Source organism: Chionomys nivalis, chromosome 22 (assembly GCF_950005125.1).
Source record: "Chionomys nivalis chromosome 22, mChiNiv1.1, whole genome shotgun sequence".
NCBI classification, from domain to species: Eukaryota; Metazoa; Chordata; class Mammalia; order Rodentia; family Cricetidae; genus Chionomys; species Chionomys nivalis.
In genome coordinates, this window is record NC_080107.1 from 4,195,436 (window position 1) to 4,440,520 (window position 245,085).

At 39.7% G+C, this 245,085-nt stretch overlaps 1 protein-coding gene across 7 annotated transcripts; it reads left to right on the forward strand.

Annotated features, from left to right (window-relative positions):
* Positions 1-6,780: 6,780 nt before the first annotated feature.
* Positions 6,781-241,161, forward strand: Pde1a (phosphodiesterase 1A). 7 transcript variants are annotated; one of them, XM_057754705.1, is made up of 16 exons: positions 6,781-6,868; positions 8,007-8,111; positions 165,095-165,208; positions 184,354-184,536; positions 189,387-189,453; positions 193,246-193,362; positions 194,354-194,494; positions 200,382-200,482; positions 209,046-209,171; positions 210,003-210,104; positions 210,210-210,330; positions 214,481-214,562; positions 217,343-217,463; positions 217,965-218,152; positions 236,610-236,726; positions 238,665-241,161. In XM_057754705.1, the coding sequence occupies exons 2-15, from the start codon at positions 8,011-8,013 to the stop codon at positions 236,681-236,683; spliced, it is 1,638 nt and encodes a 545-aa protein (XP_057610688.1). In that variant the 5' UTR covers positions 6,781-6,868; positions 8,007-8,010; the 3' UTR covers positions 236,684-236,726; positions 238,665-241,161. The 7 variants fall into 7 exon arrangements, with proteins under 7 accessions (XP_057610688.1, XP_057610687.1, XP_057610689.1 ...); XM_057754704.1 differs by lacking the exon at positions 6,781-6,868 and adding an exon at positions 7,273-7,367; XM_057754706.1 differs by lacking the exon at positions 6,781-6,868 and adding an exon at positions 7,282-7,298.
* The last annotated feature ends 3,924 nt before the right edge of the window (positions 241,162-245,085 follow it).

A 245,085-nucleotide genomic window follows, 5' to 3' on the forward strand; every position in this document is an offset into this window, starting at 1 on the left:
ACAGCATACAGAGGGGAATCCCACATCATGTTCTATGAATTTAGGTGTGATTCAGGCAATTGGGAATTCGCCATGAACAAAACAAACTGTGTTTGTAGGACTTGCCTTTATTTCAAGGCCTTGCTAAGGGAGTCCTTTTAAAGATTCTGTGGGCACTTTGGCCATTTCCATCTATCTAGATCAGCTTTGTAGATCTCAGGCATAGAACCAGGGTGCACAAAGACAGAGCCATGAATGCTGGGTCTGCTCAAAACTCACCTCTACCACATTCTCTACCCTTAGCTTAGATATGGATTTTTGGTTTTTAAATATTGATTGATTGGTTTAGTGAATAAATATTTTTTGCTACTTAAAATTCAGTTTTTAAAAATTTGCTGCCCTATTCATTTTCCTCACTTCTCTCTCTTCCTTTTAAACGTAACTGGTGCTGAGTACAGCAGAGGAGGACTAGGCCTAAAGTGCTCTCAAACGGTAGCTAAAGAATGACCAAGAATTTGGAGTTAGCCTGGGCTATGTGGAGTAAACTTGTCTTCAAAAAGCCAAGAGAAAAACGAGACAAAAATAAACAAAAATCTAAATTTATATTTTTTAAGTTTTCTCTTATTTAGAATCTATTGATAAAATAAAATGTTTGATTATATTTTTAGTAAAAACAAAACACGTGGAAGGAGCCAAGTAACTGAAGTTTTTTTTTGTATCAAGAGGAAAGAATATGGATAGAGTCTACTTTAATTTTTTTTCTAAAAGTCAGGGAAGAAAATAAATATAAATAGAATAAAAATTCCTTAATTAAAGGGCACATGTCAAAATAGTTTTGTACCTCGTGTCTCTTACTCCTCATTACCGTCTATGGAGGACACAACTGTTCACATGTGTCTTCGAATAATTTATCATAAGCATTGTTCTAAGTAGACAGACTCCTCAGAAAGCAAGAGAGATCGAGTACTTATTTTCTGGGTGCTTCCATTTGAGAAGGAACAACAGCCCACCCAATACACCAAGAGTATGAGTATAGGGTAACAATTTTGAAAATGTCACCCCAAATCATCGGGTATTTTAGATTGAATGGCAGATTTGGTTGCAGGACACATTTGAAGATAGAGAAAATTGTCTCGGAGAATATTGCAGGAGCAAAGAAAAAGCCAGTGAAGGTGGACTGGCTGGAACAAATCAGTGTGAGGGAGAGTAGGCCAGGCCAAGAGACTCAGACTGGGGCTCTTGATAGAGGCCACTACTTTTCGGCTATTATTTACAGCTTTAGGAGCATATGTGTGGAGGCTTTTGACATGTGTTTTTGTTGCTCTTGAGTAGATTGCTAGAAAATCTCGTTGTGTGCTTACAGCTGGTGTTTTTTTTTTATAATGATTTTCTTTTTCTTTTTTAAAGATTTTATTTATTTATTATGTATACAGTATTTTCAGTATTCTGTCTCCATGTTTGCCTGCAGGCCAGAAGAGGGCACCAGATCCCATTACAGATGGTTGTGAGCCACCATGTGGTTGCTGGGAATTGAACTCAGGACCTTTGGAAGTGTAGGCAGCGCTCTTAACAACTGAGCCATTTCTCCAGCCCCCACAGCTGGTGTTTTTCAGAAGAAAATGACCCATCACCAAGTGCCCAAGGAGCATTAAAGTCATTCCGGGTGTTACTTTGATTTACAAATTAACCATGACCTTTTTTAGTTCTTATTTTTGTGAGGCAGTTTAAATTAAATTTTCACAACTATATAAAAGATTGCTCTTATACATGCATATTAAACCCGCTTAACAAGGTAAATGAAGCACTTCTGAAACATTCAAAATACCCACATGGAAGGTACCTTCCATGTTTGACTGCAATGTCTCGACTTTCCATTCTCCTTGTGTAGAGTTTGGTGCCATCATTCCCTAAGTTCTCACTAACTATTTATGTATTTCACACTTGTAATCATATTAGTTATTTCTATTTCTCTATTGCTGCCATGATAAAGACCATAACCAAAAGGGACCTGGGGAGGAAAAAGGTTTATTTCAGCTTTTAACTTGTAACCCATCATTCAGTAAATTCAGGGCAAGAATCTGGAGAGAGGAAATGAAGTAGAGAGCATGGGGGATGCTACTTACTGGCTTGCTGTCCAGGGCTTGCTCAGCTTGCTTTCTTACATAACTCAGAATACATACCCAGGGGTGGCACCCTTCACACCCTTGATTACTGCCTCATTAGTCAGTAATCAAAGAAAAAAAAACCAGACTTGTCTCCTACTAATCTGATGAAGGCATTTTCTTAATTGAAGTTTTCTATTTCTCAGAAGACTTTAACTGATGTCATTGACAAAAAACTAAGCAGCATAGTAAGTTAATGAATGAATGACACTGCATCCTAAGCTTATACAGTGCTCCATTTTTTCCCAATATTACTTTCATCAGTTATGCAGACTTATTGTCAAATACCATCCTTTTTATGAATCCAAACTTTTTCTTATCCAAACTTTATGAATATTCCAGAAGATGGGCGTTTACATAGGGAAGCACCAGTGCTTTAAGCCTCATTTTACATGCAGGAAAGGATTTTATGGTACGTGTATCTTAAACATTTCTAGACATTGACAATATTTTGAAGAAAAGAGAATAAAACTTTCATTGCTTCATCTCTTTCCTTGGTATGTGGTATTAAATGACTTTTCACCAAAGTTATGGAGTATGGAAGAATATGTTGACCTACACTTGATCAAATAAAATTATACTAAATATAAATAACCAGAACACTCCAGCTCTCTATACCAACTGTCCATTTCTCTCTCCTTCTGGGACTTTGTTGTTCATGTTTTGTTCATATTTTAAATGCTACATTCTACTAACTTGCTTGTGTTTATGTGATGGGATTACTGATATTTTTCTGTACGTACTTTAGATATAAAACATTTGGAATTATGTTAGGATTTTGTTGTCTCTCTGGAGAGTGTGAACAGACTTACTGTCTGCTTTAGCCAAATATTTCCCTCTAGTCTGATATGTTTATTCTTCACTATAGAAGATTTTTAAGATGTAAGAGCTAGCTAGAAATATGCCTGAGCCACTGGCCAAACAATGTTGTAATTAATATAGTTTCTCTGAGATTATTTGGGTCTGGGCAGCTGGAAAACAAATGAGCAGTCTGCACTTACAAAAATTGGGGGTCCCTAGCAATTTTTTTCTTCGATATTACTTGTGATTTTATATCAAATGTGAATTTCTTGCACACATACTATAGTTGGGTAATGTTTATGTATCTGACACGGCAATCTCTCTTTGACTATATGCATTATTTGTACTTCCTATAGCTATCAATATGTCAGTGCAGAAGACTGTCATGTTCTTTTGTGTTTGGCAGCTTTTTGTTTCTGTTTTTTTTTCATCCCGGTGCATTTATTAAACAAACTTTGACGAACCTTATTTTGATTTATTTATACTATTTACATGTGTTTTACTGAATAGTTTTTCCAATAACATTCTAAACATCAAATTATGTATGTATACTATCACAATGTCATTGTTTCATCAGCTTAAGTGTGAAAATCTTAACATTTATAACCCCTTTAGTCTCTCATTTATAACAGGAATATTTTTTCCAGAGATACTTAAGTCAATATTGTGTGATATTATACCCTTTTTTTCACTTTAAAACTCAGGTGTATATAAAAACTGTAATATTTTCTATACTTTTGTCATCCATGATCTTCCTCCTTTTCTGAGGTTCCAATTTTCCTTTGATATCTTCCTTTCAGTGTAGGGAATTTTCTTTTGGCATTATTTTAAAGTGGGTGTTCTGAGATACATTTTCTCAGAGTTCATTTATCTAAGATATCTTAATCTCACTGAGGATATTATTTTGTGTGTTGACAGTTCTTGTCTTCCAATCCTTGGAAAACGTTCAGTTGCTCTGGCTGTTGTGATTGCAGAAAGCAGACCACCATCCTACATTTGCTGTCCCCTGTGACCGACTGCTGAAGAAGCCACCATCCTACGTTTGCTGTCCCCTGTGACCGACTGCTGAAGAAGCCACCATCCTTCTGGCTGCTTCTCCCTGGTTGCTGGAGCTTCTTCCTCTCACATGACTTTCAAGATTCTCTTTTGTCTTTTTTTCCCAGATGTTGACTGTGAGCTTCTTTGGGTTTGCTCTGTTCATTTTGTTCATATGTGTGAATCTCCAGATTTCTAGGAAAATTTTACTCATTATTTCTTCTATCTCTGTTCTTTTTTTCTTTCCACATGAGTCCCCATTTCCTACATGGTCTTCTGTGCTCTCTCAACTGTGTTAACCTGAGCTCATGCTGGCCGTGTTTGTTTCCCGTCTATGAGTTCTTTGTGGCTTGATTTCAGTGGCTTAAAAACTATGTATTTCTGTGGTAATTTAAAGTGATCCCTATTTTTAATCTTTTCCATAAGCAGGAGTCTGAATTCATTTTGAATGATAAATCATTCTCTGTTTCCAAAATCTACTAGTTTCCTTCCTTCCTTCCTTCCTTCCTTCCTTCCTTCCTCCCTCCCTCCCTCCCTCCCTCCCTCCCTTCCTTCCTTCCTTCCTTCCTTCCTTCCTTCCTTCCATCTATCTTCTTGGAACTATGTGTTTAACTTCTTTTAAATTTTTTTTTATTTTTTTGTGTTTAACTTTTATTGTGGTTAGATTCATACATCTTCTTTAGTCATCATTTTTTCTATATTTCAAATATATAAATTTGTATAATTATTACAAAAGAGTATTTAAGTTGTATACTGTAAGAGATAGGTGTTTCTAAATATGTCACCACTTATCTTTATCACATAGAGATGGTTTCTGGCTATAAAACTGGAAGCTTTATATTATTTTTTCAAGTATTTAATATATGATGTCTTACATGGAATACAAATATTGCTTCAAATAATTAAAACTAGTTTACTTATGAGTAAGGATATAGTTTCTAAACAAAATAAACACCATCACTGAATACAAAACATTAATACTTCACACTAAATGATTAGGGGAAAGATGTGTTATTAGTAAACTTGATGAACAAATAAATAGAATACAAATTATATGATTATGAAACTGCAACAACAATGATGAAAGGTTATAGTTATAAGGCAATTATTATGTATTATATGCTATTTTAAGTCCATTGGTTAACTTATTTACTGTGTCAGATCCATGAGAAAGTGATGATATTAACCTTATTTTGCCATGTAGAAAGAGACATAAAATAGTAATTCATTAAGAAAAAAAAACAAGCCATGTTGCTCTTTTAGTAAAAGATCAGGAATTCTAGCCCGGTAATTTGTATTCGGGATCTACTGAATGCCACGCCAGCAGCAGCAGATACTAAAGTCAATCTATAAACTTTTGCCATCGTTCCTGAACGAATTGTCATTGAACTAGCTTGATCCCAAATAGAGTTAGAGCGGGAAGAAGGATTGACTGCAGAAGAGGTAGCATGTGAGGCAGCTCTCATTTGGCTTATGTTCAGAGTCGTTTTTAGCCCCTCCCCTCTTTCCAGAGCTCAGAGTGGACGTTTTATTATGCAGAGTATACTTTGATTTACAGGACTCCATCCTGACCTTATTTTTTTTTCCTCAGAAGCTTTAGATTTTTAGCTTAAATTCATAAACAAAACAGCTCAGTACTTCTTAATATACTCATTTCAAAAAGTTGAACACTATTCCTCAGGTTGTGTTGATTATTTGCAATGTGATTTGTTGTATTTTTGTGTCATTAATGCATATTGAAGACCAATTACAAATTAAGAAAGTGCTCTTTATTCTGTACTATAATGGAGAGAACATTTTGGTGCTGAGGTTGAAAACTGTTTGGGCCAAGTATTTAGGCAATGAGCTGTTCTATCTGGTTTATCACTGACATTTTTACTTTGAGATATTTAATGAAAGGATTGCACAGTTTTTGGTATCAAATAACTCAATCAGTATACCCCATCATATTAAACACTAAGAAATGGCAGGATTAATGGTAAAAATAGGGCACATGAGTTGTAATAATGGATTGAGACTCCTCACACAGACCTCAGGGTTTGCATTCTATACCTTACAATGTTATTTAATAGAAAGGCTTAGAATTTCATGAATTATTTAGAAACTTATTTGTGGGAAAGATGTTTTGTATACTCAAAAACTTTGGTATTATATGTCATAAATAATAATGACATTTTATGCATGTTCAGGACTATAGTTTACCTTGGAGAACAGAATTCAGGTGGTTTGTTCATATCCATTAAGAAAAATAAAAGAGAAATTTACTAAATAAATATATCTAAGATGATAAATGAAGGTACAGCAAAGGTAAAGTTGTGACCTCTCGAGCAAAGATAAACTTGCGTTGGCAGCTCTGACAGCCGCTCGAGGAAGTCAGTTTGAGTGGGGAAAGCACCATCGACACTGGCGACACTGAGTTGGATTAAGCTGGAAATGAAGCTTACTTGAGTTAACACCCATTCATTTATAAACCAGAAAGCATTGTTTGTAGTTTTGCAAATGTCCTTTGTATATTCATATTGCAGTTTTGACTATTAGATGATGTCAGTGCCTTTTGGACAGAAACACCTTTTCTTTTATTGGAAGTTTTCTGCCAAGAAAACAATCGCACTCCCTTTAAAGACTAGGTTTTTAAATCCAGAGCATTTGTTGATGCTGTCTCATTCGTGAAGCAGGAATGTTACCTAGCTTACAGCACTTTTTGGCAAGGCTTTTTAAAAGACTGTATTTATTGAGTCCCGATGCCTACAATGCCTACACATTGAAATCCTCACTAAACATTGGGTGTTATTATCTAACTGTCTTTGGATACCTGAAGCTTCAAGAAGGCAACGGGTAAGCCTTCTTGGATGAGTGAATGAAACTGCATGTGAGCATCCAAACTATAAGAGGTAAGACTTTGAAGGGCATTTTTTTCTTAGCAGTTTGCAGACAGCAGCAGATATTATGGCGTTCTGCTCAGGGTCTGTGCTTGTTTCAAAGAAAGCTCAGCATGTGTTGGAAGCTTGGCAGACAATCAGTTCTAATTCCTTTTATGTCCGCTTTCTCTCATTTTTCCCCTACCGTGCACAAACACCACTGCATCAGTTTCTCTAGTCTATCACTGTCTATACAGGCACGCACGCACGCGCACGCACACAGACACACAGACACACACACACACACCCTTTCCCTCAACATGCGCACACACATGCATTCACACTCATTTCATTTTGTTTAGTTTTTAATCCTCAAAGGATTTGCGGAGCAGGCTGAATGCATCTGCTCTGTTTTCTCTGGTTAAATTGGCAGTTTCCCACTGTGTAGAGTTGCTAGGAGAAGGTGAATAAGCGTGATTACAGCATCCCTTGATGGACATACTCTCTCAGTAACAACCTGTGGAGCCCTGGGGTCTGTCTTCTGTGTGGCTCTATGTGTTATTTTTCTCTCCGTTTGTCATTATTATTGGCTGCTTTTGTTGGTTGGGGGGGGGGTCACGCTCAGTTTTAAAGTGTGGCTTCTAGATCCACTAAGAGACAAAAGCCTTGGTATTTAAACAGGCACTTTCTTCTCAGGGCGCTGCTGCTGGTACCATCTGTTTACATATTACAGCCTGCCTTCCTTCAGTTGCTAGAGAGGAATTCAGCTTCTTGGGGAGCACGAAAGTCATTCACGTTTCTCTTGTGCATAATCGGGCTCGTAAACTGTAGGAATTCTGATGTGCTTCTCTGCACGCCGCAGTGACACATGAGCTGCGTGGGGGACAGCCTGAGCAGTCGGTCAGTAGTACAGTAGCAGCTCCCATATGCGGATCGCTCCCGTGAGGTCAGAGCATCCGTTTATACCGCTGTCCGCTTGAGGGGTGGGTGATGTGAGCAGAGGCTTTGCCTGTCAAAGTCGACAGCACCTCTGGCAGGGGCTTCTCTCAGCTGTGCGCCTCGGAGCTGTTTTGATAGATAGGAGATGCTACTGTGTGATGCTCGAGATTTGTAGTGGACTGAGGACTGCCTGTTCTCGCGGCTGAAACTGATTGTAACTGTATTGTCCTAGGAACATGGGGTCCACTGATACGGACATCGATAACCTGGAAAACGCCACTTACAAGTATCTCATTGGAGAACAGACGGAGAAGATGTGGCAACGCCTGAAAGGAATGTGAGTAAGCTCTCTGCTCGGTCTTACCTTATGCTTCCTCCCGTCACCCCCAACAAGACCTGACCATTAGCATGAGTAAGTGTGGCTGCTTACCTGACCATTGACATGGGTAATTGTGGCTGCTTACCTGACCATTTTGACATGAGTAACAGTGAGTGCTTGTGACTTTGGGATTTAGCGTTTCCTTTGCAAAATTTTTCTCTCAAAAACTAAAATGTGCCCATCCCAGCTACCAACTTGTTGAAAGCAAAGAGTTTTTCCTGTACCTGTGTGTTTTGTATAAAGTAAGGCGTGACTCTGAGAAATCACTGCCCGGTTTTCACTCCAGGGCTTTTGGTCCCCATTGTGTGTGCTGTTTAGACGTGCCTTTGGAAATGTAGAGAAGGGTGTGAGGAAGGCTGCTTGCTGGGTCCTTCCTCACGGAAATAATCTCCCTTAGGTAAGGAGAGCCAGAATAAGATGGAGGTGTCTTTCTTCAGGAAACAAAGACAGGATTAAGATAACAGTAAACAACTTCAGCCCCACACTGCTTATTTTTTGCTGGTTAAACTAATATTTTAATAAAGAAATTGTCTATGTGGTAAAACAGTAAAGAAAAGAAAAAAAAAGAGCATATCAAATGTATTGAAGCTTTGGTTTAAGCTAACCAGTTCAGTTCATCTAAGTACAGAATTGCTTCCAGAGTACTGACCGGGGCTCTTAACAACACAGATTGGGATGTGGAATTATACTGAGCTTGGCTTGTAATTACCTGAATCAACTTTGATTCCCGTGTTATCACCTCCAACCCCATTCCCACTGATGTGCGTGAGTTCTGACCCCAGTTCCAGCAAAGCATTGTTTTGTTTTAATCATATCACAGTTGTAAAATCCGACCTAACATTTGGATAAAAATATTAATATTTATTGGCCATTGGGATTTCTTAGTGCATTTGCGTATCTCAAAATTAGGTGGAGCATTAGCTCTGCAAGACAGCTGAAGGACTACAATGCTTCATGGGCAGGAGGCTGCGTAGGATTCCTGTTTTTAATGCTGGTGCATGTTCCCATAATGTTTCACGAAAGGCGGTATATAAATAAGCCTGATGCCACTGCTCTTATAAAGAACAACTACATCCAACTTTGCTTAGAAGTCCAAATCCTCGCGACTTTTCTCCGTTTGGACATCCTGAATTTTGCCTGTATATGTAAGCTGTGCTCTCAGTGTTTTATACAGTTTCCATGACTTGAAGCAGTCCATGGCACTGCGGTGTCTAATATAAGAACACACCAATAATGCAAACAATAGTTAGCAGAGAATAACTTTTTAAAAAGGAGGCCATGTTTACAGCATGTGAATAAAATAGAAAAATCCACTGGGGATTTAGAAGGCAGATTCTCTAGAGAAACAAATAATCCTGTTGAAACAGAAAGCAGTTCACAAATTAATTAGCATAGATGCAAATTAAGCATTAGTAGTCATCAGATGATTTGTGCTTTAACCTAATGAGTGGATGAACAGCTGCACTGGGAAGCTGTAACTGAGATCACAACCTATTTTCGATTCTTCCTGACAGGACAGGATGTTTTGTTTGCTCTGGGTAGATTGTATTTCCATAGTTACGCTAATGCATAAAGATGCATGGTAGCGACTTCGTGCATATGACTGCAAACAATTAGAAGATTGATTTTGCGTGGACCCAGCATTTTAGAGGAAAGTTATCTGACTTTTCGCTTGATCATTAGATGCCTGTTTCTGAGGAGGGTGATGTGGTCCCTCAACAGCAGAGCTTCATGAGTGGGCAGTAGAGAGGGGGTGTGTGTATGTGTGTGTGTGTGTGTGTGTATGTATGTGTGTGTGTGTGCTCTATTACTTTGGAACTATAGCTACATAGAATCACTTAATGATCTCTAGTCAATTTGGTTTTTAAAAAACCATTCTTACCGATTGAAGCAACTCTCTGCTTCTATATTGAAGCAGGAGGAAATTTGCATTTTGGTTCTATCACTTTGCCTTGTACTTTGACTTAAGACATTTTCAGTATTCCGGACTTAGGCTTGTCGAAGCAAAAAAGCTCTGAGTTTAAAATATGCATGACTAATGACAAGCAAATGGTTTAATTATGGTCTTTTGTGTAGTCTGCACTCAGTGTGCAGTGAGGCTCAGGACTCCCCATTCCCTTGATGAAATGCCTCTCTTCTTTAAAACGCAATTCTGATTCAAGTAGAATTTCACCTCATTAGCATTGTTCCTAGGATTGCACTTTTAAGTGTTTGCAGTGGTAATCCTGGTATGCTCAGGATGCTTGTACACATTTGTAAAATGATTTTCTTATTGTTGATTAAATAGACTGAGCATTGGCTATTAGATAGTTATTTGGAAAGGATTATATTCTATTACCCCCAACTTTAGGAACTCATGGATGTTTTTCAGCATACTACCTATTTTTAATTTAGCTTAAACTATATTTTAAATTCAAGTGGAGATTAAAACAGGTGAAATATTTATCCATGTAACATGAAAAACCCCACTATTGACAGATACTTGGACAGTTTTTATAGGGATTTTTATGTAGTATAATATTTTAGACATGCACACAAATATTGTTGTGTATCCCAGATTGTCCTCAAATGTATAATTTTCCTGCCTCATTCTCTCTAGTATTTGGATTTCAGGCGTATACCACCACATACCTGGTTTGTGCACTCCTTTGAGTATGTAGAAACAATTTAAGAATTTTGTAGCACATGTGGAAAGCATTACTAATCTAAATTAAGTGTCAGTCTCTCTAGACCACTCGGCTCATTTCTTTCATTAGTGTCTTTAGTGAGTGTGGTGTCCATGTGGGTGTGTGCAAGTGTGTGAATGCATACACGTGCACATGCACACGGATACAGGAGGTCACTGTTCTTGTGGTCCTCAGTCACTCTTCCTCAGCTTATGTTGTGAGATAGGGTCTCTCACTGAACTTGGAGCTTCCCAACCGAGCAAGACTGGCTGACGTCTCCCAACCCTCATCCTTCAATCTTTCTAAGTCTTTTTCATTTAATACTTGAAAAACCATAAAAGCTCATGCGACTCCCAGTCTCTCAGACATTTTGGGAGCAGAGGTGAAATAGTTTCCCATCCCCATTCTCATAAAGGCCTCCGGGCCTCATGCTTCTGATTCTCTGGTCAGCATTATTTTCACATTTCCCATTCATTTGTGACCGCCCGCTCATCGTCTTTGACTGTGGAAATGTTAGCAACAACTGTGACACCGGGTCCTTCACAAACTGTAATTTGAAATCATCATGTACTTATCCATAAGTTATCAATAGCTTAGGACTCAAAGCATTTTCTACTTCTTATTCCATTTCACCAACAAAGTCAGTTCCGCGTGCAGAAGTTCCCTGTGGCTCTGGGGCTCAGCTGAGTCTTACAGATTAAGGGCAGTTATCTACCCACACAGGCTTGGCAGAGATGGATAATTTATGGTTTCTGTCTGAAAAGTTGATTTGAAAGTTTTATATACTTTCAGTTAGTGGTACTTTAAAAAATTTCAGAAATAATGCTTTTTTGTGTCTTGATACTGAAGTCTCTTCCTCGTCCACGGATACCCACAACTGTGCTGTGCATACGTAGTGACATTGATACTGCTTTTCCTTCGCACTGCTGCTGTCCCAACAATTCAGCCCGAGTGGTAAAAACATTTCCAGAACCTTGGTCCATGTAAAGTTTTCAGTGAAAATCATGTGAAGTTGTCAGAGCAACCACCCTAGTGTCTTCTTCCACTGAGGTCCAGCAGACATGACGAGAAGCTGAACTCCTCAAAACCAGCAACTCTGCAAAAATTAAATGCTCACCACTTCATAGGACAATGCCATACGAGTGTAGGGTTAGGATCAGCAGGGTTTCAATCATCTTTCCATGGCAGATTTCCAATGTTTTCTGTGTTGCCACACATCTCTCCCGTCTTCGCAAATGTCTACATATTCAAATTGTGGAATTGTGAGCGTGGTGAAACTGAAAAGCATCCACCAAGCCTCTCCTACCTCTCGCTTTAACGGTAAAGGTCAGTTATCAGCAGCGAAGATGACTTGTAGCGAGGTGGGGAGTGGCTGAAAGCGGAAGAACCCTATCACTCACTCCTCACTGCCAGCTCACGTGCTTGCTAAAGGCTGTCTGATGCGCAGAAGCTGTCTGACGCGGGAAGCTGCCGGCTCCATTCCGAAGATCTAACAGCAGGGCATATTTAAACTAGGCAAAGACTGTAACTGTTAAGAGGAACCAGCAGCGTATTCCTAACTGGAATTCTACTTGATGATAAAATGGCTTCATAGACAAGAAGAAAAGAAAAAAAAAAGACTCTTTAAATCTCCTGCTTAAACCCGTTACAACTCCACTTGTTTGCACTTGAAGGTTGAGCATCATCGTCCACAGGGTCTCTGTGTGCCTGTTTGGTGTGAGGAGTTCCCTTTCATGTCTCCCGTTTCTGGCTCCTTCCCAAGCAGATCTGAGCTGACTCTAAGAAAGGCTGCATAGCGCTTTTATTAATTTTAATAAGCCTCTTTTTTTCAGGCGGCCCAGGTGGCTTTTGCTCACCTGACTTTAAAAGGGCAGTTTCCATGTAGTGAGCCCACAGTGTTCCTGCATTTGGTAGACAACAAAGACCAGGAAGACAAGACTGTGTCCTGAAGAACCCAGGCTATTCCTTCATCAGGAACACGACCATCTAGAGAAATGCTCAGCATCTCTGCTTGAATTTTACTTGTACAGAAAATTCTTGCAGACTTTCCATATTAGGCTGTCTTGGGTTTATAAAATAACCTAAACTTCATTTGCCATTCTGAAATCTACCTTCTCTTAGGGACCACGGCTTTTGGGTTTCATTACCAAGTTCACTTTCCTTGTTTTGTGTTTTGGATTCCCAGAACCTGGCACAGTATTGACTCTAAGAAGGAAATGACAAAATAAAGCCAGATTGCTTAACACAAAGTTGGAGATGGAGACACAATTTACAGTTGGAATAGGGATGGAGAAGATAGAATATAGTAAAGTACACTTTCCATGTATCAGTTGCTAGAACTGTGAATATATAATATGTTCGTTGTCTTGTGTTTTCTTATAAATGCGTCTAAGAGATAAGTCTCCCAAATTAGTTACTCATGTATCTGGTGAAGCATGAATTTCAGCATAGGTCTACTTGGCCTGAAAGATTATATTCATTTTTTCTTCTAAAACAAACAAGTCATCTAACAAAGACAATCTCAGAATAGTTATCCAGAAACATCACCAGAAAAGAATGTACAAAGATGCTTCTAAGACAGTCCCCAGATCTCATGGTAGATGGGCTAGGTTTCACCATGGGCCACACATTTCCTAGTCTCTAGCACATGTGAGTGTTCCCTACCTAAAAAGCAAGAGTAAGGCATTATACGGGGTTAAGGTTTCCAAATAATTAATTCTTAAATAGGTCTTTTTTCCTGATTCAGCCGGGTGAACCCCATGTGATCCCAGAGGAGGGCACTGAGAGAAGGGCTGTCTTGGGAATCCCTGCACCGGACATGGACAAAGCAGGCCAGGTGCCAAGGAACATGGGGATCTCACGAAAGTAGAACACGAAGCCTTCCTGAGTCTTCAGGAAGAATGCGGTCTTACTAATACAGTGAAAACTGACGTCAGATTTATGACATTCCAAATACAAGACAATGGAAGCTGTGTAGTGTTTAAGATACTAGGTTTTGTGATAGATTTGTTACAGTAGCAGCAAGAAACTAAACTGTATCTCCTATACAAGAATAACACCGCTTAATAATTAGACCATTTTTCTCCTTTCCCTTTCCGCACTCCCTACCAGCCATGCACAGTTAACCCTTAGAGGTGTAGAACAATGGCCCATGATGCATTGGAACTGGTCAGTCTTGACCTTTGCCACCAAATGACCCCAAGTGTCTCTATCCTGTCTGGCTTACATGCCCAAACCGTCAGTGTCTTGCCACGTTTTAATGTGAGTATATACAGTACATTAAATATACAAGTGTTATAAGAGAATATTTACATGCTTCTTGGGGATTGTTAATAAATCTGTGCTTGTTCTTACATTGTTAAGCCTGCAACTATTTGATGGAATCATCAAGTGGATTGCTTTAAAAATTCATGTTTTAGCCATCAGTCTAACTTGGTTTGGAGAAAAATCACTTCACAAGTCTTACTTTGGAGCACATATTTAAAGTCATAAACCTCAGTTTGGATATAACGTTTTGCTGTTGTCTGTGGAATAAAATACTTTCGTCAGGAGTAAGGTGGCAATCTGTTATTTCTTACACTATCTGCCAGGCGACATGAACACGTTATTAATTTCTCTGAGCTTCACTTTTGTTAGCTGTAAAACCTATTTTGTTCATCATTCATTTACTCATTCAGTAAATGTCCAATCTCTTTCTATGCAAGGTTCATGTTAGGCACGGGCTTATTTCTAGTGGAGGAAACAAACACCAGACAACGAGAAGAGGAATTAAACAAACCAAGTTAGCCTATGGTAAGAAACAGCCTAGGAACTTGTACCAAAGTTGCTTTAGGAAGGACTTTTGGATGATCAAGGATGATTTCTCTCAGGGGACTTTCCAAGTGAAACAGAGAAAAAGTGCTACCTAGGATGTTAGTGTGTGAGAGGACCAAATAAATGACAATGCCAGTTCCGGTTGAAGTCCAGTATCTGGGGAGGGATGGATTTCAGAGTCCGGTCAGTGGAGATCAAAATGTTAAGTTTTAATGTAGTAAAGCTTTCATTGGCTTTGCTGTACAGCTTAATGTGTCAGAGGGTCTCTGACTGCTTCTCCTTCCCCAAATACAGACCATGATAATCTCCCCTCCTAAATTTACCTCCTGACTTGAAACAGATGAAACATCACTTTCTCCAAGGGCAGATTTCTTTCCTACTCATTGAGAGGGAAAACTCTGTCTCCAAGTTCAGCTGTGTCCATGATTCTTGGGCCAAACAGGTGCTCCTACTCATTGCAAAGCAGGGAAGAGGCCCAGGAAGTGTCACCACTGAAACAGGCTTCAACGTAGAGGAAAACACTTGGACCGAATGCTGTCATACCCTGAAGTCAAGCTAACAACAATTATATGAAGTATGTGACTGCAGCATAGCTCCTACATGGTGCACAGAAGGTCTGTAAGACACTGTAACCATCAATACTCCCACAGCACTCAGCCTTCAAGGCAGGGCATCCCTACTACTCACTTGCTCTGTGATCTCCTCGATGTCGATCTATTTTATAATATGTTAGTTTCTCATACATAAACTGGAAATAACTCCTATCTTACAGATGTTGAAGAATTTAAATTAATCAATAATTATGAATTCATTTAATAGTATCTAAAATTCCACAAACTTTAGCAGTTAAATTATTGTTGCTAATTTTGCATACTGAACCAGTTTTTTTTTTTTTTTTTTTTTTTTGAGGTAATTGGCACTATGTGATACAGGCTGCCTTGGAACTTGCAATATTCCTATCTATGTAAACTAAGTACTGAGATTACAGGCATGTGTCATTATGTATGGTTCCAAAATTCTGCACTTTAAAAGATACTTTTGCTACCAGAATCAGTAGACAGACCAAGGTGGTCAACATAAGAGAACTTTCTCTTAGCCTAGTGGACTCTCATGGCAGTTTCAGCTTCTTTCCCAGTCTGTTAAACTTTAAAACTGAAGGATTCGTGTTCCCTTGAGTCTGAAGCTGGGAGGTCTCAGGGAGAAAACTGAGAAGGGGCTACCCTTTAGAGTTTCACTAGGAGAAGAATGTATTGATGGCTTCAACTTCTCTTCGTTTTTTATAGTGGAGTTTGATCCTCTCTGGTCATGTACAGCTACAGGCTAGACAGATTTCCTGTGGTACTGGTTTGCAGGGGGTTGACTTCTAATCGATAGGTGTGATGTCCCAAGGCCACCCTTTTGCTGACACATTTAATAAAACGCCACAAAACCATTATGCTTCTAGATTTTGTCTTGTACTGTGTTTCTGCCAGCTAGTCAAGTATTAGGTATGGTTAACTACAGCTGAGGGAGTAAAGATGGACGCTGGAGAGATGACTAAAATGTGGTTAAAAGCTTTGGCCAAGCAGACATAAGACCCACAGTTTGAAGCATTGGACTCGATGTCCAGTGCTAGATGAGAATGAATGGTATCCACTAGCAAGCCCAGCCTTGGGAGGTGGAGAGGTGGATCCTGGAAGCAAACAAGCTGCTGAGAATAGTCATGTCAGTGAGCTCTGAGTTTAACTGAGGGACCCAGACTCAATGAACAAGGTTAAAAAGCAATAGAGAACGGTTCCCACATCAGTCTTGAGACTCCATATGCATGCGCCCACACATGCACTTGTACCCACCCACGCATGTACTCACACATGCAAACATACACACACATACAGAAACACAAATGAAACCCAAAGGACACAAAAAATGCTAATAAGTCCTTAGAAGTTTAAAAATGAAGCTTCGTGTTTTGGTTTCTCCTTTAAGCTATACTCTCTTGAAGCTCTTTAAAGATTTATTTTATATGGTATAAAATATTAAAAGATAGGTTTTTACTAAATAGGTCTTTCATGCTCAAGGATGCAGATAATTTTATTTTGTAGGCGAAATTTTGATATTTATAGCTCCTCAAATAAGTTCATAATGGGCCATAAAAACTTTTTGATATTTATAGTTCCTCTAATAAATTCATAATGGGTCATGAGAAATGAGTTAGTTTCTAGTCATGAAAGTTTTCAGGAGAAGGAAAAATAGATCTTGATTAAACTGTGGATGAGGGCTGGAAGGTGACTCACTCAGAAAGTGCTGGCATAGGAAGGATGAGGTCTTGGGGCCAATCCTCATGAGCATGCTGACCAAGGAACACTCCTGAAACAGGTCCCAGATAATTTTGATGAAAACCAAAATAAATTCACCAGGAAAGACACAGTGTGCTGATTCTGTTCTGACTGACTTAAAACTAAGTTCAAGAACAAGATGAGGAGAAAGTATACAACTTCATGGTTGACCCCACTTCTGAGTAAATTATCTCAAAATCACCTCAGAGTTGAATTATAGAAATAATCATACTTAGAAAGTTTTTGTGCCTTCCACTGTCTGAAACTTTTATCTTTTAAAAAGATTTTCATTGTGTATGTTCAGTATTCAAGGACATGTTCACGTTTGTATGACACATTCCCACAAATATACACAGTACATCAAGCACACTCTGAAATGGTTTTCTTCTGATATATGTGTCTCAAAATAATCATCTACAGTTTTTTTTTTTCCACTGAGAAACTGTATCCCCAAGCATGGCCACTTGACTACTGTTTCAGGGTTGGTAGGGAAGAGCCAGATTCGCAGGTCCATACTTAGTCCATTTAACACTGATGTACATGCTTCAGCTCAACACTCAAGACACACTAGGAATTAATTCTCCTGTTTGGACTTTTCTGCAGTCCGTTGTCTGTTTGCCTAACTCTACATACTAGAGTTAAGACTCTAAAGGGAGGCATCTCTTGGTTTACACTTTATAGATGGCAGAAACTCTCCTACGTGTCCCGCATCCCAGGACATGCATTGTCACTAGCTCTTCAGTTGATTGACTTAAACCATGATGCTTGTTAGCATCTCTAAAGGAATTTGACAATTACAAAAACTGTTGATCCTCAGAGCTTGGACCTTTGCAATATTACTCCAATTTTCTTGACTCCATCCCCTAAACAGCAGAAAGAAAAAGGACAGAATATTTTATTTGCCAATGAGGATATGGCTATAACTCTGAAGATAAAAAACACTTTATTTATGTATATTTATTCATATATATATAGTCTTATGTATATGGTAACCCTTTTTTGTCATAAAAGATTTTAAACATGTGGTAGCAGCCTTTTTTTGAGTGAAGTAGGTTGTATTTCCCCACTTTGCTTAGGTCAGAAAAATTAACTTAATAGAGTTTATTTTATTTTACTTTCAATAACAAGTAGAAATCCCACTTTTTCCCCAGACTGTTTGGAGGTGGGTACTATCCAGACTAGAGAGATCCCTTCTTCATTTTAGAATGTTCCAATTTTCCAGCACTTCTCACTCTTTCCAACATGAATAACATGCATATTTTTGATATGTGTGCACTATTTTGATACAGACACTTTATTTTCCAGCAAAGTTCTGCTTTAATATCTGAGACTCTCCTGAAAGCCTCTGTTCTCCAGAAATCTTCCCAAGTTCTTTACTCTAGTGGTCCAATTTGTTCGTGGTTTTCTGCATCCATTCTCTTGGATCCCCTCTCCCTCTTGGTTATGCAATGTACCTTGGCCAAGGGGACCTTATCAAATGTGATGTAAGAAAAGGCAGGGAAGGGCCTATTCATTGGGGCTAATCTCACCTGAAGCTCTCCCACGCCTCACTGCAGCAGGTGAAGAAGCCTGATCAAGATGGACACAAAGAGGAAATATTTCCACTCAGAAGAAGCCCCTCCGTTTCTACCAGACATGTAGTTGAAGACAGTTTTGACTAGATGACTTCACAATTGCAAGAAAATAATAACATACTCATTCTTTAGGAGCAATAAGGTTTGATTAGTTTGTACACACTTACACTCTGTTTTTTACCTCTAAGATTTTTTTCTATCATTTTATAGAAAATGCAAGGTTGTACATTTCTATTATCAGCATATTTCTCAATTTGGTAAAAATTTCCTCACTTTTCATTCACATTCAGCATTAAATTTCTTTCCTCACTCATTGCGTATGTGTAGAGTCGATAAGAAGGCAATCTGGTCAATTCTTTTTCCTGTTTCCTTTTCTTTGTTTTGTGGGTAATGGGTTTCAGCATGTAAAGGAAATATCATTTAGCGTTATCTTTGGCTCTTCCTTATTTATGGCTTATGTAAAACAGTTCCTTTTAAAACTGACCTATGTGTTTAATTTTGATGACTACTGATTTCTGTAAATACAGGCAGGACATTAGTTTAGTCGTACAGCAATGGTTTTAAGTTTTACACTGAACTGGAAGTCTTACTTGCTAAATTCTTCTCTCAAAAAGCAGGAAGCTGGTTTGGTGGAAAAAAGATTTTTCTAGTTTAATTTGAAACTTAATATAGATGGCAAGGAGAGTTATCTGTGGAAAAACACGATCAAGTTAGGGCTGAATTTTGGAAAGAGCAGGCAGGGAAGATGGGTCTTTAAATGTCCTCGTGACATGAAAATCAGGGAGATATTGCTGGTCACCAGAAGCTAGATGGGCAAATGCTCCAGGTCCCTTAGTGCCCTTCCTGTTTCATCATCATCGTTCATGTAAATAGTATTCACTCAGTTGTTAGTCTGCCTTGCAGATAATCCTTCATCTTCGCTTTGAGGCAAAGCAGCAGAGGGAGTATCTCCTGCACCGTGTGATGTCCCGAGTGCCTGGCCCAGCAGACACCATAAAGTAAGAATCCAAAAATGATTCATAGCTGAATGAGACAGTCACGAGAAATCACATGAGCTCAGGCTGAAAGGTCAGGTGTATGGAGCATCCTTGAGCTTCCATAGAAAGGAAGAGAACAGAGTCCCAGAGAAGCCTCCCCGGCGACAGGTCACTGGGGATGTGACCTTAGCATATACATAACGACAGAAGCCCAAACTATGTCATATTCCGAGGAGTCACTATTGACAGATGAACTCTTGTAAAGGGTGAGAACAGAGCCATGGAGGTGCTCATATGCTGGGCCTGGCACAGAAATCTACAAATGGCGGTGCTTCATGTGAGTGGCACCTTGGTACAGCTGTATGGAAGGCCATGTGTTAGCTTTTTCCAAACTCTTCCGCCAGATACAAGATGGTGGTGAAAGCTGCCCATTGAAAAATGATATCGTGGGTAGAACACAAAGAGAAGTCAAACGTAACTTATTAAAATGCTCACTGCAAGATCCCTAGGTTCTGTGACAGTCACATCCAGGAAGATTTAAAGGTTCTTTTAAGGTGTAACTGAATGCTTAGGGTTCTGGTGAGAATGAATAACTTCCGTGATTTGTGAGTGTTGTGGCCTTGCAGGGGAGGACAGGCAGATTGTGTGTGTGGGGGGGATTCCCCGCCTTCCCGGAGTCAGGCAGGAGATCACCTGGTCAAACTGGGGGACCTTCAGTGGCAGTTTTCAGCGTATGGTTGGTTTCTTGTCTGCTATTGAAGACTCCTCCTTGTACTGCAGGTTTCTTCTCAAAAAAAAAAAAAAAAAAGAAAAAGAAAAGAAAACTAATTAGTAGCTGCAAAACAACATCATTGTCAGTTTCCTAAGGAGATGGAACAATTTTAATGTTCCCTGAATTTCATTTTATCAATCATTCAAATGCAAGGTATGTGGCAAGATGCAAACTAAATGGAGCATTTCTACACTGACAGTAGCTTTGTTCTCTGGCTTCATCCTGCCATGTGAATTATATTGCAATTAGGAAAAAAATCAAAGGCATATTATTTATTCTAAATAATAATCTATGTAGCCAAAATTGTAAGATGGATTAAGGGATTATCCATACTTAGTGATTAAAAATGTCTAACATGAAATTCACAATAACAATTTCTAGTTTAGTGGATTAAAATATTCCCAGCATTTTTCCTCAAATGACTTTGCTATACATTTCTTCCCTTTATTTTACATTAAATATGTGCCAGATTTTCCATTTGGGCCAACAGTCATCTCCCAAATCAGACATGGAGACTTCTTATTAGTTTTGAATGCTCAGCCTTAGCTCAGCACTTTTCTGGGTAGGTTTTTTTTTTTTTTTTAACTTAAGTTAACCTGTTTCTCTTCATCTACCTTTTGCCTCAGAGTTTTTTACTTTTCCCTCAGTGTATCTTACTTTCACTGCTTCTCATGTTTGTCTGGCAATGGCTACCTGTCTTCTTGCACCAGGAACGCCCCTTTTTTCTTTCCTCCTCCTTCTTCCCCCGTTCTTCTTTTTGAGCCTAGATTTCTCCTCCTATTTGTTCTCTCTGCCTGCCAGGCCTGCCTGGCTAGCTACTAGCTGTTCAGCTTTTTATTAGCCCAATCAGATGCCATAGGTCGGGAAGGTAAAACAGATAATTAAACACACACCCTTACTTTGTTAAACAAATGCAGCATAAACAAAAATAACACACCAACAGCTAAAGTAATATTCTGTATCATCTGCCTAGTTAAAATAATATTCTACAACAGAAGTGATTTGTAAATTTTTTTTTTTTTTTTTTTTTTTGAGACAGGGTTTCTCTGAAGCTTTTGGTTCCTGTCCTGGAACTAGCTCTTGTAGACCAGACTGGCCTTGAACTCACAGAGATCCGCCTGCCTCTGCCTCCCGAGTGCTGTGATTAAAGGCGTGCACCACCACCGCCCGGCTTTGTAAAATTTTTTTATGAAAAATTACTAAATAAACAGGTTGAAATACAGTATCATGATAGGTAACTTTTTTATCTTCACTTTCATGTTTTTTTCATGTCTAATTCTGCATTATTTGTGTAATGAGTACTTAATAAAATTAGAAAAGTTTGTTGATCTCCTTATAGTACCTAGAAAATAAGAAATGCTATAATATCATTTCAGAGTACTTTGGGTTAGAAATGAATAATTGTAAAGCTCTCTAGGATGAGAAATGATAAAATGCAACAATTAATTTAGAGAATTGAAAATTTTTTTCTTGATAAATCTAGATTGTTTTTGTAAGTATGTGTATTTTTTTCTCTACAAGTACATAATAATTTTCACAGTATGAGTCATACTATGGTTATCTTAGTCACGGATTCTCTCTGACTTAAGAATGGGAGTCTTGAACAAGAAAAAAGATGTTAAAGCTTAAATCACATAGACTATATAATTGTTCAGGTATTTTGAAAAATAAGATAATGTGTACCAAAAGACAGAAGTCAGATTATCTAAGATCCTGCTAGGGCAATATAAAAAATTAGGATTGTGTTCCTACATAACAGGAGGTCCTTGGAATGATAGGGATGGAGGAGCTCGCTGTGACTGAAAAATATAATGACTGTTTATGGAAAGTAATACCAATGTGTGGGGAGTCATGAAAGGCCAAGATAGGAAGCAGGAGAGTGTGTTCAGAGGCAATGGCGGATGCTCAGGTAAAGGCTCAGTAACTTTGAGGATCGTGTAGTTACAGTGGTAAAACTGATGATAGTACAGTACTGAAGTCTAGAAAGACTGTATTTTCCTATACATATATATTTATGATAAAATATCATTGTAAGTTAGGCACAGTAACAGAACAACAGCAATAATAATGAAATCAAACAATGATAACAAGATCCTGAGAGAAAATTGTCACACTCCCTGTTCTTCTTTCTCTCTTCCTCTTCTTCTTGTTCTTCTTCTTGTCTTTTTGAGAGAGTATGTCTTCTTCTCGTCTTTTTGAGAGAGGATGTCTTTGTTGTGCAGCTCTGGCTGTTCTCCAACTCGCAATGCAGATGAGACTGGCCTCCAACATGCAGAGATCTACTTGCCTCAGCCTCCTGAGTGCTGGGATTAAAGGACTGCTCCAACATGCTTGGCTCCTTTAAGGCTATTCTTGAGCCAGAACTCTGATATCATGGTCGTCCATCTGAGATATGGGAGATGTTTGTGAACTGAGTAACAGATAGGTAGCATATACAGGATAGAGATGCTGGGCAAGGGACCGTACATATCTCAGGCAAGGGGCACTGATGGCATGAGATATTGTCCTGTGACTCAGATAGGTTTTTTATGGACTGTTTACTTCTCAGTTTTCCTTAAAAAAAATGGTTGACTTCAGATACACAGAAAGTACAACTCTTTAAAGTATAACTTAGAACATATTTAAATTCGAGTTTACTGAACTTCATAATGAACTGAATGCAGGGTGTCCAGAGTCACATGGATGAAACACAGCACTTTGGAGTGTGTGTGTGTGTGTGTGTGTATGTGTGATGAGCACCAGAGCTTACAATCTCTTATAGAAAACGTTTGCATCAGATGTGGCCCGAAGTCATAATTTTCACAGGAACAGTTTTCCAGAAGGGAGACGGTCAGAGGACAAGTGTCATTTCAAGCCCATTCAGCATGGACTGAATATGATTGACTGTTGGTTCTTGTACCATGAAGGAGATTTTAGTAGCATTTGTAAGATATTTGCAATAAAAGAGGACAACAACTATCCCAGGAGTGAGAAGAAGGAACCAGAGGTGAATCAAGGAGCCGAATGCACATCTGTTCTTTGGAGCACCTTCTGAGAATCAATCTTAAAGATGGGGTGATTGCTAGAAGGGGTCTTGAGGGAAGGGGTTCATTGTGTGGGGAGGTTGTTAATGAGAGATTTCCATTAGGAATGTTGATGAAAATGTGGCCTTAGGAACTGAAAGATTAACCAGAAGAAAGAGAATCAGAAAGAAAGGAAGAGAAGCATCAAGGAACATGGAGAGAACCATTTGCAAGTAGGTGGCTGAAAACTTGGTGGCAGTCCCCTCTGGGTACATTTGCATACTCAGTTGAAGGAAGTCTTGGGCTATTTGCAAGTAAGCCTGGGAGAGGGAATCTGAGAAAATGGTGACAGTCACCGCATAGGCAATGCTGGGGTGGAGGGGGTGGGGGAAGGAGTCCTTCAGCCTAAGGCATCCCCGCTGCCTGCCTTTTCCTGTGCATCCAGCTTGGCAGCTTCCATGAAAGTTCACGGCAGGTGCAGAACTGGGTTTACAGAGTCCATATTTTCCCAGAGAACACAAGCGTGATCGATGCAGAGAGAGAGAATGTAGATTTGAGAGTCTTTTTCTTTAAAGGCTTTAAAACTTGCCTGACCCTGACCCTGCGGTTGAGTAAGGAGAGTGACAAGAACATGGGAAGAACAATGAGCCATGAAAAAGCCGGTGAGGTCAAGGGGTGAGGGGTGGAGGAGGGGAAGGAGTCACTGGAATTAGACACTAGAATCAGAGACCTTTTGTTTTTAAAGACCCATAATCGTGTAATAAATAGACACGCCATGTAGGTAAGCTTATACAAGAAACCCAGATTGTGAAATGGCTATGTAAAGGCAAATTCTCTTTTATTTCTTCCTCTGCAGAGGATACTCTGAGATCCTTTTGCATTTAGTTACCAGGGTGTCTCTTCAAACCAGGAGAGGCTGTTAGAAGCATGGCCATTTCTGTAAGGAAAACAAAGCTGGCAGATCTAATTTTAGAATGCTTTTCCTTGACAACAGCCTTTTAAATAATGTCTATACGGTAATCAGAATTGACTCCAGAAATTATTGAGACTGTGTTTGGGCAAGGAAATTAAATTCCTTTTGATGGGTGAGCTTCTCGTGTTGTGAAACCATGTAACAAAGCTTTCCCTTCACCTGTCTCTAATGATGGGGCTTCTGTGGTGCTGATGGTGGAGGATGCAGTATCAAAGGCACATGTGCAGTGAAGGTTTAACCAGAGCCTGTGGAGACTCTGACCCTGCACAGCGGCGGTGTTATGGCCTTAAAGGGTAGGTACAGGGCCTTCAGCTGACCTACAGCAGATGTTAAGTTTCCTCTTGAGAGCTACGTTGCTGTGTTAAGTCTGCACAAGCTACAGGATCAATTGTTCCTTTTTATGATGATTATTACAAGATTAACCCTGCTTGTTTGAAGTTTTATAACAGAGTAGACACACATACACATACTTACATTTGTTCAAACACACTGACATGAAATAGTGGCATACAAGATTATGCCCTCACCCCAGATATACAACAATTTTGTTATGAATGCAATTTCTTTCAAGCAACTACCATACTGTGCTGTAAGTTTTGAAGCAAAGCAAAAATCATTTAATCTTTTTTACTTTCATCAACATTAGTGCCACTGTATACACACACACACACACACATAATTCCATGGAACATGATATTTTGAGTTAGAGGAAAGGAGAGTGTGGATGAATTTTACATCTATTTATGTGTTTAAAAAATTGAATCTTGAGCCTGAGGAGATTTCTCAGAGAGTAAGAACACTTGTACAAACATAAGGACCTGAGTTCTGATCCCCAGCTCTGACACGAAAAGTCGGGGTGTCTGGTTATACCTGATGCTCCAGTGTTGATGGTAGAAAGAGACATGAGAACCCTGGGGCATATTTGAGACCATCTTAACCCCCAAATCAGTGAGCTCAAGATTTAATGAGAAACCTTATCTCAAGAGAACAAGTAGAGTGACAGAGAAAGCCACCAGACAGCCCCAATTAGCTGCGGCACACATGTACACATAGAAGTACATTGCAAATGCATGCACGTACATGTGTACCACAAAAAGCCCAATAAAATTGACAACTTTAGTGCTTGTATATAATAGACTTATTTGGAGGAGTATAAGCTATGTCAATATCTCAAAATTTTTGTTGAAAAAAATCCCCCCCACCATTAAAGATGGACATCATGCTGGGAAACCTTCTACTGCTGTGCTACAACCCAGCCTGATTTGCTGAGCTTCTAATTGAGTTCTTCAGGATTTCCCTTATTTGAAGTCTATTTCTATGCCAAAACAAACAAACAAACTAAAAAACCCAAACAAACGAGCAGACAGACATATCTTTAGTGTTCATTACAATAACTCATGACTTACAGGGGACCTAGGGAAGCTGAGAATAGTTTTGATCAAATTCATTTGTCCCCTTATTTGTGACTGTGATTATTTGATATACACACAGATATTAGTGGCCAAACTAGGGTGATTAGGATTTTCTTCTTAAGCATTCACCACTTGTGTGGATCTTCAAACTTCTCTCTTGCTTTTCGCAAAGCACACACTAGTTTGTTCCCCTCTGTAACTTTATTTATCCCCTTTAATCCAACCACACCCATCCTTACCCATCATGCCCCTCCCAGGGCTCTACCCTCTAACATCTGTGAAATCACCTGTGCTGGCCTCTTAATGAGCGAGAACATGTGTTACATATCTCTCTATGCCTTGTTATTGAACTTGACAGCGTCCTCGAGTTTCATCCAAGCTGCTCCAGATGCAAGTTTCTTTCCTGTGACCCAGTACTCTTCTGTCATGTGTGTATACTTTTGTCTTAGTTATATTTTCTATTGCTGTGCAGAGACACTGTGACTACAGCAACTCTTATAAAGGAAAACATGTAATTGGGGGCTGGCTTACAGTTTCAGCAATTCAGGCCATTATCTTCATAGCACGTTAAGCCACTCAAAGTATCCAAAATAATTCCTGTAATATCAGAATCCTTTGTGGGAAGTTGCCACAGGAAACAGTTGCTCATTTACAGTTTGTAAATTGAAAAATTTTCTTACTCCCTGGATCTCCTCTTTCTTCTCCTTGAGTATTGGACTGAAATTATGCAGGTCTACATGGTTCCTATTTATTATTCCCCCAAAGCTATACTTGAATGTCCTAAACTGCCAGTCATATTTTGGATAGAACCTTAAAGAAATATAAAATTGTTTTCCTTAATATCAAACATTGATTCATAGCACATTTACTCTCAAAAATTAAGTCTCATTTCTTTTAATGTAACAAAATAGTAGATGCCCTACTTTCATTTGTATGGCTGTGATAAAATTTCCTTGTAAAAAAACAACATAGGAGAGAGTTTACTATTAGCTCACAATTTCAGGTTATAGCCCATCACTGCAGGAAAGTCAAGGTGACAGGAATGGACATAGTCACGAACAGAAACCAATGCTCATATACTCAGTTCACTTGCTGCCTTGTTATGTAGTTTAGGACCCTCTGTCTAGGGAATGGGACTGTCCTTAGTGGGCCAGAGCTTCCTGAATCAATGAACTGCAGACAATCCCCCATAAGCGTTCCCACAGACCAACCCAATGGAGACAACCCCTTGTTGACACTCGTTCCCAGGTGGTTCTAGATTGTGCCAAGTGGACAGTTACCCATCACAGCACTTCAAGATGATGCACCAGGGGGATTTTTCTCACATTATGATGGTGTCCAGGTCTGCTTCTTCTGATCTCAGCTTTCATTGTTTAATTTTTCTTTTTGCACATAAATCCTTATTTTAAAATAGTAATGATTTTATCTCTTAGCTATCTATCTGAATGATTATTTGTCTTCTTATATAACAGTGGATGCAAACAGAGGACTTGAGACTCATCTTTGACAGTTCTCCTCTTGACTAATCTATCCTCCACATAAGTTCTATTACCATTTCAGTGGATAAATATTTGATGTTTATAATGTTATGACTAAATTAGTTTCACTTCCGAGCCAGGTCATGAAAATGAGCATGTTTCTTGTAGAGTGTAATTACTTGTTTTCCTGGAATTAATAAACATCTCATTTTAATTGTTACTTTTTTTGGCTTCAGTGACTGCATACCCATCACTATTTCTTTCCAAGGTCACCCAAAGAGTTATAAACATATGCAATACTTTTCTCTCATTTGTGACCATATCATATGTTTCTTCTGTCTGACTCTTTGAAAAAAAAAATTCCCTCTTAGCTCTGTCACATTCTCTAGATATGGCTTTTGTCTTGTGGAATCTGTTCACCTCAATTGGAAGATAGGTTTATTATTTCCTTTTCACTGGATCCCATTCTTTTTTGGTTTACTCACATTGGATTAGCTTTTCCAATGTTCCTTAGTTAGGACTCTTGGGGGTTACATTTTAAAAGTACACCTACAGACTGGGGAGATGTTCACTTGGTAAAGTGTTTGCACACAGCTAGAAGGACCTTATTTCAGGTCCCCAAAACTCACAAAAACTCTGGGGTGGCATCATGCTGCTGTAACCCCAGCGTGTGAGGGACAGAGACAGGCAGATTCCCCCAAGATCATTGGTCAGCTTCCTCAGCCAAATTGAAAAGCCTCAGATTCAAGTAAAGACCTTGTCTCAAAACATAAGAGTGGAGAGAAACTGAGGAAGACATAAAATTGACCTGGGGCTTCCACACATGTGGTTATACCCACACAAACAAATACCACATGCGTGTACGCGCGCGTGCGCACACACACACACACACACGCACACACACAGAGTGTAGCATATGTGGAAATATGTCCCTTTTACTTTGACATAACTTAATTGACTCTAAGACAATTTAAAAATATTATCTTCTAAGATTTTATAAATACAACTTCTCTGTCTTTTAATTTTCAGTACTGCTACCAAGGAGTCTGATGCCACTCTGCCTTCATGGAGAACCATGCCACACTCTGCCTAAATTTTAGGATCTAAGCATCTTCTTTATGTCCTTTCCCTGAGATTTTATGAAATTTTTGGTGGTGACAATGCCATTTCTGTTATTTATTGTGTTCTCACACTGCCATGCAGGCATCTGGATTTGGGATGATTAGAGTTCTAGCTGCTGATTCCTGTTTGTCTTTGTTGGATGCGTGTTTTGTTTCTTGGTTTCTCTTTCTTCTTTGGTCTTCTGGCTTAAATAACACAGGGTTTTAGTGACAAGAGTGTCTTCAGATTTGGTACCGTGTCACCTCAGGGATTTTGAAGCTAGGGATCCCTATATCTGACCTGGCCTCTGGTAAAGCTAAAGTCTTCTGAAGTTTTAGGCCAGGATATGGAGCCTAGAAAAGAGGGTTCATTCTGGGATTGTTGGATATGCTTAAAGGGATTTAACTGGTGGTTGGTGTCTTCTCTGGAGTCCCTCTGCCCTCTAGTAAAGTTGCAGGGGCTGTGGTCCTAGGGTGGAACCTAGGGGAGGGGGAGCAATCTTAATCTGACTACACTTTTATTTTGACTTGTTCTTACTTAGAGCACTCCACTCCTTTGTTTTTTAAATAAAAATATTCTCTATTTTTATAGCTCTGATATGAGTTTTGATTAATAATCATATCTTCTTCTATAATGAACACTTTGTTTTTTTTGTCGAGTGCCTTTGCTTCAATGCATATTTTATCTTCAAGGCTTTCTTCAGAGGTCTGGTAATTCGTTGTCTCCTCACATTTAAAAGAAACACTAAAAAGCTGATTGATGCTCATTATGAGCAGATACTGAAAATGCAGATTTTAGCAGATTTGGAAAGAAGCAGAATGTATCTGCCATAGCAATTTGGCCAATTTGTAACAGAGCTATGATGGAATCTCAGTATTTTTCTTTTTTCCTTCCAATAAAAATATGGAATATAAAATGAAGAAAAAGATAAAAATCACATTAAGCATTTTTTCCCAAATGGAATAATTATCTAAACTGCAGAAATGGTGTAGCTAACACATTCTCAGTTCTTGTTCTCAGTAATTCCTGGTAATATCTAAATATAATACAATATTTTGATTCTCACTACAGAGTGTTTGCATTGTACTTTCTGGATTAAAACCATATAAAATATGGAAGATCATCACGGTGTTCCAGAAGAAACCTCTGTAGTATGTAAGGAATCATGGGAGATCATCACAGTGTTCCAGAAGACACCTCTGTAGTATGTAAGGAATTATGGGAGATCATCACGGTGTTCCAGAAGACACCTCTGTAGTATGTAAGGAATTTCATGTTTGTTTTCCCATGAAGTGGAGCCTGCGAGAGGCATCATCATATGAAACTATCACATGCTGTCACCACTCTTCTGCGGAGCCTCCAATTAACACTCAGGACTGGGTATATCCACCAGACTGTGGGGCTGTTGAACTATGGAATGGGATTTGAACATGTGCCTTCTTTTATGCAAGGCAGGCACACACACACACACACACACACACACACACACACACACACACATATATTAGATGGACCTTAATGAGGCTAGAATTTGGATGGAGAGAAGAATAAACCCAACTCCAAATGAGGATTATAACCCAAAGCACTGGTTGGATGGAGTGTGTGATGCCCCTCAGAAAGACATTGCTTCCTCCTTGTCAGACAATAAACACAGAGTGTCCCCTCGTATTTTTAAGAAAGCAGTCAGAATCTATTTTCATTAAGAGTATTAACTTTTAAATTTAAAAGTATTAACCAATAAAAGTAGTTTTTGAAATCATTTATTGTTTAACACTGTGATGCTCAGTAAAGTCTGTATATAACAGCATGTTAAAATGTGCTTCTTGCTTTTTCACCTTTGATTGAGGATCTAAGGTTAACAGTGATGCAGAAAGTATTATTTAAAGACAGGGTCATACACAGTGACTTACCCTACAGAGAAATTAACTGAGCGCAAAGTAGGTTATCTGGTACTATTCAGCTCTCTTGTAATTGGTAGGAATTGCAAGGAACTATTTTCTGGCTTATTTGGAGGGCCAGCAGTCAGTGTCCTTAGACTTTCACTAGCCCCAAGGAAAATCCTCACCATAGAGACCGTGATGGGAGCTGCCTTTGTCAACAAAGGAGAAAGAAGGATCACTGGATTTACCATCAACATCCAAGGCATGTATTCAACAGGTCGTGGCCTGGGCTTAATTTAAAAGCAATCCTGCTTTGAAAGACAGCATGGTAGAACTGAGCAATTCTCAGAGTGTCCCTTAGGAGTTAGCTGGGAAGCAACGAAGGAAACTCGACACTCAAGCAGATCTCAATTTGGGCATGGGAAGAGTAAAGCTGGAAGCACTTCACCTTGAAAGAAAGTAGAATTCTGGCTTATTATTCTGCGTGTTGGCCATGGTTAATTCAGCCGTGATACTTATTGTTGGATTGAGGGAGGATATGGAATCTGTTGGAGCGAGGTTTTTATCCTGAGGGACAGACAGAGAAATGCACAGGACTGATGTGAAGTGTTGACGGCACTGTAATGTGGCACCACTAGTATTGGTATTCTAGTAAATAAATCTTGCCTGAAGACCAGAGGCGAAACTAAAGCCACTAGAGTCCAGGCCATGGTGACACACACCTTTAATCCCTGGATTTGGAGGGCGAGTCAGGTGGATTTCTCTGTGAGTTCAAGGTCACCCCGGACTAGTCAAGGTCGATGCAGAAACACACCCAGGTGGTGGTGGTTCACACCTTTAACCCCAGCCCTAAGGAGTCACAGGCCTTTAATCACAGCGTGAGAACGGATGAGAGGAGAGAGAGGTTTAGTCTGTTTAGCTTGCAATCACCCAGCCTGGGTAGAGGGAAGACTTCTCTAATGGCTGGCTGCTTTGCTTTTCTGGTTTTTGAGTTGAACCCCAGTTTCTGTCTGGGCTTTTATTATTCGTTACATAGCACTTCATTATGGTTGTTGCCTACTTAGAAACCAAACCTGCAGCTCCTCCATTTGTAGCCTCTGGAGTAAGGGATGGCTGTTGAAAAAGGGAGGCAAACTCAAGATGAAGAGTGGCTAAATGTCTAAATACCCAAGTATATATACTTTCTGTAGAAATAGTCTATTTTCTATTGGTCTATTTATATTTAATTTTTAGAATCTGAATGCTCTCACTACATATTCTGATGAATAAACAAAGCCGACAGTCACAAACTTTGTACACAGTAAGATGTTACTGTAGCTTTGGATTTCCCAGAAAAGTTCATTCAATTTTCTCTAAATGATACGCATGACTTGGTTCAGTTGATAACTTCAATTTCATATGTTTCTTCAAAGCTGGGTGTAAAGTATTTTTTAAAACATAAACTTTTCTCAAGACTTTGAAAATCATCACATTAAGGAACATTATTGCTCTTTGAAATAACATGACATCACCTGAAATTTGTTCAAATATTAGAATAAGATATTATAAAAGTCCAGAAAACCTTTTTGTGAATTAAAAGCAAGTTTCAGTTAGGTTCATGATATGAAATGCTTCAGCTGGTTGCTTAGAGTTTTGTTTTATTTGAGCTCTTGTTAGGGACTCTTGTGGCTGTTGTAATGGCATGGATGGCTGATCTCCAAAATATAAAAAAAAAAAAAGCTTCAAGAAATTGGTCATCAAAAGAACAAATAATCCAATAAAAAATGGGGTACAGACCTAAACAGAGAACTCTCAACAAAGGAATCTAAAATGGCTGAAGACACTTAAGAAAATGCTTAACATCCTTAGCCATCAGAGAAATGCAAATCAAAACAACTCTGAGATTCCATCTTACTCCTCTTAGAATGGCCAAGATAAAAAACACTGATGACAACTTATGCTGGAGAGGATGTGGGGTAAAGGGAACACTCCTGCAGTGCTGGTGGAGTGCAAACTAGTACAGCCCCTTTGGATATCAGTATGGTGATTTTTCAAAAAATTAGGAAACAACCTTCCTCAAGACCCAGCAATATCACTTTTGGGTATATACCCAAAGGATGCTCAATAATACCACAAAGACATGTGCTCAGCTATGTTTATAGCAGCATTGCTCATCATATCTAGAGCCTGGAAACAACGTAGATGCCCCTTGACTGAAGAATGGGTAAGGAAAATGTGGCACATTTACACGATAGAGTATTACACAGCAGGGAAAAATAATAAAATTTGCAGGCAAATGGATAGAGCTAGGAAAACATCATATTGGGTGAGGTAACCCAGACACAGAAAGACAAATATCATATATACTCACTCATAAGTGGCTTTTAGATGTAAAGCAAAGAAAAACCAGCCTACAATTCAGTCCCAGAGAACCTTTTGTCCTTAAAGTGCTTTTGTCAGAACAATAGAAATGATATTAGGACAGTAACCAAAATGCAAAGTAATAATTTTAACAACTTACATGTTCTATTTTCTATTCATATCTCACATATTTGTAATTTTAAGAAACTGTGTTTTGCATGGTACAGTAAATGGCTCTTTCGATGTTTCAGCAATCACATGATATAAATCTATGCACCAAATGGGTTCGCACAGCTATGCCTAAACCAAAGGTAACATAGCACTTTATGAAACTCTGATAGCAAATGACATTTGACAAATGATGTAGATGTCCAAATTTAGAATTTCCCCTTTCTATCTCCTCTTCCTTGGATGTTATCTGTTGTCTGTGATATGCTATTTTGTTTTTCTTTGAGTTAGGATATTTAAAAGGTCACAATTGAGAAGAGTCCAGTGCAACCTTTGAAAAAGGCAATACCATTATATAAAAAAGATAGGAACACAGTCTAATGCTGCAGTCTTCATCTGCATCAAGCTATTCATTGTATTTCAACACTGTCGGATTGGAGATGGTGGATTTCCCTCCACTTAGAAACTGTTGTACATGCAGGGAAACATGGTGTTAATGAACCTGTGTGAATGTATACATCGTGCAATTCCAAGCTTCATGTGCTCTGTCTCACTTCTCCTTTCTTCGTTCAATATTTTAAGACACTCAGGTAAGGTCTTTTTATGATAAAATAAAATTACAAGTGCTGGTGTGTTCAGATTCTGACACATCAACTGGAGAATTATTTGCTTTTTGCCTGACATTAATTTAATGAGTTCCTTTTGAACACATTATTCACAAGCTTTTCTGCTACAGAGTATCTTTCATTATAAACTTTCTTGGGAAGATAGCTTCAAATAAAAGCTTTGGGCTTAATAATGACAGTTTCTGATGGCTTTATTAAGGTATAATTTACATATCTTAAAATCCATTCATTTAAAATATGTAATTCAATTATTCTTAGTAAATTTATAGGGTTATGCAACCCTCACCATGAGACATTTCCATTGTCTAAGAAAGTTGCTTCTTGTGAGTGTTCAGTCTTGGCTCAGTCCCCCACTCCTCTACCCAGTAACAGGAAAATGCTAGTTTCTTGTCTCTCTCTGTATAGGGTTGTCTTCAAAATGGTTTACACAAACAGGATCACGCACTATACAGTCCTTGTGTTCTTGTGCATGTCAGACATTCATTTGGTGAATGGTGTCAGTTATACAGATGGCCATATTTTATTTCACTTGTTCATTCGCCAGTTTGTGGATAGGTTTTGGCCAATATAACTGTTGGTGCTGCGAACAGCCAATCCTAGGGCTTTGTGGGGCCTAGACTTTCTGGCCTTTTGAATAGAATCTGAGGAATAGAATTTTTAGCATAATGGCAAGTTTATGTTTGATCCTTTAATAAACCTCCATCAAAGTGGCTGTCAGGTTTATGTTCTCAGCAACATTGCAGAAGGTTCAGTCTTCCCTGCTTTCTTGCTAACTTCGCATGTGAAGATTTTTGAGATTAGAGTCATTCCAGTTTGTGATACTTTGTGTTACATTGTCATTTTGTTTCCTTAATTACTGATGATGCTGAACATCATTTTGCACATCTGTTAATCCTTTTATGATAAAATGTTCTTTCGCTTCTTTTGATGATTTGCAAAATGAGTTAGTGTGTTGCTTTGCCTTTAAGAGTTTTTAATAAATTCTGTTTGAAGATCATTTACCTGATATGCAGTTTTCAAATAGTTTTCTCCCAGGCCATCACCTACCTTCCCACTTCATTCTGCCTTTTCCCTCGTAGTTGATGAGCTCTGTTGATTTTCCATAGTAGGTTGCAATGCCTCTTTTCTATGTCTATATAAGAGTCAAATTACTTCTGTAATAGAAGCCTTTTGTGAAGATTTCTGATGAGAAATCAAGAACAAGGTATGGAGAGATGACTTAAATGCAGTCACATAAAATATTGTTACTGTTTCTATTAAATAAGATTTGTACTTTGTCTTCTGCTCAACACCTAGTTTGAAAAGAATACAGAACAGACTGAAAGACCACATGCAAGCCAGGTAATGGTGTCTTATGACTTTAATCCTTCAGAGGCAGGCAAATCTCTGAGTTCGAGGCTAGCCTGGTCTTCAGAATTCCAGGACAGCCAGGGCTACACAAAGAAACGTTTTTTTTTTTGTTTGTTTGTTTGTTTTTGTTTTTTTAAAAAAGACAAAATAAAATAAAACAGCAAGAAAGAAAGACAACTTGAGGTTATCTTTTCTTTAAGTTACTTTCATATTCTCTAGTATTTGCCAGTTTGCAGAAATGTATTTTCATATTTTTGGAGAGTGAAGGTAAATCACTCTTGTGTCTTAGGTCTACTTGTGTGCCTCCCTACAACTCTCCAACCTCTCTTCCTTCCCTCTCCCTCCTTCACACCCTCCTTTCTTCTCATACTTCTTTATTTGCCTCATGAAGGAAGAGGATAAATTTACCTCATGAGCTTGATACTAATGATTCTGTCAATTAAGAACAGGATTAGAGCATTTCATTCTTAATGCCCAAATTTATCTACGAATTGTTGATTGCCAGCATCATAAGCTGTCAACTACCTCTTGTGTGAACTTCCACGTGGGAGTAGCTATGACAGGCATCTTGCTTTCTGCATCCTTAAGATGCTGACTTTTTATGGAAGCACATTTCACTTTTCATGCTTTGAGTTTCTCTAAGAAAACTCTAGCGCTTCCAGTACAGACTATCCTCCAAGGATGATCAGAAAGAATTATCCATTACATGATTTTACGTTGACATTGTGTGTGTGTGTTTGGGGTTGTTAAGACTGTGATCATTTTTCTTCATTTCTAACTGAGTTATGAGATCAGCAGGAGGTTTCAGGAATTTCAAGTTAAAAGAAGACACCACTCGCATCCATTGTGTTTTGGAGCAAGGAAGTGTATACCTTCCATTATGGATACTACAGCTGGAGTCCTATATCAGACAGTGTGACTTCTTGGTTATAGTATCGAGAAGGGGATGGCACAGCAGTAAGGCGACTCAAATCCACACCAGCAGGGACAATCACGTGGGAAAAGCATTCTGCTAAATCTATAACCCTGTTTCTCACGTGCTAAGAGATGTGAGATGCTCATCTTTTAAGCTTCCTACTGAGCACTGAAGTCTAACAATAAAATATAGATAAAGCCAAACTTTTCCATACTGAACAAAATTTTCTGATGGCTGAGAATTTGCACAGCACTTTATAGACAGAAGTGTGAATCCAGGAGAAGCCAAATCCAGATGGACTCACCCGGGCACCAGCTCGACCTTTATGAGGAATTTGTTGGTCCTCTCTTGGTTTAGACTGACAGCTGTTTGCGAGAGCGCCGAGTGTAGATGAGAAGAAATAGGAAAACAGGCGACTTAGGGGGGCGGGGCTGCTGAAGTGGGAGTCACGTGTACATCTCAGGGCATGCGCAGTTTCCACTTCTGTGCTGGTCTGCCGGAACAGTGTCTACTAAGCCTAGATGAGACCTCGTGCCCCGGCGCCTCTTTCTAACACTGTCAGAAGTGGTTACCAACTCAGTGTTGGGTCAGAAAAACGCAAGGTAGATGTTTTTCACAAAGGCACATGACATGACAAGAGGGTCTAGAATTGATAAAAATTCTGGGGGTGAATTAGTTTCAAAATTCTAGTCCAAAGAAACATTAGAAACACACCAATAGACCATCCTTATACCTTAATATATTGGTCTGTGCAATGTCCTTTCTGGATGGGTTTTCATCCTATCTTGGCCCCCTCTCCAGGTTGAGGCAAAGTTAACCTTGACATGGCTAGAGTCTGAATCAGTTGTCTGTAACTGTCTTCCTACACACCTACGCATAGAACGATGATGCTCGCTTAGGTCAACAGTGTGACTGGGAGCTGCTGGCCGCAGTGGGGAAGAGCTCGAATATTCAAAACTTGCGTGAATTGCTGCCCAGTCCACACTAACTATGCTGCCCTTTTATTTTCATGTTACAACATTCTGCTTTTATATTTTCATTTTCTTACTATCTAGCCCACATCCCCTTTTAAATAGATGGATAGTTGCATGTTTTATTGAAATAGATGGTATGCATGGATGTAATTTCTCAAAGAATGAATAAGAAATATTATTAAGAAGAGAAACACAGAAAACTTTAAATGTAAACTCTGTAATTTTGGTAAACTTTGATCCCATCTTTGGCATTCTATAAAATATTGAATTAATTTTATTAAATCGGTGTTAATTTTGAGATTCAAATAAAATATTCTAGTTAGAAAAATATTAGCTGTGTGTTAATCAAAATAACATACACATTATGAAGTCAGAATCTAGAATGGATAACACTAGTTAAAAATATAACTTATGCTAATTATCAGTTAACCCACCTGTGTATGTAGAACACATATTTATTTTTGCAATGTTTTATCTTCGAAAGAGAATTGTGTAGCATATTAGGTAACATTTCCAGAGCTAGCAGCTTCCTTCTTTTTGAGCTTATAAGTAAAATTTAATTCCTCACGTGCTCCTTTGGAGGTGAAGTAAGAAAATGAGTTCTTTGCATAGTCTTCGATGCATCCAGTTTTCTTTTATTGTTTTCTAAATAAGCACACTCTCCCTCAAAGCCTTTCCTAGAGTTGTACAGAAAGAGCAGATAGGTAAAAGTATTAGTGTGTAGGAAATTTCATAAGTAAAAATTCGGCTTTATAGAAACTCTCTGTTTCTATTTACATCACTTTTAAAAACATATTTTGCCTGCTGAGGCAATCACAAGGAGTAAAAGAAAACGGAGGTGTTCCTTAGCTTGCTTAAAGATGAACGAACGAGTCTGGAGGACTATATGGTGCATTTGAGAGCATCTTGTGGTCCTCAGCGACGGAGGAAAGAAGGACCAACTGGTTCTGTTTTACTAGGAAGTCTGAATAATTTCAGTAATAGAAATGGGCTGTAACTTTCCCAGAAAGCATCAGAACTACAAATGTCAAAGCGACCATGGGAATGGCAAATCTGTTCTCACCCTTTGGAGATGCTTAGCTGGCAGATCTCTCTTTCCATTGCCTGTTCTTTCTCCTCAGTGAGATCTATGGTAAAACAAGGAACTGGACCAGCAGCCAGTGGTAGAGGGATTTCAGAAGATGCTCAGTAACCAGTCCTCTCCTCTTTCTGTGTCCCATATCCAGCAAGTGTTGAGAGCCCCTGTTAGCTCAAGGCCTAGAAGTTTCTATCCTGGATGCAGTGAAGTTATTTATTCATTACTGGGGATTTACCTCAGTTTTGCTTTTCTGGAAACCATCACATGCTCCCGGAATAGCCCAGGTTGGCCCTGAACTCACATTCCTCTTGCTTTAGATACCTAAGTGCTGGGGTTAAACCTGAAGGTACCACCAAACTCGGTTTGCCACTCCTCTCGAAGGGAGAAGGTTCCATCTCCTTGATTTTCATTCCGAATGCTCTAAGTTTTCTTTTTTTCTGCTTTGTAAATTTTTACAAACTTATTGCTATGGTGGTGTGTGTGTATATGTGTGTATGTGTGTGTGTGTGTGTGTGTGTGTGTGTGTGTAGCAAGGGCTTCTTCTGCCAAGTTATCTTGCTGTCCTGGGTCTGTCTGGCCTTTCCATTTTCCTATGCTAGAGATTTTTGATAAAGCCTTGAGGTTAGAGAAGAGGCTTTCTAAAAATTAATAGGAACCATGTCCAAACACACTGGACCAGGAGCTGCCACAGAGCAAGAGCGGTGTGAACATATTTCCCTCTGCCCTCTGCAGAGGCCTTGGTGTCCATAGGTCTGAACCTGTTGTCCACATCATCATATTTCATTTTCCTCTCGGAATCCCTTGCTGTCTTCTTGGAAGTAAGACTTCACAGTGTCCCTAGGCTGCTGGAAGTTCCTTTTTTTCTGTTTTTTGCTTTTCTGGAGACATCTCTTGCTATGTATCTCAGACTGGCCTAGAATTCAAGTGTAGCCCAGGCGTGTTAGACCACATGACTCTTCTGCTTCAGGCTCCACAGTGCTGTTACTATGGGTACACCTCACCACATTCAGATTTTTATACTTCTCTTTGTAAACCAACCAAGGAACTCTATTATGGTGTCTGTCATTAAAATCGCTCGCACAGTCTAAATCTTTCTTTTGTCATATTGAAGAAAGGACCCACTTCATGAACCTCTCTCCTCTCTGTATCACCGAGAGAACTGATCTAATTAAGTCCCTCCTGTGAAGTTCATAATAATACATTTATCTAGTAAAGAAAACAAGGGTCAAAGGGGGAGAAACAGCTTTATCAAACTCAAATAGCTAATTATGTAGGAAGGCAAGTTCTGGTTGTTCTGTTACATTTTGGTAGACCCAGTGTCTATGTACTGACCAACCCTTGGATGACACTTGAACTCCTCATCCCCCAGAGAACTGCAGAGTCCATCTAGTTGGTATACACTGTGCCTGACTCGAAGCATCATGGTCATACTAAAAGGCCATTTTTTTTCTCACTCATAAGGTAACTGTTTTTTTTTCATCATAATTGAAAGGAAATGTCCATCATAGTAAATAGCCTAGCAAAATAGTATATACTCGTATCTTTATTGAATATTTAGCACAAGGTAGGTGCATAATACATATTCATTAAACAGGTGTTTCTACTGAACTTAATTTCTATGCCCGCATTTTCTATTTATGGAAGCAAATGGGGTTCTGTAGTAAAGCAGGTAGGTTTCTTAGGTTTAAAGCATTCTCTCTCACCTCTTAAGTGGACTATAAAACAAAATCTTAGAGAAAGAATTGCATTGAAACTTTTTACAATCACGTTGCTGAGCCATTGACTTGTTGACATTTTCAGTAAAGCTGAAACCTTGAATTGTGTGATAATTTCTTTCCTGTTGGAAAAAGTGTGCAAAATGTCTCTTAAAAGAAGCCAATGACACAGTAAAAAATCCTGTTTTCAGAGTTCAGTCTTATCACCTAGTGAGCAGTGAAAACGTAATCTTTATATGTGGCCTTCCATCCAACACATGGAGGCTATTCTTATTTCATTTCCAATTTTAGAAGTCCTAATTCATATGAAAGGAGGGTCTTTATTGGGCTTTATTTCAGCTTGCCTTCCTATGGTAAGAGGCAGTAACTGCATAATTTATAACAATTATGGAAATACATGAAAGGACAGGGAAAGCTCGCCATATTTTTGCGTTTAATGACATACCTTTGTGTATTACCTTTTTAATCAATGGATAACTACTGAAATATGGCTGCTCCTTATAGTGTTTGAGTGTCCTAAACCACATGACTATAAATTATGGCTGTTGGTTATAGAGACTACTCTTGTTCTGGGTACAAATATATTGGTCTGTAGAGCAAGATGGTTTCCATGTTACCGCCTAGAAAATTTAGCACCCTGAAATTGTGAAGACTGTCATTTGCCTACCCCCTGTTTTTTAGATAAGTGTGTATAATTTTAACTATTTGAAATGCTATTCCACCTACATGCAGCACTCAAAGCCCCCAAATCACTTAGAACACAGACAAGGTAATTCATGAAAAACAAATTATGGTATCAAAATAGTCACAGTATCTCTGTAAAAATGGGAAGTCAAATGTCATCTCCCACGAGGTTGGGACTAATGTTCCATGCACAAAATCTTTTATTCTAAGAATTCTCTAACAGAATAGAGTTGCTTCATTGGGAAAATGCATCCATTTACATTACTTATTTCAAGTTCTCTGAACGGGGTTTTTTGTCTCCAGTATCTCCCCTTACTTCACCAAGGTGACATCTCCGCAGTTTTAAGGCCTTTCTTTATAGAAATCCACTTTCAGGAAGTCTCTTGGGTCATGAGACTGGGCTGAAACACCCCAGTTGGCGGCACAGCAAGCTCTAACACTGTATTTAGAACACCATGGCACCGATCATTTGCTCTTTCAAGTTTCTTGTTTATCTCATACTGAACTAAGTTCCAAAAGAACAGAGGTTTCTTCATATTTACCAGAAGATATCTGTTCCTGAAACAACCTCAGATAGATCTGTCCAATTACTATCTAATAGCTAAATTAAACTGAGTGTCTAGACTGAATGGAAGAACAAGAATCAGTCTTCCAAGCTAGACACAAGCTTCTGTTTTTGTATAGATGCACATTCCGTTTAAAAATATTTCTTTTTATTTCTAGTTCTCTGAGTTTTGATCATCTGATGCCAGTGAACTTTGCAAGCTTCTTCTACTGAATCCATTGAAACAATTATACATTTTAATCTCTTTATCTGAGTTGTATATTGAATTACACTGATTACTTTTAGGTGTTGAATCAACCATGAATTTCTAGCATAAATCCCACGTGGGTTATGATAGATGATCCTTTTCTGTAATGCTCAACTTGCTCTATAGTTCTCTTATAGAAATTTCCTTCTTTTTAGAAGCAAGATAATTCAATGCAATAATGGTGGAAGAGTAGATTGTAATTATTTGTTTCCTAATGGTGTGATAGAACACTGCTGAGTCTATATGATTCCAAATGCGTAAGTTTGAAACCATCTTAATCACAAATTGATGACTTCTTTTTTAGACAGGGTTTCTCTCTGGCTTTGGAGCCTGTCCTGGAACTAGCTCTGTAGACCAGGCTGGTCTCGAACTCACAGAGATCCGCCTGCCTCTGCCTCCCGAGTGCTGGGATTAAAGGCGTGCACCACCATCGCCCGGCATTGATGACTTCTAAATTCATACAGAGCTGTTAACATTTTAAACTGTTTTCGTTGCGCTTTTTAGACACATTCCCATTTCATTAAGTTTGAAGAATTTGTCAGCACAAAGTAGTTTTAAATTGATCCTTGGTATTTTATAATATAACTCTTATTTATTTATTAAAGATTTCTGCCTCCTCCCCGCCACCGCCTCCCATTTCCCTCCCCCTCCCACAATCAAGTCCCCCTCCCTCGTCAGCCCAAAGAGCAATCAGGGTTCCCTGCCCTGTGGGAAGTCCAAGGACCCCCCCCACCACTATCCAGGTCTATTAAGGTGAGCATCCAAACTGCCTAGGCTCCCACAAAGCCAGTACGTGCAGTAGGATCAAAAACCCATTGCCATTGTTCTTGAGATCTCAGTAGTCCTCATTGTCTGCTGTGTTCAGCGAGTCCGGTTTTATCCCATGCTTTATCAGACCCAGGCCAGCTGGCCTTGGTGAGTTCCCAATAGAATATCCGCATTGTCTCAGTGTGTGCGTGCACCCCTCGTGGTCCTGAGTTCCTTGCTCGTGCTCTCTCTCCTTCTGCTCCTGATTTGGACCATGAGATTTCTGTCCGGTGCTCCAATGTGGGTCTCTGCCTCTGTCTCCTTTTATCGCCTGATGAAGGTTAATATTCAGGAGGATGCCTATATGTTTTTCTTTGGGTTCACTTTCTTATTTAGTTTCTCTAGGATCACGAATTATAGGCTCAATGTCCTTTATTTATGGCTAGAAACCAAATATGAGTGAGTACATTCCATGTTCCTCTTTTTGCGTCTGGCTTACCTCACTCAGGATAGTGTTTTCTATTTCCATCCATTTGCATACAAAATTCAAGAAGTCATTGTTTTTTACTGCTGAGTAGTACTCTAATATGTATTTATTCCATACTTTCTTCATCCATTCTTCCATTGAAGGGCATCTAGGTTGTTTCCAGATTCTGGCTATTACAAATAATGCTGCAATGAACATAGTTGAGCATATACTTTTGTTGTATGATCGGGTATCTCTTGGGTATATTCCCAAGAGTGATATTGCTGGGTCCAGGGGTAGGTTGATCCCGAATTTCCTGAGAAACCGCCATACTGCTTTCCAGAGTGGTTGCACAAGTTTGCATTCCCACCAGCAATGGATGAGTGTACCCCTTTCTCCACAACCTCTCCAGCAAAGGTTATCATTGGTGTTTTTCATTTTAGTCATTCTGACAGGTGTACGATGGTATCTTAAAGTTGTCTTGATTTGCATTTCCCTGATCGCTAAGGAGGTTGAGCATGACCTTAAGTGTCTTTTGGCCATTTGAACGTCTTCTGTTGAGAATTCTCTGTTCAGCTCAGTGCCCTATTTTATAATTGGGTTGATTAGCCTTTTATGGTCTAGTTTCATGAGTTCTTTATATATTTTGGAGATCAGACCTTTGTCAGTTGCGGGGTTGGTGAAGATCTTCTCCCAGTCAGTGGGTTGCCTTTTTGTCTTAGTGACAGTGTCCTTTGCTTTACAGAAGCTTCTCAGTCTCAGGAGGTCCCATTTATTCAATGAGGCCCTTAATGTCTGTGCTGCTGGGGTTATACGTAGGAAGAGGTCTCCTGTGCCCATGTGTTGTAGAGTACTTCCCACTTTCTCTTCTATCAGGTTCAGTGTGTTCGGACTGATATTGAGGTCTTTAATCCATTTGGACTTGAGTTTTGTGCATGGTGATAGATATGGATCTATTTTCATTCTTCTACAGATTGACTTCCAGTTTTGCCAGCACAATTTGTTGAAGATGCTCTCTTTTTTCCACTGTATACTTTTAGCTCCTTTATCAAAAATCAGGTGTTCATAGGTTTGTGGGTTAAAGTCAGGGTCTTCTATTCAATTCCATTGGTCGACTTCTCTGTTTTTATGCCAATACTAAGCTGTTTTCAATACTGTAGCTCTGTAATAGAGTTTGAAGTCAGGGATGGTAATGCCTCCAGATGATCCTTTATTGTATAAGATTGTTTTGGCTATCCTGGGTTTTTTGTTTTTCCATATAAAGTTGATTATTGTCTTCTCCAGATCTGTGAAGAATTTTGATGGGATTTTGATGGGGATTGCATTGAATCTATAGATTGCTTTTCGTAGAATTGCCATTTTTACTATGTTGATCCTCCCAATTCAAGAGCAAGGGAGATCCTTCCATTTTCTGGTATCCTCTTCAATTTCTTTCTTCAAAGACTTAAAGTTCTTGTCAAATAGATCTTTCACTTCCTTGGTCAGAGTTACCCCATATAATATAACTCTTATAAAATAACAATTCTTATTGGCCCACAAGTATTGAATATGTAATGGAATTGTCATTTCAATTCTAATAATGATAATTTTCTCCCATTTCTTTTTGCTTCCCCAGATATGAGTTATAGGCATATATAATCTTTAATTTTAATTAAATTAATTAATTAAACACTTTAATCTCTAGCTGTTGTTTTTGTCTGAGGAGTCTAATGACTCAGTAGAGAGACCGTGAGAACACACGTTACCTTTACATTATGGTCTCATTTCTATGGTCTTCTCCTCATCAGCATCTGTGCCCGTGATCTGTGAACACTTCAGTAGAAAAGAGTCCGAGAGTAGAAACCACGGACTGTGGGGAGTGAAGTAGAGCCTTTACTTCACAAAGCCTACCAGAAGGTTTTTGTTGTTGCTGCTTTTTAACCCCATCCTGAACCATAAATGGATAATGAGAACTTTCTAGGTGATCTGGTCAGTTTCTTCCTGAAGACTGGGTGATCAGCGTGAGCACCACCCCTCTTCAAAGCCCGTTTATTTGCAGAACAAAGAAAATAAGTGTTTGTCCAGGACCACAAGGCTTTGTGTTAGTTTTTCATCGTTGTCATGAGGTTCTTAAGGTAAATTATTTAAGGGGGAAAGAATTTTGGCGTTTGGTTCAAGGGCCTCATGTCCACCAGCTCTATTGTCTTTAGACCTGTGTCAGGCAGCAGGGCCATGGCAGAAATATCTGAAAGAAGCTGCTCGTTGCATGGCAGACCTGGGAAAAGTGCGAACAAACCAGAGAAGACAGACCCCTCTAGGGCATGCCCTTAGTCACCCACTCCTCCAATCACGCTGCATCTCCTAGTTCCCACTCTCTCCCAGGAATGTCATTAAATTATGAAACCCTCAAAGTATGAGTCCGTGGATGATTTTGGAACTCCTGTAGCTCAATTCCTTCCCTAACGCTACCTGCTTGAAGCCCAGCCTCAGCGCCTGGACATTATGGGACTCTTCACATTCAGACTCCAGGAGGCCTCGTTCCTTTGGCCTTTTACCTCCCCAGGTTTCTATTTTATTATGTCTCCACTCTCATCACTCACAGCTGAGCCTGGCTACTGGCAATTTTGCTGGCTTACATAATGGAGCCCTTCTTTCCACCTTCACATTTTAAGAGCCTCTCTCTGCCATTTTCCCCAAATGTCCTTGGAGAGAGGAAGCCAAGAGAGGTGGCATAAACGGATCAATTCCAAATGCTTCTCTTAAGAGAGAATGGGAATAAGAATCCAAAGTTTAGGCTTTCTTTGTCTCGGCTGAAGGGTTGGCATTTTACTTGGTGGTTTTCACATTTCTGAATAGATAATGCTTAGGAAGAAAATGTGGTAAGAGAAAGAGAGACCTAATGTATTTAAATAGAAGATTAGCAGGTGCACGTTGTAACTGACAGGAGATTTACAAGTTTGGTCAGAGGGTGTGGTATAAACAGCAAAGTATAGATTTAATGATATCATAAAGAAAACAGGCCAGTCAGTTGGAGACCTTATGGGATACAGGACTGGCAGGTTACAAAAAAATGAGAAAGAATTTTGTGCAAAGCTTTGAAGTCTTTTTTCTAGATAACCCTAAACCATGACCCATGGTGATTTGCATAACAAATACTCCTACATTTTAATTTATTTATGCAAATTCATTTGAATACTTTCCTCAAGCATTGTTGATGTTGAAAACTCAAGAGTGAAATATTATGTATTTTAATTAATGATCATGATTTGCACCATCAAAATACACATGCAAAAATTTATTGAGCTTTTTGGGAAAAATAATTTGTTCTTAGGTGTTTTTAAAGTATTTATTATTTATCTATTTCTCTGTGTGTGTGTGTGTGTGTGTGCGCGTGTATGTGTGTCCACATGCACATGCAGAAAGATCAGCGGTGGATGTCAAGTATCCTGCGCTCTCACTCTCTGCTTTATACCGTGAGTCGGGGTCACTCACTGAGCCTGGAGCTAGGTTTGCTGCCAGCAAGCACCCAATTCTGTTTGTGGTCCACTACGAAATCTTACCACAGCACATACACCAAAGCCTGACTGTGGCTTCTGGGGATTGTAGTTAACTCATCCTCATGCAAGGGCCAGTGCTCCTATAGACTTAGTCATGCCCTCTGCTTCTAAGAGGAAGTGGTGCTTGGGAACTATTCCAAGTGGATAGTTCAAGCGCCAGACCTGTGGGTAGAATACATGCATTTTGCCCAATGAAAATAACACAGTTGTGAAGTTAAAGTTTCAGAATGTAATCTATATGATGCTTTTCCTGAACATACTTGTTGAAGGATTGAACTTAAAAAATGCTTTCTCAAGTGAAAACTATCAACATTCCACTTAAAAATTACTTGCAATGCCTTTGTTAGGAATTTTCCAACTTCTAATGGAATGTATCAATATAATTTAAAAAATTTTGACGTATCCCTTTGACTCTTTTTCACAAATTCATATTATCTTTATCAAATTCATATTATTTGTATGTATGTTTCAAAAGGAAAGTTGTAAAAAACTCTAAGGTAGATACATTTATGAAATTATTAGAGAAGTGTAAAATCAGTATGATATGATTAATAAATGTTAGCTGAGGCTTGAGATATTAGATGGTTAAAAATGACCTTCTGTTAAATTACTAATTCTGGGTCACTGTGAATCAAAGGCATTAACTCTTTCTCTAGCCATTGCCCTTTCTTCTGATCTTCAAATCCAGCCAAGGAAACAGAGAGACTGGAATGTGAAGCTAATGATAAAGGAGAAAGGAAAACACCTGTGCATGTGCAGTGGCCTCCCTCTCTCCCTCCTCCTCCCGTACCCTGGCTGAGCTCACCATGCAGAGCTCCTTCTGGGCACACAGAGACAGACAAAGCCAGGCAGCCCATGCACTGTGGCATTTTCCTTAGGGGTCCTTGACCCTGACCTGCTTTTAGCAGCAATCTTGCAAAGCTGAGTAGTCAAAAACACCTCTTAAGCCAGATGATTGTTTGGAGTAAGTAGCTTCCTGTTCGCAGAACACCACCTTGTTCCTTAGCATGAATCCCCACTTGTGGCTGTACTCCAGTTAGGTTTCTGTGGCTGTGATTAACACGGTGAGTGGTCCATCACTGAAGGAAGCCAAGGCAGGAACTTTTAACCTAGTTGCTCAGAGAGCTGCATACAAGGGCTCACAGCTCCCGCAACGCAGATTGACTTCTCAGAAAAGGCTGGGCCGAGAAAAGACATCGCTTTCCTCACACATCCAGGCTGCCATTTCAGCTCTGACATTTCCTCTACACCTATGACAGACTTGCAAAGGACATTAACAAGCTTGAAAGATGAAGAAGGACCTGGTATTTCTGGAGATGATAATAAGTTTGGTCTTCACATCCTTTTCCATCCTTCTTACCATAGCGTGGATTTGAAAAACGAGTCTGAATACTACCTTAGAGAATGAAATATTTTTAATATTTGTCTATAAACAACCTGCTTTACTTACCACCTCATCTCCCTGACCACCTGACGCAGCGTAGGACATGCTGCCCCAAGACATGGCACAGCATGGCAGACCCACAGTTGGTGTTCTCCACCCTTCTTCCCTGAAATAAAGCCCAGGAAATAATTTCTGACTTTTAGAAATGTTTTTACACCTTGTTACAAATAATTTTACTAAATCGCTCTGTGAACCATATCCGCTTCATGTCTGGCAGAAAGGAATGCACTTATCTGTGAGGACACAGGGCCACACACATTAATTTGAGCAAGCCGTCCTTGCTAGGCCTCCCCGGGTGGCTACCAATCGGCCATCCTGCTTCATCCAGTCATGCCCTCTGACGAGAGCCCATACTTCACCACACTGAAGCACCCAGCACACAGCCTCCCTGTTTCTTCAGTTCCTCCTGTTCTTATAAAGCCTCCCTTGTCCTGTGGAACAGTTATGAAACTGAGACAAGTACATGTGTTTTCCTCTTGTTATTGTTTTACAAGTACCTTAACTCTCCAGATCTTCTGAAATGAGTGGAATTTTATTTTCTCCAATAACTGACTAGGAGGAGAAAGGCACTCAATGCGAGATATGTATACTCAAGTATGTAAACACTTTCACCATCGGATTCAAAGGCAATGTAAGTGCCCCTTAGAGCGTCTTGGAGTAGTTAATGGGTTTGTCAAGCTAAAGCCTTGCAATAACTGATTGTCGCAACCATCTTGTTCCCTTCCTCATCCTAACTCTCTTTCTTTCTCTCCCTCGCTCTAATTTCTTAGGTTCTACCCGTTCAAGAAAGTCTCTGTAAATCTCCCAATAAATACAATCTCTAAATATAGCTAAATTTGTTCTTAAACTTCTCCAGATCGAACCAATCCCCCTTTATTTGAGAAAAAAAAAATCTCTAAAAAAGAAAACATTAAGTTGTACAAGTATTTGTCATTGGATACTTGCTCTGTAGAATTAAACTTAGGAATGACGTTTGGGGTCACAACGAGTTCACTTGGCAGAACCCTGAAGTCATCTTTCTTGTCTTGAATTCTATAGAGAAAGCCCCTATTTTCTTGGCCAAACCCTAGTTAGTCTCTGGAATCTTCTAGAGCCAGTTGTACACTTGTAAAATCTAGTTAAGAATCCTGCTAAATCAGACTAGTAAATAGTTTCCTCATCTTTTGCCATTCTTGATGGTTGACAGTCCTGACCTGTCTTCAGTAAGAACCTGTTGGCTCATAGTTTTCGACTCGTTCACCCAAGCCTGATGTAATTTCCTCTTGCCATTGCTGTTCAGAGTTTCGAGTGTTGAACAGTCTGTCAGGGAGCTCCGAGTCCTTGGCACTGGGCAGGTCACATGGCCATGTCAGGAAGGAAAGAGAGGTTCAGTGGAGGCAGCCGAGCTTCACTGAGGCTTTGAGTTCCAGTGCCCTTATCAGACAGACAGAGTGCGAGCTGTTCTTTCCCATCAGTATCAACTCGGCCTCCTTGCCAAGTGCTTCCCTTCCAGGAGACAGCTCGGTTACCATGGGACCCCGGAAGTGTCTTCAGGCTGTCCTGAGTCTCTTTAGAATGTCATCGTGCCTTTGTTCCTGTGTGTCTTGGATTTGACTGGATCTTGAAAACGGCCTCTGAATTTTTCATAAATGGTATTTCTTTTGCACATTTCTTTAATTCTAGAGAGATTTGAACACAAATTACCTTCTAAGTTAGTTGATATTAACAAAACTCTGGCAAGTCTTGCTGTGGTGAAATACTCTCGCTGCTTAGATAGAGCAATGGGTGTGTAGGAGAACCTTCAATTGCTCCTGCTCTCCGCGGGGCTTCTGTGACTCTTTTCTCATAATAACCATAATTATTTGAGGCTATGAAAATGCCAACAGGTGACTTCTAGTGCAGGGCAACAGAACTGTCATCCCTTTCATAGGAAGCGATTAAGTCATAGCGGCCTTGAAAAGCTCAGGAAAAGAGGTATGAAGTATATTCTTTGCGTGGTGAGTGCCGCTCATTCACACTCCAGGAAAGCAGTAGGTGAATTTTGCAGCGCGTACCTATTTTAAACAACTAATATTTTCAGATTCATAGAAAGCTACTTGGATTTTTGGTCAATTTTATCAATACAAGCTAAAAACTGGTCACTGGGAAATATGTTTGTCATCAGATTCTTAAACTAAAAAAATGGCACAATTCTTAAAAATAAAATTCCTTGATAATTTTACATTAAAATTTCTAAAAAGTAAAAGAAAATATTTTTAAATATTGATATTTTTATTCTTAATTTAAAAAATCTGTACAAGAAACTGATTCAAGTATTTTGGGGGGGGAGAGAAAAGAAGTATGCTCCCCTTCTCTTGCTGACTCTGCCAGTCACCTGCTGTCCAATACAAAAGGGCTTTAGACTTCAGTCACAACTAAACTTGACTTTTAACTTTTTAATAACATACTTAAAATATTTTTATACATTCAGTTCAGTGTGTGTTCGTGTATGTGTGTGCGTCTGTGTGTGTCTATGTGTGTGTGCGTTATGCGTATGTGTGTACATCTCTGTGTGTTTGTTATGAGAAAGAACAAGAAGTTGGGTGGATAAGGAGGTGGGGGGGTGGATCTGGGAGGAGTTATGGGAAGGAAAAGATATGATCAAAATATATTGTATGGAAATCTCAAAGAATAAATAAAAGCATTAAAAAGACAAATGAAAATAAGAGACCTTTAAAGCTATAGAAACTGAAGAAAATTTTCATGGTTCAATTTCTTCCCAATGTACATTAAAGAGAATTTATTTTGGAGGGGATGGATAATATTACCCCATCTTCTGAGAGCTGATTGGCTCTGTGAATTCTGCGTCTTCAGAGGGTAAGGATTGCCTGATATGGTTGTACCAATCTATAATACCAGCACTCTGGAAGGCAAGGCAAGACCCTCCCCAAATTTGATTCAAGGCTGAGATACACAGCTGTCCTCCCTATCTCTCTCTCCATATAAAGCCTTGCAGTAAACAAACAAATTATTAAGGTTTGGTACTATATATGAGGATGTCTGTACTAGTGTGTGTATGTATGTGTGTTTCAAACTTTGATTACCTACATGTTGACAACTGGCGTAGGAGCCTCTGTCAAGATTAATTTTTAATTATTTATTAATTTTATTAATTACTAACAACATGTACATAGATTGATAGTTTTATGGATGCATGGAAAGTATGACTACAAATTATATTAAAACCATTGAAGACTTTTTGCATTTATTATGTTGGTCACAAGCATTTTTGCTACATTGTAAAAATGGGTAAAGGGGACAGGTGAGAATTTTTTTTTTTTTTTGGTTTTTCGAGACAGGGTTTCTCAGTGGTTTTTGGAGCCTGTCCTGGAACTAGCTCTTGTAGACCAGGCTGGTCTCGAACTCACAGAGATCCGCCTGCCTCTGCCTCCTGAGTGCTGGGATTAAAGGAGAACTTAATTATACATTAAGTTTCAAATGTGGTCCTGAGCATGGGAGTGATGGAAAGTTGGGGTACTAACCAAGAGAAGACCGGACTGGCACAGTTACCCGTGTAGTCAGGAGCACACTCAGAATTTTCTAGTTAGTGGGAATTTACAGTCTGACGCTGAATTTGGTATTTGGTTTTTAAAAGGCAGTTGCCTACATAGTAGGCCTGGCTTCCCCCACAGTTTGCTTTGTGGAGCGAGGTTCTCAAAGGAGTGTGAAACCTGCTAACCAGAGGCAGGCACACAACAGATGGGTATTGGGCTGAGCTGGGGTTCTGGGGCGCTGTCCTGCACCTGCCACTGCCTTTTGGCATTTTCGAGCTTTCGCTTTCTCATGTGGACTCAAGGGAGATTAGCGCTCTCTGCAGCATCACTTACCCTTTCTTTCTTTGGGGGACAGAGAAAGGGCATGTTTCCTTTGGTTTATCTAGACAGTCTCTCTATGGGTAAGCTGAATGTGGCCTTGAACTCCTTAACCCTGTGCTTCTGCCTCCTCTGTCAGTTTTCTTCAGGAAAAAGGATGTGTTCCCATGTCCTAGTGATCAGCCCTGTATCTAGTTACATACAGGCAACAATTGTACTCAGTAGGTTTTATATAAAAGTAACGGCAGTAATACTAACAGTAATAATATAATAATAATGAGGCATGAATTTGAGAGTTGGAAGTTATGAGGGAGAGGGAGGTATGGTCACAATGTGTGTTTTTAATGTAATGTGTGGAATATCTAAATGTCTTCTTAAACTGGGTATTTCCTGAAATCCTTTCTCGGTATTAAATTCTCAAATCTTGGTTTGGTCTAAGTTGAGGCTCCTAAATGTCGAGAGGAAGTCCTCAGGCTTCAAGGGTGACAGTGTGTGTCTCTTTTACCGGCTTCCCCAGTGCCGGCACACCTAGCCTTGGATGCTGGCTAGAACGAAAGTCCAGCCTGTTGGTTCACACATGTTTATTCCATGTAGAAGGTATGTGCACAGACTGGACACAGGGACATGCCGCCCGGTGCTAGGTTTCAAGGCAAAAACCTTGCTTACCATCATGCCCTTCCCCAGCAAATGTAGTCGTGCACCATGCCGTTTTGCCTGAAGACAGTGCCAGTGAAGACAGTTCCTGGAGCCCTCAGCTGATGCTAAGCTGGGTATGTTCTAGTCTCTTACAACCACAGGGACCTACGCAGTCTCCCAGGACACACCACAGACCATGCTGGCCTTCTGGTGGTGCACACTAAAATCTAAATCCATTTTTCTAGGACTCAGGTCTCTGCCTGGCTCCTGTCCTCAGTTCTCACGAGGCCTGGCGGTGGCAGTGATGCCCGAGGCTGGGGAAGGGGTGGTGGAAACGCCTTGGGTCACTGAGGCTGAGGAAAGCTGGGAGGCATCTCAGTCTCACAGTCACAGGGCCCACAGCATTTCTGGGAAAGGGTGGTCTACTTCAAGACGGAGCACGATTCATACCGGTCTCGTGTTCTCTCCTGCCTGTGCTCAGACCTCAGTCTATTGTCAGGCACCCCGAGGCTCAGTCGGTAAACTTTGACTCCCACACAGGTTCTTCCGATTGTACTGGATGTTCTGTCTTTCCACAGCAGGGCCTGACACTGAACTCTAAGCTATTTTTTGTTGTTGTTGTTGTCTTTTTCACCAGAGAGCAGAGTCTCACTTCCTTCTTTGCCCCCAGATGGTGGGTGAGGGGTGCTGGAGATTATTGGTTATATGATTCATCTCCCACTCCCAGAGGCTCAGTCCTCTAGGCATTGGCTGGACTGTAGGAGTTACAAGGCTCTGCTCACAGTTGGCTATGGCTGCTCTGGTATTTACTTATGAAGGCTAAGACCCCGTTTTAATCCTCGCCCTCCTGAAAGTGAGAGGCGTCTCCACATTGAACTCCTGGGGATGGGAAGAGCCAAGCCAGCAGCTCCTTCGACCTTGGTGCCTCTTTTCCTTTTTGTCACACTAAAACCAAGCTTTGTAGTTTCTCACCTAATGCGAGTCCTTTGGTAATGCTGGTTTGTTTACCTGTGGGGGAAAGACTTCTCGGGTCCTACTTAGCCATTTTATTCCACTCCTTATTCCCCTTCCTAGAATGTGCCTAGGGAACAAATTTAACTTTTTTTTCCTGAGATTTTTACTTAGTCTTTCTGCCCAAATGTAATCAGACTGAAATTACATGCAGATGGCTGCAGAAATGTTATGCATTTGGTTTTCTCCTTAAGCGCTTAAAATAAATATTATGATAATTGAGAGAAGGCTTACCTGATCAGATGCGGGTGATTTTATGGCAATGGCAGTGAAGTAAGATTGCTAAAGGCCACCAGTTGTTGCTTAGAAATAGAATGTGAAGTCTCGCAAACAACCCAGCAGGGCAGGAAAATTCATCATGCTGTTTTAGTCAATATATTTCTTTCCCAGAGAAAGAATAATCATGCCTACTGTTAACTTCAAAGCTGGAGCAGGAAACACGTGTGCCCCGGGGAGCTCATGCTGGTCTAATCAACCAAAATCAACTTGTTTCCAAAGGTTTTACTCCCGATTGTTAGCAAGTCCTTGTTTGTAGCTCATTCCAGATACAAGGAGCGTCCCAGGTACACTCTGCACGTGGTGCCTTAGTAATCTTACAATGTGACAAATTACCTCTTGTCATGTAATAAGTGCACATTCTTCACCTGACATTGTGTAGGAGAAAAATCTATCTATCTATCTATCTATCTATCTATCTATCTATCTATCTATCTATCCATCCATCTATCATCTACTATCTATCTATCTATCTATCTATCTATCTATCTATCTATCTATTTATCTCTATATATCGATACTATTGGGATATCAAGAGGAATCTTTCCCAGAGACCTAGGGGTCTATAAACTAGATGGTCACCAAAGCTACCAGGAGACGAGGGGCTTCCAAATTCTTGTCTCTTTGACTCAAAGGGAGAGATTTTCAAACTACAGAGGGTGAGCCTTAGAGAGAAGGTCACAGAGATTCATGGGTGGAAGCTAAGGAGGGAAGGAAAGTGGGAGAGAGAGGCACGGGGTGTCTTAGTTAGGATTTCTATTTCTGCAGTGAAGCACCATGAGAAAAAGAAGTTGGAGGGGAAAGGTTTATTTGGCTTATGCTTTCACGTCGTTTCCATCATCGAAGGAAGTCAGGACTGGAACCCAAACAGGGCGGGGTCCCAGTGTCAGGAGCTGATGCAGAGGCCATGGAGGGGAGCTGCTTACAGCCTGCTTTCTTATAGAGCCCAGGACCATCAGCTCAGGGATGACCCCACCAACAGTGGGTTGGAGCCTTCCCCAATCGATCACTAATTTAGAAAATGCCCTACAGCTTGATCTTATGGGGACATTTTCAATTGAAGTTCCCTGCTTCCAGATGACTCTAGTTTGTGTGAAATAGACGTAAAACCAGCCAGAACATGAAGATGGGAAGAGGGAAGGATAGAGAAGGGGTGAATGAGAGGGAGAGGTATGGGAGGGAGAGAGACAGAGGCAGAGACAGTCATCCTATAAAACAAACAGGAGGGTGATGGAGGAAGGTCATTGGTTAAATAATAAAGAAACTGCCTAGGCCCATTTGATAGGCAACCCTTAGGTGGGTGGAGTAAACAGAAGAGAATGCTGGGAGAAAGAAACCGAGTCAGGAGTCGCCATGATTCTCCCACTCCAGACAGACGCAGGTTAAGATCTTCCCTGGTAAGCCAACTCGTTGTGCTACACAGAATATTAGAAATGGGTTAGATCAATATGTAAGAGCTAGCCAATAAGAGACTGGAACTAATGGGCCAGGCAGTGATTAAAAGAGTACAGTTTCCGTGTAATTATTTCGGGGCATAAGCTAAGCCATGCGGGCGGCCGGGTGCCGGGGACGCAGCCCCGCTACTCTTATTACTACAGGAGGGATTCCAGGAAGTAAGGTATTATTGGGAGGCTAGTCTGTCAGGCTGTAAAGGATTTAGGGATGAAACCCAGGTGGACTATGGGAGGAGACTGAGTTGATCGTTGACTTGGCCCAGTTTAGTGTTCAGTAACCTCCTCTCATCGGTCACACAGTGAGGTGCAGCATTTAGGCAGAGGTATTCACCCCGAGATAATAAAGAAGCAGGAGGTGGAGCGCTCTTCTGGCCTTGCTTTGGAGTCCTTGCCCTACTGAATGGTCTACCTCCTGTTGCCATCAATATGACACACACACACACACACACACGTTTACTATGTTTATTTATGTGTACCTTTATAATAAAAACAAATTCAGTTTGTATTTAGACAATACACAGCTATGTACACTCTGTATCCACTCCTGCATGTTTGAGATACCATTTTAGTAAACACAGGATTTCTCAGGAATAGTACTCCTGTGCACAGAGGTAGAAGACTAAAGAATGTATTTTGTTTAGAATTTTCTAGACTGAAAGAGGATTTTGGTAGAGAGGTTGCAAAAGGCATATTTGGCTCATGGGGCCTATTTGCAGCCATTTCTTGGGTGAAGTGCGTGGTGGACCAAAACTTAGATCACAAGTCAGGCAGCAAAACAGAGAAATGGGTCTGGGCTCCGATCCCTCCACAGTCCACCCTCAAGGAGTTAATGACCTCCTGAAAGGTCCCACATAAGAAAGGCTCCATTGCTTCCCATAGAGCCACTCTGGGTCCAAGTCTTCAGCAATGAGTTAACAAGGGCTCTCCAAGTCCAGCCTCAGTGGGAAAAGTTCAAGTGAGTGTCTCCTTGCCCCTCACTCTGTCCGGTCTCAAGTCTTGTTATATGTACAGGGTGGCTGGTGATTTAAAACTGGCTCTTCAGCTCTTCCTTTGCCAGTCCTACTTGGATGGATACGCGACTCACCTGTAAGCAAGACACTTGTCCTCTGGTCGGTTTAGTTTTGGTAAAAGGTGAGCTGAGGAATCTCTTATGGTCACATTGTATTATGATAAAATACAATAGTTTGGCTAAATCCTCAGGGAAAAATGGGGCTCACTGTGTCAAAGGCTTTCTGCCAGGCATTTGGACCCAAGTACAGATCCCCAGCACTCATGCTACAAAGCCAGGCTCAGCTGCACATGTCTATAATTCCAGAGCAAGGCACAGAAAGAGGCAGATCCATGAGGCTTGCTAGCCATTTAGACTAGGTGAAATGACAAGCCGCAGATTCAGTAAAGGAGCCTGCATCAAAAATTAAGGTGGAAAAGTCATTGTAGAAAATATCCTATGTCAACCTCTGGTCTCTACACAAATCCATATGGGTCATAGACCACATATAGAAACACACATACACAAAGATACAGACAGGCAGGCAGCAGGCACACACACACAGAAACACACACAGAAACACACACACACACAGAGGCACACACACAGACGTTCACACAAAAGTTGAGAAATGCCGCTGTGGTATACCTGTGACCATAGACTCAGGTTGTCAAAAGTTAAATTATACTGCAGTTAAAAACTCAAGGACATATTCCAACGAAGCAGAAATGTAAAGATGTAATCTCTGCTGTGGAGACACTTTCAAGAAGAGGAACTGCCTCGCAGTGGGCACCAAATGCTGCAAGCAGAAAAAAAGGCAGAGACACTTAGAAGAAAGCGGCAGAAAGCACCCATCTTCAGAATGTCAAGGCAAAGGAGGGGTCAGAGACAGCAGAGGCTCTGCAGGCTTTGGATTGACAGTCTCGTGAGCCAACCCGAGAGCTAAACCACAGCTCTCAGCATCACCAGCCTTGATCTTCCGCAGTTCTTGATGGTGTTGAAAGTTTAAGCAACCACAGTGCTGGCTCTTCACTGCACAGAAGCAAGTTCATGCTGACAGTTGACCCAAGACGTCCTTGAAAGAACAACAGGAATCTTATTGTTTGGTAATACCTTTTATCTGAGGTTGGGGAGTATATAGTGCATACCAGAATGATTTTATAAACAAAATTACATTATATTGTTTGCAGAAATAGCTTAAAAAGTCAAACATGCTTTTAAGTTTTATTCACTTAATTAAGTATTCTTATTCACTATAAGGCCAGTATTTTGGGCAAAGTATATGCTAGCACTTCTTCCCTAGATGATAATATACTGTTATGTGTTGATATATTTAATATTTTTGTAATAAATATCTATCTCTGGAACACACATGTCTACAGTGTGGTGATCTGACTGTGACTGAACTGGGAACCTTCACTAGCTTCGGGGGGAATTTCAGCACACAGGTCAATGCAATCTGTCAATCAGACTCTTTCGGAGCAAGGGCTTGGGTCTTTTGAGCTGTACAGCATTGCTGTTCTCCATCAGCTTCAGAAACTGGCATACATTTGGGTAGGCATCCACTTTTCTGCTTGCAATTTAGAGATATAATTTTTGTAAATATAAAAGCTTATTATTGCGCTCTTTGTATTTTTATTCAGTATGACAAGATTGTAGCTAACAGTGGGTAATATGACATCTGTGTAGTGAAGGCATCATAATTTCCAAAGGAGGGTTCCTTGGAAATAAGAGAAACAAAGAAAGTGTTAAAAGCAATGAAATGGATTTGCTCTTAATTAGTTTCTTGATTTAATCAAACTACAGGGAATTTTCATTTTCCTGGTAATGTTTATTTTATTTAAAAATATCTTTGAGAACTAGCTTGATGTCACTGGTATATCATTTTCTGCCATGGAGCAATAAATTCACTCTCATAGGCAAATGATGCATTTTGGCTCTTGGGGAAAGAAAGGCCCATGAACTGAAGTAGAGCTGTAAACTGGCCAATCCTGGATTCCACTCCTGAAATTTTATAGCTTTTTTCTTCAACTGGAAACTTTCTGCCTCAATTCTGTACTTTATGCCCTTATTATATTTCTTCTGCTTATCCATTGTTTGTTGAGAGAGGCCTCTTCCTTGTTCCCAGCTGCTCAGACCACAAAATAATCACACAGAAACTATATTATTTGCAATACTGTTTGGTCAATAGCTCAAGCCTATTTCTGGCTTACTATTAACCCATCTCTGTTAATCTGTGTATCACCACATGGCTGTGGCTTACTGGGTAAAGTTCCGTCTAGCGTCTGTCTCTGGCAAGGCTACATGGCTTCTCTCTAACTGCCTTCTTTCTCCCAGCATTCAGTTTAGTTTTCCCTGCCCAGGCCTAAGACAGTTTCTTTATTAACCAATAGTCTTCACAGTATACAGAGGGGAATCCCACATCAATTATTCTTTCTGGTTAGTAAAATTTTGTGGGTGTCCCAGCACTTGGGAGGCAGAGGCAGGCGGATCTCTGGGAGTTCGAGACCAGCCTGGTCTACAAGAGCTAGTTCCAGGACAGGCTCCAAAACCACAGAGAAACCCTGTCTCAAAAAAACCAAAAAAAAAAAAAAAAATAAAAAATAAAAAAAAAATAAAGCACATTCTTGGGATGCTTCTATTTACCTTGGAGGTGGGGGGGTCAGGTGACAATAGGAGTCACTGAAGATAATTCTCCTGGCAGGAATGTTGGGGTAACTCTCAAGCCAGAGTTTACTCTTAAGGTGTACTAGGTCATGTGCTCAGTAATTATAAATTGATATTTTCTTCTCTAATCTTGACATAATGTATGAAGTAAAGGTTATTTTCTCTAACATGCTTTCTGTTTTAGTAGACAGGCTTTTAAGTATTCTGCATGGATTATCTGGGTTGGTTTAATTAAGTGTAATGTAATGGTTAAGGTCCAACATATCTTAAAAATCAAATAATGTATACATTACAGTGTCATCAAAAATCACTATGATTTTCTTTAAAAATTTGGGAAGCCCTATTCTCATCCTCCTTTTCAAATGTGCAAACCAAGACACAGAACTATTAAAAAATTGTGCGAAATGAAATAACTAGAAAGCATCAGAATCAATGATAAAAACCTAATGGCTTTCACCCTACTTTTATGAATATTTAGGCTTCGTGACTTTTCAGCACAGAAATGTAAACTAATGTGCCCGTTGTTGAATGCCTCTTAGATACTATGACAAACAAACCCATATGAAATAAAGTCCAGACAATCAAACCTCCCCCATCTCTCGTTGCCCCACTCTCGACAGTACCCACACTCCAACACCTCATCCGAATGAGGATTTAAGGTGGTGCTTCTCATGGGGAAGCAGCTGTCCCTGCACCCATCTGCTCTACTCTTCATGGTGCAGAATCGTGTTCCCGCCGATGCACCTTCACTGTTGTTTGGCACAGCTGAGCTGATTATCTCTTCCTTTGCTTTGTGTTTGGGGCACGTTTGCCTGGCTCAGCCTACATATTTGGCAAGGATGCTCACAGTTTAGGATATGCTGTTGTGTTGGGCTTCCTGAAGCACAGGATTTCCCCCCACCCCCGAGGGGGTATTTTATAGACCTGAAGTATAAGTCCGTGAGTTTCCTTAATATGAAAGCCTAGAAAGGAATTAGCTGAGTTACTGGAGCAGAAGAGGACAGCTTTGCACAGCTACTTTGCCACTTTTCTCAGATGAAAATGCAGGGACAGAACACAGTGATCTCTACAGAACCCTTTCCTACTACGCTATAATTAACATCTGCGCCAGTCACGAATAGAGTCACAGTAGATTATGACTACTCTGTAGGCGCATAGACTTTAAATTGAAAAAAAAAAAAAAAGAAATTAGCCTTCAGCCATCAAATCATACCAAAGTAAATCAACTCAGAGCAGTGTTGACAAGAACTCTGTGAAGCTCGCTGAAGGATGCAAACCGACTGCCACACACAGCCGTTAGCAGTGGGTGATGGGTTTTCCCTGTAATATGGAAAGAACAGAATGCTCTTTGGAATACCTCTGGAGTTTTTCCTTTCAGCTCGAAATACCTGAGAATCTTTGCAATTTTCACAGCAGAGTGGTGGACCTATAATGTCTACTGGTTCCAACAAGAGGCATATGCCTCATGGTTGTAGTTTCTGGATATCAGTAACGAGACTGGAGCAGGAGAACTCGTACACTGAGAATAATAATTTGAAAGTATCTTTAATTAGCACTCTATTAAAACACACAAAATTAATAATCTAAATATGAAGACTAAGGAAGTAAGATTTTATATATTTATTTATTTAAAATATATGCTCTAATATTGTTGAGGTTATTTCAACTAGGAAGGGAGGAAAAGAGAGAAAAAGTTATTGAGCAGCATGTCTAGGAAATATTGGCAACACCAAAGATGTGCATAAACAGATGTTCCCTGAGATCTCAATGCAGGACCAGATTGTTAAAAAGATGCTGTGGTCACGTAGCGTGATTAACAGCTGTGGGAATAGCAGTGACACCCTGGCTGTGGCACATGTACTGTAGCTCAGGGAACAAAGACAAAATTTCAAACAACAAAACAAAACAAGCAGTTTGGGCTTGAGCCATGTAAGAAAAAGAGGTGTCTGGTGTCTACTTTTTTCAACATTGTATTTGTACGACATTTATGCATGGAACCAAACAACACAAGGTCATAAGGCATATTAGACTCCGGTACATGTCACAAGATGACATTTGATATTCATCCATTCATTCCTCAGTCATTAATCTATTACTGCTCTGTATCTTCTGAAAACTTATCTAATAGCCATGTTTTCAGCTTCAAATGATGAGCTTATTAAATCCACAGCAAGCAGAAGTAAGAGAGAGAGAGAGAGAAAATATATCAGCAAACAAATAACAAAATGGCATCAAATCAGGAGCTTGCGACATCCAGCAGAGCAGATTGGAGTAACCTGATTGAGAGAGTAGAGAAAGGCAACATCATCAAATCAGAGCTTACAAACATCTCGGACCTGGGGTTTGGAAGCTGAAGCAGTCAGCTGAGATCTCTCACTGGGTTTTCTCTTATGAATGAGCTTGTCCTGACTGAAGGTGCACCTTCTCTTTCCTACCATAGGCGATTTCACACTGGGAGATAAACAGTGCTAAAGCTTCCTATGAACGGTTTGCCTTCCAGCTGCTCTCAGGGATAAGATGGTTTTATCCTCAGGGTGTTCTGTTGTTCTCTCCTCCTTTGTCACAGCCACGAAGTTCAAGTGATCAGCTCAGTCCAGGAAGAGGATTGTCTTGGAAATTCTTTGAGAAAACCATGCTTGGGACTAAAATAGGGAACCAACCACACTTCAAGGGCCAGCTTCTCAGTGAGCTCAAACAATACGTGACAGTTATCAATACAATGTACGTCACAGAAGTCTAGTAGGAAAATAAGCCATGAGCATCAGGAATGACATTCTTAGTAGAAAGCGAGTCGTGGCAGAAAGAAGAATGGACATCATTGGTGATTGTTCAGAGGGAAAGAGGGAGGGGACATTGGAGAAAACGAAGATGAGAAGGTTGCCTGTGAGGAGAGTTTGAAGGTCAGGAGCCACAGGCAACATCCTTTGTCTTAAGGTCTGCTTCTCTATAATTGCTGAGAAATGGAAGAACACAGCAGTCTTGGTCTCCGCATATTTCCTCCATCATTTCTACTTGTTTGACATCTTTCCCCAGCATAGAGGGCTTCTTGTAAACGGAGGCAGTGGTGGGAAGGGCTGATGAGTCAGAGTTTGTTGAGAGTCAGAAGTAAGGAGCCAAGTGAGTGTTTGAAGTCTGAAAAAAAATATCTCCCCACTCATTTTACCAGTCTTTAAAACATACAGCCGTACCCTCCACTTCTACAACTTGGGAACCTACTCATGGAAGACTTGAGATACTATAGTATCAGAATTCAGTGGATAGGGAAGGACAGTAAAAATTACATGGGGAAATATCTTTGTAATAAAATATGAACAAGGGGTGTGTGTATGCATGCACGTGCGTGCGGTGTGTGTCTATGCATCTGTCTGTAAGTTAAAGGTTCTCACAGCAAACATTTTCTGAATGGTCATCCTGCTGAGCTCGATTACAGTTCAAGTACAATTCTGGATTTTATGTATAGACTAAAGTGAAAATTCACTGTGTGTAGATGTATGTATTAAGCATTTATTTAAATGATTTATGAATCTTTGTGGCTATATATGTATCTCTCTGTGTGTCTATCATCTATCATTTATCTGTTGGTGTGGGAAGCGCTTCTGTATATGTATTTGTTGCTTTTATTGGTTAATGAAAATGGCAGCACATTTTCTAATTATGTGTTCTTTTTTCTGGAAAGCATTTAAAAGATGATAAAATGCTAGGCATGAGGCCAACCATGTCTAATATGTTTAAAGCCCCGGGTTTCATCCCTAGCATGGGAAGAAAAAAAATACTACAAATATTTGCAATAACAGTAGGAGATAGACCATTGCTCCTCATTTGTTTACCTTCTTCTGACTATTATGTTAAAGATTAATATGAGAGTAAAAGCTGAGAAGATGTAGTCATACTGCCCTCAGCACAATTTAAATGAAAATGAATGAAAAAAGATCTTGTACTTTAATCCTGCATATAAGCATTTTAGAGCCCACTTAATACTGAATATTCATGGCTCAGCATGCTGCCCCATTTCTACCATAACTAATTGCCTAATGAAGTTCCAGCAAAATTCTCTTTTGATGCTAATGGCTGTTGAACATGGGGAAAATGTCAAGTTATGACTGAGGGTTAAAGAAAATACACACTGACCATTAAAACAGCTCAAATACTTTTTAAACATTAATAATGGAGGGAAACCCACTATCAGGCAGGAAACATTTAAATTTGTATTGTCCAAGCAGAAAGGAGTTCAAGTAACAGCACTGAAGGAGATATAATGTATTGGCACAATATTGCCTAAATCCTTGAATTAGATTCTATAGATTTTCTTCTTTTGTATGACTTTCACACTGAAGCTAATTTGCTTTTTATTGACCTAAACTATTTTCCTTTAAACTTTTAGATCACCTTTCTAAAACAATATTAGTCTCAACTCTGCTTGAGGGAATCACCAGCATTTGTAAAAACTAAAAAGTAAAAAAAGAAAAGAAACTCTGTTTAGAAGAAAAATAAAGTCATTTTATTTTATAGCAAATGGAGAGATGGAATGTTTATCTTGAGGAGGCTGCTCAAAGCATAAAGTCAGTGATTTGTTTGACGCTTGTTTTTATTTCACTTAAAAAATTTGACTTTAGGCCATCTAATCAGCCTGTTGAGGTCTTAATATTTATATTTAGAAGAAAGATCTGTTATACTTTATCATTGTCTTCTGGAAATCTTTACATTTCTGTTTCCGGCAAACGGTGTTAAAAAGCTAAGCCCCTTGGCCTTCTGTCTGCACTGGCCTTAAGTGCTGAGGGGAAACACCATCCATCACTCTGTAGCAGATATAAACTCCGTTAATCGCATTGAATGCTCAACCATTGCATTATGCATTTCCAAACATAATTATAGTATGGCCCAACATAGTCTAAAATTCCACTTTCCACAGCCAATAAAAACATTCTTTTGGTCTAGATCCAAAGTATGCCAAGTTTAACTTGTGTATCTTGGAACTGTTTTAGCAAACGTAACCCCACAGGGTTAGCTGTCTTTTTCACTCTCTTTCCCTTAGAGAATAAGAGTACTAAAGTAAGTCTGTAAGACAGTCTCTTGGAAAAACAGTTCCATAACTGTATATTGTATGTGTGGATAGATCATTAGACTGAGTGTAGTAGAAAGTATTTCACAGAAGCTAAGATTTTGGGACTAACTCTGCTTATTACTGCTGAACTAACATTCCTTCTAAGTTTTCTCAGCAGACAGAGCAGGAAGCAGCATCCACACAAATATAGACGTAATTATATGGGGCATGTAGTATAAGCCTGTCTCTCCATCACTGAAGAAGTTGAAGTGAGTCCAAGGTCAATCTCAGCTACTTAGTGAATAACTCCAAACCGAGGCCCTGTCTCTAAGCAAAGCTAGACAATTAAAATTAAATGAATAGAGTCGCAGACAGATAAGACTATTCCCCAACTCAAAATTCACATGTGGCATTTTATTTAAGTATGACAATAGGTATGCGTTTGTTAATTGCCATCCTGTCTTATATGCAGAAGTAATAAAGAAATGCATAGACTACAAGAAAGAGTTTTTCTCTCACTTTTGTACCAACCAGGCAGTCAGGGAAGTTATAGTTATTGATGAGCTGAGAGGAGTATAGGAGCTTTGCAATTGTCCTGCCCATGTCTTCTAACACAAGGGAAGATTCTCAATGACATCATGAAGACATGTGTATCTCAAATTGGAACTGACAGGAACAGACATGTCTCACTGTCATGAAAAGCCTTATGATATTAAAACACTTAAGATGTAATATTATGTAGGTCTTTGAAGTGTTTGAAGATTACCAATCTATCTAAAATTTATCTTTGTATGACCTTGCATACATACCTAACATGACCATAAGCTTGATTGTTATAGATGAGTAAGTATTAACCATTGTGGGATATTATTTTAAGATGTATTACATTTGTTTATACTGGGGAACCTTTGTTTAATGATAAAAAGATGTTTTGCATTCTTTTATGTTACAATTGTTTAATTGTGTGAAACTGTGTTACTTTGGCTGTCTAAAACACCTGTTTGATCTAATAATTAATGGACAATAGTGAGACAGGAAAAGGATACACATGGGTGACAGGTAGAGAAAATAAAAAGAAGGAGAAATCAGGGAAGAAGGATCAAAGTACAAAAGAAAGGAGAAAAGGAGGACTCCAGGGCTAGCCACCCAGCTATAGAGCAAACCACAGAGTAAGAAGTAAAGTAGGAAATACAGAATAGAAAAGTACATAAATCCAGAGGCAAAAGGTAGGTGGAATAATTTAAGAAAAACTGGTTAGAAATAAGCCAAGCTAATGCTAGGCATTTATAACAAAGAATAAACCTCCATGCAATTTGTTTGGGGATGTTAGGTCTCTCAAAGAGCCAAAACAGCAAAAAAATAAATAAATAAAATAAAATAAAACAAATAAAATAAAAATAAAAAATCTAACTACAATTAGCCTGTATTTCTTTATTATTTTAAACAGTTTTCAAGGGCTGAAACTTTACATTACATTAAATGAGCAGTATAAGCACCATATCTTAAACAAGAATAGAAACATATATACAGTATAACTAAAATAAACTTATTTGTATCAATATACAAATATCCATACCAATGTAACATATTTGAGACTTGTGCTTGTTCAAAAGTAGACTCAGCAATCCACTCTTTTAGCCCATCAATTCTATACTAAATCCTCCCCTTTTCCCTTCAGAAAGAGACCCCTGAATCTAATCTCTTTTTTTGCTTTCTTCCTTACCATGGCCAATAACAATTTGTAACCAATCCCCCTACATGATGACAAACATCCATAACCCACTGAATGACCAAAACCCATCTACCCCACCTCTTAATAATGTGGCTATCTTGTCCACTAGACTGTTTCATATTGTTTAGGGGCAATGTAATTTTTAGGTGACCCTGAGAAAATTAGGATGATGTCAAGTCCTGGGAGAGCTAACTATTGTCTAGTCTCCATATGATGGGAAAATGTAGAGCTTATCTGAAATCTGTCTGAGGTAGTCTGTGATGCTGGACCATCTTACCCAGCAGCCTTGAAGCTGTTTTGGATGTAGAACTCCGAGAAAACTGCAGCCTAGGCACTGTGAAAGAGAGGCCATATCACCTGGGCCACTTGTTTTGATTGATGTCTCGTCCCCTTGCTTTGAAAATACATAAACTTTCATAGGTAACATAAATATCTATACCAACACAAGTAGGGACTGCACATTGTACACAAATCATCCAAAGACATTTTTTTCTTTTAATGTTTGAGCAGGTAAAATTCACATTGCCTGTCTTATAAGTTTTTTAGGTTTATTTTTTGATGTCCATAGCCGGGATTTTTTTTTTCTGGGGGGGGGTGTCTCTCCAGATCAAATCTGATCTCTATCAACCTTGAATGAATTCACAGCCTTTTGTTTTCTGGGGAAACAAAAGTATAACTTTCCCCCGATGTTGCACATTTCCCATCTTCCATTCTGAAGCCAAGACATCTCTACAGTACATAGCCTGGGTTAATTTAGCAGTCCCTTTTATAATCCACTGCCTCACGTTGGGTGCCACGTGAAGATGGATATTTCTTTGGAAGGTTGTTCACAAAAAAGATGACATAGAGACATTATTAATTGTAAAAGTTCAGTCTATAGCTTAGGCTTGTTCTGCTAGCTCTTATAATTTAAATTAACCCATTTATATTCATCTATGTGTTACCATGTGACTTGTAGCTTTTACTTCTCCTCCTTCATGTCTTGCTCCCTCTGCATCTGGTTGGCAATTACCCCTTTCTTCTTCCTAGAGCTCTCTCTATCCAGAAGTAACACTTGTATTTCCAGCCTAGCTATTGACTATTTAGCTTTTTATTAAGCCAGACACAGTGACATATTTCTACATAGTATAAAGGAATATCTTGCAACAGCACAAGAAATTAGAAACTTATGAATTCCTGAAAGGATAACACAGTGATTATAATCAAATGTGGCTGAAATCTGGAACATGTTTCGTAAGCAATAAAAAAAGTGGATGGGAAGAAATCGCTAGATATCTGATTTATGAAGCATGCATGTGAAAGACAGTATTCTGGTCCTCGTTTAAAAATTATAATACATTTATTTGTGTGTGTATGTGTGTGTGTATGTATGTATGTGAACATCAATGTGTACCTTGGTTTGCCTCTGAATATTAGAGGAAAACCTATAGTTCTGGTTCACTTCTCAGGTTAGCAGGCTTCTCGTCAAGTGCCTTTACCCATGAAATTATCTTGCCAGCCTAAGCTTGAACATTTTGAGGACATCTGGAGATAGAAAGATTTTAAGTAAACATGAATTCTACTTTTAAGGGGTTTTATTTTGTCAATTATCAAAGAAATGAATGAATATATAAATGTAGAACAAGACAACTGTATGTGCTCGAGAAACAAAAATCAAATCTCATGTGAGTTGAGAGTGGGAAGGCATTTCTCTTCAGAGAAACGCCCAGTAAAGGGGAATTTTTGTTGAGCTTAATATTCAAAATGTCAAGACCAATTGTTTCATATTGCTTGGTTGGTTCTGTTTGTAATCCACAGGGATTAATCTCACAAGGTTTCTAATCTTATTTCTGAAATGTGAAACTATGAAACTTTGCTGTAAAAAAATTCATTATCTTGAATGGAATTTCAAGATAATGTTGAATTATGTATGTTCACTTGTTTTTCAAAGTCTTTGATTTCAATACAATTGCATATTTTCAGCATTCTGTTTCACTGTTCCATTCTGAGTTCAGGATCAAATCTAAAGTGATACATTTCATTTATTTGTTGGACTATTTACTGTCTTTAGGTATGAAATAATTCTCCAAACTATTTATATATTTTTGATTAAACAGTTTTGCAACATAAAATATTATATATAAATCCTTCTTTACGTTGATTTTGTATGATATTTTTCTAGGCATAGGAAATATATTATATAATTATATATATATATATACTATAATGAGCTAATTTATTTTTGCAATATCAGAAATGAAGGCATGAAATATTATGCTGTCATAATAGCAATATTTTCATTTTTACAAACTTCTATTAGCACCTTGTAGAAAGATACCCTGAAACTGTAAAGATAAATTATTGTATCTGCATCATTTCCACCTGCTCTTTGCAAACTCATGTACTTTTCTGACTTTCTCGTTCCATTGTTAACTGTTGTTTTCTTATAATAAAGAGATTTCTTCTCAATGTGTTCATCATTTCTCTATATCTGCACTGTTTCATAGGTTTTTATTTTACTCAGAGGAAATAATTACATTTGTCTCATTTATGCTGCTTAAAATATCTTATATTTCAATATAGAAGCTCTTTAAGCTGGTTTATGTAGGCTTTTGATATGTTGCCATCTTTCTGTAAATAAAATTTTACATTTATATTTGTGCATGTATATATGAATATATGTATACATATACACATATAATAGTTCATAGTAATACCTTAAATTTTACCAAAGGTATAAGATATATGTTATTTCTCTTTATCATATATAGAATAATGTCTCTTAATGCTCCCTGTTCAGAAGATTTTTTTCTATCTGAAATGATTTTGTGTAAGGGGACATTTATATGTATGAGAATAAAATTACCATCTGGTGCCCAAGAACATTTCTTTGGGCGGGGAAAAGACTGAAGCAGGGCCAGTATTGCTAATGTTTAGGCAGGGTATTTTTAGACAAATAGCACTGGAGAACAGACAAATTAGAAAAATCAAATTATTTGAAATTACTGAGGGTATACCTGATATTTTATGTGTAGTTCATTTATTTCCCCAAATATCACTATATTTGAAATATGGCTTTTTAAAGAATGATGAGAAAAATGTGTTGTTTTTTTAGGAATAAAGTCACAAAGAGAAATTTTCTGTAATTTATTGAAAATATATAATATCTGTCTTTGAAATTAAGTCTGCATTGCCGCTCTGCTTCAACCCCAAGATTTATAGTTTTAATGACATGGCCAACAAAGTGCTTTATTTTAAAGCCACTACTAAAAATAAATATTAGGGTAGAAAGACATTATAAAATGGTAATAAAGAGAAAGATATTGACAGCAGATAACAGAATCAAACCCTATGACTGTAATATGACAGCAGTTTAGACTTTGGGTGTTTTAATGACAGTTTGAAAATGTCACTTTTAAAGCATATTATGTAGAAATACTTGAAAGAGTGTGTGTGGTGTGCAGAGCTTGGAATGGTAATTGTCTGACAAGGATGATTTGTCTTCTACAAATAATGTGGCAGATAATGAAAGATAAATGTTTTCTAGTGACACATGGTATAGTGTTCATAATATTCATAATTTCAAAAATGCAGAGTTTTAAAGATTGATTACTTGTGTTCTACTCTAGTATTGGGTCATATATCAAATAATACCCTTGCCAATGTGTTGAGTGTTGGGCTTGGGAAATGGCATTGAACAATTGAAGTTGAGACTGGAATTTTAGTTGAGCTTGATAAAACGAAATGTATAAATTAGTTTTGTTAACTATGACATGCTAAGGAACAATTAGTCATGGTGATGAACTGTTATAAAAATAAGATGATAATTCAGAAGATAAGTTTGGCAAGGATGGATTGGCACATGGATTTGGAGTGGAGAAAATATTTAGTGCAGGTGAATGAAAAGTCTAAAGGGAAAAGGAAGGTTTTTGTGAGGCAGAAATTGATGTAAGGCTACAAACACGTGTGGTCTATGTTGCCTTTCCCTGTTAGTAACTCATTTTTGCTTTAGAAAGATAGTGAGGGTGGTGCCCTTCTACTATACATTCAGGTGTTTACATAGACCCTATTGTGCATCCCACAGACAGTCAAGTGCTGGGAGTGTAGCTCAGAAGCCATGTGCTTACCTAGCATGTGCTAATCCCTGGGTTTGATTCCCATGCTTCTCCCCTCCAAGTGAAGAAAATCAGTGACTGCCTCTATTCAAAGCTTGTGTGAGTCATGACCATCTCTAATGCTGTGTAATTCTTAGGGCCCGGAGAAGCCAATAGGTTAGCATGCGGGAACTTCCCATTTATCGACACTGGTTTATTCTTGGTGAAAGTTCCGCACAGACTCACAGGAATTACTGGAAATGCAAGGCAAACTTGAAGTTAAAAAAAAAAAAAAGCAACATTAACTGAATTTAGAGTTCTTTCGAAACCAAGCTTAAAATGTGGAGTGAAGCTGGCAATGATGACTCAATACTGAAGCTGAGTTGATGACGGAGTGAGGAACTTCACAGCTAGAAGAACTACGCGGCAGTGCCAGGTGGCAGCTTCTGAAGAATTTTCCACTGACTGAAGAACGGCAAATAAGAATACTTTGGGCTTGTTCAGGGAGTGACAAAGCCTCTGACTTGCACGCTTTTCCGTTTCCGGTGTGATGGCGGAAGCTCTCAACTCTCAGGGTCACGTGTGTTCCCAATTACACACTGTTGTTTGGTGTCTAGGCCCTGATAAAACTTTTCCCCTTTTCTCTTAAGCCTGCTTTTGGGCTAGTCATTCATTCTTCAAGACACTGTTTAGCCGTCTCTGTTGAAATTCTCTCACTCAAAGGGACTTTTACAAAGAGGAGGCTCCTTTGTGTAATGTTCCTTGAACTACCCAGTGTACAAGACTTATTTCCTTAGACCATAGATTTATGTGTGGCTGATGCCATACTGAGTGGTGTTTGGCTGTGAGGATCTATTTTAAATGATGTCCTTTGTCGTTGTTGATGTTTTCTGGGAATGTCAAGCTCTTCTAAGGAAAGGGCCATCAGAACTTGGGGGAGTGCTAATTGGAGTCAATCAAATGTTAACTGACCCACTTCTGTTCTTTTACTCTGTGATGGACATAACAGACTCGGATTTAGTCACCTGGGGAAGAAGAGCTTTCCTGGCCACACCTGGCCTTCCTCACTCATTCACTCAAGGCCATACAGAGTTGAACACACTTAAACCTTAGGTCTGATCTACACGTGATGAGGGTCTGTTAAAACTGGTTATCAGGTAAAATCTGCTCTCCCTAAGTAAATAGCATCTTCAGTAGAACTGAGAACCACTTGTAAAGTCATTCTCAAATGTATTGTCAATTTTAATATCCTCATGCCTTGAATGTGCTTTCTCTGAAACTTAGGTGTGGTCAGCAGAGCTCTAAGAGGTCTCTGAGAGGTAATTAACATGAGCACTCTTCCTCCTTCATGTGATTAAGGTTCCTTCAAAGGAAGTACTGGGGCAGTGTTCGGTTAGCTTGACTTCTGTCCCCTGAGGCTGCAGCAGGAACTCTCTCTTATCACCAGGAGGAGGCAACGTGATCTTACACAGCTTACCTTCTAGAACTGTGAGAAAATATATTTCTGATTTATCCACCTTACCTAGTCTCAGGCCTTCTGTTATGGTAGCACAGCCTGGACTAAGATCTCATAATACTTGGTACTCAGTACAAACACTGAAGACGCATGATGACAAATAGAAGCACACTGTGTGTTAGAAAATGTCTTGAAACATTACAAGAAATCAATATGAGTCTATTTTTAGAGGCTTACAGTCACACATATGATGATCATTGACTGACAAGTTTATTTCTCATTGCCTGGGAAACAGAGTATCATGTGGTCTTCCTAACATTGCTTGTCTGGGACTTCAGCATCACAGGCAGAGAACAAACTGCTTACCTGATTTTCTTGGTGATTAAAAGAAAGCACCATGATTCTCTCAGGGTGCTTCTGGCTGGAAATATCACAGGGGTGGAGCCATGTGATTGACTACATACAATGAATTAGTTAAGAAAGATATTTTGATGTTTCTGCTGAGTAAAGGACAGAGATGAGAACGAGGAAAGAGATATCTTGATTGAGGGAGCCTTTATGGGGCTAGCAAGAAACTTAGCTCTAGAGAAATTCCCAGAAATCTACAAGGATGACCCCAGCAAAGACCCTAAGCAATAGAAGAGAGGGTGTCTGAACTGGCCTTGCCCTGTAGTCAGACTGATGAATATCTTAAATATCACCATAGAACCTTCATCCAGCAGTTGATGGAAACAGAGGCAGAGACCCTCATCGGAGCACTGGACTGAGTTCCTAAAGCCCAGTTGAAGAGTGGGAGGAATGAGAATATGAGCAGAGAGGTCAAGACCATGATGAGTTCACCCACTGAAACAGTTTACCTGAGCTAATGTGAGCTCATCAACTCCAGCTGTACTGGGAAGGAACAAGCATAGAACCACACTAGTCTCTCTGAATGTGTTGACAGTTGCATGGCTGGGGCAGACTGAGGGGCCAGTGGCACCAGGATTTATTTCTACTTCTTGTACTGGCTTTTTTGAACATATTCTCTTTGGATGAATACCTTGGTCAACCTAGATATAGTAGGGAGGGCCTTGGACCTTCCCCAGAGTAAAGTGTATTACCCTCTCTGAGGACTGGATGGAGGTGGGTGGGGAGATAGATGGAGGGGATGGAAGGAAGGGAGAGAGTGGGAACCTGGACTAAAAAATAAAAAATATTAAATAAAAAATAAATAAATGAAAATATTAGGTCAAACAGGCTGCATTTACTTTACAACATTAGGAAAAACAAACTTTATTTCTGACCTCAGTCCTAATAAAAATCTCAATAAATTATACTTAGTCTATATTGTAAGAGATTTGGCCTGGTTATTCGCTCCATGGCTTTTAGTATTTTGTGTAGATGGTTGTGTTCATAAAGTGGTATATTTTTGTAATTTACCTAAAGGTGATAACTTCTCATCTCATGGAATGTTACGTTAAGGTTGAATGCTAGAAAAGGCAACTTCTCTTCCACAAATCGAATTTAAATGTCCTTTAAGAAAATAAATGAAACTGGGTGGTGGTGGCACACACCTTTAATCCCAGCACTCAGGAAGCAGAGGCAGGCGGATCTCTGTGAGTTCGAGGCCAACCTGGTCTACAAGAGCTAGTTCCAGGACAGGAACCAAAAAAGCTATGGAGAAACCCTGTCTCGAAAATTTAAAAAAAAATGAAAACATTTGTAAAAAAAAAAAAAAAAAAAAGCTACCCTTGAGGACCTGAGTTCAAGCCCCAGGACACACACTGGTGGGTAGAGAGAAGCAGTTACTGTAAAATATTTTCTGACTTCCATACAAGTTCTTTGCCATGAATGTGTATAAACACACACACACGAAAACTATATAAACAAAAATTATTTTTCCTTTATTTTAAGAGAATGTTTTAGCTTATAGACACATTTTCATTGTAATTTTGGTTGAAGATGGGGCTTAAATATTGTGCTTAACATAAATGTGAATCTCTCCTGTCTCCTTTAAACACTTAAATGGAAAAAGAATATAAATTGAGCACAAGGGAAATTGTAATGACTTTCCTGTGGTAAGTTTAAACAACCTTTAAGTTCTTCAGTCGATAATGGAGTTGAGAGTTTGAAATAAACAATATGTTGGTTTTGGCAGGAACATGAGTAAATGTTAATTGGTATTGTGTTGAGAGTTTTTATTGTCATGAAAAATATTATCTCATATTATTTTTAAAGTTTCCTTTTCTATTTGTATGTGTCGGGGGCATGCAGGCTTGCATGGGTAAATACATGTATGTGCCCAAGGAGGTCATGCTAGGGCATTAGGTTCCCAGGAACTGGAATTCCAGTGGTGTGGATACCGGTAAACAAACTCAGGTCCCTAGCAGAGCAGTAAGTGCTCTCAACTGCTGAGCAAACGCACAAGATTCATGCAACACTTTTCTTTTGAAAGGTAGATGGAATTAGGTCTTGAAATTTACTGTTTATTTTCTTAGATTATTTCTTTTGTGGAATCTTTGCATCATATTAATAGTAATAGATGTAAACCATTACAAGAAAGACAGAAGGCCATGAAATATATAATTGTTTTGGTACTTTTCTATATGACAATGAAAGCCAACACACATGGTTATAATAGAGCACACGTGTGTTGAACAGGTCTGCTGCTGGGTTTGTTTGTTGGCATGGCCTCCTACCTAACTTATTGCTGTGTAAAAAGTCATGGAGTTCATGATCGTCTGTTGTTACTAATGATGGACAAATTAGTTTAGATGTCTCGCTATAAATATATTTACATTCATATGCTACGTAATATCAAATTATCTTTTTATGTAGAACTTACATAGGCATCATAATTCCTATGACAGTTTATTTGCAAGAAGAAAATTAAGCATGAAACCTCAAAAGGGGCTACATAATTAATTTACTCTTAAAGTTTCATTTTACAAGCATTAAAATTGGAGTCCAGACAGGAAAGAAGTTTGCCCCATATCCACTGCAAGACCAAAGCTGAACTTGTACACATTTATTACTTTGGGTTCAATGCTTTCTCAGCCTGATTTGCACTTCCTGGATGGTTTAGAACTTCTGGATAAAATCAGTGGCTCTTATAATTCTTCTGTCCCTTTGGTGAAGAAAAGAAAAAGGTAGTCTTATGTATCTTAACTGTCTACACATGACTACAGACAGTTCTCTACCTTTGAGTCTTTTGATCTGGCTTTTTATGGATCATTCAATCAAAGCCTTGTCTATTCCTCACTTTGCCCTTTATGGTATGCATTTTTATACTGTTTTAATCATGCTCCGAGATGGCTTATTTAATTACATACATAACCTCTAGCCTGTAATTTAAGGACTCTGTCCTGGTCCATCAGGAGCTTAAATAACAATTCAGGAAAGTTCAAAATAACTTACCTTGAAAAACTAGGATTTGCACTCTCTTATGTCCACAGATTTGCTCACAGTTCTCTTTTGCATTGTTTGGCTTCCCTTTTATTGTTATATCATTAAAATTTGACATGGTATAAGATCTTATATACCCAGACTGTTAGGGTTTATTTATTGTTTATTTATCCAGCATTTATTTATCTGTGTGTACTTGTATGTGTTTGTGTTTTGTTTTCATTTTGGTAGTGCCAGTTTCAGAGTTTTCCTAGTTGGAAAATTGCATTTGAGTGCAGAGGCATCTGGGTACATTTTCCCTAACAGGCTTGAGCAATGCTTGTTTTGCTAGCTTCTGGACTCTTGCCAGCACACTGGGACTTCTATCAGCTGGAATGGCATCTCCAGTCTCGGCTGAGTGTAGGTTATTAGGTTATTCGTGCCCCAAAAGATGAGTTGTCCCCACACTTCATCCAGTGTGAATTAAAGCAAGACTGTAAAATAATTATAATCTCTTGAAGCAAAGCCAGCTGTGCAACTCCAGCCCATCTTTCTTCAGTAATTCATATACAGTTCTTATTTTAACAGGACTGACTTGCAGGGGGCACTCACTCGGGACTGCTTAGCCAGCTGTACAACTTTTATTTTGAAGAAAAAAAAGTTGAGCCTCAGAATAGGCTGTTTTAAAGACAGGGAGGGACTTAGCCTTGCCGGCTTGACCGGCATGTGGAAGGAGAGCTCTCATGGCTGCAATAACTTAGGGGGAGCTCCTACCTGGGTATCGCTTGGGGTAGGAAGGTTTCTTTTTGTTTTGTCCTGTTTCCGAGGGTCCCGTGTGTTTCTCCCGCCTGTACCAACGTGACTCTTGGTGGGTTTTGCACACCCTGCCCTGTGGGGGAGTGCCCCAACGTGCCTGTCTTATGTGGCCTCTATGGACACACTGCTCGGCTGGCAGAGAACAGGGAAGTTTTCTCCCAGCACCCAAAAAGAGAAAGAGGAAACTACTTTTCCCTTCTGGGCTCCTTGCAGCACAATAGCTCAGGATAAGCCTCCACATTCCCGCCCTGGATTTTTCTGGACTGCTTTCCAGGAAGAAGTTAAAACTTCATCTTTAAATGGATGAGTATGTCACAATCAGGAAGAAACATCTCCAAAGACCCATCTTTAGGTAAGTCTTGCTGCATCCCAGGTGTCTCTGGGGCTGTCAGCCACACTGGTTTCTCTCCCTCATCTTCCATCCGAGGAATGTGTCTTTAAACTACAGTGGAGCAACACAGAGAGTTTCACGTTTAACTTCGTGCATACTGAAGAAACCCTTTTATTTTCTCTTTTCTGAAGCTCGGGACAGAGCTCTTATCAGCTCCTCTAAATAAGTTTCAAAAATATCTTAGCTATTCAGGCACATGAGTGGCACAGCGCTGGGAAAACTTTGGAAACCTTGTGTGATCTTGCCCCATGACTGCTGCACACTCTTCTGACTGAAAAATACTGTGCTCGGTTCTCTGCGCTGCTCACACTCGAGGGCAGGGTTTCTGTGCTACAAATGCTGCGTCTTCCTGAAGTAATGTTCTCTGAGATAAATCTGAGCTTGATAGCTACTGTGTTGGAGTGGACATTTACATCCTCTGGGAATATTAGGTGAGCAGTTAGGGAAAAAATAAGGCAAAGAGTAGGACTGTAGGATTGACCAGGAAATTACGGACGTAGTAGGGTGGATTCCGATAATGTGGTTTATTTGGTGTATGTAAGGGGGAATGTTCTTTCTCCATGGGTGGTCACTGATTTCTAACTTTTTAAGCTTGGTTGTTTAATTATGTGTTGTGTACTTGAGAATTTAGTATTGAAAATGAATAATTTTTAAGTAAATTGGAACTTGCTTAAAACAAAGGAGTTAAATATCAACTTTCTATTATCTTCCCCCAAAATACTTTAGGCATGCAAAAATAGTAAAAGGTAGCGATACTAGATGTTAATCTCAAGTGGTAGCCACCGGCTCTTGATCTTAGGGTTAAATTCAAGAATAATGGAAATCTATGGAACAGACTCCTGTTATTGCATTATACTGAATGTGGGTGGATTTTAAAAAGTGAAATTACATAAAATGTGGTCATTTTATATGATAAGTAAATATTATTGCAGTTTCAGTAATAGAAATAATTAATACAATAGAAATTAATTGGTAATGTTTAACACAGTTCTAATATAAATCTATTTAGAACATTTCAAAAGCAAATTATACTGAAATCCACACATAAGGACTTTAGCATAAGTGACATCTACTTAAGTGTGTGGCTGTAAATGTTGTAAACAAGTGCTATAACTATGCAAAAATCCAAAATTATCACCCTAATGGGTATTCACCTCAGGGGGCTTCCAATCCCATACGATTAATCTCTATTTTTCTTGCATGTTCATGGCTGTTCCAGGAAGTGCTCAAAGAGAGGTCTGCTTGTCATTGTGAAGGCGAGGTGTGTTGGACAGAGGCTGACCCACCTGGCTATCTTGTCTGTGTATTTGGAGATGGAAGCAGATGGGTTTATGCCAAATCCTCTTCACTCCTCTTAAGTTATATGGTCTGGCACTCTTAATAAGGGCATCATCTTTCCTATACTCACATTATTTAAATACAGAGAACTGGCTTTTTGTGAAAGGTAAGATGGGTTTTGCCCAATAATTAGTACAAAACTTGGTGAATTTAGATACTTGCTTGGTGTTCATGGTGATTTCCATGAACAGACCATACTTTCACCCAGGCAGCTGTTTAAAGCAAGTATAGGAGATGGGTCAAGGTCAGATGCAGGATGAGACTTACCGATCAACTGGCATGCGGGCTCTGTCATTGCTTCTACCACGCGTGGTGGAGATGAGAGACGGGAGCATATCTTAAAGGGTTCATGTAATTAGCCATGATCCTCAGAGAAAGTGCAGTTGGGTACTGACTTCCTCCCTGATAGTTGTTTCATTTTTGGGCAAGCTGGCAATCGGAACAAACTCCAGTCTTTCCTGTTTGCCCTTTTCCCATGCACCATCTCTTGGTACCTTGCCCCTTGGCCATCCTCCAGCTATCCAGAGTCTCTCACTGGAATATCTGTTTTCAGGGCTGACTTTTCTTCTTAGCAATCTCCTCCAGACCTTTCTTTCTCAGCGCATTTCTGCCTGTTTCTCCACCTCTCAAGGGATTTGCCTCCGGTTATCAGTACACTTGATAAGAAAATCTGTTTCAGATGTGCTCCTGGGACCACATAAACTTTTGTGAGCACAATACCTTAGCTACTTATAAATAACTCATTTAAAGTTTTAGCAAGACAGGTAAGGTTTGGGGAGTTTATTCTAAAATTCCATATTTCTTTATGTAGAATGGTTTCTCCTGTGAAACTCATGGCTCTAACTCAATTCACCTGAACTTCTCTGGCAGACTTTGAGTTCTCGAGAGACATGATCTTGTATATACCTAAGTGAGCAAGGCCCTCAAGTGGCAGTACCTTACAGGAGGAAATAGTAACTGGGAGGGGCAGGTATTAGGGACAAATTATTATGGCATTTAATTCATCTTAAAGAGAAAATAGGAAAATGCTTTTAAATTTATTTTGAAGCTGAATGAAAGTCAATTTTGTATCAACATAATTACCATAAATTTAAGAAACTAAAAACAGTTCACTAAATGGAAAAATGGGTAGGTTTTGGAGTAATGTGTGGTGCATACTGATGTCCTATGGCTGGATTAAGAAGAATATCACATAATTTAGATCCTGTTTCTAAGAATGTACAGGTTTCATACAAAGAGAATTCTCAAAGAATTTCACACAGTAAAGCTATCAAAAAAGGACTTCTTAGGAATGAGTTCACACACTTACATGCATCTCCATGCTATGTGAGGCACAGAGCAAAAGCAAAACTCCTTTCATGATCAAAGAGGATGTTTATATTATCTTGTTCATGAACAGTGTGTGTATTTGTGGGACCAACAGCACTGCTCATCCCCGAGTATTAGTAAATGGTGCTCCTTGAACACACATCGTGATTCCCGCAGTGCCCTTAGAACTCAACCTTATGCAGAGAAAGGGTAGCTCTTTCGTTCTAGAGAAATAATGCAGATAAACATCACAGACTCCATTTTTTTCTGGCGTCTGATACCTGACACTTTTATCCCTTCCTCAATTATCACTTTATTGAGAGTCATAAATCTATATTTTAGTATTACAGAATTTAACACAATCACACAAAAGACCATTGTGTAACTTCAACAAAGTAATTGCTGAAAGCATTCCCATATTATCAAATTCATATTACTTTGTAAGCTTTCTCTATGCCATGTGATGAATCAACTTTAGTCTCTGATACTAAGAAAACTGTTTCCCCTAAGGAGCTTCAGCCAGAGAACTATTTCTTCTTTGAATGTCATTGCCAGGGAGTTTAAGCATAAGCTTTTGCAGTGAGATCACCTCCCCGTTCATTTTATACATCTCCCCTCCCCCCCCCTTTATTGTAGTCAAAATTTTCCCTTTGTAGTTCCTAGAAGTGAAGAGTCAAAGAGAACTGGGAGAATTCTTATAGATTTGTGTTGCTTGGAAGCAACAACCTTTGACCCTCTTTCAGAATTCAAAAATGGGCAAGTTATTTTTCTGGGGATTTTCCATTGGAAGTAACATTAAGAAAGTCACAAACGAAATCATACTACCCAAATGGTTGCTCGTCAGCCCCAGCAACGAGAACTTCCCTGTTCATCTGGGATCTGAGACACTGAAGGGCAATGATGCCAGGGCCGAGGACTAATGAAAATCGTTTGAGATCTTCCCAGACTCCCAGCCTGTAGAACACGCTGTTTCTTCTCTTTATGTGTTTTCAAAAGTTTTATTTTTACTGGTATCTGTTAACAGCGGAATTCTGAGTGTGTTTTTGGCAGACATGTTCTGTTCACATAGAAATGTCGAATGCAGTACGATGGAATGAGAAAATCTATAAAAAGATCTTGCTTTTGTTTGTGGGTCTGTTGGGAAAGTTTTGGGGTTTATAGCAATATTATAAAATAAGTCATGTATTTATTTGAAGTATCTACCATATATTTAACAGCAAAAATCTTTTTGAGTACAAGCATTGTTTATTCCCCTGCTTTAGCTCAGTGTATAAAAACATTATTGAAGCCCAGATGTAAAGATGACCCAGTCTTTTAGATTTTTATGCATTAATAAGGGAGGGGCACCAGACTACAGTAGTGTTCTCTCTAGCTTGGTTATTCTGATTTTTCAGGTAGGTACATTTCCTGCAGAGCTTGTGGTACAACTAAAAATAACCTGAGCAAGTAGTTGTAAAGCATAAAACTCACTTGGAAATTTAAAGCAATTGTGATGCATTACTGGCTGTTTTTATTCCATAAATGCTTAAGTATTTGGTATTATTAAATTGAAATCTCTTTTGAGCACCTTCCTTACACAAGAAGTATATAATTTTGAGAAAAATACATTGTAGTACGAGCTCATCAGAGTATAGGAAGTTACAGAGAACAAAGTATTAATGTTAACTGATGTAGTGGTAAAATGCATAAAATATCCTTTTATTCAATAAGGTTTCTTATAGATATGGCTCTATGTGAATCATATATGAAATATAATGTAAACATTATATAATTATAAATTTGTAAGTGTATTTTTCAGTTTTTGTCTTCAAGATGTGTTTATAAATTTGTTCAGTTATAAAAGAGAGACCCAGACATGGGGGTTACATGAGACCTGATCTCGAAAAACTGAGAAAGCAAGAGAAAGTGGGCTTGTAAATTTGTAATGGAGACGGAGCTTTCAAACATGTGAATGCCGTGTCTTACATAGATGATGAAGAAAAGAGCCGAGCAGTTGCATGTAGGTTCCCCCACTGCCTATTAAAGTGGGAAATTCAAAACGAAGTTGCAAAGATGTGTGTCTGTGTGTGCAGTGTGTGCATGGCATATGCGTGCCTGTGTGTGTGTTTGTGTGTCTGTCTGGTCATGCATGGAGCATGTGGAGAAGCTGGAGGTTGACTTTAGCTATTTTTCTTTATTGCCCCCTACCTTATATTTTGGAACAGAGTCTCTCACTGAACCTGGAGTTCGCCAGTTTAACTAGACTTGTTGGCCAGCGAACACTCGTTATCTGCCTGTCTCCTCCCACCAGTACTGGAGTTACAAGCGTGTGCCAACATGCTGGCTTTTATGTGGGTGCTGGAGGCCCAAACTCAGAGCTTCACACTGTGCAGGCAAACACTTACACTCTGAGCAATGTCTCCAGCACTAAGAAATGAATTTAAAATCTAAAACACTCTAGAAGTGTGGTTCTCAACCTTCCTGATGCTGGGACCCTTTACTGGTTCCTCATGTTGTGGTGACCCCCAACCATAAAAGTATTTCAGTTACTACTTTACAACTGTAATTTTGCTACTGTTCTGAATCATAATGTAAATATTTTTGGAGATAGAGGTTTGCCAAGGGGATCACAACCCACAAGTTGAGAACCTCTGCTCTAAGCTCACAGTTCTACTTAGCAAAACTAATCTATTCTAAAATTGATATGTTTACTAAAAATTAATCTTTTGTTGTATAGGTCAAGGGTGTTACTGCTGCTAACTAAATGTCATTGTATACATAGAGGAAAAGGAATGGATACAAACTTATCTTTAACATAAATTATACAAGCCAAATCAAAACAAACACATTTGAATGTAAGACTATTAAACCATTTTTAGCGGTTATCATTAAAAAATAATCAGACATTAGTGTCCCTATTTATTTCCTAAGACATAATTGGAGTTGGTGTAATTTTAAGTGGTCATTATCAATTATAAACTGTAGTTTGTTATATGTTTTAATTTGGCATTGCTGTCTTCATCAGAGGCCTTACAGTTAATATTAAGGACTAACTTTCATCCAACCCATTTTAGGAAAGTTGCATGCATGCAGTGTTCTAGACAATACTATGATAGGGATGAAGTTCAAGATGAATGATTTGAGTCATGGAGCCAAGAAGCAGGAGCAGACTGAAGCATGGGAAAGTGTCTCTTATTCAGCTGCATGCATCTTGTCTCACAGGCTAGACAGCTTGCTGATGCTTGAGGTTATTTTGGGAGTTTGGTATGATTTAGAAATGGCTTTTCAAAGATCTGGAATGTTTGAAATGAGGAAAATCAAGATTATTCACATAGAATAATCTATTTAGTGGTCTCACATCCTCTGGAAATTCTTACATTTTGAGTAATTAGCCTTCAGTGGATTTTGTTTAAGTAAAACTCAGGAGCAGAAAGTCATACCAATGGATGCTTGTTAAAGATGACCTGTGGGTCTTCAGACAGGGGACAACTTTAAAGATGTCTGCAGTATTTACAAACCAAGCCTCCTCGGTTCTGTGCCTGGACATAACATAGTTTTGACAGTTGGTTCTCATGGGAAAGCTTTAGTTTATTTATGAGTTTGATTGCGGCTGCGAGGACATCAGCTCTAATTGAGGGAAAGCCAACATTTCCTGAACTGGAGCTGTTGGGAGGGGAAAGAAGCCAAGGTGCCTCAGACGAGACCAATAGCTCTTCTCCGGGTGTTGTCTTTGTGCTATCTGTTCCTGCCCGTTCAGAGCCATGCTTTCTGTTACAAAGAGGGTTGATTTCTTTGTTGAATTACTGTTCATTATCAGTATTTTCATAACTCAAGATATCAATGTTAGGAAGGTATTTTTAAAATAGAAGTGTGTGTGTGTGTGTAGGTGTACTTGTCTGTGTACATGTGTGTATGGGGGCACTCTCTTTGTGCATATGTGGAGACCATATGTTGACAGCAGGATGTCTTACTCAACTGATTCTCCATTTTGATGTATGAGACTTGGCCTTCCACGTTTTGGCAGGCTGGCTGGACTGTAAGCCCCCAGGCCTGTCTCAGCACCCCAGCACTGGGCATGGGTTGTCACATCTGACATTTTTTCACTGAGTGAGGATTTGACTTTGGCTTCTCATGCTCATACTCACTAAGCCATCTCCTCCGTCATAGAATAGATATTTTTATTGATTATCTATTTACTAATGAGATGTATATATAGGTATGGCAAATTAGGAGTTTTTAGCATAAAGTTACTTCAGTTTTAAAAATATGACTATTTAATTTGACTATTTTCAGGATCAAAGGTTTTGAAACACATGGCTTAAAAATCTGTGATAATGAAAAAGTAAAGCTGCGTCATTAGCGTGGAACAGCGACAATTTTATGAGTCCCGATTGAGGACAGAACAGAAAGTCTCACTAGGGTCAGTTCACTTTCAAGTTGCATCATTCCACCAACAGTCTGGATGAAAGTAGGGAGTGTGTGAAGATCTGGGAGCAACGGCTTGCTAGCTCTCTCTAATGAGGTTGCCCAATGCTCACGTCTCCTCCTGCAGTGATGTTTCCATGGATCCCTTAGAGCAAGCCATGGAGACCTGCAGATCTCTTCGTCCACAGCTCAGTGCCTGCTGCTCGGTTGAGCTGACTCTGGCTGTTCATGAACATGAGATCCCTTAGCATGTTCATTTGCTCCCTTTTTACACAGTTCCTCCGTGTTGTATCATAATCCCATGAATGAGGGGATTGACTTTCTGAAAAACACTGTATGATCTCTAAGGCTATAATCAAAATCGAATTCATTGAATATTCCTCATAACTTTTAGGAAAGTGTGCTTCATAAGTAAGAAAGTACTTACGAAAGGCTTCAAAGATAAAACAGAGTAGCACAGTCTTCCAAACAAACGAAGCAGTGCTCGTGCTGATCAATAGGAGAAGATATTTGCTTTTTTAAAACTACTTAAAGGAGGCTGGAAAGATGGCTCATAGGGTAAGATCATTTGCTGCTCTTGCAGAGGACCAAGGGTTGGTTCTCAGTACCTATATGATGGCTCATGACTGTCTGTAACTCCAGGGAACCTGGCACACTCTTTGTCTCCCCTGGGTGCTGCATGCACGCACTGCATATACACATACGAAGTCAAAACACTCATACACGAATAAAACTATAAATACATATATGAAGTCAAAACACTCATACACGGAGAAAAATCTAAATTTAAAAAGTAATACCACTGACATGGGGCCTGGAGAGAGAGCGCTCAGCACTTAAGAATACATGCTGCTCTTGAAGAAGGCCCAGGTCGATCAATCACTGAAGACAATGGCATTAGAGATTGGTATTTGTAACTATTCCCCAAATACAGTGCTTAAAATGACACTCATCTTGGGGTGGAGGCAAGTGGTTGAAGGATCCCCCGGATCTTCACAAGGCTGGACTTGAGCTCAGTGGGGCTGCCTTGCGTGCTTGTGGTCAAATGGAGCCTTTGCTCGGGATGTCTGGTAGAGGGATCCTTGGCTACATGATTAAGCTTTCTTGTGTTGCATCCCTAACGTCTCTTCATGGAATAGCCTGGACAGATTCTTAGCATTATTGCAGGAAGCAGATGTGGAAGCATTTCTTTTTGAAGGCTCCAAATGAATCTTATTGAGACATATTGCCTCCGTTCCACCGGGAAGATCAAAAGTCACACAACACGCTCAGGGTTTGTGTGGGAGGCTGTGATGCCAACGGGCCATACACAGAACACAAAACAAAACAAGCACACAGAATTGTGTGAATGAGCACGCTACACTTTCTCCACAGGTGCTTATACTTATTTTTTTCTTCGAAATATTCTTTTTCTTAACTCAGCTCCATTTTATTCGTCCATCGAAGGGAAGGAGCATCAAATCTTTTATGCCATAAAGTAGCCTCAGTGATTACTGAGGACAGGAAAAATTATTAACAGAGTAGTGACGTCCAGATGGGTGCTGGGTGGATAATAGGTCAGATGTGGTGCACCTGACTCCCGGGTGACAGCATACCTTAGATACCTAGTTAAAGTGTTTTAATAAGTTTAAAGTTTACAGCAGTCTCACCTAATGGCCTACCCCAGTAGCTGTTTTACTGATGATGACTAGCCATGTTTCCTCAGCTCCTTTGGCTAATTGATCTTCATTAAGTAACTTGCTGACACACCTGAGGAAATTCATTGTTGTAATGGAAGCATTATATAATTCTAGATAATTCAGTTTTAACGCTGTTAATCTTCTGACCTAGAATACCAGTTCTGAAAGCAGCCACAGGAACAGAGCTCGCTCACAGGCCTTAGATTTGTGGCTCAGTCATAGCCATCATGTACATTTTTCCTGGTTTGAAGTTTAGTATTTTTTTCCAAATATGTTCCCTATATAGTAGATTTGTGGTAATGGTTTCTGTTCCTTAACTATCCCATGTATCAATGCAGAACGCAAATGTGTTTGTAAAAGCTACAAACTTGATGACCTCTCTTTTGAATCAGTGACACGCAGAATGGATATTTTCACCATTGTCTGAATAGCAGCTGACAAAACAAAGCAGAAACAAAACAAAGTCCCAAGCATTAGCCTCAGAGATCCTGGTTCACCAGGTCTTGGGATGGAAAGCTTTGATGTGGTTCTGAAGCTGCCAAGGTTCCTGTTAATGCAGAGCTTGCTGTGGGCCTGTTTCCTTGAATGATAGAATTCAAGGGCTTCTTCAAAGAATTAATTCTACTAACAGGATTAATACCCACTAGAAAGGAAAGATTTGGGAAGTTAATACACGCTAGAAAGGAAAGATCTGGAAGTGCTCTCAATAACATTGGGAAATTATTGAGAAAAGAAGCCAAAATTTTCTTTCTTCTTTTCTTCCTCAAAACAGCCTCTGAGGCTAGTTGCTGACATGCCTCTCTAATTCTAGTATCCAGAAGGTGAAGGCAGGAGGATGGGCTGTTTCTGTGTGTGAGCCTGTCAAAAAGGAATTTAAAGAAAAGGTTGATTTATTAATATAAAAATCTGTTTTTGTTTAGTACTTCTTATTATTCATTTTCCTCTTAAAATTCTTTTGTGTGTGCATATGTACTTTTATGTGTGTGTTTGTATCTGTGTGTGCGTGCATGTATATTTTTGTGTGTATGTGTGCATGTTTGTTTGTGCCTCTGTGTGTGTATTTGTGTGTGTGTGTACTTGTGTGTGTGTGTGTTGATATGCACACGGGTCTGACAGCACCAGGGTCCATATGTGGGGTCAGAGGACAACACTGGGTGTCAGTCTTCGTTGTTCACCTCGTGGGTGAACAGGGGGTCTGTTGCTCTTCGGGTGTGTGCTCTAGACTATCTGGTCATTGAACTTTCTGCAACTGAGCCATCTCTACCTCCTGTCTCCACAGAGGCACTGAGTTAGCATGTGGTTGAGCTACTGTGTTGTCTTTTGTGTGACTGATGGGGATCCTAATTAAGACTCTTAGGTTTGGGTAGCACATGCATTGACTGAATCATCTACTGAGCCCTCTCCTCTTAAAAACAAATTTAAATAATTTTGTTTTCTGTTGTAGATCTACACAGGCTACCAAGAGCTCCAATGTAATAGTTCTCGGCTTTAGCTGTATTTTGAAATCACTGGAAACTCAGAAAGAAAAATCCAAATGCACAAGTATCTTAGTTACTTTTTCTGTTGCTTTGATAAAATTCCCTGATGAAAGGGGAGAGAGGGTTATTTCTGTGCACAGGTCGAGGGTATGGTCCTTCCTGAAGAGACAGGCTTGGCTTCAATCACTTGTAATGTCTGTGCACAATGCATCCAAAGTCAGGAAGCAGAGATTAATGAATGCAAGACCTAAGCCCAGTAAAGGCTACCACACACTTTTAGGGTGGATGTTTCTACCACAGTTAAACTGATCAAGACAAGACCTCAGAGGCATGGTTGGAGGCTAACACAATCTAGATAATCCCTTAGAAAGTACATGCAGTGGCTTGTTTCCTCTGCGATTTTAGATGCTCTCAAGTTGGTAATATTAACCTTCATAGCAGGTGTTCCAAATAAAATTTTCTGCCTAAGACAGAGGAATCAAAGTCTTCTTTAAAGCTCTGCTTTGCTCCTATGCAGCCAATTTTGATAGTTCCTGCCCTAAAAAGAGGCTTATGGGAAGGGCGGTGACAAACAAGGAAGGTGGCCCACTTACTTAAGAGTGCCCTTTGAAGAGAAGGTTTCCACGGCAAAGGGAAGAAGGAAAAAGCACCTAGAATCTGAGAGACTGAGTTAAGGCAGGGGCTGAAAAGTGTCTGGGAACATTTTAGGACTAGGGAGATTTCCCGACTGGCCAGCGCCCAGAGCTGACCCTGTATCCATAGGTGAAGAACGGTTGATAATTTGGAGCAGACCAGAGTCCCAAGACTGACTGCGTGCATTCTGTAGATATGTGTTACCGCTTTCACGATATGGTGTCAAATCTGAACTGAGCTCGGCATATCTAGAATATCATGTCTTTTTGTCCTAGGACACCGCTGCCCTGAGACACTAGGGACGAAGTCTTATGTTGGTAAATGCTAATTGCTATACCCCCCCCCCCTTAGAAGTTTGGCAGATGATCTTATATTTATTTTGTTTAGTAGTTCTCAAAATGCATGCAATTTAGAGCTCTCATGAATGTCCTTAGTAAGTTGTATTTGGAAGTTCTAGTTACCACTAAATCTCTCCCAAATATGTCTGCTCCATTTTCTGAAACTCACTTACCTGTCCCTCCCTCCTTCAATGAATTATTTTCTTATTTTGATTATCTGGAAGATAGCTTTACCCCAAGAAATGTTTCCACAGCTAATATTTTTCCTCCCATTGGAGGGAAACAAAGTTGCCTAGCTGAGAATAGTGAATGTTTATTATGTAACCATGATGGTGTGAGTCTAAAAACAGAGAGAAGAAGAAATATTTGGAGGAGATTGAGAAATAATGAACAATGTCACATTATTGAGACAGCTGAAGGTGAATGAAGACACAACAGAGGGGAGTGCTGTAGGATTGTCACACCCAGGTGCCACTGTGCACACAAAGTGGCCTGCCTCTTTTTCCAGATCCTGAGTGTTTCCTCCCATTTCATCTTGAGAAGATTCTCCCCAGCATCGCCTTTAAATTCATACTCAATGAAAAACTGCCGAAAGTCTGCAATGGGTGCTATTTGAGCAGTGATAGCTTAAAGTTTTGTAGAATCCTATCTAAGATGTTTAATTTGAATTTTATTTGCCTGTTGTATTGTTTGCAACCTGTCGTGAAGTAGGAAGATTCCAGCTTCAAGGTGAAGAAGCAAAGGGTCAGAGGTCACAGGAAGCTAGAGGAAGAGATAATTAAAAGCAATGACACTAGGAACAAACAGATTAAGTGTATTTCTCATTCCAGGCTTATCTTCACAGCAGAAAGGGTTAGGAGACAGTGCACATAATACACAGCTATGTGATTCTTTACTGAGGTGTCCCTCCCTCGCTCCCTCGCTCCCTTGCTCCCTCGCTCCCTCGCTCCCTCACTCCCTCCCTCCCTCCCTCCCTCCTGTCCATCTCCTTCTTTTCTTTTCTTTCTTCCTTCCTTCCTCTCTTGTTCTAGTCAATGAAATTACTTGAATTAAAAAAAATGTGCTTTTCTGAATTATGTAATGCACTTGATTTCTGGGAAAGCTTTCTCTCGAAGAGGTGGAGAGGCAAACAGAAAGCCACAGTTGCGTGATTTACTGGGGTAACTGTACAAACATAGAGTTTACAGGACACATACGATGCTCCTATGAGGGATTAGAGGACACAGAGTACTGTCTCCAGACGAAGGAGGAGGGAAAAAGATAAAGTTCAGGCTGTTGCTTTGAAAGCGTTCCCAAACAGAAGAGATTTGTTGCTATCATAACCTAAACAACCCTTTCCCAAGCCACAGAAAGACCCTGGAGATAACGGAGGATGTGGCTTCTTGGATGTGCAACTCAGTATTTAGTTGCATTAGGACTTCATTAATAGAAATGGCTGAAATCGGGACGGCGTCTTCATTCTATTCACCTATATTTCAGGCAATTCTTTCCACGAACGCCCTAACAGCCTGAAACCTGAGAACTTACTTTAAAAGCTTTTACTTGTGGTTGTTCTTGAGTTCCACCAAGGTTCCATGTTTGTTTTGTTTCATTTCTGTTTATTTGTCTTAACTATTTTACCTTATTGTAAACTTCTTGAAATGTCATGCTAAGAATTTCTTTTCTAAAGAGAAAAAGAAAATCTCACAATATGTTAGACTGACTATAGACTGCCCTGTGAAGGCTATTTTTTCTTTTTTTAAGATTCTGATATTGAGGATAAGGAGATGGCTTAGGGTGTAAGAGCACTTGAATTGCAGTTATGAAGACCTGAGTTCGAATCCCCATAAAAAGCTGCATGTGGCCACATATACCTGCAATCTCAGCAATAAGGGACAGAGACAAGATCCTGGGAGCTCACGGGTCAGCCTGCCAAACTGAGACGAGGAGCTTCGGTTTTGATGAGAGACCTTACCTCAAGGATGAAAATAGAAAAGAGATACCCAACCTCCTTTTCCATGAGCACAGACACACATACACACATACACACACACACACACACACACACAAAGAAAAAGAAAAGAGAATCAATATTTAGAAATCTTTACTAAAACTATATATTTGCTACTGAGGAGTGGTGAAGACATAATTGGCTTACAATTTATCTCTTTCCTGGGGTGATTCATTGTTTGATAGTGCTTGCTTTAACAACAATCTACCTGAACTTGGTATTAATCAAAACATGGATACACTTTCAACCAATCCCATTCCCTGGCAAAGCCTTCCCTTCCCCTCCTGTCAGTGTCTACGCAGCTAGGGCAGAAACTGAACTGCTGAGACAGATGTTTTAGTCCCCAGGTGCAATCTGCCCAGCTTCATATGCTCCATCTTCCTTCCTAGCTACCAGCTCATCACTTCTTTCCCTATGGACTTGGCTACCAATTTGGCTTTCCTTGTTCATTATGTCTACACACAGCTGGTGGAGGACACTAGTTTATATTGAATTGTCTGACCTCCTCCCCTGACTTAACCATGCAGGGGGCACTCTGATGTTAGTCCTCCCAGTACCTACTTCCTCTCTTTCCTTATATCAAAGTGCCTCATGACGTTCACGTGTTTGGAAGAGCTATGCTCATATCTCTTACATACGAGGCTCTTCAATGCCCCCCTTAGAAGAATGCGTCTTTGTCTGAGCAGAAAGTGGTGTTTAGACTTCTCAGGTGGAATGAAGCTTGGCATTTTTTTCTTTAGAGAATGGGGCATTTTGAGGAAGGGTCTAGATTTACACATGCAAGATTTATCAGAGAACAGAATTCTTGGGTGATATTTTCATAGCATACTGGGTTACTTAGAAATGCCCTTTGTAAAATAATTTCCCCTTAGGTTGTTGGCTTTGCCAACTTAGGATTCAGTTGGCTTTTCATTTGTTAATCTTTACACTGTAGACTGTCCGCTACTTGCATTTACTTTCGTTAACTTTTTAGTCCCTAGAAAAAGATACCTTCTCATCACCACAGCGAGGCTCTGTGTTGACACTTGAGGTTCTCAATGCACAATCCATCCTTTTCCGTTCCTCATATATTCACTGGATGGTTGCCTGATACTAATCCGAGGAGATTTGTTATACCTCATGATTCTACAAGAATCATTTCCAAAGTCCATGTGCAGATCCCTTATGAATCTGTCTATCGGCTGGATAGTCTCTCATGAGATAGTTTTACATCTATACAAACACAAGCATAGGAAGCACATAGCCACAATGGGATTTTCCTGAACCCTGTGTTTATGTAAAAAGCAAACATGAGAGGGTAAAGATATAGTAATGAGAGTTTCCATAATTGACAGTAACTTTTTATGATAAATATGAGTAAATATGAAAGTTTTCCAGTAAGTTATTGTTTGAGCCATAATGCTTAGAGAAGGAGTTAGTTGCTTTAACCCTTTTGGTTGAGACTTAAAGGAAGCACCAAACATTGCCTTGTCTGTTCAATCCTTTCGACATGGAAATCTGTTTTTCAGCATTTTTATTTCTTGTTACCCATAACAAAATAATTGGTAGAGTCTTATAAATCTGTCCTTAGCAAAGGTTTTCTTTCTCTCCTCCCTTCCTGGTGCCTGATGGCATCAACACCTCCTACTCACTCACCTACAATGTGATGGGTGTTTTTCAGACTAGGCTTCTGATTTCCAGTCCCCTAGTTCCTTGCTTCTAGAGTAGTGGTTCTCATCATGTAGGTTACACCCCCTCGGGTCACGTGTCATTTTTAGATTTTGATTCATAACAATAGCAACATTGCAGTTATGAAATCACAACAAAATGATTTTCTGGATGGAGTCACCACAACATGAGGTACTGTATTAAAGGACCACAGCATTAGGAAAGCTGAGAACCACTCGTCTAGAGTTACCAGATTTGCTTCTAAAGCTTTGACTGGCTAGGACATTCCCTTCTCCTGTGATTTGCATGGCCTTCATTGCTACCTAGTGAAAATTTAAGACTTCTGAAGACTCTTTGCCTGTCTCATCTGTTGTAATTCCTAAGTAATCTTTGATGACTCTAGGGCCTGCTTGGTGCTCGCTTTGTCTCTTCTGCTTTTTTCAAACCGCTTCCTCCGGTCTCCTTTCTGCACAGTTCTTTGTCTCTATGGATGCTTCCGTTATGAGTTCAGAAACCACTCTCTTCAGGAAAGTTTTCTCCATTTTCAGCGGAATAACCTGTTCTTCTTGGCCTTTAACAGCAATGTCTCTTCATTTGCAGCCTAGACATTTCTGTGCATAGTTCTCAAGAAGTTTGCTTTTGAACGCTTGTTCCATTTTCCCTTCATGTGGTCTTATTAACACCTTGCTTTATTTGTGTGATGTCAGGTTAGAAAAGAACATATGCGTTTCTCATTTTCATTTTATAAAACCATCCAAACCATCATGCAGCTAGGCTGGGGTGCGGTCTAAATTGGCCCAGTCCCAGATGCTATCCACCTCAGTGAACTTCCATGTCATGGCTGTTCTGAAGCCATGGGGCTTCACTGAGAAATTCTCACTTATCCACCACAAGAAAAGAAAGGAAATCTGTAACGTGGTTGAAAGAAAGATTAGCTCTCTACTCACTCATGGGCCCTTTTGCCTGCATCCCTTCCTCCCTTGTCCCTCAATATTGTCCTTTCCTGGATGGCTTTCCAAACACTGTGCTCTGATTACATGTATACACATCGTGTACAGGTCCAAACAACTCTAAGACGCTAAATATTTTGGTTAATCACTGATAGCTAGTTAGTATTTAGAATTAAGAAAAAAAAATTCTTAGCTCTCAGTCTAAACCTTCTAGCCTAGTTTGTTTGTATCTCTTATTCTTCAGGTCCATAATTATAACAAACATTAAGAATTTACTACACCTAGAATCTTACTCACAGTATATTCAACTATCAAAGTATTATGGGATGTGGGCATTATAGACTCACCAAGTTCAGTGAGATTAAGAGTCCTGACTAGTTAGAGGGTTAGTCTGCTTGCATTAGAGTGCAGGTACCAGTGTGAAAACTGAATAAGAAGGCTTATGTAAGATGAAATTTAAAAAATAAATTTAAAAGAATAAAATTATTTATTTTATACATATGTGCATTTATGAAGTAAATTTTATTTAATAAGAAACAGAAACAAATTAACAATATCTAAGAAATAAAATAAATATAAAAATATGTTGTGGTTAAAAAAATGCTGACTGGTGTAGGACAAAATTTAGTTATCTTGGGAAAATGAAAATTTAGATTACTACCCAACAATCAAACTCCAAGATTTAAACTGAGTATATATAATTTCCAGGGATATACACATTATCTTCGACAAAGGGAAATGAAAATTAAAATATTTATCCAGGTTTGATGAAAATTTGGAGCAAAATTTCTCAAGTTAAACAGCATTAAAGTATAACAAATGTATTATTGTAGCTGTCAAGGTCCAGTGTGTTGCAAGACGTTGACATTAGTAATTATGTCTGTTGTAGCCGGGAAGGTCCTACTGAAGCAGACAAAATGATTAGCTAAGAGTATCTGGAATTCTAATACATGACTTGTGAGCCTGAATAAAGGTAGAACTCTTCAAAACTACAGTGTCTCCTAATGTGTGTGAGTGTCTGCGAGTGTGTGTATGAATATCTATATTCCACACCAGACTGAAGGGCAAATATCCCAAAACTGCTAAGGAGTAATCTTGATAATTAACACTGAATGAGCATTTACAAAGTAGCAAAGAAATTTATCATTTCTAGAAGAAATGCCATAGTATTTTTTTATATATGAAAAAATAAAAAACCTTTCAGAGGCATTCATTGCCTTTTGAGAGGGTATTATTACTCATAAGATTCAAGCTTACATCTGAAACATCACACAGTCAATGGAAAGTCCACAGTGTCTCTAAATAACAGGGTAATAATGTGGGGGGAATGAAAGGTGGGGGATTTGAGCACTCATTGCTGATTTATATTGACAAGTATATTAAACGCTATGATCAGTGCATGAATTGCTTGACTAAAACTCTATTGGCCTAAGCAGTAATATGCCAAGGGTAATATGCCAAGGCAGGGAGACTTCCTAGATACAAGAAATTTGACATTACATTTCTTGAAGAATTTAACAGCAGTAAGAACCAAGGAAAAACCTGCTTATTCTTATCATCACGTGTTGGAAAATTCTAAATAATTTCAGCAATAAAATACTCTTCAGAATTCCTGTGTTGGTCTAACTTTTTAGCAATTGTGACTACTGTTGAGTTTTATTTATTTGTCAGCCATCAATCTATCATCTCTCCATCATATATAATACATTGTATGCATATAATATGAATTATTTTTGGTACGCTTGCAAGTATAATATATATACACTGCATATTCTTCTATTAGCTTTGCATTCTGCATAGGATACAGTAGGTAGAATTTCAGTTGTGTTTCTAACTAGAACTATTTATAGTTTCCCCAAACATGAATTATTGGCCACAATGTTTTTGTTTTATGAGCCAATGGGTAGCCAAGATTGGGGATTTCTTTTAATTGTTGTCAAATGATTTGTTTCAAATGTATTATTTAAAATGTGTTGGTGAAAAATCAACAAAAACTGTATACTTAAAATGAAAAATTACTTGGCACTGCTCGCTTTTGTAAACTTTTATTAAGTAAAATATACATTTATGATTTTTTTAGGTGATGGTCTTTTAACCATTTTTAACTGCAGAGATACGTGAAAGCTGTTAAATTCAATAAAAAACAAAAACAAAACAAAATAAAAACAAAAAACAAAACCAGAAACCAAAACCCAAAGACATAAACAGCTTTCATAGGATTTCATAAATCTCTGCCAAACTTGTCTTTCAGACTGTACTCTTGTGTTCTTAGGTATAGGGCTTCATATAAAGAACTGATTTTGAAAGCAAAATTAATGAAAGTACTCTCGAACTAGTTTCAGTGATGTCAAATTGACAAGGCTGTACCAAGCTCCAAATGAGTATTTGAAGATTATACTGCAAAAGGGACGTTAAAAGTGACCCTCTGGTAGCTATGTCTGGTGAACACTAAGGGCTCTTTGTTGCCTAGAACCATCATGATGGCTGAAAGGAAAGGCTTTCTATTTCTTTGTGTCTGCCAGAGTTCTGCGTGGAGCAGTTGGTGACACATGCTCATTGAATGAAAGGATGAATGGTGATGGATAATAAACAAAGGCCTGAGACATACTCCTTTTGGACTGCTGGCTTGACTGGAAAGTTACACTTTTACAGTAAGCCTGAAACCTAAACCCAGTTTAACTGAGAACCAGAACTACTTCTTTTTAGTTATTTTTGAGATTAAACTACTGAAAAAATGCAGTATATTCAAATGCTTCAGACTTGATCTCATCAAAATATTCTGTGAAAGGTTTTAGGATTTGTGGCCTGGTTTGAATATTCATTTCCTAGCTTTAAACTGGAGAGAATAACAATATCATGCCATGCTATAGAGATTTGCATTGGTATGGATCTTGGTTTATTGATACAAATATAAGATCAATTTTGTTATATGTATATTTCTGTTCTTGATTAAGGTATTGTGCTGTACAGCTCATTTAAAAAATGTAATGTATAACTAAGAAATGTAGGTTAATAGACAAGCTTGGAGTCATATTAGTTAGGTTTTCTAGATATATAGAGATATATTTTAGTTAGATAGGTATTCTTCAAATCTTCCAGAGACCTTCAGAATATGGCATTTAAAATGTTTTAAGAACTTAGGACTTTTTTTTCATGACAATGAGACACATCTGCTCCTGGCAGCACCAATAACTTCAAGAGGATGATGGGCATTAAAGAGGCTCCTTTTGGAGTTTGCTAGCCATTTGGGCAAAAAACTGCTCTCGCCTGGACTTCTTGATGTTATGCTGTATGAACTGGACATGCAGGACCCACAGAGAATTGACTGCAGAACTTGCCTAACGGTGAGACTACCATGGTTCAGGGTTCCTGCTTCATGAAAGAGTCTGTCAGACATTTTGTTGGGCACAGAAAAAAGCAACTGATGGACTTTGCCTTTACAAGGCAGAACAGATCTTCAAAATTTCCTGTTTCATGGAAAAGTCTGCCAGATAATATGGGCCTGTAGGCTGAAGATGGATGTCCCAACCATGAGTGACTGTTCAGGCAGCAAGAAGTCTCTGTCATTTCTAGAGTTTTGGAAGTTGCTTACAATGCACTTCTTGTTTACTTAGGTAACATTATTTCCTTCTGGAGTCTTTGATGGAGTTGAAGAATATATTGTTACAATTATAGTTTGTCTTAGTTATGATAAAAGATAAAGTGTGTAAATATTGTATCTGTAATTCTTGCTTGATAATTGCTTTGTATATGTAATTTTACTTCCTTTTTATTTAAACAGAAAAGGGAAGGTAATGTGGGATTTCCCTCTGTATGCTGTGAATACCGTTGGTTAATAAAGAAGCTGTTTTGGGCCTGGGATAGCATAGAGCAGAGGTAGGCTGGGAAAACTAAACCGAATGCTGGGAGAAAGGAGACAGAGTCAGTGAGATGCCATGTAGCTGCCAGAGGGGAAAGATGCAAGTTACCAGTTGAAACCTTGCCGGTAGGCCACAAACTTCATGATAAAATATAAAATAAGAGAAATGGGTTAAATTAATATGTAAGAGCTAGCTAGCAACACACTTAAGTGATTGGCCAAGCAGTGATTTAATGAATACAGTTCCTGTGTGGTTATTTTGGATCTGAGCTGCTGGATGGCTAGGAAACAAACAAGAGACTTCCTCTAACAAATTAGCACCAATGTGGTCAACTGAAATCCACTTAAAACCTAAGAGATCTTGAAAAGGAATTCTAGATACAAAAAAATGCAGGATTTAACATAGCTAGCTTCTTGCTGTTTGCTGGCGTCGTGCCACAGCTCCTTAAGAGAGGTCTGCCTGACTCAGTGGCAGCAGCAAGAAAACTTACTGGTGTGGTAAGTTTCCTGTCATCATCATTTATGTAATTTGCGAAGGTAAAGAAAGATTCCCCCCCCCCACCAGAAAGGCAGTAGTCAGTAGAGATAGCCAAGTATAGATCTTGACAGCCACACTTTTTAAATTCTCATTCATAGAAATGATGTGTCCAGCATGAACCTTTTAATCTTTTTTTTTTAAAAAAATTGAATCTACTCTTGAGTTCTACTAATTGTTATGCAGTAACCTAAACTTTAAGTCATGCACCATTATTATAATATGAACTGAAATTCATACCTCCTCACTGCTTGCCACAAGTTCGACTTAGTTTATTTTTATAAATAGAAGCAGTGGTATACTTGAATCACTTGGAAAAAAACACATTAAGAGCTTTAGTTTCTTGATTTCTGTCAATTTCATGGGACTAGTATTTCCATCATGATGATCTCAAATGTAATGTGGTTCACCTGTGTAGTAGTTTGAGTGTAATTGACCCTTATAATCTCATTGGGAGTGGCACTATTAGGAGGTGTGATTTTGTTACAGTGGGTATGGCCTTATTGGAGGATGTGTGTCATGCAGTGATGACTTTGAGATTTCTTATGCTTGGGATACTACTTGGTGCGTCAGTCAACTTCCTGTTGCTTGCAAGATGTAGAACTTTCAGCTACTCCTGCAGTACTAAGTCTGCCTGCGCACTACCGTGCTCCCCACTACGATGATAATGGACTGAACCTCTGAAACTGTAAGCGAGCTCCTCCATTAAGTGTTTTCCTTGTAAGAGTTGCCATGGCCATGGTGTCTCTTCACAGCAATAGAAACTCTAAGACAGATTGTCACTAGGCTTGGACTTGGGGCAAGACAAATGCCTGACACTTCAATCAGCATTAGAAGTTGGCATTCTAAAGGTTGACAGTGTTTCTCATCCCTCGAGTGATTAAGTCATAGGGAAGGAAGTGAGGCCAAAGTTTGATGCTTTTTTTCCCCTCCAGCTATGGGTAAAATGATTTAGTAATTTACTGAAAATTACCTAAAGGGTATAGATATGGCAAGCAGTCAATCAGAAAATAAAAGTGGTGACAAGCAAAAGCAGAATGTCAGAATAAAGTCTTTGGGACCTAAAGATAATAAAAATTAATAGCCAAGAACCAAAAAGATCCATGGGAAGAGGAATGGTGTTCTGTCTACAGATGTGACAATAGGAAATCAGGTTTGATCAGTTTTTCTTTATAATCACCTTAGTTCCCAAGAGAATCTTCAAACTCAAACTTTCATTTTTTCTTTGTTGTGTTTTGCCATCATTGGGAAATTCATAAGCTACAATAAAAAAATAACTTCCCAATGATTCTGTTGGATGCTGGCCTAGCAGTTTCTGGTTTAGAAATTCACTTTCCTAGAACATATAATATACTAACAAGATTGTTTTTCATGATTGTTGGCCAAAATAAAACAAAATTATCTTCTGTTCTTTTTTTTTTATTTCTTTAAAAGTTCAATTCCTTAACACATGCAGCTACTAGTAATAATTATATATTTTTGGGATTTGACTTTAACACAAATCATCAACTTTTATCTTCTAAATTTAAATTCTCTAAATCAATTACATTGGCAATTTTATATACTAAGAATATGCTAATAAAGAAAAAGACATGAAATGGAATATGCAATTTGAATTATTATCATATTTAAAAGTAAAAATGAGTAGCTGAACCTCCAAAGTTAAAATACACAATCAGATTCAAAATCTTTTCAGTAAAAACAAGTGTTCTAGATTTAAACATCGACCCAAATTTTTCCAAACTCCTAATTTTATTCATCTTAATTGAGTACATTTGAAAGAAAGGCAGGGAAAGCCAGCAGGAACCTAAGGGAAGTGTGGTAGTTTAAAAGAAAATGACCTCCAAACGGAGAGGAGCTAGTAGTAGGTGTGGCCTTGTGGGAGGAACTTTGTCACTTGGAAGTAAGCTTTTAGGTCTCTTTTGCTCAAGCTTCTCTCAGTGTGACATGGATTCTCCTTCCTGTTGCCTTCTGATCAAGATGTAGCCAGCACCATGTCTGCCGGCATACTGTCTTGCTCCCTGTCATGATGATGAAGGACTGAACTGAACTGTAAGCGAGTCACCCCAATTAAATGTTTTCTTTATGAGAGCTGCGGGTCACGGCTTCTCTTCACAGCAGTTGAAACCCTGACTAAGACAGGAATGGAAAGGCTGATGGAACAAAGCCTGGTTTGGTAAGGTGTTCTCTCACCTGTCTGCTCAACAGCTTCAATTCTTTGTACGCATCCTGTGGGTTTGCCAAAGCAACGGAATTCATTGCGATGCTCATTAATACAAAATCAGCAAGCCTAACATGCTTAATTTTTCTAAGGACACAGCAGAAGCTGCGTTAGGACAGATTAGAGAATCCTTCATATCAGAATGGATAGACACCAAAGGCCTCGGCTTTCACGTTTTACAGCCACCCATCAGCTGGATGAACAGCATCAGAAATCAGCTTTATAGACAGACAAACTTTCTCAGCTGTCTGCAGCTGGATGGCAGCGTGTGTTATCTTACACGATGCTGTCTTTCATGGATACAGATGTATAAGAACCAGACATGCCTTACTTCTGTGGTTCTTTGATTAGTCTAACAAATAAATGACATAGATCTAAGCGCTTGATGATGAGGAAACTGTTCTTGGGAAATTTGAACCAGCGTTTCCTGAGGTTAATCTGAAATATACCTGAACTCTTTAGTGGGAGATGGCAAAAAAGGAGACATGGCAATTAGGGGACAATGTGCTTGTCAGTGACATGGAAGGAACACTGTGATTCTAGTAAGATAAGGGATCAGTGACTGAGTGAAAGAGTCAACAAAGACCTTGTAAGAAGTGGAAAATGGTGTGCCCTTGAAGGAAGATGGGAACTGGGATCTCTAAGACAGGAGGTATTCTCTTGGTGGAGAAGGAGCATATAGAATGAGCATCATACACATACACACAGGAAGTATATTGTCACCCTGTGACAGAGGTTGTTACATTTAGAAAAAAGTTGGAAAAATTAGGAAAAACCATTTTAACTGAGTTTAGTTAATATTTGCTTCATGTTAAGGACGCTTAATCTTCATTTGATCATGGTGAAAAACTTAAACAGCGCAATGGAAATATGTTCAATGAGATCTATAAGGATTTAAGAAAAAATCAAATGGCCAATAAATAATTTAAAATCCCAAGATTTGGTAATATCAGTGAGCAGTAAATTAAATCAATATTTACTTTTCAACTTGTCAAATGAAGTAAAATTAAAGACCAATGGCATGCATTTTTAAGAAGAAATAACTCAAAATGGGAAATTTTACTGTTTGAGGAAATATTCTGATAGTATTTATTAAAATTAAAAATAGATCCCGTTAAACTAAGCAACCCTTTTTCAGGTATCTTTTAAGCAAAAAGACCACTATATACCACTTCACTTTCTTAATCTTAAAAGTCGCTAACATTGTCTTATTATTGCCAAAACTTACTTTAACTTTTCTCTATCGCATAAAAGGTACAGATAAGAATTTATACAGAAATAGGTAACTAGAGCTAGTGAAAACACACTGTCCAAAACAATGATTATTATCTTTCAGCAGGAATGAAATAAAATTAATGTTAAAATATATAAATGGCTATTCTCCCAGAGCAAAGAAACAACAGAGTTGTTATAAATGACTCAATCATGTAGCACACAAGTCTGAAGGGCTTGTATGAGGGCTGTGTGTCATCATCCCAAGAAGCACATGAGCACGCCTCCTCCCTGACCTCTCTGCAAAGGTCCCACACCACACTCCTGTCTGGCCAGATGCCCTAACAACCAATGCCGTCCTTTCCCATCTGAGCTGGAAAGAGCATAGCGTAGGGAAGGAGGGAAGCTGGTGGGAAAGCCTCCCATGTCAACAAGGTCCTAGGGAAAAGCTGGCTTATGCTAAAAACTGTCAGAACGCCACTAGTTATATTTCTCCTTCCCAGGAACATGAGTAAAGCCTATGATGATATCACAGTGACACAAAATGGATTCCGCTCTTTGCCTTTCTTCCTGTCCTGACCGACTTGAGATGCTGTGTACTTTGAGATCATTATTAGGGTCTGGCGAATATCGCTGTTTTGGCTCAACTGCTCTAGTTAGCAGCACCGTGCCATCAAGAGGCACCCCACTTGCCCCCTTGCAGCAATGTCCTGCACTTGCCTTCTCTCCCCTGAGGTGCTGGCCTAACTCTGAATACTCTTTGTACAGTGACTCATCTTGAGCCCGGTGCCGGTTTTCAGTGGGATCATCCTTGCTTACACGCAGTCACCCTAAGTTCTGATTACCCTAGGAGCCGAGTTTTATAAACTCTCAATAATGACATTTAAGCATGCCAAAGATGAAGGGAAAAGAATGTCTCCAATTAAAACACAAACGTGATTATTAGAAATAGAAATCTGAGAATAAAAAAGGGTACTACTTGAAAAATAGATTCGAAAATTTTTCCAGAATACTCTTTTAAAAGACCATGTTTAAAATAATTCTTAAGTCATTATTTTATTTGTTACACCGCACATACACCATTGTTCTCGAAAGGAGCATCATATGTGTATGACTAGATGGAGGAAATTATTTATTCTGCTTGAGCATGGGAGGAGCAACACTGGAGAAGTTTGCAGAGATTTCTGAGATGAACTGATTGAGAGGCAGATCAGGAAGGTGACTGAAACATGATAGAAAAGGGGATGTACAATAAAAGGTACATAGGAGGATGCAGGGAAAAGATGAAGAATTAGGCATTGGTCCTGCCCACCTGTCACACTAGGAGTCATCATCATGCTACTGGTCCAGAGACTCCAGCTTTGCCAGCAAATCGTTTAAAGTGAGATGTTTGTTCAAGCCCCTGCACTGTCGTGGGTGAATAGCATAGGAAAGACATCCTGCCTGTAAAGCCACTCTTACCCTTAGGACCAAGCAAGCCAGTCATAACAAATGCCCAACATTTGGAAATAAGAGTTACTACACAAATAAACCCAGAACTATTTTAGGTGGACTGCTAAGCTAAGGATAATCCTGCTGACACATAATGCTTAACTCTTATTTTCTACTATGTCACTGCGCATCTCATTCTGCTTCAGCCTTACAGAAGGATGCCTTTCTTTCCCTACATTTGCAGATTATTTAGTCATGCAAAGTTCTTGCCTGTGACTGCTGCTTTATTCTTGTTTATACCGTTAAAGTTCAGCCAGATGGAACTTGTCCAAGCCCTCACTTCTCTCCGACATTTGAACAGCTGGGACTCTGCAATTTCTGAGTCTGAAATGAAGTATCTGTAGCGCTCATGTCAACAAGGGCCATACGGTCTCATGGTCTTCAACAGTAGCCCCACACTCACACGGTTTCCAGGGGGAAAAACACCTTAGCATCTGTAATCTGTGCCAGCAGAGAAAGATAAAGTAAGAAAGACTCATACCTAATATCTGCCTGTGACAAATTCAGAACATTTGTGATTGCTTTACTAAATTCATCTTGTGAACTGTAATATGCTATTATTCCATCTTATGAAATAATTTGGTGTGAAACATAGATTTAAATATAGGATGGAATTTTTCTTCAGAGAGCGCTGAGATTCACGTTTAGCTGTGATATCTGAGTAGAAAATAATTAAGACAAATTGACACTGGAATAGAATGCAATATTTAATCACAAAGATTAAATCATGTTTATGCCAATGAAAAGGAGGGAGTTGTTTTAAATTGAAAAAACAAGTATCAATGGTAGTTTGCTCCGGTTCTTCTGTGCCTTCTCTCTCCAGCAACCTATAATCTTCTTGACTAACTCTACAGCCCTACTGGGCTTACGGGCATCCTAAAAGCTGAAGTGTGTTTTGGTGGAGATGAAGTTATAGTAAAGTCAGAATGACATTCAAAGAATCCAAAAATAGTACATAATGAGAATATTTTAGTAAAAATTTATAATATCAAAAACATAGTAATGTTATTCTGGCTGGAGGTGAGGCTAGGAGTTCTGATGATTGAATCATTGAATAGCACAACACATGGTATTTGAGGCTAGCATGGCAGTTCTTGACTTTGCCCTTCATTGGCTGTGGACTGAGACTTGTTAACGAGTTTTTACTATTAAATTGTAAAACAGTAACACGCAAATGATGCCAAGTATATCTCAAACAGTCCCTTCTAATTATTTGCATTGTGGCTAGTAGTTACAATCTCGTAAAGAATATTAGAATATTAGAAAGGGAAGAAACTTTTAAAACTATGTGGGTCTAATTTCAGTCTCTTTTACTATAAGTATAATAGAGGAAGAATTTATTCTTTCCCGTGGTTGGAGTAGATACAGTCTAGATTAGCGTTAGGCACGGCTAACATGAGATGTGTCTGAGGGGTGGGGGCAACTTCCAACAGTGCAGCAGGAGCTGGTTCACACCTGAGTGAATCGGGAAGCAGAGAGATTAGGAAAGGTAGATGGTGACCTTCGAGACCCGCACCAGTGTGACCTCCAAGGGAGACTCTATCCACAACCTGTGGGATCCAAAATGTTCACGAATAGCATCACCTTCTCGGGGTATCAACACTCAGACGTGAGCTTGTAGGAGGCATTTCACATGCACAGCACAACAAAACACAAATGCATGTGGGTTTTCATTCGATGAAACTGGATGCTTTTTGATAGCACTGCACAGCTCCCACTAAAACACTGAATCCCCTAATCGCTCCACAGTGCTTCTTTCCTGCCCAGTGGCCTCGACCGGTTGATTTTGGAGCTCTTGTCCTCCTGAGGCAAGCTTTGGTGTAACTAGGTTTGCCTGTCTAAACTCTGTATAAGGGGAATTATTCACTATGTAAACTTGCTGTGGTTTCTACTGCTCACCTTGAGATGTGAATTATTCACTATGTAAACTTGCTGTGGTTTCTACTGCTCACCTTGAGATGATCCACATTGACATATATGCCTGGCCTGGGTAGATTTTTGTTAATTCTGATTTGCATTTCATTATAGGAATGGGTTACAGTTTGTCCATCAGCTTCCCAAGAGGGCATATAGGGAGTAACCGTGATAAAATTACTGCAAGCATTCCTATAAAGGGCATATAGGGAGTAACCGTGATAAAAATTACTGCAAGAATTTCTATAAAGCTTTTTTTGTGGGTCTGTATTTTTATTTCCCTTGACTAAATAGCAAGAAATAAAATTTTAAGGTCTTAAAGAGGTTACATATTTGACTTTATGAAGAACCGCCAAACTAGTTCCACAGCTCTAATAAAATTTTCACTCCCACCTACCAAAGTAGGAAAGACATGTCCCTCCCTCCTCTTCCTCCCTCCCTTCTTTCTTTCTTATCACCTCAACAATGTCAGGTTAACTTTTCCCTATTCTAGTGAGTTCAAAGTGATAAACCACTGCTACATTAGAACTGATTTTTATCTTTGTGTAAACTACAGTGACACTGACATTTTTTTAAAATCTGTTTACTGACCATTTGTTTGTCTTTTTTTTTTTTTTTTTTTTTTTTTTTTTTTTTTTGGTTTTTCAAGACAGGGTTTCTCTGTGGTTTTGGAGCCTGTCCTGGAACTAGCTCTTGTAGACCAGGCTGGTCTCGAACTCACAGAGATCCACCTGCCTCTGCCTCCCAAGTGCTGGGATTAAAGGCGTGCGCCACCACCGCCCGGCCATTTGTTTGTCTTTTGAGAAGTATTTTCTTCCTTTTGTTTGGTTATTTACTATTGATCCTGGGCTTGTAAGAATTCTTTCTGCCATCAGTGTGCATGGCGTTCACCCCACCTATGTCCAGTGAGTGTTTCCTTTGAGCTATGACATGCACGCTCATTTCTTTAGTGACTTGTTTTTAGCGTTCTCTTTTGATAAAGTTTGATTATAGTGGTTAGATTTATCAACTTTTATGGCTAGTGTTTTTGAAAATTTTGTGGCTATGCTGTGGTCACAAAATTTCTGTATTTTATTTTATAAATCAAAGTTATTTGTCATTACTTGGTAAGTCTTTGACTTATCCTGCTTTAACTTTTATATGTGTTATAGCACAGGGGAGAAAACTTTTTATCCCAACATAATATTTTTATTGATTCTTTGGGAAATTTCACACAATGTAGCCCCATCACACAATGTACCCCAATCACACTCACTTCCCATTCCTTCCAGGCCCCTCCCATCCGTGTGCCCCCCATACACCAAGTACAATTTGTCCTGCCTGTATACTCATTGTAGCGTGATCAAACTACCAGTGGCCAGCCGCTTAAAGATCAGAAACCTTTCCCAGTCCCCCACCAGACGCCACCAGCTGTAAAGAGCTACACTTCTGCATTTTTATCACAGGTTTAAGGACTCTCATAAATGGTTTTCTGTCTAGACTGATTCTTCTTTTTGAGGGTAGGCGTGGGGGTGGGAAGAGGTTGTTGCAGAAGCCTTCAGTTTCTCATTCTCCCTATAACTACTTCATGATGTTCATGATAGAGTTTACACATCTTTGAGAGTTTCAAAGAGATACATGAAAAGTACACATATAATTTTAAAGTATGATATCTGAAAAATAAATGTAAGCGATAATGGATTGCTAGTTATTCTTGATTAGGAAGACTTGCACAGCTAATTAAGCTTTTTTTTTTAAATGAGCATTAAAGTGCTAACATTTCTTTACTACCATTTACCAAGTATTCAGCAACTATCTACAGATTGTGAGCTGAAAGCCCATTAACACTGATTATTTTTGTTCTTTTCCACTTACAAATGTCTCTTTCGTCCCGTGAGTTTGTCCGTGATTTATTACCTTAGTGCAGTCACATGAACAATATCATTTTTTCTTGTTCTGTTAATAACACTTCTTTGTCATGATCTGGCAAACAGTTTCTCTTGCATATAGTCTGAAGTTCTGTCTTTTCTCTCTATGAGATTGTTTTCCTTTGCCAACTCCTGCAGTGCTGTAATAATAATCTTAACAGAATAAGCTTTTATCTCAGAAGACTAGACAGGCGTTTAAAAAATACAACTAATCAAGTAAAACGTTTCTTGTGGGAACTTTGACCTCATTTTCTTCTCATAACAGAAGTTGATAAGACCTTCATTTTAACTGGGAATGAATTCCTGCTTTAAAAGACCAATTTAATCTTAGAAGATACCTATGTATAATAAAATACATATTTTATTATAACTATTTTTTCATAATCATTTTCTGTAACTTTGTTCTAATGTTTCCAGATGATGCTTGACTTGAGTGATATTAGACTCTGAGTCCACCCAGCTGCTGCTTTACATAGACAAAGGTTTTACGCCGAGTCTACCTCTGGGAAAGCGTGTAAGCCTCAGACATGTTAAATCATCCTGTTTGGGTTAGTCAGTCTCCCTCATTTCAGTCTCTGTCACAGGATGAGCCTTGTAGACCATCTTCTTGCCTTCCTTCTTCCCTCCTTCCTTCCCCCTCCCTTCTTTCTCTCTTCCCCTCCTTTCTTCCCTCTCTCTCTCTTCTCTCTTCCTTCCCTCCCCTCCTCCCCTTGTCTCCACTCTCTTCCTTTACTTCTCTTACTATCTTTCTTTTTTCTTTTCTGAGTGTGTTGGTCTGTTGGAAGATACCAGATGGCCTTGAAACAGAGTAACTCTAGGATCCTCACTGCATCTCTTGTAAGCCAACCACATCTCTATTTAGCAGCATGTTCTCCTAGCTTTGCCTGGGCTTCTGATCTTTGAAAGACACCTTTCTTTCCATTGCTAGCCTCTCCTATGTAGTGCTTACCAGTGATTGCAATCTTTTTACTCATAGTTTCTCACCCATGCTTGGGTGTCTTTCTCTTCTGGAACTTGTCTAAATCTAAGAACAGTTCCTCTGTGATCAGAGCCTTGCATCCTTCTCTGGAGCCTGTCTTGTTTACTAGGTTCAGTCACCTGCTTGCCTCCTGCCTTTTCCTAGCTCTAAGAATTGCTAAAAAAAAAACAAAAAACAAACAAACAAACAAACAAACAAACAAAAAAAAACACTGCCTGGCAGCATTGCAAGTTGTTATGGATTGGATATGAAATGTTCCCTTAAGGCTCTGGTGTCAATGGCTTGTTCTTTGATGTAGGCAGAACATAGGTTTTTTTTTTGGGTAAAATGACTGGACTGTGATGCCTCTCTTTTTATCAATGGGTTAATTTTTCAATTCATGGATTCATAATTTGATGGTTATTGTTGGGTGATAACGGACAAGTTTGGAGGTAGGATCTGACTGGGAGAAGCAGGTCACTGGCATTTCTCCTTGGTGCCATATGTTTTACTGGGACCGTCTTTGTCTTGATCTTTACTTCACAGCCACTATGAACAGAGTAACATCACTCTACCATACTTTTCTGTCAGGAGGTTCTGCCTCACCTCACGCTGAGAAACATGAAGCCAACTAACCAGGAACTAGTATTTCTGAAACCAGGAGCCAAAGTTCATATTTTTTGGAAGTCGCTTACTTGCACTTCCTGCTTACTCAGTATTATTTCCTTCTCACGTCCCTTAGGGAGTTGAAGACTAGATAGCTATTGCTATGATTATAGTTTTCTTTGTTTTCGAGACTCAGAAAAGAAATTGACTAAAGAGTGTAAAGTGTAAAGGTTGAGAGATACCAAAAGATAGTTTGGGATGATGATGCAAATTATGGTAGAAAAAGTAAATTAGGTACAAGACTTTGGATTCAGCAAGATAGGATAAATAATGGAGTATTTTCTCTGAATTTGTCAAGTGTAAATGAACTAGACATTGTTGATGTACTTATCGCTTGTATATATTTTATGTAGTTATTGTACTGATTGTATATAGTTTTTCTTATATTAGTTATAGCCTTCTTTTTATTTTAGACAAAGGGGGAAAATAGTGATATTTTTAATAGATAAAGAGTGTATTTTAATAAATAAAACTGACTTGAAGTTGATTTTCTATCTGCAGACCTTGGCTGCAGCAAAGACGTTAAGCAGCATGCCAGTCACCCCAAAGAAAGATTTCTAATCTTTGCAGTTTGGATTCATTTCTTCCACGTCCTTGGTATTTACAAACTCCTGGAACTCTTGTACTTTCCACTAACTCTCACCCCAACCATCAGCAAGTTGTTAACTGTGACAGTCTCAGGAATTCTGTATTTACCGTCTACTTCAACCTCAAAGTGAATCACCCATCATCGGCCTCCTTTTTCTTATGTCAAAGCAAATGTAGCATTGCTTTTCTTCTTTTGCCTTCTCTTTGAAGCAGGGGCTCATTTCTAATCCTTTCAACTGCCATATACTTAATTTGAATGCATTGTTTCCTATTCCTGTTTCACAACTTTTGTTTTCTTTATGCATTTAGATTTAGTCCCTTCTTAAAGTCCTTTTCTTAAAGCAAGGGAATTGCTTCAAGGTCCTAGGAAATTTCATACCCCGAGCCTGGTTTTCTTCTCATTTTTTTCTTGCCTGGGATGTAGGACTTACCATTGCTAATCACTTCTCTGTGAAGTGCTCTCCATCTTTCGTTTTTATCACACCCCAGAGACCCAGAATTTACTGAAGCTCCTCTTGGTAAAATGTAGCAACTATTAGGTGTTGCCTCCGTTTCTATCAGCTGACCCATCCGTGTGGAAAGGAGCCTTCATCCTTACCACAGCTGCCGTTAAAACTATTAAACCATTCTAATTTAAATAGGTTGAACCTGATTTTATTTTATATACTAAAAATTTCGATGGAATATAATAACGTACAATTACTACGCATGTATATTAGGAAGCCATTGTATAAAATGTGTATCTAGAAAATCAGCTTCATAATTTTGTGCATTGCCCTGGCTTCTAAAGGAGAAGATGAAGTCACTGTATTAGGTACACATACAAGGTACTGAGATGTTCTCAGGTTAGAGACAGAATTTGGAAGTAGAAGGGGGCCCTAAAATTTCTGCCAAATCAGACTTGTTGAGATGGATCACATCTAAAGTAGAAAGATGGGAGCCACGGTGATAGTAGTTTAATTTGACATTCAAAAGGAGTTTATGAGGATCTGTGGATGACACAGTGGATAAGGCCACTCGGTGCTCAGGTCTCATGGCTGAACTTGATCCCTTTCATCTCACAGAAGAGAACTGAGTCCTGAGGAATACCTTCCGTCTGTACTATTGCATGCATGCGTGAGTGTGTTTATGCACATGTATGCCCCCATGCACAAATAAAAATTAAATTAAAAATGACAATTTAATAATGCACTTTTTTTGTAATTGGGAAATAACGATGGTCTCTATAGGTGGAACAAAGTAGAACTTTGATCTATGTATATATAATGGAAAGATTAAACTAGCTGGCATATATATCATCTCACCAACATGTCTTATTAAATAATAGTACATAAAATATCCATTCTTTCAGCAATGTATTATTACATACTGTGTCCACCATGCAATGAGATAGAAAATAGACCATTTTTTCCTAGTCTAACCAAGTTTGTACCCTTTGAAGGACTAGAAGAAGATATTCCATGCCAATGGAAACCAAAAGAGAGAAAGGGTGGTGACACACTTACAAAACAAAACAGAATTTAAGTAGAAAACTGTTTAAAAAATAAGTAACAATAGAGACATTAATTCATCAATAAAATAATAGCAGTTAAAAGACAGCTTTACCTAATATCACAGCAACTGAATTACATAGAGCAAATATTAATGGGCATGAAAGGAGGACTAGTTTATCACACAGTGATAGTAGCAGACTTTGGTACCCAGCTTCCAACACTGGTCAGACCAGCAATGTAGGAAACACTGGGCTTAAAATATATTTGGGTGACTATTCAAAGAATTCATTATCTGAGTCTAACATGCTATGCTTTGATAGTTGAAGATCCAAAATATAAAAGTATATGAGATCAAAACTAGTGTGCTCAGGGCAGGGAAATGGCTCAGCTCAGCAGTAAAGACCTTGACTTCCAAGTGTGAGGGTCAAAGCTCCCAACATTCATGGAAACGCCTGCTGGGTGTGTCTACCTGCTTGTGATGTCGGTTCCAGTAGGCAGAGCCAGGGGACCGCTGCAACGAGTTCACCAGGTCGACTAGTGGAAACAGTGAGTTCCTGGTTCAACTGAAAAACAAGGGATAAAGTGCAGAGTGACCAGAGAGGATTCCCAATGTCAACTCTGGGCCCCCACAAGCCTGGGTCCATACAGCACGCAGATCTCCTACCGATATACCTGCCTCCACATTCACACACAGACACACGCACCAAACAAACAACAACAAAAACAAACCACAACCTAGCATGTTGCTTTCCAGGGGCAACGTTTAAGTGGAGTACAAACAGCTACTGTGTAGTAAATGTGCCCAATGAGCAAAAGAAGGTGTTCATCTATTTCCTCCCTATATTTTCCTATTGACTGTAGCACAGGGTCTTGCTGTGCAACCTAGGCTTGCTCTGCACTTGAGGTCCTTCAGCCTCACAAATGCTGGGACCACGGGCACGTATAACTGTATCTAGCTTACGCTTGAATCTGTAACCATCTTTAACAGCTCAAGGGAAACTTTACAAGCCTCCTCAGAGGCAATGCGGCCAAGGTTCCTCAGCAAGACAATACAATAGGCTCCGAGCTTGACTGTCACCTTGCATTCAGCTTGCAGTCCCCCTTCGTCATGCTATCTAAGGCTCTCTGCTCAAGAGCAGGGAAGCTGAGCTCAGCCCTGCTCATCTGGGACTTGGTTATGCAACAACAATGAGTCACTTACTATCTCCCAGATTCAGTTTAGTCTTCTGCTAGAGAGAGAGGAGACAGGCAGGATAAGGAGGAGAAAACCAGACCTGAACTTTTGGCTTCCTGTAGGCAAATGACATAGTTTCTTCAACAAACACATGTCATAAGTATAAAGGAATGGAGACAGGGCACTGTTGTACGTTAGTAGACATGGCTGGACATCCTAGGGGCAGCTTCTGGGGCTTTTGCTTAAACTACTGCTATTTAAACAATGATGAAAAACATGAGATTTGGACCTGAACTTGGTATTGTATGATTGCAAGCAGTTGACGTTGATGCTGCCGCATGAACTGCTATGGCGAGAGTTCACGTGCTAATGGTATACACTGAAGGGTAAGGTGAGCAAGTGATGTTATATTTGTTTAAAAACACTTTTATAATCAGGGGAAGTGGCATGTCTACATTCCTAATACCTGGGAAGCAGTGGCAAGAGTACTGTCACTTTTGAGCCTGGTCCGGGATATGCAGTTAGTTCTAGCCCACCGCAGGCTCCATAGTAAATTTTTGTCTAAATTAGTTAAAAAGTTCAAAACTTTTGCAAAACTACAAAATGTTCTCATGCGGAACCGTGAGAAGTGAGTGGACCACTAGCGATCTTTAAGTTGACTGGCAGACTCGTGGGAGCTCATTAAATGAACTCTTCTCCTTGATTGGATATTTTTAATTTCCCTCGATTAAAAGAAAAGAGAGCAGAAAAGAGTGTTGATATTCTCACAGGTGCATATCTATCCCCAAACTTAAAAATTATATGCATTCATCATACACAGATTTGTGTATTTTGATCGCATCCCTTCGAAGTGGTTTATTTTGAACAAAAATGACAGAAAATATAATATGAGGCACTTGTCATCCAGTTCATGCTCATGTGCAGCTAAAAACCACACAGCATATGATGAACAAGATGTATCCTACACTTTAATTTAAAATGTCAGATATTGACGAACAACTGGATTTTTAAAAGCTAATCTCGAGCGATCCGTGAGCCCTGCTCTCTCTACCGCACTAAGGTTCACGCCTGACTGTGATGCTGCACTAAATCGTAAGGACTCTTCTGTGAAGAAGCCAAGCACCTATGAAGCTGAGCATCTCTTTAGTTTCACCACATTGATTCTGCTAGGAAAATAATACTCATTTCTGAAATGTATTAAAATGTCTTTTCCTGTATATAATACAGGTTTTCTTTCTTTCACTCATTTGAACTTGAAATAAAGAAAAAAATACTGCAGAAGCCATGGTGAGGAAATTTGCAATTTAGATCATCTAAAATGCTCCTTATGCCCTACGACTAAGAACAAATTGCATTTATTTATGATGTTTTGATTGAAAATTCCATGTCTTCATATGAGTTTTGAACAAATCTAACCCCCCCCATTTTATCTCCTCCAACCATTTTTCCCTTTAACTTCACGTGCTATGTTTTCAAGCCACCGAGTCCCAGTTGTTCTGCCTGCATGTATATAGGTGTCGGGCCTTCTGCTGGAGAGTGGGCAGCCTCTCCAGTACCACACACCTGAAGAAAACTGACTCTCCCTCCCCCAGAAGCCATTCACTACTAATGGCTCCTCCGCTGAGGATGGGACTTCATGAACCCTTCCCTCATCTATGCCAGAAATTTGGGCTGGCTTGATCTTTTACAGACCTTGTGTATGCAGTCACAGCCACTGTGTGTTCACGTGTCTTCAGCGGTTATTCCTGGACCCTGGGAAGGGGGGTGTATGTGTGTTATATTTAAACCAGACTATTATTTGTTGCATATTGATTGGTGTGGGTCTCCATATTAATTGGCACATTCTACAAATTGGAGTGTCTGTGAGTAAGACTGAGAGGTGCAGTGATGTATGGATAAAAATATAAGAACTATGCCTATTTAACAGAATAACAATGTTGGGTTCTACCCCAGGGCCTATGACCTAGCAAACCAGTTGATAACACCAGACATGAATTCCATTGTATGTATCAGGTTTTAAATTAAATTAGGAAGTAGCTGGTAACTCCCACAACAGTCGTATCAATATTGAGCCAGTGGGCGTATTTGCCAGGTCAGTCATTGTTGGAGCTTGCAGGGTTCATGACTGGGTAAGACTGTTGGTGACTTTTCTCCCGTGAGAGCATGGGAGAACCTTCCAACCCTACAAAAAGCTAGCCAATATGCATGAAGCTTCAAAATCGGTACCAACGAGAGGTAACCCAGACCCAGAAAAACATGAGTCACATGTCCTCTTTCCTATGTGAATGCCACTTTCGAATTTTTTGTTCAAGGTATTTAAATTGGAGTACCCACAGAAGCCAGAAAACAGTGAGCCTCGGGGCGCTTCAAGGGAACTATATAATGTGGGTGGTGAGAAGGGAGAAAGGGACTGATGGGACAGGAAGGGTTAAATTAGCTGGGGACCAAGAGGCAGGGTAGGACCCAAACTAAATACCGTCTCTCAAAAAGTCATATGGAAACCCACTACTCTTGAGGGCTTTCTGACATATCTGTATACACTATATAAAATGACTTTAAATGATGTTACCCTGTAACCAGGACCATGCCAGCCCCAGACCCATAGGTGATGAGGGCCTGCTACAGGTTGTCTTTTTTGAAGTTGTTGGTTTCTGGGGTCCCACAGACTCCCCTAAACATTTCAGGTTCTTGCCATTGTTCTTAATAATCCTCTAGACCTTGATAAAACCCCATTGCTGAAGAAACTGCATGCTTGAGTCATGGAGCAAATTATCGCACATTTGATTATAGTCATAATAGAAACAGTTACAAAATCGAAATAAATCATCCGACCTTAAAGAGACAATATTCACATGCACATCCCATATACATTTTTATCTTTTCCACGACTTCCAAATTATAGGAAATGATAAACTTGCTTATCTTTCTAAGTTGCAAATGTTATGAATTTTAAATATTTTGACTTGAAGTAGCAAACAAGCTTTTTTGTTGTGGTTGCCATGGTGACCAGGGATAATGTGAAGGAAGATGGTCACAAGCACTTGAAAGTTGCTTTTATTGCTTATAGTGTTTTGTCAAGATTTATGGCTACCCTGCCCTGTAATAAAGCTCACAATGACTTAATGTGAGCTTGAGACAATGATGCTCAGTATGTTTATCTCTGGACCACTCTGATGGCTCCAAGATCGCCTCTCTTAGCTCTAGATTAACCATGACTGCCAAGTTAACTAGTCAAAACATTTCACAATTGAACGTTAGGGCTCAAGAACATGAGCCGAAGCAAATAGAGATGCCATAGTAACACAGAGCATCTGGGGAAAGGGCGCACTATTAAAGGGAAGGAGAACATTCCCAAATAAAGCCGCCCACAAATAGACTGGCATGGCATGCTCATAACGCCCAGTGATGTGCGATGAACTTGTAATTTCTTATTCTCCACATCCTTATCACAATCATAGTAATTTTATAACTCTATTAATACTGAACTCCCTTTAAAATATAGAACAATAGGCTTGCAAATTAATGGGTGTAAAGTATAAGATTATTTTATGAGACTACGCCAAGGAGGCCCCAAAGATAATTATTATATAGATGTGATTTAGCGTGATTAAAGCTATGTTATAAGTTTTATGAGAAACAATAGGCAAATCACAGCTAATAGATCAGTATAGTTTCAATTTGGCTGTAACAAAAATGTCATCTCACCTCCAAAAACTATGGGGAAAAAAATGTTCCTTGTATTATCTATGTTTTTAAATCAGATTTTTTGCTTGTGTGAGTCAACCTCCAATCTGAAAATTAGTTACATGAATTTTAATCATTTCATGTCTGTGACAAACTCCTTAACTCTTTAAACCTTTGGAATTATCTCTACAGAAATTTTAAAATGTCAAAATATCATACGACACATAACAAATTATTAAACTTTCAAAACTGCTCTGGGAAAATGACTTCATGGAAGTCTACTCCAATACTATAATTATAACGTCTTACAATTCATGTCCATTTTTCAACAGCATGCCACTAAAAGGAACTGCTTATCACCACATAAATGTTTTTTTAGCACATAAAAAACACATTCCTGCCATTCAACATCTGGCAGAGAGACAGGTGGGGGAATAAACAGCCGAGGGCAGGACCACAGAGGAGCCTTGCTCAGCCTTGTGTTCAGTAGGCATTCGAGGATAACTCAGGATGTCTTTAAGAAAGAGAAACAAGCATGCTTAAGCATGGTTAATCTGTTATTGAGAGTCAAGACTGATGGAAATGTGAGGGAAGAGAGAATGAGCAAAGACTTGCCACCAAGAATCGCCCACAACTCTTTCACTGTCCTTCCGGTTATAACTGATCAATTTTGCATTTGAAGAGCTGATTAAATTTTGGTACTATTAACAATATATTTATATCAAGTTTACAAGTATAAACTTCTGATCATGCCAGCAGAATGAGCTGAAGAACAAAATGATCCTTAACTTCATGCACACTGAGGAAGCAGCTAACATGTGAACAATCCATTAAAGGTTAGTCTATAAAGGGGAATCATGCATATTCATCGTGACTCGTATGGGGGGTGACTTTTCCTGCTCTTGTCTTTGCTGTTATCTCAGATTGTACTCCCATACCCTGCGTAATTACTGGGTGTTCTACTTCACTCTTAGTGATGGTATGCGAGACAAAGACGATAAGGTCAGGTCATTACCGTAGACTGAAGCTGTAGTGATGATTTTATTCAACGTTAGGAAGAACTTTCAATGTGTTAACATCACCTAATGACAGACGGTGCCTTGTAAGAGTTTTCAACGTGTTAACACTACCCAATGACGGACGGTGCCCTTATAAGAGCTGATGGAAACATGGAGGTCTTAAATCAGATACTGAGGAAGCTAAGATGTAAGAGTGTTTAAAAAGAGGTCCCTGGTTAGGACCTTGGGAGCTCAGTCCGGTGCTCTAGTGTGGGTCTCTGTCTCTATCTCCATCCATCGCTAGATGAAGGTTCTATGACGATATGCAAGATATTCATCAGTATGGCTATAGGATAGGGTCATTTCAGAAGGAGGGAGAACATGAACAAGGAAGTCAGGACCACGAGGGGTGCACCCACCCACTGAGACAGTGGGGCCGATCTATTGGGAGCTCACCAAGACCAGCTGGACTGTGACTGAAAAAGCATGGGATAAAACCGGACTTTCTGAACATGGCGGACAATGAGAGCTGATGAGAGGCCAAGGACAATGGCACGGGGTTTTGATCCCACTTCATGTTCTGGCTTTGTGGGAGCCTAGACAGTTTGGATGTTCACCTTCCTAGACCTGGATGGAGCAGGGAGGACCTTGGACTTTCCACAGTGCAGGGAACCCTGACTGCTCCTCGGACTGGAGAAGGAGGAGAAGAGGAGTGGGGGGAGGGGGAGAGGGGCGGGAGGAGGGGAGGGAAATGGGAGGCGGGGAGGAGGCGGAAAAAATTTTTTTTCAATAAAAAAAAAGAGGTCCCTGGATACGAATTGTTTAATTATATGAAAGTATCAATATCTGTTTAAAAAAAAATGTCAATCTTATATAGTTCAATCTAATATAGTAATTGTCAACACTCTGAATTGTGTGTGTGTGTTTGTATATGTGCATCTGTTTTAAAGACCACGTTCTTTATGAAGTAAGTAGCATGTGATTCTTTTAATTTAAAATTAAGCCTTTATGAGAAAGAACGAAAATTAAAATAATTCATTTCTTATTGCATAGTACAATAGTAAAGCACTCACATCAGAGGGATGGAAATGGAAGCCAAGAGGAAGTTGGGCACATTTTGGTGTCAGCCTGTCCTGAAACACCAGAGCTATGTATAATGATTTTTTGTAAGGGGTGAGATTCCTGAAAGAAATTTCAGAGTTATGTATGAGCACTTCTGAGAAGGGCTAAGATTCCTAAAAAAGAACTCAGAGTAAGTTTTTTTTTTGCTTACAAAAACAACTACAGAGTGTTCTAATATAGTTTGGCAGTACTGAACAAGTCATGTTAGGTTAAACCATGACTGATAACATTGAAGTTAGGGAAAGTCTTGTGTTATTGACTTGTAAGATTACATCATAACAATGCTTTTTCAAACAGATAGGCGCCCAGCCTGCGTTCTTGTCACACGGGAAATTCCACTGAGGCAATGCTAACCTCCAGGCATATTAATAACTAGAAATTCTTAAGAATCAAAGCAAAGAAAGATTCACAAACCCCAAAATAAAGTATTTGAATCATATTTTTTATTGGACTAATCAAAAATATAAAGTAAGAGCTAAAAGGGGAACAATAAAGAGATGTTACCATTTCTGGAATAGGGTGGAAGAGGGGTTGAAGGACCATGCCCCACGAATCCTTTATTGAACGTGCCTGCCTTTCTTAGCCACAGCAATCCTCACAACTGAAAGTAGGTTATGAGCACTAGAGCAGTGTTAAAGAAGGAGGCTTCCAGGCCAGGCAGTGTTGGCCACTCCTTTAATCCCAGTGCTTGGGAGGCAGAGGCAGATGATCTCAGTGAGTCCGAGGCCAGCCTGGTCTACAAAGTAAGTTCCAGGACAGCCATGACTGTTACATAGAGAAACCTTGTCTCAAAAATTCCCCTCCCCCAAAAAAAGGGAAAGAAAGAAAAAGAAGGAGGCTCCAGGAAGGAAGCTACATGGAGACAACAAGTTCTTGCTCTCTGAATGACGTTTAGAGGCAGCACTTGGCTAAGGGCTTTCACATTTGATGAGAGTGTTGCCTTTCTCTACACATGTAATCAGACCCTAAATTGGACCGTAGCACATTATATGCTTCGTGGGTGACTGGATGACAACTGTTCAGTCTGAAGAGTCCATGCTTATCATGACCACAGCTTTCTAAGTTCATGATTTTCATGTATTCTACAAGAAAACTGTGACAGTTATCTTCGTGTAGTGATAATAAAAGACCTGAAAACCACTGAAATAAAAGGCTATTTACTTTAGCACTCAATGTATGGAATTGATTAGGAATTTCATAAACATTTTGTTTATTTTAAAATACAAAATGCTACATTGTTTTGGAATTCGAAAAGGAAAAGATGAGTTAACTCTTTCAAAACATTTAACACAGGCAGATACGCCTAACGAAAGTACTCTTGGTAGAAATTTACTGAAAATCATATTTCAAGCCTAAAGTGAATGAAAGGAAGTATGTCGCTCAGTCACTAGGTTTCCTTTCTTCTCTGTCCCGGTAGAACACTATACCTTTGAACTACAGATCTTTGTTTGATTTTCTCTGGTTTGCATAGAGGTAAAATATGTTGCAAGTTATTAAAGAGTGGACCAGCACATTCTCTATGGACACATTTGAAAATAAAAAGAAGATGACCATAAATGGAAGATTTAAAGGAAAGTGTGTCAGATATCCTGTGCCAGTTTTCTGGGACTCTCAGTTTTAGCCCTCATAATCGCCTTGGGGTCCCTTCTATTCCGTATGCTGTGGGACAGTTTGCCACCTTTTTGGTTTTTTGTTTTATGTTATTTTTTTTTTTATTTACTTTTTTTGGATTTTCGAGACAGGGTTTCTCCGTAGCTTTTTGGTTCCTGTCCTGGAACTAGCTCTTGTAGACCAAGCTGGCCTCGAACTCACAGAGATCCGCCTGCCTCTGCCTCCCGAGTGCTGGGATTAAAGGTGTGCGCCACCACCGCTCACAGTAGAAAATCATGCTGACATAGCCTTGGGGCAGATTCACAGAAGCCACAGAGAACTCAGCACTTGTCCTGAAAGAATAATGACATCTACCTTGTCTTAGGAAACTCCCGCAGAAGACATTCAGCTCACAGACATCTTAAAGCCTATGAGGAGTCTCTCTCTCTCTCTCTCTCTCTCTCTCCCCTCTCTCTCTCCCCCTCTCCCTCTCCTCCCTGTATCTCCCTTCTTCTCTTTCTTTCCATTTTTAATGGGCATTTATTGTCCTTCATTCCCTTCCCTTCCTCCCCCCCCCCTTCTGCCCTCTCCCATGATCCCCATGCTCCCAATTTACTCAGGAGACCTTGTCTTTTTCTACTTCCCATATAGATTAGATCCATGTATATCTCTCCTAGGGTCCTCATCATCATTATTTTTTTTGTGATTGAAGTGCACCCTTTATTAAGGAGCTATGAAAAAGTGAGGACTGGCAAGGATGTCCTTAGAGTGCATTTCCCGCGAGGTGTCTTGTAAGGGGTCCTCATTAATGTTTAGATTCTCTGGCATTGTGAATTGTACGTTGTTTTTCTTTGCTTTATGTCTAAAAGCCACTTATGAGTAAGTACATATGATATTTGTCTTTCTGGGTCTGGGTTACTTCACTCAGCATGATGTTTTCTAGATACAACCATTTGCCTGCAAATTTCAAAATGCCACTAATTTTCTCTGCTGTGTAGTAATCCATTGTGTAAATATCACATTTTCTTTATCCATTCTTCAGTTGAGGGGCATTTAGGTTGTTTCCAGGTTCTGGTTATTACAAATAATGCTGCTATGAACATAGTTGCACATGTCCTTGTGGTATGATTGAGTATCCTTTGGGTATATACCCAAAAGTGGTATTGCTGGGTCTTGAGGAAGGTTGTTTCATAATTTTCTGAGAAATCGCCATACTGATATCCAAAGCAGTTGTACCAGTTTGGACTCCCACCAGCAATGCAGGAGTGTTCCCTTTACCCCACAACCTCTCCAGCATAAGTTGTCATCAATGCTTCTGGTCTTGGCCATTCTGAGAGGAGTAAGATGGAACCTCAGAGTTGTTTTGATTTGCATTTCTCTGATGGCTAAGGATGTTGAGCATTTCCTTAAGTGTCTTTCAGCCATTTTAGATTCATCTGTTGAGAGTTCTCTGTTTGGGTCTGTGCCTCGTTTTTTATTGGATTATTTTTTCTTTTGATGACTAGTTTCTTAAGTTCTTTGTATAATTTGGAGATCAGCCCTCTTCAGACGTGGGGTTGATGAAGATCTTTTCCCATTCGGTAGACTGCTGTTTTGTCTTGTTGACCATGTTCGTTGCTTTACTGAAGTTTCTTAGTTTCAGGAGTTCCCATTTATTAATTGTTGAGGTGGTGGTGCATGACTTTAATCCCAGCACTTGGGAGGCAGAAACAGGTGGATCTCTGTTAGTTCCAGGATGGGTTCCAAAGCTACAGAGAAACCCTGTCTAGAAAAACCAAAAATAAAATAAAATAAAATAAAAAGGCATTTCTTTGCCACCTTCTAATGACCTATCATGCTTGATATTGTATTAGCTGATTTTTGTTGTTGATTTAGCACAGGGGAGCTATGATTATGAATTTTTACTTATCCAAACACCTAGGTGGAAGTCTCCTGCCTTTAACTAAGTCCCTAAATTATTTGACTTTTTATTTCACACAATAAAAACAAACTTTTCTCCATAACGTTTTCTGTATGAGTTTGAAGGAAGTACTAGCTGGCTGAGGAAACCAGGGCTCCATCGTCAGTTCAGCCGTGAACTTGTTCATATTGTCTCACCACCCTTCATAGGATGAAAACCTGTGAAACGGCTGTGCTGATTATTCTAGGTTCTGTCCGTGAGGCTTCTTTCGCCCACCCTTGAACCATTTCCTGCTGCTGGGCTGATGGTTCAGCCTCTGATCTCTCCTGAGCCAGAGGCTGGAGCACCTGGGAAGGCAGGAGATCCCTGAAGCACAGGAGACCAGAAGTCTCCTTACCTCTCCAGCTGCACTTTCACCTTAAGATATTTATGTTGTAAAAAGCATTACCTCTTTCATATTTTCCTACCAATGTGACTATGTTTCTTCAAGAGCCAAAACCACTTAACAAAAATCCCAATTTCAGACATGTAAAGTCCTCTTTTGATTTATTGGCTAGAGTTGTCTATAAACTCCCCAAACATGCAGCCTTGGGTTAATCTCAGGGGTGGAAGGTAAGTCCCTACTGCTGACTGTGCACTTCACATACAGGACTCAAAGACCCCTGGTCTGGAACCAGCCTGAATGCTCCCTCTCTAAGAAGTGGTAAACACAGTACCAGATGGCACCAGGAAAGCTTCCAGAGGAGGGAGTCAACCAACAGTCCTGCCTAACTGTGATGTCTATGATTCATGGTAACAACTAGAAAAAGTGAATCGTGGTACCTGCATCTCGGCAATAACCAAGAGCTCTCTAGTTAGACTCATGACTCACTTAAAAAGGAAAAAACCATGCCTGACCCTGGCGCCTAGCTAGCTACTCAGTGCTAAGGAAGAAGTGGCTGTTGGAGAAGAATCTACAACTACTACCTTACTAAACCAGCAGAGTCTCCCCCAAGCAGCGGTAAACCTTGTCCTTCCACCCACAGGAAAGCGGAGTCTTTATCCTTCACCCATAACTGTTTTTATAGGAATCCAGTTGAGAGGGGCACAATGTGGTGGGGAAGGGTTTGCCTGTCAGGCTGCGAAGCTTGGTTGGATTTTGGTTGATAGGACCACAAACAAAATAGAGGAATTCAAAGCTTTGTGAAGAATTTGAAACCTAATTTGAATTGAAATAATTTGCTAATATTTCTTCATAATACATAAATGTATGTGACTATAAAGAGATATAGATTCGAGACTGAGTTCTGTGTTGGTGTGTGCATTATATATATTAAAAGAAACCCAATAGTTTGTTTTTTCTTATTTCCAAAAATTTAGGTTTATAATATTGTTTCATGAATTTTAAAAAATCTAGGAACAACTGATTTTACTTGAATATTCTTATACTAGAATCAAAGAAAAACAAAATGCATCATTTACAAGATTATATTTAAATGATACTTTTGTGTTTATGAATTACTGTGTGCTTGTTTGTGTGTGTGCGTGTGTGTGTTGATCCACACCATGACAAGTGATTAGAGAGACTGTGTTCCAGTCAGATTGGATTCTGATTTTGACTCTGCCACTAATTAGGGGAATTATACCCTCATTTTAGGCAGGTTCACAATGTTGAGTGCAACATCTGTTTAATTTATTCAGCTCCTTTCTAAGTTATTATAGAACCAAATGACGTGATATTTATAATGTACCTTGGAAAGTGTCAGACAAATCAGGAATTCTCATTATTACTTCTGTTGTAGATCTAGGATAAGAGGTAACCTAACTGACAAACTCAACTTGAAGGTTTGAGCCATGTTTACAGGGCCTGAACACTTGTTTTTCACAATCCCAGAAATCCTTTGGAGCATGCCAGGAGGTCACCTTGTAAGTCATATGGACTCAGTGTCCCATGATGGCTTTCTTGAGCTCTGGACTTGTTTGCCTTCATTGAAAAATATTAAAATAAATCTGGGAGGAAATTACTAAGATTATGGGTGTATTTGTGTATATATGAATGTGTACATATTATTATTTTATTTACTTTTTATATTTTAAATAAAAATTAAAAGATTTTCACAATTATCAAAATATGTCACAGATCTGAGCCCCATATCCTTTATGTCTCTGGTTACATTAACTGAAGCCTGAAAAAGAAAAAGATTTCACTGTGTATAAAAACTGAGTAGAAGTGAGGGTTGTTCTACCCGTTACAATTGAGAGCTTCCTGGTTAGGTCTTGAAGTCCTCCCACAAGGCTGCACACAATGTTCTATAGTTAGTTTCCAAACCCAGTTAGATAAAGCTAGGACACCTGCCAAGCCGTATTGCCTCACTCCGTGAGTGATGGAAAGGATGATCCAGATTTCAAAGCTCAAGATAAAATATCTCAGTATTTTAAACCATAAACCCAACAACTGTACATTGTTCAATAAGGCCAGTAGTGTAAAGATATGTAGTCATATATTATGTCTCCCCCAGAAGAAGAATTTAGACTGTGTTCCCAGTCAGTGATCAAGCCCATGTCTGAACTTGGTGTAATCAGAAAAACAAAGGTCCACCAAACGTGTGCTACAACACAGAGAAGGCAAAGATGTGGCCACACAATCACTTGTCTATACAAGTCGCTGAAAGACTGAAGGTGGAAGAAAGTTATAAAAGAAAAGAGGAGCCCAGGGTTGTGCATTCATAGATGGAGACAGACAGATGGACAGACAGAGAGACAGAGAGAGACGGAGAGACAGACACAGGGAGAGACACACACATGGAGGGGGACAGGGGAAGAGGGACAGGAAGAGGGAGAGAGTCCTGTACCGTAGAATCTGTGGTCTATTTTGAGGATTGCGTAGAATTGAATACATCAGAGCTTGAACTACATAAAATCATGAAACCATTGGACCATTTTCAAATAACAAAGCTAGATAAAAGTGCCGTTGCTTGGCAGTCTTAGAATAAGCCTGCCTGTCTCTTCTGGGTTATGTTTGGTGTGAGTCTCCTCCAGCGGGGAGGTTTATAAATTCAGGAGACAGAAGCACATGAGAAAAAGCTAGCAGTAACATTTTCGCTATCAGTGCTTTTCTTGACTCTGGGAGCTTTATTCTTAGTAATAAAGTGAGCCTATAGAAAACAATCCCATGTAGGTCATAACTGCTCATGACACTGACATGGTTGTCAAAAGCTCAGTTATTTCATCGGATGACATCACTGCCTTCTGATACAGAGAGAGGCCATTTCCAGCCAAGTGAAATGTATTCGCGTGGAAGCAAACACAGGCATCTTAGTCCTCGGATGTATTTGAAACAAGAGGGAGTTATTTACTTTAGTCGTTGATATGTAGGACGGAAAACTTGCAACTATATCATCCTAAACGCAGTTTTATATGATAAACTTACTCAATAAAATCATTCAAGAGTTGGACAAAATGGTTTGTTGACATTACTTATTGCAAGTTCTCACATGGTCCTTGGGGATTTGCTTTAAAAGTCATTTAAGGGGTGAGTGCACTTAGAAAGTGCATGCTTCAATACTTTTTCAATTGGACCCTGTTTATTGCCAGCTTCAAAGTAAGGAAACAGAACTGTTAATGTTCTGTTCATTTAGATTTTTTCAACTTCGGGAAGAAATTATACCTACCTTTCCTAAAGACCTAATTATGCATATTTGAATAATTTTGATTAATTTGTTTGAGGAACATGAAGAACAGACACATGCCAGAAAGTGTAAAAGATACTGGAAAGTAAAAAAAAAAAGAGCCAGGCGATGGTGGCACACACCTTTAACCCCAGCTCTCATGAAGTAGAGGCAGGCAGATCTCTATGAGTTCAAGGCCAGTGTGATCTAAAGACTACAGATCCAGGACAGTCAGGGCTACACAGAGAAACCCTGGCTTTAAAAAATATAAAAATAAAAGAAAGAAAGAAAGAAAGAAAGGAAGGAAGGAAGGAAGGAAGGAAGGAAGGAAGGAAGGAAGGAAGGAAAAGTTTAAAAGAAGAGGAAAGAAGATAGTGTAGGGAAGGAGAGCAGATGGAGGGGGAGGAACATGGGGAGGAAGGGAGAGATCGGGAGAAGAAAGACTCAGAAAGAAAATGTGCCAGGGCAGCGCACGGCAGTCAAGTGGTTAAGGAAAAGAGTTAAGGAATAAGATCCCTGTTTTGATGCCTCCTCGTGTAATGAGAGGAAAAACTGAAGAAACTACTCCACATTCCTTGGTTTTCTCATCTTTTAGGGCTGTTATAAGGGTCAAAACACTAAGAGCCATTCTTGACACTTGGTAACTCCTCAATAAATGTGAGTTTATATCTGTCCCCAAGAAACAGCATAGTAGGAAAGACGCAAAATTCAGAAGCAACAATAACCCAGTGCCGTGGGCATGGAATACTTCTGATCAAAGTGAAAGAGGAGACAGTACTGGAAGGAAAATAAAGCAGTGCTTAGCAACACGAGATGGGAAGGGACAAAAGTGACAGAGGAACAGCAACAGAGAGCTTAATCCTGAATCACTGCGTCAGGGGAGACTTCAAAAGGAAAACTCTCTAGAAACGCAAATATTTCAGAAAATAGGCAAGTAGGAAGGCAGCCGGAGAGGATCCTTGGCAGGAGGACACAAGGTGGATTTAAGGGGCTCTGCTTCTTAGGTGAGGAAGACAGAGAAGTAAGATACGAAAAGTATAGCAAAAAAGGCTGGAATCAGGGCACCCATGGATACTAACAGAGGGGTACCATTCAGCCATTAAAGGGTTTACAGGGGATAATGTTAGATTTCAGGAAAAAAAAAAAAGAAAAAGAGAAAAGAACTCATGACAATCAAGTGATGTAATCAGATACACTTAGCAAATGTGTGTGCAGGAGAGAACAGAGCCCAGCAATACTACAAGGAAAGCGGTCCCCCATGGCCTACCCCATGCCCTTTAGTCTAGTCTACAGACCAGACAACCTTGGACAGATTCCTTGGAAATTTCAGATTATATAATTTTATAAAGTGCTGATAATAACACATCTATCCAAGATATATGGTTTACTATAAAATGGCCTTTGAAATGCATAACTAAGATATTTTAAATAAAAACCAAGCCAGAAACCTGACATCATTCGGAGTATAATAAAATTAGTTAACAAAGCTGACTTCTTCCAGACTCCATTGAAGCAGATTTATGAACTCAGACATAGAGTGTTTTGCTATTAGGCATTACTGTGTAGACCTGGAGTTCCGTGGAATAATAAAAATCTTTGTGATCTGTGTAAGTTTTGTTCATTATCTCTTCAAATGCCAAGTGTTGTTAAAGTACCACAGATCATGCAAACACGTTAAAGAGTTCTTCAGACATTTATGAGAAAGTATATGTTACTGGATACTTAATGGGAGTTGGAGATTCTTTTTCCATTTTAATATGATTATCTGTTTACAGGTTTCAAAAGATCCGATCCAAACTCCATCTCCTTCTCTGTAATTCCTTCCATATTGTCTCTGCTGCTTTTCACGACCAACTTCATGTGTTAAAAATCCTCTGAGTTTATTTAGGGCTGTCTGTATCTGTGTCATTATAGGCCCATCTACAGGAACATGGGCCACCTGACAGGGTCACATCCCTGAAGCAGCAGCAGCAGCAGCAGCAGCAGCAGCAGCAGCAGCAGCAGCAGCAGCAGCAACAACAACAACAACAATAACAACACCACCACCCTCCATCCCCCAGAAGCTATACAACAGCTCCTCAGCTGAGGTTGGGGCTTCACGAGCCCCCCCCCATTCATGCTGAGATTCTGGCTAACTTGACCTCCTGAGGGTCTTACACATAAAGTCACAGATAGATTAGTTAATATAGTCATGCCTACTGTAATGTATATTCCATGGTGCGGCCTTAGACATATTGCTTCTAGAAGTCACCACACAATGATTTTTAATTAAAGACAAAATAAAAGTTCTCTTAAGCAGAAAATTTAAGCACTCAAAAATTCCAATTTTCAAGCATGCTGTTGAACTGGTATTTTAGTGAAGGAAGTGTCTGTAGCTATCTCCCTGAAGTGAAACCGATGGCTGTATAGATATGTACTGGCTTTGTGATTCTTGTTGTAATTAAGTGGAGGGAGTTTTCATTATTCTCTTCTGGCCATGTGCTCATGTAATGCTACAGATATGTACACAGATTTATCAAACTATATATAATATAACCTAGGGGAAATGGTATGTAATTATCATAATACTCAGTTGTGTTCTACAGAAAATCATATAACAAAAATAGCAAGATGCATTAACATGTTAAGCAAAGACAAATTTCTGAGAAGTTATCAATATGTATTTGCTACTCGATACTTCTATTGAGAGAGGCAAAAGTCCCCGCATATGTATCCAGATGAAAAGCAGTCAGTAAGCATGACTACATTTGCATTCCATAAGGATATTTATTTGTATGATTTCCATTTTACACCAAAAAAAAATTCTGCACCCAACACAGGCAAATGGGTTCTGTCTTAGCGAGGGTTTCTATGGCTGTGAAGGGACCCCATGGCCATGGCAACTCTTAACAAGAAAAACGTGAATTGGAGCTGGCTTTTCCTCATGGTGAGAAGTATGGTGGTGCACAGGCAGGCATGGTGCTGGAGAGGCAGCAGAGAATTCTATGTCTGGATTTTCAGGCAGCTGGAAGAGAGAGTGACACCAGGCCTGGCTTGAACTTCTGAAAACTCAAACCTACCCCCAGTGACACACTTACCCCACAAAGGGCACACCTAATCCAATAAGGCCACACCTCCAATGGTACCACTCCTTATGAGTCTATGGGGAGTATTTTTTGTTCAAATCATCACAGGCTCCTAACATATACAAATGTTGGAGGTCTGAATAATTAATACTGATTGAGTTTAGAAGACAGATGTCTAGGGAGATGGCTCAGTTGTAATGCCTGACAAATACGAATTGAGGACTTGAGTTCAGAATTCACATAAAAAGCAAGTCATAAAAGTGGGTTCCTGTAACCCCAACACTGGAGAGTTAGAGGCTGGAGGATCCCTGGGAACTTACCTGGTGGCCAGTCGAACTTAATCAATGCGATCCAGGGTCAGTATGAGAGAGAGAGACCTTGTCTCAAAACCAAGGTGGAGTATTAAGTGAGGAAGGCCCTCAAAGATGACTACTGGCACTCACGTGTACACGCATACACACGCACACAGACACATATACACACATTTTAGGAGTCACTTTGCCTTTCTACTCTAACCACCAGCCAGCCACTTTAGCTTCAATGTGTGGCTGTAGCCTGGTTGCCAGGAGACAATGCCTAACCAGATGTTCTTATTTTAACGCCCACTTTGTGAGTATCACACTGAAACTCTTGGGCCCAGCCCAAACAAAATGTAGTGCTCAGGAATTCATGCCTCCTGTGTGTAATACAGAAAGGCCATGCTGCTGGCTTCTGTAAATGATTTGCAAATCCTTGCTTTAATAGCAGAAGGGGCTAATGGGGGCCTCTACTGTAGGCAAAATGCAATCCCTGCTTAATGGAAGACAACAGCTGTGTTTTGCTTACGAAATCTTATCTAAAATCAATGCTTTCTGCCACATACCATGTCGACTCTCGCAGCTTCTTAGTCCAGCTGGCAATTGGGTAGAATGCCCACACAATTAAAAAGAAAATTAACATTTTTTCTTACACAAAGAAAAATATTACTTTACAGAAAACGGAATGCCTTTTTTCTTGATATATGTATTTTCCCTTTTTTATTTATTCTTCTCTCATGCAATACATCCCAACTGCAGCCTCCTCTGCCTCCACTCTGTCCACCGCTTCCCTTCTACCCCAGATCCATTGCTCCTCTATTTCCTTCAGAGAAGAACATGCTTCCCTCTCTTTACTTCCTTTCTCTGCCTATTTTCTCTGGAAATTAAATGTAAAGATAAATTCCCTGGGTATCTCATTTTAATTCTATTTTAGTATTTATGGTTTAAATAGTATTGGCCCCCTAGAGGCTCATGCATGCTTGGCCTATAGGGGGTGGTACCATTCAGAGGTGTGACCTTCTTGGAGTAGGTGTGTCTCTTTTAGAGGAAGTGTGTCACCGGGGTGGGCCTTGAGGTTTCAGATGCTCAAGCCATGCCCAGTGTGGGGACTCTCTTCCTCCTGCCTCTCTCAGCCCCTTCTCCAATACCCTGGCTATCAGTGGGCCACCATGCTTTCTGCCATGGTGAAAAAGGATGAAGCCTCTGAACTAGAAGCCATCCCTGGTGAAATGTTTTCCTTTATAAGAATTGCTGTGCTCACTGTGTCTCTTCACAGCAGTAGAAACCACTTTATGAGTTTAGAGTCACTGCATGAAGCAGTGGCTTGACAGTTTGGTAAAGTCTGTCTGTTCAGCCAAGCAGGAGGGATAGAACCATAGTTGCCATTTGCCATGGAGGAGCCGGAGCCGACTAAGATGACCGATCACAGTGGCACGGTGAGGTGCCAAGGCCGGTGTCTAAAACGCCTCCCAGGAAATGACTCGTATGTGACAGGCAGGGGAAAATCACCCACAAGTGAGAGAGGACTTTCCTCTGATGTCACCCTGCCAGGACATTGTCATCTCTTATTCAGTATTCTCTTTAGTTCTTATACCCTGGTGCTGAGTTTTCCCCAACTCACTGTTTTCTCTCGCATCACGTTTGACTTCCAAGACACCTGGAAATTTCCCGCTCCTGCCTCTCTCAGCTGAACCACCAGACCTTGATCTCTGCAGGCTGTTGCTGTTTTTTGGGTCTCTTTTCTGACAAAGCTCTTGTTCTGTTCTCTTGCTGGTCAAGCCATGGGTTTTTTCTACCCTATTATTATCACCTCATTCTCTCTAGGGTGTTTTTAGCATATGCTTCATTTTTAATGGATTTCTTTGAATATCCACTTTAGCATTTACACACATTTACAAATGCAATGACATGGCATATGGACCAGGATCTAGAATCTAGGCAATCTTGCTGCAACCTCATGTGGTCCAAGTCCAGCCTGTCCTTCCCTTCTCCTCTGTCTGCCCTGGCTAATAGCCACTGCTACCTTTTAGGAAGCAGGGAGCACAGCCCCTGCACCCATGGAAGAACACCTGTAGAAGAAAAGGGATGCCCAGCTTCTCTGAGTACTCTTACCAATAAGAGGGCACAGGGAGTTTCAGACAAGGGTGTAGCAGTACCTGTCTTGGTCATGGGATGACAGCCATGCAGCCCGTTTTAATGACTGTTAGTGATCTCCTGCTTATAACACAATAGGACCAGGGGCTTGTAGAGAAGGAAACCTCTCCAGGCTTCTGTATTCTAGCTTGTGTTCACATGGCCAAATCAAGAACTTTTAGCTATGATTATGCAATCTTGATGATTCTGCATGAGTATTCTTATGGCTATAAAGAACTGACATTGTAGGGCTGAGAAGATGGCTCAATTAGTTAAAGCATTTCTCTGTAAGCATGAGGATCTGAGTTCAAATCCTCAGAACCTCCATCAAAGCCAAATGCACAGCCCAAGTGTCTCAAGTTCTGGGTCTTTCACGGTAGAAGGGAGATAGAGAAAGGAGAATCTCAGAAGCTTGCAGGAAATTAACATGCAACAGAGAAGAAAACAATAAAGAGACCCTGTCTCAAACAAGGTGAAAGGCCTGAACAAAATACTCAAGGTTGTCGTCTGATACATACCATGGGGGAACATCCCCACCTACATTCTTACACACAAACACACGCGCGCGCGCGCATTGTACATGCCCATACAGACACATATAATTGAAACAGCACTCCTGACTTAAGAGATAAAATTCATAATAATGACAATTGTGAGGCTTGGCTTTCTTTATTTAAATGTAATTATATAGTATGTAAAATTGTCAATAGAAGAAATAATGAGGCCTTGGCATTTTCTCATTGCACAGTGTCTTGTGAATTATGCATCAGACCCTTCATGCAGATGTTCCTGGGAATAATCACCTCACTTCTACTCATTCCCAAATAAAAACACAAAACCTAGTAAATTAAAAGTTAACATTAAGCTATTTCTTAATGGCCTTTAGGTCTCTGACAATAATTTTCTGGAAGTCACATCTTTGGAACCATTTATTACAAAAAAAGTATTATCTAAAGACATAGATAACACAGTTCAGTGGAAACACTGCCTCCCATGGTTCTTAGAATTATTCAGATGCTCTGCACACCATGGGAGCAAATTACATCTTCCAGAAACTGAAAAGCCATCCCACAAAGATAACGATGAGTGGCGGACCCAAAACATCCAAGGGTACCAAAGGGACATCCAGTATAATCTCACTTATAGAAATCCAAAAAAGAAGCCAAGCTGATGTAGTCAGTCCTCTGGTGTTCAAAGCAAGAATGGTGGTAACAACTGTACGAGGGTATGGAGGCAAGGCATACAGCCAGAGGCCCAAGGAGAAATGAAGGAGTCCTGACATTCTGTTGCTTCATCTTAGATCTGGTGGCAATAGCCCATCCATCACTACGTTGTAACTTAAAAAGTGTGGGCTTTTTGTTATTCGTGCCACGGTTGAGTGGCAAAGTTGGAAAACAGGTTGGTGTTGAGGAGAAAAGTCTTGATTTTCCTCCTTATTGCTATTGTAAAGCAAATTCTGATTATGCTAATATGTACTTCAGTGGATGAACTGAGTTCAATTCCTTGAACCTACAGTGGAAGAAAACCAACTCCAAAGAGTTGTGTGCTCACCTTTGAGTGAGCACTGTATCACGTGTGCATGAGCAATCTAGCTTGAAATACTACCAGTCTTATTTTTATTTCTTGTCACCCAACTGTGGAGAAGCAAAATAAACTTATCATGACTTTAAAGGGATCGAGACACTGCCTGGTCCTGAAGCTGGTTCTCAACTTTATCACATGAACACTTGTTGGAAAAATCTGAAATTGGATGGACCCTACTGAATTTATCCTATATGTTACTGTTACTGGGGATTATTCTCCCATTCTCATCTCATCAAAAGGTACTTTGTAGTTAACTGTGAATAACTTTTCCGGAATTCCCTCAGCCGTTTTCATAGTTCTGGGAAGGGGTAGCTAACAATTTGAAATCCAAAACTGTTTTTATTTGGTTATCATGGTGTAACGAAAGATTTCCCTGCGTCTCCATCCGGAGGGTTTACACATCTTCCCTTTTAAATCTGACTGTATATTATATGTACACACTTAGAGTATGCATTAGTCCTCAGCTCAGTGACATGTCTAGGAGTCCATGGAGCTGGAAAAGAACACAGTTTGACAGATCTTAATCTTCTTTATCAGATGACGGATGTGTTCCAGAAATCTCAAGTGCCTTTCAATGTCATCAGCAGTACTAAAAATTCCACCAGCCTGGTCTGGGCCCAGAAACCACAACAAACATGACATAAAGTCTAAATGCGAATGCCTGTCACGGAGAGAGTGCCTTTCCATTCAGCCTGCCGCTGGTTGTGTGCCGCAGAGGTCCCACAGCCATGGTGCTCTCTTGCCCTGTACTGCCTCAGTTAGAGGTCAGTTTGCCATTTTTGGCAAAGAGAAATGGAAAGTGTCTTTTTCAGACAGATGCTATGTTTATCCTGTTTGTTTAGGATATTTCAAAAAATAAATGGTTCACCCACAGAGGCTTCCCTTTTCTTCAGTGAGATCCATTTAGTAAACTTCAGTGCGCTGAAACACCCCTCTTGGCATCTGCAGCAAAGGACCTCCTGACTAAATAAATGTGGCAAAGTCTGCTCAGTGCTCTCATGGGATTTGTCCAATTCCCCTGAGACTGAAATCACCATAGCAATGACATTTCACTCTACCTAGATCCTTATTGGAGATGCCTATTAATATAACATTTATCGGAGCAGATTATTTTGGTACTATGATAACACTTTAAAAAAAAAATCCAAACTGTCCCACATCCTTTGCACAGCCTTTTATGTCTTGATTCCTTTCTTTTACTCATATACAAATCTATTTAGCTCTGTCTGCATCAGTAGAGGATATAGCATGGGAGAAGGCACATTCAAGACTTAGAATTACAGCTCCATTGTCCTTTCAGGCAGATGGCCTAATGCCCTGGCACCAGCAAAGACTTAGAGATCTAGGGGTCTGGGTTAGGGATAGATGCAATGAGACCACCTGAGTAGGGTGTACTAAATAGAACAACCAGGAAGACACTTCTCTGGAGACCTTCTCCTCTCCTGCCAGGAGATCTGAGCTGATTCACACGGTTCTGTGAGATAGAGGTCGTAGAACGTGACTGTGTCCCTAGCTGCTGGCCTCATCTACTCTTCCTAGGTCCTGCTTTCCTCCTGGTGGGTGACTTTCCCCAGAATGGAGGATGATATCGTTGTAGTTTTTGTATCCTACACCTCACCACATCAGTTACTAGCATGAAACTGATGGTTAAACATGACACAACCTCTGTCTCAAAGATCTGGGATTGTAACTCGAACTAGAACACAAATAAATGACAAATATACTGGTCAGTTTTATGCCATCATGGCACGACTGAGTTTGGTTTGTTATGTCCTCCAATTTCCAGGAATGATACTCAGTGTGATTTTACTTGCAGCTGGTATTATGATGTTTTCCATAATAACATTTATTACTTCCTTTAAGGATAACTGTGTCATAACTCTGTGGCCTCTGTTTACACTTTTTTCTCCCTTGTATAAATATCTTTCTTTTTAGTTTCCATGCCCTTCTTGTGCAGCCATTTCTTACTCTTTCTCCGGTCAGGCTCTTTGTACTCAGCAGGGCTCTCTTCATCTGCCCCAAGGCTGTGAGTGACAGTTACGGATGTCCACCTTCTCTTTTGTACTGAATGATAATTTCTTTGAAAGTGAAGAACCTGTTGCATATTCTGCTTTTCCATCGGCAACTGCTCTGTTCTAGAGAAAGCTGTCAGTACGTGGTTCAAATGGCGATTTTTCCAGGTCTGAACTCATGTTAGAATTAACAAGGTTTTCATCACGATTTCATTGGAGGTAAGGGATGGAGTGTTGTGAATAGAGACTACCAGGGAAGCACAATCTTAACAACACGGAATGAAAATCCATCCACATGCATTAATACCGAGGCCAAGGATACAAATGACATCTACAAATGTGTCTTCATTGCACAAACTACCTGCTAGACCATAAAACTAAAGGCGTCAGGGTCAACTCTACATTTTCACTTTTAATTTAGATTCTCAGTTGAAACTAGGCAGACTGTGTTCCTTGTCGTACCGTGTATTTTGTTCCCTTTAAGGGACGAAGACGAGCTAGATAGTCTATGTATTTATCAGAAGCCCAAACAAAACGAAACTGAAGAAATTCCTCATAAGGATTAAAGTCAAACATTTTCTGATTGGATAACTTCAATCGGTCAAGAGGGAAGAGTTTTCTTTATTGATTGCACATGAATGCACATGGAAAGGAGCTAATAATCAACAGGTCCAGCATTTCAAATGCTCCCTCAGATTTTATTTCAAACTGGCTTCTAGAAAAAGAACACGCACAAGATTTTAGCAATCGTCTTCCTCTCAAGCTGACAAAAATGACCAAATGAAGGAACCATACTCCTGTGACGAACTAATGACTTTCAGAGGTCCAGGGCAAAACCCTTGAGATTATTTTCTTTTGTGTCGGTTTTAAATTCAGACAGGTTATGCTCAAGTCCTAACTCTGACATTTACTCTATGAAAATTTGTGGAGCTGCTTTGCTCTGAGCTGGTTTTCACACAGTCTGAAGGAATTAAATATCAGCTGTGGAAAGATGTGTCAATAGATCCACGGGTATTCATTTATATGTGCATAGGTTACGACTAGGAAGTTCTGGAAGAAGCGGTGTGATCTTTTCTTCCAGAGAGAGTAACTGGGGACTTACTTTTCATGCAAGCTCTTGATATCTCTAGAATGTTCTTGCATTTCATGCACTTCCCTCTTAAGGTAAATAGAGACTAGACAAAATGATGAACTATGAAGTAGAATTCCCAAAAGTAGTCCTGGCCTGGTACAAATGAATCTTGTCTTCTCAGCCTTCTCTCTTCCACCCCACAACTTTCCCTTCCCAATCTGAGGCCCACAAAAAGACTGTTTGTATCATCATAGGAGTGTGAGTTAGCTCAACCATTGGTTCAGTAATGGAAGTTTGTGGTTGTTGCCTTTTAATTATTTATGATCATGAAGTAAGTTAAGTCAAGTTTAGGTTTTTAAGTTACAGGATTTTTTTCTTCGTTCTTATTAACAGGTCTGATAAACTGCAGATAGTTTTTAAAAAGCGTTGGCATCTAATAAATGGGAGCTGCTGAAGAGATCAGTAATTTTAGAAAATCCAGACTTTGGTTGTCATTATTTTGCAAAAACACATAGATTACATACCCAATTGTTATTGGGTACAAGCCCAATAACAGCACATTTCTTCCTTGAAGGATGTTCATCTTGTCTATTAAGTATCAAGGTGCTGTTTTATGTCGCTGAGTGTTGGGACCATTTGGAGTCCTGGCCTTTAGCTTCTCTTCCCTGCTAGAAATCTTTACTTTCCTTCTGATTTTAGTTACTAAAGCTGTGTCAAAGTTGTTTACCAGCTCTGCTTCAAGAGCACGTGTTGCCTTGCCTTGAGGATCAGAGGATAAGGTTTTCACCTGTTGGCCCACCTGACCGTGTTGGTTCTATAAGCCTCCGTGGTGCTATTGAATAAAGGGCTTCTTACCAGTGACCTAGAGGTCCATGTCTCTGTCTCTCTGTCTGTGCTGTCTCTGTATATTTCAACCTCCAGCCCCTTGCCCAAAGCTCTCGAACTGTATGGTAGCGCATAGAGAGCAGACAGGCATTGTGTGCTGTAGCTGAGGTTTTTTTTTTCATTTCAACAAGGCAGGCACATTTCCTTTTCCTTACAGACATATCGCACCCAACAGATACTAAATGAGGAGAGTGAGGAATAAGTAAATTATTCAATATGTCAGGCAGTGGAATATACCATGACGACGATGACAAAGGGGGATAAAGGTGTGAGCATGGCTGGTGGCCTTACCTGTGGCAGTCAGAGCAATCAGCTGAGGAAGGAAGGATCTTGAGCAGAGAACTGTAGACGTGACGACAACCCACAGAGTCGTCTGGGGAAGAGCATTCCAGGACATGGGACAGGCATTGCAGAACATCCTGCATGGCCAAGGGACAGCAAAGCTGCTAGGTTGACTGGTTAATGCAAGAAGGAGAGGGCTGGTGTAAGGTCACTGCCGAGTCTCACCGCAAGGGAACCGCTCCAGCTGCTTCTCTGAGAGGCGCGCACACAGGGGTAGGCACCTAACGCAGGCACGCAGGAAGACAAAGGTAGTCTTAGTGTGTGGGGAAGAACACGGTGACTCAGGCAGCCTGGGCACAGCGGGAAGAGGGTCAGAAATGGAGAAAGATTACAGCAGTTTACTGTTAGAATAGTCGGTGTGGGGTGTCCCTTACTGCTTTAGAGAAATCAGGCATCAGAGGCTTTTGACACCCTTTGGGTCCCCCTTTCCTCTCGCACGCGTTTAAAATCATACAGGAAGTTATTGTTTTAGACAGGGCTTCCCCTTTTAAACCCAAATACTTACCACTCTGATGCTGTTCAATCCCCTATCGATCAAAGAGTGTCTTCTCAAACACGGTCTGTAGCAACGTTCTCGTTGCTTCTTCTGGTACTCTAGACCTTGCGCGAGAGATTATCAGCCTGTATCCTTTACGCCTCTTTTCGTCTGTAACCTTTGCTTTTTCTCTGCTTCACTTTGGGAAGCTTTTTGAATCAACTTTCAAGACACTCATCTTTTTCCTTTGATAGTTAAGATTTTTAATTGTACTTTTTTTTCCAGATCTAGAATTTCAATTTTGTAACTTAAAACATTTCTTGTATCCCATTTTTTAAAAATAAGTTCATCGTTTTCAAGTTATTGCTTTTCTTGACTGGAACTTTCAGAAATCTCCTAAAACCACAATATCAAAAATCATAATACATTAGCCAAAGACAAAGCATTATAAGAACAAAAATCAAACTAACAAAAAAATCCAAAAAACAAAATACACCTCCCAAAATATCATTGAGTTTGCTTTCTATTGGCCATCTACCTACTGATGAGCTTGAAGCCTGGCCATAAGACTGGGCTGTGTGCCTAGTGAGACTCCATTAGAAAAATTAATTTTTCATTTGTGAGTGATTACCAACTGAAGGTAACTTCTGAGCTAAGGATGGGGGCTTGTGATCTTCAGTGTATTTAATAGTCTTTGTCCTTGATTTTTATGATCTACTTGATAATTTTAAAAATGTTCACAGACTGTTACATAAAGACAATAATTTCACAAATGCTACCTCTTCAGTGGGTTCATGACAGGAAACACGTTTTGAGTCCCACAGGAGAGGAGGATGATGGTGTGGACCAGCCTGCAATCCACATTAACCTGATAGTGAGGGGTGAGGAGGGCTATGACTTAAATAAATTATTTATATTGACCAGGATTGAGAGCTAGCCTGTGGTATAACTATTAACTCTGATTTAAAGTGAATATTCATGAGTTACGGCTGCCTATTTAATGTGCAATTCCCAACAAGATGTCAAAAAAAAAAAAAAAAAAACCAACAACCTTGAGATGTGACTGCACCTAAATTGACTGTGTCCTTGGAGGCGGTGACCCTGAACTGAAATTTGTACACTCTAAGTGAACAACCTGAATCACACGGAACTTTGAGGTGACCCTATTTGTTTGTAAAACTGTACACCAAGTACTCTTAGTCTAATTATCAAATTGATTATAGTTGTATTCATTCATACATAGTCTGAAATTATGTATGTACAAACTGATGTAAACAGACTGTAACAGCCTCACTCTGTATAGGATTCTAAAGTACTATATTCCTTTCTTTCTAGAGTCCTTAATCTTCAATAAAACACATTAGCATGTAATGATAAGTACAAAAACTGTTTTATCCTTTTATAGAAAAATTTTACGAAGAGATAAGTACTATAGATCGCTTTCAATGGCTATTCTTTGTACATTTTGCCTAATGACTCAATACCATGTAAATTTACTTAGCATGTAAGTGTTTGTTCCTCTTACAAATCTTTGGAGATCTTTTCCTTTTTCGGCTATAGAAGCAGGAGTAAAACATGTTCAGCCGAAATATTAGACTTGTTTGACACCTGCAAGATAATCATTAAGCAAAGAAAATTCCCAGTAGCAGACGAGAGCTGATTCTGTTAATATACAGAAGGAAGCTAACACTTTGTCAGATTTGCAATTTCTCCGAAGAATATGGCCTACACACGATGAAACACACCATAACTTTCTCCCTGTTGTTCATTCAGTGAGGTAACTTAGCCACTTGTCTAAGGGAGGAGTGTGCTATTTCTGAGTGACAGCTGAGCCGAACCAATCTCATGGCCGCAGACTGAAATGTCTGACCAGGCTGGGACGGAGTGTCTGGTGCCTGTGCATCCTCAGGAAGAGGAATCAGGAGGTAGACGGCAGAGCTACCATTGGGATATTCCTAGGTGAGGACAGTGAGGCTTAGCCGTGGCTTTAGTGTTAATGGAGTCAAGTTCTTTAGATGCTCAGCACACACTTAGCAATGAAGAATAATGCCAGCCACACCCAAGGAAACACTCCTAACATTTAAGTGTACTTTGGAAGATTTTTTTAGGGAAACATGGTGCTTCAAGTTAGAACTAGAAGGGATTTAAATTTTATATAAAAATATCCTATTTTACAAATGAAGATTTAGGCTGAGTTGCTCCATAGTTCCACAACTTTTGATCTAAGCACTACCAGGCATCTTGGCTCTACTTTCTTAGTTTGTAAGGAGGTAAGAGACATACCACCACAACCAATGCACAACTGATATGATTCTTGTGTGACACTTCTAAATATTTATGTTAAATTGGAGCATATAAAGTAGCCTAAAATATGAAGTGATAGAACTCCTTCTTAGAATTTGAATTAGAGCCGGGCAGTGGTGGCACACGCCTTTAATCCCAGCACTCGGGAGGCAGAGGCAGGTGGATCTCTGTGAGTTCGAGGTCAGCCTGGTCTAGAAGAGCTAGTTCCAGGACAGGAACCAAAAAGCTACAGAGAAACCCTGTCTCGAAAAATTTAAAAAAAAAGAATTTGAATTAGATTATATAAAATTGTGGCAAGGTTATAGTGTATTATACATATATTTCCAAAGTTTAATAATTGATTGCCAGGTGCTATGAGCTGAGCCTGCAATGGCTCATTTTCTGTTGTTCCTGTTTGTCTACTTTTGTGTTTGAGACAGGGCTTTTCTCTATAACTCTGGCTGGCCTGGCACTAACCATGTAGCCCAGAGTTGCCTCAGACTCATGTCTATCCTTTGCCTCAGCTTTTCTTTTCCTAGGATTACAGAATATGGGCCACCTCACCTGGCTTATCTTTGAAAATGGAGTTACTGATCATAATATCAGAAGCTTAGTCACTTTTCATGTACCCACCATTGATTTAACAATAGTATTTGAGATGTCAATAAAAGGTCATTTTTTTTCTTTGTTAATCTCATTTATTAAACATTGTTTTCCTTTAGGTTTCTTGCATAAAAAAGCTGGAGAACCTTGATGCTTTTTCTACTTCAACAAACTGTATTGCTAATCTTCGCTAAGGGATTTCTAAAGACGAGGTGAAAAGTTTTTTTCTGCCGTGCAAGCGTTTGATGTGTCAAAATACTCATCATTTAAAAACGATTTTCAACAATTAAATATCAGTGAACTCCTTTCTATTTTTAACCTGGAAACTCTGGCGTACTACAGCCTATTGTACTCCACACCGCAGCTGATTTAAATGCCTGAAGTAGTCACACTATTGAGGTGGCAACCGTTCTTTAGCATCCTTCCCTCTGCTTGAAGACCTGGAGGTGACAGATGTGGTTAGTGCCAGTGATGCTTCTTACACTATTTGTGGCTTTCGATGTTTCATTTCCTGTCGTCTTAGAAGAGGAATTTTTATGTAGTGAGTTTTATTGGACAAAGTGCTTCTGGTTTAGTTTAAAGACTAAAGAGGAAGAATAAGGTAGGACCCAATGGCCTTAAGTTTCACTCTGCTTCAAAGCTCTCTGAAGACAGAAAGTTGTACTTCAACTTTGAGAGAAAGTATTTCCCAGGCCAGTGTAACAGTGATACATTTATTTAGACAAAGTTTGTTCATAATAACATTTGTATTTGATGTAATTTATCTGGAAATGCAGAAATCTTTGCCTCTTATACTATAAATGCCCTTAAAACAAGCATTTGCTCCTTTTGATGCTTTTTTTCTCCAAATCTTTCAATGTGTGACTGCATAAACTTATTTTATTATTCACCTATAACTTTTGTCATAATCCAACCCCCCTTTTAAACTGTGTTCCCAATATGACTTATGGCCAAACTACCCAGTAGAAGTATGCTTCATCAGGAATGACATGTAGTCCTTGTTCAGGGTGGTGCACTATGCTATGGGAGTTCACTGAGATTTATAGAGTTCTGGGCTTGATGAGGGCTTGAGTTACTTCCTTAAGTTATTTGTGCAGTTTTTTAATGTTTTTACTTTTGAGTTAATTCAAATAAAATTAATTTATTAAAAAATTAAAGATTACACAAGCTCAGTGGAAAATTTTCAAATTATTAACAATTTTTATTTAATCAGGATTGTATTTAAATTTAATATCTCTTTTTAGGAGCAATAAGCTTTTATTGCCATACTGTCTTTTCCTGAATTGAAATTCATGAAGAAATGTATTTTGCATATGTTAAACATTTTCTTACACAACATGAGAAATAAAAAAAGTGTATGATTGGGGAGCATCTAACTACTAGCTCCAGAGACTATTTTTATAGGAAATGAAATGGCCTGTTGTTTACCAAGCGTTTTATGTGATTGATAGTTGTATAATTTTGAATGTGACAGAATCCTCTGAAACTTTTAACATACAGCTTCTTTATACTTAGGGTGTTTTTTCCCTACCCTCCTCCTCTTCTTCTTCTTCTTCTTCTTCTTCTTCTTCTTCTTCTTCTTCTTCTTCTTCTTCTTCTTCTTCTTCTTCTTCTTCTTCTTCTTCTTTTTTTGATTTTCGAGACAGGGTTTCTCTGTAGCTTTTGGTTCCTGTCCTGGAACTAGCTCTTGTAGTTCAGGCTGGCCTCGAACTCACAGAGATCCGCCTGCCTCTGCCTCCCGAGTGCTGGGATTAAAGGCGTGCGCCACCACCGCCCAGCTCCTACCCTCTTCTTATATGCATATTACATGTGAAAGTTCCCAAAGTTTTTTTTATTTCCTTCTTAAATGGCTTCTTTGTACTTAAGGTCATGTGTTTGACATAATATGGAAAGCAATGACTCTGGGTTTAAGGTCTAGGTAAAGAAAATAAAAGCTAACATGTTTTTAGCATTTATAATGTATCAAGTATTGGTTATTTACATATGCTCCTCTAAATACTTTCTGTATATACTCTCCACCTTAACTGACAACTTGTGGCTTAGAGAGAATGTCTTTATCTCCTTTTGTAGCTTAGTGAACTCAAGCGCAGAAAAATGTTACCAGAACATAATATTCATACCCTGAATACCAGAACATAATATTCATACTCCGAATACCAGAACATAATATTCACACCCCGAATACCTTTATGCTCAGCTGCCTTATGATTATGTGGTCTTGCTGACATTGCTGAACCTTACAGTGCCCCAGTCTGTCCATCCATAAAGGAGTGTGGATACAAAATAAATAGATAAGCTTCAAGGAGCACATTTTCTTCCTGGTGGAAAATGAGCAAGGAAAATTGTGACTCTGGGGTTGAGAGGCAAGATGCAGAAGAGTTAGCTCATAGCTCCTCTGGAAACCCTGAGAGTGAGCAGACCCCCAGGAGATACACACAAAGCAGCAGGAGCACCAAGAGCACGCCAGAGGGCAGCCTTGGTCAAGGGGTAAGAAGGCGCGCAGGAGAGTGCGGGAGAGAAGTTTAAGGAACCAGAGAGAAGCCAAGCGAGTAATGGGACAGAAGTCAGGAAGCAGTCGGAAAGCCAAACAAAACTTCGTACAGTTTGAGGATAAAATCAGATAGCTGTTCAGCAATGAGGTCATCGCTGACCTTTCAAGACACCCATTGCTAGATCTGCCGTGATGGAAGTGGGACAGTAGTGGATTCAGGGGTGAGGAGGGCAGGAGGTAGAAGCAGGGCAGAGAGACCGGCTACACAGTCTGGCGCAAAGTGAAGGCGGAAACCATAGGGTAGAGAGAACCGAGGCCAGGGCTCTGAGGTCCGGGAGGCTTAAAAGAGTTTCTTGATAACATTTAAGAATCAGACAGAAAGGGTAAATAAAACACACAGAGACACGCACACATGCACGCACACTAAGAAGCGACTGAAAGCGAGGGAGCAATAGAATGGGACAGAGGAAAGAGAAGTAGCTCCGGAGGCCTTCTAGGAACATTTGTATTTTCGTAAATGCTTCCAGTCTACCCCCAAGAGGTAATTGATAGAAGTTTAAGATGCTTTCAAGAACGTTTCTGGGTGTCAGACATCATTGTAATTACAGGCTGAAGGTGACAGCCGGGCGCCTTCACGAGGCATCTTGTGGGGACACCCAGAAAGAAGAACAGTGAGTGAACTGGCATGGGAATGCAGGACATTTTCATGTTGCCAGGAGGCAGGAAGTTCAATGACAAGAAGACCTTTGAGTAGAAATCCAAAGATGTTGAAAGGCTGAACTGTATGACCAAAAGGCCAGTAAGTGTCAGATAAGAAAAAGGAGGGCAGCAGCTGCCAAGGGTGGAGGGCTTTGCAGATTTGCCTGAGACGCTATGAGGTCACAGTCTGGAGTGGGTGAGATAACAGGAAAGAGCTCAGGAATCAGATCGCACAGCCATGCAAAGAGCAGGGTGTTGTGTCCACCAGCCCACACGGCTCTAGGGCAGGGCTACATTTGGATTGACATTGCTTTATTTTATCATACTTTATGTCTAGTGATAACTTTTTTTTTTTGATTTTCGAGACAGGGTTTCTCTGTAGCTTTTTAGTTCCTGTTCTGGAACTAGCTCTTGTAGACCAGGCTGGCCTCGAACTCCCAGAGATCCACCTGCCTCTGCCTCCTGAGTGCTGGGATTAAAGGCGTGTGCCACCACCGCCCGGTCTTAGTGATAACTTTTTATTTTGAGATATTAGAACATTTTTAAAATCTAAAAAAGCTACACATCTACTCTGTAGAGGGAAGAGACACATATTCATATTCATATGGATTTTTAAAGTGCTTCCAATGCCATTGGGTTCTGAGAACTTTAGAATTATTTCCATAGACCACAGTTTCCACGTTTTTAGTCGGGGATGAGATACATGCAAACACCCAAACTTTGTGTTACTCAGGATGATGTGGATGTCCTGACATTTCTCTCTCTAGCTCTCTCTATATCCTTCTCTATCACTTCAACAAAACCCCACAGGGTTGTTTCTCTTATGACTTTTCTCTTTCTCCTTCCTTGCATCTTAAACCTAGCTGGGTCTGTATTCACTCCCAGATCTGCTCTAAAACATCCCATCAGCCTTCAGTGGGCTTGTGCTCCTGAATCCAGCAATCATTTTAGGCTGTGTGTAAGAACTCTTTATTATTCAGGGGACTGAAGTTCCTCCTTCTGGAAATAATTCCTTTACCTGGGTCTGCCTTTACATCACTTTCCTGCCATGTTAGTGACCATGTTGATCTGACTTTATCACCTTACTCTTAAATTCAGAGTCTTCCAAAACACTGTTCTGGCTGAACTGACCTCAAAATCTTAGATTGACTTTCATCAATAACATTCTGTTGACCCAAAAGAAGTCCTTGGACCTTTCTGAGCTACAGGATGTGTAGGGTTTACCTCAGACTGTGTTTTGATAACCTCTGTGAAAGCAGTTGGCCCAAAATAAACACTGAGATGTTTGCTGAACCTACTGCTACAGACTGACCCCCACCCCTGCTACCCCAAATGAAAAATGTCAGCTGACCTTGCTCTTCACGGAGGGTAGTCAACTGTGCAGTAAATGGAGGATGGAGAGGGCCAGGAGCTCATGCTGGGGGATGGTAGTCAACCAAGCAGTAAATGGAGGATGGAGAGGGCCAGGAGCTCATGCTGGGCGAGGGTAGTCAACTGTGCAGTAAATGGAGGATGGAGAGGGCCAGGAGCTCATGCTGGGGGATGGTAGTCAACAATGTAATAGATGGAGGATGGAGGAGATTTGTGTATAAAAAGCAGCTCAAAAGGGTTCTGAGTGGGGTGAATGTCTTGCTGAAACAGGGAACCAAAGGGTAGCAATTTGTGCAACTGTAGTTGTATAGAAGTTCATGCAAGAAGCAATAGCAATACCAAATAAATATGGTATGTTTCACATTAGGAAGGAAGTCTGGTTCTTTATATTTCAAAAGAGGACTTTAATTTCTCATATATGGGTTATTATAACAAACACATTATTATGATATTTTGGAATATCCTAAAGTTAAACATTACAATTATTTTATGTGTCTCATTTTCACATTTCAGCATCAGTGTAACGTTAAAATATGCCTATAACCATGCCCATTGATTATTAGTGTGGCCCCAGGCAGAAGTCTTTGATTAACATGATGACACCAAAGTTCTGATGTTGTGAATGTGGTTTGCGAGATTCTGATCTCTGATTCCTGAGATATAACTGTTAGTGTTATCCTGTAAAATAAATAAAACTAAAATTACATTTCTTATTCTATCTCCCTCAAAACAATACACAAGTAATCAAATGAAATAAGCCTCTGATCATGCAATGAATATTTTTTATTCTGTCATCATCCTAAGAGATGAGCAGCAGATAGCTGTCCTGACATTTATGTTTTTGTCTCTTCCATTCTCATGCAGTGTCTTAAAACAGGCATGGCTTCCCTGGTGATTGTGGTGAGAGCTGACTCACTAGAGAATCTATACCACAGCTGAAAGCCCTGTTGGCTGTTCCAGAAGGCTGGGAAGTAACCTCGTAAGAGAGAGCATGTAGCTGTGCTCAGGTCTGCCACACAGGACAGTTAGTCTGTCCCGGGAAGGGTTTTGAGACCTGTGCCACCCTGACAAAGATGCAAGGTGCATCAGAGGGCCACTCCCCTAATCCTGAGATGTTGCTCTTGCTGGACCATCCACTTTGCTAGGGATGCCTTCCATCTCTAGTGATGGAAGAGCCCACTTCCCCAGGGACTCGTTAAGCTCACACTGTAGACAGACTTTTCATCAGATGAGGATGAGCACTTCAGACTTTAATTTATTTATTTATTGTCCCCAGATTGGAAAGAAATTGTGTTCTAAGTGTTAGACTGAAGGCAAGGGCAGTCACATTTCATTGCAATTCTTTGTGCTGTTTTTGTTTTTTTGTGTGACTATTATTGCTGCTTTGTTCTGTCCATGTTTTTATAATCTCTTTCACAAAGATATTATTTTATCAGTTCTTACAAGTTCTTGTAAAGAATTTCTCTTTATTACTTTTGTGACCGAATCTGTTTTTCATTAAAAATTTTTTGGGGAGGTGGGGGTAGTAAATGTGAGGTAAGTGTTTTTGTTTATTTGCTGGATTTAATTTTTTGATACCCTAACCAGTGTTGTTTAATATACATTCCAGTTGAAATATCATCACAGAAAAGAGAAATTGAGTACAGTTTTTCTTTGGAAAATATTTCCCTTCTCTCCTTGGAATGCCCTTGCTTTTCTCTGCTTTAATTTGCTTACAGGCACAAAGACTTTTATAAAGTCATTTCTCTTACATTTGTTTGTGAAACTCATAAGATTAAAATAACATTTGTGATAAAGCAGAAAAATCAGCTTTTCATGAATTTTGCATAATAAAGAATAACTATGTTACACAGTGATATAAAATATTGAGTTTAGATGTGGGCATGCCTTTCTAACTCTCTTTGAAGAAACTCAGTCTAAAATCCGACTTAGTCTCATAGCTGTGGTATTATTTCCAAAGAGCTGAGACCAACACAATCGCCAGACCTAGTCACACGTTGATTCTCGAGAAGGTACTTTATTTCTCTACTGTTTCTTATTACAGTTTCTCCTCTCATATAAAAACAGCTCTATAGTTTTGGGTGTCAGCTTTGCTGAAGTGTTCAGCCAATGCCACAGTAAACTTTGAAAAGTATTCTGAGCATCTCAAGTGAGAAGTCTATCTAGATAAAAATCAGAACTATTGGTCAGTCATGTCCCTGACATGACATGACTGTTGTGGCCTGCAGGCATGGCTTTGGGATTGACCTGACTGGGGTGATCTGGAAGGAAGAGATGGCAGACATGTATAGAGAAGACTTTGGCTCTGGTGGACCATATGCTCTTATTGAAGACATGCAACACCAACCTAGAGACACAGTGTGTGTGTGTTATCTACAGAAACCTATTACAAGTCTACGAAGGAAGAAGAGCTAATCTGGGCAGGAGGTCTTTGCAGGGAGCAATCCCAGGCTGCGGTCATGTGGGAGAAGAAAGGTGTGGTTGATAGTTTCTACTTACAATGCCAGCATTCAGACAAGGAAGTTTCACAGGATTCTTTCAGCACATGCTGGTTTTACTAAAGGACAATCATCCATTAACATACACATTAAGACCAAGAGAAGACTTGATCATTCCTATAAACCTGACCCAGGGAAGGTCTTGTCATTCCCATGTGTCTGAGGTATTGGGTCTTTGACATGGCTGTGGTCATGTCAATAACACACATTCACTTGAGACTTCATCTGTGCCCCATATCTGACTAGAATAGATTTTTGCCTTATGGAAGAATAAAACAAGCTGCTAAATTTAAGGAAACTAAATTCTGTGATTGTAGAGCCTAATGCATTAACAATATCATATTAAGGTATTTCCATGTCATATTGAATATAGTAGCATTTTTTAAGTTACTTCATACCTTCTTCTACAATAGACATGATTTAGGTTTAGCATGAAAGCCTAATTTGCTTAAGATCATACAAGTACTGGAGGAATTTAAAACCAAAACATGATTTTGGAGTTCTCACTTTCAAAGTTCATGGCAGCATATTGCACTTCTGAAGATAATTAACTTGAAATTATAAAGCCAGAGTTAAAACATTGTTGTCTAGTACAGTGGTTCTCAACCTTCCTAATGCTGCAACCCTTTAATACAGTTACTCATGTTATGGTAACCCCTGATCATAAAATTATTATTGTTGATATTTCATAACTGCAATTTTGCTATTGCTATGCATCATAATGTAAACGTTTTTGGAGACAGTGGTTTAACAATGAGGCTTCAACTTGCAGGTTGAAGACCGCTGGTCTAGAACCTTTGAGCGATAAAACTCGAAGAAATTCAAAACACTGTCTAGCTCTTAATTGTGAAACTCTTCTTTCGGACATGATAATCACTTGGAATTTAGAGGTCAATATCCAGGTGTAGAGAATTCTACTACAGATTAACTCTGCCGGTTGTAGCTTCAGGTGCTTAGAGGGCAAGACTGCCAAGTCCTCTCAGAACCAAGTCCAAGAGGAGGAATTAGTAAACTCATTAGGACGATTCATGTATTATCATATAAATTAAAAAAAAATCAGAATGGTGCTTTTAGGAATGCGGTTAAAATATAAAATGTAGTTTTAGTCTGTTGAAGTAGCAGTTATTACCTTCTCTGTGGTTTTGTCCCCTCAGTTTAGATCCACACAAAGAAAATTCAGCACATTTTTCTCCTTTAATTATTGAAACTTGTTATTTTGTACAGTGCCCAGACCAGAAAATGTACTCAAAAACTCCTGCGAACTAGACAATTTACATACAAGTTAACTTCAGAAAAATTATATAAATATATATGCATGTGGGTGTGTTAAAATAGTAGCTACACACCACCACTCCTCTCTTCTCCCACATGGCTGCAGAATACTAAGTTTCATAACTCCATGTTGATGTAGAACGAAAATCTTCAGACTTGCTCTGTTGCTATGAGGAGAGCTTATAAAATGTTGAAAAAGGAAACCAGAGCCTTTTAAATAGAAAAATGTATGAGAAGCATCAAAGTCTGCCAACCGGAGGGACAGGAGAACCCGAGGATAGTATATATCACTCCAAAGAATAATTGTCGACTGACTGTAGGTCATAGTGAATAGGATCACTGTCTGGGTAGTAAGGCGCCAGGTTTGTCAGGTCATCTACCAAAAGAAGGCAGAATGCTGGCATACTATTCTACATAAGAAAAATTTGGAAAAATGGAGAATTGCTCACAATCTTGTAAAGACTGAAAGGTATTCAGAACATCAAGGTCTAACACTAAAGAAAACAATCCCATTTCAGGCCAACTGGGCAGTATGTATTCTTTTTTTCCTGTGCTTCCAGTCTCTGGAGGAACTAGAGCTTTTGGGTTCCTGAGTGGGTTGCTGGGCTTGTCAGTAGGAGCTGAAGTCATTCTGGCAGCTTCAAAGATACAGCTGTACAGATACTGATGCCTCAGCTCCCAGGAGAGGGAAGGAGCCTTGGAGCCTTGACTGTAGTTTTCGTTCCTGCTGTCCCTTTGAGTTCTCAGAATACGTTGGCAACTCTGTGATTGTTGCATGAGCACCTGACGAAGTGAAGTAGGAAATTTAGGAGAAAATAAAGCTGTAGTTTCTACAAATAACAAAAATCTGAAATAAAAAAAATAAACGTAGTGCCCTAATGAACATTTTTAATTTGTCATTTAACTTAAGCCCAGAAAAGTGAAGGCTAAATTAGGATTTCAGAGGGATTTATTATAGAAATTAGAATTCCTCTGATTATTAGAATTCTTCTCATCAATGTTGTAGTTAATGTCGATCACTTAATAACACCAATAGAGACCAGGTAGAGCAGAATTAGGAATTTTATTGAATGTGCTTACTGATGACCTTTGAGACATGCCAAGTTTCATTTTACAGCCTCCCTGCCCCATCAGTGCTAAGATACAGGCAGCTTCCAGATTTGAAGTTAAATAAAGACTAGACGGTGTCAGGCTTTCTTCTCACGCCACAGAGTTCTTCTATGGTTTCGAGAGCCCCTTTTAGAAACCAAGGTAAGAAGCATATTCTATGGTTTTCTGTAACTCACCAAAACAAAGATTACAAAAGTAGGAAAATCATACAATGAGATACAGTCTGACTTTCTAGCAATGTAAAGGAAGGGAGGATAAAAGGAGAGAGGGCAGTGTAATGAACGAGAAGAAAACTTTTCTTTCCAAAGTTGCCTCTCAGCGTGTGCATATAAAAACAGGGAGGGCGACTAGGAAAACAGGGCAGTGAACAATTCATGTTGAGTGCTGACGTACTGAAACACAGGTGGTCTGGGAGTGTTCTTAGAGATGACAGAAGAAGACGACAGGAGGGTTTGTATCCCGCAGCATGGAGTTGGGTGACCAGAGGAAATAAGGGCCACTAATATTCTGCACAGTTAAGAAGTCACAGAGAGCCACTATACTGCTATGCAGTTCTCTCTTGGAGTCTCTAAGATACTGGGGCAAGCATTTGGCAGCAGCCAATCTCTGTGGATGAAGTTCTCGGCGTTCACACGATTGCCCTATGGGCATCAAGATAAACAGCTCCATAGAGTGCATGAAACCAGCACACTGCTACTCTGCCATTTAGTCTTCTGTTAAAGAGCCTTGCCACCTCATACGGATGCTTTCTTGACTATGTGTGTGTGTGTGTGTGTGTGTGTGTGTGATATGATATATGATGTATATATATGTGTGTGTGTGTCTTTTAAAACAAAGAGCAGAGAAGAACGCAAGCAGCAGGGATTGCGTCTTCTCATGCATCAGTTGTAAACAGCTTAGGCCAGGCATGGTGTGCTGCTGCAATGACCTTCAATAGGGCAAGTGGAAAGGAGTGTGAGGTGGAAAATATCATTTACTCTGTAGTCTTGTGTTTGGAAGTGAAAACATGACTTATACTGAAAACGATGAAAACTGAAGGCATTGATTGTTGAAAATACATAGATCCTGGTGATCTACCTTAAAAGGACACATTAGGTCTGCTAAAAAAGATGGGTGTGGTGAGTCTTCCTTGTCCAACTTCCTTTCTGGGACCACCAGCCCCCTAATAATGACTTGGGGACTTCTTATTGATTATGAAAACTTGGCCTTAGCTTAGAATCATTCCCAACTAGCTCTTATAACTTACAGGTTATGCGAAGCCACGTGAGTTTGATAAAAGGTCTCAAGAATTTATTTAGGTATAAAATTGGGATAAACACTCAATGATAAAGATTAGATGCTGCTACAATCCAGCTGCTGTGTCCAGCTGGTCTGCCCAGGGGAGCTGAGTTCCAACCTGAACGAGGAAGGGAGAGAGTGCATGACTCCTCCCTTACGGGTTTTAAGCAGTCAGGTGTGCAGACAAGACCATGTCCTAGAGCTTGCTGTCCCAAAAGTCGCTGGCTAATGGATTGAGATTCCATAACACTTAAATGAACATATTTATATTAATCTGCATTCTGCTAAATGGCTTGTTACCACTCCTTCATAATGTATGTCCCACTTCTTATGTGTCTTCCTGGTGTCTGCCATGTGCCTAGATTCATCTTCTTGAGGTTCTCTCTCTACCCAGAATTCCTGCCTAACCTTTCCTGCCTATGTTATTGGCCATTCAGCTCTTTATCAAACCAATAAGAAGGCACCTTAAGCGGAGACACATCATAAGAGTCTACAGACAGATTATCCCGCAGCAGATGGGGGTAGTTTTATTTGTAAAATGAAGAGGAAAGCTTTTTATGTTTGAGAAACTGGTTAACTAGAAATAAAGTGAGGATGAAAGCTCAAGGGTTGGAGCCCCAGCCTGACTGGCTACAGTGTAGCAGACTGGCAACAGTGTAGCAGACTGGCAACAGTGTAGCCTGACTGGCAACAATGTAGCCTGACTGGCAACAATGTAGCCTGACTGGCAACAATGTAGCCTGACTGGTAACAATGCTGCCTGATTGGCAACAATGTAGCCGGACTGGCAACAATGTAGCCTGTCTGGCAACAATGTAGCCTGACTGGCTACAGTTTAGCTGACTGGCAACAGTGTAGCTCCGATTTTAGTTCACGGATTGGCAATAATCAGGTATACCTGTAGAGTTAAATAATCTTATTATATGTTAAAATAAAACCAAGGCAATGCTATATAGAGTTACAAATGCTTACACTTACCGAATAGTAGGCCATTGTCCTCCCTCTCTGTCCCGTCTCATTCTGTTCTAGTTCTCCTGTGGGTGTGCTAACACAATACCCCCGCAAACTAATGGAACTCTGGTATGTGATGGAGCATCGTGGAGACAAAAAATGCTCTTTACAAGGTTGTTGCTTAATAATCGTGACTCATATCAAACAATGCTTTCCTTTCTCACAACATGTGAGAAATGTCCGAAGAACATCTGCTTTCTTAAGAATGAGCATAAATATTTGAACCGACTCTGGACCTACACATCGCTGCAAGTGTCACAAGGTTTAAATGCATGAGAGAGCGAACATCTGGCCAGCCTTGGAAATACTCTTAACTTGGGTACTCAGATGCATTGCATAACTAAACTGGTCTAAATTCCAGGCCAGAAATTTATTATTTGGAAGCAAGATGAAACCAAAACACAAGCCTCTCAAACTTAAACATAGGCTCATCAAAGGAGGGACATCTACTCTTGGAGCCTGGAGGAGGATAAAGGCCATTGCTCACTGTCTTTAAATAGTGCTGCAACCCAGCAGAAATCTGGCAGATTGTTTCCTATAGAGTACTAAGAAAAACATAGTAGAAATGAGGTAAATCTCCACATTTAATCTCTGGTTTCCCGCAATTGATAATAATCTCGACTAAAAGAGGTTTTAAATGTTTCAGCATGTGTGGTCCATTTAGCACCTTTGGAAGTAAAGTGTAATGTGTATTAATCTTCTGAGATATAATTTGAAAAAGAGACGAAGATTTTAAGCCACTTTATTCATTCTGATTTTCTGGGTAGCCTCTTGTTAATCCTCAAAAGTGAAGTCTCCTGCAAGCTTAAGAAGGATGGTTAACAATGAAATTGGCAGGGGGAATCTTTTCTTAATGTGCTGAGTTTAGCCCAATGCAAAGAGCTGAGGATTCAAGAGACTAGTAGTGTCTGATGAGGTATTAAGTGTGGGATAGTGAACCAGTCGCCCCTCGTTTTCAGTCTCAGCATGCCCCTCTGGAAAATTCAAACACCAACGCCTGTTCCCTGACTTGGTACTCAGTTCATGAAATTATGCAAATGCATAAATACTCTTCGTAAAACTTTAAATGAATATAAACTAACTCATCAGTAGGAATAATGCATTGCAACTTTGAAAAAACCACATATATATGTGTGTGTATGCACATATAAAGTTCAGTCACATACATCACCTGATTTCCTATGGGAACTCTCTGTGTTACACTGATCATGGGGGTAAATTAAGATAGCCCAGATATATTTCTCATCCCTTAAGAAACTATGTAGAATATCTTGGACTCTTGGAGGTACCTGCCTCTCACAGTCCTCCTGACACAGTCTCAGACTCTCTTACTGACAGGAAACACCCAGATGCCCACTATGATCTCACAAACATTTTTCACATCTCCACTGTTGGTCAGTTATCAAGGTTTTGATATCACTCTTGGTAACAGCCTTACAAGTCTCCCACACCAGTGTCCCCAGAGAGATAATGAGGTTTACCTGAAGAAGTTCTTGGTACCCATAACTATCAAACCATGAAGTATAAAAATGTGTGTTGAATGGTATGTACTCACTCATAAGTCTCCTGGGTACAAAGTTGTTTTATCAGTGTTTTGTATGGTATCATATTGCTTTGTTTTGTAGTGTAGCTGTTGTTGTTTTATTATACGTGATTTTGATTACTTTTTAGATCTTAATTTCATTATTAGAAATCAGAATGTTTTGGGGTTTGGTCTGGTATAGAAGCAACAAATTACATATTATTTGACTGCAGGTTGTTGCTGAATTGAAATTATGTCATGTCCCATGTGATTATGTATTCTGAGGTAATAGCGTCTCCATAGAAATGAAGCACAATTTATTTTCTATACTGAATGAGAAGCATGAATAAATAGACTGAAAAGATAATCTGCAAATGGAGGTGCCCAGTTTCCTGGGCTACACAGTAAGTTCGACCTTGTCTAAGAACCTATGGCTATAAGCCACAGATAGCAATAACTTAAATACTGGGGTCTCAGCAGGAGATGCTTGCTGTGTGAGCTTCATAACATTAGCTCCATCCCAAGTGGAAGAAGAAACCAGCTCCACCAAGCACCCGTCTGACCCCCACAGTAGCACTGTGGCATGTGCACACACATCACAGACACACAACAGCAGCAGCAGCAGCAACAATAAAAATAACAAACAAAATAAAGTCAAAAGTAAAGTAAATACCAAGTCTTATTACCTAAAAAAATTTCCATTGTCATTATTGTTTTAAAGCCTATAACTGAGCTTGGCCAAACCTCACTTTTTATTAAAGTTAATCCAATTGTTCTGTAGCTATCTTATTAATTTCTCAATTATTGTATTTTATATTTTTATATGATCTTCTGAGTAGAAAATGAAAGCCAAGGGATGCTATCTACATAAATATTAGTTAACTGATAGTTTACCATGATGTGGAGATTCACTTTAAAATTTCCCTGTGACTTCTAGTTGCATTTAATGCTCCTAATCAAATATTTATAGCACTATGTTTTATTTATCATGTCAATATTTAATATATGTTTTAGCAGTTTAGAAGGGCTGATTTGCCTAAAACCCATGAACTCTCGTTCAAGTAAAGGAGAAGTAATTAGCTGCAAAACTTATTAAATGGCAATATTTGTCTTTAAAGAAAACCTTTCATGCTTTTATGAATTATCCATGTTGCGTGTGACAGTCCTCCCTCAGTGTTCCAGAATAACGTTTGTGATTTCTGTTGACTTAGGCTGTAATTAGTAAAGTTGTGCAGAATAGTATTCTCAGCATGACCTGCCATAGGAAAAAATAACCAACTTCCCTGTGTCAATTATAGTTAGAATTTTGTGTTCAATATGATTATCAATGCTTTAATATTAAATATTCAGAAATAGTGACTTTCTTTGAGGAACCCCCACACTGTGTTCCAGCAGGCCTGGACTAATTATGTCCCCACCAGTGTTATACAGGGTTCTCTTTCCTCCACACCGCCACCAGTGTCCGTAGCTTTGATTGTTCCCATAGCAGCCACTGGAGTAGAAGTAAACTGCTTTCTCCTGTGGTTTCCATTTCCCGTGTAGTTTGCTTCATTGGGAATCTCTTTATCTGTATATTTGTTGATTAATTTGGATGTCATTTGAAGAATGCATGCTCAGGTCAGTCACCTCTTTGAAAATCAACCAACAAGACAGGTTGGTTTTATTGTTTTGCTTCCGCAGCTCTGTATATATTGTGAACATCATTTGTTTCTATTACTGTATAGGTTTTTCTCTTCATCGTACCTTTTTTTATGTAGATATAAATTAGTTGGTTATAATCTCATTTTTCTTTTTTCCTTTTTAAATTGCATAAGTTCCTTTAAGTCATGGGGAAAAAAAGTCAATTAAACAGGCCCAAAGCAGTGTTGTGTGGATTTTCCTCTATTTTCAGAGGAGCCTTGAAACTTCGGGAGCCTTTGTTTGTTTCTATTGTACTGGGGATGGAAGGCAAGGCCTGGGCATGAGTTACAAGTGTTACACTGAGCAACACTTCCAGACCCAGCTGTCAAGTCTGACTTCCAGTCTTCCATTTGGCTTTTACATGGTCTGAGAGGAGTTCCGATTGGTATTCCTCTGCTTGGGGGTGCCAACTTGTCCCGTTTATTTTAAAGATTGTCCTTTTCTTATCCTGTGTTCTTGGCTCCATTGACAAAAATCAATAAGGGGATGAGCAAACTGTCCTCTATCTGTTCTGTTATTTTGAGCAGGGTCTCTATTTTGATGCTAGAATAACAATGAGACTCTGACTTTGTCAGACAATGTGGAGTAAGTGACAATGCCTCCAGCTTTGTTCTTCTTGCCTGGTTGCCTTGACCCTCTGTTCGCGATACTCTGTAAATTTTAGAATTTTTAAAAATATATTTCTTTGAAAAGTGGCATTGGAATTATGGGAACCATACAGCAGAGTGGGCTCTGGCACAGAGACATATGGGCTGGCTATTGAAAGAGAGTATCATGTGTGTCTCTCTTCTGATCCTCTTTTTTGTCTCGGTTCTCTGGGGTTGTGGTCATACATGGGTCTACATAGGAAAGAAAGACAAGATCTCCTGAATAAAGTGGGAGCATGGGGGTCATGGGAGAGGGTATATGGGAAAGGGGGAGGACTGGAGGGGAGCAGAGAAAATTGTATAGATCAATAAAAACAATTCAGAGCCTGAACACCAAAGGAATCTTCGAATGATTTATCTAGCATCACTCTGTGTTCATGGCAGAATAGAAGGAAAAACGTGCTTTTTTATTTTTTTGTTTTTATTAGCTTGTAGAAAATTTTATATAGAGGATTTTGATCATCACCCAACTTCTCCCAGATTCATCTCCTTCTCTATTCTTCCATCTTTAAATCAAATTTATGTTGCTTCTATACTCTTGGATGTGTGGCCACCAAAAACAGTGTAGCCCATCTTTCTATCAAAAAAAATTATTCTGCTTCTCCCAGTACCTAACACAGCACAGGTTTTCTGATTGTTATGTTCTGGACAGTGGTGGCACACACCTTTGATCCCAGCAACTGGGAAGCAGAGGCAGGCAGATCTCCATGAGTTTGAGGCCAGCCTGGTCTACAGAGCAAGTTCCAGGACAGCTAGGGCTAAGCAGAGAAAGCCTGCCTTGAAAAAAAGAAAAAAGAAAGTTACAGCCTCCTGAGGAGCCTCAGTTATGCTTTAACAATTAACGCTTTTAGTTGCTAATCCAAATGCAAATTTTATTTTTAAGGAATTGGCTTTTGGGCTTACAAAATAAGTTTTAATAATCCAAGGAATATTATTGTGTGCAGTGCGGGTGTGAGGAGGGAAGACGGAAGGAGGGCGAGTGGGATTTCATTTCTTACCAATGTTAAAGAGCAAAACAAAGAGAGTGGAAGCTCCCAGCAGCAAGTCATAGCTTCTGTAACCCTGGGAACATGCAAAGTTACTCTGCAGCCAAGTCATCCAAGGACCAATCTCAATCACAACAGGCTGTGTGAGCTGAACAAAACCATGAAGGTATTTAGAATTCTGAGACTGAGCCATGGCCATGTCTCAGCCAGTACCTGGGAATGCAATGCTGTAAAATGCCGCAAAATGCTCATGATGATGCTGACAACCCTTCACAAAGTAGTGGCGAGGAGTTCTCCTGGCTTTGAAAGGCTTGCGCTAAACACTCTACTGAAATCCTTTATGTGCAGACAATGGCAGATGAGTGATTTCAATTCTATGGAACCTGGTGATTGGATGTAGAACATGGGGGACGACATTACCCATCATTTTGTTTTGCCTTATCTGTTCTAGTTGCAAAATGAGAGAGACTCAGGCAATTTACTGGGTTCAGTGTGAAAATCTAGGCTCCTCTAAGATCTGGACTCACCCTTCTCTCTCCCAGGCTACACTTCTGTGTCACATCTTGCCCAGTGTTCCTTTGTGCTTTCATTTTTCTATGACTCCTTCAAGGGCACCAATTCACCTTGCATCTTTGTCTGCCACTGGCTATTTCTTTATTCTTGCTATTTCCAGATTCATACCCCTTTTAACAAGAAATCTAAGGCGAGGTGTGGTGGCACATACCTTTAGTCTCAGCATCCAGGAGGCAGAGGCAGGGAAATCTCTATGAGTTTCAAACCAGTCTCATCCTATGAGTTCAGAGAGAGAAATCTATTGGTCACCTATGACCTTTGTGTCTGGCTGACCTAGCACATCTTTGGTATGCTGGGAACTGTGTGCTCTTGATTAGTGCTCCCTTTCTGCCTGGCTGGGGAAACTCCAAGTCATAGGTTCCTGTGATATTACATACGGCTACTTAAAGAGCATTATACGGGAAGGACTCTGGACACTTCCTGGAAACAAAATGTGCGAGCAATAGTGACAGTGTCTGTCTAACACATTTACCTCAGGAAGGTGACTTCAGGCTTAGATACTATGTGGCCATATTCTTATAGAAACAATACTCTTGCTGTGTGACTCATTAATGCCCCTCGTAGTCAAGCATAAGCATGCATAGGCATGGTTTCATTCTGGTAGAAAACTAAAATTAAATCATCAACATACTTTCCAACAGTTGAAGTTATTCAGAAAATCTCTCGCCAACAGGCCCAGGTGAACAGCTTTCCAACTGATTGGCACTGATCCTTCAGGTATTTGTGTTGCGGTATTGATTAACAATTATTTTTTTTTTGTATTATAGTACACATCATGGACATGTGTTATAGTGCTCAAACATTTATCATTTACTTGTCGTATTTTTAAATTATAATTTTTTCAGGCATGTATACAATGAAATATGATTATATATACTCCCCATTTCCCCTTTCAGCTTCCCCATGTCCCACTCCTTCATCTTTAATTTCATCCACTTCATCTTTAATTTCATCCACTTCATCTTTAATTTCTGATAACTCACTGGTTCCAACTAGTGCTGCCCATGCTCGCCACACGTATGCCTTGTCAGTAAGACACGGGTGTTGATGAGACTCTGAGCACACTGTGTATGCACTCTGAATACTGCATAATCAACATTCGGTGACAGAGTGCTCGTTTAGTGTATTTATTCTCAGCACCACAAAGACAGGGTGAAGCTAAAGAGGCATAAGAAAACTAGTAAAGCAACTTTCTGAAAATATCATAAAAATGGATCAGATATATAGGTATTTAGGACTCAGATGTTCAACTGTTGGAAATTGAAACATGAAATATGGTCAGCACAAGTAATTAAAGGAAAAATATCTCCAAAGTATTTACAGTTGATATTTATAAAGTTCCCTACCCATGGGAAGCATCTTCAATGTTTAAACATTTGGAAAATTTATTACTTTATTATACAGATAGTCACTAATGAATGAATGTTATCATATTATGAGTCTCACTGTTAAGAATAGAAATATGTCATTTGATAAGTATGTGTATGTCCTATAAATGTGGCATATATACACACATATATATGTATATATAACATATGTGTGGGTGTTGGTGTATGCTTATTATGTGTGTGGGTGTGTGTGCACGTGTGTGCACACATACAGGTGGAGAGGCCATATGAGGACATCAGAGAACTTTTTCTATTATTCTTTCTGCCATATTTTATTGAGACAACGTCTCTCAGTGAATCCAGAGGCTGCCGCTTCAGCTAAACTGGTGGCAGCAATCCCCAGTAGTTCTCCTGTCTTTGCCCTCACAGTTTGGGGGGTTACCAAGTGCATGCAGCAGTTCCTGGATCACTATGTGGGTGCTGGGATTCAAACTCAGCTTGGGCAGCAAGGACTCCAACTCACTGAACCATCTCCCCACTGCTGAGATCTGCTGTATTAGGAACTGCAAGCATTTGCCATGTTCCTGAGAATTTGCCTTACCTCCAGGGACCCCACAGAATATCTGGGGTAAATGAACCTAGTGAATATATCTGTATGTCAGACCTCAGGCAGAAAGTATGATTAAGAGAGAATTTAAGAAAAATCTCCTAAATGTCAGAATTTATGACAAGTAATCATTTTGTCAGCCCAGCATCCTCAAACCCAGGACTGTCTCCTGCGGGCTGTCATCCTTCTTCACTTTTATTATTGCAAGATGATTGCTTATGCCTTTCTGGTCACCGTTTTCTACATAACACTAGCTATGTTCTAACCACCACTGAATTACAATCTGAAGTAAGAACATTCTATCATGCACCATCTCCTTGGAACGAGTTTGGTACCTTTTGTAAACTAAAGCTTTAAGATTGCTAGCCGCTTCAGCTAAACTGGTGGCAGCTAGCCACAGAGGTAAATAATGGCTTGCTTCAAAGTGCTCAAACTTCAGAGGGCCTTTTACCCTGTAAATATATAATCATAGCCCACTCTGGCACATGCAAACCCAGATATGTGTGCAGCCCAGAGAACACGCATACAAGAGAGCTGAGCATGCACCGGTAGGGAAAGCAGAATCACTAAAAGAGAAAAGATTTCACCTCCTTCTTCAAGGCTCCCCAGTAAGTTTTCAGAGTCTTTCAAGTGTAGCCAGGCTGGAAAATTTTCTGCCTAAATCTCTGAAGAGAAAGGGAACCTAAAGAGTCTGTTCTAGAGGACTGTGTAATTTATTAATATCATTACCAGTATGGTGAGGTATTCCTGCACAGTGGCCGGCATGTCGAAAGTTTGTAGGAACAGTTAATGCTGACTTTATTACTAGCATGCTATTGTGAAGGAACAGAATAAAAATTTAGATCTATGTCTGAAGATGCTGAGCTACAATAACACTGTTTAAACAAATACAGAAATGTTAAGAAAGGTCTTTTTGTAGATGTCTGGAGTTTGGATCCTTTTGTATTGCTACGGGGTTTTTCTTTGTTTTGGTGTGGATTTGTTTTTCGACAGGGTCTTATATAGCTTTAGAATTTGCTATGTGTCTGAGGATGACCGTGGATTCTAACCCCCCCCCCTTTCAAGCACGAAAATGACATGGACCACTGTGTACAGCATACTATAGTTTAAAAGTTTTCATTTAAGTAGAGGGTAGTAAGTTTGCTGTACTTTTATACTAAGACTTTTCACTGTGGATAGAAATAATTCCGTTTAATAAAATTAGAAAAAGTACTTTGTTCCGGTCTGAAAATTTAACTCTTTCCACTTCATGTAAAAAATGAAATTCCTCTGGAAAAGGTCCCAAATTGCAGGAAAATGCACAATGCAGACATTCCATTTAGATCCTCAAGCTGTTTTAGAAGAGAACAGGTTTCAGCAAAGTTAGCCAGCTAAGCAGTTTCCTAGGCATAACATGGCCAAGTTCTTTCACAGTGAAACTGGCTTTTAACACACTAGAACATCCCTTATGCTTTCAGTCTAAAAAGTAAACCTGGAAAGCGGTATGAGGGGCCTCAGAAAGCCAGAGGTATGACCGGGTTCATATATACCCCTATTATGTATGCATCAGAAGGAAATGAAAGCCTTCTGCCACAGAAATTCCTGGGCTCCTATGCTTACTGCAAAACTCCTCACAGTAACCCAGACAGGGAACCAACCAAGAGGCCAGTCAGCTGATAAAAGAAACCCGCTGCCCTGAAGCATGAAGGATTATTCAGCAATAAAGAAGCAGACCTCCTCTTATTTGAAACAGTGTGGTGAAAATTGAAGGCCATGGTAGCCAGTAAAACAAGCCTGACACGGAGAGATAAAGGCTGTCCAACAACGGGTAAAGAAGTAGAGGCAGGAAGGGTATGTTCTAACATTTTACAGCAAAACGGGCTACAACTATCTGTGTTCCAAAGAGTTCAAAAGCTCCCAACATGTAAAAATAACAAATGTCTAAGAAGATAGAAATTCCAAATATCCTGATTTGATTATTCTACGGCATAGTGTCCATGGCATTATCACATTGTATACAAATGCACACTTGTGTATCCATTCAGAAGAATAAACACATATCCATAATATCTTGGATTTTTCCTCAACCCAACTTTAGAGTTTCCCTAAAAATTCTTAAATATATTTAATATTAAACTGTACATTTTATGGGCTGTAGTTTTGGGAACTGAATTGTTTGTGGGAAGCGCTAAAATAGTTTTTTTCCTTCCCATCAAGATCCAGTTGCTAAGTGATATTTAGTGCACATTAGCCTAAGCCGTCCTCAAGAGAGGAAATTTTAAAGCCTGATCCTTGCAGACCTTCGTTGGTTTCACCATCCTAGCGTCTGGCACTGCCCTGACTTCTTGCATTTCCTTGCTGTGCAAACATGTGGCGAGGGCGGTGTTCTCTGAGTACGCAGTTTCTTCCCAGCCTTAGCAGCTTGTGCTTAGCATCTGCTTCTTTCAGGCACTGGTCCGTTATCAGCATGCTGGTACTGAGCATTCAGAGAACTTTCTTGAGATGGCTTTGTTATTTTATTATATCACTCTCAAGTTATTGCAAAGCCATTGGTTCTATAAGCGTGTTAAGTCATTTCTTTGAAAAGCCATTTTCTTTGAAATAGCTCTAAGAACTCATTATGACATTTTCAGCATGATTTTTTTTTCCCCATGAGACATTGCAAAACCAAACTATGGGAACAAAATCACCATGAGCGTTATAGAACACGAGGGGGTATCACACCTTCAAAAACACTGCAGCTGCGGATGAAGAGGAAAAGTCACACTGAGCTCTGCAGAGGAGAATGACTCAAGCATCCTAGAGTGCAAGACACACTTGTTGGTTTGCACGGAGTCTTGCGCTGAGTCAGGGAGATGGCAAGGAAGAACTGCGGGACTGTTCGTAATCAGCGGACTGAGTCACCAGAGCAGACGTGAATAACTACCCTTGAACTGCAGATAATGCTGTAATTCTTCACTTCTTAAACCCCTCTGTCCTTTTTTGCTCTGGTGATAGACAATCTATAGCTTTACTCAGTACCAAAGGGCCCATGCCCATTTGCCCCATAAGCTGCTTAATCATTGATATTTCATTCAGTTATTTTGATATTTCATAAAAACATTTTTACTGTTTTGCCTATTGACACCTTCATTATTATATTATTATTATCATTACTAGCAATGTAATGATATCAAAAGTAGCAAGAAATGAACTTTTTTCTTTCTGCATAAAGATAATGAACTGTCACACATACCTATTTTCTTTCCAACTTGAACCCTCCTTCCCGACTAAAATTGTGATAGAGTCCTTTACAAAAATAAAAGTGAATGAAAGAAAAGTAATTGGAGAGTGATGCTTTCGTGACCTGTGAGATACGGTGTATGATCAGGAAAAAAAGCAGTAGCTGTCCGTGGAACACAGGGACCACGTGGAAGACTCCGCGGCACAGGAGTGAGCTTCTACATCCTCAGAGAAAATGCTTCCCAGCTCACAGCACTCTGTCCAACTGTCAAGCAAATGGAAAGAAAGGAAAAAAAAATATCATTCAGGGATGCAAGGATTTGTGTCCTATGCACATTTTGTTGGAAGGTACTAGAGAATGTGAGCTTTGAACCAAGATGGGGAAACCTGAGGAAGGAGAAAGTCACTGCCTCTAGAAACAGGCGCCCCATAAAGAATGTGGACATAGGAAGTCTGAGGGAGGACACTGTACTCCAGAGCTACAGAGCAACTCTACCATTTTCGGGCGAGGAGAAAATGAACTCTATGACAAAAGTCTTCAGAATGAAGAATTATTGATGGGTGTGTAGCAGATGTGATGGTTTCCGTGAGCAGTGTCTGTAATGTGGAGAAAATGATGCTGGTAATCTTAAGTGGTTGATGCCCAACTAGCCGCTATAACCGAATCTAGGAAAGGGATTGCAATCACACACCATCCTCTCCAGTGAGTTACGTCCAGGGGAGCATAAACACTGCTTCGTGGGCATAACATGGGTAGGCTTGAATGGGGCAGACATGTAAATACCTAAACGCAATATTCTTACCCAGGAGGGAGAGACAGAGACAGAGAGAGACAGAGAGAGACACAGAGAGAGATAAATTAGAAGTCAAAGTTTTGTTGTTGTTGGATTTATTTCTTTTTTTGTGACGTTCACAGGGTCTTCACAGTAAATGCCGCTCTCCTTTCACACTGTGCTGGATTGCTGCCTACGCTAGGAATTGCATCTCTGGGGAAAGCCTGGGCTTTTGAGAGCTTCTTTAAAAGTCTCAATTTTCTTCTTGCTGAGTGTCAAGTGTAATGGAAAGACTTTTATGCTTTGGATACTATCATGGCAATGTTTCTGTTTATCGGGCTTTCTTGTGTACTGTTATAATTGGAAAAATTCCATGTTGATTTTCTTTCTGTAGTTTTATTTTTTTGTGTGTGCATGTTTCTCTAAAAATCTATTTTTATAAGATTTTCCTTCTCTGCTGGTGTATTTTTAAAGCTTGCTGGTACGTGGTTCTGCATTAATTAAATGTTCCAAGCCACTTGCTAGGTTTGTTTCCAGCCCCCCAAAATCTGGATGGTGACATCTAATCCTCCTACTTCCCAAGATGATGGTATCTGGAGGAGGAGCCTGTGGGATGTGAGTAGATCTGAGGCCACAGTGCTAGTAAACGGGAATCTGCCTTGCTAAAAGAGGCCTTTGAATAAGATGGCGTTAGCTTTTTCTGCCAGGAGAGGTACAGTGGAAAGGGGAAGAGAACCAGGGGCTAGCCTTGGATTTTCAGAGGCTAGTCCTAGATTTGTGGGCCTTGCTGGGGGACTCAGCCTCTAGAGTTCCAAAATCATGAAGAAGAAACTTCTGTTACCAGGTCCCCACCACATACTCTTCTGTATTTTTAGCTATTTCTTCACTATCCCACACTTTGGGGCCTACTCTACACGCAATAGCATGGCCCATAGTGGTCTGGGTCCTGCCTGCATCAGTAACCAACCTCGCAGCCATGCTCGTAGGCCGACCTCTGATCTAGAGAATTGCTCTCTTGACACTGTCTGCCCAGACGGTTCTCGGCTGTGACAACCCGACTCGCAGCAAGTCAGCCCCCACTCCTCATGGTTCCCCAAAGCTGTGGGGTAAACCCCCTCTTGCCTTCTCTTCTGTGCCCCTTGCCCTTGCTGTTAGTTTACAGTTTCAATTCTCTTGTCATATGAGTGAAGTTTCCGTGGTGATCAGTATAGAAGCCTTTCAAAAGCAGTCTGCCATATTGAATTTTAAATTAAAAAAAATCCCGTTTTGTCTATTTTCTTTTTGTTTGATTTAAAAACTATACCACAAAGTTCCTGGTTCATTTTGCATCAGCACCTCCCAACAACACCTGTTATCTCAGTACCCGGCTCGGCCAATGGGAGAGAGTCAATTTGCTTGTGGGTTTCTAGCATTTCCAGATTATCTAACATTCCCTAGGTGGTGGCTCAGCCCTGCCCTTCCATCGGGTTTCTTTCTAACCTTGCCGTTGGCTGGATACCAATCACTACAGACAGACTAGAAAACAGCTCTCTACTCAGTGTTCTGCCTTTCTGTGAAGAGGGGGAAGAGGGCTGGACTAGGGGAGGAATGTCCCCTCAGCTTTCCTGCCTCTACGGTCTTCTCAGTGACACCACAGGGCTGCACTAACCATCCCTGGGAGGAGGGAAAGATGGTGTGACAATGGAGTGTGCTGTAGGTGGTGGGCTAAAGCAGGTTCACCACAGGTAACGTGAGAAGGGACTAACAGTCTCTACACTTGTACAGGATTCACAGATGTAGAAACTAGTAGCCTGGCATCTTAGGGATGCCCAAAGACCTGAAGTATCAAGGAACAGAAGAGTAATAAAATTCAGAGAAAGAAGAGCACAGCAAGGAGATGGAATAATTATGAGACTTAAAGATGGACAAAGATGGGGAGGAGAGAGAGAGAGAGAGAGAGAGAGAGAGAGAGAGAGAGAGAGAGAGAGAGAGAGAGAGTCTGAAAGAGAACTCTGTGGGGAGTTTCCCAATAAGATCACTCTGTAGAAGAGATGAGAAGGAGAGGAGATGAAAGAGGAGGGAGCGAGGAGTGGGAGGGAAGACAAGGGAGGAAGGAGAGGAGGGCACAGAGGTGGATCTGGGGGAGGAGGAAGACCCTCCGGGGAGAATGAACAAGTATCATGAAGCCTCCACCCTTCTCCTTCCCTTGCTTCTGATTTACGATCTAGTCTCTTTCCGTTGGTCAGACTCGAGTGTAAGGGGTATATAGATACCCCCAGAGGTGGCAGGGACAAATGAGAGAGATGCTTAACAAAGTACAGTTGAGCTGAGTGCTAAATGGCTTCTCTAACGTCCAAGAGAATGGCATTTAAGACGTTAAGCTGCTCTCGGTGCAGCTGTAATGAGTGTTCCCTATTCCCAGCCTGTCTCCTTGATTTGAGAAAATAACTCATTAGTAGAAGAAAGTCTCTTGTTTCATCAAGACACAAGAGCTTTAAATATATTCACTAGGCTTTAGGATATATTTATTTAGACAATAATGTTTCAGAACTGTTAACAGTGACCAGGTGTAAATGATTAAGCTCTGTCTTAGAGTTACGGTTGTACAGTTTTATTTTGTTTGTTTTGTCTCCAAGGAGAAAGGAGTGGATCTTGAAGGCTTTTCTAACTATCTCTGTACTTAAAAGGGAATTCTTCTTTTACATGCTGGGAATTATGCAATGTCTATTTCTGTAAAACAATAAACTAATATCCCTTGAAGTAGTAATAAATACTTTACTAACTTGTCATATTCTTAGAGAAGAGGAAACGTTGGATATAATTTTAGACATAGAAAAGCCCACTCATCCCATTTGGCAGGCGCTTGCTGCTCATGGTTCCCACGTCTCTTGATTCAATTACTTGTGCTTTGAAAATGATAAGAAAACTTTGCGTCTGAACTGGACACACACAAGTTTCCCCTCTGTCATGGCGCCCTAAAGGACACAGCACAGCATCTACTTACACACCACACATACAGCACTAAGGATAACAAGCAACCTTCAGTGATTTTGACCATGGGGGCATTGCGCAGGATACATGAAAAGACTATCCTAGCTTATGTCAGATTTGAGGAGCCATAAATTTGGGCATCTGTAGGGACCCCAACCTCAATTTTTCATATATAATGAGAGATGACTTCACTGCCTGTCAATGGGATTATGCTGTTCCTTTAAATGGAAACTATAATCATATAATCATATTTAAATGCATTTTAAGACTAATATTCTTTGTCATGATGTTTTATTCCACACGTTTGAGGTATAAAACACATTACTTACACACATGTGTAAGGATACACCGATACAGTCACTACAGTAAGGAAAAAGAGCACATCCATCTTCTTACATGTTACATTTTTTAAGACCGTAAAAGTGACTAAAATCTATCCCTTAGTAAATTCCCAGATACAATGCAAATAACAAATGTTATTGCACATAGTCCTCACAAATCACAGTAGTAACCCATTGGTCCCACAATTTTCTCTTTTCTTCAATGATACAAATTTTTAGGGAACTGTAGAGCCCTTGGTTCATCCTTCACCAATACTATGGCAACAGGGAAGAAAGTATCTGAAAAGACTTTGTTGTCCTTGTTGTTACTTTGTGCTGTTTTAGATTCCACAGTAAACAGGGCTTACGGAAAGTGACACAGTATCTTCTTGTCCTGACAGTCCTATGTGATTTCAGGCTGTGCTTGGTGTGTCCGTGGGTACTGTGAGCGTTAGCATCCCTACCGAGTTATGATTTCAACACTACTCTGTGGTTCTAAGGAATTACATATAAAAATAAAGTCAGTGTATGAAAGAGACTTCTGAACTGTGTTGATTGCAATACTACTCATAAGAGCCAAAAAACAAAACAACTTCAGTGTTCCATCTCAGTGAATAAATGAGGAATCCTTTACATGTTAGCTCCGTTATCATCAGTGTTTCATAAACTCTGATGGTATATCAGGAATCATGACGGACTTATCATTTCCTTCTTACGCCGCTTGTTAGAGCTGCTCTTCCCTTAAGTTGGGCTTTGCTTTGCTCTGCCGACTCGTGTAACTCATTCTGTGATGTGTCTGCGAGTCTCTTATTATATGAAATTAATGTTATGAAAGTGTAATAATTCACAGCTCCTTAATAAGTTTTAATAAAGGTGTGACATTTTCTACAGAGAAAGTGTTTCTTCTGATGGGGGAAATGTCAACTGCCTTTTGCGAAGTTCTCAGATATTTTAAAGGTTGGTGTTGGGAATAATCCAAGATAAACTGTTGGGAAATAGAAGATACCCTATGTTAGCTATGCTCAAGTGTAGGTTGTGTCCTGTCAACTCCTTTAAACCGAGATGGAATTAAATTTCCTGGCAACCTAGGGAATAGCTAAGTTCTCGTCACATTGCTTATCTGCAGCATGTACAGAGAGGGCGTATGTTCTTCTGTGTTCAGTGACAGACAGTGGATCCAGACAGGCATGTGGCTCCAGTTCAGCTCAGAGAAGTGTCTCCAAAAACGTGCTGTACAATTTAATTCATAGACATTCCCAAAGTGCCACATTCATCTCCAGGTCATTTTTGTATTATCTCACTGTATTGGATGTGTATTGATGTATCACAATTATCACCAAATTTAGGGTCTTCAAACATTCATTTTTATCATTTTACAGTCGGTGTCAATCAGGATCCAGACCTTTCTTAGCTGTACTTCACTGTCAGAGACCAGCTTTGCCAAAAATACCACTTAGCAGGGTAGGGGCATGGAGATCAGAAAAAATAGTAAAGAGGACGAAGATGAGAGTAAAGTAACCCCAAGCATAGGATGTGAGTTCCAGTGAATACTGAAATCACCCCTTTGTTTTCCATTCACTTTTATACCTCAGTACTCAGACAGGTAGATCCACTCCGTCCTGAAAGACAGTCAGGATATGCAAGCGTACTTCTGTTCCTTCTTTGAAACTGGAGGTGTGAGGCAGGGAATGATTGCCTTCAGGATATTTGGTCTAGGGTAGGGCCATTGCCTAAACAACAGAATGCTGATGACTTAATGTCAAAAGAACCAAAAAAACACATCCTGAGTCAGAATGTATAGCCCTGGTTGCTGTCAACAACCATGAACAAGCTAAAACTCTCTGACCTTCAAACAAGGTGGAAACAGGCTCACAGTTTTGGGCCTCCACACATCACACTTTAAAATTCTTCTGAAAACTGAAACCCATGGCCTTGTAGGCAAAGTCAAGAGAAAATATTTTTCAGATTCACCTTGGCTGGAAAAACAATTGCAGTGAACTAGTGTTGATTAATGTTTATCACCATGACAAATACCAAATAGAAATGATTTAAGTCAAGAAGATTTCTTTTGCTCCTGAATTTTTGATATTTCAGTCCATTGCTGTGGGCCTGTGCAAAGAAAGAGTACCCTGGGGGGAAGCACTGGACCAGAAGGGCAATGGACCAGAGTTGCTCATTTTCTCTTTGTTGCAAACAGTAAACAATGGTCAAGGTGCTGTCGGAAGATAACATGGCCAGCCCTGAAGAAGCAGATTGATCAGAGACAAAATTCTAGTCCTAAAAGTAAAATCTTAGGAAAGTGTTTTGAACATGTTGTCTTGAATTTTCAGGAAAATTCACCTTGAATGTGATTCTCACACTATATACTAATACTCCTAATAGTCCTGAAAAGACAATATCATTTCTAATGATTACTTATATTATAAAAACTGCTTTCAGTTACACAAAAATGAAAATATCTCTGTTTAATGACCTAGTAGTAGTCATGTTAAATGTTTTAGTTCGTGTACTTAATATGGAGCTAGATCGACTTTGTTATAAAATCTCTTCCTCTCCTTGTCTCCCTTTTGGATATAGACTAAGATGCTTAGTAAAGCAGCTGGAGAAAGGTGACGTCAACGTTGTCGACCTAAAGAAGAATATCGAATATGCGGCATCCGTGCTGGAAGCAGTTTATATCGACGAGACGAGGTGAGTCTTAGCCCCTCGGATTCATCTTCATTGCTCCTCTCCCGTCTTCTTCTCCGTTTTTGACCCTCCTATATTACAAACAAAATTTAGTGATTTTTTTTGTATGAAACAAAAGTCAAAAATATTATTAAAATTTAGAATTTATTTTCATATAGCTAGTTAACTGGAATATTATTCTTTTTTAAAAAAAATTATACTTTAGTCCAAACACTTGAATATAATAAAATAGTCAAACAGTAAATTTATTAAACAAAATAATTAAATTTCTTGCTCCTTTAGTCCTTAGACTTTTAAATACCAAGAGAGACTAGTTTTTACTAATATAAGAGTTTCTCCTATTATCTCATATTTCAATATTATGAAAAAAGGGGTGTGAGACCCGTTAGATGGATTCATTAGAGCTGAATGGCGGGCTTACAGGGTTTATTTTGTCAAGCATCCCTTGCTCTAAGCCTAGCTTCGCAGCTGGCAGTTGAAGGAGGTTTGGAGAGGGAGATTTATTTGAAGAGAGTTGTCAACACAGCACCGTGGCTCTCAGCCCAATCCCTTCTCCCTCACAGGTGTTTGTAAACTCAAGGGACTTGAGCGGTTCCTCCAGTTTCTCAGGGCTCTCAGAAAACACTGAGGCAGGTTCCTGACTTTCCCACCGGGAAATAAAAGTGTTGCAGGGAAAAGAGATGAGCCTCTGAGCTCAGGGCTGAGAGACTGTGCAGAGACTGAGCTGTGCACATCCAGACTTCGGGTCAGACAAAAGGAACAAGGAGGAGGTTTCCTGGTGTACCAAATAGCACTGACGGTGGATGGAGCAAAAAAGGATGCCAAGGTGACTTCTCATGTGGAAGTCAGGGCCTGAACCCCATCAGTGCAAACAATTTCTGAGAAAATAAGGTTCGAGGTATACTCTTGAATTTTCTCTGAAGGACCCATAAGAAGTCCATGATAGGATAAAAGCTCCAGACTATAGGAATTTATTATGTGGATTGGAGTAACACCAACAATCCATTAAGATCCTGGCCCTATAACTCTTCACCTATCCAACCTCATCATTAAACTACCAGTACCAGGGGAGTGTGCAGAAGACACGAGTGTGTGCCTTGGGGCCTGCCCCCTCTGTTCATGTTCACCTAAGTCAGCCCTGATTTGGGCGACAGTGAGAACTATTAACTGTGGGATGAGTTTTTGCCTCTGTGTATGGACTTCACCCACACTGTTATCTGACCGGCAATACGTTCATATTGTTATCCACAGCTGGGATTTGGCCTAGGTGCTTTTAGATTCTTGGTCTCCTATTGAAAGAACTGAAATGAAGGTTGGCGCTTGCCTCTCACAGTGTGACTCAGAAGCCAAGCGCGCGAGGAAATGACTCATCAGTCTTGCCTCCACCTTCAGTTCCATGTTCTCAGTTCCTCCTGAATGCCATGTATTTTCCAGTCATCTACTAATGTATTTTATTTTGTATTTTTTCTCTCCTTTCCTGGATAATAGGTTAAAACAAACATAGTATTTTATCTTACTTGTTTCACAAATCAAGAATTTTTGGGGGGTCTGGAATCCTATTTTGAACTTTTATATATTCCACAATTAAAAGGACTTAATTCTGAGAGAAAGATTCACAACCAGGTTGGATGGCACAGGTAATAGTTCAATGGTCATAAAATGCAGTTCCTTGGGTTTGGAATTATTACGAGGTGAAAATCACAGGTTCTTTTTAACTTTATGATCCTTTTGTTTGCTTGGTGATCTTCCCAAATGATGTGGGTGGTCACTCCAAGGGGACAGGAGTGTGTGTGTGTGTGTGTGTGTGTGTGTGTGTGTACGTGCACGCACTAAATGCCAAAGGGGCTGCTAGCGTTTCTTCGGACTTTCTCTTTGAGGTGTATTTACTTATTGTTCACAAATTGGTTGAGCTTAGCCAGTCTAAGGGTTCTGCAATCCTCTTTTTGACAAGACATTGTACATTACATTTCTTTATAAAATGTAAGAACTTTAAAATGCCAACAATTCTTTAGAGGTTTCCAACATCTTGCAGCATAGCGCTAATTTTTATTTGCCTAGATGTTCAAACTTTCATTTGATTGATGATGTGCTATATTTACTCATTCGTAGGTAATCTTCTTCGCAGGGCAATTATGACTTCATGTTTTATTTTGCTAGCTTAGGTACCCATGATCCCTAAGTCATTTAACTATGTTACATTTGTAATGTTTTTACATGTGAAAATTACTCTCTAGTAGGGGAAAATGCTCAGGACAATAATTTAACTTCTGTTATCTTATTGGCTCCCCCTAGTAAAAAAAATAGCACTTCCTAATGTCACACCAATTAGTTAATTTGAAAGAGCATGTCATGTAGCTCAGCCTGGCTATAAATTCACCATATGGCTGAAAAGGAACTTGAGCTTCTCATCCTCCTGCCCCACGCTCCTGAGTGCTGAGGTAACAGGTTTGCATGCCCGTGTCTAGTTCAAGTAGTGCCAGGTGTTGAACCAAGGCTTCGTGCGTGCTAGGCAAGTGCTTCACTAACTGAGCTATAGCCCAGAGCCCTTATCCTTTGTTTAAATCCTTCCACAGCTTTATGTTAGTCAGAATAATATAATTCCTCAAATTTACACCACCTCCTAAAGGCTGCTAGCTCCCCACTCTCTTACACAATGCTCAGAGTGATTACTTTCTGCATTTTACTAATGGGAGCACTAAAGCTGATTTAAACATCACAGAAGCCCCGTGAGATAGAAATTCTGTTATTACCATTTTGAAAATAAGGACAATGAATCACAGAAACCTCCCAGGGCTTACCCAAGAGAGTACACTGAAGAGCGAGCTAACAGCTGTAGCATTCTTGACAATAGAGTTGGGCCTATTAACCACAGTTCACACACTCATATCTTTATTTACAGTGGACGGATGGGTATTTCCAAGGGCTGCAGGTGAGTGCAGACACATGCACCTACCTACACTCATGTACTCATACGTACACCACAAACATGTGTGTAGTATGCACATGCACGCACACACACATACATACATATGTATGTATGTATTTTCAGAACTTTTATGGGTACTTTGATCACAGATTCTAAGATTCCATGTTATGTGGGTGATAGCATTGCCTCTCGTCTTTTCCTAGCTGTGCCTTTTTGTCAACACACTGTTGCCTTGTACTTGGCTCCAATGGGACACTATGCCCTGGAGAACATCAAATGTGTCCATTGGTATTTTGTCTTCCCTGGAAAGCCTATGCTTATGCACTTGCCATCGTGCCAGCTGTTAGACCTAAGACCACCCCTCAAGGATCTTTGAATTCAGTGCCAGAAATATGTACTTGAGGCATTTTGAGCAAAACCATACAACACGGATTGATTTCCTATATATTTTGTAAGGCATGAACCGTGGCGCTGAGGATCTTTCTGAAATGTGTTTGCAGTTATCAACATATTATTTGCTGTAGGAATTCTAGTAAAACAGACTGAACAAAATAAGTAAGAGTCGGGCAGTATTTAGTTGCACGTTAATTTATATTTTAAGATCTCCTGGTTTATGAAAGTTTGAATTTGGAAATGCTTTCTAGAAAGAAATTGGTTCTGTGAATGATTCATAGAGATGCTGAAAATTGGCTAGTCTGGGGGAAAGGTTATCACAGGGCAAAATAGGAACTGTCAGTTAACAGTGCACACAATCACATGTGCACACACACACACACACACGCACACTTCTTCCTACTAAAGATGACTGACTACAGAGTTTCAGTTAAAACAAATCAAGACAAAAATCTCTCTGTAAAAACGATTTGGGTTAGAAAATAAAATTTCTGATAGAAATAGAAATATGACTTTTATGGAGATTATTGTACAATCCCACAGTGGGTATGATCATTTGTTAGGTTTTGTAAAAGACATTTTCATATGTAAAGGCCAAAACTTATGAGTCTTTCAGATGTGTCTCTGGAGGCTATTATTTTTCAATGTTGCACACTTGTAATCCATGTGATCTAGAAAGAATCCCCGTGTCCTTATTTGGATTGTAACACAGCCAAGCGAAGTAGCATCCTTGAGCATGAATAATAGGGTGTGCAGCTGCCTTGTGAGTCCTGCTTTCAAAGATGGATGTTGTGCTTGCTAGCATCCCCAAAACATAAGTTGCTCTTTCATTTTAGTTAATATGAACCAATCTTTATGATTATCCTGAGTAGATTCTCCACTCAAAACTGAAATAATGACTTAATCTAGAGTGCTTAGCTGCTTCATTTATGAAATACAGAGGGGGGTTGACAGGATTAAATGTGACATAATGTCAGCCAGAGTAAAAGTTAGATTGTAGCCATTGTTTTTATTATATGTGTAAAATACAATATACTTTGTATACTTGGTACATAATGTATTAAGATATGGGATTTAAACTTCCTAAAGAAAATATCAAATAATTCCCTGAAAACAGTTTGGAGTCTTGGAGAAAATGAAGACAGCCGGGGAATAACAGAGATGTACAAAGTGATGGAAGGGGACATGAAGGCAGTTATCCACCTGTTGGCACATCCTCACTTGGCAAGAAAGTCTAACTAAGCCTATGGGTTCTTATTTTGGGATAAGTCATACCAGACCGAGACTGCACTAATGCCAGGCAATACTCCAAAAAGTTGCACTGGCAGACACCGAGTGATAGTCAAAGCACCGGGGAGGGTAAGAGCCTTGAAAACACTGAGTGCAGAATTTACCCATGAACTTCCTCTGACCTATTAGATAGTGGCTGAAGACGGTAAAGCATTATCATGCATACTGGTCATCAGAATTGGGAGTGTCACTGATGGTGATTATAATGATTATAGTGGAGACAGAACGGGGAAGACAGAGGTGATCTCCGAGGCTGAGTCGCTCCCCAAAGGAAGTTTGAGTGTTACAGAGACTGAAAAACTAGAAACAACCGTGTAAGTATAGGGAGTAAGAATGTGTAGTAAGAATTTAGAGTCTGACTTCAAGCCATTCATGACCAGACTGTCACTTTTTCTAATGAGCCTGCTCTCTGGCACAGCTCTCTGACCACGCTTCAAGATAGACCTTCTAAGAAGAGACTGTGAGGATAGAAGACATTCAGAAGGTGCTCAATAAATGGACATGAAATGTGACATAGAATGCTAATTAGAGAAGTGAACTGGGGAGCTCTAACCCAGAGATTCTGATTGTCTTAGTCATTAATAGTTGGAATTCATTTACTATTTGGATGTCTTCCCCATCTTAAAGACTTTGATAATGTCCACTGAGTATCTACTTATTCCATCAATATGTATTCTCACTTTGCTCTGTAGCTGGCGTTGACTTCCACCTGTTTATTCCTAGAGAGGCCACTATTTTTCCTCTCAGGCCCAACTAAATATAGGCAGGCTTCTAAGCATGAGCTGAACCCTGCCTCCAGTTCTTCACGAAGCTCAGATTAGCAGGACGTGCTGGAAGATCTTCCTAGCAGGTGCTTTCAGAACTCAGAGCTCAAGGCCTTTCACAGAGGGCCTGGGGTAGCTTCATCCTCTCAGTTTGTGTGTCTGCCCGACAGGAACCAGTTCACCATGCCATAGGGCAACTTGTCAACATCTTTTCCTACCTGGAATTCAAAATCTCAAGCCCAAGGTCACCATAAGGGGGCCCAAGAAGATTGACGTTGAGTTGGACTTTAAAATTTCAAGGATTAACATCTTGGCCAGAATAATACAATCAAAATCCATGTATACAAAAATAATAGGGTAAAAAATCAGCATTGCTATATCAGCATTTACAAAGACAGCCTTGTCCAAGACTATTCTAAGAAGCTGTCTTGCCCTGTCCCATTGTTCAGTCTTCTGTATGGCAGAGTAGAATCTTTTCTTCAATGCAACTAAAAGCCCTCTTCAAGAGATTTTTCAATAAAACAAAGGAACAGTCTCACAAAAGTTAAAATTAAGCCTCTGTAAAAGATACAATTTGTTTAAAAACCTTTTTTAAATGTCAGGTTATTTCCCTTCCAATCCCTGAGGTTTTTTAAACTCTTGGTTCCAGTATTAGTGATCGCAGCCAAGGGTGAGGATGGACACTTGAGGGAAGTAAAGTGAGGATGGACACTTGAGGGAAGGAGTGGAAAGGTGGGTGAAGATTTTTAAAGAGCTAAGAAAATCAGAGAGAAAAACCTACAGAAAGAAGACTAGGAGTGGGACACAGACACAGGCCACACAGCAGACAAATGGGGACTGGAGGGGTAGCATGGCCTGGGGTCCTGCGCTGGGAAATCCAATGTCTCCAGGAGAACCTGAATGAGTTTGGAAATTTATAATGCCTCTGAAGCACAGTTTCAACAAAGTGAATAAGTAGCCAGCTACCTTATGACACCCGTGCAGAGTTCACAGGGAGAGGCTTTTGAAGAAATGACTAAGTTTGTGTTTCCAGAGTTTACTAGTGTGGATAAAGCAGTAGAAAGAGAACAAACTGTTAATAGCACCACATCCTTGTAGTTAGCTGGAGCTAACTGCATAGCCAGGAGTCCTTCGGTGAATGCCCGTGAGCCGTGCTGTTGAACTGGAAAGCCCAGTTACAACTGGACTCAACTGCTCACCTAGGGTGGGTATGGGTTTACAGTAATCATGGTCCAATTGTGGATGGTGAATCACACAGTCATCGGACCGTGGTGATGGGAAGAGAAAATTCTCTGTGATCATCACTTTGATGTTGACTCTTTGTGTTCCTGGCACATTTGGAGCAGAGAAAGGGAAGGAAAGTGGAGAATTGAGGTATGAACGTCTTTGAGAATGTGTCAGCCAAGCCCACTTAAACAAAACGGTTGATTTACTAGTTCCCATTACCCAAAGCACTGAATGCCAGGGCCGCCTATAAAACTGGTTGACTCAGGGTACAGATGATGTCAGCAGATCAGCCTCTCTGTTCTGCTTGTTCTGATGCCGTGAATTGTGGCAAGACATTACCAGTATTTCCAAGTTCCTAACTCTTTTCAAACTGCCAAACCTAGAAGGAAGAAAAAGATTTTCTTTGCCACAGAATCTCACAAGCACATTCTTATGCATGGTTGCTTTGAGTGGGGCAACAAGTTTATCGTCAAATAGCCAAGTGTCTAGGGGAACTGGAGGCATAGGCTCATGTGTCATAGGTCCCAGGAGAAGGTATGAGGTCGATGCTATTTAAGTCACTTGTCAAGATATTAAAAATGGAGAGGGCGTATTCTTAAAATCCACTAACTACATCTTGTTAGCTGTGCAATAAGCACAAAAATGCTTCTGTTCATTCTACCAGCAGAGAGGACCTGGATGAGGTGGAGGTAGGGTCTTGAGAAAAGCCCTTGGCTGGAAGTTCAGCTGTTATCCTATTTTCCTGATTTCTCTCCTCCTAGTGATTAGGGAAAGGTTTTTTTTTTCCCCCTTCATCCTCAACCATTGCTTTTCTCACACAGAACATGAGTTCTCAGTTCCTTTCTGTTGTGGAATTCTGTGACCATTCGTCCCCACCTGTCCTTACAGAGACCTGCTCCTGACTAGCCAACCCCAACCCTGGACAGCAGGAGGGCAAGAAATCAGTTGTTTGCTTAGGGAGGAAGAACTTGGAAAGGCAACTTTTGCTTTGGTTAGTTTCACTAGTAGGGAACCCTGAGAAAATGTGTTCAGGTGACCTGTGTCTGCCGGAGAGCAGGAAAGCATCAAAAGCAAGTGACAAGGTGTTCATGACTCTGTTTTGCAGTGAAAGCTAGAAGAGGGGTGGCCATGTGGAGCGCTGTGTTTGTAGGCTGGACTCACCTCGCACATAAGTGTGAAAACCATGCAGGGAAAAGTCACACCAATTTTGTTTGATTTTTATATTTACTCACCATCTGTGTGGTTTGTTACTTTCTATAAATCCTTAGAAACAGTTCCACTAATGTGAAGGGGAAAAAAAAACAAAAATCCCCACAAAACAACAACAACAAACCACTGGTTGTTCTTAGAAATGACTGACAAAATCTCCACATATTAAATAAGATTTCACAATTATGACTTTTTTTTTTTTGATTTTCGAGACAGGGTTTTTCTGTAGTTTTTGGTGCCTGTCCTGGAACTAGCTCTTGTAGACCAGGCTGGCTTCGAACTCACAGAGATCCTCCTGCTTCTGCCTCCCGAGTGCTGGGATTAAAGGCATGTGTCACCACCGCCCAGCTCACAATTATGACATTTAAAATAAATTTTTAGACTTGAAAAATATGTTTCTTTAAACCTATACTTTTCTAATGACACACATGATGATCATTTGACAATTATATCTCAGACAACTGATCATGCAGTTTGCAGATATTGCTGCATGTTATGGTATGAAATTCTCAGTCATGTGAGCTACCTTATTAGCTTTTAGGAGAAGTTAATAAATTTGAAATATAAAGCAATCAACTTAATTCTATTCATATTTAAATAGTCTATACTCCAAAGTTTGTTCCTAAATTATATCCTATATCCTTTTCCAGGGACCAATCAGCCCAAAGGTTAGAGAGGCTGAATCCTCATTGACTGAAACCAATGGCCTGTTTCCAGTTCCCAGTTCTCAGTTTCCTAGCTGTTGTCTTTAGATATCAATATGTGACATCCTTCTGCCTAAAGGGAATTATATAAAGATTGATAGGATGGCTGGCAAAAGTATGAGGAGTATGATTCTTTTTAGTGTTTTTTTTAAGAGAGAGAGAGAGAGAGAGAGAGAGAGAGAGAGAGAGAGAGAGAGAGTGTAAATTAGAGGCCAGGTTGAGTATCTTCCTCAATCACTCTCTCACTGATTTGACTAGATTGTATGACTGGAAAGCTCCAGAGACCCTCCTGTCTTTTTATTCCCAGGGCTGGAATTACAGGCGCACACTACCCTGCCTGGCTTTTATGTGGGACTGGAACTCAGACCCTCATCCTTGTCTGACAAGCCCTGTGTAGTGACGCTTCTCTAGCATGAACATTCACAGAAGAGCTTTCTTGTCACAAGAATAAAGCTACCCTTAACATAAGAATTGGTTCTAAAACAGATGAAGGGAATCTGAGTCTTCGCTGATACTGCGAACTTTCTCACTTTCAAATGCTGTTTTTAATGTATTGAATAGAAGTGCATGGCTTCCCTGTCTCCTCTTCCTTCCCTGGCCCTGCTGATGTGCTTTTCCACTCTCAAGTTGATTGCCTCTTTTTATTATTTTTATTGGGTTTCGTGTATGAGTGTTTTGTCAGCATGCACACCCTGTATAACTTGCATGTGTGGTGCCCATGGCAGCCAAAAGAAGGCATCGGAGTCTCGGAGCTGGAGCTACAGATGGCTGTGAACTGCCCGGTGGTGCTGGGAATCAACGCCAGATCTTCTGGAAGAGCAGTCAGTGTTCTCAACAGTTCAGTCATAACCCCAGCCCTGTCCCGCTGATTTTAACAATCCCTTGCCTACCTCTAGTTTTAATGTTAGTGAAAATGATATGTTTTCTTTGTATTTAAGCTCCTGTACCTCAAGTTTGGTGTCATTTGTCATTGATAGCATCCTTCTGGACACATAAGGCAGCTCCATTCTGAACTTTTATGCTCCTAATCTGTCATCCCACCAGGATCTCACCACATCCTTACCAGGATTCTAAGCAATAACATCTGCTCTCTAAGTTAGATCCTTATATTTGGCAAACTGTGAATCCTGTAAGCGACAATGACCACTAGCCTGGCACGATTAAGACTCACACAGGACTGGCATGAATATTATAGAAATAATGAAAAAGTTTCTAGTTGGATATAAGACCCTCTCCACGAGACAAAACTCATTAATGAAACTGTTATTTGGACCAAGTCCTGTGACTGGCTAGGTCATGGACCCCAGGGAGAACCCATCACTATTATTCTGCTGAATGGACACAGTTTCAAACCATTTCCTAAGTTCTTATCTTACAGTCAGTCCTCCTCAGAGGACCTTCTTTTTGCAGTACATGGTGATGGATACAGAGACCCATAAGCGCTCAACAGAGAATGAACAACTGTGGAGTGCTCAGATCTTACTGGGACATTTAAGTCATACCCCCTCACTCCAGAACTCAGGACTCATTTCATTAAAAAAGTACAAAGACTGTAGGAGCCAGAGGAGGTGGATTGCTACAGCCAAACAGTATTGTTGGGCATCAACTCACGTTGGCACTGAATGCATACACAAGGCCTAGCCAACCTAAATCCCACATGGATAAAGAAATCCTATTTGCAGCTGAAAGGCAGTCAACAACTGATGGCTGCTGAGTCGTGCAGAATCAGTTTTCTTCAGGTATGTGGTCCCTGAGAGGCTACCCACACTCCAGTAGATGGTTCTGCCATGCACGTATAGGCAGCACTCTGTGGGTTCGATGGGTTTAATGCGTGAAGGCAGGAAAGAAAGGAAGTGAAGGGGTAGGGGAAGAATTGGAAGGAAGGGAATGGGAGAGCCAACTAAGCAGTAACTCTTTCTTCTGGCACGGACTGGCTCAGGGGAGCCACTCAGACCGTGGGAGAAGCAGGGTCTTGGTAACAGGAAGGCACAAGTTCAGCGAATGACAGACAGACACAGCACACAAGAGAGTGGTTGGAATCTGCTGCGATTTTACTGAATTCATGTTTTCATTATATAGAATTCAAACAAAGAACCAATCAGAAGGTCATGTATCATTTGTTGGCACAGTATGAAAGCTTCTTTTAGTCACATCAGCAATATTTAATAAAAGTACATTATCAGGAACAGGTGTTAGACATAAAGCATCCTTAGAAGAGGAAATCTTGTCCTTGGGAATGTAAACCTCAGGCAAGTGGTTTCATCTTATGAATAGAAAGTTTCTGTCTCATTATCGCTATCATGGCCCTTCCTCTTCCTAACCCTTTACTTCATCTAGTGACCAAATATACCTAATCAGTTCTCTGCACCTGTTGAAATATACTTTTTAGTACCTTCTTATGCAGCAGACACTATGGGGGTTGGGATCTAGCAAGCCTATCAAAAAGTTCAAAGTATAATATAACAGTCTTGTCCATCAACACCCTGTGTATGACAAGGGTTCTGCTGTAGTCTTATACATTCCCATACTGTGCTTCCCTATCCCAGAGCTGTTCCTGAAGAGAATGATCCTTGTCTTGTATATATAAAGACTATCATTATTATGAAAGAATTTGTGCAAAGCTCATAATCCATATAGCCAGCTACTCGAGAAACCCGTCTATGCCTCAGTGGTGGCTAATACCAGGCTGTCTGCCATTGACCTCCAGGAAGCCTAGTCCCATAGGACACGTAGCTCCCGTCCGGCATAATGACATATGTTATGTCACACAGACGACACTGGAGTTGGTGTGGCATTCTTCCTATTTCCCCTCCTCGTCTGGGCCTGTTACTGTCTGTTCTGCTTCTGCATCTGCTGTTTTTCCTATTCCATTAGGTAAATTTTTAAAATATGTAAAAATTATTTTTGAGACCTTCCTCCACTGCCTTTTCATAGCCTTTGGAATGTTTATGTATATGCATGTAATATATGTGTGTATATAAATATGTGCATACGCATATGTGTGCATGTAAACATATGTAATATGTGGGGTATGTATGTATATGTAATAAATGTGTATATGCATACATATATGTGAGCACACATATATGTATACGCTCTCCTAAGTCTTCATATTATGTGTGTTTCAAACGCTTGTGACACCATGATGCCAGTCCTTTTCCTATGCGTTAATAAAAGGAAATCTGTGTAGGCTAATCCACACAGGCATGTAGCTAACTGGGGCTCCCCAGGAGCTTACTGTGAGACAGGTGTGGTTCTAATCAACTCTCCCTCCGTTTCTCCGCTCCATCCTCAGTGGCACCACGAGGCACGATGCTCTTCCTGTCTCTGTTGTTCTGAGCGGGAACTGAGATTCACATAGGTGAGGCCTTTTTCCAGCTACACAGGTACTAGGTGATGAAGCAGAGGATGCTTAGTAATCAAAAGCTTGGCAATTAGCATAGCGTTAAGCTTTGTGCCTAATGGAATGTATTCAAGGATGGGTTTTGAGCTAAGGTTTCCTAAGGGAAGCCAAGCGTCCCCGGAGGGCCTGGGGCAGTGTCCTGCTCGCTTGATCCTCTCCCCCTTTTGTCCCCGACACACTCCAAAAATAAAATATTTACCCCCGATCTTCCAGAAACTTGATTCCATCTGAGAGCCTTACTGGGACATGCCTGGGGCCCTTCCTGCCTGTCCCAGAGGGCAGGACCTCCCTATGTATGGACATCTACTTCCCTGGGTGAATACAAAGGAGCTGCCAAATCCTTCTTAAGCCTTAACTTCGGGAAGGCCACCTCTGACTTCCACACTATCCTTAGCCAACCTTCTAATAGCCAAGATCTGCCTCTTGGGACCCTGTCTCTTGAGCTAATAACAGCATGACTGCCTTCTCCACCCAAATGGTCAATCCTGTGTTCTCTCGTACACAATGGTCATATTCTCACAGTTTATAGAAAATGGGGACTGGATCTACTTTAAACAACCACAAAACTTGAGAATGTGTGAGATTTTTGTCCTTTCTGGAACAGTATAGGGAATACATACATGCATACATACATGAACATGCTTTGATAGTAGCCTGGAAGATTCATTTCATTGTGTTTAGAACTGAGGAGGTAGGTTAGTGATGACAGAAATGGAATTTAAAATACACCTGATTCCCTCCTAGCAATGAATACATCACCTCCCAAAGTATCATAGATTTCTGCCATCTGATATTTCTCTGGAAGAGAATGCTTTGTAAATAAATATAAGCTTTCTTCTACCAATATTTTACCAATAAGCTAAACTCCTATATGTTCTTTCCTTTTTAGATATTTGATACTTTTACACATGTATAAAATGATTTTTGACCAATACTACCTCCCACTCACATCTTCAAATTCATCTTTTCTCCCTACTGCCAGTTTTCTCTTCCAACCAAGAACTTTTAGATTATTTTTATCTCTAAATATCAAAGTATAGACCAGCTAGAGAATAATGACTGCTGGTACTAATACTTAATGGGAAGGCATTCTCTAGTCTGTGCACTTTGTAAGACAATCATACATTCAAAATAAAGACAATCTCAACAGTTAAAGGCTCAGATGCCAAACTCAGACACTCTGGATCTCAGAATTTGTCACAGCCACTGACTGAGCAAATCTCTTCGGGTTCTGTGCCCTTTCGTTAGTCACCAAAGTAGACAAAGGTGAAAATCTTCACCAAGGTAGTTTTTTGAGTGCTGAATGAGTTAAATTTTGCCTTTTTTTCCTGGTTCAAAACATAAGCAATAGAGTTGACTGGAATCTTTGTGATCAGCTGGTTCTGAAATCTGAGTGAAAGACTGTTTTCATGGTCAGGGTTTCTTTGGTGGATAGGCAATTGAGAGATGTCAGTCAACTCAGAGCACAGTCGTGTTAATTAAATAAGCAACATTAATGGGTTCCTCTGTGAAGGAAACACTGACTACAGAAGATGTTGTCTACAATAGACAGGTGGGCTTCTCTTCTCCTACCCACAAGCATCCAAAAAGGGTACCACATGGAAGAGGTGAATTCAGCATCAGCCTCGGTTCTGTCTCCCTGAACATTGACTTCTATTTCCTGGTGTCAATGGTAATCTATGTCTATCCCTCCCTAGAGGTGGCATGTCTTCAAGCTAAAGCATGTTTGGGATCAGTTTCCTTCTGCCTTTCACTGGTGCTAGGGTGCTGGACTCTGCTGTCACGTTCAGCATGTTACTCTGAAGTATTTTGTGGTCTCATTTCTCTAAATCCCCCGTGCACGGATCTGTTTTCCCTCTGATATCCTTTCTCTTAAAGAAATGCTACTGTGTTTGATGTACTCATTATCGGAACCTGCCTTTCCTCCTAAGAGGAGCCAAGAATCAGCTGCTTTTGAGGGCCAGCAGGTGGAGAGAAACCACACTGGCGTGGGGTGCTGAGCATCTGACTAGAAGGTGAGAACTAGAAACTGAGGGCGTGAGCAGGACGGGGTGGGGAGGGAGGAGAAGGTAGCCACAGTCAGGCTGGCCCAGTCTTAACATACAAAGAGCTGACACTTCACATGTTAGCTTACAATAAGCCTTTTAGATATTGTAAAATTGAAGCACAGGGCACATAGTTTGATCACCAGAGAAATAACATCAAAATAGTGATTTTGTCTTCTGTAGAGAAATGTCTTCCTGCTCTGGGCTCATCAGACATTAGGGGTAAAATGCACGAGTTAATTACTTCTTGAACTAAACATTTTATCATATAAATGGCACCCCCCCATCTCGCCCAGCTTTTGAATTGTAATATTTAAGTTTAACCCTGGCCACCAACTTCCTGGAAAGGGCTGTGGCTCCCTGGGTGTGCCTGTTTTCCAAGAGTCCACTGCAGACAGAAATGTTTTCACTGACACACAATTTTAAGAGTCAAAATCCCATGACCTCTCCTTCCGAGACTGCCTTCTCCTTTATTTCCCTTTCCCCGCAAACTTTCTAGTCCAAATTATAAGTCCTTTGGGAGATGTGTCATCTTATTTGGAGAGAAATTTTGGCCTATAAATAGCTCCAGAGACTCACTTGATCACTGATCAGATTCAAGATCAGTTTTTCTCATTCTCTGGTACCCGTTCCACACACAGCCCTTGTCTGAGAACCTCTCTTTAACCTTTGCTGGCTCTCATTGGGACTAAAACCATCATGTCAAAGAGCGAACCATTTTTCAGAGGTCAACAGTGATAGCATGCTACATATATGTGCTCCATCATTTCTTCCCTGTGGCTATATTTTCACACTACCTGCTTCTAAAACAGGAAGACTTACTTCTTAACAACGCTCACAGGGCAAATATTTATGTTCACATTGCCTTCTGACTGTAAGATAAAGGATAATCAAACCATTGATATTTGGACCAAACTAAATTAAAAAACAATTTAGAAACCTATTTTAACAATCTCTCTTTGTACAAGTTTATGTAAGAAGTGAAGAGAATGAAGGATAAACAAAGTACAAGGTATTGTGTTTTTGGTAACATAACCTTCTGCAAATATTCAGATATTTCCACATCTGAAAAGTGTTTATGATAACTCTCTGTCTACAAAAGTCCAATGATGTTAGTCCATATTATATTATGATTGATCAGATAAACATCAAATTACCCTGAGTGGTGCTATGAGGAAGTGAATACCAGGGAGATTGCAAGAAGAGAGAAGACACAGGATGAAGAAAGCTGGGAGTGGGAAGCAGATGCCGTTAGTTGTATTCGTGTATACAGCCCCTGACCCCAGCACGCAAGGCCCTCCTGTTTCTCTCTGCTATAACCTTCATCTTAGTGCTTCCCTCTACCCCAGGATTCTTGAATGTTTACTGACTTGAATGTTCTATGACTACGAAGATAAAGATGGAAAGGAACAGACTGGTAGGATAAAGAAGAAAAGGGCTGTAGTGTTGGCAGGGTTGAAGAACATAGGGCAGAGACAGGAAGGTATTTGTTAGCTCTTCCTGGAAATTCCACCCGCTTCTTCTGGTACCCGTTAGCCACCTTTGGCCTTCTCTCTGTTCTCAAATATTTCTCTTATCCTGCCTTTCCCAGGGGATTTGCGTTTGTTCTTCCATCTGTGTAGAATGACTTTTCTTAGATTTTTCCAGTCTTTAATTCTTTTTCTTTCTTTGGGTCTTAAATGACACAACTCCTGATGACCGTATCCAAAGCAGTGTTTCCTGTCATAATTAGCTCCTTGCCATCGCATACAAAGAGGACCATGCGGCATTTAAAAAAAAAAAAGTTCTTTTCAGATAAGATCTTTCTATACGGCCCTGCTTCATCTGAAACTCACTCTGTAGAGCAGGCTGGCCTTGAACTCACATAGAACCACCTGCCTCTGCCTCCTGAGTGCTGGGATTAAAAGTTTTCAATTTTTCCTCATTTTATAAGCTAACAATAGTGTTGATATATCTCAAGAATATGGTGTTTAAATGCCTAATTTAGATAGGATTTTATTTATATATTAAAAGCAGATAAAGAAACAATATGCTCTCAGAAATCAATATAGGGACAAGCCCTTACCTGTATCTGACTAATTTACACAGGTAGCCACACTGTTCATACAGTGGAGAGGCAGAGAAGTGATTTTTAAGAGCTAACTGACCATCAGCAAGGCAGCCTAGCAAGCTGAAATTTATAGGGAATGAATGTAGTAGTCTTGAATCTAGCCTAACTCAGAGTTTTCTCTTTAAGATAACTCCATCTTTTTCTTTAAGGCCTTCAACTGATTTGTTGAGGCCTATGCATGTTTTGAAGAGTAATTTACTTTACTCCATCTTCACGTTAAAAAAGCAGACCTTCGTAGAAACATCTAACTCATCACTTAAACACAGAGCTAGGCATCCTATCCCCATTGTCTTACCAACTGAAGCCCTGGAGAAGTATCTGTTGCTGTTTCAAGATGTGCCTTTTCGGGAGACAATGGTGGATTCCCCGCTTTTCTCTTTTGATGCTCCTCTCCTTTATTCCTTTATTCTATAATAAATAAAGATCATTCTTTCTCCTGAAATCACAAGCTCTTTCACAATGAAGATTTGCATGCATCATAACTACAAATCGCCAGACTTCCGAGTAACACACCCTGGTCATGCTTATTACGTTTGTCTTGTTTAGCCATCTGTCTTGGGAAGTTTGTGAGTTTAGAATATGCAGCCTTCAAGTCCCCAATACAAGTGTGTGGTGGAAAAACTGGGCAATGGTTACCATCCGGCTGGCATTCTGTTTCAGCCCTCTGGTAAGAACTGGGAGGCAAGAATGTGAAGAACGGTGACATCATGCGATTACACCACAATGGTTCTTATTCCAGCTGCCCTGCTCTGTAACCTTAGCTGATCACTGCATAAGAGATAATAGAAATGGCATAGTCTTTAAGTAATGAAAATTTCAAGGCATGTATCAAAATATCATGCTAAGATGGGCTAAGGAATCTGCCTTGAAATGGGCAAAAGAGCTGTAAAAAAAATTTACTTTGAATTACAGTGTCAGTGGTCTAGCACTAAATCAAACTCCTTCAAGCACAAGAAGCAAAATAAGGTTAAAAAAATTACCAAGTGAGTATTAATCAGCATGAATATTTGACTGAATGTCTTTTGTCTTATATGTACATGTAGTTTTTAACTCCAGCACTTTAGTGTTTATTTTTACTGTTTCATAAATGCATTTGTGTTTATGAACATCATGAAAAGTAAGTATTGTGTATGTGTGCAGAAGGGAGCAACACACAGAGGGGGACCATTTAAAGGATCGTGCTGATTTACAGAACGTAAGGTCAGAGATAAACTATGCCAAAGATATCTGATTATTGATCTGCTGCCCTGCCAAGAAAACAAAGCTACTCTGAGTTCTGTGGATGAAGCAGACTGGTCTGTGTAGTTCGGTTTTTATCTAGTGGGAAAACTTTCGTTTATTGTTTCCAGTTTGAGTTGTTAGTAAGCTCTCAGTTATAGACCCTGGCAGGCTTTCAGTGAGGATGCTTCCTCAGCTCCCTCCTCTGTGGCAGCTACGGCTTCTGATCAACCGGTCCATGCCACTTCCCAGAACTCAATTTGCACTGTCTCCTTAAAACTCTGTTGACATACTGGGCCCTCAGCCTCTATGTTGTTTTGACTTTTTAGAGACAAGATTTCATCTCAAGCTGGTCCAGGTTGGCCTCAGCCTTGCCATCAGGAGCCTTAGTGTCTGAAGTACTGCGACACTTGGTTCTTGCTCACGAGTTCCAAACCTGTGAAATTTTCACCCTTATGTTAAAATTGGGTCTTGACTGACAGTGATCCACCCGCTTAGAGGCTAGACTCCTGGAATGAGCTTTCAACATAGCTCTTGGCATCCTTGCACACCATAGCTGTGGGTTAAACAACTCAGACTGAAAGTACTCAGAAAAAGAAATTGCATCTGGACTGAAAGTGTACAACCTTTTTTTTATTCTTCCCTAAATAACACATGAGTGTGTTTGTGTGTGTGTGTATGTGTGGAGAAAGAGAGAGAGAGAGAGAGAGAGAGAGAGAGAGAGAGAGAGAGAGAGGGGACATGTACATTTTATTAGGTATTATATGAAATGGAGAACTTATTCAAGGTAATCATGAGAAAGCACATAGGTTGGTATATGAGGATCTGGGCATCCTAGGGGAAAGAGAGCATTCTTAATTCCCACGGAGATACTAAGAGAGAACTCCAACTATTTTTCTTTATTTTAAAATTTGATTTATTATTGCTCAGATGAGTGTTTATGATGTATGTATGTGTGTGTGAGCACGTGCTTGGATGCTACAGTATACACATGAAGGTCAGTCTCGTGACAATCTTCAGGAGTCTGTTTTCTCTTTCCGCATGGGTTCTGGGGACTGCACTTGGGTCTTCAGTTCTTCATGGCAAGTCCTTTACCTGCTTAGCCGTCTCACTGACCTTGTTTCTTCCCTTAGAGTTTTTAATCTGTAAATATATTGTTAGAAAGATTATTTTAGAATTCTTTTTTTTTTTTCTTTCCTGAGACAGGATTTCTCTGCTTAACAGCCCTGGCTGTCCTGGAACTAGCTCTTGTAGGTAGACCAGGCTGGCTTTGAACTCAGAGATCTATCTTCCTCTGCCTCCTGAGTGCTGGGATTAAAGGCATGTGCCACCATCGCTCAGCTATTTTAGAATTAAGTTATTTCATTAATTTAGAAGATCTTATTCAGTGAAACAGCATGAGGGCATGACTTTTGGAACCATCGAAAAATTCAAATAGCACTTGCTGACTTAACTACGCAGAAAAATTAAATGTGAGTTGTGATAGCCCCAACCACCTTTTCTTCCCATTCTGCTTACTTTCTCAGTAACACACACTTATGAATTTTTCTTCCTGTCTTTCTTGCTTTAATCACCATTAGAATGGCATATTAATGAGACTGACAAACCCCTGCTAATGCTGTCCTTCAGTATTTGGGGAGCCGCAGATGCGATCATGTACCGTTTCCTGCCTCCAGCAAGGGATCAACTTGAAAACTCCGCAGCTTCCCAAATGTTAACTCCGTTCTTTTAAACAGTTCACGTTAAGAAACAGAGAATGCTGTACCATTAAAAGAGAAAGAGCGAAAACATTGCGATGCATGTTTCCTTGTTAGTCTTTGCTCCCCTTTCCCAGTGTTTACCTCTACGTGTGTTTGTAGAAGACTTCTTGACCCCGAAGATGAGCTCAGCGACATTCAGACCGACTCAGTCCCATCGGAAGTCCGGGACTGGTTGGCTTCTACCTTTACGCGGAAAATGGGGATGATGAAGAAGAAACCCGAGGAAAAACCCAAGTTTCGAAGCATCGTCCACGCTGTTCAGGCTGGCATTTTTGTGGAAAGGTAAGCGGCGTGGTTCGTGTCCCAAGGAAAGAGAATCCAAAGGGGCAGCAAGCGTGTTTGGTACGTAGAAATCCTGAGGGCTCATCCTACACCGTCCCCGGAGGACACTTACCGTCCCAAGTCTAACTGGAGCGGACAGTTTGCACTTGTGACCGATATGGCCACAGCAAAAGCACCTTGTCTTGATGTCTTTCCTTTTTTCTAGTAGGCTGTCAGGGAGACTGATATCATACCCCACTGGAAAAACACCTTTGTAGACACCGTTTACAAACAGTCCTAATATGTTCACAGCTCATCATTCAATTTCATATGAACAAATTACAATAACCCATAAAATGAATCCTATAATGGGCAGTAATCTTTATTTCAAAGTCAAATGAGTCTTTCTTTCTTCCTTCCTTCCTTCCTTCCTTCCTTCCTTCCTTCCTTCCTTCCTTCCTTCCTTCCTTTCTTTCTTTCTTTCTTTCTTTTTTGTCCTAAATCGAAAAAATTTCCCTCTTCCTGTTTCCATAGTGAGATGACATCTCTCTCACTTCCACTTTGGAGGACTTAGACTTTAGTGTCATGGAAAGAAGGTCCCCGTATCACGGAGGTCACCAGAGTTTCCAGCATTTCCACGTATTTATAGGCCGAGTTTCAAATGCTTTTTAATCATTAAGAGAAAAGACTACTTTTCTTTCTTTGAAATGAGATGTTTCAGAATGACTGGGTATAACCACATCTGGCAAAACTGAGAAGCATTTATCAGGAATTTCTCATGTTAAAAAGTAATGTGTTTAATTATATGTAAAGTGGCAATTTTAATGTTTTTGAAACTGACCAAATTGAAGGATGGGCAATTATTACACATCAGGGCACTGGGGTTTTTTTTGTTGTTGTTGTTTGTTTGTTTTTTGGCTTTGTTGTTGTTGTTGTTTTGTTTTTCTGAGACAGGATTTCTCTGTGGTTTTGGAGCCTCTCCTGGAACTAGCTCTTGTAGACCAGGCTGGCCTCGAACTCACAGAGATTCACAGGGCACTGTTTTTGAGACAGTGCCTGGTTAGGTCAGGCTGGCCTTGAATTTTCAACTCTCCTGGCTCACGTTTCTGGAGAGCTAGGACTACAGGCTTATGTCACCAAGCTCAGCTTCAGCATCCTTTACATTTAAGTGAATTCCGGTCACTGTTTTTATCTTTCAATATTTTGAAGCCTCGTTTCCAGCCAAAAAAAAAAAAAAAAAAAAAAAAAATGATGGAAAAGATACTTGATTTTCAAAATGTAAGTGGGAAAACAAAAGAATCCTATTGCAAACTCAGTTTAAAGATGTGTTAGGAACATGGTGACAATACTTTCCATAGCTTATTTCAGGAAGATACACCCTAAAAGCTCATCTAGTGAGTTATTATCTAAATTACCTCACTAGCTTCTCAGTCCCATCTGATTGGCAAAAAAAAAAAAAAAAAAAAAAACTTAAAAGAAAACTACAGATATTCTAGTTGATGACAGGATATCGCCTTCTTCGGGGTACAGACTTATTCTGACAGAAGGATGCTGGGCTGAGGAGAGTGTCCTTTCCTATGAGGATGATTGATAGCCCATGGCATCAAATTAAAAACATCTAAGTAGTGTTGCAGAATCTCAGGTGAAGCCCCATGCTTGGCTTGCTGTGGGAATATAAGTTATCTTCCTTGTTAAAAAGTTTGCAAGCCTTGCAAGCTGAAAGGCAAAGCAAAATATGGATGAGAGCCAACCAAATTTGCATACATTGAGACAAGGTTATGCATTCAGATTCATGCCTTGACCTGGTAAGTTTCTATTTTTTTCTTATGAAATACCATACAAATCAAGCTTCCTTTCTAAATTGAATTTTCGAAACACGCATAAGGTAACTAAAAGTTTGACTATTGTAAATTAGCATGCTTGAAGAGTGTAGAAGGAAAATCTTGATCTATCAATATCAATGCCCATTATTGATATCGTTTATCTTGAATTTTTCAAAAGTAATTATATTCAATATGGAAATAGAAGTCCCCTTGTTTCTCCTATGAAGTTGCTCTCCCAAGACTCAGCAGGTGCTGACAATTGTTTGTCCAAATGTTACCTTGGACAGCGATGAGAAATGGTTTCTTTAAAGGTTTGGAATTATATCTCATAGTTATAGAGAAACCTTCAAAAGTAATCGCTTAGAGTTTCACTTGGACTTTAGCACCTATTGGATTCCAGGAAACTCCTTAGCCTTTTTCCTGCATGCATGGCACACGACTTGTTTAATGAGATGGAAGGCCATTGATGAAAATGTCTGCAATCCCTCGCATTTCTGGAGCAGTTGTGTTGCTTTTCCTTTTTATTTGCTCTAATATAAAATTTTTAATTTTATATTTCTACCCTTGATGATAGGACAGGAAGGCTAACATGATACAGAACTTTTAACAATTTTTTTGGAAATTTTTAAAAATTGCTTTTAGAGGGCAATCATCCTTGCCTCTTTTCCTTCCATATTGTAAGTAATGCTCACATTCAAAGCCAATTTCCAAGTCAAAGAACCTCGGTGCTAGATTTTACCCAGCATTTATTTCTTTAGTCTTCACAGAAAGCTTGGGATTCTCCTTTTAAAAATGAACTATTAAAGACTGTTCCAAATGCCACATAGCTACCAAGCAGCTAACCAAGGATTCAATGCTGGGTTCTCTATCCTTCCCAGCCCCCTTCCCTCCTGTGCCAAGAAATCACACTGATCTGATAGTATTTAATGTTCTAAGGGTCCTTATTGTGTTGATCATTTCCCTGATCGTTGCTCCTTCTCAACCCATCGCTCTTTTCTTCATGACAATACAATCATAGGAAAGATAGGTGGATAAAGACTTTCCTCGGAATCCACAAGGAACAGTCAGCACTCTCAGTGCTTTCCTTGCTCTACAGGGCTGGAGTAATTGTACTTAGCTCCAGGGGGTAATTAATAAAAGCTTTTTTCTTGTAAACCCTCCTGAAGGCTTTAGTAAAGAAATCTGCTGCTGTACAGATCACTCCATCTGAAAATCCCCCCGTGACTTGAAGAGAACTTGAAATTGAAACAGGAAAAAGTGAAGAATCAAGTTTCTGTGCTGAAACGGGGTGCAGGAGGGGGCTCCCTTTGAGAAATTAAACACAATTCGTTATTTAAAAGGAAATCACAAGCCGGGCAGTGGTGGCGCACGCCTTTAATCCCAGCACTTGGGAGGCAGAGGCAGGTGAATCTCTGTGAGTTCAAGACCAGCCTGTTCTACAAGAGCTAGTTCCAGGACAGGAACCAAAACCACAGAGAAACCCTGTCTCGAAAACCAAAAAAAAAAAAAAAAAAAAAAAAAAAGGAAATCACAACAAAACAAATTACTTGGTTTGGTTTTTTTTATTATTATTTTTTAAATTGTGTTTTCTGGATTTTTAATCATAGACCACAGATTCAAAAATATTTTGACGTGTCCTCAACAATTTTTATTTTTAAAAGATGGTAGAATATTTTCCACCTGTTTCTTCCTTCCTTCCTTTTCTTCTTCTTCTTCTTCTTCTTCTTCTTCTTCTTCTTCTTCTTCTTCTTCTTCTTCTTCTTCTTCTTCTTCTTCTTCTTCTTCCTCTTCCTCTTCTTCCTCTTCCTCTTCTTCTTTTTTTTCGAGATACGGTTTGTCTGTATGGCCTTTGCTATCTAGGAACTCCCTTTGTATACCAGGTTGGCCTTCAACTCAGAGATCTACCTGCCTCTGCCTCCTGAGTTCCGGGATTAAAGGCACATGCCACCATCACCCAGCTTTCCCTGTACTAACTAATACTGACCACTTCTATCATATTTAATCAAATTATAGTGTTTTCCTTACAAGGGGGGCATCATAGCAATATAGTCTAAGCAATACAATTTCTTGTGTGCCAATTGAATATATAAAGTAAGAAACAGTTTATGTCTTTCCAGTACATTGGGGAATAGTCACAAATTATTCACATTCCTGATAGAGTCCAGTTGCTTTTATCTGTGTTAGAGCCTTCTTCACTAGATGCTACCTGATATTAAATTTTGATTATTAGACAGTTTCCTACCCTACCAGAAACAAACAAGTTACAAATAAGTCAGGATATACTGCTGTTGATATTATTATGGAATCGGAGAGAATATTTTCTCAGAATAATCTTTCTTTTTTTTTTTTTTCGAGACAGGGTTTCTCTGTGGTTTTGGAGCCTGTCCTGGAACTAGCTCTTGTAGACCAGGCTGGTCTCGAACTCACAGAGATCCGCCTGCCTCTGCCTCCCAAGTGCTGGGATTAAAGGCGTGCACCACCACCACCCGGCAGAATAATCTTTCTTAAATCATTTTGGACAACAATTTGATCAGTCTTGACTTATTTTTGTCAATATAACCTTTTATGATATCCTTAACAAAGAGCTGTGTAAATTCTGGTGGTGCTATTTCCCTCTGATAGTGACCATTCAGAAATAAACAAATATAAATAAATGAATCTCATGTTCAAGGTACTCAGCCTCTAATCTAAAAACGTTGGTATTCAAATGGTCACCAGGCAGGAATATTCTGCTGTCTCAGATGGGGTGACCTGTGAAGAGTGTCATTGTACATGGAACATACATTCGACCTGTGTCATTGTATGAAACTCAGGGATAGCTGCCCTTTCCTCGAAACCAAGATCACTTCTCAGAGTTCCTATGAGTAGATAAAGCCGTACCCACCTCATGCCCCATCACCCAGAGAAACAATGGCTGTTATTATCACCTTTGTCACAGTGGTGGTACAAGGCGAAGAAATCTAGAGTTGTCTTTCCTTGGCTTTTGAGAATCACAGCTGAAGGTGTTGAGCGAAGGAATGCTAACGGTGCAATTTTCCCCTTTCCTAGGATGTACAGGAAGAACTACCACATGGTTGGGCTGTCATACCCTGCAGCCGTCATATTGACGCTCAAGGTGAATCAATTTCACTTGCTTTCCTTTGTAAAGTAATCACAGACGTTTCTTTACCCTCAAGTGGCTGGGAGGAGAATGAGAGCGAGCAGGTCTTTACTGCAGTCCACATATTACAATGCAAACATTCCTTTAAGCATTGTTAAATGTAAAGCAGCCCAAGCCTGACTCAGCCTAGTCACAGCATCTGAGTGACTTATGCTAGCAGTCACTGCCTATCAACACCCTTTCACAGTCATGTGCATGTATGAACTGTTCTTCCAGGCTTTACTTACTTGGCTCCTGAATTCCACTTGGAGGTGGCATTATTTTGAGAATATACGCATCTTCTTATGCTTACCTTATGTTTTAAAGAGGCATTTTTCACTGTGTGTGTAACAAAACACAAAGAAGAAAATTATCCAAGATCTTAAGTCCGAGAAATTATAAAATTGATAAAGAAACTAACCAACAAAAACCAAATTTTTCAGCCGGGCGGTGGTGGCGCACGCCTTTAATCCCAGCACTCGGGAGGCAGAGGCAGGTGGATCTCTGTGAGTTCGAGGCCAGCCTGGTCTACAAAGGGAGTTCCAGGACAGGCTCCAAAACCACAGAGAAACCCTGTCTCGAAAAGCCAAAAAAAAAAAAACAAAAACCAAATTTTTCTCGTCATGTGCCTGGCTTCTCTTGGGACTGTCCCACCCATGCCCCATGTGTGATTGCAGCATTGTGTATGTAGGGAATGACTGGACCTGAGATTTTGCCCAAGGAAGCTGCTGCCTCGCTTGTCCCCTCTTTACACAGGTGGACCTCACTCAAATTATTTGACCTGCAGGAAAGTCTTGTAGGCTGCTCATTCATTCTAAAGTCCCTTTTCCCCACCTGACTTTTAATGTTTTCAAGGACTCAACTCTGTCTCTTAAAACAACCTTATGGTGGATATACTGAGAGATTTAGACTTACTTTTGCTAAACCTGAAATTTTGAGGAGAAAGATTGAAGCCATGGTTGTCTAATTAAAGCATACACCAGGGACGGGCCAGTCTGGCTCCCTCTCCCAGGGTCAGGATATCAGCGATCAGCCCCTTCTAGTTGCTTGAGGTCCTGTTATAGGAAGGCTACTGTTCACAAGAGTGAGAGAGTTGACTGTCATCTATTGTTAGGAAGATACAATAAGAGGGAACGGACAGGGTAAGGATATACATCATAGGAAGGGGATGCAAATTTAATGTAGGTTGAAAAATATGGAATGCAATTTACATCAGGTCTAAGAAACAGGAGCTTATTCTTAATTACAAACAGAAACCTTCACTTTCAAGGACTTAACAGAGAACAATAGCAACTTATTTTTTTTTTATTGAAAAAAAATTTTTCCGCTTCCTCCCCGCCTCTCATTCCCTCCCCCTCCTCCCGCCCCTCTCCCCCTCCCCCCACTCCTCTTCTCCTCCCTCTCCAGTCCCAAGAGCAGTCAGAGTTCTCTGCCCTGTGGAAAGTCCAAGGTTCTCCCTCCTCCCACACCCACTGGAGCACCAGACTGAACTCCCAAGGTCCTAATGAGGAGCAGGAGGAGGGAGAACATGAACAAGGAAGTCAGGACCACAAGGGGTGCACCCACCCACTGAGACAGTGGGGCCGATCTATTGCAAGCTCACCAAGGCCAGCTGGACTGTGACTGAAAAAGCAACTTATTTTTTAACTACAAGCAAAAAACCTTAACCTGCAAGATAATAGTGTTCCTGTTTTTTTCTTATGCTTTATTTCTGATTTTTGTATTTCTTTTCTAGTTTCAATTTGCAAAGCTTATTTTTTGTGTTTCCCTTTTGTCCTAAGCATCCTCTTCAGTATTGAGTTCTACAAATTCACACTGGCTTTTTCAAGCCAGTGTGTTTCCAAAACTACGAGAAAGACAAGCATGTGACTTTAGTGCCTCATCAATACGTTAACTACTCTGCTTTTGAAAGATTTTTGCCATCCCTCTTATGCTTCAACTATGTGCAAGAAAACTGGGGGATGCATAAAGGCCAACTAAAATAGTTTGGTATATGAACCCAATATTTTGTGAGATGTAATTGATTAAAACTGCGTGAAGTGTAAGGTTGAGGGAGTAAACGTTACCCAGGAAAGAGCATTATTGTGAATGTGTTTTCTGAAAATCCCCCAGACCAGTCCTGAAGGCATGGGCACAAAATGTCTCTGGCAGGTGACAAGTGTCAATCACCACTGTCTGCAAGCCCCGCCCCCATTTTCTCAAGGGGACCCTTAACTGGCCTCTAACAGGAAGCCTTGAAGGCCTGAACCAACTGCTCCTTGTTAGCTTTGGAATTTGATAAAAGATGTATTGTCTCTTTTTGAGCTTTAGTAATACTAAAACTCCTTCTATCAAGAATTTTAGATTTCTAATTCCTAAAGAGACAAAAGTGGGTGCTTAGGCATCATATTGGAGTCAACTGGGAAGGATTTAACAATTGCAGGCAAGTAAAAAAAAACTTAATTGGTGCATGATTCTAAGTGATTCAAAAAGGCATGGCTCAGTGGGTAAAGGAGTTTGCCCCAAAAGCCTGGTGACCTGAGTTCAATCCCCGGGACCCACTTGAAGATGGAAGGAGAGAACCTACTCCACAAAGCAGAGATGTCCTCTGACCTCCATATGCATGGGAAAGCCTGGAAGAGCCCCACACATAAGCATCAAAGCATTTTAAAGTATCATTCGAAGGTTTTACTATCATCTTTCACAGGACACATTTTCAGAGCCTGAATCAGATGTCCGATTTGATTTAGTTTCAGCATTTCACAGTATATAAAGCTGGTTCCCAAAGCAATGCTCATAGAAAGGGTAAAAGCCCTGCATCGAGTCCACACGTACAAAATCTAACCATTCCTTTAAATTGTTCACACACTATCCAATATTGACTCTACTAGCACACATGCGCACTCGCGTGTGTGTGTGAGAGAGAGGGAGAGAAAGAGAGAGAGAGAGAGAGAGAGAGAGAGAGAGAGAGAGAGAGAGTTTGCATGTCATCACCAGGCATTCTTTCCTGACATCCAGGTTCTACTTTAGATCAGAATAATGTACTCATTTAGGTTTTCTGCAGCAAAACCGTGTAGAAATCTTGGCGGCCTAGTTAGCCCTACTTACTGCTCCCAATGCCACAGAGGGGATACCTACATGGTGTTTCCTGTTCCCCTATAAACCTATCTATGTCCCCCCAAAAATGTATGAAATAGCAAAATTACTGAGCCCCTCCTCAGTCAAATGATCTACCCCTTGTTCTTACTGTCTCTGGAGGAATCTGAGTGAGTGAGCCTAGGTTAGGCCAGGAAGGCTAAAGCTTTACTTCCCTTGAGAATTTATGTCCCAAAAGAAGACAGATAATAGCCAAATTACTGACTCGTTATGCTAAAATGTCAAAGAAGAATGTGTGACTGAATGGCAACAAAGACCAGAACTATTTTCTCTTCATCCCTCAGTTGACATCACCCAAACGCCAGCTCTTCTGCCTTAAAATGGAGCAGGTCTAGGTAATGATTTATGGCAGGAAGTCCGAGAGAGCAAAGACAAAGGCTGCATTAGACTGTTTCCAAGTTTATTATATCAGCTTCATAACCCTGGTATTGAGGAAGAGCCACGGTGTTATATTATCCATGTCAGCCTCACCCCTGCAGCTCTGACATATCAGACTCCAGCAGAATGCAGTCTGACACCTTCCACTGCAGGGTTACCCGTTGTATGTTCAGTGCTTAATTTGTTAAATAATTTTCCATGAGAAGCAGTGTGATTACGCTATTGCCATCTAAAATATTGACTCTTTTCCTACAGGATGTTGATAAATGGTCTTTTGATGTATTTGCCTTAAATGAAGCGAGCGGCGAGCATAGTCTGAAGTTTATGATTTATGAGCTGTTTACCAGATACGACCTTATCAACCGCTTCAAGGTCAGGAACTTCAACTGCGAGAAGCTCAGAGAACTGGTTATTTGAATAAGAACGGCAGCCCGAAACCCTGAGCCAGTGGCTTTAGATTGATTTAACAAGTCACAGGTTGAGGGTCTGTGCTCACCCTCTGATGAAACCACCACTCCCTGCACATCTGTGAGCACCATGAGACCCGGAAAGTTTATCCCAACAGACACTCCCTGGATTCTTCCAGAATCCTATCAGGACAGAAACTATGCCTTGAAGAAGTGCAATAGGTTCCAGGGTTCTTTTTCATCTTTGTTTCCAGGGCTCTAATACTACACAACGAACCTATTCTTTTCTTTATTTTGAGGAATGGTCTTTCTATGCAGCCTAAGGTAGCATTGAATTTGCCATGTCGCACAGGCTAGTCTCGAACACACAGTATTATTGATTCACCATGGTGGCTCTGGGATCTCAGTATTCCATCAGCACATCTAACTTATTGGGAGCTTTCCTTAGACTGAAAAGATACATCTTCCCATTGTTTTCACCTAGAAGCATCTAAGCAATATTTGTTTTATTGATTTTTATTGAGCTCTACATTTTTCTCTGCTCCTCTTCCTGCCACTTCTGAGCCATCTGAGGTCCTAACTTCCACTAGCTCAGGGCTCGTGCCACTGGAAGGGACAGAAGGAACTGCGAACCACCAGTTTTATCTGACAGTTAGGAAAACTAGACCTTGCGGTTTACATTGGGGAGTGTCATGTTTTTAAGAACGAGTTGTTGTTTTTTTTTTTTTCTTGCCTGTGGAAGATATGAAAATTCAGAGCTATTTAATTTGTGTTAAAGTCTTTCATATTGCAGTCCAATATATCAATGATGTGGTTTTTAAAGACAACTCTCACTGAACTTGAAATTACTGCCCATATTTGACCCATTAATTTGCTCCATTTCTAAACCCTGTGCTCATGTTTGTGTAGCATAACAATTCAAACAAAAATATAATCATGAATATTACTTTCCACAGATTCCCGTTTCTTGCCTAATTGCCTTTGCAGAAGCTTTAGAAGTTGGTTACAGCAAGCACAAAAATCCATATCATAATTTGGTTCATGCCGCTGATGTCACTCAAACTGTGCATTACATCATGCTCCATACAGGTATCATGGTAAGAAAGCCTTTATAAATGAAGTGTGTTGGCATAGAAACAAAACTCCATTCTCTTGCATTATTCTTGTCTCTAACGCCATGAACGAATATTTGTAGAGCACCGTAACTAACATACATGCAATAATCACTGAGATCTTACAAATTAGTTATACATTTTTCAGAAAATACTTTAATTCTGTAGAAGAAAACACGCTTAAAGGTCAATTAAAATATATTTACTGTATTAGTTTTCTAAAATTTGAACTGTAGAGCATTCTTTTTTGTTTGTACTTTTTAAAATTTGAAAATAGATTTTGAAACTGTTTTCCCACAGTGGCTTGATTATTACTACTGGCTGACTGCGGCCTGCTAGCAACAATGGCTGGAGACATCTGAGGGTGTTCCTGTCTTGTAGGCTAGGATGTCACCCTTGAGACTGGTTGTTGATATGACTGGTGGCTGGAGGCTCAGTTGGGGACTTAGGGGACATCTTAAAGGACATCTTCAATTTTCACTACACTGGAGAAATACCCACTCTATGACAAAGCAGTCACTTCAAAAAACTGTTTTAAAAGAATTATTTTTGTGTCCCTATGCAGCACCTAAGTTTCCCCAAAACCTTTTGTTTTAATGAGGCAGCATTGTCTCAGTTCTTTCTGGAATGCTATGCTTTTACTTGCTTTAGTATACAAGGCCTTATCATCATGGATACAAGGGCTCCTGAGCGGTAAGTGTCCTGTGGTGTCCACTGACTTAGGGTTCATAGACTTAGGGTTCTCCTCTTGACTTTAGTCTGTCAGCACAGACACAGGGCCTCCTGAGTAGTAAGTGTCCTTCTGTGGTATACACTGATTTAGGGTTCTTCGCTTGCCTTTTGATTTTTAATGCCTCTGCCCTAACTCCAACAGTGAGCTGACTTTTCTTTCAAACGTCTGACATCCCCTCTCTCCTGACCTAAAAAGTTAACTGAAAACAACAGAGAAGAAAACTCATTTAAACCACATTCTAAAGTGGAAAGTGGTTGGGTTTCTGAAGCGGGAGTGAAGATGCGATGCCTCTGTCCCTCTAATTCCATCACTTCTTTGCTGTGAAGCAAATTGGAAAAGTGAGCAATGTGGCAGGCAGAATTTCATTATCTTACAATATTTTTACAGTGCAAACACATTTTTGTTATTTTCTTTTGTTTACTACAAGGACTGCAATAAGCATCTCCTCTTTTATCCTGAGAATTTCAAGTCCAAAGGTTACACTGAAAAGATGTGAGCTATCACATTAGTGGGCAAGCAGAGAAATTGAAATCCGTCGTGTGACTTTACCTGCAGACGTACAGGGAAGATGTGCTGAGTGCATCTCGCGTCCTTTCCTATTCTCCTGTAGCCTGGGAAATCTGATCCCACATCCTGCTTTCTTGCAGGAGACCAAGAAAATGAAGCCATTAGTGCAGGTCAGAGTCACTCGAGAGAAAGCCACAAATGTGAATGTAACTTCTTTTAACAACATTGGCATGTCACCTGGCTTCCAATTTCAATCCTTTCTTCAGCAAAATATCAGTTAGTTGGACCATTACAAAATTAGTCTACTGGTAAACCTAATTTAGTCTCAAGTAAAATCCAGAAAATTCATTTAATTAAAGCAAAAGAGAGAATGAATTTTACAATGGAATAAAATTTCTGCAGGTGAAATGAATTTGTGAATGTGTTGAGAATTTTGTCAAAATGACAGCACACTGTTACCTTGACAGTTTTGGGAAAGTCGTTTTAATAAGCTTTCTTCCGGTGCTAGGTGAATGCTAATTTTCATACAGATGAACATTTCTGTCTTTAAAACAAAAATGCATCACAAAAATACCAGCTGTATCTTTTTGAGTCTTTCTTTCACCCTTAAAATTTGATATGGAAAACACTGGGTCACTCACTCCTTTTAGCATTGAGTTGATTCCCTGCTATTTTGAGATGGTCCTATCAGAGTGACATTAGAGAACACTCCAGCTCCAGGCCAGCGCTGTCAGGTGACTAATGCATCTGTCACTTGCAAGGTGTGCTGAGGAGCCAAGCCTAAAAGGGATTGTGATGAAGCTTCCTGGGTTTTATGATCAGAGGGAAGTCCTGGGTCCGGACAGCGTGGAGAGAAGCAGAGACTGATGCTGGCATAGCTGCTGTGCCTCCTTCTCTCTCCTTTGTCCCTCGATTAACTTGTAACCTGTGCCACAGGGACAGAGAATTACAGAAAGTCCACTTGCTAAAGAGCCAGCTCTATGGAGGGATGCCAAGCTGCCTCCAACTGTCCCTTTAAATACAAGGTCATTCTAGGGCTTTGCCCAGAGCATTTTCACACTTGGTGGCTGGTCTCATTCATTCTCTCTGATGATCTCCAGTGACTCACGATCTTTCCTCTGGAATTTGCATCCCACTGACTGCCCAGACACCAACTTCTACACTTTGGGATGACTCCATTCTTCTCTGATCAATCTACCGAAAATGTGGCAGGAAATCCATGTTCTGTGGTAATGGCTTCCCTGACAATACTGTTTCAAAGGGAGGAGGTGGCCACCAGCATTGAAAACATTATCTGCCACTTGTAATATGCTAGCTCTCTGGTTTGGTGTCCTTGTCACTAAAACAGAGTTAATAATACTGACAGTCACAGGCTGCTAAAGAAGAGCCATTCAGTTTCGTTATAAAGCACCTTGTGTAGTACCTGAAATAAACAGCTGTTAATACAAGGCTTATTAGCTTTCATAATGTAATAAATACCTTTCTGTGTTAAATTATTGCAAATTAGTCATGTTTATTTAAAAAAAGATGGAGACAAAAAGTGCCCAATCCCAACACTTTAGGCTAAAATAGTTATTATATCCCTTTAAAGCACTCTTAAGAACCAATTTCTGATCTGAAATTCTTGCCGACCTGAACACATGCTTTATCACACACATGTACATACATACACAGCAATTCAAATATGAACACAGCCTTGGAGTTCTATTAGCTTTTACCCATTTAGATATCCACGCAAGATAATCAGTTCTGCTTTGGAAAGCTTGGAACATGGGCAGATATCTTGAATCATGAAAGTTACCGTGAACCACAGAAAAAAGAAAATTCAATTTTTTTTTTTAAATCCCAATTCTTGTCTCTGCTTAACCTCCGTCATGCTGATCCGGTTCCATAGGACTGAGCTTTGCTATCTGCTAACATAATTTATCTACTGAGAGGAACATAGGACAAGCATAAAAATAATGGAATCGTCTCAAGGGCCCATTTAACAACAGTGCTAGCTCCATGCCGTCTGTCACTGGTGTGTAAGCGCTTAGGATGGTCAATACTTCCTTCTGATACAGCCAGAGCACTGCCCACTTGAGAAGATGTTGACCTGAGCCCTCTAGGTCACGTGCCATCGGCAGCTTAGAGGAAATTCAGAATCTACATTGCTCGTGGCTCATCATTTTAACCTTGGATTTCTACCCACCAGGAACCAGCAGAACCCCAGTTTTGGTCAGTTCTGTTCTGTTGATGGGAAACACAATATGATCTGATTTCGTATGTCCCCAAGAGTTATTTTAGGAATCTACAAATGTAAATGTTTCCTTAGCTATAAACACATTCACCACCAGCCATAAGTGAATCAACCATGCAGGAGCCGGCAGCCACTGCACAATTCTTTTACTAAGACAGAAAAGATATTAGATATTTTTCAATTGAATGTGAAAATGTCTACATTCCCAAATTAATTTCTCCTATAAACATGCTCAGTAAGGCCATAGCACAGTAATAATTAAATACAGTTCATGGAGAAACGTCTCTTTGTGGCAAGCAGCGATTAAGAGAAAACCAGGAAATACATTTAAAATCAATTTTTATAGCTAGGAAGATAATAATTTAAAATAATTATGAGCTATTCTATGATTAAATTCCATCTCTAAATTTACTTCGCAGACTTATATCTGATATTATCAAAGTAGATATTGGGTGTTGCTTTTTCTCCCCAACCAGTTAAATCTATAAATATACAATCAAGAGTTACTTGAAGATGATAGGTTTCTTTTCTCTCACAAACATGTTTCTTTAACAAAACAATGAATCTCTGGGGTCACAACTGTTTTAATTTCATTTCTACTCACTTCATTGTGTCTACCTCTATGGTCTTAGCGGGAATGCTGGAGGCTCAGTCCCTGCTCGGTCTGTAACACAGGCTATTAATAAGGTCATTTTCTTCCTTTTAATGGCTCTCAAATGAGTTTTTACATGAACAAAACACCTAGTTATACCAAGTCCCTTAGGTTCTGAGAGGCCTCGCCTGCAGGCAGGGCTTCCGTATTTCAAATGCAGTCATCACGGCATCCCGGTTGTCATCTTCCAGATTTAAAGCTTTGCAGTATAAAGTCCTAACTGTAGTAAAATGCCACTTGCTCTGTATTTGGCTATTGGACAAAGCTTTGATAGGAACAGCCCATGAATTTACCCAACTTTGGAAGCCCACAGAGGAAGACCTGTTCATTCCATTTTAACGGAATCTGTGGCTCAGACGGTAAACATCTCACGTTCCCGTTGACAAAGAGAGACTCACACAGAACTATCATGTGCTCTCTTCCACTGCTCCCACCACCTCCCTCTTATGCAAAACTGATGAGCTTCTACATTGTAGGCATTTTTACCTGGCATGCGCCAAATTCTGAAGTCGGTTCTGTGAGGGGAACACAGCTCAGTGAGCTCTGAGAGCCCACCGTTGCTGACTCCCTGGCTTCAGTGGCGCCTGCCTGACTTTTATAGGAAATCCAGCTTCATCATTTTAATCCAAGTAGACCATCAGTTGGTTTCATAGTCTTCATCCTCTTCTCAACCTCATTTTATCAGACCGTCAAATGCAGCATACATGTGTGTGTGTGTGTCAATGTACGTGATGTATGTTTATGTGCATGTTCAGATGTGTAGGGTAAGTTATATGTTTCATGGGCATGAAAGATATCCAAGAGCAAATATCTCACTTTAGAACCCCTTTTCCTAATGCAAGTCCTATCTTCTTGCAGGACTGTCCAAAAGAACATTTGCTGATAGTCTTGTTCAGTGTCTTAACTGGTCTGTAGGAAATCACTTGCCCAGTATGATCAATGAACGTGTGAAATACACCTACTGCAAAGGGGCAGTAAATTAAATTCTATTATGTTTTATTTATATTTAATTGTCATATGTGATTGTGTGTGCTATACAGAATGTGAGTGATGAACAATACATTGAATTATTATATAAGCTATAGTAGTAGGCATAGTACCAGACAGCTGATAAAAGAAAGGTTAATGTATATGAAAAAGGTGGACCTGGGTTTTACATGAAAATAGTTATTCTTTTCTTTGTTATTATCAAGTTTCCCTGCATGGTTATATATGTGCTATGAATACAAAATTTGGGAAATTCTTAGGAACTTTTCCACATCTTTAAAACTAAAAATAAATATCAGTTTCTCTCTTGGAAAGAAGAAGCTCTTCCAATTTTAAATGGAAATTTGTTTTCATGGGTTTTTAAATGGTTATCTAAATATACATTTTAGTGAAGGTGAGCTCTACATTAAAATATGACTATATTATAATTTATGTCATATATCCCAAACTGGTAAAGTTGTTATTTTAAAATCCTTTTGGAGTCAACTTTTCAGATGGTGGAAAAATGGCTCCCTTTTTAAGAAGCAAGGGCGATCATATTTTGAATTTTAGATTTTGAGCTTATGAAGCACAAAATGATCATTGGTTTCCAGAAGCATTCATTATTCATAGCTAATTGAGTGGAAATGGAAAACATATGAAAGCTAGCATTATTTTGTATGATTGGGCACTCTGAGCACACTGAAGACTTTCCCATAAGAAGAAACGACGGTAAGGATGTTGAGCGTGACGGCATGTCTCCTTCTTTTGCTAGCACTGGCTCACGGAACTGGAAATTTTAGCCATGGTTTTTGCAGCTGCCATTCATGATTTTGAGCACACGGGAACAACAAACAACTTCCACATTCAGACGCGGTAAGTGCCATGAAGTCTTAATTTCAACAAGTTCAAATTTATTTTTTCTCAAAAAAAGAGGGCATAGAAGGTGGCCATGGTCCAACTACCTACCTGTCTTTATAAAACCCATTGCCATGAACTATGAATATATGCCAATTCATTTATTTTATGTGTTTTATTTATTCTTAAAAGATGTTTAGAACAAGTAGATTTTTACTAAGAATGGGTTTAATGACTTTTAGCAATAATTCTTAAGACTTGACAACTTCAATCAATCTGCTGCTGTTTTTGAAAACCCACCCGTTTTGCCTGAGGATTTAACAGGTTAAAATACATAGGTGTCTATCAGATGAGTTCTCTCTGCCAAGGCTTAGCCTGAGCAGTCACATATGTCAGATTTTATCCACCGAGACACCTCACATAATGGATTGTCTCAGGCACTGGCTTATGTAATTGTAGATTAGAGGGTAGACAAGTTTGTTTCTTAAGAAATCAGGAGAGTGAAGAAATCTCATTCCAGGGCAGCGTGAAGTGCTCAATAAAATTGAAAAATAAGATGCTTTAATGATGGTTATAATGACACTTACTCAAACCAAAGTACTAGAGTGGACATGTATCGTAATATCCTCCTAAAGTTCCTATAATAAATACCAAATGGATGGTTTAAGCAACGAACAATTCCTTTCTTACAGTTCTGGAGGCTGGAAGTCGAAGATTAAGGTGTCAGTGGCTTGTTTTCTTCTAGGTCCCCGCCCCCACCCCTGGCTTGTGGACAGCAACCCCCTTGTGTCTTTTCTCTCTGCATATGCTCGTCTGGTGCTCCTTTCTCCTCATATGAGGGCACCGTTCATCCGAACTTGGTCTCCCACTTTCATAGCATCATTTTACCTCATTTATGTCCATCTGGATCAAATACAGCCACACCTGGGAGCACAGCTTCAACATATGAATCCAGCGGGTTTGAAGTGCAGAGCTCAATCTATAAAAGGAAGGTACCCTAAACTCTTTATGGTTAAACAAAGATATCAATGCCCGAGAGGTAGACTTTAGTTCAGGACAAATCAGGATGCAACTCACTTTCTATCTGTGAAATCCTAACATTTCTGTGTTTAATCAGCCATGATTGCTTAATGAGGAAATACCACCTGCATCTCTCTGGGAAACTATAGAACTTCTCTGCTGAGAGAATGCTAAGTCTTGTTTTTTATGCTTTATTGGCACCAGGTGGTGGTGGTGCAGGCCTTTAATCCTAGCACTGGCCCTCAGGACCAATGGCAAGAGGACCTCTGAGTTCAAGGCTAGCCTGGTCTACAGAGTGAGTTCCGAGGCAGCCAGGGCTACACAGAGAAACCATGTATTGAAACAAAACATAACAAAAGCAGACAAATAAAAAATGCTTTATCGGCATATGTTAATCGTGGATAATAATGATTTTCATTATGGTAGCTTCATAAATGCATATAACGCTTTTAACTGAATTTGTCCCTTTTCTTATGTGCCTCCCACCCTTCTCAATGTCTTTGCTCCTCCCATTAAGCACCACTTCGACTTTATCTCCTTTTGTGTACATGTTTGTGACCCAATGAGTTTCAGTACACTTCATGCAGGAACTTGATTGAAGAGTTGTTTAGAGGAGTGTGGACTTTACCAATGAGTACATCTGAGTAAAATATCTCTCCCTATTCTATCAAACACTAACTGTGCATAAAGCCATAGGCAGAAGTGGGGCCCAATGAGCCTCTCCCATGACATGGTGTTAAGGTATCGACAGGCCCAGTCTTGTGAGACTCTTGTGCAGGCTGTCACAGCGCTGAATATTTAACATGCAATGGTCATATGATGCCCAGAGGACAGTTTAGCTCACCACTCCTTTGCTTCCAGTTCTTATATTCCCTCTATTCCTTCTTCTGGATGAGATTCTCTGATATCATCACCTATGAGGGTGATATAGGTGTTCCACTTATGGTTGTGATATACCTGGTCCCTCTGTGGATGAGTAGTCAATGGTTACTCTCATAGCTGTGATCTGTTGTGTATCTCTGCGGGAACCAAAACCCACTGCATAAAAGCCTTTATTACCAAGGATGACAGCAACACTAACCTATGGTCAGGAACAAAGTTGTTTATTTAGTGATATTTCTTTTTTATTTTAATAAATAAGGCTTGCCTGAAGGTTAGTGAAAAGTAGGTACACTAGTCAGTCACGCAGGTCAGGCAGTGGTAGTGCTTGCCTTTAATCCAAGCACTAGAGAAGAATGTAAGGCAGGATGAGACAGGAACTCCCTGTCTTTAAATCCAAAGATTTCAAAGAGGTAAGAGCTCTCTCTCTAGTGGCTTGGCTGTTTTTGCTTTTCTGATCTTCAAGATGACCCCCAATATCTGTCTCTGGGTTTTATATTTGTGTTACTTTTTTAGAAGGCAAGCTAACGGGCCTATTGTGCTCCTTATGCAAAAGCTATGCTAGTAGCTTCCCTACTCAGTCCTGGACTTTTGATCAGGTTTATAGTACTAAACATGAATTTCCATGAGACAGTGGACCACAAATCCAATCAGGAAGCAGTTTATTATCTCCATAAAACACAAGCCATATTACACCAATGAGCACATCTTGCATATCTGATTGGTAATGTGTCTACAGGATCAATAAAAGAGAGAGACCACTGGTAAGAGTCCTCCAGCAACAAGCATGGCATCCTCTGGCACTATGAAGGCTATCCTTCTAGTGAGGAAGCAGCCCAGCCAGCTCTGACTTTAATTCTGTGTCTGAGACTAGAGTGCATGATGTCTTACTTAAGCAATACATTCTTACCATCTAGTTCTGGTGGGAAACCAACAGTGGAGGTAATTGCCTGATTTTTGGGGGGGTGGGGTAGGGGATTGTATAAAACTCCCTGTTTACACCTCTTTTGAAGGTACTCTCTGCTTGAATTTCATTTAATAACATAACGTCTGGAAGCAGCTTTATGTACCCATAGCGGTACCTCCATTCAAATTCTATTTTATTTCCAATTAGTTCATTAAGTATCAACTTTCTATATGACCTTTTCATATATAGTTTTACCTGACCCTTCTTCCCTTACTTTCCCCAAATACTTTGACCCACGTCCACCTTAACCCTATCCATTCCCCAGTATCCCTCTTTCCACGTGATCACATGTGGTTATTTTGGTTTGCTTGTTTTGCTTTGATAAACCATTTCTTAGAACAATTTTAGATGTATAGAAAAGCTGATCATGGGTCACAAAGCTTCTGGACGCTTAGCTCAGCTGCCCTATAGATTTGCCTGGCAATCAGAACCAAAGCAGATGCCTTGCCTTGTTATGAAGCTCTAATTATGCTTAATAAGCTGATATTAATATGCTACTAATTTAAGCTCTTACTTTATTTTAGGGTTCAGACTTTTTTTGATTATAATTTCTATGGATTTTCATAAGTGTTTAATGTACCCCACTGTAGTTTTGGTGATTTGAGCATCCCTTCTTCTTTGCTTATTTCTCTTCTTGTTTTACCATTGGGAACACATATCTTTTAAAGATTGGGCTAGTTTTGCCTTTTCCAAAATGTCATGTCATGTTAAAAGTAGACAGTATGTACCCTAGGCTTGTTTTTGTCCCACTGAGCAACATATGTTAAAAGTCCCTCCATGCTTTCTGGTGTCTTGATAACTCATTTTCAATCTTGATATCTGAATAATATTGTACTGTATGGTCCCACCAATTATGGTGGGACCAGAAGAATTTTGGCCTGCTAAATTTTAGCACTTATAAACAGAGCTGCCATGACATAAATATGCTAGTTTTTATGTGATTGGTTCATTTAGGCTTTTAACAAAAATATTTTAACAATTAATATTTCAGATATAAGGCATTATTGGGGAATAGGCACAGTTTATTACAACATTAGGCATTGTAAAACATAATGACTGCCTAAGATGACTGAAGTTCAACTTACAGATCCTCTGGTTTACATTCCATGATATATTGAGAAAACTAAGGTCACTGGGACGAAGCGACATAGGAAAATACACACAGGCGGTGGATGGAAATACTGAGATTGAGAAGTTGAGAAGAGGGGCAGAATCAGTCTGTGACTAGCACAAGGGACACACAAAGGGTTGGCCCAAGTAGAATGGAAATTGATGAACAGAAGAAGTGGAAACTCAGTGAAAATCTGATGACGACATTATATCTATCCTTGGACTCATGTTCCCAAGAATGATGTAGAAACAGGGGAAAAGAACCTTGGAATCTGGTTATAAAGCAGGCATGTTATTAACTTCTTTTGCAACACAAGAACACCTTTCCTTTTATTCTGTCATGAGTCAAAGGAGAAGAAGAGCGTCCGTATCAAGGTTGCTTTTTGAGGACGTTCTGTACCCGCAGAATCCATAACAAGGAGCGGTTCTATAGAGAGAGGTCCTTATGGAGCTGGGCTTTGCATAGGCAAACAGTTCCAGTGGTTGGTGAAGGAAGCAAGTGCCCTGTATCCAGAGAACAACACTTGCCCTTCCTGATCGGAGCAGTGAAGACCAAGCTGGTTTCTCCTGTGCTGCATCAGGACATCCCATGTAGCTTCCTTTCCACTCATCATCCACAGCAGGGTGAAGAAGTCTATCTCACTTAAGTATTGGGTTTAGAGGAGGAGGAGGAAGCAAAGGAATTAGGTGAGGGAGAGAAGGAGGCCATGTAGGGAAGGGAGAAGGAAAGGGATGATGACAGAAGGCATTAGGGTTTTACTCATTTATAGCAAATAGTAAAGATGAGCATAGTCTTCTGTTTTACTGCTTTTCTTAATAAATTGTCTACCAGTATCAATTATTTAATGATGTCATTCTACATGAACTTGAAAGTTCTAGTAAAACATTATTTCAATGACAAAATTATGCAACAGTATAACATTTTAAGTTCATGGTATTACCTTCTCCTTGCCAAAAGAGAAACAAGGTCAAATGTCACCAATAACATTAATTCTGTTTTGCTTTATAGCGTTCATGCTATTTGGATTTGGAGGGCTTTTCTAATATGGAGACATTTACCATATAAACAAAATGTCTGAGAATGATTTAAAACACAGGGCAAGGCTGATTTGAGTTCCGTAAAGCTATTATAACGCACAAAATCCTTAAAAGTGTAAATAAATGGAATTAATTTTCCCTTTGTGAATAGCAAATGCTAAGCGACATGTTACCATGGATACGACATGTTGCTTAGAGTCTTGTTCTTTTCTTAGCAGTAAAAGACCATCAAATATTAAGACCATGCTGTACTCTCAGCGAGCTTTTTGGATTTATGATAGAAGCCAAACATATTTTGCTATGCTAAATCTGGTTCAAAAACACACTTTTGCTTGTTTCTCAGAGAGGAAGTGATACTCATTGTCACATTATATAGTAACCTTAAAAATCCTGCTATAGATATATCAGGGTCCACGTGATATAACTGAGATTATTGGAAAATCATAGTTTTTCCTATAATCAGCAAACTTCTGGAAATACATGTGGTATTTTGTTCAGTTAATATTCATTCAATTATCCCTTAAATGCAGATTACATGTGTCCTTCCTTTGTGTTGAACTATCATTGATAGTTAAGTGAGTTTTGGTTGTGAGATTGCTAGAAGTTATATAACGTTAGTAAGATGCACACACACACACACACCACACACACACACACCACACACACACACACCACAGTTTCAGCTTATGACAATGCAGGATGCATAAAAGCATGTGATTTGATATAGTAGCTGATAGAACAGTTCACTTATGCCTACTTAACAAAACAAAAGGCTTGCTTTATCTGACAGACTATTAGATAATGCTCTTGAATACACTGCTTACAAGGGGTGTCAGATTTTTTTTGTTTCTTCTTTTAAAAATACTGTGTCTTCATAATGCAGACAACATGCTTCTATGGTCTACATAGCAAATGGTTACTCAGGGAAGCAAATCATCTTACACAGTTACCCATCTTGTTGTATTGTTTTAGTGACAACATTGGTTCTTTGTTTTCTTCTTATCTGCTCATCAGGAAACATTCAGTAACAAGTGAGGGCCAGGTTGTGACTAGAACTTGATCCATCAAAAAGCCAAAGACAGTCCATTTTGTGCAACACAGTTTCTTACCACGGTGTCTTAGTAGGCCTTCTATAACAGTGCTAAAACACTATGATCAGAAACAGCTTGGGAAAGAAAAGGGTTATCTCAGCCTACAACCCTCAGCTTGCACCATTTCACTGAGGGAAGTCGGAGCAGGAACTCAGAGTAGGAACCTGGAGGCAGGAACTGAAGCAGAGGCGGCCATGGAGGATGCTGCTTACTAGCTTGCTCAGCCTGCTTTCTTACACAACTCAGGACCACCCACCAAAAGCCGAGCCCTCCTGGGCCAATCGTTTATTAAGAAAATGGCCCATGGGTTTGCCCACAGGCCAGCATTATGGAATCATTTCCCACTTGGAAGTCCTTCTTTGCAATTAGTCTAGCTTATGTCAAGCTGACCTGAAACCAACCGACACACATATTAAATACATCTAGGTAGAAAAGGGGATGCAGGAGATGCTGGGCTCTAGGAGCCGAAGAGTAGTGGAGGTGCTGTGGACTTTCCCTTTCTCTTCCTCTTATCACTGCTGCTTGCGTCTGCTGTGCCAGCATGTCTGGTTGACTCAGCAACTGAAGATGCTGCAAACAAGGTTTTTGCTTCCAGTCCGTATTGGGCATTCTAGGAGAAGAGAATGAAGAAGCCAAGACTCCACTTTACAGAACTGAGAACACTTGCAACTGGTCCATTAGGCTAGAATGTCAAGTCTCTCCAGGCAATTTGAAGTATTTTTATTAGTTTGGAGTGTATAGGCAGGTGAGAAGTAAATGCCTCTTGATGAACGCAACAGCTGAAGAGTAAAATGTCTGCTATAAACATGTGTTGGAAACAACTTTCTCCATTTTAATTTGCAGCGAGTGCATCTGCAATATTCAATTTAATCACAGAAATGTGTGGGAGAAAGTGGTTTCCGTCACACTCTTTACCCCCTACCCGAAGTAAATTGGGGTCAAATGAATGAAGATGTAATTGACTACTTGAAGTAGTGCAAAAAGAGGCTGGTCATTTACAGACTGAATAAGAACGAGCTACAGCTTTTCTCTTAGCTATTTAGATTATATTACAGATATTAGCATTTTAAATGGAAAGGAAAGGGCATATAGACATTTAAACTATGATAATTAAAGGGAAAATTAGCATCGTGACCAATTATCCCAGGTATGCAAGCTATCTCTGATTCAACATCTGAAATTCAATCCATAATTTAAAGAAGAAATGGTACCATGCCAAGATATGCAGAAAAATATTTGACAAAATCCAATTTTTATTTATGGTCCAAATTCAATAAACTAGAAAGAGTTGGCAGTGTCCTCAATTTGATAAAGAATATTTCCTGGTGTGGAGTGGTAGCCACAGGATGCTGAGGGGACGGTTAGGAGATGTTGGTCCAGGGACTTACAGTCTCGCCTAGATGAGGAATAAGCCAACACGGAGAATTAGATAACATACGGGCTACCAAGAACTGCAATGTATCACATTGTGAAAAATGACCAAGGGTAGACTTAGTATTTTATAGAAATGTTAAGTATATAAACGAATATATAATAGTAATCATTCTAGCCACTGCACAATGCCTTGTTTCAAAAGGTCACAATGTAGCAAAACTTCGCATTTTTCTTCCTTTTTCCATTTGTAACTAAATTGGAATGCTACTTTTGGGTATATATCCAAAGGATGCTCAATCATACCACAAGGACATGTGCTCAGCTATGTTCATAGCAGCATTGTTTGTCATAGTCAGAACCTGGAAACAACCTAAATGCCCCTCAACTGAAGAATGGATAAGAAAAATGTGGTATATTTACACAATGGAAAAAAATAATGACATCTTGAAATTTGCAGGCATATGGATGGATCTAGGCAACATCATATTGAGTGAAGTAACCTAGACCCAGAAAGATAAATATCGTATGACCTCACTCATAAGTGTCTTTTAGATATAAATAAAAGAAAAACCAACCTACAATTCATAATCTCAGACAACAATGAAGACCCTAAAAGAGACACAACTGTCACCCACATTCAGAGGGTCTACTTTGGTCATAGGCGGAAACCCCAGCTGTCATTCTGGAGTTGGTGAGCTCCCTCTTGCTCAGGTCAGCTGTTTCTGTGGGTTCTCCCGTCATGGTCTTGACCCCTTTGCTCATCTTATCCCTCCTCCTTCTCCACAACTGGACTCCAGGAGCTCGGCCCAGTGCTTAGCTGAGGATCACCGCACCTGCTTTCGTCAGTTACTGGATGAAGGTTCTATGGTGACAATTAAGGTGGTCATCAGTCTGCTTACAGGGGAAGGGCAGTTCAGGTGTCCTCTCCACAAATAAAAAAATATATATACAGTTTAAAAAACATAGTTATTTTTTAAAGGTAGCTTAACATGATTTTCTGTGTCCAATAATAAGATTCTAACTGATGACTTAAATTTGATTATTAAGTATTAAAATCTCAGAGTCTGAAGACATTCTTTGGATGTTTGCTCTCGATTCCCAGGTCAGACGTTGCCATTCTGTACAATGATCGCTCAGTGCTTGAGAATCACCACGTGAGTGCAGCCTATCGGCTTATGCAAGAGGAGGAAATGAACATCTTTGTAAATTTATCGAAGGATGACTGGAGGTGAGTGTCAGAGGAAACCCAAGGGTGTTGAACCCCAAGGACAAGGTTTTTAAGTTGTTAGTAAAGTGAGGAAGACAGGTGGAATAAAACCCCCAAGACTTAGCAATAGCAGTTATGAGTTGGCAAGAAATACTGTGGCCTGAAAATGGAAAACAACTCATTTTTAGGGAACAGATTAAGTGGTGTGGTTATTATCGAATCATAAGTGTCAATGATTAAGATAATGTCTAGCTTTTGTGAGTATGATGGCGTTGATAAGGCCACGGCTCTGTGTTCGGAATTTTTAGAAAAAATAGTGTGTGAAATTACCTGGCATGAGTGAGAAGCAAACATGGAACACACAACACACCAGCTTAGGAGTTTATTAGAGGGGCCGTGTACAGGAAGTCAGTGGAGAGAGAGAGAGAGACAGAGACAGAGACAGACAGAGACAGACAGAGAGAGACAGAAAGAGAGACAGAGAGGAGAGACAGAGACGGGGGAAGGGGAGATGGCGCGTTCAGCTTTTAAAAGTTGCTTAGCGCATGCGCACAGGGGGTTAACAGTGACTACCTCATACGCAGATGACGTATGCGTTTAAGGGCTTAGCTGAGTCATATGTGAATGATGTGATCCACGTCGCACATGGGTAACGGGTCCTTTAACATCCCTGGGGGACCAATAGGCACTTCTGCCTGAGGGCTTGTCTGCACATGCGTGGCCCCTAGAATCCAGAAGTACCAGCCTTAGTGGCTGAAATCATTACAGTGTGACCCTAGATATTTGTGGAAATGTCGCACTCCAAGGTAAGGAGGAGTCAAATGAACCGTTCTCCTTTCGATGCCTCTGCAGGGATCTTCGGAACTTAGTGATTGAAATGGTGTTATCTACAGACATGTCAGGCCATTTCCAGCAAATTAAAAACATAAGAAACAGCTTGCAGCAGCCTGAAGGGTAGGTTACTGTCTGGTGTCATGTTCAAGGTCTGGGGGCTGGGACTTAGAAAACAGTTGGTGATTGTTTAGTTCTGGTAATATGAACATGTCTTTGGTTTGGCAGGATTGACAAAGCCAAAACCATGTCCCTGATACTCCACGCAGCCGACATCAGCCACCCAGCCAAAACTTGGAAGCTGCATTACAGGTGGACCATGGCCCTCATGGAGGAGTTCTTCCTGCAGGTGCCTTCTCTCTCTGGTTTGAGAACAGCAACTGTGAATATTGACGTGATTGTTTTTTTTTTTTTAACAGAACCCAGCGCTTCTGACTTATATTTTCAATAAGCCAGGGCACATAGTTAAGGTGCTTGGGAGAGTTCAGTACTGTTTTAGGGAAATACATTAGATTACCCAAAATAGTACCAAATGTCTCTTAAAGAAAGTAACGTCTTAGATATGAGAGCGTGGCAGTATGGAAAGAAAGGAATAGAGAAACAGGTTAGAATCATTATGTTATTAAGAGGTAAGTTTGGGATTAGAGACAGCAAACAACCTGCCCATGGAAGGAGCAAAGGAGGACACCCAACCATCTACGTATATCTTCTCTAAATTCTAACGCAGCGCGCAGCTGCAAAGGAGGCGGAGGAAAATGAGGCTGCTCAGACGCACGCCTAACGGAAACCAGCACAAGCCTGGAAGAGGCGAGCCCTGCTCTCCGCCGCAGGCATGTTCCAGTTGTCTCTTGTGTGGTGCCCTGTTCTAACATCGCCAAACCCAAAGTTGGGATGCTACCTAAACTATAGACTGATGCTAACAATTCAGTTGCCTTACATTCCACAAGTTAAGCGCTCAGTCTTCCCAAAGACAGGCCCCACTTTAGACTTCAGCCCCGGGGTGGGGGTGGGGAGGCTACTGACTAGCTAGTTACAAATTCAGTTCTTATAATCTTTTCTAGAGTTGGTAATGGAGTTTTGTTGGCCCATAGAACTGGCTGTTCTTCCAGAGGAAATGTACCTGGGTTCAATTCCGAGCATCCACCTGGCTGCTCACAACATCTGTACCTCCAGTACCAGGGACTCTGACATCCTTTTCTGGCTTCTGTGGGCACCAGGCACACATGTAGGCAAACCACCCATACTCATAAAAGTCATTAATTCTTAAAAAAATGGAAACCCAGGATTAAATGGCTCTAGTTTTTAACTTTAATTTCAATTTCCATTATTTAATTCAGTTGAGAAATATCAATTTTCTCTAGAATTTTAAGGCAGAAATAATGTCAGTTTTACTCAAATTTTTCATGAAAGAGGAAGAAGAAAATTGGCAGTTTATCTCTCATAAAACTTGACAAAGACGTTTCAAATAAGGGAAATTATAACCCATATCAGTCATGATTCCAGATGGGGAAACTCTTAAAATATTAGCAAGTCAAATCCAATAATATTGTAAAAGAATACATAGCATGGCCTGAGCTTGCATGTTGAACATTTCTTTAATCACACTGAACTATATTAAGAGAATAAAAAGGGAAAATCATATTGTCATGTCAATAGATTCACAGAATACATTTGACAAAATCCAATATTTAATTGTCCAAACTCCCATAAAAGTAGTTAGAAAATGTCGCCTAGCCTAGTAAAGGGTCAAAGAGTCATAACTAATGCAATCCTTTGAGGTGAAACACAGAATATTATTATGCTAAGATCAGAGTATCAACTCCATTTTTATTAAATGCTTCATTTGAAGTCCTAATCAGTACAAAGAGGTTCTAAAAGTACATAATGAATGGAGTGGAAAAACAAAGCTTCCCTTATTGTAAAAAGCCAGTAGAACCCACACATGGGGTTGTAGGATCCATCGTAGTGTCCACAAGCAAGGAACAATTTGACAATTAAGTGTAAAACAGAATGCTACTTATGAGAGCATAAAAGAAAACATTAAGGATTATATTTAGCTAAATTCATACAAAACAACTACAAGGAAAACAAGAAAGGCATAGTAAGATACCTTTTAATTATATATGTGTATATATAATAACATATTATATATATATGTGTCTATATATAATTAAAAGGTATTTTACTATAATTACTATATGTGTATATATGCATGTATATGTATGTACAAATGAACAGATAGTCCATGTTAATGAGTTCTGTAGTGTGTTTTATGTGGCTGTGACAAAAATAACAACCCAAAGCAGATTGGGGAGGAAGAAGCTTATTATACCTTAAAAGTTACAACCATTATCAAGGAAATCCAGGGCAGAAATTGAAACAGGATTGCACTGGAACACTGCTTATTACATTGCTCTCTGTGGCTGGCTCAGCTTGAGTGTTAGACAACCCAGAACCACATGACTAGAGGTGACACCACCCACGGTGGGCTGAGTCCCCTCGCATCAGTCATAACTAAGAAATGGCTTCACAGTGTTACCCACCTCCATCTGAGGTTGCCTATGGATCCAGTGGTCCCTCTTATCCTATCCTCGGGGTCTGACGGTGGTCTGAATGGTACTGACTACTCTTGAGGCTCATACCAGGTCTTGGTGCAGAAAGGTTCCCAAGGCTTCTGTACTTCATTCTCTTTGGTTTCCTTTATCTACTGAGAGCTATAAACACCGTTTCAGCTTTAGTGAAATTCAAAGATATAAAGTATTGGACTGACATCTCGCTGATAGCTGTCAGAGCCTTCCTACTCTCTTTGGAAAGCAGAAAAATAATTACTAGCTGTTTGTCACGGCCACGGCCACTCAAAGCTGAAAGTTTGATAGGCTGCACAGGAAGTGCTGAGCCAGGTAAGGGCTCCCAGATGCTGGAGAGCAGACTCTTCATCTGCATTTTAATGGGGCCACTTCTGCTTCAGCACCTGTAGGCTCATCCCCCAGAACACAGTGCCGAGACTCAGGACATCACAGAGAGAGCTACTGGGTAGTTAATGGAGTGTGGCATTTTCTCTTACCACTATCATAAGTCAATTAAAACACTAGAAAATGTATTTATATAATAAGTTATTGATTCTAGAGGTATATTTTTGGTCTTCTAAATACAGTGCTTTCAGTAGAATGCATAGCTTTCAAGAAAAGTATTAAATAGCTGTTATGTAGAATGTCTACAGATTTGACCTTTGACTTCATTTAAATAAGAAGTAGGTATCCCTGCCCTGGGAGAGAATAAGGACTTTTTAAGGGTGGTCAAACTTACACTAAGGTAGCACAATTTCCCTTTGAACACCTCCCCTCCCTGTCTCCCTCAGCAGTACATCATAGTGCCCTGTTCAATTCTTTCATGGTCTGGCTCAGAGGCTCCCTGTTGGCCTGGTACCCAAGACCTTTATTCATTTCCAAAAGTAAATAACACTTTGAAATATTTATAAATAAATTGAATAATTAATGCACCTTAGCATTCTGTGCTCTTAGCAATAGAAATTTTATATTCTAATTTAATTGAGAGGTACAGGAAACAGAAAAACAACATAAAACCCCCAACTCCCTCTACAGGAAGGCCAAGTCTGCATGTAAGTGTCAAAGGCTTATGCCTTAGATAAAAATGTGTCTTTAGCTTTCTTTAAAATGGAGCTTATACAGAGTATGTCAACACAGTGCCTTTTTCAGACCTAAACAATCTTTTTATGTCTTCCAAAGAACGATCTCCTGTAGAAATAGACCTATTGTGTTCTTAAGCTGCAAGCAGTAGCTCCTCGACCACTAACGCCAGCCAATGCAAATATGATACCGTCAATCAAGTACAGTTGTATCTGTAAATACCAAATAAACATCTTTAATATTATGTTTTCCATCAAGTCCATCAGCTGTCTTACTTCTATTTAAGCAATGTTAGTGTTATATTTTAATATAAACTCTTAAAGATACTGCTATTTCATAATTAAACTATTGATGATATTTTGGAATCTTATATCATAAAGATTATATCAAAAAATATATCACTATTTGCAATGGGACAATAATTCTTAGTCAATGACTGGAAAGAGGTTTCAACATGTTCATGCATTCCGAAAAAGCAGTATATGCAAAATCTTTCTTTTTAAAACTTGGTTGAGTGGAATCTAAACAATGAAGGAAAGTCTATAAATTTGGTTCTTAATAAGCTGCCCAATAATATAGAAATGACTGATCCATGGCGACTCCTGAAACCTGAAATGTTTGTTCCTTCAGAGTCAGTGGGTTGTGACACTAGAGTGTTAGTGTGTTAGCACAGAGCAATTCCTCAGAAGAAAACTCTTCAAAAGAAATTATATAACCTTAGATTTTAATGATATAAATAACTATGAATTACTGCTTAAAAGGTTCAAAAATGTGATTTTTAAAGTCACTCTCTCGACTGCACATTTCCTTAAATTCTCCAACTTGATTCTGGTAATTCATTTCTTTCCCCAGGGAGACAAGGAAGCTGAATTAGGGCTTCCATTTTCTCCACTCTGTGACCGGAAGTCTACGATGGTTGCCCAGTCTCAAATAGGTAAGACTGAAGAATTGTGGCCCTGGAAAGTTGTCGGGACTTGTTAGTGTTCAAATGTGTGTAGCACACTCTTCAAAGTCTTCCAGGCCAACCCCACGCTTTAATCATAATACATTGTGGCTTTGGGTTGATCTAGATGATGTTGAATGAAAATCAATGAAGGGTTTTCACACAATGAATTCAGTAAAAGCTGCTGCTGCCAGTCAAGGTCAGGTGGAAGAAGTCTGTGTTTCAGGGGAATTGTATGGAGAGGGGTGTGTGTGCATAGATCACACAAGTCAAGGTGCTAGGCAGCCAATTGCAGTATTGGAAGGGGTTTGCATCACAAACAAAGCAGAGTCCATGCTTGCTAAACTGTTCCTATGCGCATCCTGACTCAAAGAACTGTTAGAACAATTGTTATTCTTGGCTGTAATCCTAGTAAATAAGGACTTTCTTCTTGTGTAAGGGACTGGCTCTTTTGTTTTGTCGTTTTGCTGATTATTATTTTCTATGATTTAGTCCTTTAGACATAAAGCAATTCAAATAAGATATTAACTTTCCTATTGTGTTATTGCTAGCTTTTCACAATTCTTTAGCGGGAGGGGGATTCTTGAGATATGAACTGATAAATCAGCAGCGGGAGATCTGCAAAATGATACTCTTCCAGCCACATGTATTCTTACCTTTACTTGTGTAGGGAACTACAACTCGGTTCGTTTATGAACACACATGCTTGTTAAGTGGCACAATTTTAATATCTGATCGTATTCTGAAAGCCCCCTGTGATAGAAGGATCAGCAGCATCCCTACTCTGGAACTGGTCTCTGGCGTGCCTATCCCAACATCCCTACTCTGGAGCTGGTCTCTGGCGTGCCTATCCCAGCATCCCTACTCTGGAGCTGGTCTCTGGCGTGCCTATCCCAGCATCCCTACTCTGGAGCTGGTCTCTGGCGTGCCTATCCCAGCATCCCTACTCTGGAGCTGGTCTCTGGCGTGCCTATCCCAGCATCCCTACTCTGGAGCTGGTCTCTGGCGTGCCTATCCCAGCATCCCTACTCTGGAGCTGGTCTCTGGCGTGCCTATCCCAGCATCCCTACTCTGGAGCTGGTCTCTGGCGTGCCTATCCCAGCATCCCTACTCTGGAGCTGGTCTCTGGCGTGCCTATCCCAGCATCCCTACTCTGGAGCTGGTCTCTGGCGTGCCTATCCCAGCATCCCTACTCTGGAGCTGGTCTCTGGCGTGCCTATCCCAGCACTGAAGGGCAGCAGCAAAACTGCACCTGTCACCTTTCCCCTTCCCAGCCAACCTTCAACAACTGTTCAGAGAATAAAACACCAGTGCTTACAGAAAGTGTGGATGCTGTAGACTCAGGGCCTCGTCTATCACACTGGGAATGACAGATTCCCAGTGGCTGGTGGCTCGGATACACATTCCTCTTAGTTGGTAGAAGTGCTGACTCACTGTGCGGCGCACCTGGGGCCCCAGTCTGCACTCTATGTGCTAGATCCCAGTTCACGAGCTTTGGGAAAGGGGCTGGAGGTTGAGAACACACACGCAGAGACAGACCGACACGCAGACCTTTAAACACTGATACCAAATCCACTCTTTATTAGCACCATGTAGTTTTAAATACACTGTAGTCAATGGCCAACAGGTGAAAATCCCATCCTCTGATCCTCTAAGCCAGGAACAGCTTCCAGCAACTTTAATTAGAAGGTTCTAGGAGGGAAGAGCAGCTGAAGGCCAGGACTCATTAGTCCCAACATCACTGGACAGTTTTTACCTGTGCCAGGGAGTTAAAACTCTGGGTGGAAAATTAGTTTTACTTTGAAATGAAGTGTCAGTTAAGATACAAAATTATTGGAGACTTTTGTAAAAATTAGGGTGTGTCCCAACAAGTCCTTGGGAAGTGTCTAGCTTCCAATATTTTGGTCGGTTATTCAGTGGATAACTTGGATGTATGTGTATGTCACTTCAAGGTCCTCCTCTTCTTGCATTCAAGTCTCTTTTCCCAGGTGGGTTCAAGGAACCCACCAATTGAAGCATCCAATTGCTCTTGGGGCCTCAAGATGTTTCATTCCCGGGGATGAAAACAGCTATTGTCTCCTCTTTCACCTCAACAGCAAGAGGCAAATGCACAGTCGCGGACAAGGCTCTGCGCTCTGCCTGTCACTCCCCGTCCTGATGAACACTTTAAGCTAAGCGTAAGTCATCAGTCAGTCTTGACATCTCCAAGTGGTGGGATTAGTGCTGTCTGCTGGAGACTGTAGTGTTCTCTCTGCCGATTTGACAGCCCACGCCCACACACCGTGAACTAACGCTTTACGTTCGGAGAATAATAAACAGCTATTGAGAGAGCAGCAAGGAATCAAGAAAGATAAAACAGAAGTAGCTGTCCTCCTGTGGTCTGAGGTGTGGGGACCTTCAACGACCTGGGTTCTTTAGAAATTAGCATTTCTTTCTGGCCCATAAAGACTGTAACCAAGTAAGGCCCATTGCAAAGGGGAATGGCCTCTTGTTGAGAAGAAAAGGCATTCCTGCTCAGTAGAGCTGGCTTGACAGATATACAGCATAAAGGGCAGAATATTGACTAGGAAAGACCACACACTTGAACCAGGGAGCTTGTCCGTTCTACTACCGAATGCGTTATTATACAAAGCAGTTAGCCGCCTCTGCCGATTCCGTAGTGAGCACGTGTCTGTCCACATATGTCCCAGGGCCTCCTCACTGTGACTGGCCATGGGAACCAGGAAGCTGGAACACTTGAATGTATCATTTCATATGCTTTGCTTTTTCAGGTTTCATTGATTTCATCGTGGAGCCAACATTTTCTCTCCTGACAGACTCAACAGAGAAAATTGTTATCCCTCTTATAGAGGAATCCTCAAAATCGGAGTCTTCTAACTATGGGGCAAGCAGGTATAATTTTGTTTTGCTTATTTTTTGGCTTTAATGTTTTAATGAGTTTTTACCGGATATGTGTCCCTTTCCTCAAAGGTAGGCAGGCAGTTCTTAGAATAATTATTAGGTAGCACTGCCATCTTGTGGCTCTTTACTGCAGTGCACTCCCTTTGCCACTGATCAACATCCACTCTTACAAAGGAGAGAAAGGGTGTGTACTGGATGGGAGGGGAGGCGAAGGAGCCGAATGAGTAGGGAGAGATGAACCCTTCATCAGAAAACATTGTATGGAAAGGATTTTTTTCAATTTAAAGATAGAGGGGAGAAATAAGTGAAGTACTCTAGAGTGTGTTGAGGAAAGACCCAGGCCCTCTCCATGTGGGAAAGTGGATGTGGAGAGAAGCCCCCGCCACATCCTGACATCTGGGCCTAGGTGACAGTTGTCCTACTCCAGCGCATCTTGTCTCGGGTGGTACCTTAAACTTGTTGTGTTTTGATTTCTTTGGTTGTCAATGCTAGCTCGTCCACCATGGTTGGGTTCCACGTTGTTGACTCCCTGAGGCGGTCAAATGTGAAAGGCACTTTGAGTGACGGGAGCTATCCTCCGGACTACTCTCTGTCCGCCGTGGACCTGAAGAGTTTCAAAAACAACCTGGTGGACATCATCCAGCAGAACAAAGAGAGGTGGAAAGAGCTAGCTACCCAAGGTACAGATGCTGATGCTTGTCTCGTTAGCTAGTCTCATAGTTGGGACTCTTTCGCTTGGTGTTTCTCCTTTATAAAATGCACAACTCCTGCTGGCATTTGGAACTTGAATATTCCTGAGAAAGCCGGCTCTGTTGCTGGCTAAGAGAGGCCCATGCTGCTCATGTCAGCTGAGCTGCAGCTGTGTGTGCTGCTGGGCGGTAGCCATGCAGGTGTGAAGCATGGGACAATAATGCAACGCATTGCATGGGATAAGAACCTTTGTGCTTGCTGGGTGGTGGTGACACCACTCACCTTTAATCCCAGCATTCAGGAGGTAGAGGTCAGTGAATCTCTTGATGCCAGCCTGGTCTATAGTCCAGTTCCAGTATGGCCGGGGTTATAGAGAAACCCTGTCTTCAGAAACAAAATACCCCAAACAAAGAACCTCTGTGCATTTCGGTGATGCTTTCAAGCCTGTTTTAGTACCAAGCAAGGCTGCTATCTGTTTCTATGTCTACCTGAGTGTCTAGCAGTTTAGGTAATAATAATAAAAAAAAAAGACAGAGACTGGAAAGATGGCTTTGTGGTTAATAGCACTTGCTGCTCTTACCGAGGACCCAGGTTTTATTCCCAGCACCCACGATAGGTAGGTTATCACAACCTGTAACTCCAGCTCCAGGATCCGATGATCTCTTCTGGCCTTCCATAGATATCTGCAGAGACGTGTGTGTGCACGTGCACACACACACAAACACACACACACCAAGACATGCACACACATGATTGAAATATATATATTTTTTTTTTTTTTTTTTTTTTTTTTTAATTTTCGAGACAGGGTTTCTCCGTAGCTTTTTTTTTTTTTTTTTTTGGTTCCTGTCCTGGAACTACCTCTTGTAGACCAGGCTGGCCTCGAACTCACAGATCCGCCTGCCTCTGCCTCCCGAGTGATGGGATTAAAGGCATGCGCCACCACTGCCCGGCCTATATTTTTAGTTTTATATAACTCACAGAGATCCTCATACTTCTGCCTCCCAAGTGCACCACCATGCCCGGTACAATAAATATTTTCAAAAGAATAAAAGCCTCACATATTATTGTGTGTGCAGAGTAGAAAGGACTCTGTGAAATGGCTGTTAACGACACTGTGTTTCTGTAATGAAAGTGGCTAGGGCAGACCTGCTTTCGGTTTTCATAAATGACCAAGCTGGTAGGCAGGAGCAAGAGTGTAGTTTCAAGCAGGGAGGTTAGGAAAGGCATCACTGACATGGTGATAATTTAGAAACATGTGAAAGGGGGTAAGAGAAAGGGTTAGAGACAGGCCTGGCATGGAAGGCCACACCTTTTCAGACAGAGGATGAGCAAGAAGGGGTTAGATTTTGGTGTGTGTTTGAAGAGAGGATTTATATGCTTATTTGTAAAATGCTGAATATAATCAATACAGAGTATACCACACATATGTGTTACGTATGTTTTATATGTGTGTGTCATTGTACAATATGACTTAAGAAATTTAAGTCTCTACATCTTCCCTGGTATCAAATCCTATCTGTTCTCCTCTCGAACGGCTCCTGAATCCAGCCTCTTCTTGCTCATTACCTTGCATGCGTATTGGTCCAAGCCCCCCTCTTTTGGTTTTTAGACTGTTAACACAGTCACCGTTACTACTTGGTCTAAACTCTCAGTTTTCTTCTAGATGACAAACAGTAACCAACTTTCTGGTGCCCTTGGTGATACCAGAGTGAATATAGAGGAAAGAATTTTAAAACAGCCATTGTATAATCAAACACAGAGAGAGGAAGAGAGAGAGAGAGAGAGAGAGAGAGAGAGGGAGGAGGAAGAGGAAGAGAGATTCTATAGATGCTATATTCTATATATGCATCTATAACATATATAAATTTGTATGTTGTCTTGGTTACTTTTCTACTCTGTGATTAAACACTATGACTGGAGCAGCTTATAAAAGAACATGTCTGATTTAATTTATGGTTCTAGAGGTTTAGAGTCCACGATGGTGGAGCAAAGGAAAAGCTGAAAGTTCACATCTTGCTCCACAACCATGGACACAGAGAAGATACAGGGAATGGTGTGGGCTTTTGAAACGTCAAAGTCCACACCAGTGACACCCATCTCCCAGCAAAATCATACTTCCTAATCCTTCCCAAAAAGTTCCACCATCTGGGGACAAAGGATTCAAATATGAGTTGGTGGAGGCCATTCTTCATTTAAACGACCACATTTACTGTGTCATGATAATACTCAATCTAGATGTATTTTATAGCTAGACATTTAATCCCTTCTATGAATATAATGTTTCATAGTAAAAAATGAAAACGTAATCTGCTACAAAAAGACACCTACCTTGAAAATCAGTAACTATCAGTCCATGCTAATCTGCTGTGGACCACGATCAACCTTGAGGCACCCTGAAAGGACCACGTTTTCCTCCTAACTTCTTTGAGAAGAGATGATGACATACAGGTGATCCAATGCTCATCAAAGTTAGAAGAGAATCCCAGAGGTCTTGCCAGCATCTGATCCTCACATCCCAGCACATCTTCAGAACTCCAGACCATCCCGCTACTCCTGGGCGGGGAAAACCTGTAAATCCCTGGGTTCCAGGGTGGGAAGCCCTCATTGTAATGAAGTGAGTTAGCATTTACACACCCCTTAAAAGAATGCTTTCATCCAGGAAGTCTTCTCTAGGGAGCTGAATATAACTTTCTAGAATTGCTGTATGTAGACTTTTTAAAATATGAGGCATTCTTTAAAGTAAAATGCTTTCTATTATTCCAGAATGTTCAGTTTGTGTTAAATTTATCCATTTAGCCTGAAGAAAAATGTCCTCCTCATCCATCCATCATTTCTCAACATCTTATGTCTCCGCCCAGTCCCTGTTTTTTCTGCACTACATAAGAGCTGTCCGATTTTAGGAGGATGCGTGGCTATTCTTTTAGTGGGGTGGACATTTGATAATAGAAGAATAAGCTGGGGAGTGGTGGCACATGTCTTTAATCCCAGCACTCAGGAGGCAGAGACAGGCAGATTTCTGTGAGTTCAAAGCCAGCCTGGTCTACAAGAGCTAGTTCCAGGACAGGCTCCAAAGTTACAGAGAAACAACAACAAAACAAAGAGAAGAAGAAGAAGAAGATTGTGTATTTTGTATCCTAGTGCTCTGCTGGATATGTTTATCAGGGGTAGGAGGTTTGGGGTAGAACATTTAGGATTATTAATGTGTAAAATCAAATCGACTTTTTCCTTTGCCTTTATCTTCTCATGTCTAATGGTTCTAGCTAAGATATATTTAATAGGACTGGAGAAAATGGAAATCCTTGTCTTATTTGTGATTTTCCTTGAAATATTTTAAACTTTCCTTCTTTTAATATAACATTGGCTGGGAGCTTGTTGTGTTATTACCTTTATTATGCTGAGATATATTCTCGGCTCCCTAGATTGCCCAGGCCTTTTATCATGAAGCATTGTTAGATAGACTGAAAGGTCTTTTCTCTATAATGTTGTGATCATGTGGTCCCTGTCTTTGAATCTATTAATGTGATCAATTATATTTATTGATTTATACATCCCTACATATTCAAGATGGAGTCGACTTGTGATTTTTGATGTGTTCTTGAATTTGGTTTAAATGTATTCTGCTGATATTTTTGGAATCCATGTTCATCAGGTATATTGATCTAGACTTTTGTGTGTGTTTTTGTCTGGTATTAAGTGTACTGCTGGCTTCATAGAAAGAATTTGGAATCATTCTTTCCTTGTCTTCTTTTTTTTTTTTTTGGAATAATTTGAGGAAAATTGCTTTTAGTTCTTTTTTAATGCTGAATCCACACAAATGAACTGGCACACCTCAGTATTTGGTCCCATGCGTTTTCTTTTTGCTAAAAGAACTCCCCAAACCACCTGATGGATGCCAAGGAGAAAATTGAATGCATGGGACGTTCCCTAAGACTTCTTCTATATCAGAATTTGCTGTTTTCTGACACTTCAAGGATAGTTGCTTCCCCTAGCTTTGCATTGTGAACATGGATAATGGACACAAACAAGGCTTCACAGCAGCTCATGTGGCCTTGGACCACTGTTGGGCTAGAAAGGGGCTCATGGAAAGGCATGGCATAGACGAGGCGGAAATGAGGAACAGATAGGTAAGCTGGAAGCTGCATTGTTGATCAGAGAGTTGCTAAGTCATACCCCAGTGGCTAAACCAGTTATAAGTACACTGGAAGTTTGTCAACTTTAGACCTCAGAGACCACTACACACATAAACACACGTGCATGTATGTTTATAGTTGCGTGTACACAAATAAACATGTACTCTCATTTCTGCTCTCTTTAAGAACCTTTAGATTTACACTCAACGTTCTGTTTTCTTCTTCCCCCCTCTGTCTCTAAAATCCCTTAGTTGATCAAAGCCAATCTAGTTCTGAACTTGATCTTAATCCATCTAACAAAACAAAAACCTCACTTCCAACAGAGTCTTGCTACCATTCAGCAATGAGCTCAAGAGAAGACTAGAGTAGGGTCTGACCAGCTGCTGAAATGATCTCAGGGTACTGATCCATGTATAACATTAGAACCTTTGTGAGCCAGTGCCATCTGCTGTCAATCCAGCCTTTTGGTGCATACTTAATAGTCACCAATTAAACCTTATATTTTTAGGTGTATAGTCATTCCTTCATCTACAGAAAATAGGCTCCAATATCCAATAGGCCTGAAGACATGCACAACTCCTAATCCTCTATATACTACATTTCTACATTTTATTATATGGGTCCATATTTATCAGGTATTTTTAATTTTGTTTTGATGTGTATGGGTGTTTTGACTGCATGTATGCCTGTGAACTCCATGTGTATCTGCTGCCAGAAGAGAGCCTTGGATTCTAAGGAACTGGAATTACAGACAGTTGTGAGCCACCATGTGGGTATAAAGAATTAAACCCGGGGCTTCTGCAAGAGCAATTAGTGCTCTTAAAAAAATCTGAACTACAGCTCCAAGCCTTCATTACACATCCTAATACGTAAATTAGGCAGAGTAACTAATGGAAGACATCATGGTAACCAGACACTAAAATAGAACTCTATAGCACCATACTATAATAAAAAATATAAATGGGTACTCAATCTCTTTCTCAAAATATCTTACTGAAAGTTGTGTTGAAATCAATATAATAGATCAGTTCCCATAGCTTTGGATTTCCGTGAGGACTCTGTTTGTGTGAGTTAGTAGGTAAGATTAGTGGGAAAAGGATTTTCTCATAGTAAAAATGAACAAGTTCTTCCTCACATCATTTTTTAAAGTGGCTCTCAGACAGAATATTATCTCTTTATATAATTTAATCTCCAAATACAGGTATAGTAACATTAATGCATAAAACTAACGTCTTTCATGATAACCTCTTATTTGATTCTGAAGATGTTTACTTGAGCCAAAATTGATTAAAATTATTTTTTTCACGTCATATGAAGATCATCATTGACAAATACAAGAGTCATGAATGGTTCCAGTAGCAAAAGCAAAATATACTGAAAATTAAGAAAATATTGATTGCATTTGATTTTATAATTTTACCACAGTAGACTCTAAAAGTGTGACTAATTTATAAAACTAATCACAGGTTATTTTTTAACATTATTCCTTCACACTTTCTCTAGATTGTTAAAATAAGTACCCTTTTTTTTCAGAACTCAGATAAAATCCACAGGAGCATCCTGTTTTTTCCTCAGTAACCATCAGTGGGTAAATCTTCCTGTGTGCTGACAGCTATAATTTGATCAAAAGACTTGGCAGTTTTGGTATTCTTGCTGGAAGTCTACCGGGGCCTGAGTAAGAAAGGGACTCCGTTTTTGCAGATTGCTCAATTGACATCAGAAACCCCAGACATAAGAGCTATACATTTCCTGATGGCCCTGGCCTGACCAACATCTTTGCACCTTCAAATGTTGGTGCAAATAGGATTCTGTGACACCTTTGTCGACTGAGATGATGCAGTGAGTGGCAATAAATGTTCTCTGAGCAACTGACCGGTAATTTCGTCCTGTCTTCTGTAAGACGACCGAGATAGTTCCACTTCAAAAGTGCATTTTCCAAAATTTCTGAAAGGAAGCACAGACTTCAGAAATTTATCTTTAATATAAATTCCAACACTTACCTCTGAAAACGCTTTACTACTCTCTATCATTGAAATGATTTATGAAAATTAAAAGGAAAATATCATACAAGTAATGTTTATAATTTATATTCTAGTGAGAATGAATGGCCAGGGCAGAATGACTTAACACAGTTTGGTTTGGGTCTTGAATCATCTGCCACCACAGAACTTAGTTTAAGACTAGCTAAGTTCGTCTTTAAAAATCCCTTAAAATATTTCAATTGCGCTTTATTTTTTTATTTTTTAGTAAGTGTGGTGTGTGTGTGTAACGTGTGTGGCTACAAGTAACAGAGCCTGTGGAAGTCAGGGAACCACTTTCAGGAGTAGAAACTCTGATACATACATACATATATGTGTGTGTGTGTGTGTGTGTGTATGTGTATATACATATATATAATTTTAACAAGTGATTTTCAATACTTTATTTTAATGTGACTCTGTCATAGTTAATTTAATATTTAGTTATACCAGAGCATTAAAGGAACCTAAGAATTAATCAGCTAAGAGTAGTGGTGGAATAACAATCTATAAAATATTGCATTTACAATGATCTAACTCTCTGCCTTAAAGGAAAAATGACTGTATTATACAATTATATTAAATCTAAAGATAAGACATCTATGTATACTAAGGGAAGACATAAGCATCACAGAAGTTAACTTATACCCAGGGAGACAACATAATATGGGGTTAAAATCTAGAATTTTGCTATTGTCAGTAATAGTTACACAGTTTTGAGCAATTTCACTCTGAACTGTGACTTCATCATTATGAAGCTGTCATTTTAAAAGTATGTCTCAATATCTGTGATAAATGCTGTACGCATCAGTGTATGTGAAATGTTTGGTGGCTTGTGTTTTTTACAGTGGTACTTACTCTTGTGGGCTGCGTATACCTCAAGTCTCCTTGTAGAGCTTAAGCAAGACTTCCTTGAAGTGTGCTGTGGGAAATCATTCTTGCTGATGGTTAACACGGGACGCAGTATGCAAGGGTGCAGCTCCATCCAACAGGCACACGGACTGCTGTGTCTCAACACCAAGTCGTCACCAGTAGCTCTATGAGTATCTTTCCCAAATGTCTCTCAGATCCATCTAGTTGTCTACACGGAGGGATAGCCGTGGACACAGCTGTCTAGTGTGTAAAGATGAAATGAATTCATCTAAACCTTTTAAGGAAGTGAGGGTCCTTCATTTTCACTTTAGCACACTGATTCTCAACCTTCCTCATGTTGAGATCTTTTAGCACAGTTCTTCATGTTACGGTGATCCCAAACCGTAAAATTATTTTTCATTGCTACTTCATAACTGTAATTCTGCTATTGTTATGAATGGTAATGGGAATCTCTGTGTTTTCTGAAGGTCTTGGGCCGCCCCTATAAAAAGGTCATTCTACCTCAAAGCGGTTGTGACTCACGTGAAAATAATCTTGAGATTTCTGTAGACCTAAATGCTCTAAAAGGGGAAGCTTTATAACCCAGCAAATGGTTCATGAAAATTAAACCCTGAAAGAATTTTTATCAACTTCGTTTTGATCTCTTAAAGTACAGATGTAATTTTATTTTTCAAAAACACTACAGTTATCCTAACTTCACTTCTTTGAAGGTTTGTCATACTTTTATTAATCAATTTTCCTTGTGGACTGTGGGAATCTAGGAAGTTTCCAGAGATCACATGGGAAGGTTTATAACTGAACTGTTAATTTTTCTCATACATATTTAATTTCTATGTTTTATTACTTATGCAAATCACTTGTACAAAGCAAAGGGAAACAAATACCTGTATTTTTTTGCCAAATGAAGTTGAGTACATAAACCTTCAAAGGGAGATGAAGAAAACCTTCAAGAATCTGAAGCTGCAACGTCATTACAATGTTATTTCTAAGACATAATTAGTCTAGACATGGTGGCTCACACCTTTAATGCCAGCCCTTGAAGCAGAGACAAGTAGAACTCTGTGGGTTCAAGTCCAGCCTCCTCTACATAGCACATTCCCGGGCAGCCAGGAGTGTGTAGTGTGACCCTGTCTCAAAAACAAAATATATAAACATTTTGTTGGTTGGTGGGTGGTGCAAGCCTGTATTTCCAGCTACTGTGTAGCCGAGGCTGGAAAATCTCAAGTTCAAAGCCCAGCCTGGCCTCCAAAGCTAGGATTTGATGACATTAAACAAAGTTAGTAGAAGCAACTGCTATAAAAGCAAAACTTTGGGTGACACCCTATAGTTTCAATTGCATGCCGTGTGTGAATCTGTCAAGCAACATCTACAGTCTACCGCGAGGTCCATCTGGCAGCTGCTAGAGTTAGGATCAGGCATTCCACCAGGGGTTGCTGAAGTTGTCTTCCATGGTAAACATGTGCTAAGCATTGTGTACCCAGTCTCATAACGACTGTATGTGATTTGAGCTCTCACAAGATAAATGAAAGAAGATGCAGAGGAAGGAAAAAATCACTAAAATTTGGGGAAAATTGACACATACAATTTCCTGAATCTCCATCTCCCAAGTTAGGAGCACACAATGTTACCTCTCCAGATCACGGAGGTCTGCAACAGGTGATCCGGTCTGAGCGGAGGATTGAAGAATTTGTCAAAACAAAATGAGAGCGTTTGCACGTTTTTCTTTCTTGGGTATAGAGAAGCAGAGATGTATGGGTTTCAACATTAAGGCCCCACTTCTCCTAGCAGTGCGAGTCTTGTGATAACTGCTCCTCACGTTAGCATCTCTTTGTCTCTTTGACATTCTCAGAAGGCATAGGACTTGTGTGAGTCTTGTATTTTTGTTTGTTGGTTTCTTAAGTACTTTCTAGGTTACTTTTACTGTAGTGTTTACAGCCAGGAGTATTAGTGAAAGAGAATCCTGGGGGTTTTGTTTTAGTTTGGTTTATTATTTATTTGTTTGTTTGTTTTACACTCTACGTGTTTTTATTACAAGACTACCAAGAATACGAGGGGAATCCTTCATCCGGTAATTACATCTAAAGCACAGATATTTGAAAAAAAAGAGAAAAAAATCTTTCATTAAACTATATGTTTAAACCATTACCAAACAGAAATATAATAAAGCCAGGAAAAAAGTTGTAAAATATAGTTTACAAAAATTATTCACATTCGAGTCTGTACATCAATGCACACAACAACATGGACCCACACATGAATTCAATACAAATAATTTATATATTTGAATTTAAATAACAGATTGAACTAGAGACTGGTAATAGCCAGCAAGTAACCTCTTATGAGAATAAAAATAGAAAGTGTATATTCTAGTATCATTGCATTATCAGTTTTCATAAGTATTTTTAGTTTTTCTTTTTCTGCACAAGCTGTGTCAGCCATTAAAGGCTAGACTCACAACCAAAAATATAAGCATTTGTTTGTTTTTAACAAATGCTGCTCTCATTTCTGGCTATCAAACTGCTCCTTCATCTCTAGAGAACTGAATTTGAAATCTTTTTAGATTTTCTTAACATGGGAATGAAAAATATCACATTTATTTCATACTTTTCATCCCGAAACTTTACTTTTTTTTTTCCCAGTCAACGAACACTACTCTTGCTCTTTCAAAGCAGTGTACACTTAGTCCCTGTGAGTCAGGAGTCAGCCTGGGTAAGCAGTATCTTCAGGTTTGTGCAGCAGTGGGCAGTGCTGGAGTGGAAGGCGCAGATCTGCCCCACACATGGATGAGACTTTGGGCAAAATGAAATTGATGACTAAGTGGTAAGAAGTATGTCTCACTAGGCACAGACTTGGCAAACAGTGGAAACCCTCTGTGACTTCTGCCTTTGCTGTTGCTGTAGTTACTAATCTTAGCATGTTACTCTTCCCAGCTCATGGCTTTGTGCCTTTTCTTGCCCAGATTTCCCATGATTTAATAAATTAAGGCATATTGATGCATTTGTGTTAAAGTACAATAGATTTCATCAAGAACCTAAGATAGAAAGGCTATCATGTATTAACTACTCATAAACATTTCTGAATTTAACTATATCATTATTGTACTCATCTGGGAGTTTCCCTTAAAATACTTTTAAAATGAACAGAAATGGCAGCAAATAGGCAAATTTGGTTAATTAAGTTTGCATAATTCTGCTATGCCTCTTACATTAAAGATGTGATTCCTATGCCCCTCCATACACATTTTCAGCTCTTCTGGAATATGGAGGAGAATGTGACTCCACAGCTCCTATTTAGAATAGGTCACATGAGTGATTTTTTTTTCAGGATTGTCTCTTACAAACCAAGCTTAGTTATATTTATCAGTCCACTTGGGCACAGAAGTAGATTGCTACATTGATATAACTGGGCATTTTTTAAGTAAAAAACAATTGAATATTTCTGCTTATTTACCAAACTAAAATTTAAATAGAAAATTCAGTTCCTCGGAGTATTTCCAGCATAGCCAAAATGTTTCCTCCCTTTGCACATTTTTATTTCCAAGTTTTAATTCCTGAAACTAATTTAGATGGATGCAGATAAAACCAGTAACATGAACAACTGTTCTGACTATAAAAGATAAAGATAAAAAAATTAGCACAACTTTCAGACTCAATTTTTATCTATCATATTTCTGATAAAAATTAAGTGTCCAGTTCAATATGTGATTACCAAACATTCCTGGGCGTGGAGTCTTCTCGGGAGCATAGTTGACCTACCAGGGAATCATACCCTCAAAGAAAACTGACTCTCCCAGCTGCTATCAAATGTTGTAACCCTGGGCTAAGGTGGGACTTTGTGTCAACCTCCCTTCTCCCCATGCTGGGGTGTTATTCTGGCTTGAGCTTGTTCGCACTAGCAGCTGCTGTGGGAGTGTAAATTTACACAGCCGTTATGGAAGTCGTGAAAGAGACCTACTATGTAGTCACTATGTAATCAAGCTATACAACTCTGGGGCACATTGCCAAAGGACTACAAAGATAGATGCTTGCTCACAAACGTCCCTTGCTGCTCGATTAGCCGGGTAATGGAAACAGTGTAGATGTCCTACACAGATGAATGGATAATGAGAATGTGATGCATTTGCCCAAGGAAATGATATCCCAGTGTTCAGGAAAATAAAAGGATGGAACTGGAAACAATCGCCATTAGTGAGGTAAACCAGGCCCAGCAACACAGACCTCACATGCTCTCTCTCACTTGCGGATGGTAGCCTTGACACTCTAGATATGTCTTTCGTTGAAATACCCACAAAGGTTAGGAAAATAGTAAGGGGCTTTAGGGGGAAGAACCTTTCCATAGAGGGGAGACAGAGCACAATGGTATAAGGAATAAAGAGGTAGAATGGAACAGGAAGGACTAAAGGCAAGGGTGGGTAGAAGAGGATATGGAGAAAAGACAACTAACACTAACGCCCTTCTGAAAAGCCTTATGGAAACTTACTACTTCGGAAGTTTCCTAAAATATACACACATACACATACAAAATGAATTTAAATGGAGGTACCTATAACATGGGCAATGGCCAACTAGACACCACATGTTGTCAAATAAAACTCCACAACCAGGAAAGATTTACCTCTTTTTGAGTTTTTGGTCTATGAAATCTTAGACCTTCAAATATTACAGGCTATTGCCAATAGTCTTGCTTACCATCCAGAAGTCAATATTAAGACCATTTGGCAATTAATTGAGTTGAATCTTACATAACAGTTTATGAAATGACGTATCTGGGTTAGTCAGGTTCCTCATCTCTGTGACAAGATTCTGGAGAAAATAACATCAGAAGAAGATTCATTTTGGCTCAGTTTCAGTTGTTTCAGCCCCTGGCTTGCCGTCTTCTTAGAGAGTCAGGGTAAACTTTGCCATTAGTTCTTATGAAGTTTAGAAAGAAGCTTACATGCTCTCAATATACAATGGCATTGAGTAAATATTGTCATTCCAAGGAATGATGCATTGTAAATAAAAAAAGAGGACTAGAACCAAAACAAAACCAGAACCCAACAGGAAAATTGCTGAATTTTATAGCTCTATGTGGTTTCTGAAGCACAAACTTAAATGTGTAAAGCCCTGTTCTTATACCTTTGGTAATTTGGCCTGTAGTAAGGAGGCTGCTAGTTTGTTCCCAGCTGCTTTGCCTTAAAATAATCACACAGAAACTGTATAATTAAATCACTGCTTGGCCCATTAGCACTAGTGTCTTATTGACTAACTCTTAAATATTAATTTAGCCCATTTCTATTAATCTGTGTATCGCCACATGACTGTGGCTTACCAGCTAAAGTTTCCAGCATCTGTCTCCAGTGGGCTACATGGCTTCTCTCTGACTCCGCCCTTCTTTCTCCCAGCATTCATTTTAGTTTCCCCCGCCTACCTAAGTTCTGCCCTGCTATAGGTCTAAAGCAGTTTCTTTATTCATTAATGGTAATCGCAGCATACAGAGGGGACTCCCACATCATTGACCTCTCTTTGGAACTGGCTCCACTAACTGCCTAAAACTTGCCTTAGCATATGTTTCATGCTATTGACATATCAGTATATGTTTTATGTTATTGACATAACAGCATATGTTTCTTATTATTGACACCAGCATATGTTTCATATTATTTACATATCAGCATATGTTTCATGTTATTGACATCAGCATATGTTTTATGTTATTGACATATCAGCATATGTTTCATGTTATTGACATATCTAACTTCCTGGAGTCTTCAAAGTATGTTGATCTTCATTCTCACAGCTTCACATGTTACACTTCACATGTTACACATGTTGGCACCTAAGGACTCCAACCATGCTATACACTGTATGCCCTTATCAATCCTCCATGATTCTTCATGCCCACAAAGCTATCATCATATGGATGATATAGAGATTTGCTATCAGCTAGGAAGTAACTAGGGTCCAATGAACCATGTCTGCAGAAGGTTCTGAGTGCCTGAGTGATGAGCCAGGTGAAATGCTTCCCTAGGTCACCCCATGCTAGAACAACACTCTTTAATGTTCAATAAATATTTCAATTAAGTTTATGCCTTTAAATATTTAACTTTGCTCAAGATATCCTCAAGATACCAATCTTATTCTATTGCCTCAGTACACAATATTTGGTCGTGATAGCTTATTGTTACTCTTATTGCTATTATTATCCCTCCTCTTTCTCCTTTGTCCTTAATTTCTCCTTTCTCTTAATTTTTCAGAACTGAGGATTGGCTCTAGGGCCTTGTATATGTTAGTTCTGCACTCTGCCTCTCAGTTACAGCCCAATCTCTTTGACTGCTTTCTAGTTTTACTATCTCTTTAGCAACCACATTTTCCTTAATCTCAACCTTGAACACATTCATCTTCTGGGAAATTTTCAAGTTTTTATCCTCCTTCAAATTTGTTTTTTGTTTCTCACTTTCATTGTAAAGTGGCCAAAAGTAGCTAGCAACATTCAAACTACAGTCTAAATGCACTGAAATTTCTTCTGTCCAATTTTAAAGTTAGCTTTGTACAAAATCTTAGGGCATGGCCAGAATGCAGACAAGTTCTTCACAGTGTTGCACGAGTGGTCTCTATTACCATTCACCAAAGAATGTTCATTTTCCTCTGAAAACTCCTGAGTAATCTTTAAGTTCTTTATTCCTGTGGGCATTTTATCTTCCAAATTCTCATTGGGATTTCTCATTGATGTCTGCCTGCAGCACCGTAGCTCTTTTCCATCTCATAGTTTTGCACTGTTCCAAACTCACTCTTACAAAACAGTGCTAAAATCTAACTCACATAGTTAGGAATAGTCAAAACCCTGGCTTCCCTTCTCTGATACCAGGTTTCTTTGTCAGTCAGCGTTTCACTCCCATACAAAAAAAATAAGAGGAAAAATTTATTGAGCCATTATTTTAGCAATTTTAGCCCAAGGTCAATCAAATTGTTACTTTGAGCTGAGGTAACACAAAATATATGGTAGTAGTATATGCAGTCCTGGTCATTCACAGAATATTAAAGAGGTACATGTAGTACCACAGTGTGTCATTATATTCCCTCACCACACTGATATTGTTTTCTAGTGTAAATGGAATTCTTTCTGAATTATATGTATTTTATTTATATATTTTATTTTAAAAAGAAGAGCACACATACGTTCAGATTATAAGGAGGGGCCAGATCATATTAGAAAAGCCTGAAACCTTTGATTCCATGGATGGCTTCCAAGTTCTTTTACATAGGACAGCCTTACTGAGAAGGTTATTTAAAATCATCTTTGGGGGAATTAATGCTCCCAGCCATTTCCTTCTTCCTGAAAGGATGATGTCAAATTATATGCCCAAGAGTGACTTACACATTAAATACCCAAATTAATGAATTAATTGATGCATCTGGCAGTCTGATGACTTCATGCCTAATAATAAAGACAGGCATCTGGGAAAATGCATGTCTTTCCAGGGCACACCCCAGTGGTCTACTTTTTCTAATGAGATGTTTGATCTCCCACTTTCCACTACCTTCCAAAGATGATGTCATATTACAGATATATTAACTACTCTGTGTCCCCAGGATCAACTTATTTTACTTCTGTGGTGTGCATCTCGATTACAGTCATAAAATGCTTTCACCATGATGAGAAGTTGCCACTAAAGCACCTTGTCTGGTCATTGTTTGTGTAGCATACAGGGTCCACAGGTGAATAGAGTGTTGATGATTCTTTTCCATCCTCAGCCTACAGCAAACCTCTTAGTACCATGACATTGTCCAGTAAAGGAGCCACCATCTTGGTTACTGCTCTTCTTTTCCATCCTAAAACAAAACTGTTTCCCATCTTCATCTGTAAGGTCATATGATCTAGTTCTGTTGGGAGACCAACAGCGCTGACATTTACCTGAATTGTTTAAGAACTTCTCTGACCAACACCTCAAGGTACAACCTGAACTTTTGCATTGGATTATTTGTTTAATAACGTGTGGTTTCTGAAAGGAGTTTGAACAACCCATGAAGGGTATTTCTACAGAGAAAATATTTTAACCTAGAGTTACTTACAGAATCTTACAGATTATTTTATAATTTGAATCTTATATTTTATTTTTCCTAGCTTTAAACACAAATTATCATGCATGTCATTTGTAGGCTACATTGTATGCAAATATTAGTGACATCTTTGTCATAACTAGGAATCATAAATATTTTTATAATATATTTCATGACGTATCCTGAAGTTTAGTTTGATGTCATTATTACTTCAACATCATCTATAGAGTAGAACTACAGTTAGTCCTTTTCATTCACAGAATTGCCAAAGAGGAACATGTAGTACCACTATGTCACTATGTTTCCTTACTATGCTGATATTGTAGTATAAATGGAATTCTATCTGAATTATATGTATTTCATTTATATATTTGTAGATGGAAGTTTATGTACCACCCAGTTTGGCAGCTTTAGTCCCAAAGAAACACAGAGGTTTATATTAATTATAAACTGTGTGGCCTATTAGCTCAGGCTTCTTATCAAGTAGCTCTTAAAGCTACACTGTAACTGTTTAGAGTTATTTTCATATGAATATGTCTTTACTATATATCTCTATCTTTTTCTGAGCACATTAGTCTTAAATCTGCTAAGCAGCATGGCTAGGATTAAAACTGTGGCTTTGATAGCTGGATGCACCCCATTCCTTAGCTTTCTGAGAGTCTAGCTTCATGACAGAGGTACTGGTGGGGTCCATGTTTATTGCCCAACTCTGTGGAATTTCAAGGTCTCTGCCACCACCAAGAAGCATACTGCTGAATGCTCATAAACACCATTATGTGTTTGGTGGCAGGGCCTCTTAAAGGAGCTATGAGGTTTTTGAGAATAAAGCTGAGTCAGGAAGCCTCTCTTAAAGGAGTCACATCTCTGCTTCCCTCTAGCAAACAGAGCCTACTGGAAAAAAGACAGTTACCAAGAGGCTGAGCTTAACTCTTTTCTTGTCTGTCTAGAGTCATTTTGTTAAGCTTTCTCTGGCTTTAATGTGAAAATTCTTGCCTAACTTTAGGGTGCCATTCGTAGATGGAAGTTTCTGTCCCACCCAGTTCCGCAGCTGTTCAGTCCCAAAGAAACACACCAAGGCTTATATTAACTATAAACACTTTGCCTATTGCTCAGGCTTATTACTAACTAGGTCTTAAAACTTAAATTAACCACAATTCTTGTCTATGTTTAGCCACATGGCTTGGTACCTTTTCTCAGTGCAGCATCTCATCTTACTTCCTCTGTGTCTGGCTGCTGACTAACTCTCTGCCTTTCCCCTTCCTAGAATTCTCTGGTTGCCTCACCTGCCTGGCTACTGGCCAATCAGCATTTTATTAAACTAATACAAGTGAAAAATCTTTACAGTGTATACGAGCATTGTCCCACAGCATTTCTAAATGGTTTGTTTATTTGGAACTGAATGGCTGGGGAATGGGGTGACAGAAACGCCCATCTACATACGTTTTATTTTAAAAGCAAGTTCACACATTTGCTCAGACTATAAGGATGGCCAGATCATATTATAAAGTCTGAAAGCGTTGATTCCATGGATGGTTCCCCAGATCTTTTAGACCAGAAGGTTACCTAAAATTATCTCTGAGGGAACGAATGCTCCCCAGTCATTTCTTTCTTCCCAAAAGGATGATGTGGAAGTGTATGCCTAAGAGTGACTTACACATCAAACATCCAAGTGAATTACAAAGGATTATGCAACTAAAAATGAATGAGGCCACTAATTTTCACAAGCAGCCAAGCTTCTATGAAATCACTTGGCAGTGGTGTGTGTGTGTGTGTGTGTGTGTGTGTGTGTGTGTAAACACCAGAACCTTACAGTTTGGAAAAAGGATACTCCTTTGGTGTCGCCAAAGTATGGACTTGACCATAATACTTAATTATTATTTTTCTAATTGCACACACAGAATGTCTCTAAGATGTTATTTGAGCATCATTTTGAGATTTTTTTTAAATTGCTGCATTGTTTCTATTATTTAATCCCTCTTACATTTTTCCTTACTGATATTCTCTAGAGATAAGATTATTTGGAAAAGTCGAATGTTCTCTCCAATTTTTTAGGAGATAAATATTTATGTTACTTTAAGTCTGTACATTCTTTTCACTGTCATTTCTTCTTTTCTACTAAAGTCAGCTTTGTTATTTTCTAATCTGCTCTTAAATAATAGACTATTAAGTCTGAAGTTTAAATCAAGGCTCCAAGATTATAAATGTCAGAGAGCAAAGGAAGCCATGAGGAACAATGTCGAAGAAGATACGGAACCCAGTTATAAACCTTTTAGTCTCTGTTTAAATAAATGAAATATTAAATTTCTGAAAATAGAAATGGGTTTATGAAGAAAATTCCATGCAAGAGATCCCTATAATGGAGTTATAGAATTGCTTCTTCCTCCTCCAAATCAGTGGAAGAGAGTTTCCCTGGAAGGAGAGAGTTTGCAGCTCAGGGTACACTGGGAATCTAATCTTACCCAAGAGAGTGAAGAGTCAAGTGAACCAATGGAGAGAAGACAAGGACTTTCCTCAAGTGCTTTATGGGAGCAAATTCATAGAGAGGGTTACATGTGAACATATTTAATATAACAAGAGCTGGAAATATAGCATCAAATTTCTGGGAGGATGTTAGGCAGCCACCTGTTCTTGTTCTGTGGATAGGCTGGGGTGAACCATCCAGCCAGCGTCCTTAATGAGAAGTATCTGAATACATCACCTGTGCGCTCTCAGAATAGTCTACATCCCTGTCCTGTCTAACAAGTGTAAACAGTACCGCACTGGTGCTGGTCCAGGAGGTACTTGGGGATCCATTTATGTTTATCTCAAGCTTTATAGTTTAATTTTTGACCAGTTCTCTTCAGTGTCTTAGGAAGCACAGGGATAGTTTGCACGCTAATGCTTTCCTTATCTTCATGGTTTATATGAAGCTGGACTTTATATAAAGTTCTAAAACAATAAATTCCAAAAAGTTGTTTGGGCAGACTTTTATCTGAAATGTCACTAGTCTCTCATATCCATTTAATGTGTTTTAAATTCATAGCAGCTAGTCAGTAAGTGGTTAAAGACATTTCTCATTAGCATTTATTTAACATTAGTTTCAGTAAAAGAAATACGCATAAAAATAATGCAGTTCTGTGTGTGATTTATTAGATGCTTCTCTCATGGATTTCATTTCTGTGTTCCCAGACTACGCTGCAACTTCAAAGGTTAAGTAACCATTGGAAGACATGTTGTACTCTGCAAACCTACAAGCTGAAAAGAATAAACACATCTTTGGAGAAATGCACTGAAAATGCATTCTAAAGCCCAGTCCTTAATGCTGCACAAAGTGTTATCAGCTGGCACGTAAGCTCCTTTCCCCCAGAGGATAATTTTGTCTTACCTGTTTGTTTGATGTTTTAGGTGAGCTTGAACTTCATAAGAACTCGGAAGACTTAGGAAATGCTGAAGAAAGCCGTGCTGACACCCATCCATAAGTCTGAACAAACTTTAAGAGTTCAGTTGTTTTAAACATAAGAGGTAATCTTACTTTGTAGACAAAAAAAAAAAAAAAAAAAAAAAAAACCCTAATTTCTAACACCATTAGAGACACAGGACCTCATTTAAATATTTTTCTGGGCTTTTAGAGATTTTTTGATCAACTAGGTTTTAAAAATCATCAACACAATTTTTATTTACTGAGATTAGAGTCTTAATTCTTTAAGGATAAAAGCACTATTTTATAGGGTTTATGAAGAAGATTCCAGTAAAGAAATCCCTACAGTGGGAGAAGATATTACTTTTTCTATGACATATGAGAACTATTTATATGCTGATCTCTATTTTTATTTTATACATTATTATATACATTAAAATATATTATACATATTTTATTTTATTTTAAGAAATGTGACTATGTTCCTGATGGCAAACACAAAAATCATGTTTGGTAGAAACCTGTGGACAATGATGGCACTTGTTTTTAGAAATGGCCTGTAGGACTTGCTTTCAGTCTGCCAAATTGCTAACTCTAGGAACGATGTTGTAGAAATATGAAGTTTTAAGGAGATGATATATTAATATTAGTGACCATTAAAAAAGAATTATCACCTTGGAAGAACACGTATGAAACGGAAAATGAAAAAGGGTGGTATATATAATGCAGATATCTTCAAGTTTACAAGAAAATGCATGTGAAACAAATCCCAAGTGTAATAAGGAGTATTGGTGTCCGTACAGTAATCGGAGCAAGGGAAAATGCTGAAGATGACATGCCCCACCCGTGAGATGTCATTGACTCTCCTGGTGCAGGTTTGAAACAGTTAAAATGTGATTTGGCTTTTAAGATAAATTCTTCAATATTTGTGCAAAGACTCTCACTGGTGAAAATCTTATCTATGTTATGTCAAGCATGCCATGATGGTTGTGATTCCTGTTGTATACGTGAAGCTTGGAAATAAATCAGATCACCAAGTGGCTCTTTAGCATTTCTCTGTTTAACATTGATAGTAACAGTTACAAAGACTCCCCACACTTTCCACACAGACTGCACATCTTCCACCTTTAGAGATAGGTCCTGGCCATTTAAGGTGAATAGGGTCTAAAAACATTGCATTCAAAGACTTAATAAAATAAAATTATTATTTTAAAAAGATGAATTATTGGGTCCTGCTGATACCTGAGAGAACCTTTAAATTATATTTTCGAGAAAACAAACACAGTAGACTATTATAGATGTTTTAAGTAACAAAAAGTTCTGTTGGGATGTAGCTATCATAAAAAATAAAGCATAATTTTTTCCTATAAAAATAGCAAAACTTTTTTTTCCTATAGGACATTTGCAACCTAGTGTTTATTATCTATCACCACATGCACACAAAAAAGACGGAAAACCTTTGGGTAGCCTTTTATAAACATTTATGGTACAGGTCTGCAATATTTATGAACATTTTCCCAAAACATATGTAGGGAATGCAAGCCAACAGTGTGTTCCCTGAAATGACTGTTCGGTGTATGAAAAAGACCCATAGCAGACACACAGGCCTACAGAGCAGATCTAGGAAGGAATTATAATTCGGATAAACCAATTACTATTCAAAAGGCTAAATCTCTTATTTCTGGTAGAGTGTATAAGTCCTATGTGAAACTGCCACTCAGTAACTGACACCTACATAGATTAAATGAAGCTCTCCATTCTTCCCTGATTTACTTTTAGTTCCCCAAATGTGTATCTATTGCATGTAACTTGTTTTGAAGTCTATAGTCTTCATGCAATGATACATTGAACCTTCCTACACTTGTTTCTCTTTGGTTACTGGGGAAAAGTGAAAACAGTACATTATTATTTACCGTAACTTGTAACTATATTTCCTGAGTTTATTTCTGTGATCTGAGATTTTTTTATCTTCTAGCCAACAAATACCCAGCCTACCTTCCCATCCCTTCTCTGATGTCATGTTCATTTGATTTTTATTTCAGGGAAACGAAAGCAGCACAAAACCCATGAAAAGTCCTTGACTTTCTAAAAAACGTATAGTCTCTTCTTTGAACATTCATTTGCTCAAGCCATTTTAGTGGACTTCTCTGTAAGGAATGAGACCATAAATTTCAGTCTAATGACTGGGCGAAGAAGTACCCGTGAATCGTGACTAGGATTCTGGCCACTCTTTCTGCCACTGTTTTCCATCAATAATTCAATCATCTTGGATCAAGCCAGAGAAGAAATCTTTTAAGATTTAAAGTCAAACAGTTTCAAACTTTTATCACTTTCAACTTGTGCAGAGGCGACCTGTTTCCCAACGCACTCACTTGTCACTCAGTGTGCTGCTACAGTTTAAACAGAGAACCAAGTCAAAACCAACCCAAAATGATGGAAAATGGGGTTTCCTCGCAAGGCTGGTGTGGTAAGACTGTCTTCTTTTAAAGGCATGGGAACAGGAGAATCGAGGTTGCTCGTTTGTTTGTGAAGTCCCCGCAGGAACTGACCATGGGGACAGCTGCCACCCAGTGACTAGATGTACACTGCACTGTATCTCCGGCTGGGAAGAGACAGTGTCGCCTTCTGCTGAAGACGGAAGATCATCCTGTTACCATCCCTGTGGTTTTAAAGCACTAATGTGTACCCCATGTATGTGGTCACATTGCAGGTCACAGCTTGCTCTCGGTCCACAGTAACAGGGAGCATCAGTCATGGCAGGAGACAGGCACTTGAAGGGAAAACAGCGTTTCCCTTCTGGGATTTGATCCCATTAGAATATAAAAATACATTACAGGCCAATAGATAAGAGATGAGAGAGAGAGAGAGAGAGAGAGAGAGAGAGAGAGAGAGAGAGAGAGAGAGAGAGAGAGCGATTATGTGTGTGTGTGTGTGTGTGTGTAAGCGTGTGTGTGTGTGCTGTAGGTCTGTGTACTCATGCTCAGAGGTGTATATGGAAATGGAAACTCATGCTTTTCTGTATAGCTTACATTATTTGATGTGACTTCTTAATTTTGCTGAACAGAAATGAACTGCAGCCCTCCGTGGCTCTGCTTCCTGGCCGTGTTTTGCCTGAGCATGTGTGAAGCCTTTCCTCGCTCTAAGGGCCTTCACTTGTTTTCGGCTAACAAGAACGGTCAAGCCCGATAGGATGTTGTAGTTCCTCACCGTCCATATCTTTCCTGGATTGTGAGCTTCATGAATGGTGGAAATTGGATGGAATGAATCAAGAGTAACTGTCAATTAAATGACATGCAGCAGGGTTTGCCCATCCTAATGAGTTGCTTCTTGCACCGGCATTCCCCCAGGTTCCATAAGGCTAAGCAATATTTCAGAGAAGGACCTGAGCAGAAGCTTCTAAGCCTAAGTAGTGAGGGTCTTTATAACCTAGATCTATTTTAATGTGTAAGCCATATTCTCTATGCATATTTAGTATGCATTATTGTAACTTAAGATATATTTGTGTATAGACTGTATAAAATGCTTTTGAATGTTCTGTGAATTAGACTCTCAGTGTTAGTATTGTCCAAATCTTGTGCCGAGCACAGCTAAATAATTGAATTGTATCATAGACATTATAACGTAATGGATATTTTAAATGTCAGTGGTAAAAATTGATCTATAATAATGTGTTGACAAGATTTATAGAAAATGTGCATCATGGTAGCCTTTGTCCTTTAAAATGTACTTTTTATTTCTATTTATGGAGAAACTGTAACTATTGCTCTTAATGTCCTCTTTTTTGTAAGAAAAAAAAGTCTATATATTTGCCATCTAGAAAATATTCTGCTTTTACAGTAGAATCCGAGAGTCTAAGAAATCTAATTACTCGTGTTCCTAATTGAGCCAGTTGTCTTTAAGCAAAGCTAGAATCTCCGGAGGGAAGAATAAATTGTAACCCTGCTCCCCTCGTGGCGTAGAAAACACATTCACTTTGTTCCTTTAATCTCTGTGCTTGGGTAATATACACGGAAGGATACGCCCATTGGTCAGTGTGTGTGCGCTACCCACATTGTCAGAGTGACTTACAGAGCACTGTGACTGACTCGCGGGGGACTTGGGGAGACACACTCCTTCAGAGCCCTCACAATGCCTGGCACACTTACTCTCCTCCCCCCTTCCCTCTCTTCCTATCTCCACTCTCCCTACCGTGTTTCCTATTCTGCCTTTGGCCTTCTGCACTCCTTCTTTCCTCGTTCTCTCTGTGGACACGTCAGACTGAAGGCCCCGTGTGCTGTCCCTCTGCAAATAATGGTGTGTGAGTCCACACTGTGAGGCAGGACTGTCTCTCTCCATAGGCTGCTGCAACTGCTTTGCGTTTTCAGTCACAGCTACCGACTCTACGATTGCAAGTTCATCTGCCTTTTCATTTACCAGAACTTTGCATTTTTCACATGACAGCCTACAATTCTTGTGTTTTTATTATGCTGTAACTCTCTGTATTTCCTACTACCCATGATTGCTAAATAAATCATATTTGATGGAAATTACCCTGGGCCATTTAGTATTCGCTCTAATTTCTTTCAGTGGATTGTTGAAAGATTGGAGAAATACAGAAGAGACTGGGGGTAAACCAAGTAAAGAACCGACTTGAGCGCATTCTGAGCTGCCTTTGTCCTATAAAGGAAATGATCCTTGATCGTCATATCACTAGATGCAAATGTCTGGCTAAAAGCTTTGCTTACATACGGTTATGGAAATGAGAGACTTTTCTCTAGAAATCTCAAGTTTTATAGGTGAGCCATCCCCTCTGCAATTTATATATAGATTCAGAATGCCACTTACAAAGGTAGTATTTTCATTCTAGGTGCTTCCAAGGAGAGAAAAAGCAGAAGATGAGTTGACTAGAGTAATAAATAATGAGAAAATAAAATGATTGCCTGTTTTCCACTTGTGGCTCCCATGTAAATTATTAACAAATGTTATTTTTATTTTAATAATAATCTATCAGTGTAGTTATGGTTACACCCAAAGACAGCCAAGTCTCAGAGAAGAATACTTGTCTAAACCCATAGAGTTCAGAGGTTGATGCCATCAATTTGGTCTGGATAACTGTGGTACCCAAAGACCTATTCTCCTACCACATCTTTGTGGAGTGGGCCGGAAGCACCGAGGAGTAGAGTGCCATTTGAAAAGAGCAATGTGGAGAGCAGAACGTCAATGTGGCTACTTCTCCATCAGTTAGTACAGATTTTAGGCAATAAGGAAAATGAATACTTTAGAGTCAAAGGGTAGCAATGATGCTATTCATTCCAGTCTTATTTCTGAGGAAGAACTCTAAATATTTAACATGCAAATCCTATACATGCATATCCATATCCTACTTGGGACATTTTAATCGATTTTTCTGAAACTGGAAAGCTCTCTATATCTCAAATGAACATGTTTTTAATCTCAAATAGCTGAAGATCAAATTTATTTCTTTTTTTCAGCATTCCTGCATTACATTATTTTCTCTTTTTTATTTTAATAGAGAACATTATTTTTCCACAAAACACTCAAAGTTTAGGTGAATGGAAAATAGTTTTAATCAAGGAATTCAACATTTTTCCAGCACATTCTACTTTATTGGAAATGACCTTGTGACTCATTTCACTGTAAGAGAAATCAGATAAATGTTTAGAAGAAAATATTAAAAGTCACTTCACCGCAAAGGTTAAGGTGAAATGAACTGGTTCTTCAGAAACCTCTACTTGGTGCGCACCATATGCAAAATGAGACCAGAACAAAAAAACAGCCCTGATCACATCTTTCTAAAGACCCACTGGGTGTGGGGCAGAGGGCAGGGGAGCAGATGAAAGGAGGCACAGAAGGGACGTGACGTTCACACTTGTAATGACATGCTCTTCAGAACAAAATATCTTGTCTGTGTCATATGTTACAAACAGAGCCACCCCCTAGGCTCTGTCTTTGCCCTGAAATTTAAATGTACCCTGAGGGGGGAATAACACTTTCATCTAAGCTCAATAGAAAGCCATTTTTGCTTCCCCGAACCCCTGCTTTGCGCAAGGCTATTCTGGAATCTTTTTCAGGAAAGCATCAAATGCAGCATCCTTGGTAGATAAAAGACAGGGCGAATCTAGCCCGGGGCACAGCAGAACTACATTTTCCTTGGGGGGTCTTTTATTCTCTAGTCATACTTTCTATGTGGTGGGCAGCAACTAATTTATCTCTGCCACAGATTTAGTGATCTATGGTTTGGTACTGATGGTCACTACGGCTTTTCCTCAATAGTGGCTGCACTTGTACCATCTGTCTTGGGACACCGAATCAGTTGCTTGGGAGAACTTATACCTCTGAGCTCAGCCAGGGAACTAAAGGGAGAGAATCAAGAGTGGCAGATCCAGGGGTCTAAGTGAAGGTACTAGAAGTGAGTTCAGTTGGGCAATGTCTTCTACATGATGACTACCTTCCTTGCCCCTTCCAGGGTACAGTTTTCTGTCTTTTGAGTATTGATTATATGTGACACACACAATAATTCAGCCAATATTGCAATTATCTCTTGTTTGGGTATGTGTTTTCTATTTTCAATTTCCATCTCGGAACGGTCTGGCGAACTTTTAAATCATTCTAGTTGAATACAAAACCCATAACATTCTCCTCTAAGTAGAGCTAGACACAGACAGCCCCATTACCATGGCAACGTCCACACCCTCCCACCCCTGGCACCATCCCCGCCAGATACTTCCGTCTGTCAGAACTCAGAGTTCAGAACATTCTGGCACATTTGTAAGTCAGATGTTCCAAAGGTGACAAGAGCCTAGTCTGGAAGGATGAATAAAATTTAGGTTATCTTATATATGGCCAATTTAAATTTCAAAATAACAGAGAAAAAAACAAAGACACATTTTATAAACTCCCAGAGACTAAATAATAGACACCAATAAGTACTACTGCATCTTGAAATAAAGCCAAGAATGTATATCTTGAGGATGATGTAATATGATGAAGGTTCATAACCAGTAGTAGTTTGTTAGTGCAATGAATTAGAATATCCTTTACCAAAATGGGTAGTTTACTGTGGATAGAGTAAACAGAGGACCACCCCTCCTCTGCCCGCAGAGGAAAAGGAAGTTACTTCTCTTGTTTTATTTTCAAATTCTTTGGTTCTGGAAGATGACAGAAAGTTCAGATGTTTCCCCCTTCAACTTATTTGGAAAATCTTCATGCATGTCTAAATTATTATCAGATGCAGATATAAGTCATCTACAGTTTCTTATATGCTCATCCTGAATACATTAGACTATACAAGAGCTCATTTGTTGGACATGACTTTTATCATAAATACTGTACACATTTGTAAATATTTAAGGTAGAGTTCATTTGGAAAGAGGAATCTGCACTCTGCGCGTGAATGCATTTTTACTGTAGTGCATCTTTGTATAGTGTATATTTGTGTTTGCATGCGTACATGAAACCTAATGACTAGCTAAAATATTAGAGACTTAGAATTTCAGAACTCAGGCTGGGGAGATGGCTCAGTTGGTAAAGTGCTCGCGGTGCAAGCTGAGGACCGGAGTTCAATACCCGGGACCCAAGTAAAGGAAAAGAGTAATGCTTGCACTGTGATTCCATCACATACACATATATACCATACACACACCATACACACACACCACACCACACGCACACAACTTAGAAACTGTTTTCTATCTCCTCCTCCAATTAATTGCAATCACACCTTCCCTTTTGGGAGATGTAACCATATGAAAGTACTTCCTTTTTCAGGAAAGCTTTTTAATAAAAACCAAAGTACATGGAGTTCACTTACTTTTAAACAAGTTCCATTTTTTTATTATACAGACCATTAATCAAAACAGAATTCTTCACTTTGCCTCCAAGGTAGACTAAACATTCCATGAAAGAGGAGGTTTATTTTTTGTTACTTTCCTCTCCTGTAGTCTAACAAATCATGCAGACCTTATAGCCTAACTCGTTTGGGTTGAACTTGATATGTTGAATTCAACTGTCCTTTCCTGAATGCCTTGAGGACTTATTTCTTAGAGTTGCAGTGAGGATTAAAAACACAGATTTAGGTTATGTGTTCACAGGCAGGTGAAATTAATCGTCCTTTTTATACCTTTATCCCCAGATAGGACAATGTAGAATCTATTGATTCAATACTAAGAGCACTAGCTTCACTATATGCATTTGTAGTAGTATTTAGTTATGGTTGTGATGTAAATATATATAAACACATAATATCTTCTATGCACTGAGTACATCTGTGAACTTCTTTTTTATTGATTTTTATTGAGCCCTACATTTTTCTCTGCTCCCTTCCCTGCCTCTCCCCTCCCCTTCAACCCTCTCCCAAGGTCCCCATGCTCCCAATTTACTCAGTTCCTTGCCTTTAACAATTTATTAATTCTAAAAGAAACCGTAAGTGGTAATTATTACCTTAACATCATCTAAAAATGGAAA

Excerpts from the sequence above, each read along its gene's own strand:
- Pde1a (XM_057754702.1), top strand. The coding sequence starts at position 7,704 with ATGAGCTGCGTGGGGGACAGCCTGAGCAGTCG. Across the intron at positions 184,537-189,386 it reads GCTGGCATTTTTGTGGAAAG|GATGTACAGGAAGAACTACC; the intron begins GTAAGCGGCGTG and ends CCCCTTTCCTAG. Across the intron at positions 194,495-200,381 it reads TGCTCCATACAGGTATCATG|CACTGGCTCACGGAACTGGA; the intron begins GTAAGAAAGCCT and ends TTCTTTTGCTAG.